Source organism: Rhinatrema bivittatum, chromosome 19, assembly GCF_901001135.1.
Source record: "Rhinatrema bivittatum chromosome 19, aRhiBiv1.1, whole genome shotgun sequence".
NCBI lineage: Eukaryota > Metazoa > Chordata > Amphibia > Gymnophiona > Rhinatrematidae > Rhinatrema > Rhinatrema bivittatum.
In genome coordinates, this window is record NC_042633.1 from 19,453,275 (window position 1) to 19,707,578 (window position 254,304).

The window sequence follows — 254,304 nt, forward strand, 5'->3', positions numbered from 1 at the left end:
CCATGAGCCAGAAACCCACGGCTGACATCAAATCCTGAACTTCCAGGTCTGCACCTGACATTGTATCTGTCAAACTCATGCGGGGGGAGGGGGGAACGACCCCCCAGTCTGATCCCGGATCTCCAGCAGCAGGGAGTAAAATGAGGGTGTCCGGGGCGGAGAGGGATGTCCTGTTGGCTTTCTGAAATATTAGATCTTCAGAAAGGCTTTGGAAGTGAATGCGCCCTGCTGAGGGGAAGGGGGATAGAGAGGGTCTCATTCCTCCAACCTCTCTCCTTCCTTCCCACCTTCTCTTCTCTTCTCTCCTCTCACTCTCTGTATCCATTTCTCTCTCTCTTCTCCGGTCTTCTGGCTTGACATCTGCCTGTCTATTCTCTCCTCATTCATGTTCCCCTCCATCCTTATTTCCCCATCCTTCCTGTTTTCTCTGTAAATGACATCTTCCCTCCACCTCTTCTTCTTTTCCTTCATTATTCCATTCCCTCTCTCCTTCCCTGGGTTATTTTCACCTGTCCCCTCTCTTACTTACCTGGCAGTTCTCCCTAGGGCTGGGATGTAGCAGGCGACGACCATCTGAAGGCGAGAGTGGCCGATGGTGATGGAGAGAGCTTGGGCTACGGTGGCAGACTTCCAACCAGGCAGAGGAAGTGGTCAACTCAACCTTGCAGACCTGGAGAGCCCGTGGGTATCAAAGTCCCACCCACCGGCTCTCAGACATGAAAGATGTGGAAAGAAAGTGTGTATGTGGGGGTGGGGGGGAAGGAAGGAAGGAGGGAGGTGCAGAATGAGCAGAGGGGAAGGGGAAAGGAGAAAAGAGGAAGGAAAGAGAGGGGGTAGTGATGGAGGAAGAAAGAGGAGCTCTGAAGGGGATTAGTGATTGAAGAGAGAGAGGGAGAAGAGTGCAGGAGGGAGAGGGAGACAAGAGGAGATAGTGAGGAGAGACAGAGGTGGTATTGGATGAGGGAAAGAAGGAATGGGAAAGCAGGAGGCGAGGCAGATATAAGCATGGGCAAGAAAGTCACATGCCTGGGGTGTCATCCCCCAAACTGGGAGCCCTGCAAGCCCCCTACTCTCCACCCTGAGTGGGCAGAGAGGGAGAGTGAGGGAGGAGGGGAAGTTTCCAGTTTAAAGCCCATGGGCACACGACTCCTCCCAGAGAGGCACCCGGGCGACGAGCACCACTGGCCCCCCCTCCCATCATGTATGAATGTAATGGGCTCCCACGAGCACCCCTGGCCAGCAGATCCCGGGCACTGCTTGGGAGGGGGGGAGAGAACGATTTGGGGACGTCCGTGCATTGAGGGTAGAAAGCAGCACATTGCTGGGGGAGGCACCTGCTGGGAGAGCAGGGGGGGCGACCAAGACCAACAAGAGTGATGGCGCACGTTAGGGGCTCCACGGAGGCGGCCGGATTTTTTTTTTTTTATTGAGCACCTGTCAGCCTCCAGGGCCTCTGTCCTCGCCCCCGCACAGACGGCTTTTGTCCGAGGCGAAGGTGGATTGACTTCTGGCTCGCCGTGACCCCCCCGCGCCACCTGCCCAATTAGTAAATAGTTAGAGCGGGGATTCGGCCTGCGGTGGTAACAGGCGCGCAATTAAGAGGAGCACTCGAAGGCATAAAGGCAGATCCCCCCCCCCCCCCCCGCTTCAGACAGAAACAGGAACGAGGGGGGGGGAGTCAATAATGAAAGGACCCCCTCCCCCCCTCCAAGCGTTTTGTGAGAACTCAAGTGCGGCACGAGGCTCCCCTGCTCCCAGCAAAGCGGGGTTAATTGGTTCCTGAGGAGGCGCTTGCTCGTTAGCTCTGAGGCCAGGGACGAAGGCCCGGGGCGCCGCGGCCTCAAGCCTGCACTTGCCATGCCGCCTTCCTAAGGGCAACCATAGGTACAAAAACGGGCATGGGGGTAAAGCCAGGGCGGACCACTCTCCACAACAACTTGACCACTTCTTCAGCTGAGAAATGACCCCCAAATACCTTAAACTCTTTCTCAAAAGCATCAAGCATTGCAATGGAGTCTCACTGACCTCCCACGCTGCGACGGGGTCTCGCTCGCTCCCCTCATCCCTGACCTCCCACGCTGCGACGGGGTCTCGCTCGCTCCCCTCATCCCTGACCTCCCACCCTGCGACGGAGTCTCGCTCGCTCCCCTCATCCCCGACCTCCCACGCTGCGACGGGGTCTCGCTCACTCCCCTCATCCCTGACCTCCCACGCTGCGACGGGGTCTCACTCGCTCCCCTCATCCCTGACCTCACACACCATGATAAGACTCTCACTTGATCCCCCAACGCTGACCAAATGCACCGTGACAGAGTCTCACTCACTCCCATTCCATCCCTGACCTCTCATACCATGATGGAGTCTCACTCACTCCCATCCCTCACCTTACACACCATGATAGAGTCTCACTCCCTCTATCCTTGACCTCACTCACCACAAACGGAGTCTCACTCCCCCATCCCTGATCCCCTCACACCACGCCAGAAGCTCACTCATTCGCCCATCCCTGACCTCACACCGTGACGGAGTCTCACTCATGCCCCTTATCCCTGATCTCATACACTGCAACAGACTCTCACTCACTCCCCCCTGACGGAGTGTCACTCACTGCTCTTATCCCTGATCTCACACACTGCAATGGAGTCTCACTCAGTGCCCCCATCCCTGACCTCACACCCCATGGTAGAGTCTCACTCCCTCTGTCTCTGACCTTACTCACCACAAACGGAGTCTCACTCCCCCGTCCCTGACCCCTCACACTGCGACGGAGTCTCACTCACTCCTCTGCTTACGCAGTGCATTCTGAGAACCATTGGAGGGGGGTGGGATGGAAAAATCTTCCTCAGTGACGCATCCATATTTTCATTTCCATTCAAGCTTGTGTGCACCACTCCCAGCCACCACTGTTTGCTCTGGGATTTTGGCCGAGGGCTTCCAGCTCCTGGCACGTCACAGCCGCGCTGCCGAAGAAGAAACGGCCCTTTCATGAGCTGCTTGGGAGTCCGTCCAAGTGCCACCGATGTGAGGGGCTTAGCGAGGAATCACGAACCAGCCTACATCTTCTAATCCCCAAATAGCCCTTTGTTTGTCCACTCCTGTCCACCCTCACTGTCAAAATAAAAGTCCAGCCCCCCTTCCACCTGCAGAAATTTCATTCAGCGAGTCACCCCTGCCAACCTAGTGCCTGGAGTCCATTCCAGGCTTCGGCCTTGCTATTTTCACTCACATGTGCTAGCAAGCCAGTGCTACTACTTAACACTTCCCCACGTACACAGCACTGTACAAACATATCCCTCCTCAGTAGAGCTTATAATCAAATTATGACAAGCCAGTAGCTGCAAGCCTGTTCCAGTTTTCTTTTGGTTTGGTGTCTGTGCCATACGGTCCAGAGGCTACCCCCACCCCCACCATGTTGGCAAACTGTAAAAATCCCTTTTGGCCCTTTTGTCCGTGGCCTGAGAAATTGCCGTTGAGGCCTAGGGATGATGTGGCTGTTCCTTGGCTGGAGAGTGGGGGTGGGATGTGGGGGCAGGTTTCCCCCCCGTTAACAAAATAAGCTCCTGGCTATTGAAATAAATATTCCTTCTGATGTTAGGAAGGTCACTTCAAGATGAGCTCTGTTTGTGTTTGCCTTCTGGGGTCTGCACGGGCCTGGAGTGGGTGGGAGGTGAGTCAACAGAGCACAGGAGACGGCAAAAAAAAACAAACCATCTGAGCCAAGACAGGGAGAGGCCAAGCTCGCCTATCCTAGACGCACATGGTACACTGGAGACCCAATATAACGCAAAATCGCTTATAACGCGGCCAAAGGCAGGCTGCCAATTATTTCAATGTTCAAATACATTCCATGTCATTTTATGAGTTTTTTAAAATTGATAATGATAAACATTTCACAGAAATAAAAGTTTTATTGTACGAACAAAACACCTGCAGTCTATTTCCAACATCCAAAACAATTGTACAGCATAAGGTTATCACATTTTTCTTGTTGCTAGAATTGTGGACCCTTGTGTTGGCGTGAGGTGGCGCCACCTTCTGAAAAGGCCCAGTAGGTCATCTCGGCCAACTGGTGGAAGACGATGCAGAGGCTGAGCTGGATCTTCGCCTATCCCAGCCCCTTTCCCCACAGGTTGAGCCTTTTGGTTCCAGGGGGCTGGCGGGACTTAAGTGAAAGTCTCTGGTGAAGGCTAGGAGAGATTCCATAGTTAGGAAATGGTCAAAGAGATGGCAGACAAGGATGATCAGGTCACAGGCTATGGTCAATACCAGGGATCAGTCCAAGGGGGGCAAGGCAAGGCTGAAGACATGGAAGGCTGGACGAGGCTGAAGACGTAGGCAAGGCAAGGCTGAAGACACGGACCAAAGCAGCAACTCGCACTACCAGGAGGTAGTCGACCCATTACTAAGGCACCTTGGTGTTTCATGGCTGGGGTTTAAATACCCGGCCATGTGATGTCATCAGGGAGCACCGGAGCACTGGTTTCCTGCCATGGGGCCTTTAAGTGCCGGCGCTCGCCATGTATTCATGGTACGTTTTGTCATGTTTTGTATCCTTTATTTTTATGTATGTATTTGTGTAAATCACCTTGACCATTTGTGAAAGGCGATCAATACAAAATTTATGGAAGTAGAATGAACATGGGAGAAGTTTCCCTTCTATGCTGTGTTGACTGAGGACAGGCCCAACCCCATGGGAAGTGGCATCTACCTCAAGCATGAAAGGATGGGAAGTGTCCGGATGCTGGAGACAGGGTCCCTGTGTGAAAGCTTGTTTGAGCTTCTGAAAGATTTCAACCGCTTCCGGTGGCTAGTTTCTGGTATTCACACCCTTTCAGGTCAAGGCCATGAGGGAGGCAGCCAGAGTGGAGTACCCATGGATAAATTGCCAGTAGTAATTGGCAAATCCAAGAAATCTTTGTAAGGCTTGCAAGCCCACCAGATGGGGCCATTCCAGGATGGTTTTCTGTTTTGCAGGGGCCATGCTGAGTCCAATACTGGAGATGAAGTACCCCAGGAAGGGAAGACGCTCTTGTCGAAGAGGCATTTCTCCAACTTGGCGTACAGATGATTTTTGCGTAGCATTGGAGTACCTGTTTTACTCGGCTCCTGTGAGCATACAGGGAGTGGGAAAAGATGAGAATGTCATTGAGGTATACCACCACGGAAGAATACAGAACATCCCGGAAAATGTCATTCACCATTTTTTGGAAGACTGCCGGGGCGCTACACAAACCAAAGGGCATGACTAAATATGTTGTCCAACCCTTGTATTAAAGGCAGTCTTCCATTCATCCCCATGCTTGGTTCGGATGAGATTGTATGCACCCCGGAGATCCAGCTTAGTGAAGACTCAAGACCCCTGTAGTCGTTAAACAGCTTGGAAATAAATGGCAAGGGATAGTGATCAGGCCACTGTAGTCAATACAGGGTCTCAGTGTTCCATCTTTCTTCACCATGAAGAAGAACCCTGCACCAGCAGGTGAGGAAGATGAGTGAATAAAACCACTTGCAAGATTCTCTTGAATGTAGTCACTTATGGCCTTGGTTTCCGGTCCCGAGAATGGGTACACCCTGCCTCGTGGAGGGTCCTTACCTGAGAGGAGCTTGATCCCACAGTTGTAGGAGCGGTGAGGAGGCAATGTCTTGGCTTGCTCTTTGGAGAACAGCTCCCCATATTTCGCATGTTGTGGTGGTAGGCCCAATCTGGGTAGCAGCAATGGTGAAGGGAGCCAGAGGAGCAACTGAGGCAAGACAGGAGGAAGAGCAAGACAGCCCCCTGTGGGCTAGTTCCAGGGTGAACCAATCAATGATGGATATAGGTGTTTTTGCAGCCAAGGAAGACCCAGGACAATTGGATGGACTGCTCGAGGTAGAACATAGAGAGTGTTCGATGCAGAATGAAGTACACCAGTGTGGAGAGTGAAAGGAACCGTGTGTTGTGTGATCCTGCCCAGTAGGGGGTCACCGTAGACAGAGGAAACAATAAGTGATTTCTCCAAGGAAAGCATAGGTAAATGGTAGTGTTTTGCTAGGGCTTGATCTATGAAATTTCTCCCCACACCGAAATCCAGAAACACCTGGGAGAAGAAATGGGTCTCGCCTTGAGTGATTGCTACCAAAACCAGAAGTCGGGGAACAGAGGAAGTCTGGCCTAAGGTTATCTCCCCAGTTAGTCCTAGGTATGGATTTCTTTGGGCAGTGGGCCTCCAGGTGCCCTGTAGCATCACAGTATATGTTCAGGCCCTGTGATATACAGGGTCCTTTTTCCTGGGCTGTCAGCTGGCTGTGACCCAATTGCATGGGTTCGTCCTGGGCTTTGGCCTCTGAGGGTCGAGTCATCAGTGGATAAAGAGGCCGCTGGAAGCAGGGTGCCAAGGGGACGGTGTGTCGAGATTTGTGCTCGCATGTCCTCTCCTGGAGTCTGCAGTCTTGATGCTCGGCCAGGGCGATAAAATCATCTAGTGAAGTGGGAAGTTCCCGGGCCGTAAGCTCGTCCTTTATGCGGCTTGCCAGGCCTTGCAGGAAGATGGCTATGAGGTTGACGTCGCTCCAGTTCAGTTCCGAGGTGAGCATCCTAAACACAATGGCATACTCCGAGAGGGACTGGGAGCCCTGTCGGATCTGTAGCATGTTGGTGGATCGGGCAGTGTTCCTTTCCTGGCTCATCAAAAAACGAGCTGGAGTTCCCACAGAAAGCTAGCCAGGTTCTGAAGTATGGGATCCTCTCGCTGCCAAACAGGGGAAGCCCAAGCCAAAGCGGTGCCAGTCTGGTCATCAGGGAATATCACGGCTTGTAGCTGGAAGTGCATCTGGCACTGGTTTGTAAAGCCACAGCATTGTCTGGGGTCCCCTATGAAACGTGGGAGTGACGGTAGCTGTGGTAAAGGTCAGGCGATGGTGGAGTCGTGGATGAGAAGGTGGCGTCGTAGGTCTTGGTGCGAGTTCTTGCCTAAGGGCATCCACTGTGACAGCCAATTTCTCCAGGGCCACGGTGACCTGACTGAGCACCTGTTGCTGCTCCTGTAGGCGCCGTGCCAAGCCCAGAATTGCTTGGAGCAAAGCCTGGGCCGCTGGGTCCATGGCCTCAGCTAACTGTTTATTTATTTATTTAATAATTCTTATATACCGAATTTTCATGTGAGCATATCAAATGGGTTTACAGTAGTTAGCAAATATTCATTTAAAAATATTTGCATTTCCAAAGGAAGAAAGGAAGTAAATACATAGTTTTGTAATGTAAATAAATAAAGTAGTAAACTAAAAAAATAGTAGGCTAAATAATCATAAAATGTTAACAATTAGAGAGGCAGTAAAGTAAGAATAGAGAAAATAAAATAAAAAATATATACATTACCTTGGTATAAAATCAGTAGTTTGAACTCATTATGTTAACAGCTCTTGGAAGGCTTGTTTGAAAAGCCAAATTTTAATGCCCTTTTTAAATAATTTGATGTCTGCTTCTAATCATAATTCCTGTGGAATAGAGTTCCATAGTTGGGGTCCAGCTATAGAGATAGTTCTTTCTCTTACGTTATTTAGATGCGCAATTTTAGGGGATGGAATTGGCAACATCCCTGTTCCGGTTGATCTAGTAATTCTTGAAGGGATGTGGAAATGAAGTGATGAAGTTAGCCATTCAATTTTTTCATTATAGAGGGTTTTATAACTGTTAGAGTTGTGCACCCTTGTGTTGGCGTGAGGTTGATACCACCTACTGGGAAGATCCAGTAGGTCCTCACTGCCAACTGGCGGAAGACATAAGAACATGCCTTACTGGGTCAGACCAAGGGTCCATCAAGCCCAGCATCCTGTTTCCAACAGTGGCCAATCCAGGCCATAAGAAACTGGCAAGAACCCATAAACTAAGTCTTTCCATGTTACTGTTGCTAGTAATATCAGTGTCTATTTTCTAAGTCAACCTAATTAATAGCAGGTAATGGACTTCTCCTCCAAGAACTTATCCAATCCTTTTTTAAACACAGCACTAACCACAGGCCTACCACATCTTCTAGGTTCACCATGATTTGGTTTAGTCCATCTGAATCATTACCCATGAAAACCTTCTCCGGTACGGGTATCTCCCCAACATCCTCTTCAGTAAACACCGAAGCAAAGAAATCATTTAATCTTTCCACGATGGCCTTATCTTCTCAAAGTGCCCCTTTAACCCCTCGATCATCTAATGGTCCAATTGACTCCCTCACAGGTTTTTTGCTTCGGATATATTTTTAAACGTTTTTACTGTGAGTTTTTGCCTCTACAGCCAACTTCTTTTCAAATTCTCTCTTAGCCTGTCTTATCAATGTCTTACATTTAACTTGCCAATGTTTATGCTTTATCCTATTTTCTTCTCTTGTATCCTTCTTCCAATTTTTGAATGAAGATCTTTTGGCTAAAATAGCTTCTTTCACCTCCCCTTTTAACCATGTCGGTAATCATTTTGCCGTCCTTCCATCTTTCTTAATGTGTGGAATACATCTGAACTGTGCTTCTAGGATGGTATTTTTTAACAATGACCATAAGAACATAAGAACATGCCATACTGGGTCAGACCAAGGGTCCATCAAGCCCAGCATCCTGTTTCCAACAGTGGCCAATCCAGGCCATAAGAACCTGGCAAGTACCCAAAAACTAAGTCTATTCCATGTTACCGTTGCTAATGGCAGTGGGTACAATTTATATGTTCTTTTGTTCTTAGATGTAGGCAGCCCTGTTATTTGAGTGACACGGAATGGGGCCTCTTAAGTCTCTCTGTATGGGACAAACAGTCAGTGGGGTGGGTGGATGTGGGGCAATACCATACTCGGACACCTAAACCGACATAAGAACCACAACATTCAACAACAACAACAACAAAATAAGATGCAAACTTTACAAAGACAGGCCCTTATCAATTCAGCACTGGGACATTCATCAGCAATTGCCCAGGGTACTGACTGCCCTGTGTTGCAAGCTAGAGGAACAATACTGTTAAATCAGCAAATAAAAACGTATTGTCGGCTGAAGGTGCCCCCCCCCCCCAGGAATCACGACAGGCATGCAGTTTCCTCATCTGAAAACCATGATGATTCCATCCCTCTGCCCGTCACCCCAAAAACTCCCAGATGCTATGATCTCTTTTCTCCTTCTCACCACCCCCCCCCCCCCCCCGTTGGTGGCAGTGGCAGCGGCAGCACTCAGTCAAAACCTGGCACAGGCCCCAAGATTTGGGAGGTGCGAGATTCTTAACTTCATGTCAACAAGGCCGCCATCAAACCGGCCCTCCCTCCCTCTTCCCCTTCTCGCAGGGCTGCGATGTCTGGGGGGAGGTCAGGGGCCAAGTTGCACCTCAGCGACACGGTGAGAAACCCGGGCGGGGGAGATGTTCAGGGAGGAGGGAGAGTGGCCGAGCGCCTGAGCCTTGAAGGTTTCCTTGCAGGCCCGGCCTTGTTTTTGGTCTCCACAGGTTCTGTCTCACCAGAGCTTTGGTGCCCGTTGGTGTGCCAACCATAATAAGCAAAAGCAGGAGAAGCCTGTTTTCTTGTGGCCGTTGCCAAAGGACGAAGGGGAACAGGGGAAGAGGCAGGCCGGCTGGCTGCAAAATGGCCGACCCCAGAAGGCAGTGAGCACATTTTTTTGACACAAATTTCCTTTCCTTTCGACCAATGTCCAACCAGGAAGACATCTATTTATTTCAGTATTTAATTAGGTGCTTGATGAAAAAGCTCTAAGCAACATACAGCCAGAACATTCATAAAAATACAGACAAATTAAAACACATACAATACAGCCCTTCCTCCAGCTTGGCTGGAAACAGGTTCAAGTAGATTGTCCTTTGAAGTGGAGGTGGAAGTACGCTGTAGACCTCCTAGGCCTGTATACATTTGTTTTTTAGACTCTCTGTGTGTTGGATCACATATCAGGGGTGTAGGGCCTGGCCTAGGGGTGGTTTCTGAATGGTAGGGGTGGCTAAAGGACTGGAGGCAGGATTCGGTGTACATTGCCAGGATCTTGCCGATATCTGACCAGCCAGGCAGAGCAGGCCGAGAGCCAGTGACCCTCCACCCCGCATGCCGCCCGGTTAAGGTTGCCAACTGGCGCCAGGTTTTCAGGACAGGTTGAGCCAGTCCTGGTTTTACCTCATTGCATGCTGGGACACATTCTGATTTCCCCATTGCATTCCCTAAGAAAAGAAAGACTATGACGCACCTGCATGCAGGGGAGTAAAACCAGGACTGGATCAACCTGTCCCGAAAAGCTGGAGCCTGGCATAACCCCTGTCAAGGTGGGAGCTTGGGCTTGGCATGTGTCAGGTTGCTGCAATGGTTAAAGAACACCCAACTGCAGGGCCCCGCTTCTGCTTACTGGGCCAACTTAAATTAGTCAAGTTTTGCCTTTGCAGAGTGGCAATGGATGAGGAAAGCCAGAATGTGTTCTGCAGTACGATCATTGCCTTCTCCTGCTTCCCCCAGTGGCAAATATTACGGCACAAGAATGATGGTGCTTTCTTTTTGTTTTGGGGTTTTTCTCTGTTCAATTCCCCTCACTTTTCCTCGTTAAGTTTTTTATTTTGTGATTATAATGGAGAAAGAGTTGCTTGCTGGTCGTATGAGCAGCACCTGCTGAAATTGAAAAAAATACAAGCTATTAGCACGTCCTGCCCATGAAGCCTTCCGCATCAAGCCTCTGTTGATGCCTTGGGTTTTATTGTGACTAAGAAGTTTCAGCTCCTTAATTTAGTGGTAATAAGGCTCTGTGTGTGTGTGTGGTGAATCCGTAAAAGGCTCCTGCTGCCAACAAAGGGAAAGGATGATGCTGAGCAACCACAAAGGCCAGGCCCAGGGTACGCGTGTGCCAGAAGGGGCAAGAGCCCAGGGTGAGGAGGCCTGGATGGGAAGAGCCCAGGGTGAGTTTACGTGAATGGGAATGGCCCAGGGTGAGGAGGCTTGGATGGAAAGGACCCAGAGAGAGGAGGCGTGGATGGAAGGGCCCAGAGTGAAGAGGCCTAGATGGAAAGAGCCCAGAGTGAGGAGGCCTGGATGGGAAGGACCCAGGGTGAGGAGGCCTGGATGGGAAGGGCCCAGGGTGAGGAGGCCTGGATGGGAAGGGCCCAGGGTGAGGAGGCCTGGATGGGAAGGGCCCAGGGTGAGGAGGCCTGGATGGGAAGGGCCCAGGGTGAAGAGGCCTGGATGGAAAGGGCTCAGGGTGAGGCGGCCTGGATGGGAAGGGTCCAGAGTGAGGAGATGTGGGTGGGAAGGGCCATGGATGAGATGAAAGCAGCCCAGAATGAGGAGAAACTGGAAGATAGAAGGACAGGATGAAGGGGCATGGGGGGACGTCCCAGAATGAGGAGCACTGGAGGGAGAAGACCCCAAATGAAGAGACCTGGTGGGAGGTGGGGGAGAAGGCCCCGGATGAGGAAAACTGGATAGGTGAGGCTCCAGAGAAGAAAGTCTAGGTGGGGAAAGGTCCTAGATGCAAAGGCCCAGATGAGGAGATCCAGATGGGAAAGGCCGTGGCTGAGGAGGCCTGGAGGGGGGTGGCCCCAGATGAGTCCTGGTGAAGTGGGCTCTGGGTCTAACCCAGTCTAGCAGTTCTCATCTACTTATCAGGCTATGGACAGATGGTAACAGTATCATGGTAGAACAAGATTTTGGGTCCGTAAGGTGAGCGTGAGCACTTCTTGCTGCGACACAGCTGACACCGCCTCATGGGTGGACCCACGAGGCCTGTGCCGACAGCTGGAGAACCCTCTTTGGTATGGGCCAGGCTAAAGCTTCAGGGAAGTAGGCAGAGTCCAGAGACAGTCCAGGAGTTGAGGCAGGCAGTGGATAAGGCACGGTCAAAGTTCAAGGGTTAGGTCCAGGCGGCAGGCAAGGGGTGAGTCAAATTCCAAGGCTGAGGTCAGAACCGGAGAGGCTGGCCAGGAGAGACAAGGGAACCAAGAGGACAAGGCAGAGCAAGTCTCAGAGGACAAGAGTAAGACAGACAGCAAGACGAGGAGCCAGAGACCGGGCAAGGCAGAGGGCAGGCTGGAGACAAGAAGATCCGTTGCTGAGGCTTCAGTCAGTAGCACAGCTGGGGTTTAAATACCCAGCTGTGTGATGTCATCTGCTGGTGCCTGCTCCAGGGATTCCCACCGTCAGGCCTACAAGGGTGGGTGGGCACGCACGCCTGGGGGGAACGGTAGGTCCGGGCGTTGGCAGTGCTGGGTGAGTGAAGCCGCTCACGGGGCTGTCCCTGCTCCTGTTGGCCCAGAACAGGTCGCTGAGAGGGACCCCCCCCCCCCACTGCCACCAGCCCAGCTATGGTTTATTGGAAGCCAGACGGAGAGGGAGTCGGTTCCAGCTGACGAGGTGTCAAGAGATCTTATAAAGAGGTGTCGGGCAAGAGGACCCCCGCTGCCAGCGGGAGATGGGTTTAACAGAGAGATTTTCTGCAACCTGAACTTATCCTTGGCCACAGAACAAGATGGTAGACTGTCTCCTCTCCCCAACCCTCAGATGGCATTGGAGGGGAACCAGGGCAGGCAAAGTAGAATGAGTGGGTGTGGTGGGAGGTTGAGGGGGGGTGGGTGAAAGTTGTGTGTCTCTCAGAATTGGAAAAGCAGGGGGTGCTGCAGGGCAGGAGTGAGGTGCAGTGGCAGAGCTGTGTGTGAGGGTCTCAGTACTGGAATAGCAGGGGGTGCTGCAGGGCAGGAGTGAGGTGCAGTGGCAGAGCTGTGTGTGAGGGTCTCAGCACTGGAATAGCAGGAGGTGCTGCAGGGCAGGAGTGAGGTGCATTGGCAGAGCTGTGTGTGAGGGTCTCAGTACTGGAATAGCAGGAGGTGCTGCAGGGCAGGAGTGAGGTGCATTGGCAGAGCTGTGTGTGAGGGTCTCAGTACTGGAATAGCAGGGGGTGCTGCAGGGCAGGAGTGATGTGCATTGGCAGAGCTGTGTGTGAGGGTCTCAGTACTGGAATAGCAGGGGGTGCTGCAGGGCAGGAGTGAGGTGCATTGGCAGAGCTGTGTGTGAGGGTCTCAGTACTGGAATAGCAGGAGGTGCTGCAGGGCAGGAGTGAGGTGCATTGGCAGAGCTGTGTGTGAGGGTCTCAGTACTGGAATAGCAGGAGGTGCTGCAGGGCAGGAGTGAGGTGCATTGGCAGAGCTGTGTGTGAGGGTCTCAGAATTGGAAAAGCAGGGGGTGCTGCAGGGCAGGAGTGAGGTGCATTGGCAGAGCTGTGTGTGAGGGTCTCAGTACTGGAATAGCAGGGGGTGCTGCAGGGCAGGAGTGAGGTGCATTGGCAGAGCTGTGTGTGAGGGTCTCAGTACTGGAATAGCAGGGGGTGCTGCAGGGCAGGAGTGAGGTGCATTGGCAGAGCTGTGTGTGAGGGTCTCAGTACTGGAATAGCAGGGGGTGCTGCAGGGCAGGAGTGAGGTGCATTGGCAGAGCTGTGTGTGAGGGTCTCAGTACTGGAAAAGCAGGGGGTGCTGCAGGGCAGGAGTGAGGTGCATTGGCAGAGCTGTGTGTGGGGGTCTCAGTACTGGAAAAGCAGGGGGTGCTGCAGGGCAGGAGTGAGGTGCATTGGCAGAGCTGTGTGTGAGGGTCTCAGTACTGGAATAGCAGGGGGTGCTGCAGGGCAGGAGTGAGGTGCATTGGCAGAGCTGTGTGTGGGGGTCTCAGTACTGGAAAAGCAGGGGGTGCTGCAGGGCAGGAGTGAGGTGCATTGGCAGAGCTGTGTGTGAGGGTCTCAGTACTGGAATAGCAGGAGGTGCTGCAGGGCAGGAGTGAGGTGCATTGGCAGAGCTGTGTGTGAGGGTCTCAGTGCTGGAATAGCAGGGGGTGCTGCAGGGCAGGAGTGAGGTGCATTGGCAGAGCTGTGTGTGAGGGTCTCAGTACTGGAATAGCAGGAGGTGCTGCAGGGCAGGAGTGAGGTGCATTGGCAGAGCTGTGTGTGAGGGTCTCAGTACTGGAAAAGCAGGGGGTGCTGCAGGGCAGGAGTGAGGTGCATTGGCAGAGCTGTGTGTGAGGGTCTCAGTACTGGAATAGCAGGGGGTGCTGCAGGGCAGGAGTGAGGTGCATTGGCAGAGCTGTGTGTGAGGGTCTCAGTACTGGAAAAGCAGGGGGTGCTGCAGGGCAGGAGTGAGGTGCATTGGCAGAGCTGTGTGTGAGGGTCTCAGTACTGGAAAAGCAGGGGGTGCTGCAGGGCAGGAGGGAGGTGCATTGGCAGAGCTGTGTGTGAGGGTCTCAGTACTGGAATAGCAGGGGGTGCTGCAGGGCAGGAGGGAGGTGCATTGGCAGAGCTGTGTGTGGGGGTCTCAGTACTGGAATAGCAGGAGGTGCTGCAGGGCAGGAGGGAGGTGCATTGGCAGAGCTGTGTGTGAGGGTCTCAGTACTGGAATAGCAGGGGGTGCTGCAGGGCAGGAGTGAGGTGCATTGGCAGAGCTGTGTGTGAGGGTCTCAGTACTGGAATAGCAGGGGGTGCTGCAGGGCAGGAGTGAGGTGCATTGGCAGAGCTGTGTGTGAGGGTCTCAGTACTGGAATAGCAGGGGGTGCTGCAGGGCAGGAGTGAGGTGCATTGGCAGAGCTGTGTGTGTGAGGGTCTCAGTACTGGAATAGCAGGAGGTGCTGCAGGGCAGGAGTGAGGTGCATTGGCAGAGCTGTGTGTGAGGGTCTCAGTACTGGAATAGCAGGGGGTGCTGCAGGGCAGGAGTGAGGTGCATTGGCAGAGCTGTGTGTGAGGGTCTCAGTACTGGAATAGCAGGAGGTGCTGCAGGGCAGGAGGGAGGTGCATTGGCAGAGCTGTGTGTGAGGGTCTCAGTATTGGAATAGCAGGGGGTACTGCAGGGCAGGAGTGAGGTGCATTGGCAGAGCTGTGTGTGAGGGTCTCAGTACTGGAATAGCAGGAGGTGCTGCAGGGCAGGAGTGAGGTGCATTGGCAGAGCTGTGTGTGGGGGTCTCAGTACTGGAATAGCAGGGGGTGCTGCAGGGCAGGAGTGAGGTGCATTGGCAGAGCTGTGTGTGAGGATCTCAGTACTGGAATAGCAGGGGGTGCTGCAGGGCAGGAGTGAGGTGCATTGGCAGAGCTGTGTGTGAGGGTCTCAGTACTGAATTAGGGTACAGCTGGGTAGGAGTGAGGTAAAAAGTAATTGGCTGAAAGTCTCCTTTCCTTGGACCAGGACACTTGGCCTCTCTGAAAATGGATGTCCTTTATACACAGTAACAGGGTCAGAAAATCAGTGACAGAGCAGAGTCCCTCTCAAAGTCCCAAAATAAAGGTTCCACTATCTCTTCATTGAGAAAGGCAATGCCCTTTCTGGGGTTTTTCACTCAAAATCTCACTGCTTTGTCCTTTCTCTCCCGTTTAGATTTTCCCTGTTGACCCCAGTACGTTTCATCAGGGCTCAAAGCTATCAAAATGTTGATTTATGCACTTGCAAAGCCCGCCTGCTCAGTAGGGACGGTGCACACTTACCCGCCGCCCCCCCCCTTCCTTTGGCACATGGCTTTTCATCTCTCAGGTGCAAGGCGCAGGAAGTCAAGGGAAACAGGCCTCGAACGGCACCAGGACACCGGAGCTGCCCGTTCCATGGTAGCCCAACCAGTTGAGCAAGCAGATGCAGGGGCGAACCGGGGAAGCTAGTCACCTTGGTATTAAAGCATCTTATGAAAACCAAAATCTCCATCTAAGAGAAAAAATACAACCCCCCACCCCCCCCAAACAAAAAACTCAGTGCTGCCTCCATTAAAAACAACAACAACAACAACAACAAAAATTGAAATGGAATCATATCAAATAAAGAATTAAAAAAAAAACAAAACCCTGTCCTTCCAGGTTTCCTCACAAAGAGGCTCGTGGTGAAGGTCCAGAGCCTGCTTTGGCGAGCCCCCGGCGAGGGAAGTGGGCCTGCAGTTCACCAGGAGGCCTAGGCCTCGGTTACACAGGCAGACAGACAGGGCAGCAGTCTGGTTGTGAGGTGGGTGGGTGCGTATCGCTTCTCGTCGATGGGGCAGGTGCTGGTGGTGGGGGACTCCTGAGTTCATGTCTCTCCCATCACAGCTGGGGCTGCTCGTGGTTTCTGACAGCCGACTCAGACTATTGAGCTTGCCCCATTTCAAATTGCTGGCGGTTCCTTCTTTGATTGATTGATTGATTGATTATTTAACTAACTAACAGGTCGATACTGTAAGACCGCGGGAGAGCGGACGAACGCCCGCTCTCCCGGCGCGCGCACCAGCCCCTCGCCGGTGCGGGCGATTCAGTATTTAAATGAGGTGACGCGGGAAAAACGGGGAAAAGGAGGCGCTAGGGACAGTAGCACGTCCCTAGCGCCTCCTTTTTGTCAGGAGCGGCGGCTGTCAGCGGGTTTGACAGCCGACGCTCAATTTTGCCGGCGTCGGTTCTCGAGCCTGCTGACAGCCACGGGCTCGGAAACCGGACGCCGGCAAAATTGAGCGTCCGGTTTTCGGCCCGACAGCCGCGGGCCGAATTCAAATTTATTTATTTATTTATTTTACATTTTTTTTACTCTTCGGGACCTCCGACTTAATATCACCATGATATTAAGTCGGAGGGTGCACAGAAAAGCAGTTTTTACTGCTTTTCTGTGCACTTTCCTGGCGCCGGAAGAAATTAGCGCCGACCTTTGGGTCGGCGCTAATTTCTTAGAGTAAAATGTGCGGCTTGGCTGCACATTTTACTTACTGTATCACGCGCGCATACCTAATAGGGCCTTCAACATGCATTTGCATGTTGAGGGCGCTATTAGGTGCCGCGGGTGGGCTGCGTGTTTTCCTCCCCTTACTGAATAAGGGGTAAGGGAAAACACACGTCCAGAGCAGGCTGACAGTGCGCTCCGACGGAGCACACTTTACTGTATCGACCTGTAACTAACTAACTAACTAACTAACACTTTTTATATACCGGCATTCGTAGGACACATCATGTCGGTTCACAAGTAACTGAGAAAGGAAATTACAATGAACGATGAAAGAAGGCTAACTGGGAAATAATTGGATAATATACGAAACTGGATAACATATGAAAGTATAGGAGAGAGAGTCAACGAGCAGGGATATAACTTTGTTGAACGACATGGAATTAGCTTATCCATGTTAAGATTAAATATGCATAAGCAATGTTAAGGAGGCGTGTGTGTGCACTTATAAACTTAGTATATGAACTTATTTACAGTATAAAGGAGGCATGTGCACTTATGTACAATTATATGCAGGGGGAAGAGGGAGGGAGCGAGAATCATATTCGTAAGCCCCGTTTCTTTCCCGTTGAGGTACATTTCAGCTGGGCGCCTTTTATTATGCCCATGCTTTCTTTTTAAAAAAATCTGTTTCCCCAAGGCCTGCTCTTCAGCTGTCCATGCTGCCCACATTCATGCTTTATGTGTAGCAGTGCGACACCTGCATGGGGGCTCTGCCCCTCAGCTGTCCATGTTGTAGTCATGCTTTATCTAGAACAGCAACAGACCTGCTTGGGACTCTGGCAATCAGCACCCCCTGATTTAACTAGATTCTCCTAAGAGCAGCAGCAGCACATCGCATAATGGCTGGGGATCCCTGAAGGCAGCTTCGGGCAGCGCTGCCCTGGGAAACTTGTTCCAGTGCTTAATTCGCTTCACCGGCACCCTTGTAAAGAACAGGTAGGACGGAATGAGCCCAGTGGTTGACCTGGACCAGGTGGCGGCGGTAACGCAGCACTATACAAACCGTTCGGGCAGAACGAATACCCCCGACCTCCCTCCAGCCTCTACAGGACCCTACTGCAAGAGCAGAGTTCAGCGAGGGCACGGTATCAAACTAGCCAAACAGGTGGGCTTGCTCCGGAATACCTCCTGCTGACCTGCCCACATAAACACAGACAAAGCCACATGTGTTACACACATGCACAGACATAACACTGGCTCAGATATGGACACGCCAAGTCCCTTTCCCTCAGCCGCAGCTATACACAGTCATAGACAGCAGTCTCTTTCTTGTCCACTCCAACCTTCACGACAATCATCATTTGGCAAGACCTGTGGAATTCAGTTAAGGCGTATTTCATATGCATGAACATAGGGAGGGTGGATAGAAGAGGTTGGGGGTGGGAGGGGACTAGTGAAAAGAAGCAGAGGAAGGGCGGAGATGGTAGATTCTCGCCTAACTTGAGAGTTTACACCGCTGTACCTCTTCCCTCTCCTCTCCGTACTACCAGGAGACCAGACCATATGTGAGAGAAGAGGGTGAGAAAGGAGCAATTGATATTCCTGCCTTGGGAACCCAGCGGGCCGCCTTCCCCCGCTCCCAGACTTCTAGAACTTTCCTTGCATTAGATCTGTCCCTTCCTTCTTCTCCTGGCAGAGCATGACCTCCCCGCTGGGTCTTTCATAGACCGCGTGTTCCGAGCAGGCCGTAATGTTAAACAAACCAAATACCTAGGCCCATTTTTCTTGGCAAAAAAAGGGCTCCTGTGGTCTGCTACTGCCATCATTCTCCTCCTTCACCCCGCCCCCTTCTCCCCCAAAGTTTGCCTCCGCTCCTGTTCGCCTCTTTCTTGCCCCCCCGGCTCTCCATCCATTCTTCACCCGCTAGAGAGGAGCAGAGATAGAGAGGGAGAGAGACAGCGAGAAAGGAGAAGAAAGTGAAGGCGACAGGGACAGCTCAACCCTAGAACTCTCTTCCCTCCTCATTCCCTTCATCTCGAACATTTGCTGCTGTCACCACCACCACCACCACTCCCCACCCCCCCCAATCCCATTCCCAGCCTGAACACAACCCTCCTTTCTCCCTCCCACTGCTCGACCTGACCCGATCCAAATGATTTTGCTCTTCCCCCCCACCCCGACTCCTCCGTCCACTTCTCTCCGACTCGACGGCCCTCTTTTCCAGGCCACTGGTCCCATGGCTCTCTGGCTTTCCTGCGGCCCTGCTGACGGCCCCGTGTCTGCTACCCACACGGGACCCGCGGCCCCACCCGTCCCCCGGGTCTGCTGCTCTCGCAGTGCAGTTCGGGGGGGGGGCGGGCACAGCCCGAGCTAGGCGCCCGCTCCGCCACGCACGCCCATTTGCTTCTCGACGGCTGCCAGGGGTGCACGCAGTTCCCGCCAGCCCAACTCTACTCTATTTAGGTCTCATTTTGGCATCGCGCAGCCCAAGGGTCCGGCCAAGAAAGGTTCCTGAATCTGATTCCGAGAGAGAGAGATGCACCAAGGGGGAGAGTCAGAGAGAGAATGAGGGAGAGAAGAGATGGAAGAGAGAGGAGCGGAGGGGGGGGGGGGGGGGGAGAGCGAGGAATGTGAAAACACGGGAATTCACATCCAAGCTCCAAAACATCTAAACCTGAGTGCCCCCCCCCCCCCGGTAAGGGATCTGAAACCGCACCGCCTCACTGCCAGTCTTAGGTTTGTGTTTCTTTACATTTTTTTTTTATTTAAAAAAAAAAAAAGCCAGATTGACTTCCAGATGGGGGTGGAGAGAAGCGCCGGGGTGGGGTGGGAAGTGGATGAGAAGGGCAGAGCCACATTTCGGCTGCTAAGCCAGAAGACGCGGTTTTCTTTCCTCGGCCAGCTCCCTCGCCTCCATTACCCACCGCTGACAACTCCCTGGCCCTGGGGCGGGACAGGAGGGGAGTCCCCCATGGGCACCTCGGGTGATGCTGGCCTGGATCAGGGGAACTTCTCTGCTGCCGCTGGCGATGACTACAACCCCGCATTGGCCTCGACCATTGGCGCCGCCCTCCTCTCCCTGCTGGGTGTCGCAGGGGTGGCGGGCAACCTTTACACCCTGGCGGTGGCCCGCAGCTCCGGCGGGGCTACCTCCGCCTCCGTACGGGTCCACGTCGCCAACCTGGCCCTAGCCGACCTGCTGTACCTCGCAACCGTCCCCTTCGTCGTGCACAACAGCCTGGCGGGGGACTGGCACTTCGGGGAGGCAGGCTGCCGGGTGCTGCTCACCCTCGATCTGCTCACCATGCATGCCAGCAGCTTCACCCTGACCGCCATGAGTGCTGAGCGCTACCTCGCCGTGGCCAAGCCCTTCCATGCCCTCCGGAGAGCTCGGGGCAGTTACCGCAAGACCTTTGCCTTGGCCACCTGGCTACTTGCCTTCTTCCTGACCATGCCCATCATGGCCATGATCCGGCAGGAGGAGAGGCTGCTAGTGGATGGGGGCACGCGGAGACTCTGCACTCCTGCCTGGAGCCATCAACACTCCAAGGCCCTACCTGACCATCCTCTTCGCCACCAGCATCCTGATACCAGGGGTCACCATTGGTTACCTCTATGCCAAGTTGGCCAGGGCCTACTGGAGCTCTCAGACCAAAAACCTCCTTAACAAGGAGCTCCGGCGCAACCCCCGCCATAAGGTAGTCCTGATGACTTTCATCATCGTGCTGGCCTTCTGGGCCTGTTTCCTGCCCTTTTGGGCCTGGCAGCTGGTGCCTCTCTACAGCCACCATCTGGCAGAGATGTCTGAGAGGACGGAGGTCTGCGTCAACAGCCTGGTAACCTGCTTGACCTACGGCAACAGCTGCATTAACCCTTTCCTGTACACGCTTCTGAGCAGGAACTACCGGGAGTACCGGCGGAAGCGGCTGAGGGGGCCGGGCCCGGGGGCCCAGCATGGCACAGAGACAGGCACCGTCAGCCAACTGTGAGAGCCCAGGGGTAAGAGCGGTGCTGTACGCAGCCTCCGAGGTTGTCTGGATGGAGAAATCCTAGGAGCAGCGTAATAATTCTGCGCAGTGAAGCTCTAGAAATGGATACGGGACAATCTGCAGGATAAGAGAGCAGGGGAGAGAGAAAAGCCAAAAGGGGCAGACAGAGAGAGATAGAACCCATGGGAGACTTATAGAAAAGAGAGGGCCGAAGCTAGCAAGCACGAGCTGGAGCAAGACAGAGAGAAACAGAGTGAGAGAGGGAGAAATGCAGCGACCCGGCCCCAGCCGGTCACCAATGCAGGGCAGTGAAAGTCAACGCCAAGGCTTCAGGGCACAAACTTTATAAACCCCAAACTGCTGCTAGAGGGACATCACCCAAGGATAAATTTCACCCTTCAAAACAAAGAAACATTTGTGTTTTAATGTACGGCTAGGACAGATCCTGTAGAGCAATGGACAGTGTGAAAGAATAGACAGACAGATACCATAGAAGGACAGATAGACAGGTTAATGTGCTGCTCTATGAATCCCACCCCACCCGCCCCTCGAAAAAAAATGTGGTGAAATAATTGTTTTCTGGAGATTACAGGGGTCTCCTGTACAGCGTGGGGCCAGGGGAAGGACCTCCCTCTGGCTAATGAACTTAAACCTGTGGAGCCCCCTTGAGCGCTCGGTGATGCCAGGTTGTTGGCGTTATAAATTGCTGACCCGCTTCCAGAGCCGAGGCCGTTTTGCTTAAATGCAGAGGATGCATTGCGAGGGGGAGAAGGCAGGGGAAGAGAGGGTTTAAAAGATATTTAGCCCTGACCTCCCTGCTGTTATTCTTCTTACCAGTCACAGCTGGGAGGGGAGGCATGGGAAGGAGCAACACCTGGGCTTGATCCGATGTTAAGACTGTCCCCATGCTAACCTCTTAAAGTTCATTGGAGGCTTTTGGGGTTAGGCATACTGGTGGTACATCAAGGAAGTGGGGGTCCAATGGCCACAGCTCAGGGATTTTCAAATGCCACTACTCTCTCATTTGAGAAAGCAGCGATGCAGGAGTGAGGGGTAATGTCTGGGATAAGCACAGAGGACGCTTAGGTGTGAGGGTAAAGCCTGGGATAAGCACAGAGGATGCTTAGGTGTGAGGGTAAAGCCTGGGATAAGCACAGAGGATGCTTAGGTGTGAGGGTAAAGCATGGGATAAGCACAGAGGATGCTTAGGTGTGAGGGGTAAAGCCTGGGATAAGCACAGAGGGATCCTTAGCTGTGGGGCAGTGAGGGGTAAATCCTGGGATAAGCACAGAGGGATCCTTAGCTGTGGGGCAGTGAGGGGTAAAGCCTGGGATAAGCACAGAGGATCCTTAGCAGTGGGGGAGTGAGGGGTAAAGCCTGGGATAAGCACAGAGGATCCTTAGCAGTGGGGGAGTGAGGGGGAATGTCTGGGATAAGCACAGAGGATCCTTAGCTGTGGGGGAGTGAGGGGGAATGTCTGGGAGAAGTACAGATGTTGTTTAGTGGTGGGGGAGTGAGGAGTAATGCCTGGGATAAGCACAGAGGATCCTTAGCTGTGGGGGAGTGAGGGGGAATGTCTGGGATAAGCACAGAGGATCCTTAGCAGTGGGGGAGTGAGGGGTAAAGCCTGGGATAAGCACAGAGAATGCTTAGGTGTGAGGGGTAATGTCTGGGATAAGTATAGATGATTTTGAGCTGTGGGGGAGTGAGGGGTAAAACTATGGGGAACTGAGTGGTAATGTCTGGAATAAGCACAGAGGATGCTTAGGTGTGAGGGGTAAAGTCTGGAATAAGCACAGAGGATGCTTAGGTAGTGAGGGGTAAAGCTTGGGATAAGCACAGAGGGATCCTTAGCTGTGGGGGCAGTGAGGGGTAAAGCCTGGGATAAGCACAGAGGGATCCTTAGCTGTGGGGGCAGTGAGGGGTAAAGCTTGGGATAAGCACAGAGGGATCCTTAGCTGTGGGGGCAGTGAGGGGTAATGTCTGGGAGGATTAGAGGATTTGCAGTGAGTGGGAGAGGAAAGCCATGAAGGAGACTTTAAGGGGGGAGGGGGAGGGTCATGCTCCCCATCGCCTTGACTTGTCTGGTTTAGCAGAGGCACGGTTAGGGGGAAAACGTACTTCAATCTAACAACAGGAGCAGGTTAGACCGATCCTATCCTGCTTGTGCTTGGGTTTCCCACGATGTTTCATGGTTGCTTTCCTCTATCATCCTGCAGCACCAGCACCAGGAGAGCTCTGTGCAACGCTTGGCCAAAGATCGGCATCTATTGGTTGACCAGCTGGGATCCAAGCACATGTCGTCTGCCTGGTTTGTTTTTTTCACAACCATGCTGCACAGCCAGAAATGTCGGAGCCCTAAACACAGCATGGGGTATGTTTTGAAGCAGTGTGAGAGGTTGCCATTCTTTGCAGGGGTCACCTTCTCCTGTGCAGCACTAGTGTAGCACTATATATACAGGGGACCTGGCAAGTGTTTCATCCAAAAGGCCCAGCAGTGGGAGGAGGGAAGGTTGAGGCCGTGGAACAGGAGTAGCGGTGGTAGTCTGTGTGTGTTTTGGGGGGGGGGGGGGGGGGGGGGGTATCTTGCTGACTTGAATCATTAGCCTGGTTGGTGGATGGGGTTCAGTTTTGGGAACTGGAAACTTGTATCACAGATTAACTTTTTTTTTGGCTGCTTATTAGATAAGCTCCTCGGAGCAGGGACTTATCTCTTATGTGTATCTGTACAGTGCTGCGTCAGTCTCATGGAGTTATGCAACTGTGTAAATTATAAAAAAAAGAGTAATAAAGAAGGTGAAATGTCCCCCATGTGACTTTGACAGCCAAGCACCAGCACACGCCTGAGGAATCCCAAAAATATAAACAGGAATGACATTCTCTGAGCTTGTAGTCCCTTTCGGCTTTTGGCTCCCTGATGAGGCGTGGGAAAGAGGTGGTGCCAGATGGCTCCCTGACGAGAGGCTGTTTTGAAATCTTAAGCCCCCCCCGGTTATCTCCTTCACCGCCTTTTTGAGTTAACCATTTGCTTAATAAATGAAATTCCCCAAGTTTCTTTTTGTCCTGCCTGTTTCTCTTGATCAGATTGTAAGCTCTACGGAGCAGGAGAGAGTTCCTTTGTGTTTTTGGATAGTGCTGTGTGCGTCGAGCAGCGCTATAAGCAATAGAGCAAGCTGAGCCCGCAGGGGCAGGAAAGAGATAGTTCTGCCCGATGGCCTCCTGACGAGTGCCGGGCGGCTCCTTCTAGCCCCCAAAGAATGACACAGAGGGGAAAAGTCTTGATCCAGGATGAATTTTATGATGGAGACACCTCATTTGACAGCTTTTCAAATGGGGATGGGGGAGGGAGTGGCGAGAAATAAACGAATTCATCTCACATTCTTAAAAACGCAGACAGAAAACGGTGCTTGGGAAAGCGGACGGAGATGGCCGGGTGCAGCTTGAAAGCCAGCATCAAAATAATAAAACAGAATACATTCACCACCGGAAAAATAATAGAAAAACAAAAAAAAGAAAACCCGGCAAATAAAGATAAAACCGAAATACCATGTGCACCATTCCTCCTCCCCCCCCCCCAGCTATCCCTTCCAGTAATTAAAAACCAAATACAGAAAAAGTTCCACTAAATTAGGTTAAAAGCAAATTAATTTTACCTTTCTTTATTTTTAGCCACAGCGCCCCCTGGGGGGGATACTGAGACTGCAGCACACCTAAGGATTTTTTAAAAAAAAATTTTTCACCCATTTTGGGTTTTTGATTGCAAGGGGAGGGGGGACCAGTTCCAGCCACCCTCCCTCCCAGGAAACGGCTGAATAAACAAGAGGGAGAGAGGGGGCATTCTTTTTGCAGAAATATTTTCCAGTTACTCCTGAATCCACGATTCGCCGGGTCCGCTCTTCTGCGGCTCGGCCCTGCTTGGTCCGTGCGGGAAGGAGCGGGGAAACAAGGAGGGGGAGCTGATCCCAAAGGCTCAGCCCCATCACCTGTACCGCCGTCCCACGGGGGGGGGGGGGTATCACAGCCTGCCGTGACACCGGGTGCGGTAGGGGGGAGAGGGATTGTGCAAGGGAGTAAGAGGCGCCTGGGGAGGACCCCTGGTTGGCTTTAGCTGTCTGGGTTGTAGCCGGGATCAGATTTAATAGCTCCCGTCCCCCTCACAGCTGCAGTAAAAAAACAGATCAAGGAGAGGAAGGAGAAAGGCGGGAGGGATTGCTCCACAGTGTAAACGTTTTGTACCTTTAAAGGAGCAGGTGGCAGACGGAGGGGGAAGCAGTAAGCCTGGAGGGCTGCACCTCTTCCCACCAAGGGGTCCTGATCTGGCTCACGTGGCCGTGCGTTCACGGAATGCCCACGCGTGGGGGGGCTCCATGGGGCGAGTTCCCTGCCAGCTGAATCCCAGACTGCACCCTCCCAATCACTGAGAATCACTTCCCCACGCCTCTCACCCGGACATCACGCTGCGAGATGAATCCCTAACTCACTCCCACTCCATGCGAACATAAAATCGCCCTATGAGATGAATCCCTGATTCTTTCCTCACATCCTGAGATAAATCCCTGCCCCCCCTCCCCCCACCCGTGAGAGGAAACCCCGACTCTGCCCCTGCGGGGGGGCACTGGGGCAGCGTGGAGAGGGGCGCAGGGCTGTATTCCCTCCAGTGACGGCAGCTGGTGGGACTTGCACTGTCCCCCTCCCCCGCAGACGCCTTTTGATGAGATGGATTTTCTTTCCTGAACAGTCCGAGATGGAGATGAAGAGGAGTCGACTGCGCCATGCGGTACAGGCTGGGATGCGGTGTTCCCTCTGCACGGTTCTGCTATTAAAGTGCTACATTAATGGCCACAGCCGACGCCGGGAAGAGGGGGGGGGGGCATAGTTTCCACAGCCATTTGCAGATGGTCCTCTCCTGGAAGGATTGAGGGTGGGGAGGGGGGGCTGTTTGTCCTTGGGAGCCGTAGATATGGAGGGAGGAGTAAGCCCCACCCCCTCTACTCCCCGTCTCCTCACTCGGGCTGGGGCCGCTCTGGTTGATGGTTGGAGGCCGCCTCACCCTCGGCCTCTTCCAGCTCTTCATCGGAGACGCCTTCCAGGCGGTACACCTGCCGGATCGTGCGCGTGGTGAACTGGAGAGGGCCTCGCCTGCCACCAGGGGAAGAAAGGAGGAAAAAGTATTAATAATCCATCATCCATACAAAAAATACACCAGGACCCTGCTCCTGCTGGGAACTCTCTCCCCCACACCCAGCACGCCCCCTGCTGGGAGAGGCTGGGACTGCACGAGCTGTGACCCCCTCCCCACACCCAGCACTCCTGCACCATTCCCTACAGCACCTCCTGCTGGGAGAGCCTGAGACTGCAGGAGCTGTGACTCCCCCCACACCCAGCGCTCCTGCACCATTCCCTACAGCACCTCCTGCTGGGAGAGCCTGAGACTGCAGGAGCTGTGACTCACCCACACCCAGCGCTCCTGCACCATTCCCTACAGCACCTCCTGCTGGGAGAGCCTGAGACTGCAGGAGCTGTGACTCCCCCCACACCCAGCGCTCCTGCACCATTCCCTACAGCACCTCCTGCTGGGAGAGGCTGGGACTGCAGGAGCTGTGACTCCCCCACACCCAGCGCTCCTGCACCATTCCCTACAGCACCTCCTGCTGGGAGAGCCTGAGACTGCAGGAGCTGTGACTCCCCCACACCCAGCGCTCCTGCACCATTCCCTACAGCACCTCCTGCTGGGAGAGGCTGGGACTGCAGGAGCTGTGACTCCCCCACACCCAGCGCTCCTGCACCATTCCCTACAGCACCTCCTGCTGAGAGAGACTGGGACTGCAGGAGCTGTGACTCCCCACACCCAGTGCTCCTGCACCATTCCCTACAGCACCTCCTGCTGGGAGAGCCTGAGACTGCAGGAGCTGTGACCCCCTCCCCACACCCAGCGCTCCTGCACCATTCCCTACAGCGCCTCCTGCTGGGAGAGGCCGGGACTGCAGGAGCTGTGACTCCTCCACACCCAGCGCTCCTGCACCATTCCCTACAGCGCCTCCTGCTGGGAGAGCCTGGGACTGCAGGAGCGGTGACTCCCCCACACCCAGCGCTCCTGCACCATTCCCTACAGCATCTCCTGCTGGGAGAGGTTGGGACTGCAGGAGCTGTGACTCCCCCACACCCAGTCCTCCTGCACCATTCCCTACAGCACCTCCTGCTGGGAGAGCCTGAGACTGCAGGACCTGTGACTCCCCCACACCCAGCGCTCCTGCACCATTCCCTACAGCACCTCCTGCTGGGAGAGGCTGGGACTGCAGGAGCTGTGACTCCCCCACACCCAGTCCTCCTGCACCATTCCCTACAGCACCTCCTGCTGGGAGAGCCTGAGACTGCAGGACCTGTGACTCTCCCACACCTAGCGCTCCTGCACCATTCCCTACAGCACCTCCTGCTGGGAGAGCCTGAGACTGCACGAGCTGTGACCCCCCCCCCACACCCAGCGCTCCTGCACCATTCCCTACAGCACCTCCTGCTGGGAGAGCCTGAGACTGCAGGACCTGTGACTCTCCCACACCTAGCGCTCCTGCACCATTCCCTACAGCGCCTCCTGCTGGGAGAGGCTGGGACTGCACGAGCTGTGACCCCCTCCCCACACCCAGCGCTCCTGCACCATTCCCTACAGCACCTCCTGCTGGGAGAGCCTGAGACTGCAGGAGCTGTGACTCCCCCCACACCCAGCGCTCCTGCACCATTCCCTACAGCACCTCCTGCTGAGAGAGACTGGGACTGCAGGAGCTGTGACTCCCCCTCCACACCCAGTGCTCCTGCACCATTCCCTACAGCGCCTCCTGCTGGGAGAGCCTGGGACTGCAGGAGCGGTGACTCCCCCACACCCAGCGCTCCTGCACCATTCCCTACAGCACCTCCTGCTGGGAGAGGCTGGGACTGCAGGAGCTGTGACTCCCCCACACCCAGTCCTCCTGCACCATTCCCTACAGCACCTCCTGCTGGGAGAGGCTGGGACTGCAGGAGCTGTGACTCCCCCACACCCAGTCCTCCTGCACCATTCCCTACAGCACCTCCTGCTGGGAGAGCCTGAGACTGCAGGACCTGTGACTCTCCCACACCTAGCGCTCCTGCACCATTCCCTACAGCGCCCCCTGCTGGGAGAGGCTGGGACTGCAGGAGCTGTGACCCCCTCCCCACACCCAGCGCTCCTGCACCATTCCCTACAGCACCTCCTGCTGGGAGAGGCTGGGACTGCAGAAGCTGTGACCCCCTCCCCACACCCAGCGCTCCTGCACCATTCCCTACAGCACCTCCTGCTGGGAGAGGCTGGGACTGCAGAAGCTGTGACCCCCCTCCCCACTCCCAGCGCTCCTGCACCATTCCCTACAGCACCTCCTGCTGGGAGAGGCTGGGACTGCAGAAGCTGTGACCCCCTCCCCACACCCAGCGCTCCTGCACCATTCCCTACAGCGCCTCCTGCTGGGAGAGCCTGGGACTGCAGGAGCTGTGACTCCCCCACACCCAGCGCTCCTGCACCATTCCCTACAGCACCTCCTGCTGGGAGAGCCTGAGACTGCAGGAGCTGTGACTCCCCCCCACACCCAGCGCTCCTGCACCATTCCCTACAGCACCTCCTGCTGGGAGAGGCTGGGACTGCAGGAGCTGTGACTCCCCCACACCCAGCGCTCCTGCACCATTCCCTACAGCACCTCCTGCTGAGAGAGACTGGGACTGCAGGAGCTGTGACTCCCCCACACCCAGTGCTCCTGCACCATTCCCTACAGCACCTCCTGCTGGGAGAGCCTGAGACTGCAGGAGCTGTGACCCCCTCCCCACACCCAGCGCTCCTGCACCATTCCCTACAGCGCCTCCTGCTGGGAGAGGCCGGGACTGCAGGAGCTGTGACTTCCTCCACACCCAGCGCTCCTGCACCATTCCCTACAGCGCCTCCTGCTGGGAGAGCCTGGGACTGCAGGAGCGGTGACTCCCCCACACCCAGCGCTCCTGCACCATTCCCTACAGCACCTCCTGCTGGGAGAGGTTGGGACTGCAGGAGCTGTGACTCCCCCACACCCAGTCCTCCTGCACCATTCCCTACAGCACCTCCTGCTGGGAGAGCCTGCGACTGCAGGACCTGTGACTCCCCCACACCCAGCGCTCCTGCACCATTCCCTACAGCACCTCCTGCTGGGAGAGGCTGGGACTGCAGGAGCTGTGACTCCCCCACACCCAGTCCTCCTGCACCATTCCCTACAGCACCTCCTGCTGGGAGAGCCTGAGACTGCAGGACCTGTGACTCTCCCACACCTAGCGCTCCTGCACCATTCCCTACAGCACCTCCTGCTGGGAGAGCCTGAGACTGCACGAGCTGTGACCCCCTCCCCACACCCAGCGCTCCTGCACCATTCCCTACAGCACCTCCTGCTGGGAGAGCCTGAGACTGCAGGACCTGTGACTCTCCCACACCTAGCGCTCCTGCACCATTCCCTACAGCGCCTCCTGCTGGGAGAGGCTGGGACTGCACGAGCTGTGACCCCCTCCCCACACCCAGCGCTCCTGCACCATTCCCTACAGCACCTCCTGCTGGGAGAGCCTGAGACTGCAGGAGCTGTGACTCCCCCCACACCCAGCGCTCCTGCACCATTCCCTACAGCACCTCCTGCTGAGAGAGACTGGGACTGCAGGAGCTGTGACTCCCCCTCCACACCCAGTGCTCCTGCACCATTCCCTACAGCGCCTCCTGCTGGGAGAGCCTGGGACTGCAGGAGCGGTGACTCCCCCACACCCAGCGCTCCTGCACCATTCCCTACAGCATCTCCTGCTGGGAGAGGTTGGGACTGCAGGAGCTGTGACTCCCCCACACCCAGTCCTCCTGCACCATTCCCTACAGCACCTCCTGCTGGGAGAGGCTGGGACTGCAGGAGCTGTGACTCCCCCACACCCAGTCCTCCTGCACCATTCCCTACAGCACCTCCTGCTGGGAGAGCCTGAGACTGCAGGACCTGTGACTCTCCCACACCTAGCGCTCCTGCACCATTCCCTACAGCGCCCCCTGCTGGGAGAGGCTGGGACTGCAGGAGCTGTGACCCCCCCCCCACACCCAGCGCTCCTGCACCCTTCCCTACAGCACCTCCTGCTGGGAGAGGCTGGGACTGCAGAAGCTGTGACCCCCCCCCCACACCCAGCGCTCCTGCACCATTCCCTACAGCACCTCCTGCTGGGAGAGGCTGGGACTGCAGAAGCTGTGACCCCCTCCCCCACACCCAGCGCTCCTGCACCATTCCCTACAGCACCTCCTGCTGGGAGAGGCTGGGACTGCAGAAGCTGTGACCCCCTCCCCACACCCAGCGCTCCTGCACCATTCCCTACAGCACCTCCTGCTGGGAGAGGCTGGGACTGCAGGAGCTGTGACTCCCTCCCCACACCCAGCGCTCCTGCACCATTCCCTACAGCACCTCCTGCTGGGAGAGGCTGGGACTGCAGGAGCTGTGACTCCCCCACACCCAGCGCTCCTGTACCATTCCCTACAGCGCCTCCTGCTGGGAGAGGCTGGGACTGCAGGAGCTGTGACTCCCCCACACCCAGCGCTCCTGCACCATTCCCTACAGCACCTCCTGCTGGGAGAGGCTGGGACTGCAGGAGCTGTGACTCCCCCTCACCCAGCGCTCCTGCACTATTCCCTACAGCACCTCCTGCTGGGAGAGGCTGGGACTGCAGGAGCTGTGACTCCCCCACACCCAGCGCTCCTGCACTATTCCCTACAGCGCCTCCTGCTGGGAGAGGCTGGGACTGCAGGAGCTGTGACTCCCCCCACACCCGGCGCTCCTGCACCATTCCCTACAGCACCTCCTGCTGGGAGAGGCTGGGACTGCAGGAGCTGTGACTCCCCCACACCCAGCGCTCCTGCTCCATTCCCTACAGCGCCTCCTGCTGGGAGAGCCTGAGACTGCAGGAGCTGTGACTCCCCCACACCCAGCGCTCCTGCACTATTCCCTACAGCGCCTCCTGCTGGGAGAGGCTGGGACTGCAGGAGCTGTGACTCCCCCCACACCCAGCGCTCCTGCACCATTCCCTACAGCACCTCCTGCTGGGAGAGGCTGGGACTGCAGGAGCTGTGACTCCCCCACACCCAGTGCTCCTGCACCATTCCCTGCAGGGCCTCCTGCTGGGAGAGGCTGGGACTGCAGGAGCTGTGACTCCCCCACACCCAGCGCTCCTGAACCATTCCCTACAGCGCCTCCTGCTGGGAGAGGCTGGGACTGCAGGAGCTGTGACTCCCCACACCCAGCGCTCCTGCACCATTCCCTACAGCGCCTCCTGCTGGGAGAGGCTGGGACTGCAGGAGCTGTGACTCCCCCACACCCAGCGCTCCTGAACCATTCCCTACAGCGCCTCCTGCTGGGAGAGGCTGGGACTGCAGGAGCTGTGACTCCCCCCCCCCCCACACCCAGCACTCCTGCACCATTCCCTACAGTGCCTCCTGCTGGGAGAGGCTGGGACTGCAGGAGCTGTGACTCCCCCACACCCAGCGCTCCTGCACCATTCCCTACAGCACCTCCTGCTGGGAGAGGCTGGGACTGCAGGAGCTGTGACTCCCCCACACCCAGTGCTCCTGCACCATTCCCTGCAGGGCCTCCTGCTGGGAGAGGCTGGGACTGCAGGAGCTGTGACTCCCCCACACCCAGCGCTCCTGCACCATTCCCTACAGCGCCTCCTGCTGGGAGAGGCTGGGACTGCAGGAGCTGTGACTCCCCCACACCCAGCGCTCCTGCACCACTCCCTACAGCGCCTCCTGCTGGGAGAGGCTGGGACTGCAGGAGCTGTGACTCCCCCACACCCAGCGCTCCTGCACCACTCCCTACAGCACCTCCTGCTGGGAGAGGCTGGGACTGCAGGAGCTGTGACTCCCCCACACCCAGCGCTCCTGCACCACTCCCTACAGCGCCTCCTGCTGGGAGAGGCTGGGACTGCAGGAGCTGTGACTCCCCCACACCCAGTGCTCCTGCACCATTCCCTACAGCACCTCCTGCTGGGAGAGCCTGAGACTGCAGGAGCTGTGACCCCCTCCCCACACCCAGCGCTCCTGCCCCATTCCCTACAGCGCTTCCTGCTGGGAGAGGCTGGGACTGCAGCCTCCGCTCCCTCCGTCCCCTGCTCTCCTTGCAGCACCCATCCAGGTACCTGGAATGCATACGTTAATTCCATCCAGTGCAAGGGGATTAGGCTCCCTAGGCACTTTCTGCCTTGTGCAAGCCCATGGGGCCACAAGCGGCAAAGAGGAGTGCCAGCCCCCCCGTCACGCCCCCTAATGGTTGGCGCCCTAGGTCCAGGCCTAGTTTTTCCGCAGGCCCTGATTCCATTCCCCTTCCCCCCACACTGGTTAGTAGGTTGGATGTTAAGAACACGGCAGCCGAGGGGCATGCAGCCAGCCCGCCCACCCCTCCTCCATAAGTAAGGGTCAGCTATCTCAGCAATAGCAAAAAAACAGAAAAGCCGTAGGGGGGGGGGGCTCTGTGCAGAGGTCCATCCAGACTGAGAACACCTGGCATGGGTTAGGTCCGCCGGAGACACAGTCAGGCCAGGCGGGACACAGCTGCTGTGCACGGCACCCCCCCCCCCCCCCCCCCCGGATGCAGCCAGCCATCCTCCACCCCCCTCCCTCCAGGAGGCAGAAAACGGTCCTTTTAAGTGAGTGAGGACGCCGCGAGTCGTGCGCCGGCAGGCGTGAAGGAGGATCCGAGCCAGGGCGGGCAACGCCGGCGCATGCGCGGCCTTCTTAACTGATTTCTGGCGCCGATTCACAAGGGCGCGGCTTGCTCCCATCCCACCCCGCGGCTCTGGGAAGGTGCGGTTTGGTTTCAAATCCTGATCCGGGGGGGGGGGGGGGTCCATCTGCTCCATCCTCACCCTCTTCTCTCCCGCCAGGACCCCACCCCACCACCTTCCCCGTAGGGCCTATGGCCTCGCCCCCTCCTTGGCGGGTTCAGATAGCAGTAAGCCAGATCAAAAAGCACACCACAGCATTGGGGGGGGCCAGTCCCGTGCATGCCACGCCGGGCCGGCCCAACCTACTTGTTCTGGAGCTGTTGTAACTTCCTGTACAGGGGAAAAGGAGATGGGGGGAGAGAGAGAGAGAGAGAGAGAGAGAGAGAGAGAAACAGGCATGGGGGGACGTGAATTGCCTAACGTGGCACGGTGGGACCAGTTCCCCGCCTTGTCTTTGCCATTGATTTCATCACCCCACCCCCAAAAATAGTTTAAGTGGCTCCCTCTCAAAGTTTCTTATAGCTTTGTCCTGCCTCCCCCCCCCCCCCCCCGGCTTCTCCTTCAGCCGGAGGGAGCTTGCTTTCTCAGGCTGTAGGTGGCAGCTACAGCTCACCAACGCCAGGGCAAGGCCCGACGGCGGCCATCTTTGTGAGTCCTCAGACGCCTGCCCCCCACCAACCGATACCCATATGGCTCGCCCTCTGCGCGGCCTTGAAAGCAGACGATGCTCCCAGCAAAGGCGCTCTGGAAACGGGGAGTGGGAAGGAAGACACACGACGGGTAGAAGGGACCCCGCGGGGGAGTCATGGCAAATGATTCCCAAAGAGCAGGATACTGCTCCTGATCGGAGGAGGGGGCACGATGGGAGCGCAACACATCTTAGGCTTAAGGGAAGAGAAAGAAGGGAGCGGGATGCCATAAATCGGTGTTTCCAGGGGCAGGGGACTTAGGCAGCGAGCAAGGGAAGTAAAGCCCTTCTGAGGTCGTCGCAGGATCAACGCCGTCAATGCACAGCTCCGGAAGGGGGGTGGGTTGGATGTGTTGGGGGTCATCCCACGGTTGGAAGATGATGATGATACCAGGCCCTAAGCTGTTCAGAAGCGACGGGGGAAGGGCGGAGGAGGCGGCCTGTCCATCTGCACTGGAGAGATGTACAGCACGGGCGGAAGAGCTGGACAAGGAGAGGCTTTGCTGGGGGGGGGGGGGGGGGAGAGATTTGAAATCCCCAGAGGTTGCCGGGAGTATCCCCTGCGGACTCACAAACCCAGAGAGTCCCTTCCGGGAGCACCTCTCAAAACGAAGAAAGGGTTTCTACATGTCCTGAGCTCCCACACAGCGCTCTAGGCTGGGAACAATAGTCAACAACATCCACACTACAAAAAGGAAAATTAGTTCTTACCTGATAATTTTCGTTCCTGTAGTACCACGGATCAGTCCAGACACCTGGGTTGTGACTCCGCACCAGCAGATGGAGACAGAGCAAAACTTGACGGGCTCCCTACATATAGTAAGGTGCCACCCACAGCCCCTCAGTCGAACGAACTGTCAAAGCAAACCAGTGCCCGACTAACTAACTAGAACAATTTTAACCAATTCAAACACCCCCTGGCTGAAAACCGAAAACATCAGACCAGAGGCAAGCGGCAATAAGCCAATAAGCCAAGAACTGGAACAATAGCAGTACGACTAACCAAGCGAGCGGACTCTCTCTCTTTGTTCATCGTACCAAACAGACGGGCGGGAGCCTGGACTGATCCGTGGTACTACAGGAACGAAAATTATCAGGTAAGAACTAATTTTCCTTTCCCTGTACGTACCCGGATCAGTCCAGACACCTGGGATGTACCAGAGCAAACTACCGAGGGTGGGAAGCAGAGAGTCCCGCTCGGAGAACACTCGCCCCAAACCCCGGCGCTTCAGACGCCTGGACATCAAGTCTGTAATGCCTAGTGAAAGTATGTAAGGACTTCCACGTCGCAGCTCTACAGATCTCCTGCGTGGACACCTGAGACACCTCGGCCCAGGACGTGGCAATCGTGGCCCGCGACGCCGCAGACCCCCGGCGGGGACCGGACCAGAGAACAAACAGATGGTCGGAAATCCGAAAAGAATTCGTAACCTCCAGATACCGAAACAGGACCCTGCGGACGTCGAGCTTCCTCAACTCTTTCATCCCCTTGTCCATCTGGTCCCCGACCTCAAAACCTGGGAGGTCCACTGACTGATTTAAGTGGAACGAGGACACCACCTTAGGCAAAAATGACGGCACAGTCCGCAGGGAAACTCCGCCCTGCGAGAAACGCAAAAACGGTTCCCGACAGGATAAGGCCTGCAGCTCCGAGACCCGACGAGCAGACGCAATGGCTACCAGAAACACGGTCTTCAAGGTAAGATCTTTCAGCGTCGCCCGCTTAAGAGGTTCAAACGGTGCTCCCCCAAGCGCCGAGAGCACGCAATTCAAGTTCCAAGACGGACAAGGATTCCGCACCGGAGGGCGTAAATGCTTAGCCCCGCGAAGGAAGCGCACCACATCCGGATGACACGCTAAGGACACACCGCGCACTTTCCCGCGCAGACAACCAAGTGCAGCCGTCTGTACTTTCAGGGTACTCCAGGCCAGCCCCTTGGACAGGCCCTCTTGGAGAAAGGCGAGGACCCCTGGCACAGGCGGCCGTACAGGATCCACCGCATGAGTACTACACCAGTCCTCAAAAACTGTCCACACCCTCATATAGGCTAAGGACGTGGACTGTTTACGAGCCCTCAACAAGGTAGCAATCACAGCCTCCGAGTACCCCTTAGTTCTTAAGCGCGCCCTCTCAAAAGCCATGCCGCGAGACAAAAGTGATCCGCATCCTCCAAACAGACGGGACCCTGTCGAAGAAGAGAGTCGGCCCCGAGGAAACGAAGTGGAGGTTCTGCCGCCAGCTGAATGAGGTCCGCGAACCACGGGCGCCGTGGCCACTCCGGCGCCACCAAGATCACGTCCGCCGGATGCAACTCGATTCGGCGCAGAACCTTGCCTATCAGAGGCCACGGGGGAAACACATATATCAACACGTCCGTGGGCCAGGGCAGCACTAGAGCATCGACTCCTTCTGCGCCCCGCTCCCTCCGCCGGCTGAAGAACCGAGGGGCCTTTGCGTTTTGAGCGGTGGCCATCAGGTCCAGGCGTGGAGTTCCCCACCTGGCACAGATGAGGCGAAACGCCCTGTCCGGTAACTCCCACTCGCCTGGATCCAGCCGATGCCGGCTGAGGAAGTCCGCCTGCACGTTGTCCACACCTGCGATGTGAGACGCCGCCAAGCCGCTGAGGTGTTGTTCCGCCCAGATCATGATCCGCCGTGCTTCCTCCGCTACTTGCTGGCTCCTCGTGCCCCCTTGACGATTGATATACGCCACCGTGGTCGCGTTGTCCGAGAGCACCCGAACCGCCTGGCCCCGTATCCACGGGAGAAACGATTGCAGGGCCAACGACACCGCCCTGGTCTCCAAGCGGTTGATGGACCACCTCGACTGCTGGTTCGACCACTGTCCTTGGACCGAGCGGCCTCCGCAGACCGCCCCCCAGCCTAGTAGACTGGCATCCGTCGTCACTACCGTCCAGGTGGGCATGACCAGAGACACCCCGCAGGACAGATGATCCCGGGAGAGCCACCAGTGCAGACTGGCCCTGGCACAGGGCGTGAGAGGCAGCGGAAGATAAAACTCCTCCGAAACCGGCTTCCAACGGGAAAGTAACGCTGATTGTAACGGTCGCAGGTGAGCGAACGCCCAAGGGACCAGAGCGAGGGTCGACGCCATGGAACCCAGGACCCTCAGGTAATCGCAAACCAGCGGACACCGCATGGACAAAATGTGGCGCACCTGACGCTGTAGCTTGACCACTCTCTCCTGAGTCAGCGACACCATGGCCCTCTCGGTGTCGAACAGGGCCCCCAGATACTCCAACTGCTGCGTAGGCTGCAGATGACTCTTGGCCAGGTTGACCACCCAACCGAGCGAGCGCAAGAGTTGGAGGACCCTGGCGATCGCCTGCCGACACCCGGCCTTCGACTTTGCTCGGATGAGCCAATCGTCCAAGTAAGGATGCACCAGCAGCCCTTCCCTCCGGAGCTGAGCAGCCACCACCACCATCACCTTGGTGAAAGTGCGTGGAGCCGTAGCGAGGCCGAAGGGAAGCGCCCTGAACTGGTAATGGCCTCCCAGTATGCAGAATCTCAGGTACCGGTGATAAGCCGGCTGAATCCCGATGTGAAGGTACGCCTCCGTGAGGTCCAGAGAAGCGAGGTACTCTCCCGGACGAACCGCGGCAATCACCGAGCGGATCGTCTCCATCTTGAACCGCGGCACCCGCAGGCATCGGTTGACCCCCTTCAGATCGAGGATGGGTCGAAACGCTCCATCCTTCTTTGGGACCACGAAATAAATGGAGTACCTTCCCGTGCCCTGCTGATCCTGCGGCACGGGAGTAATGGCGCCCAGGTCCTCTAGACGCCGAAGGGTGTGCCGTACAGCGGCGCGCTTGACGAGAGCCTTGCAGGGTGAGATGAGGAACTTGTCCACCGGGAGCCGCACAAAATCTAACGCGTAACCGCCTCTTATCACAGCGAGCACCCATTGGTCGGAAGTGATTCTGGTCCATGCCTCGTAAAACAGGAAGAGCCTCGCACCCACGTAAGGTACGAGGGCGGGCGGCGACGAGGAATGGACCCGTCTCGTTTCATTGGGCCGACTTGGACCCCGAGCCGGACGAGGGTCCACCGGTCCTATTGAACTTCTTCCCTCGAAAGGACTGCGACCAGGAGGATGATCTAGCCGAACCGGACCGGTAGGACTGACCCGACCCTGTCGCTCTCTGTGGCCGCTGCCGACGGTTAGACCGGAATCTATTTCTCGCCGAGAAGGACGACCGAGGTCTGGGTCTATCTTCTGGCAACTTGAAAGCCTTATTCTCGCTCACGAACTGCATCAGGTCGTCCAGCTGCTTGCCAAACAGGAGCTTTCCCTTAAAAGGTAACGACCCCAGGTGGGCCTTGGATGCCCCATCCGCAGCCCAGTTACGAAGCCAGAGGAGCCGACGCGCCGAGACCGCCGCTACCATAGCTCTGGCCGAAGTTCTGAGCACATCGTGCATCGCATCCGCACTGTAGGCAATCACCGCTTCCAAGTTATCCGCCTGAGTAGCCTCCCCGGAGGAGAGGTCGGCATTGGCTTGCAGGACTTGGGCCCACCGGAGACCCGCTCGCAGTGCAAAAGTACTACACATGGCTGCCCGCACCCCCAGTGCGGACACCTCGAAGATCTTCTTCAACTGCACCTCCAGCTTCCTATCTTGGATATCCCGGAGGGCCGTAGCACCCGTAACGGGAATGGTAGACCTCTTTGTCACCGCTGACACCGCCGCGTCCACACGTGGAAGGCGCAGCAATTCCAGAGCATCCTCCGGAAGGGGATAAAGCTTGTCCATAGCTTTACTCACCTTCAGCCCCAGTTCCGGGGTATCCCATTCCCGGAACAAGATATCTGTGACCGAGAAGTGAAAAGGGAACGCCAGCGCAGGACCCGCCAGGCCCAGCAGCACCGGATCCATCTTGACGCCTTGCCGGGACTCCACTGGTGGAGGATCCACGCCGATCTCATCCAGGATAGTCGGGATAAGGGGATAAAGTTCTTCCCTACGAAACAGGCGAACGACCTTGGGGTCATCACCCTCAGCCGCCTGTGGGCCCTTGCCGGCTCCCGGTTGGGCCTGTCCATCGTCATCAGGGCCCTCCTGGTCTTCAGGGGCTCCCGGCATCGCGTCCTCGTCCGAGGAGGCGGTAGACGACGTCTCCGAGTCTTGCGGTTCACCACGCGGCCGTCTCTTTTCCCGCGGCCCATCCCGGGCCTCCCGGGTCCGAACGGCTCTCTTCTGGGGCCGGGAATGATCTTTTTTCCCCCCCGAAGCTTTTCCCGCTTTCAGCCGAGACTTTTTGTACTTTGCGAGTTTCTGCAGCAGAAGCGAGAAATCTTCAGAAAACGAGCCCTCCGATCCGGAGGAACCCTCCCCAGCACTCGGGGTCCCCGACCCGCGGGGTCCCGGGGGCTCTCCCCCCGAAATCCTGGGCTGTGGCGACAGCGAGGGAGGCTGGGCGCCATCTTGGAGGGCCCTCCTCGTGGCGTCCCTCACACTGCACAAAATGGCTTCCGTTCCCGCGCTAAGCGGGAACGGATCCAAGGACGCGGCCTCCGAGCCTCCGGCACGCGACGGCGAACGGGCCCCCCGCGATCGACCCCCCCGGGCGACCGCCGACGAGCCCTCGCCCCCGGAGACGCAGCTCGAGCAGACCCCGTCTCGGGAGAGACGCGCGCGCACAGCGCCGCACGCGCGACACGCTGACCCTCTCGGCATCCGCGCGAAGAACGAACCCCCCAACCAGCGCCGCCCTCCCGCTAAACGACCGCACGAACGGCGAAAACGACGGCGAAAGAGAGAGAGAGAGCCGGCGCCGCAAGGTCAGCAGAAAAAAAGAAACCGCTACTGTTTTTTTTTTTTTTTTTTTTTACTTAGGCGCTAGCCGTGGTCCTGAAGTCTTCAGCTCCAGCGGGGGTGAGTGAACCGGGCTCCCCGGTGTCACCCCCGACGCTGCTGCCAGCACAGGCCGGGTCCTCGACCCTCAGCAGCGGCCTCGACCTGGAGGGGATGGTCCTCTCAGGACCTTCCAACCCTCCTGGGAGGCTCCCCCGACGGGAGACTTCAATCTTCTGCTTTATCTTCTTTCTTCTTTTTTTTTTTTTTTTTGCAAACCCTCACTGCCCTAACTACTTAGGACTAGAGAGAAAAAAACCGAAATAGATCCCTGACTGACTACCCCGAGCCAAAACAACCAAGGATCCCCGAGACTGTGGGTGGACCTGCCCCATCTGCTGGAGACAGAGAAAGACTGAGGGGCTGTGGGTGGCACCTTACTATATGTAGGGAGCCCGTCAAGTTTTGCTCTGTCTCCATCTGCTGGTGCGGAGTCACAACCCAGGTGTCTGGACTGATCCGGGTACGTACAGGGAACATGCAATAAAACAGAGGTGTAAAAAAAACAAAACAAAACAAGAAGCCGGGGCACCAACACAAAAAATACTAAAAGCAGGCAAAATTAACACCAAAAAAATTAAATTAAAAAGGAGCAACGCACACACCAGGACGTCATACAAACATGTGGCTAAACGCCAGGCCTCGGTCAGTCACCTAAAACATTAATGACTTGCTAGCTTCACAGACATTTCCTAGAAAAAGCCTGTCCCTGCGCCCCCTTTCCGGCAGAGCTGGAGGGGGGCAGGCCATCTCCAGCCTGCGTGGAGGGGGACCAAGAAAAAGCAGAAACGCTGAACAAATCTGAATGGATTGGAGGAGGACCACAGAGAGCAGGAAAGGGATACTTATGGAGTGGAGTAGATGCCGCTCCTTTTGTGGAAGGGAGGGTTTTGTACAGAATTAGCAAAACCGAAAGCGGGCAAAGCTCTGGGGCCGGATGGGTTCCATCCTAGGATACTGGAACCCAGTATACTGAAGGTGGTGTTTAGCAGGTCTTTGGAGATGGGGGAAGAGGGAAGAGTGGACATTGTCCCTCTTCGTAAAAGGTGGTAACAGGTTTGAGGCTGGAAACTACAGGCCCATCAGTCCAGCTTTAGAAGGGGGGGGGGGGGAGATTAATGGAGGCTCTTCAAAGGGAAAGGATACAGAAGTATCTGCAATCCAGCGGGTTGCAGGATCTGAGGCTGCACAGGTTTACCAGAGAGAGATCCTGTCAAACACATGTGATCAACTTCAATTGGGTGACCCGAGAGGGGGTGTGTGTGTTGGATGTAATTTATTTAGATTTCAACTATGGTTGATGTTCTGACGAGTGGTGTCACTGCCCAAAAATTTAAACTGGTGCTGCTTCAACCCTTTTGACTGTTACCGTAGGTCCAATATATGGACAAAGCTTTTGATAGGAGGATCACAAATAAACTGAGCAGTCTAGGATTGGAGATAGGTTGAGTGACCGATGACAGAGGGTGGTGGTAAATGGAAGTCACTCCGAGGAGAGACAGATGATCAGTGGAGTGCCTCAGGGATCAGTCCTGGGCCCGGATTCTTTGCGACAGATATTTCAGAGCAGTCAGAAGGAAAATCAAGTTTGCCTTTTTGCAGACGGTATTAAGATCTGCAACAGAGTGAACACCCCCTGAAGGAGCAGACAGACGGAGATCAAAGAAAGCTTGAGGAGTGCAATAAAGTGTCAAAGTCATACATTTGAGAAGAAGAAATAGGAGGGAGCACTACACAAGCTGGGGCATGCGACCAGGAGAGAGACCCCGGGGGTGAGCGTAGCTGATCGTTTCAAGGTAGTGACAGAGTCCGAGGGATGCTGGGATGCACAACCAGCAGGGCGTAGGTGAGGCCTCAAAATGCAATAGTGGGTCCCATTCTGGAGGCCGTTCCTCAAAAAAAAAAAGAGAGAGAGACAGGCTAAAGGCAGTCTAGAGAGAGGCTCCCAAAACGGTGCAGGGTCTACACCAAAAGCCGTATGAGAGCCAAGGGGCCGAAACAGAGAGGAGAGAGGAGAAATGATAGAGCCATTCAAATACCTTTTTGCAGAGGAAAGAACGCTCAAGAACAAAGATTAAGGCGCAGTCGACACGAGCACAAGTCCTTTGGAGATAGGTAGGGCAATGAATATGCATGAGAGAAAATTTGCATGCACTGCCTCCATAACATGCAAATTTTCTCTCATGCATATTCATTGCGGGTGTCCTGAAAACCCAACTGGCAGGGTTGGGGACCCACTGCTATATGGTATGTCCTATAGGTTTGGGACTGGTGGAGCAGAAGGTAATGGAAGGAGAAATTGTGTCTTACCAGTTCATTTCCTTTCCTTCTGCTACACCAGTCCAGAACCCCACCCGTGGGTTTTTGTTATCTCTAAAAAGCTTCTACTCATTGTTATTTTAAGTTGTTTTTCTAGGCTTATTGTTTAGCACTGGGAATTATTTCCTTCCTATATGAATTGCGTTTCAGTGCATTTTAATTCCGCTTAGATTCAGCTTTTAGGCTGTGGCACTTCAGGTTTAATATTTAGAAATGTGTATCTCAGAATTTTTCTAATATATTTAATTGTTCATTTTTTAGCTTTGACAGTAGTAAACTTGGCTGCGTTGGTTCTAATCTGCACTTATGTTCTACTGATGCCATTTAAAAAAAAAATTTTGAACTCTGCTTCCATTTGGCTGGATGGGAGGATAAACCCATAGGTTCTGGACTGGTGGAGCAGAAGGAAAGGAAAGGAAATTAATAGATAAGACATCATTTCTCCTTAGCTCAAACAAGATCTGTTGTAGTGGCTCAATGGCCCTCATGATTTTTTTTTTAAGAGCATTCTGTCCACCTGTCCCCACCATCGGTCCAGGCACCATCAATCCAAAAGCCAGATGGCTTTTGGTCTGTTAATAATCACCAATGTGTAATCCCCATCCCTGCACTTCCATCCCTATTTTCATAAGGCACGGAGTGCTGCCTTGGAAAAGGAGGTGAAAGACCTAACTCCACTCTGGTGCCATCAAGACAGCCATGAGGCTACTACTTTCGCCGGCACTGGATGCTACCTGAGGCGGCTGCGCAACGTGTTCACTTCTCGGTTCATGGACTCTGCCGTCTCCGTCACATCCTCCAGCTCCCGCTGCAGCCGGCGCCGGTTGGTGTTGGCCCGCGACGCATCCTCCTCGGCCTCCTCCAGCTGCCGTTTCAACTGCTTCATACGGATGCTACCTTTCTCCACCTGCAGAGAGAGAAGCGAGGAGGAAGCCTGTGAGGCATGGATGCTGCAAATCAATTGAGCTCAATCCAAGATAAAGAGATAAAGCTCAGCTGGGAATCATCAAATACTGCAACCCAACATAACATTCTACTAGGAGGCATTCACCGCTGCAACTCAGCCCAGCCTGTCTATGGAAAGGGTACTGAACATTGCAATGTGAACCCAACCCAAGATAAAGCTCAACTGGGGATCATTGACTACTGCCATCCAACATAAAATTCTACCAGGAGGCATTCACCACTGCAATTCAACCCAATCCAAGAAAAAGCTCAACCAGAAAGCACTGAGCACTGTAACCAAACCCAATATAAAATTCTACAAGGAAAGCCCATCTTGTGTTACAGTAGTTTATAACTGTATTGGTGTGCTGTTGTATTGTGATTGTTACAATAAAACTTGAATTGAAAAATACAAATTCTGCCAGGAGGTGTTCATCATTGCAACTCAACCCAACCCAAGAAAAAGCTCAACCAGGAGGCATTGGCCACTACAACCCAACCCAAGAAAAAGCTCTACCAGGAGGCATTGACCACTACAACCCAACCCAAGAAAAAGCTCAACCAGGAGGCATTCACCACTACAACCCAACCCAAGAAAAAGCTCAACCAGGAGGCATTCACCACTACAACCCAACCCAAGAAAAAGCTCTATTAGGAGGCATTCACCACTACAACCCAACCCAAGAAAAAGCTCTATTAGGAGGCATTCACCACTACAACTCAGCCCAACCTAAGTCTATTGAATGGGCACAAGCATTGAAAGATAAGTCTACAAGAGGGTGTTGAGCACAGATGCACAGTGCCACGTTCCCTCCAATGTAGACAAGACCTTAAAGGAGCTCTGTCAATGGGAACAAGAGATTCAGCGAAATCTCCATGTATATTGGTCAGAGCAAGCCTGGGATCAAGCGAGTTCTGTCCTTACTTGGTCAGAGGAAGCTGGTCCCGTACCTGATCTTTAAACTGGTCGGCATTCCTCCGTTCCTCCTCCACCTGCAGGATCACCTCCTTCAGTCTCTTTTCTGCACGGCGCACCAACTTGTTGGATAGGACACGCTCTCTGGCCAGAGAAAGAGGGGCAGAGAAGCAGGTTAACAGCTGAACTTTAATCATCTGCCCCCACCCACATCCCCCCCAGCAGCTCTCAGGCAGCTTGGGAGGAGAGAGGACAGCCATCATCTGGCCCTGAAAGCGGTTCCACTCTCACCCCGACCCTCCTGACCAGAGGATGGCATGAGGGAGGAGAGAACTGGGACATCCCCTGGGGCACTGTGCACAGAGTACTGGATGTTGTCCTTATGTAAATAATCACTTGCTTACCCAACTTATCAATCGACAAAACAGAACAGAACAGAAGACGGAAACTTATTTCCTATCATAAACAAAACCCATGGATATTACTGACACACTTTTCGTAAAGCCAAATGCCAAACTGGCGAAGAGACAAACACTAGGGCACAGACAGTACTCTAGTGTACGTCTCTATCCATGAAGGACTTCGTGTTTGAGTTTACAACTGGCAGATGAAAGCCGGCTCACGGATTTTGCACCTCCACCATCTGCTGGAGACAGAGAAATACTGACAGGCTGTAGGTGGCACCTCAGGATATAGGGCAGAGCTTGTTAAAAACTTCTCTGTCTCCATCTGCTGGAGGGGAGGCAAAACCCAGGAGTCTGGACGGATCCGGGTACATACAGGGAATAAACCTTCATCTACCAGAACTGCAGGATAATGTAAATAAAAAAAACTTATGATAAACAAAAAAAGGATTCTCACTTTACAACAGAATCAAGGGATGCATGATTGTCACTTGCGCTATTCAGCCTTGCTTTTGCAGCAGATGAAACCAATTCTATTGCATCCAAAAGAGTTTCAGTGGCATACTTGTTTATCCAAGCCAAATAATCTCTTTCCCATCTAATTCCTGGGAGACTGGGCATCTGAACAGCAGATGCAATTTAATGGGGAAAAGTGCAAAGCGATGCACGCGGGGAAAAAAGGATCCCAGCTACAGGTGCACGGCGCTGGGTTCTGCACTGGGAGTCACCGCCCAGGAAAAGGACCTTAAGGGTCCTTGTGGACAATATGTTGAGATCCTCGGCTCAGTGTGTGGGAACGGTGAAAAAAAAGCAAATTGAATGCTAGGAATGATCTGAAAAGGAATGGAGAATAAAACAGAGAAGGTCACGCTGCCTCTGTATCGAGCCATGGCTGCATACGTCACAAGGAAGACAGAGAGGCACTAGAAAAGGTGCAGAGGAGGGCGACAGAAATGATAAAGGGGATGGAGCATCCTCCCTCTGACGAGAAGCTACGCAGGGGAGGGCTCTGCAGCTTGGCAGAGAGACGGCTGAGAGGGGACATGAGAGAGGTTTATAAGATCAGGAGAGGGCTGGAATGGATAAATAAAGGCCGGTTATTTACTCTTGCAAATAAGACTAAAATAAGGGGATACCCCATGAAACTGACAACCAGCAGACATAAAACGGATCCTAGAAAGTACCTGATCAGGCCAAACGCACTGTCAAGCTGTGCAATCTGTTGCCAGAGGACGCGATGAAGGCAATGAACACAGCGGGGTTTAAAAAAAAAAAAAAAAAAAGAGGTTGGGACAAATTCCAAGAGGAAAAGTCCATAACACATTCAGGCCGATACGGTACGGTGCGCGCAGCCGAGTGCACCGTTTTACGCCCGTTTGCAAGCCAGGAAGGGGGAGACATCCCGGCGCTCTGACGTGGCACGAGAAGCCCAGCCTGGAGTCCCTTCCGTGCTCACCTGGCCTCCTGCTCCAGCTGCTCTTCCAGCTGTGCGATCTTCGCCTCCAGGGAGGCAATGGCAATCTTGTACTTGGAGCGGATGGAGGAGTCCAGCTCGTTCAGCTTCACCTTCAGCTCCTTGTTCTGCCGCTCCAGCTGCTGCCGGGCGTTCTCAGCTTTCTGGGAGAAGCTGCGCTCGGCTGCCAGCTCTGTGGTCATGGTCTCCACCTGCGGGGGAGGAGGGAGAGAGCTGATCCTGGCTGAAACTTACTCCAAAATATGGAGAAATTAAATGCAACAGCTTGGCTGGGATGTGTGCCAGGCGGCTGGATTTGAACCCACATCTCAAGGTTTCACATTCTCGTGCTCTGTCACATGCATGTGCGGCCTGGACATTATACACAGAGGGTGTCCTGCTGGGGTTGCTGGCTCAGCCTGCTCCCCTCCCGTGGCTTTACCTGCAGCGTGTACTTTCGGTATCTGTCGTTCAGCAGCTCCATGTTACTCTGCTCCTCGTCCAGCTCCTCCTCCAGCTGAGCAATGCGAGCCTCCAGGTTCCGCTTCTCGTCCAGCAGCGCGGATCTAAGAGAGTGGATATGGAGGATGGAGTATCAGAAGCAAACAGCATGCGGGAGAAGGGGCAGTGCCGAGGACGGACACCCCCTGTGTCTTCTCAGGAAAGGGACAATGCTGGGAGACTCACGCCCTCCCCCCCCCCCCCCCCAGTGTCTCCCCAGGATAGAGGCGGTGCTTGGGAGGGGTGAAGGCCTGAGGCCTCCCTCGTGGCTCATTAGGAGAGGGGCAGCGCTGGGGAGGACTGAAGCCCCTCTCTGTGTATTCTCGGCTGATGTACCGCTATAGCTGTTCTTTTTTTTTTTTTACTTACTTGCCGCTGACGCCATTGGCTATTTCGTCGGCCAAGTCATCCCGCTCCTGCTGAGCCTGCCTCTTTGCCCTTTCGGCCGCGGCCAGGTCCTGCGTGGGACAACACAAAAGTATCCTCACCCACCCAATCATGCGGCAGCTCCCCGACCCGAGCCCGCGGGCGGCACTGAATCACGCTGGTGCGACGTCACAATGCCGAGCTGCGCCACGGCTTCTCTCCCTACGCCAACGGTCAAGAAACAAGGGGCAAGACCATTGCAAATTAGCGGCACTCAAAGGCACGGCACGCGTGTGAAGCCCTGCGCTCTTCCACCCGCCACCCCCCCCCCAATGCGTCCTGGGGGAGGGGGAATCTCTCTTCCCGCCCCGACGCACCTCCTGCAGCTGCAGCAGCTCCGCCTCCAGGTTCTTCAGCCGTTTCTCATTCTCTCGGGACTGGATGAAGAGCTCCTCACGGGACGCCCGGGACTCCTCTACCTCTCGCCACATTTCCTTCATCTGGAGCTGCACAAAAGAAGCTGGCGGCATCAGGGCAACTGATCGCACGGCGCAGAGCACGCGATGGAAATCTTTTTTTTTTTGGCGGATGGAACGAGGGGAGAATGTAACAGAAGGCATGACGCCATTCATCCCTCAAGGCAGTTAAAGAGAGTTGGCCAACAGTCCTCCAACTGGAAGAAGGAGAGAGGGTCCCCCGAAAACATGTTTCCAAATGACGGACTGTAGGTGGCACCCTCAGGGGTATAGGACAGAGCCCACCAAAACATCTCTGGCTCCATCTGCTGGAGGGGAGGCAAAACCCAGGAGTCTGGACTGATCCGGGTACGTACAGGGAAAACTTGTTTCCAAGGAACTTAACAAGCTCCAAGAAGGTCTGGAAGGCGAGGAAAGAGGGGAGCGGGCAGTGGGGGTGGCTGCATCCTTAAGATCAGAGGTGCTGCCACTGAGATGTGTCTGCGACTGATCCTTGCTAGGGAAGGTCAGGTAGGGTAGCTACCACTTTTTTTTTTACAGGGGCACAGAGTTCCTCCCAAGACAAATCATTTACGCACCTCTCTCTCCCCCCACCTCTCCAATTTTCTTTCCAGGAAGTGACGGCAGACTAACTCCAGACCTCTTATTCTATGTACGGAGACTCCTCATACCGGGTCATTATAAGAAGTTCTACAAGGGACATCTCTTAGAATACCGGCACAGCCTTCTGCCGCTGGCTCAGGCAGACAGAGGAAGTCTTACACTCTGTGATCGCTGGACCCTGCCTGAGAGTCCCAGCAGCTTTTACATTCTAGGTTAACAGAGAACAGGACCGGCAGTGGCTTCTGCGCTCAATATGGCCGCCAATGCACATGGAATGCTCCAAAGCATGAGAAGATGGAGCACCAAAGAGAGAGCCGCAGAAGTCTGCCCCCTGCCATACACCAGGTCGTGGCGCTCACCACCACACAGTTGACCCCCTCGACCTTCTGACCCCTTACCTGTAACTTCTTCAGCTGTTTGATGGCCTCTTCTCTGCCTTTGTTGGCCGCATCTATCTGGCTCTCCAAGTCCTGCAGGTCCATCTCCAGTTTCTTCTTGGCGGCAATGGCCTGGGCCTTCTGCTTCCGCTCGTCCTCCAGTTCTACCTCCAGGTCCCGTACCTGCCGGGAAGGAGGAAGGCCACACTGGCTGAACAACAGGGCAGGGGGGTTGAAAATCTCCGGTTTACCAAGGAGGAGGGGGAGGGTTCTACTGCTTGCACAACAGACCAGAAGGGGGAAAGGGCTTGCCTACCTCTGGGTACACCCGGCCTGCAACGCAGACAAAGAGGCTCAACCAGTAATAGAACAGAGCATAAAATAAGGAAAAGACGAGGACAGGGGAGGTAGCTATGGATGCAAAAGGGCTTGGAGTCAAGCGAAAGATGAAGAGAGAGACTGCCCCCCATCTCTTCCGGTCTTTAGGGTCCCTGGTGGCTGCTCACGTGAAACGCCAGATATCCCACATTGCAGGAGGTTGCATCCACCAGCGCCTCAGGCTCTCACCGTTCCTAGCCTCCCCCCCTCCACTCACCTGCTTGAACAGCAGCCTCTTCTTTTCATCACTGGAATCATCGCGATTCTGGAGGTCCCTTTCGAACTGGGCCTTCATGGCCTGCATGTTCACCTCCAGCCTCAGCTTGCCATCCTCGATGCCCTGCAGCTCGTCCTCCAGCTCCTCCATCTGAGCCTTCATCTCCTGGAGCTGCTGCTCCAGGGCCCGCTTGGACCTCTCCAGCTCGTGGACCTGGGAATGTGAGGGGGCGGGGGGGCTGGTTAACCAAACAACAGCAAAGCACAGCATGGACCTGGCCACCAGTCTAGATCCAAGCTGATGATGACGACCCTGCAGAACCAGATCGCCATAACCTAGATCCTAGCTCATAAGGATCTTGCAGAACCAGACCAAATCTAGAACTCAATAGTCTAGACCATGAAGACCATTTTTGAGTCCAACACTATGGATAACTTATCTTGTGATCTTCTCAACTCTTGGACATGTAACCAGATATGAAGACTTGTTCAAGGCTTCCCCATACCTAGATCCTGTGCAACACAAAACAGTGATAACTGCTGGCAGGGGTACAAAACCAGGAGTCAACAAGGGCCTTGACTTTTATGGTCTGGGAAACCTACATGGCACAGCAGATACTACCATAAGCTTACTGGGCAGACTGGATGGACCATTCCTAATCCTGGCCTACAGGATCTGTTTTCTTGGCATGATATTCCTGGTCTCCCCTCATGATAAAGGCTGGCCTCACTCTAAACTCTGCACCTTCTAGATCCCGGTTCCCTGAGGAGGCCCAGGAGTTAGCGGGAGGGCTCTTACGTTCTTGCCCACGTCATCCTTGGAGCTGACCAGGTCGTCCATCTCGGTGCGGAGCAGCTTGCACTGCCTCTCCAGGTCCTCCTTCAGGTCCAGAGCCTCCTCTAGGGACCTGCTGAGGGACAGCACCTTGGTCTCTTTCTCCCGCGCTTCGGCCTCGGCCCGGTCCCGCTCATCGGCGTAGCGGGAGGAGATGTTCTTCTCCTCTGCCAGCATCTGCAATGGGAAATGAGCATTAGGAGGAGCATGGGAGGCGAGCAGTGGTGTGAGAAAGTCCAGGGATGAAGATCCTGCTCTCTTCCCCAGTGTAGCTTCCAGGATAGTTGGGTCAAGACCATAGGAAACCACCCTTTTAAGAAACAGAGGTGGGAAAAAATGTTTGGACTTCAGTTTTATCTGACCGCAGGCCTGTCTCTGCTCTCCATCCGACCAGAGCTGTGGGCTAAATCACAATCCTGCCCCGGGGATGCCCCTTTTTTGATTTTACGGGGACAGATGTAGTCGGTTGGGGGTGGTGGGAGGATGGTGGGACTTTGAAAAGGGTCAGATTTCTCCGACTAACTTTGGACGTTAGCAGGAGACAGCCTTTGGAAATCCAGCCCTCTCTGACCATTCAGGCCAAGGCTCGAGGCCGCTGGGGATTCAGCACCAGATCTAACCAAACGTCTCCTGAAGTCCCAGCACCACCCAGAGGTTCACCATTAATCAAAACCACGGTGCGCTGGGGTGGGTATAAAGGAAGCATACAGGGGGGCGCCATTTAACAAAGCTTCTCTCTCTCTCTTTTTAAAATTTGTTCTAGGTACAAAGTTGTGGGGAGGTGATGCAATACTCGCACACCCCCCCCCCCCCCCCCAGACCAAGAACCTCTGCTTTCGTCTTCGCCCTGTCACCTTCCCCCACTCCCCCGCTTGGCCAAGCAACGGGCTCACCTGGTCGAATTTTTTCTGCTTCTTTTCCAGGTTGGAGACGATCTGCCGCTGGTGGTCTAGGTCGACGGTCAGGTCGTCCAGCTCCTGCTGTAGCCGGTTCCTGGTCTTCTCCAGCTTGTCGTTGACCTGGGCCTTCTCGTCCAAATGCTGGGTCAGCAGGTCCATCTCCTTGGCCATCTTCTTCTTGGTGTCCTCCAGCACCTCCACCAGGCTGCCGTCCTCCTCTACCTTCCTCTTGGATTCCAGGAGCTGAGGGGAGCAGACAGGAGGACATCAGCTCCGCCCCCGAACATGGGGAGCCCTAAGGGTCCTGGTGAGATGACGGGGAGTGCCAGGGTCTAGCCCTTCTTTACCTGCTGCTGCAAGGTCTGCAGCTGCCTGCTCAGCTGGGGCCTTGGCCGATTCCTCCTCCTCCAGCTGCTCCACCAGGCCGCTCTTCTCCTCCTCCAACTGCCGCATCCGGGAGCCGAAGTTCAGCTTCTGCCTCGTCTCCTCCTGCAGCAGCTCCTACCGGGGAGAAACCCAGGCCGTTTGGTCAGCGGGTGCTGCTCCTTCAGCCGCCGCCGCCAACGGTGAATGTCGAAAGTATTGAGGCCTCCCCACCACTACTTATTAGCCACACATTCTACTTCGCCAGAAGACAGTGCCAATACCGCATCCGGCTAACGGGCTGTAGCCCATTCCCTAGAGAGTGCCCCAAATTTCCCATCTGATCACTTTAGCAGCGTTAAGAATGTTTTAAGCTCTTTGAGCCTAGAGCTCTGTTTTGTTCATCTACAGCAGGCAAGATTGTAGTCAAGTTTCATCATAAGAATCTAACTGCAAAATTTTGGAGGGGCCCACGTGAAACCACCAAGGCTGGCAGAACGAGAGAGAGAGAGACAGAAAGACTGCAAAACTCATTCACTGAATGACGGTATCTAAAACTCAACAAATAAATAAACAAACAAACTGCGAGAGGAGAGTTACTTGAGTGTCTTGCAGATGGGACTGTACGCTGGACAGGTCCTTCGACAGCTTCAGAGACTTTGATTCTGTGGATCCCAACGTTCCCGACACGCTGTCCAACTCCGTCTGTGGGAGGAAGCGACGGAGACTGCTCAGGGAGTGCCAGGTGAGGCTCTCGGCAGGTGGGAGACCACACATGTACATATATACTTGGACTGCCTGCCCACATCGCCTTCGCCATTTCCTGACCTGCAGATTCCTACGCGACACTGCAGTCCCTTCTGGAGATCCTCCTGCTTTCACAAAGAGCTCCCTCCCCCACAACGCACAGATACCCCCCCCTAAAGTCTGTCTCCCCACCCTCCTCGTCTCCTAGGATACCATGCAGGTTCCACCAGTACTTCACATGACACAAGACCCAACTCCTTCAAGGAGCACACGTCCTCCTCTCCCTGGTATCAATCTCTACAACAATACAAGGCACCTCTTCTCCACCCAATCTATTGCCTCCTCATCTTCCCTTCTATCCAGTAGGCAATGCACCTTTGTAGTTACAAGTCTTCACTGCCTTCAACCAACGTGTTCTCCCTACCTCCCAGAGGCGGTAGACCCTTGGATGGATATGAGGTCCCCAGTACAATTCCTGCCTTCCTCTCCTCTCTCCAGAGTGCTAGACCACGCCCTGCTCCTCTCCCTACCAGCCCTGCCTGCACTTACCTGCAGTTTCTGCAGCTTGTCGGCCAGCTCGGACTTGACCCGCTCACTCTCTGCCACCCGGGTCTGCAACTCGGTGACATGCCCGTCCAGCTTCTTGCGCCGCTGCTCAGACTCCAGCTTGGAGGCCTGAAGAGATTTCACTTCCTTCACCAGGTCAACGTTCTCGCCCTCCAGGGTCTGTTTCACCTTCTCCAGGTTCACCTTGAACTGCAGAGAGGGTAAGAAACCACCAGTGTTCCCCTAAGCCTTCTGGCCCTCAGACACCAGGCAGAAATTATTTAAAGCCGCAGAGTACAATATTAAATATTGGCACACTTGTCCTGAGTCCATCTGACTACCAGAACCTAACAACCCCCTGGGAGGAACTGGATATCTCTCTTCTCTTTTTCTATACACTCCAGACTGCAGGTTGTAACACCATCTACCATCTGCTGGAGACAGAGAAATACTGAGGGACTGCAGGTGGCGCCCCGGGTCACGTACAGTGTCAGTGAGACTCCAGAGGAGTCTGGACTGATCCGGGTACGTACAGGGAACTCCGGTTGTCACCCTTTGATCAGGGCGTGGATGAAGGTCCACCTGCTTAATAAGGACTTGGCTGCCATCCCCTGTAACACTGGAGGTCCATACTCTACTCTGGGCTGCCAAGATAAGTTACCTGGCTAACAAACCACACCACCCAGACCAACCCAATTATCGGTCAAGGTTACCCTGAAAACGCCACCGTAAGTGAATGCTCCTGAGGGAACTGCTGAGGCTGCTGGCATGGATGGGACAGAGAGAGAGATTTAAAAAAAAGAAAAAGAAAAAAAAACAAAACGCCCGTTTTCAAGATCCCTGGTGGACCCCATAGGTCTCCTGAATATTTGGGGATGATCGGACGCATGACAAAAAAAAAAAATAAAAAATTAAGGGACAACGATTGAACGCGCGCATACGAGATAAAGGTACCCCTGTCAGACTCTCTCTGTCCGCCCCGAAACTGGACACCAAACAGAAAAGTTATCAAGGCGAGACGCACATGCCGCATACAGGCACGGTGGTCTCGTCGGCAAGCAGGCCAAGAAGCCTTACGGACAGCTAATGGGCTAATACACTCAAACCCCCAGAAGTGGCTCGGCCCGCTCTCACCCTGCGCGACTGCTCCAGCTGCTCCGAGAGGTCCTCCAGGGCGGTGGACTGTCGCTGCCGCATCTCCTGCACCTGCGCCTCGTGAATCTTAGCGTCGTCCTCCATGGCCTTCTTCAAGTGGGTCACTTCCTGTTCTCGTTTTGTCCTGTAGAAGGAGCCAATGGGGGGGGGGGGGGGGGGAGGGGTCCCAGAGGGTTAATACCATCATATGGCCCCCCTCCCCCCCCCCAGATCTAATGTTGCCCCCAGCCGCATTTCAAAGGGAGAGCACGTCTGATAAATAAGATGCATGGGGTCAGGCCCACCCACCTGAGCTCCTGCTGCGCCGCGGGTGGAATCCAAGGTGTCCTCCAGCTCCGTCTTCAGTGCCTCCAGCTCCTCGCCCAGGTCCCGGCGCTGCTTCTCTGCCTTGGCGCGGGAGGCCTTCTCCGACTCCAAGTCCTCCTGCAGCTCGGCCAGCTGGGCCTGCAGCTCCCGGAGGGTCTTCAGCAAGCCGTTCTTCTGCCCGGCTTCGTCTTCCACTCTGCACCCCAGGGAAGAGGAGGGGAGTGAGAAAAGGGGGCAGTGGGCAAGTGAGAGAGAGAGAGAGAGAGAGACTCTCTAGAGAACTAGAGACCACATAAAGTCCTCAGACACAGACTGTGGAAAGGGGACCATCCTACGACATGAGCTTCCGAGATTCTTCCAACGTGACACAGACATGAAACCACGGGATGTTCTCCGGAGAACCCCCAAGATTTAGAATAGAGGACTTTACGCATCTTCTTGATAGACAGCAGCAGCCCACACCTCCTCCCTCCAGGAAAGACAGACTTGGAGAGCCAGGGCAGGGAGCGCGAGCGAACAGGCGAGACTGGGCTGTCCTGACCGCACACACTTTGAGGCCAATATTCAGCCACTGAACAGCTTGGCTGGACACACACATCCGGCTATCTGAAAAGTTTATGCGGCTAACTTCAGGACAGGTCAGTGGAACACCCCCTCCCCCTGCAGGTAAATTCTAGCCACATAACTCGCATGGGGCTAATCTCACTGGGGTCTACACTGGGAGTTACCTGAGGGCCATGCACACAGGCCTGCCTTGGAGGCTTACCCAATGTAAACACCCACAATTACTGGGATTAGACCTGGGGGCTTATTCCCCACACAAATCCTCATGTGCACACTCTGGCTCAGTACCACACCCCCCCCCACCGGCCTGACACACCTGGCCAGAGCGGCCTGCAGCTCCTCCTCTTTGGCTGCTAGCTGCTGCTTGAGTTCCTCGATCTGCTGCTGGAGCTCCAGAATCTGGTCCTGCAGGTCTGTGGTCTCCCCGTCCAGCTTCCGTTTCATCTTCTCCATCTCCTGCCTGCCTTTCTCCTCCTTCTTCAGCCGGTCTGGGGAAAAGAGCACCCAGGCATGCAGTGCTTAGTGACGGCCCAAATCCCTTCTGGGCTCCCCAAGTACATTAATAAACTCCTCGTGCCTCTTCAAACTGAAATTCTCTCCATGCTTAACACCCACCTCGTGCTAGCCTTGGGGAGGGCAGAGTACAGGAAGGGATATCACCACACCAGCTGCCCAGGTCATCCCCCTGGCTCCGCCTGACCAAAAAAGCGGCCTTCTCGTGAACATCGCACCCCTCCCTCGGGCCTCACGTTGCCCCATCGCCATCACTGCTGCCGCACCGTTGGCCTCACCTTCCATGTCGGCAATGACGGCCTCGTACTTGTTGCGGAGCTTGCTCAGGCTCTTCACCTTCTCCTCCTCCTCCGTCACATGCATGGTGAACTCGCCAATCCGCTCCTCCATCAGCTTCTTCTCCTGTAGCCGGGGAGGGAGGAAGGATCAAATCAAGCAAACCTCAATTTCTGTGGCAATCTCTGCTTCCCCACCCTCCCACCACCCACTATCCAAAGACATCTGAGAGTAGGAGGGAGGACACCAAAGACAGATTCGTGACAGAAAGGAAATTCCGCTGAAGCGGCCCATTCGCCTCTTACTTTGCCGAGCTTGGTGTTCTGGTCCTCCAGAAGTAGGATGCTCTCCTCCATCTTCTTGAGCTTGCCCTCAGTGGTCACTTTCTCCAGTTGGAGCTTCTGTCGGGCACCTTCCTCCTCCTCCAGCTGCTCCTCCAGGTCCTGGAGAGGGAGACAAGGCAGACATGACAAAACCAAAACGCAACACTGGGTTTGCAAAAAGGTTGATAAACTGCCACACAGCCCACGATGCATGGCCAACAAGAGACCTTACGGTGCTGGTTAATGCTTCTTGACTGCTTTTCCTCATTAATGCTCTACCCTTAGTCTCTCTTTCAATACCGGGTGAAGGTCAAGATGGGCATCTCTCTCCTGCTCACATTATCAACAGATTGTCCAACGGTGTTGGAAGAAGGGATACTACCCTTCAAGCAGTTGACTTGAGTGATCACGTGGCTTGCAAATGCTAGCTTTCTCACACACACACACACACACACACACACACAACAGAACGTTGGGAAATGTTGGCTTGCTCATGCCAGCTATTGGATATAATGAAGAAATTACTTACCTGATAATTTTGTTTTTCTTAGTATAGACAGATGGACTCGGGACCAATGGGTTTATGCTCCCCTGCCAGCAGAGGAGGCGGTGGTATTCTTCTGCATCCTTGTGCTTATCTAGGGATGGCAACGAAATGGACTGATTCAAATGAAACTCTGAGACTACCTTGGACAAGAAGGATGGAACGGTACGAAGCTGTAACGCTCCTGGAGTCATCCAGAGGAACGGTTCCTGACAACAATGCCTGCAGTTCAGAGAAGCGACGTGCCGAGCATATAGCCACCAGGAACACAGTTTTTAAGGTTAATAAACGCAAGGAAAGACCGCAGTGGCCGAAAAGAGGGCCCTGCCAAAAACTCCAATATTAGATTAAGATTCCACAAGGGAACCAGCTCCGTAGGGGTGGCTGGAGGTGCTTCACCCCTTTTAGAAAACAGGCCACGTCCAGATGAGCCGACAGGCGGGTTCCGTTCACCTCATCCCTGAAACAGCAGACAGCCACTACCTAGCCCTTCAAGGAGTTAAGGGTCAAACCTTTATTCAAGCCATCCTGCAAAAATTCCAGAATAAGTGGGATTTTGACCATCTGAGGGGAAACACCACATTCCTTGCACCAGGTTCCAAATACTCTCCAGACTCGCACATACACTAGGGATATAGAGAACTTCCACGTGCAGAGTAAGGTGACAATTACTGCCACCAAATATCCTTGCTTCATCAGGCGAGCGCTCTGAAGGGCTAGTCTGTAAGACAGATTCAAGTCAGATCCTCGTAAAGGACCGGTCCCTTCTGTAGCAGGTCCCTGTGTGGTGGGAGGCATAGGGAGGTCTCCACCAGGAGTCTCCGCATGTTCGCATACCATGGACGCCTGGGCCAATCTGGAGCTACTAGTAGGACTAATCCCCTGTGGCGCTCAATTCTGCGAATGACCCTGCCCAGGAGGGGCCATGGAGGGAAGGCATATAGCAGCTCCTCTTCTGGCCAGGTCTGAATGAGAGCGTCGATCGCCAGGGTCAATTGATCTCTTCTGCGACTGAAGAATCGGGGAACCTTCGCATTGCGAGATGCAGCCAGCAGATCGATGGATGGAGACCCCAGTGATCTACTACCAGCTGAAAGGCTTTGGCCGACATGGGCCACTCTCCTGGAGCCAGACTCTCCCTTGCTTAGAAAGTCTGCTCTGATGTCTTTTCCTGCGATGTGGGAGGCTGAGATCATCTGTAGATGTATTTCCGCCCATTCCATAAGGAGATCTCTCTCCTGTGACACTTGCTGGCTTTTGGTTCCACCTTGGCAGTTGATGTAGGCTACCACTGTTGCATTGTCAGACTTTATGTGGACCACTTGACCCTGGAGTATGTGGCTGAATAGTAGGCACGCCAATATGACTGCCCGGGCTTGCAGGTGGTTTATGTTCCAGAGGGCCTCTTCCTTAGTCCAACGTCCCTAGGCCACCAGTTTCTGAGAGTGAGCTCCCCAGCCCAGGAGGCTCATGTCTGTCTTGAGGACCATCTAGTTCGAAGAGAACAGGGGTACACACCTGCCCAGATGAGCTTCCTGCAGCCACCACTGGAGCAGAGAGCACACTTCCATCGGTAAGTGGAGGCGAATCGAATAGTCTTGAGACAGTGGGTTTCAATGTGACAGTAGGGAGCGTTGAAGTGGTCGCATGTGTACCCTTGCCCATGGCACTACTGCCAGGGCTGCCGCCATCAAACAGAGGATTTGAAGATAGCTCCACACCATCGGGCATAACGCATTCACCAACAGTCACACTTGGAACATCAACCTCCTTATCCACGTGACCGGGAGGAAGACCTTGCCCTGCTTAGTGTCGAACCGGACTCCCAGATATTCCAAGGACTGGGAGGGTTTGAGACTGCTTTTGTCCAGGTTTACGAGCCAACCAAGTTCCTGAAGCAAGGTCACCCTGTTGGTCATCTGGAGACTCTCTTCCACGGACTTTGCTCGGATCAACCAGTCATCCAAGTAAGGGTGCACCAGGATTCTCTCTTCTCAATGCTACAACCACCAAAATCTTGGAAAATGTTCTGGGGGTGGTGGCCAGACCAAAGGGCAGTGTCCGGAACTGATAATGTCGACCCAGTACCGCAAAGCGTAGGAAGCATTGATATTCTTGCCAGATTGGAATATGTAGGTTGGCCTCGGATAGGCCCAGGGAGTTTAAGAACTCTCCTGGATTGTACAGTCATTATCACGGAGTGTAGGGTTTCCATGCAGAAATGAATCACTCATAGAAATTGGTTGACGCTCTTGAAGTCCAGGATGGGGTGAAAGGAACCTTCCTTCTTGCATATGATGAAATAGATGGAATAATGTCCTGTATTTTCCTGGGGCGCAGGTACTGGGATTATAGCTCTCATCCTGAGGAGCCATAACAGGGTAGTCTCCACTGCCTGCTTCTTGTGCTGGGAGTGGCAAGGAGATATCATGAATATGTCCCAAGTAGTGCTGCGAAATTCCAGCACATATCCTCGTATGACCTCCAGTACCCATTTGTCCGAAGTGATCTCGACTTACCATTGGTAGAAGAGGGACAGGCACCCCCTATCTCCTCATTCCGAGGGTGGGTCAGAAAAACTTCATTGGGGGGTTCGAGATGAACCTGAACCCAAGCCTGACTCTCTCTTGGGCTGCCGACTCAGAAAGGATTGAGACCTTCCAAAGGACAGAGACCTCTGAAATGTCGAGTTTCTGGAGGGGCGAAAACATTGGGAGCCCCTGGATCGACCCCTCTTGGGCGAAGGGCGCTGTAACTGCTGTCTCTTATCTTCCCCTTAGCTGGGGTACTGGAGATTGTCCCATTTACTGGCCAGCTTTTCCAATTTGCTTCTAAAGAGGGGTGAACCTTTAAAGAGTATCTTGGTAAGATTTGCTTTGGAGGATGCATCTGCTGACCAATTCCGCAGCCATAGCTGTCTTCTGGCCGCCACCACTGAGGCCATTCCTCTGGCTGAGGTACGGACTAGGTCCGAGCCCACATCAGCTAAAAAGGCGGCAGCGGGTTCCACAACCGCTCTGGAATTTGCCCCCGAGTCATCCACCTCCCAAAAGAGAAGCAAGCACAAACGAGCTACCAGGGCTTACAGAAGCTATCTGTAAGGTCATTGCTACTGAGTTAAAGGCCTGTTTAAGGATAGACTCCATCTGCCTATCATGCACATCCTTTAAGGCCGCTCCTCCCTCCACTGGGATAGTTGTTCGCTTAGAGATGGCACAAACCAGCGCATCCACTTTAGGGAAACGCAAATGTTCTCTCGCTGCTGGATCCAGTGGGAATAGAGCTCCTAACGCTCATCCCCCTTTAAAACTTGTTTCTGGGGCATCTTATTCCAGGTCAATCAACTCCTGGATAGCTTGGAAAATTGGTTCTTACTTGCTAATTTTCGTTCCTGTAGTACCACGGATCAGTCCAGAACAGCTGGGTTTTGCCTCCCCTCCAGCAGATGGAGACAGAAAAAGACTTTGCAGACTCTGTCCTATACCCCTGAGGTGCCACCTAGTGTCTGCCAGTATTATACTGTGCCCAAGCAGAAATTAGAAAAACCATAACGGCAACCATAAAACCACTTCCCCCTGAAGAGCAGAGGAAATGAAAACACCGGAAACCTTATGAATGAATGAACATGCCCAAAAACTTTCCCTGAAAAGAGGAACAGTCAATAAAACTTGCAGAGAGGTTAACCAGCCACCAGCCGAGCGGACTCTCCATCTTCTCCCCGGGCGGGCGTCTGGACTGATCCGTGGTATTACAGGAATGAAAATTAGCAGGTAAGAACCAATTTTCCTTTCCCTGTATGTACCCAGATCAGTCCAGGACAGCTGGGATGTACCAAAGCTTTCCTAACCAGGGTGGGACAGAGTCCCCGCTCGGAGTACACTGGCTCCAAAAGAACCGGGCTCTGGGGCCCGGACATCCAGTCGATAACGTCTGGCAAAGTATGACGTCCAACTGTCTTAACTCCCTAGACTCGGAAGTAGAAAGATCTAGGCCCGCCAAGGATGGCAGTGCCACCATCTGATTCAAATGAAAAGAGGACACTACTTTCAGAAGAAAGGAGGGAACTGTTTGTAAAGAAACTTACATAAGAACATGCCATACTGGGTCAGACCAAGGGTCCATCAAGCCCAGCATCCTGTGTCCAACAGTGGCCAATCCAGGCCATAAGAACCTGGCAAGTATCCAAACTCTAAGAAGATCCCAAGCTACTGATGCAATTAATAGCAGTGGCTATTCCCTAAGTGAACTTAATAGCAGGTAATGGACTTCTACTCCAAGAACTTATCCAATCCTTTTTTAAACCCAGCTACACTAACTGCACTAACCACATCCTCTGGCAACAAATTCCAGAGCTTTATTGTGTGTTGAGTGAAAAAGAACTTTCTCCGATTAGTTTTAAATGTGCCCCATGCTAATTTCATGGAGTGCCCCCTAGTCCTTCTATTATCCAAAAGTGTAAATAACCGATTCACATCTACCCGTTCTAGACCTCTCATGATTTTAAACACCTCAGCCATCTCTTTTCCAAACTTCTTAGTTAGAAATCCTTAAGAAGGGCTCCTTACAAGATAAGGCCTGTAGCTCCGAAACACGCCACGCCGATACGATAGCCACAAGGAAAACTACCTTCAAAGTCAGATCTTTCACGGTCGCCCGAATCAGCGGCTCGAAAGGCACATTACAAAAGGGCATGGAGAACTAGGCTGAGCTTCCACGATGGACAGGGGTTCCGAATCGGAGGACGAAGATGTTTAACGCCACGCAGAAAACAAACCACATCCGGATGAGACGCTACAGCGAGGCCCTGTACCTTTCCCCGAAAGTTACCAAGGGCTGCCTGTTGCGTTCATGCCTATTCTCACCCTCGCTCCACCCTCTCTACCTTGGTGGCGACTCCCTTCGGGTCTGATGGACGGATGCTGCCGCGGCTTCTCCTCGCCGCTTCTCCCCGGAATCCCCGGGCTGGCCTGATGCTGCGGATCCGCCATGTTCCTGAGGACGTAAGGGCGCGCGCTCCAGACTTTGTACCAGCAAGGGCGCGAACCTCGGGGGCGTCCCCCCCATAGTGATGTCATCCGCTTCCAACTTAAAAGGTCTTTGCTTGCAACTACGAATCGAGTTAGCAAGGGGAAATCTTTCTCCGTTGCTCTGCCTCCACAAACTTACCAAGGGGTACCCGCTCCTTGGGGGCCCCACTCTCTTTTCTTGATTTCAGATTGCTAAGATGGGATCCGGTACTCGCTCCTCGAGGGCCTACGTCCCTGAATGCTCAGAAGACTCCTTACTGCCTGGAAGCGATCGCAGACGTGAACACTGTGAGTTCTATTACAGATAGGAACCGGTACTCGCTCCACGAGGGCCTATGTTCCTAATCTCTGAAGACTCCCTTCTGTCTAAGACGTTATCGCAGGTACGGAGATCGTGAGTTATATTTGCAGATTGCAGATAGGAACTGGTACTCGCTCCACGAGGGCCCATGTTCCTAAAACCCTTCACAAACTCTCTTCTATCGTATACCTATATCTGGTACATTACTATTTCATATTGCAGATAGGAACCGGTACTCGCTCCATGAGGGCCTATGTTCCTAAAACCCTCCAAAGTCTCTCTTCTATTCCAGAAGCCATCTCATACACAGATATTGTGAGTTCTCATTCCAGACTGCATATAGGAACCAGTACTCGCCTACAGCTCCTGTTGTGTGTGTATGTGCGCAGAGCTGATGTTGCATTGCACGTACCGAAGCTCTATGGTGGGCAATACAGGCACAAAAATGTGCGCAAGATGGCGCCGCCGCGGCCTACCATGGGGGGGCTGCTCAACCCGCTTGGAAGCCCAGTTCCCCTTACTCCAACGGGATTGGGAACGACGTCGGTACGGCGTGCCAAGCAAGGAGACCGGAGGAAGTCTTATCGAAACCCCTCCAAACATCTCGAGTCGGAAGGTAAATCATCTTTTTTATTTACCCGGGCTTAGCGCTTACCGGCTGAGTACAGAGACGGTCTCCGGCTGTGGGGGGAGAGGGCTTTGGCCGTCACCGCCCTGCTCGGCTTCCTGCACCCGTTGCCTTTCAGCTGCTTCAGCAGCGAAGTCCATGCCAGGAACCGGCTACCGGACCAAGCCACACCTCTGAGGGATCTCGGAAATCACCTCAGGAATTCTCAACTGGGGGAGGGACCTTTAGGTATCACCACAGGAGAACTGAGCTCAATCTTTTCTCCAATTTAAAAGTAGAATTCCTTCCTCCAAAAGGTACAGCGATCCCCATAGAGAAAGAATGTCTACATCTGCTGGAGACTGAGAAATACTGAAGGGCTGAGGTCACAGTAGGGGTGTACCTAGGGTGACGTCAGCTTTGAAACCTGACTCAGTCTCCATCTGCAGGCAGGGGAGTATAAACCCATTGGTCCTGAGTCCACCTGGCTACATGCTAGGAAATAAGAGCTGCTGCGTTGATTGGCTCAACTGCTAACAATGTCAGGCTTCTGATATGTCTTGGATACACTGATCGGAGCAAGGCAACCAGAGCTGAACTAGGTCTACCATGGATCCAGTCATGACGCATCTTGTACGCAAGTCACAACTGCCCAGCAGGGTGTGTGGGATATATGGTTAAGCATTGGAAGGCGAGTGGGAAGGCCAACTGGGCATGGCCCTATGATCTTACACAACTCCCATCCGAGTGCTGTTTAAAAGGCACTCCCTGCAGCACTCTCCTCCCTCCGGCCATGCTGTCCCCTCCCCCCATGTGGCTCTCCACCTCCTTCTACCTGCACATGCTGCTGCATTTTCTTCTTTTCGCTCTGGAACTGCTGGGTGCGCTCCTCCTCCTCCTCCACGCGGGACTCCAGGTCGTGCAGGATGTCCTCCAGCTCCTGCTTCTTGGAGGCCAGCCGGGCCCGCATCTCCTCCGCCTCGGCAAAGAGCTCAGTCTCTGCCTGCAGCTGCTCGGCCAAGATGGACTTTTCCTCCGCCAGCTGAGAAGGGAGCGGGAGGAATGGGAAGAGAAGTCAAGCCATCCCTAGGGTAATCCCCCCCCTTGCCCACCCTCTCCCGCATGCTCCGGTCGCTGGCTCCCATATCTCGGCCAGATTCCCATCCATTTCCCCCTCACCTGCTGGTATTTGTTCTGCATTTCCTTCAGGTCCATCTCGGTCTTCAAGTGGTTGTCCTTCACCTTCTGCAGCTCCGAAACCTTTGCCTGCATCACCTCATCCTGCCGTGTCACCTGCAACAGCGGCTTCACCTGCAGGAGCAGGGTTGGGGGGGGGGGGGGAGGGGGGAGAACAAGCTCATTATTGCACCAACACCGATTGCTGAAGTGGTGGAAACCCAAGGCTCTGGTCATTAGGCAACACCACCAACTCGTGGTTTGGATAGCAGATTCCACCCCCCCCCCCCCCCCCCTTACACCACTGGATGTGTCTACAGCCATCTGCCACCGGGACGGAGCAGGCAATTGAGCAAGGTGAAGGGACCTTCCCGGTTTCACCTGCCCTTCCTGACTCACCTTGGTGAAGAGCCTCCACCACTGCCAGTGCCTGAGCTTGAGGTAGGCCGCACAGTTCCGCTGCATCACCTTCAGGGCACTCATCTGTTGCTGCCTCTTCACAAACGCCCTGATGGGCAAGATTGGAAAAGAGAGAGTAAGAGGGGAAGGGAGCCGGAGGTCAGAGCAGACCTCAGCAGGACTTGTAAAACCAAGGGTCTCAGTTTGGCGCTTCCAAGGAGGCGCACAAGCAGTGGGACATCGCTCCCGTAACACCGATCACCCAACTCCCATGCCCCCAGGAGATCCGGCTGGAGCCCCCCCCCCCCCCCCCCCCCCCCCCCCCCCCGATTCCTTAGCCCTCGACCCCACTGGATTCTGCAGAAGAGAAAGGCCCCATTGGAACAGGAGCCCAGGCAATCAGCCCATGGCTACAGGGCTGGCTACACTGAACATAAAAAGCCCAGAGCAGGAGAAACTTGCTGAGAGGAGAGGCTAACGGGACAGCAGGCCACGCGGCCCCCCCAGATGTTCTAGATGGGACCAGTCATTGCTTCTAAGTTACTTTTTTGCTGCTCCCCCTAGGGCAAAGATTACATCACTCTTTGGGATGCAGGTACCTCCTGGCGAGGTAGCCACGGGCCGCTGCCTGGAACAGGATGATGATATCTGTGATCTTCAGGTCCCGCTCCTCCTCCAGATGGGCCAACACCCCAGCTCGGAAGAAAATCTTACTCTGCCCGATCCGGTACAGGTTAGGGTTCAGCTCCAGTGCTTTGATCTGTAGGGAAGAGTGCACGTTTGTGTGTGTGTGGTGGTGGGAGAGGGGTATTAAAAAAACAAAATGCAACTTCCCTGTCCCTCCACCTCTGGGCATTTCCCAAAAAGACGAATGCACCCCCCAACGTCGAACCAGCTCGCTGTCTAAAGTCCAACCGGTTAGCCAGAATATTAATCGCATTGGAGCACGTTTGACGAGGCTCTGGTGTTTGATTTTGCTTTACCACCCATGGCCAAGGTATTAGTTAATCGCCACACGGGGCTCATTGCCCAGTTACGATTATACAGACCGGGGCTGCGCCAGGGTTTTAAGAACAGAGGAGCCCCCCCTGTGCACTTTCCCCGCAGCGTTCAGACAGCCGGACGCGGGCCCTCTCGTCACCCCAGCATCCCGACTCCGTCACCTTACCATCAATGCGCAGGCCTGCTTCCCGTCCATAAACCCTTTGGGAATGGCGTTGGGGGTCAGAATTTCATACCTGTCACAGGAAGCAGAGAAAGGAATGATTAGCGGGGGTGAGACAGGGCTCTATAATCAGGTCCCTTCCCTGCCCCGGACGGAGCCTGGTACATACAGGGAATCGCAAACTCGTTCAGAAATCCAGCAACCACAGCCAAAAAAAAAAAATTATCTAGACCTTGTTCCAACACACCAGCTGACAGAGGTGGTGAGGCCTCATTGTCAAAGCACTAATGTATCAAACCAGAAGCTCTACTAACTCATGAGTTCTAATCCCAGCTCTGCCATGGAGAGAGAGTTGGAGAGACCAGGGAAGGAGAGAAAGCAAGACAGAGAAAAGATAGCCAACACCCTCCCCTCTCTGCGTTCCTCTATGGCCCAGGCATTATGTGCTGTTACCTCTGTCTGAACTCCTGGAAGATGATGCGGTTGGGGAAACCTTGGCGACAGATCCGGATGCCCTCCAGGACGCCATTACAGCGCAACTGGTCCAGGACCAAGTGTGGCTCCAGTTTCCCGGCCTACAAGGCAAAACACACGGCATTCAAGCAGATGGTGGGATCCTAGGATGCGCGATGATCACCCAGAGATGGGGAAATGGGGGGAGGGAAGGGGCAATGGTGTGGCAATTGGCGGGAGACAGCCAAGTTGTTGTCCAGAAATCCCACCCTGACTGAGGATGGTATTGCTGCTGGGCACGGCCATTTTGTCTCAGCTCATGGGTCCTGCTGACCAACAAATGGGTGAAGCAGGAGGGCATTGCCAAGGCACTCACTTTTTTCTCATGATTGGGGATGATGCAGCGGACAAAGTTAGGGTTGGTGTTCCTCAAGGTTGACATCAGCTTGGACAGAGACTCCTTGTACAGCTGCCCAACCGTCCGGAACATTCCTTTCTTCGTCTTGTATGAGGAGCCAAAGGACATGTCGGCCATGGCGCTCACCTGGTCCAGGCCCACGATGCGATCCACTGCAAGGAGGGAAGGGAGCAGGTCATGGGGATGGCCAAAAATTGCCCTCACCTCCACCCCAACCAATTACTATCCATGTATTTCCAGGAAACGTCTGGGTTAAAAACCACCCCACACCCAGTGCGCTTACACCTATTCCCTCCAGCGCCTTCTGTAGGGAGAAGCTTCAGTCCTCCACCTCTGGTCACCATCACAATCTCTCAATAGACGACGACGGTTTTCTCACATCTCATTCCCTCCTCCCCTGCGATTATCTCACAAGGAATTGCCAAGGCCCAAAAGAGCCAGGGGCCATTTCCTTGATACTCTTCCATGTTTCTGAGAAACCATCCAGTTCTCACCACACCCTCTGAGATAAGAACACCAACAGGCCCAATGTGGCTTCCATACTGAAGCACTTGGGTATTTTTTGCAGTTTTCTTCTGATCCTTGGAACTGCTCCCTACGGTATCTGGAGCCTTCATTCACAACTACCTGGGGGTTCGCCCTCTTATGGTCTTTAAAAGGCCCTTCTGTCTTGCCTGGCCATCACAGCCCCTTCACAAGGGACCACAGCTCCCTCTGGCTCCACATCTGTTTGCTTCCAATGGATGTCGCTGTTGAGCGACGGCTGGGAATGCCCTCTTCCCCACCACCCCCACCCATCAAGCAAGGCAGCTTTTGAAGAACTGGCGATGGTGAAGGAGGCATGGACGAAGCGAAACACAGCAGCGAATGGGACAGACAAGAGAGCATGAAGATGTCAAAACACATCTCGGCCATGAAGAGGGAGAAAGAGGCACAGGAACAGCAAAGGACAGTGGGTGCGAGCCAGCTGTGGCCTGACAATCTACAAAGCAGAGAATGGGGAACGCTAAGCGGACAGAGGGAGAAGCCACATACTTTCACCTGGACCCTGGGGCAGCACGGCGTAGGTGTCATAGAAATATACCTTCTGAATATTCTGGATCTCTGGAGAAAGAAGGAGGAGGAGACGGAGGGAGGAAGGGAGCATGAAGCCCAAGAGAGAGGGAGAGTCGTGGAACAAGAGCCAGAGGAATGAAGAGTTAGAGATTAGTTTTGAGATATTGTCCAGAAGAGAGAGTGTTAAGTAGGTGGAAAGTGTTTGGGGAGAGGGGGACAAGGAAGAAGATGGAGAAAGATGGAAAGAGGCCAGAAGGAAGGAGAAGATAGAAAACACCCAACCAGTTAGTAACACAAACATACAGACAACATGACAGGATAAGACTGGACAAAAAAAGAGAAGACGCCCAGAACCAAGCATTCACTCAAAGTCATCAACGGAAACCCACACTGGCTCTCGGAAAATGAGTCCTTGTAGGTTGTGATACTTGTTCTAGAAACACCCCAAGAATTGCATGAAGGTACTGTACATGACCTTTTGTGACCACACCTGGCTGCATCTAGAGAAGGGACCTGTGGGCGGGTCTCAGAAGTTCATGCGCCAACATCATCCTTGGGTTGGGTTCATGGAAAGGGTTCAAAGGCTGCAAAGAGTTCAGTAAGATCACCTGAGGCAAGGGGATGGGGGAGTCTCATATCGGGGAAGCATTTGCAGTGCCTAAGCATCCTGGGATTTGTAGTTTTACTTCTCTCCCTCACCCCATCATGAGGCGGCGACAGGAGAACTAAGGAGTGATGTAGCCTGTCCCTGGGGGCTTGCTTTCAACTTACAAGTCTGTGCACAAAGACGGAAAAGAAAAATCCCATACAGAGCTCAACAGACCCCCGGGGATTGGGGTGATGGGCTGAAAGAGGAGATCCATGGCTTCCAAGAGGACTGGAGGCTGATAGCCTGACGTGGCCCTTAATTGACTGCTTTAAATCAGGGTTGCCTCCACTCTTGTGAATATTCATGAGGTCAGCATGTGTTGAGGCTAGACCCAGTCAGAAGCAGGCTCTCCCCTTGGGCAGCCTCTGTGTGGGAGTGGGAGGTGGGCTGGGGAAAGGTTTCCGGGCCTAGCTCCTCACCGTCTTTCCACAACTCAGCAGTGAACTTGTCAGTACTCTGGTGCAGCAGGGTGGCCACGTTGTCGTTCAGCGGGTCCATGTTCTTCATCAGCCACTCGTCGGCCTTGTAATCCACCTGGGTGAAACGAATGGGCGTCGAGAATGCGTCAAGCACCAAAAGGCAAAGGATCCATTCATGAAAACTCTCAGACTTCTTTCTCTTACTGCCATAAGCTCCCTAAGCAAACCCCCTCCTCCATCACAAACATCCATTCTTAGCTTTGATTTTTTTTTATTTTTCCCTTTAACCCAAGGGTTTCCAGGATGCACCATTGCTCTGGTTTTGCCCCAGGGGCATGTGTGGGATTATAGGGGGCCTTGTGCTTTTCTTAAGTACATCAGGAGTACAAGCCACAGCCTGCAAGGGAACATAAAACCAGAACCAGACAACCAGGTCCTATAGAAGGAGGCCAGTTAATAAGCCTACTCTGGCTCTGTTTCTGTTCCTTCCTCTCTCATCTCCTAAAACTGCTCTCCCTCCCTCACACACAGCTCTTGCCTGGACCTTGCTTCCTTTTTCTTCACATTCCCTCCCTCCCATCACATCTCCCATTCTCCCTCCTCCTCTCTCCCTGTCCTCCCACCCCCTGTCTGTCACTCACCTTGCCAGCGTAGTGCATGATGCAGAAATCCGCCTTGTCCCGCAGCTGCCGGGGCTTCTGGAACTTGGGGTGCGTCCCCTGCTCCTGAGCCACCTTCTCCACGAAGCTTTTGTCGGTGGCTTTGGGAAACCAGCACTCTTCGTCCAGCAGAGCCAGGACCCCAGGAGGATTTGCCTGAGGCACAAAACACAAGAGGAGAATGTGGGACAGAGACAGAATGGCTCTAAATTAACAAAAAAAAATAAAATCTAAACCTACATAAGAACATGCCGGGCTGGGTCAGACCAAGGGTCCATCAAGCCCAGCGTCCTGTTTCCAACAGTGGCCAATCCAGGCCACAAGAACCTGGCAAGTACCCAAAAACTAAGTCTATTCCATGTTACCATTGCTAATGGAAGTGGCTATTCTCTAAGTGAACTTAATAGCAGGTAATGGACTTCTCCTCCAAGAACTTATCCAATCCTTTTTTAAACCCAGCTGTACTAACTGCACTAACCACATCCTCTGGCAACAAATTCCAGAGTTTAATTGTGCGTTGAGTGAAAAAGAACTTTCTCCGATTAGTTTTAAATGTGCCCCATGCTAACTTCATGGAGTGTCCCCTAGTCTTTCTACTATCCGAAAGAGTAAATAACCAATTCACATCTACCCGTTCTAGACCTCTCATGATTTTAAACACCTCTATCATATCCCCCCTCAGCTGTCTCTTCTCCAAGCTGAAAAGTCCTAACCTCTTCAGCCTTTCCTCATAGGGGAGCTGTTCCATTCCCCTTATCATTTTGGTCGCCCTTCTCTGTACCTTCTCTATCGCAATTATATCTTTTTTGAGATGCGGCGACCAGAATTGTACACAGTATTCAAGGTGCGGTCTCACCATGGAGTGATACAGAGGCATTATGACATTTTCCATTTTATTCACCATTCCCTTTCTAATAATTCCCAACATTCTGTTTGCTTTTTTGACTGCTGCAGCACACTGAACCGACGATTTCAATGTGTTATCCACTATGAAGCCTAGATCTCTTTCTTGGGTTGTAGCACCTAATATGGAACCCAACATTGTGTAACTATAGCATGGGTTATTTTTCCCTGAAGACCCCTCCATCTCTTTTTATGGTTCTAGATGCCAGCCCCATCTTTCTCTTGATTCTACTTGACCCCCCCGATGTCTTTTTCAACCTCGTCTTCTATGATTCTAGACTTTTTCTTGAGCTCGCTTGCAGTCCTATTTTCCCTGAGTCTAGGTGACCCCCTTGAGGTCCCGTCCTGCCTCCATCCTTCTTATGCTTCCATTCTGGGAGACCTTGAGGTCCCTTTTCATGGTTGGGCGATTCCACAGGCCCCCGCCTTCCCCAGCTCACCGGCCTCTCAATCAGGTCAATGCAGGGCTGCAGGTCCAGGCCAAAGTCGATGAAGTTCCACTCGATGCCCTCGCGCTGGTACTCCTCCTGCTCCAAGATGAACATGGTGTGGTTGAAGAGCTGCTGCAGCTTCTCGTTGGTGTAGTTAATGCACAGCTGCTCGAACGAGTTCAGCTGTGGGCAGAAGGGAAAAGAAGAGGACGAGAGAGGGGAAAAAAAATAAGGAGGGAGAAAAAGTGGAAAGAGAGCAAGGCAACGAGAGAGAAGAGCAAGCGAGGAAAGAGGGAGCAAGACAAGAGAACAGAGTAAAAAAGGAAAAGAGCGAGCAAGGTAAGAACAGAGCAAGAAAGGAAGAGAGAGAGAGAGAGAGAAAGTGGAAATAGCAAGCAAGGAAAAGGAGGGAGAGAAAGTGTAAAGAGAGCAAGACAAGAGAACGAGAGAAAAGAGCAAGCGAGGAAAGAGGGAGCAAGACAAGAGAACAGAGTAAAAAAGGAAAAGAGCGAGCAAGGTAAGAGAATGCGAGAAAAGTGAGAAAAAGTGGAAATAGCGAGTGAGGCAAGATGGAATCAAAAGGAAAGTTGAGGAGAAAGAGAGAGAGAGAAGAAAAACAAAATAAAAATCTAAGGTTTCCAAAGCTGCATTCTTCCATCACCTCCTGCTGGTTAATGTATTCCATTGCTGGTCTTGTGGCCCATTTTGGCCTTCATGGCTACGTACACCAAACCAGTGACCACACCCAGAGAGACACCCCTTGTTGGCAGGAGGCGGCGTCACACCTTCTGGGACTATTCCCAGCCTCCTTCTGGCCTCCTACCTCGAAGATCTCGAAGCCAGCGATGTCCAGGATGCCGATGAAGGAGGCGCCCTGCCGCTTGGTCCTGTCCAGGGCCCTGTTAATGCGATGCACCAGCCAGCGGAAGAGGCGCTCATACAGCGCCTTTGCCAGGGCCTCCACCGCAAAGTCTGCCTGCAAGGGAAAGAGAAGGGGATGAGAACTTGGTGTCAGTGAACCAAAAAAAGTGTTGGATCCAAGATAAGGCATGAGCAAGGGGTCATTAGGACACCATAAGCCTAGAGCACAGCCCTGCAGCAGTTTAGGATACAACCCCTAAGCCTACCCTGAGCAGTACAGAGCTGTGAATGCCCCATCCCCACCCTGGCTCCCAAATCTATTTCTGTTCCTGTGTGACTTTCACTTGACTTCCTTGTATTCAACCCTCGCCAGCTTCTCTTGTTGCCAAGACAGCAAACCCTGTCTCTTTCGCCTTCACCATCTTTCTTTATGCCTCACTCCCTAGCTTTTTGGATTGGTAGGGCCTAGTGTGTGTGAGGGAGAGGGGGGGAGAGAGTGAGTGTGTGTGTGAGGGAGAGGGGGGGAGAGAGTGAGTGTGGGAAAGGGGGGAAGAGAGTGAGAGTGTGTGTGTGTGAGGGAGAGGGGGGGAGAGAGTGAGTGTGTGTGTGAGGGAGAGGGGGAGAGAGAGTGAGTGTGGGAAAGGGGGGAAGAGAGTGAGAGTGTGTGTGTGTGAGGGAGAGGGGGGAGAGAGAGTGAGTGTGTGTGAGGGAGAGGGGGGAGAGAGAGTGAGTGTGTGTGAGGGAGAGGGGGGAAGAGAGCGTGTGTGTGTGTGTGTGAGGGAGAGGGGGGAGAAAGAGAGTGAGTGTGTGTGAGGGAGAGGGGGGAGAGAGTGAGTGTGTGTGTGCGTGTGAGGGAGAGGGGGGAGAGAGTGAGTGTGTGTGTGCGTGTGAGGGAGAGGGGGGAGAGAGTGAGTGTGTGTGTGCGTGTCAAGAGAGGTCACTCAATTCCTGGTGCCCCTCCCTCATCCTCACCTGCTCCTTGGTCTGTGCCTTTTGCACGTAGTCCCTCCCCACTTTGATCCTTGGCATGAGGATGGCACGAGAGAACTCGGTGACGTTCAAGCCCAGCAGATGGCAGAGCTTCTGGGCAGCTGCAGAGGATAAAAAGAGAGAATGCCCCCAAATATAAGTTGTTACCCTGGCAAGAAGCTGGGAAGAGGTTCAATGGTAGTGATGGTGTGGGGGGGGGTGGGGGGCGCCACATCTCCCATCTCCCCCATGCCCACCAGCTTTGGAACATCTCGGCAACAGCGAGAAGCCCAGAGTATGCCAGGAGCTTTGGAACAAACAGTGGGAAGAAGCCCAGACTTCAATGTGCAAGATGCTTCCAGAATGGACATCAACGGGAGCAGCACCGGGAACATTAACTGGCTCCGGACCAGAGACCTCCCCCCTCCCTCCCCCACCTACCTGTGTTATCCGGCATGGAAGCCTGGTCCGTGTTCCTCTCCTTTCGAAAGACGATGTTCCCGAACTGAAGGACGGCCGACACCATTCGCAGCATGCCTGGGGAGGCGGAGATGGAAAGGTGTTACTTGGAGAATCTGAACGATCACTGGGGACAACCTGGGGGTGAGGGGGACTCAGTCTCCTGGAGAACTTATCCCAGCAGAGCAAAAAGCCCATGGTTTCAATGACAACCATCGACCCACAGAACTTCTGTTTTGGATGTGCTTCCTCCATCATCAAGTAGGCCTCCCCTAGTCGATGAACGAGATGAACCTGGCGCAGAGACCGAGCAGCCGTACGGACCCCCCCGAGAAACTCGCATCCTCGCCTGGGCTGCAATAACTTTGTTCACAGGAGCGCTTGAGATTTCGAGGCCCCTGGATGCCCAGAGGGGCACCCTCGGAAACCCGGGAGCGCACCGTCGCCCTCGAAGCCTTTCGTCAGCCCGGCGCAGCTCCCCCCCCCCCCGTTCATTGCCAAACACCAATCAGGTTTCCCTACCCATGGCATCCAAACCCCGCCCCCTGGGGCCCATGACAGAATCTACGCCGGCCCCCGTCTCCAGCTGGGACTCACACATAATCTCGTCGTGGGAGAAGCCCATGATGTTCATGGATTCCAGAGTCTCTTGGAAGATCTCCCGGTCTTGCTGCCCTGGGATGGGGAGGTATTTGTTGGACAGGAAGCGGTACTGGTCAAAGGACTCCAGGAGCAGATCGGCTGGAAGGCAAAACACAAGCCAAGGCTGTCACTGAGTGTCCCCTCCCTCACAGCCAGTTCAGTGTCAACAAGGACCGGCAGAGGAGAGAGGAGGATTGCGAGCTTAGTGCTGGAGAGGATGGAGGCGGCAGTGGGAAGGGCAGGAAGAATAGGAGGCACAAGGTGAGGAGAAAACAGTGTTGAGCTGGGAGAGGAAGAGGAGTTTGAGCTTGGAGAAAGTGGTGGAAGGGAAGAAGAGGATCAGGTTGGGGCAGGGAGAGTGTGAGGGAGTCTATAGAAAACTCCCTCAGACCACCTTAAAGGACCGGGCCCAGCTGTCTCACCCGGTCCTCCTTAAGCTTCAGACATGCAGGGAATCCTGGGTGAAGGGAGGAGCCCCTCTCCAAACTAAGAACTCAGGGCCAGGAAGCTGTCAAAGAAGCCCAGGGGAGCAGGCATACCTGTTGTGTGTAAGGCCTGTGCATTACCGGAAGCTGAGCTGTGCTGTTAGGAGTTGACTTTTTCACTGTAAATAAAGTGCACCCAAGGAACAGCCAGAGTCTGTCTTCCCTTTCCCTGTAAGTACCACAGATCAGACCAGACTCCTGGGTTTTGCCTCCCTGCCAGCAGATGGAGACAGAGAACGTTTTACTGACACTGATACATAGCCCAGTGCGCCACCTGCAGTCCTTCAGTATTTCTGTCTCCAGCAGATGGTAGAGGTGCAAAACCTGCAGTCTATGTCCAGTAAAGTTTATTTAAAAAAAAAAAAAAGAAAGAAAAGTTTCTCAGTGCTCCTTTCTTTTAGTCGGCTGTGGGGCTATGTGTCTCGAGAAGAGTTGCAAACGGCTTCTCTTTACTCTGTTTCTCGGGCACCTGACTGTAATTGCGGCCCCGGTACCCTGACATCATGCCGTGCGGTGATGCGCGTGCAAGACTTTCCCAGGGCGATCTTTGTTTCCGCTGCCTCTCCGGAGGTGGGGGCAGCGCGGGAACGGTCACAATCTGCATTGGAGAAGTAGGTGAGCCTGGGAGACTCGCTGGAGTGTTGGTGGAGGTAGGGGACCCCTTCCCGTTCAGCGCGGGAATGGCGGCCATTTTGTCCTCCGCGACTGCTTTGTGGGGAGAGGGGGATTTCCCTCCTCCACTATCCCCAGCTAATAGGAACTCTGAGGGAGTCCAGAAGGCTCAGGGGTTGCAGTCACTGACAACAAGCCTGGGGGAGGCTTCAGATGATTCCTCTATTTTTTCTTCGGACTCTGTCCTATTGCTTCACAGGGCTTATATGGCCAAAAAGGCCACGGGGCGGCACAAGGGCAAGCAAGGAGAGTCAGTAGGTCCACAGCCGAGGAAGGGGTCCAGGCCCTCTCGAGCGGCGGGGACTATGAGGGTTCGGCGAGTCCTGCAGAAACCCATACCAGCGAGTGAGGTGGATAACTGCTCTGAGGTTTCAGCGGATGGTGATCCACAGGCTCAAGATCCCCAGGACGCAGATCAGGCTCTGGTGGACTGGGACCTTGGAGGCCTTAGGGAATGCCCTGGCTGTGGAAGGGGATGATCCGAAGGTGGTTCCGCTGTTCCACAGAGAGAGGAGTGGAGTCCCCTGATTCCCCAGGATTTGGAGGAATTTGGAATAAAGACTTTGCGAGAGGAGTCAGATCATGAAGAGGTAGGCCCAGTCATGGATGGCCTACAGGATCCAGCAAAAGCTTTTCCTTTCCATAAGTCGGTCAAAAAGTTAGTTTTTAGGGAGTGGGATACTCCCGAGACTGGCTTGAAAGTTAGCAGAGCAATGGACAAATTATATCCTGAAGACACACTTGAGCTCCTGAAGATCCCGAAGGCGGATGCCTCGGTTTTGGCGGTCACGAAGGAAACGACAACTCCGGTGGCAGGTACTGCTGCTCTAAAAGACCTTCAGGGTAGGTGTCTGCCCTCTGCATTCGGGCTGCAGTGTGCAGCAGTTGCAGGTGGACAAGTCCATGTCCGACTTAGAAGCAAGCAGGCAGAGCGGCTGGAGGCTGTGGTGGTCTATGGAGCTGATGCGTTATATGACCTCATTAGGACTTCTTCCTGAACGATGTCGGCAGTATCAGCCAGGAGACTCCTCTGGTTGAGGAACTGCTCAGCGGATGTGTTATCCAAGCCTCAGTTGCCGTTTGAGGGAAGCTGCTCTTTGGTCAGGACTTGGAGAAGTTGATTAAACACCTGAGGGACAATAAGGGTCAGAAGCTGCCTGAGGATAAAACGAAAGGGAAAGGATCTTTTCCTTCGCGCTCTTGTTTCAGAGGCAATAAGCGTTTTCATCCTAGCAGGGCTGCAAGTGGTGTCCAGAGACAGTCCTTGGGGAGGCAAGCGTCCTGGAACCAGTCCTTTCGTGGGCGACGGCGGAACAGAGATGGCTCTAGCCAGGGCGGTGGTGCAGCCAAATCAACCCAATGAAGTGAGGCCGGTCCACTCCTTGGTTCCAGCTATAGGAGGTCGGTTGACTTTTATGAGGAGTGGACCAAGGTCATGTTGGACCCGTGGGTTTTAAACGTGATAAGGCAAGGTTACACTTTAGAATTTGCTCATCTGCTAAAGAGACTCATTCATGGTCTCCCCATGCGCTTACGAGGGAAAAAGGCTGGTGGTTCAGCAAACCGTCAGTCGTCTTCAGATGCTCAGGGCCATTGTTCCGGTCCCCCTGGAGGAAAGGCCGCTATTCCATTTATTTCATCGTCCCAAGAGGGAACATTCCACCCAGTTATTGACTTGAAGGTTAAAGGGCTCTCAAACCGATGTGAAGGCTTGTCCGATGTGTCGGTATATAAAAACCTAATAAACTAAACTAAACTAAAGTGCCTCATTTTCAGATGGAGGCCTTGCATTCTGTGATAGTGGCGGTGCACAAGGGGGAGTTTCTAGCATCCCTGGATCTAACTGAGGCGTATATGCATACAGGAATAGGGCCCGATCAAAGATTTCTAAGATTCATGGTCCTGGGAAGGCATTTTTCAGTTTTGTGCCCTCCTGTCTGGTCTGGTGACAGCTCCCAGGACTTTCAGCAAAGTGATGGTCATGGTGACAGCGGGCCTCTGAAGGGAAGGCTTCTTGGTGCACCCCTATCTGGACAACTGGCTGATTTGGGCAAAGTCAGAGGTCCTTTGCCGTCAGGATTTGGGCTTCCAGCGCCTGAGATTTCTGGAGCGGATAGTCAATCTGCCCAAGAGCCATCTTTCCCCTACACAGAACTTGGAATTTCTGGGAGCGCGTTTCGATACAAGGGTGGGGAAGGTTTTTCTCACCAAAAAGCGCATTTCAAAATTGCAGGCGCAAGTTGGCGGGATTGTTGGAGAAGCAGGTGCCCAGGGTCTGGGATTACTTGTAGGTTCTCGGTTCCACAGCTTCCACCTCGGAGCTGGTTCCTTGGGTGTTTGGCTCATATGCAGACCCTGCAGTTGGCGCTCCTGTCCCGTTGGAATCCGTTGTCGGAGAGGTTTCAGCTCTCACTACCACTTACGCAGTTAGCTAGGTCCAGTCTCTCGCGATGGCTTGGTCGGCACCAGTTGAGGCGGGCGAGTGGACTTGGAAGTGCCGGACTGGATGTTGTTACCACCAATGCCAGTCTCTCTGGGCGGGGAGCGGTGTGTCAGTATCAGTCTGTCCAAGCTCAGTGGTCTGCGGAGGAGGCATTGTGGTCCATCAACCAACTGGAGACTAGAGTGGTGCAGCTGGCACTGTGGGCTTTTTCTACCTCGGTTGCGGGGGAAGCCAGTAAGGATCTTGTCAGACAATGCGACGACGGTGGCTTACATCAGCCGACAGGGTGGCACCAAGAGTCAGGCGGTGGAAGCCTAGGACCTAATCAGCTGGGCAAAACAACATCTGGCAATGTTAGTGGCCTCTCACAATCGCCGGCATGGAAAACGTACAAGCAGATTTTCTCAGTCGGCAACAGCCGGATCCCGGAGAACGGGAGCTGGCAGAGGAAGCAATGCGGCTTATCAGTCGCAGATGGGGCAGGCCACACATGGATCTAATGACAACTTACAGAAATGCCAAGGCCCCATGGTTCTTCAGTCGAAGAATGGAATGAGGAGCAGAAGGGGGGGGTCGATGCCTCTTCTGTATGTGTTCCCGCCGTGGCCGCTGGTGGGCAAAATCTCGCGGCGGACAGAGATCCATCCGGGCGACGTGATTCCGGTAGCGCAAGAGTGGCAGAGGCGGCTGTGGTTTGTGATCTGATCAACCTAGCGGTGGATGCTCGTGCATCTGTCAAAGCTTCTGCATCAAGGCCCCATATTTTCGGACCAGGCAGATCGCTTCTGTCTCATGGCTTGGCTTTTGAGAGGCAGCGCTTAAGGGAGAAAGGATATTCCGAGGACGTTATTTCTACTCTGTTGCAAGCTAGAAAGGCTTCCACCTGCTTGGCGGATGTGAGGGTCTGCAGAGTTTTTGAGGCTTGGTGCGCAGAGCAGGGGGGGCAGATCCTAACCGATCGTCCGTGTCACATATTCTGTCCTTTCTGCAAAGAGGGTTGGTGAAAGGTTTGACCTTTATCTCTCTCAGAGTTCAGGTGGCGGTGTTAGGCTCTCTTCGTGCGTTTTCTCCGGGGGGGGGGGGGGGGGGAACGGGACATTTGCCCCCTCCGGTTCAGAAGCTGTGCCTCTCCTGAAGCCTTAACTTGGTCCTTAAAGGCATGTGAAGGGCTACTAAAAAAAGATCTCACTTTGAAGGTGGTTTGCTTGGTGGCGAAGCCTTATGTAGAGATCCTTTTTTGAATTTCGGACTCGAGGGGGTGGGGTCTCCTTGTGGATAGTTCTTGCCTCTCTACCGAAGGTGGTATTGTCGTTCCACTTAAGTCAGACAGTGGAGCTCCCGGGCTTTCCCAAAAATGTGGAAGCTACGGTGCCTCAAGCGAAAGAAAGCGTTGAGGCTTTTGGATGTCAAGCGTGCACTGTTGCGGTATCTTAAGGTCACTTAACAGCTTCCGGTTGTCAGGTCACCTTTGTGTGCTGTGGAGTGGTACAAAGAAGGCTCACAAGGCGTCAAACGCCACGACTGCGCGGTGGTTAAAGCAAGCCATTGGCGCCACGTATATCTGTCAGGGTCATCCAGTCCCAGAGGGCTTGAGGACTCATTCTAGGCGGCCACGAGAAAGTCACTACACACTTTCGCTGGGCATTATTGTTTGGCTGTCCAGGCCCCTGAGGCCATGGGTTTTGGTAAGTGGGTGCTTTGAGCGGGACTCTGTCCCACCCAGGTTAGGGAAGTTTTGGTACATCCCAGGAGTCTGGACTGATCCGGGTACGTACAGGGAAAGAAAAATGGGTTCTTACCTGATAATTTTCGTTCCTGTAGCACCACAGATCAGTCCAGACTCCTGCGTTTTGCCTCCCTGCCAGCAGATGGAGACAGAGAAAGCTTTGCTGAGACTGGCATATAACCTGGTGTGTGCCACCTGCAGTCCCGCAGTATTGACCTGTATTTCTCGGTCTGTGGTACTACAGGAATGAAAATCAGCAGGTAATTATTACTGTCATTCATCTACGCTAGGAAATCTGAAGACTGACACAGGTTTTTCTTAGTCCTGCATATTTTTAGTGTGGACAAGGTTACTTGTTAACTTTTTCCTCTTCCTTCTACTTGTTCGGGGGGGGGGGGGTGTGTGTGGTTATTTCCTTATTGGTATTGACATGGTTGGGTACTTATCAATACTGAGGGACTGCAGGTGGCACCTCAGGTTATGTGGCAGTGAAACTTTCTCTGTCTCCAGAGAAGGGAGGCATAACCCAGCAGTCTGGACTGCTCTGTGGCCCTACAGGAACAACAATTAGCAGGTAAGAACCCATTTTCCTGTTTCCAAGCCACTACCGCTCAAAATTACCCCAGAGAGGAAGCGGTGGGAGGGAAGAGGAGGATAAGACTGGGGGAGAAGTCAGTGGGAGGGAAGAGGAGGGGGGTAGAGGGATGTACTTTTGACGTGTTCTCCAGATCCCGCCAGCAGCTGGTAGAAGACGTGGAAGGTCCTCTCGTCTTTCGCCTGACGGATAGCCCGAGACTTCTCCAGGAGATCTGAGCCAGCAGGTCAAGGAGGAGGCACCGCAAACGGGACCTGGAAGCCCCATATAAACCCAGCCCTCTCCTGTCCAGCTCCAGGTATCCCTCGCCGCCCCACAGCAATCTCCCCGGCCCGGCCATCCTCGACCCTTCACCCCCACACGGAGCCAGGTGAATTGCTCCTGCCATGTTCTCGTGTGGTGAGGGGCCAGGGAGGACGCGCCTTCTCTCCAGGTCCCCCCCCAGAAAGCTCTTCTCGCCACATCCTCGGGCCTCACCTTCGTACAAGCCCTGGGTTTGTGCCCCCGCTCCACCCCACCCAATTACATCTGTGCCATCATCTTCCCAGACGTGCTGCAGGTAAACTCCAGGACGGGAGCTGCTGTGTCCACCCCTGGGGGAAGGGGAGAGCAATTTCTTGTGATGCTCCCAACTGGCCACCTCCCCTCTCCTCCCCGAGATGGGAGAAGGAAGCCCCTCACACCCAAACATCCACAGTCTCCCCCACCCCCCCTTCCAAACAAGATGCACAAACACAGCAGGATACAGGTTTCGATGTTCGCTCCAACAATGTAGCCCGCCGCATCGAAATTAATCCGGATAAATTTTCCCTACAGACAGAAGGCGAGAGTAGGTGGGGGGGGGGGGAGGGTGGCCGAGAGTTAACATTCATTTCTACCAGGCAAACAAAATCCCTCGAGCTGAAAAAAAAAATAAGAAGGGAGCCCAAGCACCCACCTCCCTCTGGCCGGGAAACGCCAGGCTCGCGCCAGACGAGACTGCAGCGCCCTCAGACGGCGGCAGACAAGGCTCCCCAAAGACGCGCACTGAGACCGTAACACAGAGGGGATGTACTTCTACGAAAGCCCCTCCCCCCCTTTAGAACCCTTAAAACCTCGGGGAGGAAGCAGATGACGCGCGCCCGTTGGCTGCGCTGTTGGGGTAGGTAGGGGTGGCGGCCGCTCACTTTGTGACTTTCGAGCGTGCTGAAGGTCAGGCATCTTATTCCTCTCAAGCCCGCCTCTGGAAACTTCTACACGAAAAAGCCGATCAGGGCCCAAGCGCAATGGGGGACCATGGACGCCCCCGGCGTGGCAGGCTCAGCGTCCACCAGAGGCATGGGCAACCTTGGGGTTAAAACTGGGGGGGTCAAGTCGTGCAACAAGACGAAGGCATCACTTACGAATCGGGAAGAGTTGTCATTCTTCACCGTCTTGGCGTTACCGAAGGCTTCCAAGATGGGGTTGGCCTGCAGCAGCTGATGCTCCAGTTCTCCCTGTCAACGGGAGGAACAAGTCAAGAACAGCAGAAAATAGGAGGACGAAGGAGAGGGAACCCAATTTTCCCGCCATCTAGACAACCCACGGAAGAGAAGCCAAGCATTTATCACATTCATGGGAGAAGCATAGAGCAAAACCATTTGCAGTCTCTCCCAGCAGGAGGCGCTGTAGGGAATGGTGCAGGAGCGCTGGGTGTGGGGGAGTCACAGCTCCTGCAGTCCCAGCCTCTCCCAGCAGGAGGCGCTGTAGGGAATGGTGCAGGAGCGCTGGGTGTGGGGGAGTCACAGCTCCTGCAGTCCCAGTCTCTCTCAGCAGGAGGTGCTGTAGGGAATGGTGCAGGAGCACTGGGTGTGGGGGAGTCACAGCTCCTGCAGTCCCAGCCTCTCCCAGCAGGAGGCGCTGTAGGGAATGGTGCAGGAGCGCTGGGTGTGGGGGGAGTCACAGCTCCTGCAGTCCCAGCCTCTCCCAGCAGGAGGTGCTGTAGGGAATGGTGCAGGAGCGCTGGGTGTGGGGGAGTCACAGCTCCTGCAGTCTCAGGCTCTCCCAGCAGGAGGTGCTGTAGGGAATGGTGCAGGAGCGCTGGGTGTGGGGAGTCACAGCTCCTGCAGTCCCAGCCTCTCCCAGCAGGAGGTGCTGTAGGGAATGGTGCAGGAGCGCTGGGTGTGGGGAGTCACAGCTCCTGCAGTCCCAGCCTCTCCCAGCAGGAGATGCTGTAGGGAATGGTGCAGGAGCACTGGGTGTGGGGGAGTCACAGCTCCTGCAGTCCCAGCCTCTCCCAGCAGGAGGTGCTGTAGGGAATGGTGCAGGAGCGCTGGGTGTGGGGGAGTCACAGCTCCTGCAGTCCCAGCCTCTCCCAGCAGGAGGCGCTGTAGGGAATGGTGCAGGAGCGCTGGGTGTGGGGGAGTCACAGCTCTTGCAGTCCCAGCCTCACCCAGCAGGAGGCGCTGTAGGGAATGGTGCAGGAGCGCTGGGTGTGGGGGAGTCACAGCTCCTGCAGTCTCAGGCTCTCCCAGCAGGAGGTGCTGTAGGGAATGGTGCAGGAGTGCAGAAGGTAGCTGCCACTTGTACAGACGTAATTAATATGAATTGACTAAATGCAGAAACATATACAAAACAAATTAATATAAAACAGATGAACAAAATTAATATAGCCATCTAGTTACTCACGTAAGAAGGAGAGGAGGACTGTGATGACATACGGCAAACAGCACAGCAGACACGCATGGAACGAAAAATGTTAGGATTTAAATGAAATTAAAATGGTAATGGACAAATGAAAACAAGGGGGGGGAGGTATGAATGACAATTTTAAAACAAAAGGGAAGGGAGATCCAGAAACATGAGGGGAGGATTCTCTGCCCTGGGGTAGATTCTGTTAGGTCCATACACTTCATACCAAGGTCAACCCCAAGAGACTAATCCAGTCCTGGGGTATTCCCTCCCCCAACCCCCCTTCCCCTTGCATGCAGGGAGAAGTAGTTCTGAGAATCTCCGATGAAAAAACGCAAGGGGGGGGGGGGGAACTTCATTTCCCTGCATGCAATGGGGCTCACTCAGGACTTTGCCGCCAGTTTTTGTTTTCAGTTCTTGTAAGGGAAATTCTCCAAAACTTCATAGCATAAACAATTTTTTTCAATCAGTGCCCCATTTTAGGTATAAGGATGGGGAGGAAGGTGAGACCTTTCTAGATATCTTGTTCGAAACAAATAAAAAGGAACTCTAAAAAGCCACAAGATGGGAGGGGGGGAAAGGAAGGCAGCCATCTTGCTTTTTCTCAATGGCTCCCAAGATGCACACACAGCAACTGTGGCCCTCGGTGACATTGTTTGCCGAATCATGGTGAGGACTGAGGCAGAATAGACAAACTTCATGCGTATCACGAGCAAACAATCTTTTCGCATCTGGGATCGAGGCGAAAGGGGCAGATTCCCTTGCGGGAATGTGTATCGTCACACTCAGGAGAAATGGGAGAATGATCAGACCCAACTGCTCGCCATGGTGGATGGAAAGAGACAGAGGGAAGGAGTGAGAAGCACGCAATGGCTCTTCACACCAACCCAGGGCGCACGTGCTAGAAAGTTCTAGAGCATTCAGCTATTGATCAGGTCTGACTAACACGGTCGATGACATAATCCCATTAGTGTGACTGGTGTCCCACTTGTCCTTGGAAAAGACTAATCTAAAAATCCACAAGACTGGGGAAATTACTTACCTGATAATTTTGATTTCCTTAGTGTAGACAGATGGACTCAGGACCAATGGGTTTACACTCCCCTGCCAGCAGATGGAGACAAAGTCCTATTTCAAAGCTGAAGGCACCCTACATACACCCCTGAGGTAACCTTCAGTATTTTCTTCAAATGCCACTGTGGGCATACTATCGACAAAGCTTGATTAAAAACGGATAACCGTAATTGTACTCCATAGGTGAATCCTTGGCAGCCATGGGCAGGATGCTGAGTCCAACTGTCCACACCAAGGAAAACAAAATCATCAAGTAGGTAATTTCTCCATTTCCTAACGTGTAGCCAGATGGGCTCAGGACCAAATGGGATGTACAAGAGCTACTCCCGAACATGGTGGGAGGCTGCCCGCGGTCTGGTTAACACCGCCCTTGCAAAGGCTGCTTCCTCCCAGGCCTGTAAGTCCAAGCGACAGAACCTGGAGAAGGTGTGAAAGGAGGACCACGGCAGAAATCGACAGGAGTCAGCAGTCTAACTTCCACCCATGAGACGTCTGAACCCTAGTGGAATGAGCTTTTAACCTGAAGGAGTAATGGCTTTCCTGCCGCCACATAGGTTCCTGTGACCACCTCCTTAATCCAGTGAGCCCACAAAGCTGGTTCGCCCTGCTTCCTTCCACCATGAAGGACAAACAGGTGGTCTGTCTTTCGAACCAGTTCTGAAACTTCCAGTTACCGCACCAGACATTCAAATGACAGAGGAGGTGATATTCTTCCGCATCCTTGTGCTTATCTAGGGATGGCAATGAAATGGACTGATTCAAATGAAACTCCGAGACTACCTTGGGTAAGAAGGATGGAACGGTACAAAGCTGCAACGCTCCTGGAGTCATCCTGAGGAACGGTTCCCGACACAACAATGCCTGCAGTTCAGAGATGCGACAGGCCGAGCATAGAGCCCCCAGGAACACCGTTTTCAAGGTTAATAAATGCAAGGAAAGACTGCACAGCGGCCGAAATGAGGGCCCTGCCAAAAACTCCAATACTACATTAAAATTCTACAAGAAAACCGGCCACCGTATGGGTGGCCAGAGGTGCTTCACCCCTTTCAGAAAACAGGCCACGTTCGGCTGAGCAGACAGGCGGGTTCCGTTCACTTCGCCCCTGAAACAAGAGACAGCTGCTACCTGGACCTTCAATTTATTTATTTATTTAGAAACTTTTATATACCGGTATTAGTGGGGACATCATACCGGTTCACATATTAACAAAAGGTTTAGAAGTACATTTCAACAAGGTAGGCGAACTGGGCAGGGGGTTAACCTAGGGCAGTAGGGAAAATAGATTAAACAACAAGAAATCAACAAGAGGTCATAACAAGAAGACAACAATGTACAATGTGATTAAATTCCTTAATATAAGGAATATATTAATATTAACTCCTTAATATATCAAGGAGTTAAGAGTCAAACCTTTATTCAAGCTGTCCTGCAAAAATCCCAGAATTAGTGGGATTTTGACTGCATGAGGGGGGGGGGGGGGGGGGGGGGGAGAAACACTGTGTTCCTCGCACCAGGCCTCAAATACTCTCCAGACACGCACACACGCTAGTGACGTAGAGAACTTCAAGCGTGGAGTAAGGTGGCAATTACTGCTGCAGAATGTCCTTGCTTCATCAGGAGAGCCCTCTCAAGGGCCAGACCGTAAGAGAGAATAGAGTCAGATCCTCGTGAAGGACTGGTCCCTGTGCGGTGGGAGGCACGGGGGGGTCTCCACCAGGAGTCTCCGCATGTTCGCATACCATGGACGTCTGGGCCAATCTGGATCCACTAATAGAACTAATCTCCTTGTGGTGCTCGATGCTGTGAATGACCCTGCCCAGCAGGAGCCACGGAGGGAAGCCGAATAGCAGCTCATCTTCCGGCTACACCTGAACGAGAGCTTCGATACCCAGGGACCACTGATCTCTTCTGCGACTGAAGAATCGGGGAACCTTCGCATTGTGAGATGCAGCCAGCAGGTCAATGGATGGGAGACCCCAGCAATCTACTATCAGTTGAAAGGCTTTGACTGATAATGCCCACTCTCCCTGCTTAGAAAGTCTGCTCTGACATTGTCTTTTCCTGCAATGTGGGAGGCTGAGCTCATCTGTAGATGTATTTTCGCCCATTACATAAGGAGATCTATCGCCTGCGACACTTGCTGGTTCTTGGTTCCACCCTAGCGGTTGATGTAGACTACCGTCGTTACGTTGTCCGACATTACATGGACCGTATGATCTTGGAGTCTGTGGCTGAATTGTAGACATGCCAATCTGACAGCCCGGGCTTCCAGGCGGTTGATATTCCAGAGGGCATCTTCCTCGGTCCAAGGTCCCTGGGCCATCAGCTCCTGACAGTGAGCTCCCCAGCCACAGAGGCTCGCATTTGTTGTGAGGACCAGCCAGTTTGGAGAGGACAGGGGTACACCCCTGCTCAGATGAGCTTCTGCAGCCACCACTGGAGCAGAGAGCATACTGCCATCGGTAAGTAGAGGCGAATCAAATAGTCTTGAGACTGTGGGTTCCAACATGACAGTAGTGAGCGCTGAAGTGGTTGCATGTGTGCCCTCGCCCACGGTACTACTTCCAGGGTTGTCGCCATCAAACCGAGAACTTGGAGATAGCTCCACACCATCAGGAGTATCGTGCTCATCAACTGATGCACTTGGGACATCAACTTCCTTATCCGCTTGGTCGGAAGGAAGACCTTGCCCTGCTTGATTTTTGAACCAGACTCCCAGATATTCCAAGGACTGAGGGGGCTTGAGGCTGCTTTTGTCCAGGTTTATGATACAACCGAGTTCCTGATGCAAGGAGGTCACCTTGTTGGTCACTCAGCAACTCTCTTCCATGGACTTGGCCCGGATCAACCAGCTATCCAAGTACAGGTGCACCAGGATGCCCTCTTTTCTCAATGCTGCTGCCTACAACCACCATAATCTTGGAAAATGTTCTAGGGGTGGTGGCTTGGACAAAGGGCAGTGCCCGGAACTGATAACGCGACCTAGTACCGCAAAGCATAGGAAATGGTGTTCTTGACGGATTGGAATATGTAGGTAGGCCTCGGATAGGTCCAAGGAGGTTAAGAACTCTCCCGATTGTAAGGCCGTTATCACGGAGCGTAGGTTTCTATGCAGAAATAATTCACTCGTAGATGTCCGTTGATGCTCTTGAGATCCAGGATGAGGCGAAAGGAACTTTCCTTCTTGGGTATGTTGAAATAGATGGAATAACCCCACGTATTTTCCTGGGGCGCAGGTACCGGGATTATAGCCCTCATTCTGAGAAGCCTTAAAAAAGTAGTCTTCACTGCCTGCTTCTTGTGCTGGGAGTGGCAAGGAGACATCATGAATATGTCCTGAGGAGTGCTGGGGAATTCCAGCGCATATCCCTCTTGTATGACCTCTAGTACCCATTTGTCCAAAGTGATCTTGACCTGGAAATTGCCTCAGGAATTCTCAACCTGGGCTCAATGTTTTCTCCAATTTAAATGTAGAATTTCTCCTTCCAAAAAGTACAGCAATCCCCATAGGGAGAGGTACATCCACCATCTGCTGGAGACGGAGAAATACTGAAGGGCTGAGGTCACTGCAGGGGTGTACGTAGGGTGCCGTCAGCTTTGAAATCTGACTCCGTCTCCATCTGCTGGCAGGGAAGCACAGCCCCATTGGTCCTGAGTCCATCTGGCTACACGCTAGGAAAAAGGGGAAACAGGAAGGCTGCCATCTTGCTTTTTTCATGGCTCCCAAGATGCATTGCAGCTGACCAGCAGGGGAGCCAATATTGCTGCCAAGTTCGGGATACACGAGATGGGTTTCCTGCGGCAATTGTGACTTCAAAACTACAAGCTAGGGGACAAACTGAAGGCTAGGCCAGGCCACAGAATTATTAGCAGACACCTCTTTCTCTGTAAATTTATATACACAGTATAAGTTTTTTATGTTTTTTAATTGTAAATTTATATATATATATATATATTGTTCTCTGTAAAGCTCGTTAGCTGCATTTTGTTTACTGTGAACCAATGAGATGTTCCCAACGTTCGTCGGTATATAAAAGAATATATATATATAAATAAATAAATATATATATATAATTTTTTTTTTTTTTTTTTTAATTTTAAAGGTAAAGAAAGGAGTGTCCATTTGTGAGGAGAGATTTTCATTTATTTTTAAACCGTGGAAAAGGTTTAATGGATACTTCTCAAATACTGCCTAGTGCCCTAGAGGTGGGGGGACCATGGGGTCCCCTGAATGTTGGTGGTGGCAGAGCAGAAGAGAAGTGAACTCGATACTGAAACATAAAATAAGGAATTTGAATTTAAAGAGACATAAAAAGGTGAACCACCACCACCCATGTACGGGGTGGGCCATGTGACTGAATTCTAAAGCATTGGCTCTCATCTGCCACCCAAGGGACGAACGTTTTATTATCCACATAAGAGGCGCTTCGTATTATTTTCTCTTCGTTCCTGGTGGCTGCTTTGAAAAGGAAAGGGGTGTGGGTAAGGGAAGGAAAGGAAAGGGATTTGGTTTCCTTTTGAAAAAAAAAAAAAAAAAAGTGTCTCGAGAGGAAGGGCCACGGAGCAACCAAATGAATTCAAGGCAGCAATGATGTCACTCAGCCCCAGCGCATGCACGAGCACCAAGGCACCCACTTGCCTGCTCTTTCAGACACTTGGGCGATTCCGGCTGGCAGTAACAAACAAAAAAAGCACACAAAGTAAGCCACGGTTAGTTAGGATTTGGGGGCTGGAACGGGCACAGAGGTCCTTAGCTGTGGGGAGGTGAGGGGTAAAGCCTGGGAGGGGCACAGAGGATCCTCGGCAGTGCTGTATTCATGCTTTATGTGTATCAGTGTGATGTCTGCATGAGGCTCTGATGGAGATCTGCTCTTCAGCTGTCTGTGCTGTATTCATGCTTTACGTGTATCAGTGTGACGCCTGCATGGGGCTCTGATGGAGATCTGCTCTTCAGCTGTCTGTGCTGTATTCATGCTTTATGAGTATCAGTGTGACGCCTGCATGGGGCTCTGATGAAGATCTGCTCTTCAGCTGTCTGTGCTGTATTCATGCTTTATGTGTATCAGTGTGATGTCTGCATGAGGCTCTGATGGAAATCTGCTCTTCAGCTGTCTGTGCTGTATTCATGCTTTACGTGTATCAGTGTGACACCTGCATGGGGCTCTGATGAGATCTGCTCTTCGGCTGTCTGTGCTGTATTCATGCTTTAGGTGTATCAGGGTGACACCTGCATGGGGCTCTGTTGGAGATCTGCTCTTCGGCTGTCTGTGCTGTATTCATGCTTTAGGTGTATCAGGGTGAGTGCTTCATCGGGTATAGTGGGAGAGGGGCTCTGACTAGCAGCACAGCAGCAGCACCTCCCCCCCTCCCATTGATTTAGTCTTATTTAAATGGGTGGAAGGCATTTAAATGGTGCTTTCAAAAACAGCAGCACCTCTGGTGAGGAACGGTTTAGATAGGGAAAGGGGAATCCTAATAAGTTTTCTCTGCTAGCGCTGTTAAAAACAAAACAAAAACCCAAACAGCAGCCCTGACTTAAGAGCAGCAAAAGGCTGCGCTGCACACCTGGAGAATCAAAATCGTAAAAACGTCACAGGAACAAGTCTGCGATCCTGTAAGGCCCCCCCCACTCCCAGCCACTCACCGGCGTGGCATGCTCCTTGCGCCCCTTGTGAGAGGATGCCACGTGGGCCAGGTACTGGATCACCTTCTTCGTGTTTTCCGTCTTCCCGGCTCCCGACTCGCCCCTGGAAAAAAAAAAAAAAAAAAAAAACGCAAAAAAAGCAGAGATCGGTTAGGGAACATCATTCATTTAAAAAAAAAAAAAAGGTGCCAGGTTTGGCCAGCGTCCACGCTGCCCCGGACATCAACAAGGTAAGGGTGCGTCGAACTTTCCAGCAGCCGCTCCCCAACCTCCTGCTTCAGCTCCCCAGAGCCGGATCGAATTAGACTGTGGAATGGCAAGGAGGGTGCAGGAGCGTCTTTCACCCTAGCTCCCCCCCACAGCAAACAGAAATCACATCCTGCCGGTACCTGTCAGGTCATCCTGTGGCCCCCATTCTAAACATGGCTGCCCCCCCCAGAGCCTCATTCCGCCCCTTCTCCACCCCCCACAATTGAAAAGGAAATTCTCTCGTTGATTCGGGGAGATCTCGCGGCTTGCCAAGTCCCCGGTGAAACTCGGCCGGCGGCGCCTGGCCGCCATCGCAAGCTCGTGTTCGAAGTGATCAGCGACGCTGCACTAAGTCGTATTAGGGAAGGTAAGAGGAAGACTGGGCACGTGCCAAGAACAACACCTTAGGGCCCCCGGGTTCAGCAACTTCAGTTTGCTAAGATTTGCTCCTGGCAAGGGGCCTCGTGACAGAGCAGGCCCTTCGCTGGTGGCTCTCACCAGACTACGCAAAGGTCCTCAGGATGGGCAGGGGCTGACAGAAGGGGGCGGGACGGTCTCCAGACAGCTCAAGCTGGGTAGAAACCGGCAGGACTCCCCCTGTACACTCAGGGAACCGTGGGGTCCCGCCGGGGAGCGTCCCCGCACATCCAGGGAGAAGCAGGGCAGGGGGCTTTATCGGACCGTTTCGTTGTCCTGTCAAAGAAGGGGACGAGCGCAGGACCTGCCGCTATCACATCGTACGTCCAGGTCTCAGATGCCAGCGAGCCGCCTCAGGTACTTACGTGCACAGGATGGACTGGTCCTCCCGATCTAAGGGAAGAACAGAAAAACACACAAAAAAACAGGAAATCAGAGCCATGCTAAATAGATGGTAGAAGGTCAGCTTTGAGAGGGATCAGAGCACCAGGTCCAGCGCCACTCCTTCCTGGAGCGGGCGGGGGACATCAACGGTGAAGGAAGGACATCATTCGAGCGCTAAGCCCCGGTTCTTTTCAAGGCCACCAACCGGCGTGAAATTACCGGCCCAAGAAGCCATAAAGGCGAGAAGCAGGCAGGGCCTGGCACGCCAGACGCCTCAAGCCTGCCCCCTCATGGAGCCATGGGGGATTAAAATAAACTTCTCCCAGCACATCAACAGCCCCCCCTCTCTCCACAGTCTCCCCCCAAAACTTCTCGAAGACCGTGTTGGTTACTCAGCCTCCAGGGCTGGACGCCTTGCTTTAATGCAGCTCAGGCTGGGCTTTGGGGGGGGGGGGGGGGGTCATTTTGGCAGCTGCACGAGGAGGCGACGGAGACGGACGGGCTTGAGGGCCGCGGTTTCGCTCTCCTCAACCTATAAAACCCAGAGCTGCCAAGCTGAGGGAGGACCCAGGCAACCTCAACAGCCAACAAAGTGCTTTCTCGGGCGGGGGGACAGAGGGGAAAACTAGAAACAACCACTGGTCACTAAAAATAAAAAAAAAAGACCACAGCGCCTTCTTCCCGTGAGATGAGATCTCTGGCCAAAGGCTTCTGCTGTCTGAAGGAAAAAGGTAGCCCTGGACAGCTCCCCCCCCCACGCAGGCTCACCCTGCAGCATGCTCCGGTAGGCGGCTTCCGAGATGGCGTAGATGTGCGGGGGCATCTCGTGGCGCTTCTTGCCCTTGTACATCTCCACGATCTGCTCCGAGTAGATGGGCAGATTCTTGTACGGGTTGATGACAACGCAGAACAGACCCGAATACGTCTGCAGGAAGGGAAGGAACAAGCTGGAAATTAGGAGAGGCAGGGCAGCAGGATAAAATGGGGTAGAATGAGGTGCATTGGCAGAGCTGTGTGTGAGGGTCTCAGCACTGGAATAGCAGGAGGTGCTGCAGGGCAGGAGTGAGGTGCATTGGCAGAGCTGTGTGTGAGGGTCTCAGTACTGGAATAGCAGGAGGTGCTGCAGGGCAGGAGTGAGGTGCATTGGCAGAGCTGTGTGTGAGGGTCTCAGTACTGGGATAGCAGAAGGTGCTGCAGGGCAGGAGTGAGGTGCATTGGCAGAGATGTGTGTGAGGGTCTCAGTACTGGAATAGCAGGAGGTGCTGCGGGGCAGGAGTGAGGTGCATTGGCAGAGCTGTGTGTGAGGGTCTCAGTACTGGAATAGCAGGGGGTGCTGCGGGGCAGGAGTGAAGAGCATCGGCAGAGCTGTGTGTGAGGGTCTCAGTACTGGAATAGCAGGGGGTGCTGCAGGGCAGGAGTGAGGTGCATCGGCAGAGCTGTGTGTGAGGGTCTCAGTACTGGAATAGCAGGAGGTGCTGCAGGGCAGGAGTGAGGTGCATCGGCAGAGCTGTGTGTGAGGGTCTCATTACTGGAATAGCAGGAGGTGCTGCAGGGCAGGAGTGAGGTGCATCGGCAGAGCTGTGTGTGAGGGTCTCATTACTGGAATAGCAGGAGGTGCTGCAGGGCAGGAGTGAGGTGCATCGGCAGAGCTGTGTGTGAGGGTCTCAGTACTGGAATAGCAGGGGGTGCTGCGGGGCAGGAGTGAGGTGCATTGGCAGAGCTGTGTGTGAGGGTCTCAGTACTGGAATAGCAGGGGGTGCTGCAGGGCAGGAGTGAGGTGCGTTGGCAGAGCTGTGTGTGAGGGTCTCAGTACTGGAATAGCAGGAGGTGCTGCAGGGCAGGAGTGAGGTGCATTGGCAGAGCTGTGTGTGAGGGTCTCAGTACTGGAATAGCAGGAGGTGCTGCAGGGCAGGAGTGAGGAGCATTGGCAGAGCTGTGTGTGAGGGTCTCAGTACTGGAATAGCAGGAGGTGCTGCAGGGCAGGAGTGAGGAGCATTGGCAGAGCTGTGTGTGAGGGTCTCAGTACTGGAATAGCAGGAGGTGCTGCAGGGCAGGAGTGAGGTGCATTGGCAGAGCTGTGTGTGAGGGTCTCAGTACTGGAATAGCAGGGGGTGCTGCAGGACAGGAGTGAGGTGCATTGGCAGAGCTGTGTGTGTGAGGGTCTCAGTACTGGAATAGCAGGGGGTGCTGCAGGGCAGGAGTGAGGTGCATTGGCAGAGCTGTGTGTGAGGGTCTCAGTACTGGAATAGCAGGGGGTGCTGCAGGGCAGGAGTGAGGTGCATTGGCAGAGCTGTGTGTGTGAGGGTCTCAGTACTGGAATAGCAGGGGGTGCTGCAGGGCAGGAGTGAGGTGCATTGGCAGAGCTGTGTGTGAGGGTCTCAGTACTGGAATAGCAGGGGGTGCTGCAGGGCAGGAGTGAGGTGCATTGGCAGAGCTGTGTGTGTGAGGGTCTCAGTACTGGAATAGCAGGGGGTGCTGCAGGGCAGGAGTGAGGTGCATTGGCAGAGCTGTGTGTGAGGGTCTCAGTACTGGAATAGCAGGAGGTGCTGCAGGGCAGGAGTGAGGAGCATTGGCAGAGCTGTGTGTGAGGGTCTCAGTACTGGAATAGCAGGAGGTGCTGCAGGGCAGGAGTGAGGTGCATTGGCAGAGCTGTGTGTGAGGGTCTCAGTACTGGAATAGCAGGAGGTGCTGCAGGGCAGGAGTGAGGTGCATTGGCAGAGCTGTGTGTGAGGGTCTCAGTACTGGGCTAGCAGGGGGTGCTGCAGGGCAGGGAATCAGCGCCTCAGACAGAAATCTCTGCTCACAAATCAAGCTGCCAATTACTAATCACATGTTTTGCTTCCCAGAGCAGCACTTGGCTGTGTTTATCTTTCATGTCACTTCTGGTAAGTGGGAGACTTTTATTATTATCCTCGGGCCGGGCAGGGTGGGGACTGGACAGTCTCAGCGTCTTTATAATTTCACATCACGTTAAACAAAGCAGAGCAGACACCCGTACCTCCACGGCCCAACAGGCCCGACCTCACAGCGTTGAGCAGGCTCCCAGTGGGGAGAAAGGCCTAACCCAAGGACTCCCAGCTCTGGATGCCCTGAGCACAGTGGGAAGGGGTCCCCTTTTTCTGGGAACAGAAAAGCTAGCGCCGTGCCACCTCCCACAGGTGCTGGGGCACAGGATGGCCGTGGCACGATTTCCCCCAGAGAGGGATTGGCACTGTGCTTGGACGAAGGGTAAACGGGTCCGCTGGGGCCCCAGGGGATGGCAGGGGGAGGTCGGGTCACATTTCGGCGGCTGCCCCCACCCCCCCCCCCCTACGTGCACGCATCACCCGAGGTGAGATCCACCGCAGCGACACCTGGCGCTGGAGGAAAGGCAGCCAGCCCTGGTGCCAAACACTTCCAGAGCTTCCGCGGCCATAGCCACTCTGCAGTAACCGAAAAAAAAAGTTTAAAAAATTCCCAATTCCATGTACACAAGCGGGCACGTCAGAGAGGAGTCGTACGCAGGGGTAATCATCCTTCCCCCCCCCCCCCCGCAAAAGCAGGCCAGAGCCTCCCCCCACCCCAGCTGCACAAGGAGCGATCGAGGTCCTCTCTTTTCAAAGGATTGAAGAATCCCAACACCAAGCCGGGTTTTTCTGGCTCCTTATTAGGAGCTCCCTCCTTCCTCCGATCGGAGGTTTGGCCGGGGGGGGGGGGGGGGGGGGGGGGGGGGGGTGTCCGCTGCTCAAAGGCCGAGGTGAGCTTTCTGGCCGACTTCCAGGATTAACTTTCGGGGGAGGGGGAGCGGGAAACAAAATAAGCAGTGAAATCGGCATTCCCCCCCCCCCCCCAGGAGAGGGGGCAGCGTCCATGGGGAGGGGGGGGGCCGTCCAGACACCAAGCCGTCCCCTTGCAATTACCTGCAGCGGTGCCCTGCATTTAGCAGCCCGCTAATTAGAGGTCAGACCAAGACAAGAGCCGGTCTCCTCCTCCCCCCCAACCCTCAGGGCCCGAGCCTGGTTCCTTCCATGGGCCCTTCTGGAGAGGCTGCACATCCCTCTAATCTTTCAGTGCCCTTTCTGACTCATGAACATAAGAACATGCCATGCTGGGTCAGACCAAGGGTCCATCAAGCCCAGCATCCTGCTTCCAACAGTGGTCAATCCAGGCCATAAGAACCTAGCAAGTACCCAAAACCTAAGTCTATTCCATGTAACCATTGCTAATGGCAGTGGCTATTCTCTAAGTGAACTTAATAGCAGGTAATGGACTTCTCCTCCAAGAACTTATCCAATCCTTTTTTAAACACAGCTACACTAACTGCACTAACCACATCCTCTGGCAACAAATTCCAGAGTTTAATTGTGCGTTGAGTAAAGAAGAACTTTCTCCGATTAGTTTTAAATGTGCCCCATGTTAACTTCATGGAGTGCCCCCTAGTCTTTCTATTATCTGAAAGACTAAATAACCGATTCACATCTACCCGTTCTAGACCTCTCATGATTTTAAACACCTCTATCCTATCCCCCCTCAGTCGTCTCTTCTCCAAGCTGAAAAGTCCTAACCTCTTTAGTCTTTCCTCATAGGGGAGCTGTTCCATTCCCTTTATCATTTTGGTTGCCCTTCTCTGTACCTTCTCCATCGCAATTATATCTTTTTTGAGATGCGGCGACCAGAATTGTACACAGTATTCAAGGTGCGGTCTCACCATGGAGCGATATAGAGGCATTATGACATTTTCCGTTTTATTCACCATTCCCTTACTAATAATTCCCAACATTCTATTTGCTTTTTTGACTGCCGCAGCACACTGAACCGACGAGTTCAATGTTATCCACTATGACACCTAGATCTCTTTCTTGGGTTGTAGCACCTAATATGGAACCTAACATTGTGTTACTATAGCAAGGGTTATGTTTCCCTATATGCAACACCTTGCACTTATCCACATTAAATTTCATCTGCCATTTGGATGCCCAGTTTTCCAGCCTCACAAGGTCTTCCTGCAATTTATCACAATCTGCTTGTGATTTAACTACTCTGAACAATTTTGTATCATCTGCAAATTTGATTATCTCACTCGTCGTATTTCTTTCCAGATCATTTATAAATATATTGAAAAGTAAGGGTCCCAATACAGATCCCTGAGGCACTCCACTGTCCACTCCCCACCTCCTGCCGTCACATATGTGATCAGCATTTGGAAGCAGGGACCCTGCAAGGCTTCTCTTTCATGCCCTCATCCCAGCCTAGCCCCAGTGGACAGCGTCACACAACTAACCAATGGATATCAGAGACTGACCGTTAACGCAGTGGGCACCACCCACCCCACCCATGTGCGCAAAACGCATAGGAAAGCCCTGAACCTTACAACACAGTCCTCGTCACCCCCATTAGTTTGGTCATGTTCATTTCAGCGAGTTATACAGCGAGGTGGGTTATAACAGTGAGATCCGGCCTCCCCTTTTTAACACTCCACAGAGTTTTCAGTTGGCTTCCCCATCGGGGGGGGGGGGGGGTCAAAGTCCTGAAGTAGGGAGTACAGATTAACGGGAGTTTTCTCCTCATAAGCTAAACAGAGGATCACAGCCCGAGCAGAGGGCAGGTCTCCTTTACACAGGGCACAGGGTCACAGCCCGAGCAGAGGGCAGGTCTCCTTTACACAGGGCACAGGGTCACAGCCCGAGCAGAGGGCAGGTCTCCTTTACACAGGGCACAGGGTCACAGCCCGAGCAGAGGGCAGGTCTCCTTTACACAGGGCACAGGGTCACAGCCCGAGCAGAGGGCAGGTCTCCTTTACACAGGGCACAGGGTCACAGCCCGAGCAGAGGGCAGGTCTCCTTTGCACAGGGTCACAGGATCACAGCCCGAGCAGAGGGCAGGTCTCCTTTGCACAGGGTCACAGCCCGAGCAGAGGGCAGGTCTCCTTTGCACAGGGTCACAGGGTCACAGCCCGAGCAGAGGGCAGGTCTCCTTTACACAGGGCACAGGGTCACTGCCCGAGCAGAGGGCAGGTCTCCTTTGCACAGGGCACAGGTTCACAGCCCGAGCAGAGGGCAGGTCTCCTTTACCCAGGGCACAGGGTCACAGCCCGAGCAGAGGGCAGGTCTCCTTTGCACAGGGCACAGGGTCACTGCCCGAGCAGAGGGCAGGTCTCCTTTGCACAGGGTCACTGCCCGAGCAGAGGGCAGGTCTCCTTTGCACAGGGTCACAGCCCGAGCAGAGGGCAGGTCTCCTTTGCACAGGGCACAGGGTCACAGCCCGAGCAGAGGGCAGGTCTCCTTTACACAGGGCACAGGGTCACAGCCCGAGCAGGGGGCAGGTCTCCTTTACACAGGGCACAGGGTCACAGCCAGAGCAGAGGGCAGGTCTCCTTCACACAGGGCACAGGGTCACAGCCCGAGCAGAGGGCAGGTCTCCTTCACACAGGGCACAGGGTCACAGCCCGAGCAGAGGGCAGGTCTCCTTTACAAAGGAGAGAGTGCAGCATAGATCTCCGCACCTGGGGCTATCTAAGGTGAAGTGCAAAAGCTGAAGAATAAGACATGAGGAGGTGGAAGAGAGTGGGGCACCAGCAGCTCTGGAGAGCGAGCGAGCCAGCCCAGCAAGCAGCAGGCAGTAGGCTCAGGTTACCATCCATGACAGCACAGGGTAAACAGAGCCCCCGGGAAGCTGGCACTCCTGCAACCTCTGAAGCAGCAGCAGTCACTGGAGCCGCCGAGCAGTCAGCCCAGAAATGGCTGCCACACCAAAAAGTGTCCCCCTCGGTGAGGTGTGCCCCTGCTGGGCGCTATCCATGGGCGGGCGCGGCTCTGCAGCTTCCGGCTCACACATTACAAGCAGGTTTTACTGCAGCGAGGCAACGAAAGCGGACGCTCGGGATGTGCTCTGCCTCACGATTTCACAGCTTCTTTTCCCAGTAACAAGAGAGTCAGCGTGAGCAAAACAAGCCCTTCTGGTTAACGCCCGAAGGTGCAAGAGTTGTTCTCTGATTGCTGGAGCAACATTTAAAAAAAAAAAAAAAAAAAAAAAAGTGACAATTTTGGATGCTGCAGAGTGGCAATGAATTGTAAAGCTCAGGAGGTGTTCATCTCATAGCAAAAAAAAAAAATTGGACGCTTCTCTGGTACCACTGCAAAGCCACAGAGAGGACACACAGCCTGGGCTTTGCACGCTATCCCCACTGTGCAGGGCCGGAGAGCAGGAAGGCAGGAACATGTATGGACATGGACCAGCGCCGTCGTTAACTTCCCCATCGCAAGGCACTGCTAGGTAGCACCAGATTCTGGAAGAGCAGCAGCTGAAAAAGGGGGGCGGGGTTTCTCCCTTCCCCCCCAACTCAAAGGGGCAGAGGGATCACACGTTGTCCCACAGGCAGCTCCCTGCCCCATGAGCTGGGAGCCCCCCAGCAGGTGCTCCGGTAATGAAATGTTTATCGCACAGGAGGGGGGGGGGGGGGCGGTTATACTCTCCGCACGTGGCCCCTCGTGGAGACACCGCAGGATGGGGAAACGTTTTCACGTGCGAGGAATAAATCGCCCGCTCAGGGCTCACGTTCCCCCCCCCCCCCCAACTCCGGACTGGGTTAAAAACGAGGAATGCAGCTAATGAGCTAGGTCATATTTCTTCACGCGGCTCCCGGGTTTCCCGCCGAACCGGTTCGCCCTGTCTCTGCTTGGAGCACCCCGCCCCGCTGCGTCTGGGGCCTTCTTCAGGCCCCCTCCGCCGCCACCACCACTACCACCCCCCAGCCAGAAAACAAACGGAGAGACGCAGAGAGAAACTGGAAGCACCACAGAGACAGATGGACAAACAGGTACAGACACCCAGACAGACAGACATTGGTACATAGAGAGAGAGAGACACCCACACATATAGACAGAAAGATACCCGGACAGACAGAGGAACAGATCCACAAACACAGGGGGCCCGATGCACAAAAAAAAAAAAAGAAAAAATGCGCTAAAGTGGGCGCTGAGTGTTCAGCGTCCGCTTTCCCCAACGCGCCCCCTGGGCACCATGCAATATTTTAATGAGGGGGTCACGCTGTCAAGGAGGCGCCAGGGTCGATTGTGTGCCCCTAAGCGCCTCCTTGACAGCGGGCGCCCAGGAGAGGTGGGCTGTCTGCCGATTCAGAAAACGGACGCCGAATTTAATCGGCGTCTGTTGCCCTAATCAGCGCACAGCCACGGGTTCGGAAAACGGACGCTGATTAACTGAGCGTCCGTTTCCCGAACCTGACCGCTGGCGCTTTTTTTTTTTTTTTTTTTTAATCTTTTGTTCCTCCGACTTAATATCGCCACGATATAATGGCCGGAGGATGTACAGAAAAGCAGTATTTTCTGCTTTTCTGTACGACTTTTTGGGGGTGCTCAGAAATTAACACCTGCTTGGAAACTTTTTTTTTTTTTACTGCATGTGGAGCGAATAACTAATAACCTCATTCACGTGCATTCGCATGTGAGGAGCGCTATTAAGTTTCGCAGAGCGTTGGACACGCGTTGTGGCGGCGCTAATCCCCTTATAGCATAAGAAGCTGTGGATGCGCCTATACAACCCGTGTTCAACTGCGCTGAGTGCACTGTATTGTATTGGCCCTCAAAGAGGGAGAGACCTGCAGACAAACAGGAACAAAATGCAGACAGAAGACAAACAAAAAAAAAGACAGAAAGACACCCAAACAGACAAACAAATCCACAGGCAGATAGAAACAAGGTACAGACACACCCACAGACCGATACACCCGCTCACAGAGATACAGACCAACAGAGACCCCCCAAACAGAAAGCAGGAGAGACAGGCGCACACGGGCAGACAGACATACAAACAAACAGACTGACACTTAGAGAGACGCACAGGTGAACACAGTAGGGATAGGCAGCCGGAATTTTTTTTTTTTTTTTATTGTTTTGTTTTAGTTTTATTATTCTTTTTGAATGTTTTGGGGTTTTTTTTTTTCAGTTTGTTTTCATTTTAGTGTAAACTACAAACGAAAACAAAAAAATAATGAATACCCATCCCTACTGAGAGAGGCAGACAGATACAGGCAAGCGCACCAGTCTGCACCAGATACGTCAACCAATCAGTTCTTCCCCTAATCTCGCCTGTCAGACTCTTAACCTTAGGAGAGATCATGACAGAGGCGGCGGCCAGTCAGCCTGCCCGGGAGAAGGCAGCGGCGTGCCAGACCTACGCCACCCTCTCCACCCATCAATCAGAAGACCTCTCGCATGGTCCATGGCAGCGCAGATGTGCGGAGAAGGTAAAAAAAAAAAAAAAAATCCCTTGCACAGCCCCACAAATGACATCACCAGCCGTGCGATGCTAATCGGGATGGACAAAGTTGCCACTCCACAGCCTTCGGCTGGCAAAGGGGGAGAACAAGTTTCTCCAGGAATAAGGTTGCGATGGAACAAATGAGACAAAAGGCATTTATAAAAAGCAAAATGAATGTGACGACGCATTGAAATGTCCTTGATAAAAACAAAATATCTCTGTAAAAATCCATCTGGCAAATGGGGAGGAAAATTGTTCCAAACCGAGCAATCTCGGCCTGCTGATTCCAGAGGACAGGTCCCAGCCACAGCGGCTGCACCCACAAAACCCCCTGCACCTTCCCAGCTGGGCCTCGCCCTGCCTGCCGTGCCTTTAATTGCCCGGCTGGGAGAATTACTCACGGGCAGATTCAGAGCCGCCACCATCCTGCCTCACCCACACACCTGGGCTGACACATTACCTCACTCGTCACTTGCAGAAACGGCATTCTCACTCCACCGCTGCTGCCCGAGGCTCTCTCGTGGGAGGTGTGTGGAGCCGAGGCACCCGGGCTGGGGGGGAACCGCTGCCCGAACCCCGCTGTAAGAGGGGGGCTGGGACGGAGGGAGAGAAAGATTTACAGACAGAACCCATTTCCAAATGCACCTCACACCTGCCCTGCAACACTCCCTGCTATTCCAGTACTGAGACCCCCACACACAGCTCTGCCAATGCACCTCACTCCTGCCCTGCAGCACCCCCTGCTATTCCAGTACTGAGACCCTCACACACAGCTCTGCCAATGCACCTCACACCTGCCCTGCAACACTCCCTGCTATTCCAGTACTGAGACCCCCACACACAGCTCTGCCAATGCACCTCACTCCTGCCCTGCAGCACACCCTGCTATTCCAGTGCTGAGACCCTCACACACGGCTCTGCCAATGCACCTCACTCCTGCCCTGCAAGTACCTCCTGCTATTCCAGTACTGAGACCCTCACACACAGCTCTGCCAATGCACCTCACTCCTGCCCTGCAGCACCCCCTGCTATTCCAGTGCTGAGACCCTCACACACGGCTCTGCCAATGCACCTCACTCCTGCCCTGCAACACTCCCTGCTATTCCAGTACTGAGACCCTCACACACGGCTCTGCCAATGCACCTCACTCCTGCCCTGCAAGTACCTCCTGCTATTCCAGTACGGAGACCCTCACACACAGCTCTGCCAATGCACCTCACTCCTGCCCTGCAGCACCTCCTGCTATTCCAGTACTGAGACCCTCACACACAGCTCTGCCAATGCACCTCACTCCTGCCCTGCAGCACCTCCTGCTATTCCAGCACTGAGACCCTAACACACACAGCTCTGCCAATGCACCTCACTCCTGCCCTGCAGCACCTCCTGCTATTCCAGTACTGAGACCCTCACACACAGCTCTGCCAATGCTCCTCACTCCTGCCCTACAGCACCTCCTGCTATTCCAGTACTGAGACCCTCACACCCACAGCTCTGCCAATGCACCTCACTCCTGCCCTGCAGGACCTCCTGCTATTCCAGTACTGAGACCCTCACCCACAGCTCTGCCAATGCACCTCACTCCTGCCCTGCAGCACCTCCTGCTATTCCAGTACTGAGACCCTCACACACAGCTCTGCCAATACACCTCACTCCTGCCCTGCAGCACCCCCTGCTATTCCAGTAATGAGACCCACACACACAGCTCTGCCGATGCTCCTCACTCCTGCCCTGCCGCACCCCCTGCTATTCCAGTACTGAGACCCCTCACACACACACAGCTCTGCCAATGCACCTCACTCCCGTCCTCTCCCGCCCCCCCCCCCCCCCAGCACCCCTTTGATATTGCAGCCCCTGAATGACAGGAACTCGGGAGATGCTGAAAGAGCGCATGAGAAGGCTGGTATTGTTTTGTCTGTACAGACTTTAATCTGCCCAGTGGACAAGCCTAGGCAGGAATCCACCTGTCGGCACACACAAATCTCTCCTGTGAGGTGGCAGGCGGGTTACCCGAACCCTGCTGAGGAATGCGATGACAGCCAGCTGGCGGGGAAAGGTGCACAGAAAGGCAGGTCATTCCCCCCAGCAGTCAAAGGAGCCTTAAAACAGGGAAGCCTTAGCTTAACACACACAGGCCGACGCAGAAAGGTGCGTTCGGTGGAAGGCACCCTTTAGCCTGCATTTGTGTGCGCATTTATCGGGCAAAAAAAAAAACGTACTCCCCATGCAGGAAGGAGTTTTGCGTGAGAAAAAAAAACAAACGTGCGTACCTCGAGGAGAGTAATACTTAGCCCCCTCGCATGGAAATCCCATGCAAATGAGGGCATTGTTTACTTCCGAGACCGCATCGGGCCAGGGCCATCTTCCTTAGCGCTGGAAACTGAACGCCTGGGTGAAGGCTGGAGCTCAGATGCCAGCGCTATAGATTAAAAAATGATTAAATAGGGGAAAAATATATCCGGGCGGGGAAGCCAGATAAGCACCGGCTTCCCCGTCTATCTGGCGTGGGTCACCACTACCTTAGGCGGAGAGCTGGATAAATCAATCGCACATTTTACGGTTTTTGCCCTTTTTTTTAAACTCCCGATGCGTTAGCTTCTTGCACTGGGAGTAAAATTTAAAAAAATGGACCGGAGGATGAAAAATGGGCACGGGAAACCAGCGCAGAGTGTTTTTAAGGCTCAGATTGCTACACCAGCCCGATAGCTTCTAAAAAGCAAGAACCACCAAGGGAGTGGATGGGGGAACCAAAACAGGAGTAAGAAAACCCTCCCAACATCTTAAAGGGAGAGCAGGATTATCGGGAAATGGAGAACCAGCGGAAAAGAAAGGACAGAACAGCAGAGAACCATGGAGGACAGGAGAGATGGAGAGACTCGGATGAAACGGAGGAGGGGGGGGGATTTGGGAAGACCAGAGAGAGGGCAGGACAAGCAGGGAGAGATGGGATGAGAGGGGACCGGTGAGGGAGAAGACCGGAGAACGTGTAAAGCTACGGTAGCAGGAACAGAGGAGATGGAAAAGAGCATTGCACAATGACGTGTGGTGGGAGGAAGACATCAGAGGACAAGGCACACGAACAAGAACGTTTCTGTCCAGTGGGAGAGAAGCTATTGCTTTACAGCGTTCAGTCAATCCAAGAACATGGTGAAGGGGAGAGGCCCCCCTTCCCTCCCCCCCCCCCGCACACAACACACGCCAGTTGAGCTACTCACGTAAATTAGGCCAGAGTAGTAACGGTCCTTGAGGTTGTGCAGGACGGAGGCCTCGTTCAGGCAGGTCAGCTCGGCCATGTCCTCCACCTTGGTGAACTTGGGTGGGTTCATCTTCTGAACGTCATCCTTGCTGAAGACAGCCCGCTTGCCGTTCTCAGCCAGCTCCACCACCACCTCGTCTCCCCGCTCCTCCTTCAGGCTGGCCGCCTCGAAGCCGTGCTTCTCCGAGGGCACCCACACCAGACGCTTGGCTGTCCAGTCCGCTTGCATGGCCAGATTGTTGGCCCCGAAGGTCTGGTCGACGAAGAGGTAGCGCTCGGCATCGTCCCGGTGCGAGCTGCGGGCTGCCATGGTGGTGGGGCAACGCCACAGCTGGTCAGGCACCTAAGTAGGGGAGGCATAGGAAGAAACAGAAAATGTCATATTATATTTCAAAAAAGGCCAGACCCAAGAAAGCAAGCATCTACTTCTGGTCGAACTGGCCCCCAAACTGGCTGTGATCATTCAGAAATGGGTTCCCTATAGGCCATGACGGCTTTTAACCGGAGCAACGTAAGGATTCCCAAAGACGCAATCTTTTGAAACCACATGGCCCCCTCTCTTCGGACATCAGATCAATGGGGGTTCCGAAAGCTCAAAAGACCACAAGAGCTCATGGCTCATGTGGATCGTTCTTCCATTGGTCCCATAAAGGGTATCGCAGCCTGCCGACAACTCCGTTTTCCCTCCCAGGAACTTCCTCCCCCAGTCCCGTGTGGGTGAGAACCTGGCCCGCGTGGATTCCTGTGGCGAGGCAGCAGTGGGAACTCAAGGCGCATGGACAAACTCTTGAAGCTGGGGGGAACCCCCTCCCATCACATCGCCACATTAAAAATATATTTATATGTTGGGGGGTTTTTGTTTTTTTTTATTAAAAAAAAAAAAAAAAGGAGGCTTGGGTTTTTGAAACAGATGTTGGCTTTCAAAAACCCACAGTCACCTCAAATAACCGTGCCTACTCTTTAAACACAGTCACCAGAACATTCTTGTGATGTAGGTCGTCGATAAATAAGCACCAAAGGAGTAATAGTAAAGAAGAGTTTTAAAAAATAAACAAACAAATAAGGCTTGCACTAAACTCTTAAGGACAAGTCCGCAAATAAAAGATCAGTCGGACCCTTTGGTTTCTCCACCTCTTACATCTTAACGAGAGTGACCTGAACCAGGGTTTTCCTAACGAGATTTAAGGGGCACTTCCGCCACTGTCAGAGACAGGCCATGAGGCTCGATGGACCTTTGCTCTGACCCAGCCAAGCCCTTCTTACGTTCTTGACTTCTTAGATCTTAATTTCCCCCCCCCAAACAGGGTTGACGGTAGGGGAAGGAGTACCAAGGTTACCGGGGATACATTCCCCCCGGAGGCATTTTTGATGCTGGGCCCCACTGGGGGGCTTGCCTCTTGCTGATCGATGCCAGATGGCCACTTGCAAATGAAGAAAGGCTGAAATAACAGAGAAAAAAAAAAAGTTTTGCTTTTTTTTTTTGTTGTTGAGAGGGAGGGAGGCAGTCTCAGAGGCTTGAGTGGAAAACGGGAAGCATTTTCCCGCATGCCCCTTGCCTCCCATGAAACATTGCTATCTTGTCATTCAGGAACATAAGGATGCTAGTGTCTGTGCGGTCCCCCCTGACCTTCCCCCCCCCCCAGCGTCGCAAGCAGCCTCACAACAGGGGCCAGGGGAAAAGGCCGCTTTTGCCATAATCTGTAAGGTGAGATAACGAGATAAGTACCGGTTCTCTTGAATGAGCTGGGATTAAGAGAACTCAATGCTCCTTGGCAAAGGTTACTGCAACCCTTCCACAGACTTACAATTACTTCAGAGTATCCTGGTACATCACGGTTTCCCCCCCGCCACACACAGCTCTGCCAACGCACCTCAGTCCTGCCCTGCAGCACCTCCTGCTATTCCAGTACTGAGACCCTCACACACACAACTCTGCCAACGCACCTCAGTCCTGCCCTGCAGCACCTCCTGCTATTCCAGTACTGAGACCCTCACACACAGCTCTGCCAATGCTCCTCACTCCTGCCCTGCAGCACCTCCTGCTATTCCAGTACTGAGATCCTCACACACACAGCTCTACCGATGCACCTCACTCCTGCCCTGCAGCACCTCCTGCTATTCCAGTACTGAGACCCTCCCTCACAGCTCTACCAATGCACCTCACTCCTGCCCTGCAGCACCTCCTGCTATTCCAGTACTGAGACCCTCACACACAGCTCTGCCAGTGCACCTCACTCCTGCCCTGCAGCACCTCCTGCTATTCCAGTACTGAGACCCTCACACACAGCTCTGCCAGTGCACCTCACTCCTGCCCTGCAGCACCTCCTGCTATTCCAGTACTGAGACCCTCACACACGGCTCTGCCAATGCACCTCACTCCTGCCCTGCAGGACCTCCTGCTATTCCAGTACTGAGACCCTCACACACAGCTCTGCCAATGCACCTCACTCCTGCCCTGCAGCACCCCCTGCTATTCCAGTACTGAGACCCCCACACACAGCTCTGCCAATGCACCTCACTCCTGCCCTGCAGCACCTCCTGCTATTCCAGTACTGAGACCCCCCACACACAGCTCTGCCAATGCACCTCACTCCTGCCCTGCAGCACCCCCTGCTATTCCAGTACTGAGACCCCCACACACAGCTCTGCCAATGCACCTCACTCCTGCCCTGCAGCACCCCCCTGCTATTCCAGTACTGAGACCCCCACACACAGCTCTGCCAATGCACCTCACTCCTGCCCTGCAGCACCCCCTGCTATTCCAGTACTGAGACCCTCACACACAGCTCTGCCAATGCACCTCACTCCTGCCCTGCAGCACCTCCTGCTATTCCAGTACTGAGACCCCCACACACAGCTCTGCCAATGCACCTCACTCCTGCCCTGCAGCACCCCCCTGCTATTCCACAACTGAGACCCTCACACACAGCCCTGCCAATGCACCTCACTCCTGCCCTGCAGCACCTCCTGCTATTCCAGTACTGAGACCCTCACACACAGCCCTGCCAATGCACCTCACTCCTGCCCTGCAGCACCCCCCTGCTATTCCACAACTGAGATCCTCACACACAAAAAAGCTCTTAGGATGACTGGAATCTCAAGTCCTTGATTTGCACAGAAAACAAGGACAGCACAGTCAGCAGCAGTGCAAGCTTCTCCTGCACCACCCTGCTGAAGCACCTCAAGTATGTCCTTGAAAGAAATGGGGGAGGGTGGGGCAAGAGGAGGCAGGCAGCTTCTGCTGCCAGGCACAGCATGGCCTTTCCTGCCCACGAAATGGTTTCGTTAGCCGTGCAGCTTTTTGTGGTGGGTTTAGTGAATCAGGCACCTACACAGCCTCGGAGCGCCCTATAGAGACCCTCCAGCCACACCCAATCCCCCCCCCCTGTCCTTCTCCCTGGCACCAATCTCAACGGCAACCTCCACAGACTGGCACCCTGTTTGAGGAAGGTAAGCGAGTTTTGGCAATGAACCTGGCAGGTTATAAAGGTGCCAGCGCCCTGCAACGCAGGCTGGCCGCACTCTCTGGAGGCAGTGTTATAAGCAGGCGTGGCATCAGGGTAATAGTTGGTAACTCTACGGAACTGGAATAAATGCTTTATGGTTTCCTACAGGCGAATGTCAAATGTCACCTGCCCCTCCCCCCCCTCGGAAATGGCGCGCCCGGAAACATAGGTTATGGGATCTATCAGACCAAAGGACTATAAGGGTCTCTGGCTGTGGAGCTCAGTCATCAGCTGCAAAATAAAAAAAAAAAAAAAAAGCCATTTGGTAAGAAAAGAAATCAAATCACACCTAAAACTTTACACTATCTCAAGGTAAAACCTGGAGCGGACTTGCTTTCCTCTACAATGGGAGTCCCAACGTCTTCCATGGCTGAGAGTCTGCCACATTACTAAGTGCAGGCTCTGGGCATAAAGGAGAAGTGGCCCCTGCATGGACGGGCCAGCAGTTAACCATCGGCACTACAGTGCAGGACAGCTGCTAACAGGTGAAAGGTTAGGGCAATGCAGGCCGTTACTGACGGAGTCGGATAGGGGTAAATAGAGGCACAGGGAGATAAAGTGACTCCCCCCAGGGTCACACAGAGTCAGTGTCAGAGCCGGGGATTAGAGCTGAGACACAGGGAGATAAAGGGACTCCCCCCAGGGTCACACAGAGAGAGTCAGTGGCAGAGCCGGGGATTAGAGCTGAGGCACAGGGAGATAAAGTGACTCTCCCCAGGGTCACACACAGAGAGTCAGTGACAGAGCCGGGGATTAGAGCTGAGGCACAGGGAGATAAAGTGACTCTCCCGAGGGTCACACACAGAGAGTCAGTGTCAGAGCCGGGGATTAGAGCTGAGACACAGGGAGATAAAGGGACTCCTCCCAGGGTCCCACATGACAGAGTCTAGATTAAAAACTCCTGATTACACAGGTCAGTCCTCCAACAGCCTTTATCCACAGCACAAGTCGCTCTGCTGTACTCTGAACCAGAGACGTTGCAGAAGATATGCTGCCACGCTAAGAACAGAGAGCCATGCCAGCAAGCTGGCCGTACAACCTCCACCACACGCATTCCCTCCCATCCAGCAACTCAGCTAGAGAGATAACCGGTCTCAGTGGCCCACAGAATAAAAAAAAAAAGTCAACGGCAGAGCTGCATGGCTATTTGCAGTCCCTCCCCCTTCATCTCTTCCTGCCATGGAATACGCCAACCAATGGCAACTCGTTAAAGCATGAGAGTGTGGAAATGTATAGGGTGGGGTGAAAGGGAGCCACCAGAAGCTAGAAGAGGGATTCACTCCTTCTGCCACCCGACACAGCATCCTGGCAGATGGACCAACGAGTAGGTCCTGAAGAACGTCTCAACAATTCTTTTCCGGAGACCCATGCAGTCAACATTACATCATCATCCCACAGAGCCTTGGTCAATCCAACTGTAGGCGGGCACGGTCAATGCTGTTATTTTGACACTGGTCAACGGCTGAAGACCTAAATCACCTCGGTTCCGCAACTGTGCAAAGAAAAACCCGCATGTTCCGTGGGATTAAGAGTTGGCCAACAAGCTTCCTGTTGCCATGTACAGGTTTTGCCCTGCAAAAGGGAAAACCCAAGAGGCTTCCACTCCCCCTTTCAGGTGTGGTGGTGGGGCGACTGCCCCACCCCCTCGTGCCCCATGGGAGGTTGTCGTCAAGTCACATAAACCGCTCCCCCCTCCAACGGTGATAAACTTAAGTCCATCAGGGGAGCTCAATGAAGGGGCAAAAGCAGCTGCTATGTGAAATCCTCAACAAAATAATTGGGTGGTGCCTCGAGAGGAAAAGACCATGGCACGTCCTCTTCCATAGCACAGACTGCGTCGCAGTGTACAAGGCTGGCAGAGAGGTACAAAGACCCGGAGTCTATGAAGCTGCTGCCCAGCCAGACAAGGCCTGAAAAGGTTCTGTGGTGGGGACGCGGGTGTGTGAGCGCGAAGGCTGCCCCGGTTCCGCCTCTCACGTACCTGTCCTGTGGTGGGGACACCGTGTGTGTGTGTGGCAAGCTGGCACTGCTTCTTCCTACCTGGCCTGTGGTGGGGGCCTGTATGTGTGTTTTAGGGGTGGGGAGGTGCCCTAGCAGTGCTTAGGATGCAACTTCCCTCCCTGAACAGGCAGGACTTGCGGTTCCACCTCCCACGTTGCCTCAGCACGACCCTGGTACTGAGATTCACACACAGCGGCTGGGACACTTGTGGCTCCGTGTCAGACCAGGGCCTTCTGTGCCTAAAGCCAGCCCCATCATCATTTTCAGCTTCTTGGAGGCCTCTGCCAACCCCCATCCCAGCCATCTTCCCGTTTCTCCACAGTTACGGGCCGATACAGTAAAAAACGCGGGAGAGCGGGCCCGCTCTCCTGTGCACGCAATACAGTATTTAAATTTATTTTAATTAGGGCCGGCGGTAAAAAGAGGCGCTAGGGACACTAGCGCGTCCCTAGCGCCTCTTTTCGGACAGGAGCGGCGGCTGTCAGCGGGTTTGACAGCCGCCGCTCAATTTTGCCGGCGTCGGTTCTCGAGCCCCGCTGGCAGCCACGGGTTCGGAAACCGGACGCCGGCAAAATTGAGCGTCCGGTTTTCAAGCCACGGGCCCATTTTAATTTTTTTTTTTTACTTTTGGGACCTCCGACTTAATATCGCCATGATATTAAGTCGGAGGGTGCACAGAAAAGCAGCTTTTTTCTGCTTTTCTGTGCACTTTCCCGGTGCTGGCAGAAATTAACACCTTCCTTTGGGCAGGCGCTAATTTCTGAAAGCAAAATGTGCGGCTTGGCTGCACATTTTACTTACTGAATCACGCGGGAATACCTAATAGGGCCATCAACATGCATTTGCATGCTGCGGGCACTATTAGGTTCGGGGGGGAGGGGAGGTGGTTGGACGTGCGTTTTGGACTCGCTATTACTGCTTACTGAATAAGGGGTAAAGCTAGCGCGTCAAAAACGCGCATCCAAATGCCGGCTCCTGGGGGAGTCACTTTATCTCCCTGTGCCTCAGCTCTAATCCCCGGCTCTGTCACTGACTCCGATACAGTACAGTCGGAGCGCACTGTACTGTATCGGCCCGTTAGCCGGAACAGGTTTACACCCAGCCAAATGCCCCCTCACACACACTTTCCAATCCACTGTCACCTCTGCTGGCCTGCACACCATACTCACGGACTCAAATACACCTCTATGCCCATCAACGAATTTACCATCCCAAAAGGGCTTTCTCCCCCAACAGCTGTGGATTTCACCCTCTCAAAAGGTTACAGCAGCCATAAAATTAATTCATTTGGAAACATGTTCCCAGTTTTAGCACCGGAGTGCCTGAACTGTGTGGTCCCAGGCAGACTTTTGTATGATCTGCTCTGCTGGGGCTTCATCTGATGGTTAAAGTAAGATGCTTTGTTCACACCAGCAAGAACCAGGAAATTAAAAGAGGCCACCGACCACTAGCCAACTGACCCTTCCTGGACAACTCAGTATACTAGTTGACTGAGAAAACCAAATTAAGGCAAGGGTCTTCTTTTCAATGGCTTGTTAAGGGCACAGGGAGATAAAGTGACTCCCCCCAGGGTCCCACACAGAGAGTCAGTGACAGAGCCGGGGATTAGAGCTGAGGCACAGGGAGATAAAGTGACTCCCCCCAGGGTCCCACACAGAGAGTCAGCGACAGAGCCGGGGATTAGAGCTGAGGCACAGGGAGATAAAGTGACTCCCCCCAGGGTCAGACACAGAGAGTCAGCGACAGAGCCGGGGATTAGAGCTGAGGCACAGGGAGATAAAGTGACTCCCCCCAGGGTCACACACAGAGACTCAGTGACAGAGCTGGGGATTAGAGCTGAGGCACAGGGAGATAAAGTGACTCCCCCCAGGGTCACACACAGAGTCAGTGACAGAGCCGGGGATTAGAGCTGAGGCACAGGGAGATAAAGTGACTCCCCCCAGGGTCCCACACAGAGAGTCAGCGACAGAGCCGGGGATTAGAGCTGAGGCACAGGGAGATAAAGTGACTCCCCCCAGGGTCACACACAGAGAGTCAGGGACAGAGCCGGGGATTAGAGCTGAGGCACAGGGAGATAAAGTGACTCCCCCCCAGGGTCACACACAGAGAGTCAGTGACAGAGCCGGGGATTAGAGCTGAGGCACAGGGAGATAAAGTGACTCCCCCCAGGGTCACTCAGAGAGTCAGTGACAGAGCCGGGGATTAGAGCTGAGGCACAGAGGGATAAAGTGACTCCCCCCAGGGTCACACACACACAGAGAGTCAGTGACAGAGCCGGGGATTAGAGCTGAGACACAGGGAGATAAAGTGACTCCCCCCAGGGTCACACACAGTCAGTGACAGAGCCGGGGATTAGAGCTGAGGCACAGGGAGATAAAGTGACTCCCCCCAGGGTCACACAGAGAGTCAGTGACAGAGCCGGGGATTAGAGCTGAGGCACAGAGGGATAAAGTGACTCCCCCCAGGGTCACACAGAGAGAATCAGTGACAGAGCCGGGGATTAGAGCTGAGGCACAGGGAGATAAAGTGACTCCCCCCAGGGTCACAGAGAGTCAGTGTCAGAGCCGGGGATTAGAGCTGAGGCACAGAGGGATAAAGTGACTCCCCCCAGGGTCACACAGAGAGGAAGGGACAGGGAAATCAAACTCATGTCCCACCTCTACATCCCACACGCCAATTAATATCCTCTAAATGCAGGATGCATGGTCCCAAGCAATGCTAAGGACTCTAGCCTCATGCCAGTAAGACAGTCGGCCCCTTATGGTTTAAGAATAATTCTGGGCAGTCTGAATGACCGGTCCCGGGTGGGAAGCAGAGCGCTTCAGGCTGCCCACAAGCCACGAATCTCTTTCATGTGCTGCAGGACCATTCCAAAAGGCAGTCACTTATTACAGCTCCCAAAAGAACACCAGCACTAGAAACCCTACAATTAAGACCTGCCACATTCTCTACGGTTCCCCATTCATTAACAGAGAAGTGGGGCCATGGACCACAGAAGACCCTTCTGAGCTCTATAAACAAGCTGGGGAGCCACTGCAAAGCAGCACCAAAGAACTCACCCACTCCCCTTCTGGATGACCTCACTGCACCTCCCCCTCCCCGGCACCATCCCTTCTCCCGCCCTTTACGGATCAACAGCAAAGAGGAACCTGGGACTTTGAGCACACAACACCAGGCGAGGAGTCTACTGGGGACCACGGCCTTCTCGTCGCTAAACGCCTAGAGGGAGACTCACGTTGCCTGGCCTCTGCTAACCATCTCCCTAAGCGGGCACGCAGTCACCCCCCCACCTTCCCACGCTCACCTGGAGTCACACATCTGACAGACCAACTCATCTTGAACTCCGTGCCTAAGAGACCTCCTTCTGAAGTTCTGCCATGCCAAAATCTGGCCAACCTATGCTACCAGATGGACACTGCACATAGCAGGAAAGAGCTGGATGAGAGCCAAAGAAGCCATCTAGGACCTGAGAAGATGGGGCTGGGGGGGGGGAAGGAGGAGGGGGAAAGAGTAATCTAGTTTGCTCCCCTGCCTCTGTGGAGGACCCAACACATCCTGGCGTGATTGCCAGTTTCCTTCTGTGCAGAAGGCCACACTTTTGTGAAGCAAACATGCCAAGGTCCCGACAAGAGCAAGGCAGACTTTGGCCAGTTAATTACTCAAGGGTAAAGTCTGAAGTCAACGGCCGAGGAACTTGAATGACTCTTCACGGCCACGCCCGGATAACAGAAAGAGAAAATGAAAAACAGCCTGACAGGCAGAAAGAGAGCGAGGGAGGTGGCTTTCCTTGCAACACCTGGAACTGTTCCAGAGAACCTGGCCACCCCCCCCCTCCTCCCCTAACCTCCACACCCACGGAGTTCAAAATGAATTATCTGGAAACCCTGACGACCCATCAATCTGAGCTGGCCGATCCCTCCTCTTCAAACTGGTTTAGTCTCTGTGGCCTACTGCCCACGGGACATTCACAACCACTCCTTCCTGACATGGATGACCCTTATCAGACTCCCCGGTGTCCTCTCCAACCTCTTCCAAAGTCAAGTCTGAGCCAGTGCACCCCGATAGTTGATGTTTGTGTTGTTCTGAGATGAAAGATACAGAGGTTTCCATGGGAATAAACATTTTTTTCATGTTTATGACTACACATCCTCTCTCCACAACCAAGTTCGATATGTTTTTGGTGGGGTGAGGGCAGGGAGAGGAACTTTTTCCTTCCTTCAGATATTCCCTCTGAGACGTTCACCATAGCTCTATGTTTCTGGTATGGCATTAAATAATACAACAATCGGTGAAGAGATGGGTTGACTGTGAAGCTGGCCTGTCTAGGCCTTAAAAGAAAATCAGCGTACCGTCTTGACACCAGGCACATTGGGGACCAATGATATTCTACGGCGCCCATCGCTATGGCCCACAGGAGAGCAAAAGCGCCAAATATTTATTTATTTATTTAGCATTTTTATATACCGAAATTCATGTAGCAGAGTTACAAATCAATTTGGTTTACATTTTAACATTAACATGCATGTAAGAATGCTATTACATAGAACAAGGAATATATAACTTGGAACAAATAAACTGGGAGACTGTTATCACCATATAACGAACAATAAATAGTGTGATATTTTTGTGTAACAGGCTAGACAATAGTTAGACTTGTAATCATCTAAACAAAAATTAGATAGTGATCAGACTAGACAATCTGCGAGTTGATAAGCTGCTAATGCTAACTGGAGTGACGATATTGGTGTATTCTGAAGGAGACATAATAACTAAGGAAGGAAGTGAGTAGTGGTAGGTTATTGGCATAGATTGAACGCTTGCTCAAACAGCCAAGTTTTGAGTCTCTTTTTGAAGGTGATCGGGCATTGTTCCTGTCTGAGTACAGGGGGTAACGAATACAAATACAACCAAGAAAGCCAAAGTCGATCCCTTACCCAACCCACAGAAACAGAGACTGATTTCTGGAAGGCCACAGAGCAGTTTCCAAAACTAGTCAGATATAAAATGGGAGAAGCCCTCAAATGGCCAAGCAAAGAAAACCAAATGGGCCTCCTTGGAGGCCCTTCCTACGATGACCTCAGTTCTTCTCTAGTGGTGAAGACAACGTTGTGTCCACACAGTGGCCTCCCTTGGGAGCAAGTAAACAGCTGATGTGGATTTGTGGCTCAACCTGTGACCTTACCCCAGGTCCCTATCCAGCATAGAGCATAAGGCCCCATTAAAAGCTCAGACTATTCGGGGAATACAGGCAAAAGCCAGAACATCCAATGAAGAACCCTTTGGAAATGTCCGACAACAAGACTTGTTCCAGCAACAGCCATCGGTCTGGCAAAATACTGAAGTCCATTCTGGACTGTTGGGCAAATGCAGAGAAGATACTTTGCCCCTGAACTTCACCACACCAATGCTCATCCACCAGTCACCCGGCGGATGAATATGAGCTGCCATGGCGATGCCACATCAAGTCCATCCACTAACCACCACTAAAAGGGCTTTGCAACATCCAGTGGGCAGTACCAGTCACTCGCCGTGTCCCCAGGACTCTGCTCCTCCCTCTCTGTCCCTTGATCTTGACACCAGAACCGGCTATCTTTCAGCCTATACTGATTTATTTTTTTTTTTAGTTGTGGTATGCAGATGAACTAGTATCACTGGTCTAACAGAACACTGAATTCGCCCCAGGTCATGAGAACTGGCACAATTCATAATCTGTTATGGTTTTCCTATTTGAGGCATGACAGCAATGCAGTAAACATACAACATGAGTAAATATTTGCAATGTTTCCCACCCAACTCCAGGTCAGCATGAGACGCTCCTCCATTCCTGGCTTTTTATCCTCCCTCCTCCAAACGCCCCTTGCCCCTACATCTCAGCTGTCATTCCTCCCTGCCTCCACCCTGATCTCTGCAGGCCCCTCTCCTCCTTCAAGCTTTTTCCCTCACTACTTCCCCTAGTGATGGCTCTAATCCCCAACCTGGGGATTCCCCCATATCAAGGCACAGGTCTCTATAAATCCACCACCCCCCCCCCTTCCAATACACACTGTCCCTGAAAGGGCCTCCTACCCTCTCATGCATGTTTCCCCCTCTGCCCCCCCTATGTAAGAAGCTCTTTGGCAAAGGGACTTCCTTTGCCCTTCTTCCCCTTACGGGTTGGCTTAACCAGCCATGGTATGCTTACCACCTATAGTGCTACACATCACACCAGCACTACAGTTATTTGATAATGCAAATAAATCCCATAAACAGGAACTGAGGGTAGCCTGAAACCCAGACCCAATTTATGGCCCTGGGATAACCAGAGGCCATTCACCCTCCTGTGCATAGGACAAGCCTCTGCTCCAGTGGCTTATACTCGCCCCTCCTCCCACTCTGCAAGCCCACTCGGTCTTACCACCACATTTTCCCCCGGAAGGGCTCTGGAGCTTCCTAATCCCTATCCAAGTCTTCCAAAGACTGTGGGAGGTTTGGACACAGAAGCTATAGGATATCATGGGGGGGGAGACACTAGGATGACTCTCTCACCGGGGTCAAGAGGCTGATCCGGCCCTGGTTTTGCCCCACTGCCTGCTGGCCTGGGTAGTTCCTACGTTTTGTGTAGGTTTCTCCCTGCAGGGGTAGTTGGGAGCAAAACCCCAGGCCCGGCGCAGCTTCCTCGGCTTGAGCGCCAGGAGAGGGAGCGGCTTTAAACTCCGCGGGTCCCGGCTCGTTTCCCCCCCAGGCGCCACCTGGGCCATTACTCAGCACAAAACACCAGCCACCTGCTGTCCCGTCCCTGCCTGCCCGGGCACCGAGCCCGGGGTGACAAAGTCCGTGCCCGCCGCCGTCCCCTTCAGATCGCCTGCCCGGGGGGAGGGGGGGGGGGTTATTTCTAAATTATTTTTTTTTTTTTGTAATGCAATACAAGCCAGCGGGCTTTCCAATGCCGAGCCAGCAGTCACCGGCTGACAGTCGCCAGCCCGACGGCGAGCAGCTCTGGGAAGTTGCCCCCCCCCCCCAGCGACGTCATTCCCTGCCCCCACTTCGCGCCGGGCCCCGTCCTCCCTACCTGCAGCGACGCCGGCGCTTCGGAAGCTAAACGTCCACAGACGGAGCTGGGGGGGGTCCCCCTCCCCCTCCCCCCCACTGACGAGCCGGGGGTGCCAAAATGGAAAGCAACTTCTGGGAGCGCCCGGGGAGGGAGGGAAACGACGTCAGGCCCTGGCAGGGAGGGGGAGGAGGCAGCGGCCTCCCCCCGCCCAGGCTCTGGCACCAGGGCTCCGTGTGGGCCGAGCTGACTTCACGCCATTCTTCAGGCGCTTACAAGAAGTTTCTGGGCGGGCCGGCCTCCCCCCCCGTCTTTTTCAGGTTCTGCTGCTTTATTCTGCGGGAGAATGCAATCTTCTGCAATTAGGATCGGCTTGGGCACAAAAGGAGGGAACAGAAAAGAGGAATCGGAGGTGGTGCAGGTTACTCTTTGCCACCCAAGGCTTGGGGAGGCCGATGGACCGCAGAACGTTCCTTCCAACTATAGAAGGGCCCGGCCCCCACCCCCTTACAGACAGAGAGGGGCGAGGGTCCTGCTAAAACAACAAAGTAGGGATGTGAGACAGAGGAGGGAGCAGCAACAGAAGGAGCCAGTGCTGACTTTACTTTCGGCCTAATGCATGCTGGGACCTGTAGTTTTGAAACCCCCCCCCCCCCCTTATACCTGTTTAATCCTACCTCTAAGAGAATCACAGGACCGGATCAGCTCACAAAAAAAAAGTTTTGAAGCCAGTCTGTGGCCCAAAACAGGGTGAAATGGGCCACTCCGCTTGAGCCAAGAATGAGAGGAGGCAGTCATGGCACCGTCCTCTCCTGAGTAGGAATAAAATCCTTGGGGGATAGGCTGGCCTCATCCTTAAATCCTCCCCAAAAAAAACCTCTTTCTTAGGAAAAAGGGGCCTCTTAGTCCCCAGCAAAACAGAGTCCAATCCAATTCATTCAGGGGGTGGCCAACGCTGGTCCTGGAGAGCCACAAGGAAGATGCAGCAGATAGATTTGCATGCACTGCCTTCACTGTGTGCAAATCCATCTCCTACGTCTTCCTTGTGGCTCTCCTGAAAACCCGGCCTGTTTGTGGCCTTTGAGGACAGGATTTGCCCCCCCCCCCCCCCCCGATGTATAACCTTCAAGGTGGATTTTCGCCTGGACTCGAGCACCGTTCAAATTTAAGAGTCGTGAGATAATTTGTAACTTGAGCGTTAACGCATACGGCCCACCTAATATATTATAAAAACAACCCACGGGCGGGTTCATCAGGGTGAGGGTGCACAGTGCCACAATGATTGAGGTGAGGGGAAAATATCCTAGAAAGAGGGCATACAAAAAGGAGGAGCCCCTCGCCACCTTTTGACAAAGGGCCGGGAAGGGTGTGGACTCTGGGCTTGGGAGGGGTTGGTATGTGCCATAACACACAGGAATGAAAGAGAGAGAAAAACAAGGCAGAGCCGGGGAGGTAGCAACAGTCGCTCAGGCCGATACAAAAAGAAACGTGGGAGAGCGCACAGGCCAGTGTCCTGTGCGCGCAATACAGTAAATAAAATTATTCTAATTAGGGCCCGCTGTAAAAGGAGCGGTGGCTGTCAGCGGGCTGCTTTTAAATTTTTTAAATTATTTTTTTACTTTTGGGACCTCCGACTTAATATCGCCATGATATTAAGTCGGAGGGTGTACAGAAAAGCAGTGCCGAGAGAAATTAACGCCTACCTTTGGGTAGGCGCTAATTTCTGAAAATAAAATGTGCGGCTTGGCTGCACATTTTACTTACTGAATCGCGCAGGAATACCTAATAGGGCCATCAACATGTTGATGGCCCTATTAGTTTCAGGGGGGGGGGGGGGTTGAACGCCTGTTTTCGACGCACTATTACCCCTTACTGTATAAGGGGTAAAGCTAGCGCATCGAAAACGCGCGTCCAATCGTGGATTAACAGTGCGCTCCACCAGAGCGCACTGTACTGTATCGGCCTGTCTGTGAGTAACAGGAGACCAGGCTGCAGCAGGAGAGGGAGGGCTGGGGAATTCAGAGCACTAGAGTCAATGATACTCAATGGCCTAGAAATATGGGGCATGTCCTCTTGCCCTTCCCCTGACCTCTTGTGACACCCTGCTCTTTCCGAGTCTGGGGGATCCAAATTTTTGTGGTAGGGTAGGCCTGGGAGGGGGGACCCTACCATAAACCACCTCAAATTAGATATCACAATACAACAGCCTAGTGCACCAGGTGGATGAATGCCAATCCTCAAAAGGGTCGCATCCATACTGAACACTCAATGGAGTTGAAAGGCTTGATAAATCCACCCATTTGTTTTTTATTGTTGGTCATACTGGAAGCCAGAGACTTGTCGGTGGCTTTTGAGGACCTAACTTGGCTAGCATTGGCCCAGAGGTTACCGTGGCAATGAGGAAGGCCCAAGGAGCTGATTTTAGTGGCTCCCTGCCAAGGCTCACAGGGCATGGTGTCATGGCAGTAGGGTAGTAGCGATACATCGCTCAAACAGGATAGGTAAAGGTGGGGTTCACATCAAGGAGGCAGCTTGTAGCAGAGGGTGTCCATCATTTGAAGCACACAGCAGGGCTCCTCACAGAGCCCATAGGAATTTCAGGATCCACCATGAATATGCATGAGAAAATTTGCATTTATTGGAAACCTGCTATATATGCTAATTTATCTCATGCATATTCATGGTGAATACCCTGACTGGCTGTGAGAGTCACAGGACAGGACTGAGAAAGCCCTGGTCTAACCATAGAGTCAATTGTCTTGAAGCCCCAGATAGACATGTTAATGATGAAGAGCAGACACTGAAGGGACCTGTCCAAAGATCCGTACAGGACACCTGCGCAATGCTAAGTTGAGCCTGGTTTCACGGTGTAGTGCTGAGAAAAAAAAAAGTCATGCTCTGTTGCTAGGAAAATCAGGACTACATATCCCCGAATACTTTCAGAAGTGATGTTAAAACAAAAAAAGAAAAAATAAATAACCACTGGTGAAGTCCTGCTGCCACTGCCAAAACGTAAGGAAAAACACATTTTTACCACCTTTAAGTTTAATCTGAACGAACAGTTTCCACGAACAAAGGAGTAAGCTGGGTCGCAAACCAATGACATTGCAAGGTAAACGAAACAGAAAACTATGTCAGCAGCAGCTCTGCTCCTTCCCCACTGTGACAGAAGAGATTGTCAGCAGATGCCGGCGAACCAAAACATTTCAAAGATGACATCCTCGGCATCAAAGAGGGGTTTTTTTTTGGGAGTGATTTGTTGCGGGTTTCAATGTCCGCATCCCCTCACTTGGATATATTTTTAGTTCTCCTGGGATTGTCCAGGCACCGGTACAAAAGCAAATTTCCATTTCAAATTCATATTTGGAAACTGATTCATTCTGGAAGAAACTTTCTGTCCAATAAGAAGCTGTGACGTTTTACTGTCTATGACCTTAAACTGCATCTATCCTTCCCTTAGGAGTTCATTATTGGTGGCATATAGCATGTCTGGTTTGGATACGAAGTCACTGCAGGCTAAAAAAAATTAAATAACAGCCTTGGAACATTTCAGGAAGTCTGAAAAGCCACAGATACTTCGTCATCCCGGGCAAAGGAATGGCAACCGTTTAACGAGACTTACACTCCAGTCGTAATACCCCCTTTCCAGATAGGTTTATGGTGATGTTCATGAAATGGAGATTAGATATAAAATGTTGACGACACAAGAAGTTTTATATCAACTTCACCAGCCAAGGAAATTTTGGAGAGGCAGGGCGGGGACTTCAAAGGAAGGTGCCTGAGAGCTAGAGAATGAGCCCTAACCCCCCCCCCCCCCAACGATACCCCGTCACTCCCAACGAGAGCATCAGAGGCGTCCGCACCATGGATGCTCTCCAGTTGGTATTTGGGAATCCCGGCATCCTTGTACTCAAGGCAGGCGCAAAGAATCTGCTGGGGGAAAAAAAAAATTTAAACTACCTGCCACCTCGCCCAGCAAATGCAAAGCAGGGAGGGGCAGGAAGGGGGTGCTGGAAGTCACAGACTCCCAACAAGGGAGCCTTCAGGGGAGCTGAGGATGACAATGTTGGTGGATCAGGGGTGTTGCTGTGCTGATCGTCACAAAAACACCTCAGGCAGGCCTGGCTTTTTTATTTTTTTTTTTTAAGAACTGTAACTCGCTTTGATGCCCAAATTGACTCACGAGATATTAAGCAGAAATAAATGAATAACTGAAAACATCCCCCTCCTTTCAAAAAAGGGGGCTTGGAAGCACCTGGGACCCTCTTCAGTAAAGGGCTCCAATTTCCTGCTTCCCCACTCTGAAGTGGCCACCGCAATGCCAGGCCCAGTCACACCTGTGCAGGAGCAAAGGTCCTTGCATCTCTGGCGAGACCACGGGGTGGGGTGGGGTGGGGGAGATTATCTAAGTGAGCAGTTCCTGCGTTTACCGTGCCATCAAAGGAGGTGGTGGGAGGCAGCGTATGTGTGAAGAAGGGGTGTACCGGCTCTGTATACCCCCGGTATTCAATCTTTTCAGATCTGGAACATCTGGCTTTCTACAGCTGTAAGAAGCTTTGTGGGTTTTATTTTTTTTAAGCACAGAACTGTGACACACTTGAAACAAAAAAAAAAACAACTTAAAAAGTTATTCAGGCTAAGAGCGTTAACCATAGAGGTCCTTTCTAGCACACCCTGAGCTAATGTTCTGGAGTGGTTGGTTACACAGTCCTATGAAAAGCATTCCAGAGGTTCAGCTCTTATGTATAAAGGGAGGGGCACAGAGGATCCTCAGGGTGGGAAAGTGAGGGGTAAAGCCTGGGAGGGGCACAGAGGGATCCTCAGGGGTGGGGGGAGTGAGGGGTAAAGCCTGGGAGGGGCACAGAGGGATCCTCAGCGGTGGGAAAGTGAGGGGTAAAGCCTGGGAGGGGCACAGAGGATCCTCAGGGGTGGGGGAGTGAGGGGCAAAGCCTGGGAGGGGCACAGAGGGATCCTCAGGGGTGGGGGAGTGAGGGGGTAAAGCCTGGGAGGGGCACAGAGGGATCCTCAGGGGTGGGGGAGTGAGGGGTAAAGCCTGGGAGGGGCACAGAGGGATCCTCAGGGGTGGGGGAGTGAGGGGTAAAGCCTGGGAGGGGCACAGAGGGATCCTCAGGGGTGGGGGAGTGAGGGGTAAAGCCTGGGAGGGGCACAGAGATTCCTTAAAGTTCAAACAGGTTCTTTAGTGCTGCAGAAGGGAGTGGGCAGGGGAAGGATGGGATTTGCTCTTTCACTTGTTCTCAGATTCTCTATTTGTACTTCCCACTTCCTTCTAAATGAATATGGGACACCTCGAGCCACTGAAAGAGAACCTGCCCGATTTATCAAAACGTTCTGCAGTGGAAAGGGAACAAGATCCTTCCCAGGGAACCATCAGGCCCCGGCACTTAACTGTCGCTGGTACTTCGGAGAGGAGCACCCTAGACACGCTTTGTGGCCGTTAGCAGTGCTTTTGGGAAAAGCCGTTGCTTTGATTAACCCAAAAGAGCGGAAAACTGGAATCTGGCATGGTCATCTCCCGGCTCCCCCTCCCATGCCGATAATGATCGGTCACCCAGACTCCTGCGTCCCCATCAGGCAGAAGGCCGAGCCATTTCAGGGGGAACTGAAAGGGGCTGCTCAGCGAGCAAGAAACGGCAGACTCGGCCTCTGCTGCTGGGGATGCCACCAAGCCAGCCAAATTATTCTGGAGCTTATTAATGGGACTGCATGCCAGCTAATTGCCCGCTTCTCCAAGCCCCTGACAGCAGCTCAAAACCTGAAGGGAGAGAGAGCTTGGCAGAGTCCAACCTTTGCCCCGCCAGTCTGAAATGCCTTCAAAGCTGTGCGAGTGAGAGGCAAACACCTGGAATCTGTAAGGGAAAAAACACAAAAGGGATCCTCACCACACACGCAGATGGAAAAGAGAAACCCTTCCTTAGAGTGCCCTGGGTATACGAAAGGCGTGGGGGCTCTCAGTAGTGGAATAGCAGGGGCAGCGACAGAGTTAGGATTTTGCCACTTCTAGGCACTTTTGGTGTTTTCGCTCCCCCATCTTCTGGTAAGGATTTGTTTCAGGGTAGCAGAGGGCTCTTCTCTGCTGAATGAGTTTCCGCAGAGCTGGAAGGTGGCAAATCTTAGCCAGCCTGCTGCCCCTAAAGGTTTGCTCCCCTAGGCGAAAACATAATGGGTGCCTATTGACAAATCCAGGGCTGATCAGAGGGTGCTGTAGGGCAGGAGTGAGGTGCATTGGCAGAGCTGTGTGTGAGGGTCTCAGTACTGGAATAGCAGGGGGTGCTACAGGCCAGGAGTGAGGTGCATTGGCAGAGCTGTGTGTGAGGGTCTCAGTACTGGAATAGCAGGGGGTGCTGCAGGGCAGGAGTGAGGTGCATTGGCAGAGCTGTGTGTGAGGGTCTCAGTACTGGGATACCAGGGGGTGCTGCAGGGCAGGAGTGAGGAGCATTGGCAGAGCTGTGTGTGAGGGTCTCAGTACTGGAATAGCAGGAGGTGCTGCAGGGCAGGAGTGAGGTGCATTAGCAGAGCTGTGTGTGAGGGTCTCAGTACTGGAATAGCAGAAGGTGCTGCAGGGTAGGAGTGAGGGGCATTGCAGAGCTGTGTGTGAGGGTCTCAGTACTGGAATAGCAGGAGGTGCTGCAGGGCAGGAGCAAGGTGCATTGCAGAGCTGTGTGTGAGGATCTCCATACTAAGAACATAAGAGCATAAGAAAATGCCATACTGGGTCAGACCAAGGGTCCATCAAGCCCAGCATCCTGTTTCCAACAGTGACCAATCCAGGCCATAAGTGTTGCGATCCCGGTCGCGACCCCCGCGACCGGACTCTTACCTCCACTGCCGACCCCGAGCTCCAGCCGGTCTCCCTGGCACTGTTCCAGGCCTTTCCCCGCTGCGGCATCCACAAGGGAGACGCCGTCGAGCTCTCCGGCCTAGCCCTGCCCACGGAGTACATGCGCGCAAAGAAGCAGCTCTTAAAACTGCAGGCGCGGGAAACCTTGGCCGGCCCCCAGAGTGACGTCAGACGCCGGCAGGGTATTTAAACCCTGTCCCTGCTCCAGAGGGTCGCCTTGCAACGAGGTTCACTCCCTGCGAGTAGCTAGTTGCTGTTCCGTTCCTGCTTCAACTTGATCCTGCCTTCGTTCCTGCTCCAGTCTTGATCCAGCTTCCGTTCCTGATCCAGCCCCCGCTCCTGCTTCAGTTCGCTATTCCAGTTCCAGCCTTGCCTCACCCTCGGATTGACTTCCTGGCTCCTGACTCCGGTTCGTCTGTCGGTGTTCCTTGTTTGCCGCGTGCCCAGTACGTGGATCGTCTTCACGCTGCTGACCCGTCGTTCCGGGAGACCCCGCCTAAGTCCCAGCGGTCTGGGTCCTCACGGGCTCCTCCCGGGGGGGACCTCGGGCTTCCAGGGCGAAGCTCCTGCTTGGTCTCCTGGCTCCGTGCCGCCTCTCGGCCTTTCCATCTCTGCGGAGTCCACCTCACGTTCTATCACCCCTCCACACGGCCGGCCCAAGGGTCCATTACTCTGGTCATAACAGTTTGCAAGGCCATGGACCCGGCGGACATTTCTGGACTACAGGCCATTCCAGGAATTGGCACAACGTCTGCAACAGCAGCCGCCTTGCCTGGATGTCCTGGCAGTCACAGTGGAACGACTAGCCAATCGTCTGGATGCCCAGCCTCCAGAGGCCCCGCCGGTACCTCCAGTGGTTCCCGTCCTGGAATCAGCAGCGCCTCCACAGTTGCCGGTGCCGCCACGCTACTCTGGCGAAGCCAAATTCTGTTGCGGATTTTTGAACCAATGCTACATCAGGTTCGCATTGCTACCTAAACAGTTCTCGACGGACTCCGTGAAGGTCGCTTACATTCTCTCATTGTTGGATGGGAAGGCCCTATCCTGGGCTTCGCCATTATGGGAGCGCAACGATCCCATGCTGGGTAACTTCCAACAATTTAAGACTAATCGGAGAAAATTCTTTTTCAATCAATGCACAATAAAGCTCTGGAATTTGTTGCCAGAGGATGTGGTTAGTGCAGTTAGTGTAGCTGGGTTCAAAAAAGGTTTGGATAAGTTCTTGGAGGAGAAGTCCATTAATGGCTATTGATCAATTTTACTTAGGGAATAGCCACTGCTATTAATTGCATCAGTAGCATGGGATCTTCTTAGTGTTTGGGTAATTGCCAGGTTCTTGTGGCCTGGTTTGGCCTCTGTTGGAAACAGGATGCTGGGCTTGATGGACCTTTGGTCTGACCCAGCATGGCAATTTCTTATGTTCTTATGTAACAATTCATCCTCAACTTCAAGCAGATCTTTGATGAACCCGCACGCCACTCCACTGCAACCACAGAGCTATTGCAACTTCGCCAAGGGTCCCGCTCCTTGGCGGATTATGCCATTGAATTTCGAACACTGGCCTCAGAGGTGGGCTGGCGTGAGGACAGCCTGAGAGGAATCTTCTTGGAGGGTCTGGCATCCCGGATAAAGGATGAACTAGCAGCCAGAGATCTCACGGAGGATCTGAATAATCTGATCGATCTGGCGGGGAGAATCGACCGCCAGCTACAGCAACGGTCCCGGGAAGGCAGGTTTCGCTGGCTCCCGCCTTTACGAAACCCCTTATGCCATCACCCTCTCTGGTATGACCCCGGGCGGATCCTCAAGGAGAGGAGCCGATGCAACTGGGGCGCAGCACTCTGACGCCAGAGGAGAGGAGGCGACGGAGAAGAATGGGACTCTGCTTGTACTGTGGTGGGAAAGGGCATTTCCTGGCCCAGTGTAAAGAGTGTTTGGAAAACGCCAAAGCCTAGGCACCACTGAGGAGCTTTCCCTAGGCTGTGTTAATCCTGCTCCTCAATGTACAGTCCCGGTAACCCTGGAATACCCCGGAGGAACCTTCGCCACAACTGCCTTTATTGATTCTGGGGTAGGAGGGAACTTTAACCGGTGGGATTTGGTACAACAACTTCAGCTTCCAGTACGTCCCCAAAATCCTCCGCTTTGGATCACGTCCATACGAGGCACTCTAATCCCCGGACGCATTGCCTCTACCACTAAGCCACTGACTCTCCAGACCGGTGTTCTGCACATTGAACAAATAACCTTCCTGGTACTGGAGAGATCGGTCCATCCCATTGTACTGGGATTACTGTGGCTCCAGAAACATTCTCCGGTCATTCATTGGGATACCCTTCAAGTGGCAGCTTGGGGTCAAGACTGCTTTAATACCTGCCTACGTGCTCGGCCTTGCCCCAGTATTCCTCTAATGGCAGTATCCTTAGCCATACCTTCCCAGTACGAGGACTTTGCAGATGTGTTCTCTAAGGAACAGGCCGAGTTTCTACCCCAGCATCGTCCGTTTGACTGTGCTATAGATTTACTGCCTGGTACCACGCCACCCCGTGGGCGGGTTTATCCGCTTTGCTTTCCAGAGACGCAAGCCATGTCTAAATACATCTCTGAGAACCTTGCCCGAGGGTTTATCTGACCTTCTAAATCCCCGGCCGGAACTGGGTTCTTCTTTGTAGGGAAGAAGGACGGATCCCTGTGCCCATGCATCGATTATAGGGGTCTAAATGCCATAATCAGACGCGATCGATATCCGCTACCTCTGATTCCTGAACTTCTTGACCGTCTACAAGGAGACTTGATCTTCGTGGAGCATACAATCTGGTGCGCATCTGTCCTGGGGATGAATGGAAGTCGGCTTTCAATACCCAGGACGGACATTACGAATACTTGGTAATGTCTTTCGGGCTATGCAACGCTCCTGCAGTCTTCCAACATCTCATGAACGAGGTGCTACGAGAGATGCTCAATTCTTCCGTCATTGTCTACCTAGACGACGTACTGATCTACTCCAAGGATCTGAAGACTCATCTTCAACACGTGAGACAAGTACTACAGATTTTGAGGGAGAATCGGTTGTTCGTGAAGTTTTAGAAGTGCCTCTTTGAGCAAGAATCATTTCCTTTCTTGGGTTACATTGTTTCAGCCACGGGGTTCAGGATGGACCCAGAAAAGGTGTCCGCCATCCGAGACTGGCCTCAACCCATAGGAGTAAAAGTGCTTCAACGATTCTTAGGATTCGCTAATTTCTATAGGCAGTCCATCCCACACTACTCCCACAAGGTAGCTCCCCTAACAGCACTTACAAGGAAAGGGGCGGATGCAAAGAATTGGCCTCCAGAAGCGCATCAGGCATTTATGGTCCTGAAAGAAGCATTTTTGGAAGACACCTGCCTACATCACCCGGATCCGCTAAGACCATTCATCGTGGAGGTCGATGCCTCTGATCTCGCCGTAGGCGCAGTTCTCAGCCAGACCTCTAAGAGTGGGAGGTTAATCCCTTGCTCTTACTTTTCCCTAAAATTCTCGGATGCAGAAAGAAACTATGGGATCGGCGACAAAGAACTACTGGCCATCAAACTGGCATTCGAGGAATGGCGGCAGTGGTTGGAGGGAGCCCAGCATCCTGTAATAGTATACACGGATCATAAAAACCTGGAGTTCCTGTGTCGGGCCCAGTGCCTAAACCCCAGACAGGCCCGCTGGTCTTTGTTTTTCAGTTGCTTCAATTTCTCCCTGCATTACCGACCAGCAACAAAGAATGCACGAGCAGATGCTCTGTCTCGCATCACCGAGCCGGGGGAGGAGAACAGTTCTCCCCAATACATTCTCGACCCCGCAAGAGTCACTTTAGCCAGCACCATGGTCACAGCAGGAGGAAAACGGTAGTACCCCGTCGGCACAGAAGGAAAGTATTGTCATGGGCTCATGACTCTCTCACTGCCGGACACTTCGGTAGAGCTCGAACTCTGAATCTCTTGACACAATACTACTGGTGGCCTCGCATGAGGCAGGATGTCAACCTTTACGTCAGTTCCTGTCCCACCTGTGCCAAACAGAAACCACTAGCAGGTCATCCGTGGGGGTTACTTCAACCTCTACCCATTCCCGTGCAACCCTGGACCCACCTTGCCATGGACTTTGTAGTGGACTTACCCGTCAGAAGGAAAGACTGTAATCTGGGTAACTGTGGACCGGTTTTCTAAGATGGCCCACTTTGTTGCTCTGCCCAAATTGCCCTCGGATCCGGAGCTGGCTCAACTCTTCTTGCAACGCATCTTCCGAGCACATGGCCTGCCGTCACATATCGTTTCTGATAAGAGGCCCACAATTCACCGCAAGATATTGGAGGGCCCTATGCAAGAAGTTTGGGGTTCAGTTAGATCTCACCACGGCATTCCACCCACAGAGCAACGGACAGGCGGAACGCACCAACCGTTCCCTGAAAACCTTCTTACGAACCTTCGCCAATGAAACTCAGGATAACTGGGCGACCTTGCTACCAGGGGCTGAGTTCTCTTATAATAATCATACTCATGGTGCCACGGGGCAATCCCCCTTTCTGCTGGTAAATGGGAAATAATCTCAGATACCTTTACCACTGCCAGTAACAGTTCCTTCTCCAGCCGCCCAAATGACAGCACAACGGCTTCACAAACTCTGGAACATGATCCAGAGGAAACCTCAACATTCCGCAACTTCAGCAAAGCGGTTTGCTGACCGCCATCGTCGGCCAGCTCCGGTCTTCCTGCCGGGAGACAAGGTTTGGCTAAGCACCAAGAACATTCACCTACGCTTACCCTCCAGACGTTTGGCACCCAAGTACTTCGGACCATTCAGGATAGCGGAGAGAGTGGGCACGGTGGCTTACCGACTTCGGTTACCCTCTACACTAAGAATACATAATGTATTCCATGTCTCTCTTCTCAAACCAGTAATTCTCTCCAAGTTCCATCGGGACATACGTGAATCCTCGGAGACACCCTCCACCACGGACACGATCTATCAGGTTCGTGAAGTACTGGATGTTAGTTTTTCTCATCGTAGTTGGGAGTATCACTGTAGGATACAGGTTCCCAGGTATTGTCTTCAGGATCACATCCTGGGAGGAATGTGGTCCTGAAGACAATACCTGGGAACCTGCCCACAACATCCTGGACAAATCGCTTCTTCTACAGTTCCACCAAGACCACCCTGGAAAACCTGGTTCTCCTAGGAGAGGGCGTAAGGGGGGGGGGGGGTACTGTTGCGATCTCGGTCGCGACCCCCGCGACCGGGCTCTTACCTCCGCTGCCGACCCCGAGCTCCAGCCGGCCTCCCTGGCGCCGTTCCAGGCCTGTACAGGCCTTTCCCCGCTGCGGCGTCCACGAGGGAGACGCCGTCGAGCTCTCCGGCCTGGCCCCGCCCACGGAGTACGTGCGCGCGAAGAGGCAGCTCTTAAAACTGCAGGCGCGGGAAACCTTGGCCGGCCCCCAGAGTGACGTCAGACGCCGGCAGGGTATTTAAACCCTGTCCCTGCTCCAGAGGGTCGCCTTGCAACGAGGTTCACTCCCTGCGAGTAGCTAGTTGCTGTTCCGTTCCTGCTTCAACTTGATCCGGCCTTCGTTCCTGCTCCAGTCTTGATCCAGCTTCCGTTCCTGTTCCAGCCCCCGCTCCTGCTTCAGTTCGCCATTCCAGATCCAGCCTTGCCTCATCGGCTCCTGACTCCGGTTCGTCTGTCGGTGTTCCTTGTTTGCCGCGTGCCCAGTACTTGGATCGTCTTCACGCTGCTGCTCTGTCGACACGGGAGCCCCCACCTAAGTCCCCTGCTTTTCTGTGCACCCTCCGACTTAATATCTTAGCAATATTAAGTCGGAGGTCCCAAAAGTTAAAAATAATTAAAAAAAAAAATGTTTTTAATCGGCCCGTGGCTTGAAAACCGGACGCTCAATTGAGCGTCGGCTGTCAAACTCACTGACAGCTGCTGCTCCTGTCAAAAAAGAGGCGCTAGGGATGCGCTAGTGTCCCTAGCGCCTCTTTTTACCATGGGCCCTCATTTAAATACTGAATTGCGCGCCAGGAGAGCGGGCGCTCGCCCACTCTCCCACGACTTTTACTGAATCAGCCTGAAACTGCACTAACTACATCCTCTGGCAACAAATTCCAGAGTTTAATTGTGCGTTGAGTGAAAAAGAACTTTCTCCGATTAGTTTTAAATGTACCACATGCTAACTTCATGGAGTGCCCCCTAGTCCTTCTATTATCCGAAAGAGAAAATAACAGACTCACATTTACCCATTCTAGACCTCTCACGATTTTAAAGACCTCTATCATATCCCCCCTCAGCCTTCCTAACCTCTTTAGTCTTTCCTCATAGGGGAGCTGTTCCATCCCCTTTATCATTTTGGTTGCCCTTCTCTGTACCTTCTCCATCGCAATTATATCTTTTTTGAGATGCGGCGACCAGAATTGTACACAGTATTCAAGGTGCGGTCTCACCATGGAGCGATACAGAGGCATTATGACATTTTCCGTTTTATTCACCATTCCCTTCCTAATAATTCCCAACATTCTGTTTGCTTTTTTGACTGCCGCAGCACACTGAGCCGACGATTTCAATGTGTTATCCACTATGACGCCTAGATCTCTTTCTTGAGTAGTAGCTCCTAACATTGTGTAACTATAGCAAGGGTTATTTTTCCCTATATGCATCACCTTGCACTTATTATCCACATTAAATTTCATCTGCCATTTGGATACCCAATTTTCCAGTCTCAAGGTCTTCCTGCAATTTATCACAATTTTGTGTCATCTGCAAATTTGATTATCTCACTCGTCGTATTTCTTTCCAGATCATTTATAAATATATTGAAAAGCACGGGTCCCAGTACAGATCCCTGAGGCACTCCACTGCCCACTCCCCTCCACTGGAATAGCAGGAGGTGCTGCAGGGCAGGAGTGAGGTGCATTGGCAGAGCTGTGTGTGAGGGTCTCAGTACTGGAATAGCAGGAGGTGCTGCAGGGCAGGAGTGAGGTGCATTGGCAGAGCTGTGTATGAGGGACTCAATACTGGAATAAGCAGGGGGTGCTGCAGGGCAGGAATGAGGTGCATTGGCGGAGCTGTGTGTGTGAGGGTCTCAGTACTGGAATAGCAGGGGGTGCTGCAGGGTAGGAGTGAGGTGCAATGGCAGAGCTGTGTGTGAGGGTCTCAGTACTGGAATAGCAGGGGGTGCTGCGGGGCAGGAGTGAGGTGCAATGGCAGAGCTGTGGGATGTTGCTGCTAGATTGTGTGTCCTATGATTAAACACGATGTGTTTCTCTTTTCTGTTCATTTAGCGTTTGCTGTCGTGGATCTTCCTCTACTGCCATCGATTGGTGTGCCTCGCAGCTCTGTACTGGGCCCACTTCTCTTCTCCCTCTACACTAATTCCCTCGGTGCTCCAATCTCCCATGGCCTTCAATATCATCTTTATGCATCAGAGATCTCATCAGGAATCCAGTCCTGGATCTCGGCCTGCTTGTCTGACATTGCTGCCTGGATGTCCCTCTGCCACCTTAAACTCAACGTGGCCAAGACGGAGCTCACCCCCCCCCCCCCCCCCCCCAGCTTAGCTCCCCTCTTCCTCCTTTCTCGGTTTCTGTGGATAACACAGTCATCCTCCTGGTCCCATCGGCCCATAACCTAGGAGTCATCTTTGACTCCTCTCCACATATCCAAAACTCTGCTAAAATGTGCCGTTTCTTTCTCTATAACCTCGCCAAAATCCGGCCCTTCCTTTCAGAACGCTTATCCACTCTCATCTCCTGCCGCTTAGACTATTGCACCCTGCTCCTCACAGGTCTCCTGGCGCGCGCTCTCTCCCCTGAAGTCGGTCCTAAACTCAGCTGCAGGACTGATCTTTCGCCAGAGTCGCCAGGATCCCATAACCCCTCTTCTGAAGTCACTGCACCGGCTCCCTATCCACTCCTCCTGCTCACCTACAAATGCCTTCACTCTGCAGCCCCTCACTGCCACTCCTCTCTTATCCCTCTCTACCCCTCCTCATGCACTCTGCAGCCCCTCACTACCTCTCCTCTCTTATCCCTCTCTACCCCCCTCCTCATGCACTCTGCAGCCCCTCACTGCCTCTCCTCTCTTGTCTCTCTCTACCCCCTCCTCATGCACTCTGCAGCCCCTCAATGCCTCTCCTCTCTTATCTCTCTCTACCCCCTCCTCATGCACTCTGCATCCCCTCACTACCTCTCCTCTCTTATCCCTCTCTACCCGCTCCTCATGCACTCTGCAGCCCCTCACTGCCTCTCCTCTCTTATCCCTCTCTACCCCCTCCTCATGCACTCTGCATCCCCTCACTGCCTCTCCTCTCTTATCCCTCTCTACCCCCCTCCTCATGCACTCTGCATCCCCTCACTGCCTCTCCTCTCTTATCCCTCTCTACCCCCCTCCTCATGCTCTCTGCAGCCCCTCACTGCCTCTCCTCCCTTATCCCTCTCTACCCCCTCCTCATGCACTCTGCAGCCCCTCACTACCTCTCCTCCCTTATCCCTCTCTACCCCCTCCTCATGCACTCTGCAGCCCCTCATTACCTCTCCTCTCTTGTCTCTCTCTACCCCCCTCGTCATTGGATAAGTTACTCCTACCTGGGCCTTTCTCCTCTACTGCCAGTTCCCGACTCCGTGCTTTCCACCTGGCTGCGCCCTGTGCCTGGAATGGACTTCCCGAGCTGGTGCGTCCTGCTCCCTCTCACCTTATTCAAATCCAGCCTTTTGGGGGCTGCTTTTAAATCTTAACCCCCGATTTATCCTGCTTATTGATTTTAACCATTTGCTTAATAAATGAAACTCCCCGGGTCTTCTTTCCCCTTCATCAGAGTGTAAGCTCTATAGGGCATGAACTGTCTATTATATGTGCTTTTGTACAGTGCTGTGTATGTCGAGTAGCACTACCGAAGTGATAAGTAAGTCGTTTCCCATAAAGACTCTCCTATTTCTTGCCCGGGGCACAGATGTTTGCAAATCATTTCTCAAGTCTGTAATATCCCTGTCAGAAAAGAAAAAAAATATATATTAAAAAAAAAAAACCACCACCCAAAATATTTAAAAAAAACACACACAAAAAAAAAAAAAAAATCAAACCCCAGCTTTTGCCTCTCAGCCCTGGGGCGGACCAACACCCTGAGGTTTCAACTCAAAACTTTAATCTTAATTTACTCCTGCTATCCTTTCATGTGAAAGACAGAGGGGAAAACTCAAGGTTAGGCGGTGCCCGCCCATGCCACATTCACCCACTGCCATCTTCCATGGCCACGGAGTTCCAGGCGAGCAGCTGGACATGAACTGCAGGGGCAACCCCTCTCCAGCAGCCCAAGCGCTACACGAGGACCTCATGAGCCGGTGGGGGACCTGGGAAAGGTCAGGACCTCTCCCGCCACCTGTCAGAATCTGAACTTGGCTCCCTAATGCCCCCCAGGCTACTTCAGAACAGCTCCAGAGGCAGCAGGATTGGGCCACTTACAGTTTTAAGACCCGGGACAGATGTGCGCAGCCCCCCCCCTCTGGGGTGGAAACTCTGCGCACCAATGTTTCAAGCCCACTTTCCGAAGTACATAGAAACAGACGAAACGTAGAAATGAGGGCAGAAGGAGACCAAACGGTCCATCCAGTCTGCCCAGCACGCATCCAGTTCTGGCTGTCAGGTCTTCCTGCTTGGGGCAGAGGGCTAAGTATTACCAGTGCCATTACTTGGCACGTAATGGCACGCTGCCATGCACAGAGGGTTGATGCAGCCTGCGCAGGGCAGCGTGCATCTCCATTTATTTAGCTGTGCTCTCAACACCCCCCTCCCCTCACCAAACTTTCACCACAGCAAATGGAAACATCAGAAAAAGAGCCAAGCAGATTAATAACCAACAACTGAAAGTAACCGGTGTGTCTTTCTTAGACTCGAAAACTCAGGAAAGCTCCCTCCCTTTGCTATCCAGCTGGTCAAGCCTCTTTCCTCAAGCCTTGCCAATGCGGGCCCTACACAGTATAACAGGGCATGGAATGTTCTGCCAGCGTAGCTATCTGATTGGCCAAGTGCCTGCGGGTTATTTACCATTGTGCCCGTGAATTTAGTGATGCGATATTAACTTGGCACGGCGTTCCGTTCCTTTACAAAACGAAGAGCTCGTATTTACCGAACATATTTCCAGACTGTGCAGTCTGTAACCTGCCTAGAATGATGGATAGGCAGGGAATAAATACCAACTTCCCGGTTACCAGGATCAATCTAGGCAGAGTGCAACTTTATAAAATATGATAGGACTGTGTGCAAGTCACATCTCAACTAAAACCGACCTTGCACAAAGGGCGACGGGCAGGGTCAGGGAGACCCAGCGGACCAGCACCAATTCTGGGTTTTTTTTTTAAGGTGGCACAATCGGCCCCAGGTGAACTGGAAAGGGCCTTTCACATCTTCCCCCTCACCCCTGGGGTGGGGAGTCCAACCACACGAAAACAAGCAAATGGGAACAGTCAGTCCTTTTGCAAGGTCCCTGTTGCTCAGCTGTACAGCGAAGCACCCAAACCACTCACGAAATTTAACCAAAAACTGCTGCCGTTTTCTGATACAAGCATCCGAGGCACACTTGGCACCACTGCAGTCCCTGCTACTGCATTCCACAGCAGACTGGTTTTTGGAGCACTCAGTCCTCCTGCAAAGTGCCTGCCACTACATTCTGTAGCAGACCAGTTAAGGAAGGACTCAGTCCTCCTGCAGAGTCCCCTGCTACTGCATGATGTAACAGACTGGCTACGGGAGCACTCAGTTCTCCTGCAGAGTCCCCTGCTACTGCATGCCGTAACAGACTGGTTATGGGAGCACTCAGTCCTCCCACAGAGTCCCTGCTACTGCATTCCACAGCAGACCGGTTTTTGGAGCACTCAGTCCTCCTGCAAAGTCCCTGCTACTGCATTCCATAGCAGATGGGTTACGGGAGGAATCAATATTTCGCAGAGTCCCTGCTACTGCATTCCATAGCAGATAAGTTACAGGAGAACTTTGTCTTGGAGAGTTCCTGCCAGGCAAATGACAGAACAACTACTTGCCCCTTCTACAAAGTCACCACTTTAAAACATTGTGCATAACTCCACCACCACCACCACCCCAAAAAAAAACCCCAGACATGACAACATTCCTCTTCAGTACAAAGCAAAAAAATAAATCAAGCAATTTTGGCTGCCCAAGAAGCAGGATCGACATTACGAATCCCTTTCATGGGGAGCGGGTTATTCTCAGACTCTGTTTGCAATCAGAGAGAAGAGAAAGCAAGCCACAGAGGAACACCAGCCATTGCTTCAAGTTGTCTGCTCAGCCCACAAGCAAGAAACTGCAGATTCAAAGCAAACCACAGAGGCAGAGGATTTTATGCTGGTGATTGAAAAAAAAAACAAAAAAAACAACACAGAGCAAGCTGAGGAGAGGAAATGGGCCAAGATCCCAGGAAGAGAAATCGCATATTAAAGGGAGAGAGGGAACCATCACTTTACGAATGCTGATGAGGCCAGCTTCTCCAACGCAGGCCTGGGCAAGGGATGGAGGAAGGCACAAGACTGAATACCAGCAGGAGTTCCCCCCTCCCCACCAGGTGGGATGCAAGTTCAGATCCTAACACTGACAAGGGCTCTGCCATCTGACCTTCCCCACTGGGAAGAGCCCCTTCGCCTCCCCAAGGCTCTCTATACCACCACAGGTTCGCTGCTCCATGCTCAGATCCAGCCATTAAAGCCATGTGCCTCTGAGGGGGCTGCAGGAGTAGCTCTGAAAGGGTGGATGGAGGTAAGGTTAGAGACAGAAAGTTGGTTGCATTCCCCCCTCTGCAGTGAGCTGCATCATCTGAATAGAAAGGTGTCTACAAGCTCCCTGTCTGGATGGCCCCCTAGGGTAGAGATGCTGAAAGCAGGGGCAGTGGGGAGGGAGAGGTACAGCAGAGACTAGAGGCAGATCTGATGAGCGGGGTAAAGCATCTCCCCCCTTCCCTGTATCCACAATCTGTTCGAGCATTCCTTGCCGAGGCAACTAAAGCAAAATATACTCAAAGCCCTCCAAACCACCCCACAAGCACTTTGTGGAGATTGGGGAAATGGATGCTGGCAGGTGCCCAAGTTTTTCCCAGGAGCTACAGCCTGGAGGAAACATAGACAGATAATCTATCCCTTTTTTTTTTTTTTGGCCAGGCTGACACGAGCGTGACTGGGCACATTACTATGCACGGCACAGAGCTGAGGGAATCCCCAGTCACCCACCCCACTCTGCTGCCACCAACCAACCAGCTGGGGCATCCCTCCCACCCATCCACCATGCTGCAGAGAGAGGCAGGACAGGATCCCAACAAGGCCCTGAGCAGAAACAAGGAAGCCTGCCGAACAGAAGATATTTCACTGTTTAAAAAGTCAACATTGTCTGCAGAAGAGGGTGTGTATGTTCATATAGATATACATACGTATGTACACACACTCCTCTGCTTATGTATATAAACACACATACACAGCCATAGATTGATAGAGGTAAATAAACAGATCAGCCTACATAAATCTGCATGCAAGCACCCTAGCCCGGCTTCGTTTTCCTCCAGAGCTGTGCCAACAAGAACGCCGAGGTCCAGATGTGCCGCAGAATAAACCAGATGTGGGCAGGCACAGACGAAGAATCCAGGTTAAGGGGTGGGGGGCACCCCGGCCCCATCAAGGTTGCTTCCAAAAGAAAGCGGAAGAAGGAAGCAAGGTAGGTTCTTTTTTGTTTTGTTGTTGGAAATACAGTAATAAATAATAATAATAAAAGCCATTCCTTTACCTGGTCACTGCTGCAGCCACTCTCCAGCAGCGAATTACAGAGAGGGGTGAGTGCTGCTGCTGCTGCTGTCCTTTAAATCAGCCGATCCCCAGGGCAGAAATGATTTGGGGGGAGGGACAGGAGGAGATTAATTCAAATTAAAAGAAACAAACCTGTACAATTTAATATTTTATAAATCAAGCTATAGAAAAATAAGATGCACTATTTGTATATTTATACATATAGAAATAATTATTTAAATGTATAGTAATAATTATTATTGAGATGCAGTGGGGCGGAAGGCTCTCCCCTTTGGCCCTGAGCGTTATATTGAGAGAGAGGGCGGAATGGACAAAAGAGATTCGAGCGCTCTGGAGACCCAGGAGCGAGTAACGCGACTGGCGCTGCAGACAGCCGGCACTGTACCCACGGCCGGGCCTTCGCGATACTCCATCTGCCAATCAGCTGGAGGCAAGGCCGAAGGGGCGAGGCCCGCAGCAGCCAATCGAAAAGGGAGAGGGACTAGGCGGAGAGGAGGCGGGGAAGCTGAGACTCAAGGTGGGTGTGAGATTGTAGGAAAGGGGCGGGGTAGGAGCCGAGCGCGCCCAATCGGAGCGTGGTGGGGGAGGGGCCGCGGCGAGAGGCGGGGTTCCATGTGGAGAACGAGAGAGGAGGGATCCAGCGCAGCCAATCGGCGAGAGGAGGCGCCGCGTAAGGCGAGAAGCGACGGTGGGAAAGGAAAGGTGGTTGGCAGCGCATGCGCTGAAGGGAGGGGAAGACGGTGGTCCGTGCGCGCGAGGCGGCGGCGGCGATCTCTGTACCCGTTCCGCCGCTGTTGTCTTATTGACCGGCTGGACTGAGTGCTGAGGCCTCCCGGCTGCGAGCTCAGGGTGGAGGGGAAGGAGGATCAGCCCCCTGACACAGGTGCATGCAGCGGCCGAAGGCGGAGCAGAATTGCCGGGATCCGCCCTTCCCTGCCGGAGGACACGCCCGGAAGGGGCTCCTCCAGCCAATCCGAGAGTCGTGTGCGTGACGTCGCCGAAGGAGAGGTAAGGAAGGGGGCGGAGCGGGTTCCCCCAGCTAGCCAATCAGCGAGCTCTAGGTGGAGGTGTGAGTGGGTGGGGGCGGGGCCGGCGCTGGGCATGGGGCTTGCATTGTCTGTTTCACGGCGGCGGCGAGATTTATATCCAGCGGTGGGGAGGGGGTTCATGGGGCATTATATCCCGCCGCCGGTGCTGACAGTGCCCGATCTGGACGGGACAATGAAGCACCCGAAGTCGGGGCGGGGGTGGTGGGATTAGAACCTGCTGAGATGTAGATTTGCATATCTTGGAGCTCTGCATATGCAGATTTGTCGCCTGCATAGTCCTGGCAGTGGGGTGGTGATGGGGGATTCCCATGCGTAGGACGGGTTTGGAAAACCCTACCTTAGAGCAGGCAGGGGGTCGAAAACTGGCTTGCTAAGAAGCCTGCTACCCCCACTGCCCCTCCTTGCAACTTTTTCCCCCTTGCCTTGGGTACCTATTTAGATTGTAAGCTCTTAGGGGCAGGGACTAATTGTTCTCGAAGACTTATCCCCATTGCACAGTAGCACTATTAAAAACAAGTATTTTTATTAAAGTTGATCAGGGTTTCCTTGAGTCATCCTCCATGATAACCTGGAGAAGGGGGTTCCTCTCTCACTCATAGATCCCATGTTATAGATATCCCCCTTCCCCCAAAGGCTGCATGGATAAAGCATAACTCTCCGTGCATTCTCAGGCTCTTTGCTCTCATCTTCCCCTAGGGCATCACACTCTTAGCCCGCGAGCAAGCACAAAAAACCCCACTAAAGATTTATTGCTGTCAGAAGACTGAATAAAGTGCTCGCGGAGGCATCGTGTCTCAGGTAGACCCAAGTTTCTTCTCTTTCCGCGTATGTAGCCCTTCATCAGTGGCAATCTGGTAAGAAGGTGACCAAAACGGTTACCGAGAGATACGGCTCCTAGGGCGGGGGACCTGTGGCCCTCAGCTTAGGAAGAGAAGGCATTGCACCTTAGCTGGCTGGGTATAGTGGCAGGACCTAGTGCTATTAGACACTTCCCCATCTGGTTCATCTTAATGTTATAGTTTGCTTCCACACGACTAATTGGTTTGTGGTTCTTCCAGATTACGCTAAATTACCCTGGAGCGTCTGAGAAGTAGGAAACAGCGAGGAAACCCACAAAGCCACAGATAAGAGACCGAAAGATTTGGAGACATCCCAGACATAGTTATCTCTCTGGTAGAGCTGTGCTCAGCACTGTAGTTTAATTAAAGAGACAGATTAATTTGCTAAGCAGATACCACACGTAGCTGTGCCAATGCACCTCATTCCTATCCTGCAGCACCCCCTACTGTTCCAGTACTGAGACCCTTACACACACAGCTCTGCCAATGCACCTCATTCCTATCCTGCAGCACCCCCTACTGTTCCAGTACTGAGATCCTCACACACAGCTCTGCCAATGCACCTCGCTCCTGCCCTGCAGCACCCCCTGCTATTCCAGTACTGAGACCCTTACACACACAGCTCTGCCAATGCACCTCATTCCTATCCTGCAGCACCCCCTACTGTTCCAGTACTGAGATCCTCACACACAGCTCTGCCAATGCACCTCGCTCCTGCCCTGCGGCACCCCCTGCTATTCCAGTACTGAGACCCTCACACACAGCTCTGCCAGTGCACTTCGCTCCTGCCCTGCAGCACCCCCTGCTATTCCAGTACTGAGACCCTCACACACAGCTCTGCCAATGCACCTCACTCCTGCCCTGCAGCACCTCCTGCTATTCCAGTACTGAGACCCTCACACCCACAGCTCTGCCAATGCACCTCACTCCTGCCCTGCAGCACCTCCTGCTATTCCAGTACTGAGACCCTCACACACAGCTCTGCCAGTGCACCTCACTCCTGCCCTGCGGCACCCCTACTGCTCTGGTGGTGTGAGGAATGGCAGCTCAGTGCACAGAGGTCACAGGCGTGGCTGCAGCTGAGTGCATGCAGCTGGAAGAAAGTTTGCATGAAAATGGTGAAAATACCCTGAAAAAATGTAAGTTAAAGCCCAGGAATTGTGCCTGGAACTGGAGAAAACACCTTGAAAGATAGAAAAGCAGGAAGCCAAAGACAAGAGACGGTGCTGGTAACCAGAGCAAATATTCAGGAGGAAGCGGAAGGACAAAACCCAGGACAGCAAACAGCAAGTAAACCTTTATTTTCTGACCTGTTTAAGCAACAGGATCAGCCTGGAAAACAGCAAAACAGAGCAAGATAGGTGGTGAGATTTCACCGTGGGACTCACTGCTGCTCCTCTGGGCTGAGAATGTGTCGGGAAAGTTTTATTACAGAAAAGCTTAAAGTCCCCCCCCCCCCCCCCAGCGTGTGAAGGCTTCAATCCATAGCTCAGGAAGCTCCCGGGTCGATGTGGCATTCAGAGCTGAGAATCACTTACTGGCCTCCTGGAACCGGTATGAAAAGGTGAAGGGACACCCCCAGAGTGGAAGCATTTCCCGAGCGCTGTGAGAACGGTGAAGGTGCACTTTAAAACTGAGGACATGAGATCACGTGAGGCGCTGAAGGGAGTGGATGTGATCTCCCTTCTCTGGGCTTAACCCCCAGTATCTAGACCCACCCTGCCTTTCCCGAACATCAGCTTTCAGCGCGGAGGCCAACATTAAGAACCGCAGCAGTTGTCCAGATACCTTTGGACGGCTCGATGGCATCTCCTACCAACAAGAAAGAGACAAGGCCCCGGGTGCCTGAGCCGCCGGCCGAGGATGGAACGGGGACGGCGGAAGTCGGGAGCTTCCCCGCAGGCCAACCCTGCTGATATGACGGCGGCGGTGATCGCCGCGCTCACGCCGGAGCTCAAAAAAAAAAAATCTGGGCGCAGCTCTCGGAGCACAACCGCAGGTACGGCGAGCTTTGAAAAGCGATTCCTGGAGGTGGAGGCGCGGGTCTAGGCAAACCAAAATGGCCTCCACGCGGTCCCCGGGCCGAGATCGCGGCTCTGAAGGCGGCCATGGACGAACGGTCCTCCAAGCTGGAGGACTTAGGGAATCGCTCTCGGCGGTCCAGTTTGAGATTCGTGGGCCTGCCCGAAACGCTGGGGGGGGAAAAATAAACCTGCCCAGGTTTCTGGAGCACTGGCTGACAGAAAAATGAAACCTGACGGATGCGCATGGCCCACTCCGGGTGGAGCGGGGCCCATCGGTTAGGCCCTAGACGTGCAGACAACGGCAAACCACGAGTGGTTATCGCCGAGATATTGAATTTTGCCCCCAAAACTGGTATTCTCCGGGCGGCCAGACAGGGCCCAGCGTCGAGGCATGACAACAGTAAAATACTGATACTCCCAGGACCCTCTCTGCGTCCTTATCGGCGCAGCGCCGGGCCCTGGCTCCCGTACTGTTCCCAGTTGTTTGAGAGGGGGCGTGCGGGCAGTCGTGCTCTATCCGGCTAAAGTCAGAGAGCAGACGGCCTCGGGGGTCCGCTGGTTTAACGATGTCTTCCCTCCCTCCCCGCGGGGGCAGCCTCCGACGCGCGGGCCTGTTCCAGCAGGCGAGACCCGACTTGCCGGGAGTGGAAATAGGTTCACAAAGCAAGACGGGAATGCCCCTTGACCCGGGTTGGGTTTTGTTTTCAGCCATGGTGTAGGTGGCGATTTCCAGCCTTCGCTTAATTAGTTTACATGGGATTTACTTCAGTTGCCTGGCAGGACTTTTTTTTACCGAACGAGTGGGGCACACTTAGTCCGCCCTGACTAAGACAATACCGATAAACAGCCTTCTGGTGGAATATAGGGCACAGCATCCCCTCAGTATATATTTCGGACTACCTGGCCGTTTCCACACCTTAGGGTGTGAGGGTATTATTGGACACGATTTGTTCAGTGCGGACGGGCCTCCCCTGTTGATAAGGAGACCCTCTCTCCTCCCAGTTTAAGCTCTGTTTTCTGAGAACCACTAACGCAGCCTGAAAGCTGTGCTGCTCACCCCGAGAGCGTGGACAGGGGGCCCCAGCGGACCTGCTTCTGGGACGTTTATTAGCAATGGCATCTCAATACGATTTTTTTATTTTCCAGACATTTTTACAGATGATGGGATGGGGAGTGGGAGGGAGGGAGGGTGAGGTCTAGGTCGTGTTGAAGTGCTTTCCTCTCGCTATCACCTGGATAGCGGGCATAGAGTAATGGGTGAAGGGGAGGGGGAGGGTGGGGGGGGCAAGGGGAGTGGAGGGAGGATCGGGAGGGGAAGGGAATTTGGGGACCTGTATTGGATTTGTGGTTGTTGAATGCTATGCTGGGGATTTACTGTTGGCAAAACCTTCATATAACACTGATTTAGTGTAAGGTGACTGGGGGGGGGGGGCACTGCCACCGTCTGTAAAGCTCTATATTTCTTCACCTTTGGGACGTAGAACTCAGCGCGGATGGTCCTAAAACCTAGGGTAGTATCCTGGAAAGTGGGCGGCATGCACTCTCCGGTCAAACGCACTAAGATTTTCACTGCACTGCGGCATTACGCCACCGCTACTACGAGATCGGCAGGGGTTGCTATTCTAATCCATAAGAAGGTACCCCTCAACATTCAACAGGAATTGAAGGACCCTCAGGGACGATACAGTATCCTCAGTGCCGAACTAGATCACACGCCAGTGGTTCTATGTAACATTTACGCACCCACTTTGTTTAGGGAAATCTATAGTAGATTGCTGCCTTACATGGATCCCACTCTGATTGTGGGAGGAGACTTCAATGGCGTCCGGGATCCTAGCTCGGACGCTTCACGAGGGCCGAGTACGTCCCGCTCACCTAGCAAAATGTATAGCACTTTTAGAGAACTCCTTGCATCTGGTGGACGCTTGGCGAACACGCCACCCGATGGAGACCGGTTTCACCCCCGTGTCCCGGGCTCGTGCCTCATACTCACGATTTGATTACCTACCCCTTGGTGCTCACGCCTTCCCCAAGGTGGGAGACGCTAAAGTAGAGTAGATGAGCATTTCCGACCATGCTCCCGTTTGGATTGAGCTCGCTTGCTCGGCGCTGTCTCCCCAGACCAAACGGTGGCGCTCCCCTTCCTTCTTGGCCGAAGACACTCATTTTCAGGAGTTCTGCGCCAAATGGTTAGACCACTCTCAATTAAACAGAGAGCATGTGGGGGGGACCCAGTTCTTTTTTTGGTACACTGGTAAGGCAGTTCTTCGGGGTGACGTTATCTCCTACCTAGCACATTGCAGGGAAAGGATGGACAAACGCCTGATCTCGCTGACGGCGGCATTCCATAAAGCCAAAAGGACCTATAAACGAGCTTATACGAATGTTAATCGGGTAAAGCTAATGGCCATACAATCAGCGATGAATACCCTGCTTCATCAAAGGGGGGGGAAACATTTTTATTATACTACCAATATCGGCTATACCAGTATAGTGAAAATGATGGCCAATTTAATAAGCGTCGCGCGTCACCCAAAACAGATCACAGCCCTGCGCAATACTGCGGGACGGGACCTTACTGATACCTCGGACATCCTGACTACTTTCCGCCGATTTTACGCAGATCTTTATTCTGCGGAGGGGGAACATTCCGGTGCAGTCGCCCGTTTTCTGTTGGCCGGGTCCCTCCCGCGCTCAACGCCAGATCAGAATGCCCCCCTCAATGGACCCATTACGGTTCAGGAAATTGCCCAGGCCTTTAGCTTAGCACCGCGTCTAAAAGCTCCAGGCCCTGACGGGTTTACGGCCGAATTCTATAAAACTTTGTCTGTCGAGTTGGGGGATTTGTTGTCCTCGACCTTTAATGCACTGACACAGCGGGGGACATATCCGGCATACACTAACACCGCCCATATTACCTTGCTTCCCAAACCGGGGAAAGATCCCTTGACTCCCGCGTCCTACCGGCCCATTTCGCTTTTGAATTTCGACCAGAAACGTTTAGCTGAAATTCTAGCGGAACGGTTGGCGGTTACCTTACCTGAACTGATTCTGCCGGGGCAAGTGGGCTTTGTTAGAGGACGTTATGCGCTTACGAATATCTGTTTGGTGACCGCCGCCATGGCGCTGTGCCGGCGGGTAGAGGACCCGTTCCTGGTAGTTGGCGGAGAAGGTGTTTGACCGAGTGGATTGGAGCTACATGTTTTCCCTCCTGGGAATTGAGGGGTTTTTCCTGCAGAGCATACATTTGCCCTATGGGGACCCTACTGCCTCCATCATTGCCAACTCTTCACAGTCCAAACCATGTTTGGTGGCTAGGGGGACGCGGCAGGGGTGCCCTCTCTGTCTCCTCTGTTATTTCTCTTGACGCTGGAGCCCCTGTTGGGCTCCATTCAGACTACGCCAGAGATTAGAGGGAACAGGCTTCAGAGACAAGTTTCTAAATACGCCGCTTTTGCCGATGACATTTTGATGTTCCCGACCACACCTGAACGGTCGCTCCCCTCGCTATTGCAGTTATTTCAAGTGTATGGGGGCCTTTTCCGGGTTTAAGATCAATTGGGGCAGGTCCGAAGCCCTCCCTTATCCTTTAATGGTTAGGGACCAATGGGAAGGGCCTTTCCCCTTGCGATGGGCAGGGGGCCATTTTAGATACTCTGGGATTTTGGTGTCTGCTGATCCCAAGGTACTGTAGTCTCCATTATTACATCACACGCGTGACAAGCTACATGCATGGCGGGATCTGCCACTTTCACTGGGGGGGACGCACTAACCTTTTCAAGATGGCTGTCCTACCTCAATGGCCATACATGCTCCAGAATTTACCACTCCTAATCAGCCGGCAGGACCTAAAGGTGTTAGCCTCCATTCCACGGATTGCCTTGCCTAAACTCCGAGAGCGATGGGGATGGGGTGGGATGGGGGTCCCAGACTTAGCACTCTATAATCTAGCAAGCAATCTCCGTACAGTACGGGAATGGCTACTGGGCTCCTCTCGCTACACTCACATTCAGGCGGACCAAGCCTTAGTGGCACCCCTAGACTTAAACGTTTTATTGTGCAGGCCTTGACAAATCATTTACCAGAAGCGTTGCGGACCCATGAAGCGTTGGAGCCGATAACGGCTGGCGTGGAGGCGGTTATGTAAATATTTACACATTCCCTCGCAATGCGCTTATTTACTTCCCTTACAGGGTACTGCACAGTTCACACCGGGCTCCCAGACCGCAAGCTTCCAGGTATGGGCACAGCAAGGCACCGCACCGTTAGGGCAGGTTTTGGATGGGGAAGGGGGTGCTTCTCCCGTTTCCTCAACTGAGTGCTCTCTACACATTACGCCCTGCACCCAGGGTTTTTTTTTGTCGTATTTGCAGCCACAGCACCACGTTGGCTCCTTGTCAGCGGAGTGCAAGGCGCCAACGGCCTTGGAGGCGGCGAATCGGATGTTGCGGTCGGAGAGAACAGCGAAGCTGGCCCTGGCAGAGGCGCATAGAGGTTTAAAGAAATTTAGTTTTAACCGACCAGGGGGGGGACAGGAATGGCGGAGAGGTGGAACAGCGACGGTGGGTTCCGGATATCCCTCGGGGTGATTCCGACTTGTTTTCAACAGATATCTGGGGTGTCCAGCAATTCTTCTTCTCGGAAGATGCAATACACATTCTTGTGGAGGGCATATTTTGTCTCCGCAGCTCTTATGTAGGGCCACGTTTGAGGGAGACGGGTCGGTGTGCGAAATGTTAGGCAGACTCTTGTGCTCTGTCTCATTCGTTTTGGGGGTTGCCCTAGAATTTGACGCTCCTGGGCCCGTAAGGCGGCTTACCTGGAGGAATTGCTGGGCATCCCCGTTAATCCCCTCTCACATACAGCTCTTTTATTTGGTTGTATATCCCTCCTCCATGGTTCGGGGGGGGAGGGGAGGGGGGCGGCGGAATCCCGTTTGCTAATTCAGAAGGCCTGTTTTGTGGGGGGAAAAGCTGCACTGGAAAACTACAGTAACACCTTCATACTGGACGTGGAGAAATGCCTTTTCATAAGTTGCTGCAGATGGAAAATTGAGCATCCAGGACGTCACCGCTGCACCGTCCCAAATTCCTAAAGATTTGGGACGCTTGTGCACAATCTCTACCCCAATGACTAATGGCGCATTCAGCCTGAGTTCTGCCAACCATTTCTAAAGGGACTGTATGTTTGGCTTACCAGCCTAGCAGTTTCTTTGTAACTTGACTACATGAATCCAAGACGCATGGGGATAAGGGGGAAGGGATGGGATGGATAGGGAGGGCGGGGGGAGGGGAGATATGTAGGGTGGGAGAATATTGTATACGAGCTGACCCACTACCATTTGCGTTTCTGTGTTCCAGGAAGGTTCAGCTGTGCGAGCCTCCCAGGATGTACGTTTTTCTTTGTTCATGCTCAATAAAAAAAAATGTTTAATCTAAAACTGAGGCCATCAAGCCCAGCGAGGTGCGCACCTGGCTGCGGAGATACTGCACGGTGCTGGGAGAGCCATGGCCTGTGCTGGACTCAGGGGTTCTGCCCTGCAGGCTGGAGAGCAGTGGTTTTGCCTCCCACTGGCTGATGGCTGCATGCAGCCCCTGCCTAACAGCTTCATGACCGGAAGGGAGAGAGGCAGATTAAAAAAATGTCTTAAACGGGGCTCTCTACAGAGCATCATCGCTAGGCCAGAGTGGAGAGACAGCCTCTCACCCTGGTGGCGACTCTGTTCACCTCCGCAAACCCGACTGCGGTGAAGGTGCTGGAGCTGGGTCCAGGGAGCTCGCTCGCACCGAAGGAGACAGGAAAGAAGTGCTCCAGGCAGGGAAGCCATTCCTGGCGGGGACAGCAGTCTGGATCGGGGCTCGCGGATGCAATGAGAAAACAAATCAATGTGTGCCGGCAGCACTTTCCTAGATGCCCAGGTTCCACGGAAAAGCTGCATGGACCGCCTGTACCCACAAGCAGGTACAGACTGCACCCTCTGCCTTCTCTGACCACTGCGTCCTCTGAAAGCACCCGTCTGGTGGTTGGACACTGAGTCCCTGCAAAAGCAGGAAACAATTAAGAATGTGGAGAAGTTTTATGAAAAGCAAAAGCTACAAGCCCGCCCCTGTAACTCGGTTCAGGAGTGGTGGGACCAGAAAAGAGAAGCTGCTTGGAGAGTAAGGGTGGTCTTCCTTCTTACGGCTGCGGCTCAGCAGGACGCGCTCACATGGGAACCTGTAAGGCAGGGATGAGGAAATTCCGGGCAGCCACAGACGGTCACGGACAGGAGACGGTCCTGTCCGGAGCTATACGAGTCCTTAAAGGAAAGGGTTAAAAGCAAGCTCATGACCCAGATACAGTGCTCGGAGGGCAGCACGCAGAACTCTCCAGAGGCTATGGTAGGGCCTACGACTGAATCTATCAAAGATTGTTCAAAAGAGATTCAGGCCTTCCTAGGGACCATCCCTGTGCCCCAACTGTCAGCACCGGAGTCCACAGAGCAACGGGCTGACTGCTGAATCCTACAGGAAGGGTGTCTGCCACTCTCTGCAGAAATCACTTCCGATCCTGCCGTATAAGAAAGGGAACAGACAACACTTGACCAACTGGAGGCCCATCTCTCTCTGAACTGGCCAAGGGTCTGTTGAATTGCTCGTCTACAGTGGCCCCACATTCCTCATCTGCCTAAAAGGCAGGCAGATCGCTAACAATCTGGCCTGTGTGCGGGAGTTTGTGGCACTGGGGGAAAGTGGGATTGCTTTCTATTTGCTGAGCCTGGATCAGGAAAATCCCTTTGAGCAGGTGGACCATGGCTACCTGTGTGAGACTCTGAGACATTGTGGTATTCCTGGGACCTCTGTTAAATGGGTGTCCTGTCTTGATCACTCTGCGCATGGTGTCCCTATCTTGAATGGGTGGCTGGGAGAGGGCTTTAAGGTCCAGTCAGGAGTCAGGCAAGACGGTCCATTCGGTGTCCTGTCACATGTCTTCATTATAGATCCCATAAGGCCATGCAAGGGATCCCTGGAGGGAAGACGTCTGCAGGTAACATTAAGGTGACAGCATGTGCTTTGTTCCAAACTCCAGGTCTGAGAGCGCCCGCCCGGTGGGAGACGGTAGAAAAGTCAGAAAAGGTTCAAACTCCAAAGTGAACACTGCAAAGTCGAATGGCCCTAGCGAGGCTGGAGGGGGGGGGGTTCAGGCATCACCGGGGTGGACCCGGCCCACAGAAACTGGGAAACAGAGATTAGGAGGGGAGCAGCGGGTTTCCAGATGGATACATAGGAACCATTAAAGTCCGCATTACTAAGACTCTTCTTTCACCTTTGTTTCTGGATTTAAGTTTCACATTTCCACTGCCTCAGAACCTGGGGGTCGGGCTGCAGGCCTGTTCTACGAACTGCTTGGGGGGAGGTGCAATATTCAAACGGTGCGGAGGAGCCTCGTCTGCTTGCAGAAAAACCGAGGGGGGGGGGGGGGGGCTTAAACACGATCAACCCTGTGCTGTTTGTGCCATTATGTGTGTTTTATTCCGTGGCAGCGCATCCTATCTAGATGGCTCACGCCACTAATACCAGCATCCATCGGAGGACAAGGCCACTGCCCGCCCCACGTTCAAGCTCTCATAAGATACATAGCAGCCCGGCATATCTTAGCAGATGAAGTGACCTCCCTGTTCAGGAGAGAGCTGTGTTATCTACGATGACCTTGCCTTGCCACAGTGCCCTTGAGAGTATTACAATGAAATTCTCCCTAAGGATACCACCGCCTGTGTGGGACTTCCTATGGCGACGCGGCGTCCGTGCTAACATGAGGCTGAGGGTTAATTCTACCTGTGCCACACAGAAGCAATCAGTGGGCACCTGGTTGTGAGCTGCCCTTTCAGTAATGCAGGGTGGGCAGAGGCCATAAAACATTTAGGTATCCCCTCATGTACTGGGTATCCGGATAGGATCCATGGCATCAATGAGCTCACACTCTGGTGGCTGATCACCACAGTTATAAAGGGCAAAATAGGGCTGGCTCGGTGTGCATTAGGTATTAAGGAAAATTCACACCCTGGTTAAAGAAGTGGTGTCCTCAGTCTGGGAAATCAGGGACAGAGAAAAAGAGCGGTACAGCCCCTGAATCTGGAGAGCATTACCTAGATCTTAAAGGAACACATGCCATGTAATGATGATTTCAGACTGCTTTATATGTGTTCTTGTAAATAATCTAAGTATGTTGTTGTTTTATAAATAAATGAGAATTACCCTGCTATTCCAGTACTGAGACCCTCACACACAGCTCTGCCAATGCACCTCACTCCTGCCCTGCAGCACCCCCTGCTATTCCAGTACTAAGACCCTCACACGCAGCTCTCCCAGTGCACCTCCCTCCTGCCCTGCAGCACCCCCTGCTATTCCAGTACTGAGACCCTCACACACAGCTCTGCCAACGCACCTCACTCCTGCCCGCAGTAGCCACGTAGACTGGATTTGATAGAGCAGAGCAGCACAAGTCACTTTATTGCCAATCCCAAGTTACAAGGCGCCTATCTTTAGGTTCCTGCTTACAGTTACTACCTCGTCTATATTTAGAAGGGAGGTGACCGCTGCCTGCTGTAGTTGTGCAGAATAGTGAGGGGCGTGGGAAGGGGAGTAATTCAATCACCGTGTGCCATTCCCAGATCTACCACCACCTTGGGAAAGTACCGATTCTTTCTCTCCAAATAAATCAGCAATGTGGATTGCTACATGCTTGGGTCATGGGACCAGGGGCAGGAGAACTCATGTCCTGAGTTACCCGCCCAAACTTATCCTAAAAGGTTGTGCCATGGAGGAAAAAAAAGGAGTCTCTCGGATCAGATCCAGTTAGCCTAGAGCCTCCACCACCTGCCCTGAGCAGTCAGCCTATTAAAGAGGGCCAAATCATCAACGTGATCTCAGCCTTCCAGAGTCTCTTATCCCTGGGCCTTATACGGGCAGGAAGTGATACGATGATGTCAGCATGACAAGGGAGCAGGCCTTTATAGCAGCCGACATGGCGGTGTCGGCCAAACGTGACCCAGTGCTGATTCGCCCCTCCTAGTCACCCGTCTAGAGCCTTTACCTGCCAAACCCCTGAAATTTGAGGGTTCCCAACCTCAATGTTTGCCCCAGCTCTTCCCAAATCTTAAGTAAATGGCCAGGTGCCAGGCTAATTGGGGGCAGGTGTGCAATTGATGGGGATCCCCATGGCAGACATTTGGTGAAAGAAGTCTGGCTGTCAGTTATGGGAGAGCATTAGGTGTACTGCTATATAATATATGCTGAAGGAGGAACATGGCATGATGCATGTAATAAGGATCCATCCTGTCTTACTGTCCAGCAGGACCAGGACAGGCTGTGGCCCCATAGCACCAGTCCTGGGTTTACATCTCCCAGTCTTTTGTTGGGAGTGTAATGGACAGTATACCCCCCCAGTACTTCACATTTCCAATCACAGTGGGTCTGGTTGCACCCCCCTCCCCCAGTGTAATCAAACAGGCCACAGAATGTGTAAATTTCGCCAAGACTGGATAAAAATGCATTTAATATGCATTCTTAGCTAACAAGGAGGCGGCCATTTTGGTGACAAGTGAGGTCGTTGATGACATCATCGTGTCTCCATTCATAAGGGAAGTCATGCGTCACAGCCCTCGTCACCAAAATGGCCGCCTTCACACTAGCTGGCTTAAATGTTAATAGGGAGGATGTAAAGACTGGGAAGATGGGCAAGAATTTCTGTAAGGAAGTGACACTTTTATTTGGCTTTTCTTCTGCAGACACCACAGTGAAGAGTTCCTGCCAGGAGCCGGAACGCCAGTAGCCTGAACCATTCCTAAGGGCACAGTGTTTGTTCCATGCGTTTGTGTGCGTCATGCCGACCTTGAAGCGGTTTCCCCTTCATGAGTCCTTCTGCGGTGTGGACACCTGAGAACCCCCTTCATATTCCCACCCCCTATTGTCACTCTGATGTCTTTCCACATCAGGAATTCAGAGCCCCTCCCCTCTTTACAATGAGCTCCTACAGTTAAGCTGTCTCTCCCCCCCCCCCCCCCCCCCCCAAATCCCTGCCATTTTATAAGACTGCAATGACAACATGAGCTGTGAAACCTGAAGGGCCAGTTCCCAATCCCATTGTTGGCACCAGTTAACCCTGAACAGATTGCTCGATCTCGCATTCTCTCTCTGTCTTGTGCTTTCTTTCAGCTCTCCTCCAATGCAGGCGGGTACTACAGCACAGGACGCTCAGCCCGCAGAGCACCGCAGTATTCTTTCTACACCAGTGGTGGTTGCGCTTCCTCCATCGACAACGGGAATACCAGCGCTGGATCCTCTGTGCGTGCATAGCTGGACCCAGAACAGCATCAAGTTGATCTGTTTTAGCAATTCACAATAGAGGCTGGATAAAAAGGTCCATCACCTGGCTTCCTAGCTGCTTGTATTCTGTAAAGATCATGATTTTAGCCGTCTGTTCTTGGCAAGAACCCTGTTGTACTCGCACAACATACCTTTATATAGTGTAGAGAAGTCTCCAAAAAAGATCTTGCAGTGACACCATTTCCTGTCATTTTGTGCATCTGAGCTCAGGTCATTTTGTGACTCTCCACTCGGGCCAGGCAGCCATTTTGGCAAAACCATGCAGGCTCTCCTGCGGTTCACCAAGAGGCATCCCTGGCTGACCAATGTGACCGTCTACGGCTCGCTCTTCTCGTGTGCCGATGTGGTGCAGCAGAAGCTGACCAAGGACCCAGGAGACCCCATCGATTTCACGCAGACTGCAAAAGTTGGGCTCGTTGGCTTCTGCTTCCATGCCAACTTCAACTTCTTTTGGCTCCGGGCCATCGAGAGGGTTTTCCCGGGCTCAGCCCCCCGGAATGTGATCAGGAAGGTCGTGTGTGACCAGCTAATGGCTGCCCCCATTACCATCTGTGTCTTCTATGCAGGTAAGAACTGATCCAGTGCCATCGAGGAACCAGCCGCTCCATGAAATGTTTAATGTATTGAACTTGATTAATCTCCTTTCTATAACAAATAAAATTAAAGCAATATAATAAACATAATTACAGTAAGTAAAATGAACATAATAAAAATAACGCAAGGCAAGACATAAGGTTCAAATAAAACACTTAAAAACGCAACTAAAACATGATACAAAACAACAACTAGACAGTCTCACGGAACAATAAAAACAAAAAGATAAAAGGGATAATAAAAAAGCGAGAAAAACAAAATCCAGTCGGGAAGGCGTTCCACAAGGCGAGGAAGACCCACAGGATAGTACAAGGAAGGATTGGTCATGTAAAAATGCTGGAGAAAAGCCAGGTTGTGAGACCCTTCTGAACCATAGAAAAGTCCTTCTCCAAGCCTAGCGATAGACGAAAGGAATGCCAGAGACTTGGGGCAAAATATGAAAAACTCTTTTCAGTCATGGTTCATTGTGGGAGAGCAGCCATAATAACCCTTGCTGCTAAGAAATGAACAGTAGAAAGATAGGGGAGAAATATCCCCAACGAAAAGTCTTGAATGTGAGACATCTAATCTTCAATTGAATGCGACTGGAAACAGGTAACCAGTGAAGATCCTTTGATAGAGGGGCTACACAGTCAAATTTCTTTATTTTTGCCGAAAATAAGCTTGGCTGCAATGTTCTGCACTCTCTCTAACCTATGGATCCAGGTGGAAGAAAGACCATGGTAGAAGGCCATTGCAATTATCAGGGCAACTTAAAAATTCATGAATATCTTAAATGTTTTGAGATCCTGTTGGCCTAGGAATGGCCTGAGTTGTCGAATGAATCTTAAAAAATAGTAGGACCATTGCATAGGGCAGAAGATAGGGGCGGAAAAATTGAGTGCCAGATCAAGTTTGACGCCTAAAGTAGTAGCAACATCCTTTAACAGAATCGATGCAGCCGCCATCAAAAGAGAAGGAAGGGTCAGTGGATCCCCAATCCTAATGAACCACATGGCTTCAGATTTATCTGGCTTCACGTTTAGCTTAAATGCATAGAACCAATTGGCAATTTAGTTAAGCAATCGTTAAATTCACTCAGGGAGACTGGAATGATAGTCAAGGCAACAATGATCTGAATATCGGCATAAACCCTCCCCAAAACATCCAAAGCCAAGGCTTTGAACTGGTGTAGCCAAGGGGAGAAAGATAAAATAGTGTCGGTGATCCCCAGAGCCCTATGGGATCACCACGTTAGATGTCTAGTTGGAGATGTATAGGAGTTTCAGTCAAATTGGTAAGTCTGTAAGAAAGGATTTAAGCCAACAAGAGAAGACAGCCCCGAATTCCAATTATCAAGCAGGTGCTTAATCAGTAAATCATGATCAATGCTGTCAGCGACTGAGCTCATGTCTAGCAAGACGACAAGAACCACCTTACCCTTGTCTAGATTTAGGCCGATTTCGACGGGTAGCGCCGTTAATGCTGATTCGGTTCCGAAACTTCTACGCCAGCCCAATTGTTTTGGGCGAGGGACAAATGTTTTGTCCAACAAGACACAAAGTTGTAATAAGAGCCACTTTCCTTATTATTTTAGAAAGGCCAGAAAAATTAGAAAGCGGCCTAGAATTGTCTGGAAGATCGGGATCAAGGTGTTATTTCTTTAATGCTGGCCCTGCCCTGAGCTTGTTCGGTAAAGAGCCCAGTGTGAGGTTTACTAAAAAAGGAAAAAAGCTGAAATTTGGATTTCTCAGTAAATTACAAAGCACAGAAGATGAAGCATTCGTCTGTCGCAGCCCCAGTTGTAGGCTAGCAGGTGGGACCATATTAAAAGCAGAGAACTTGCCTACAGGGATTGCAGTGTCAACCGAAGAGAGAAGTACTTCTAGTGAAACAGACCCAGGTGGAGCATTATCTGAGACAAAATCTGTATTTGTTTTCCTCTCAAAAGCTAAGCCACCTTCTTCTGCAACAGGTTTCTCCAGGTTCTGGATATTGGCAGATGAAATCCCTGCAACTTGAGAAGCCAGGTGCCAAAGCTTCCCCGTTGAAGCTGGACAAGTTTGTGGAGCAAGAAAAGAGACTGGAGTAGGGTGACATAGTTGGCCTTGAGAGAAAAGTTTTAAGCCAGGGATTTGCATTGATTCAGCCATATTTGGGGTCAGAAAGGAATCTTTTTTTTTTTTTTGTATGTGTCTATGCTACCGAATGGGTAATTCCACTACTGCCACCATCACTCTCTAACGCGGAGCAAGTTTTGCAAGGCAGCATCCTCTTAGTGGGCCTTGGGGGGGGGGGGGGGGTCCTTATAATCATTGTCTGTCTTGTATGGCACAATGTGCAGCAGTGGCAGTCTGCAAATAATAATAATCATTGCATTAGCTTTCAAGTGCTACGAGCCACCATTTAATGGCATTGTGTGCTTGTATTCAGCTGCCCTGGGACTCCCAGCTCACATCTGTACACATTAGCAACCAGAATCATGGGTTTAGGGTGTTTGGTTTTGCTTTTTTAAACACTTTACAGTATTGCAAGGTTAACCTGGAATAAAAAGCTCAACATGTGTTCCAGCTGTGCTTGATGTAATCACTCAAGAGGGGCAGTCACTGACAAGGTCGTGGCTGCCGCTCCAGGCCTATGCTTGGAAGTGACAGGCCTACTAAGATGATCTGGACCCCCTTCCCAGTGAGTGTCTCTTGTGTGTGTCTCTCACCCAGTAGCCTTCTGAGATTGTTATAGCCTTCCCCATTCTTTGGCTGTCCCTATAGGCTTGAGCTTCTTGGATGGAGAGGAAGACATTTTGAAGAACCTGCGGGAGAAATTCTGGCCTACGTACAAGGTACGTCTTGTTTGCAAGAGGCATTGTGGGTCTGGCGAGGGAGAAATGGGTTTGGTTATTCCATTACCTAGAGGACAGGAAGCAGTAAGGTGGGAGGCTGTAAACTCCATGCCTACTCCACCTTTGCCAGCAGGACCCGCTGGGAAATCTCACCCACCGCTTCGCAGTCCTGGTTCCTACTTGCCGCACAGTTGCGATCAAGCCTGGAAAATGTTAGCCACCCTCTCCTCCTGCATAGGCTGGTATACCATGACCCCAAAAACCCCGACCGTCTTTAAAAGCAGAGCGGTGGATTCAAATCCTAGCACAGCCAATCCGAGAGCAGCCTCGGTAACCAATCAGAAAGCTGCCTTATTGCCTGCTGCTTGTAGTCGCTGTGGCAGCTAGGCAGGCGAAGGAGTAAGTTTTTTGTTTTGTTTTGGGGTTTTTTTTAGCATTTTATCCTTTCTTCCCATTTCCTAGGCTTAGCCTTGTTCTCCTTGCATCCTTTATGTTAAATAAAACAGTTTGAGACAATAGCTGAGAAACGAGTGGCCCGAAAACGAGGGCAGTTCAGTGTAAAGTCTCAAATACAGGAAGAAGCCAGAATCCTGCCCCAAAGATGGCAAGAGGAGAAGGGCATGTAGAATATTTCCTCCTAGCGGCGAGAACAGCATAATAGCTGGAGCGATACCGCCAGCTCAGGGAGAGGGAAATCCGTTCAGTATTTTGTGGTGATCTGCCCTAATTGTTGCCTTTCTGACGCCCTCTCTCCCTGCTCCCTCTCTTCCTCAGACAGGGGTCTTGTGCTGGACACTAATTCAGGTAAGGCAGTGTCTCTGGCTACCCTGGGAGGGGGGGTACAGCTTCCTTGTGTACATTATAGCTTGAACGTGCAGGTCCAGGGGGCAATTGTTAAAGAGGCACTTTCTCAAAATGAATAGAAGGTACATCCCCAGCAGGTACACGCAGGACGGGGAGCAGCTTGGGTAGTACTCAGGCATGGGACAGGGCGTCTTCGGGTTGTAAGGACACACAGTCCAGGGTGCGCAGGGCTAGGACGGCCATTCCGAATAAGGGGGGGGGCGCAGGTAAACGGTGGGTTTGCCATGAATTCCTTGCCCCCACTCCGGTCCTGGCGGGGCTCTTCTCATCACGTTTGTTTTCCCAGACGGTGAATTTCAGCCTGGTGCCCCCCTACATCCGCACCGCTTACATCGGGCTCTGCGCCTTCCTCTGGACCACCTTCCTGTGCTACATCCGGAAGCGGGACATGGAGCAGGCCACCTCCCAGCTGCTGGCATTCCTGCCCCGCCTGGGCGGCCGCAGGGCACCAGGAGCCGAGGGCCAGGACAATCGGCGGCCCTCAGACTAACAAGAGGAAGCCCACCCCTGCTCCCGACCTGATTAATTTATAGATTAAATGTAATAAAATCATGTCTCCAAAATGTGTGGCTCTCTGTTTGTGTCTTGGCATGGGCCAGCTGCAGAGTAAAGTTTTGCTTTTGGGACAGCCTGACTCCCTGCATGCAGTGGGGTAAAGGCAGGCCTAAAATGGCTTCTCCCTGTTGATGCTGACTGGTAACCCTAAGCAGGTTTCCCATGTGGGTGCATATCTCTGTCTGTATTTAAAGCTGACTGGAGGGATAGAGGGTGTCAACTCCAGTTCCCGAGGGGCCTCAATTTCTTCTGTTGTTAAGGTCACCAAAAAAGGGCGGAATAACTGAGTTTGGAGCTGCCATCTGCCCATAAATGTTTTAAATATTCATTGCGGAGATCCTGAAAACCATGCCTCTTGAGTGGGGGTGCACTGGCAGATCCATTGAGAGGACCCAGAGAGTGGTGATGTTAAAGGCCCTGAGGAAAAACTGAAAGACATACTCCAGAAATAGAGTCGAGCATGAGCTAGCAGATGATCAAAAGGGAGCAGAAGACCCGGGGCGAGAAGGGCTTCGGAGGGGAATAGCACAGATCCCCCTTACCTGCCATCCCAACGCATTGTTTTGGGTGACGCAAAGGTCGGGATCCGTATGGCCCACACCAGTCCATAGGAAAATAGTACAAAAGAAATGCCCTTAAAAGGCCTCCTGCAAGAATTTGGACCCGTACGATGTTCTTTGGTCATCACAGGTAAATGTGATTTTCAAAGGCTGTGGGTCCATCTGGTAGCCACAAGCCCTACACACACAGATGAGCAGAGCAGGCGTCCATGGGACGTCTCTTCCCTATGAGGTCATCTTGCCATGACATAATGAAACAGAATCTTCCCTTGGATGCACATTCCTGCATCCCCTCCTCATCCATTAGTTGGCTGGAGTCTTCTGTGATTAGCCCCTGATGGCTCTGCCAGGCTGCTATGCTGCCACCGCCTTCTTCCTCCTGCTGGTGTGCCTGGTGCCTCGGTCCTCGGGCTGCGTGCAGTGCCACCCGGACATCAGGAGGGGCTTCTCCTTGCTGCGGCAGGAGATGGTGCCAGGGAAAATCAAGGACACGCTGCTGAAGGGGCGAGCGGAGAAACTCCTCAAAGGCATGGAGGGGCCCTTTTTCCCTGACTATGCCACCAAGCAGTATGCTGGCAAGATGGGTAGGTGGCAGGACCAGTGGTAGCCATGGCACTGCTAGGGCAGTGCGGAAGATTTACAGCAAGGTTTCTGGCGAGCTTTTCCATAGGATGTTTATAATCCTGAGCAACAACCAAATATCAAATCTTAATGTCCATCAGTGAATGCTGTTAAGAACCTCAGATTTGTCATACTGGGTCAGACCAAAGTTTCGTCAAGCCCAGCATCCTGTTTTCAAGCCAGGTCACAAGTACCTGGCAGGATCCCAAGGGGCAGATTGAGTCCATGCTGCTTATCCCAAGAATAAGCAGTGGATTTCTGCAGCTCTACCTTAATAATGGTTTTTGGACTTTTCCTCCAGGAACTTGTGCAAACCTTTTTTAAACACAACTACACTAATAGCTTTCACCACATCCTCTGTCAAAGAATTCCAGAGCTGAATTATGTGCTGAGTAAAAAAATATTTTCTCTTATTAGTTTTAAATGTATTACCTAGTAACTTCATTGTATGTCCCCCAATCTTTGTACTTTTTCAAAGAGTAAACAACTAATTAATGTTTACTCATTCCATTTCACTCATTTTTTTTATAGACCTCTATCATATCTCCCCTCAGTTGTCTCTTCTCCAAGCTGAAGAGTCCTAAACTCTTTAGTCTTTCTTCATAGGGGAATTGTTCCATCCCCTTTATCATCTTGGTTGCCCTTCTCTCTACCTTTTCTAATTCTGCTATATCTCACTTGAGATGTGACCAGAACTGCACACAGTACTCAAGGTGAGGTCTCACCATGGAGCGATACAGAGCCATTATGATATTCTCTGTTTTATTCTTCATTTCTTTCCTAATACTCCCTAGCATTCTATTTGCTTTCTTCTCCGCCACCACATACTGAGTACAGGATTTCAACATATTATCCATGATGACACCTAGATCCTTTTCCTGACTGGTGACTCCTAACGTGGAACCTTTTTATTTTGTAGCTATAATTTGGGTTACTCTTCCCTAAGTGCATCACTTTGCCCTTGTCCACATTAAATTTCATTCTCCATTTGCATGCCCAGTCTCCCTGTTTTGCAAGGTCCTCTTGCAATTTCTCACAATCCTCTTGTGATTTAACAACTTTGAATAATTTTGTGTCATCGGCAAATTTGATCACCTCACTCGTTGTTCCCATTTCCAGGTCGTTTATAAATATATTAAAAAGCAGTGGTCCCAGAACAGATCCCCGGGGCCCTCCACTATTCAGCTTTTTCCATTGGGAAAGTTTACCATTCAGCCCTACTCTCTGTTTTCTATCTTTTAACCAGTTGGCAATCCACAATAGGACACTGCTTCCTTTCCCATGACTTTTTAATTTCCTAAGAAGTCTCTTATGAGGAACTTTGTCAAATGCTTTCTGGAAATCCAGATACACTGTATATCAACTGGCTCACCTTTATCCACGTTTATTTATGCCTTCAAAAACAGCAAATTTGTGAGGCAAGACTTCCCTTGGCTAAATCCATGTTGGCTTTGTCCCATTAAACTCTTCTTCTCTATGTGTTCAGCAATTTAGTTCCTCATGATAGTCTCTACCATTTTGCCTGGCCCTGACGTCAGACTCACTGGTTTGTAGTTTCCAGGATCACCCCTTGATCCCTTTTTAAAAATCGGTGTTACGTTGACCACCTTCCAGTTTTCAGGTACCATAGATAATGATACTGGTCCATTGATTATCGTTTCATAACAAGGCAAGTCAGCAGTACAGAGCGATTAGTGGTCCCCCGACATGGAGGGTGTTTGGAAGACCTGCGTCGGGAGGGAGAAAATCTACCACATGAGAGAGCGGACTAGGGGAAGGAGAGGAGTCAGTAGGTAAATACAGCAAGAAGGGAATAACAAGATCTCATCAAATGTTGGAGACAAGGATACTCCTTGAAAGAAAAAGAGACAGAATTAAGTGCACGATCAAGTACAGAAAGGTAAGCGAGCAGGAGGCTTCCCCGAAATTTTAAACTGGCAAAGAGAGCAGCAGGGCAGCAGAGACGAGCTACAAAAGAGGGTTCAAATAGCAATACACAAAGGCGTCAAACGCAAGGCGTTTTTCTTTTAGGGTGTGTCCTACCTTGTGTCCAACATTTGATGAGATCTTGTTATTCCCTTCTTGCTGTATTTACCTGCTGACTCCTCTCCTTCCCCTAGTCCGCTCTCTCATGTGGTAGATTTGCTCCCTCCCGACGCAGGTCTTCCAAACGCCCTCCATGTCGGGGGACCACTAATCTCTCTGTACAGCTGACTTGCCTTGTTATGAAACGATAATCAATGGACCCGTTTTGAACAGCATTCACTGGTGGACATTAAGCATTGCCCCCTTAGCTCTGGATTTCCACCTAAACATTGTGGTGTGAGCTCCTCCACCCATATTGTGTGCCTACAAGAAGATATGCCTTGGGCAGATGGGAGGGGACTCAGTCTGCGTAAAGGAATTGATGGCTGTAAGGTTAACCTTTCCCTCTCCCCCGCAGCGTTAAAGGTATCCATTCATGAGTTACGAGATGTATTTTTCCGCCCAGTGATAACATTCAATATTTCCCCTTTTTCATTTTTAATTCATTCCTACTGCTGACCAGCAAAGCCTGCTTGGAAGCAATAACATGGACAATACCGATAATATATTTATAAACCTTTTTAAACAAAAAAAATACAGAAGATGAGCTGTAGCTCTCGGAGAAAGTCCTGTTTAGGTTTTGTTTCTGTCAGGCCTTCTCATCCAGGGCCCAAAGTTGACCAGAAAGCAAGAAGTAAGCATCTTGAGGCCTTCCTCTTTCTCGGACTCAAGATGACCTCGCTAGGTTCCTCCCAGTCCTCGCTTTCTCTGGTAAGGAGGTGAAGTAGGATTTTACCCTTGAAACCAAGAGCCAAAGAGTCTCAAAATCATATCTTTCAAATGAAGGATAGAATGGGGGGGGGGGGGGACTTTTGTTTTTGAGAATAACAAGATCAGAGATCAATTATTATTTTTTTTAATTTTCTTTTTACAGTTCTAGCAGGTTGTATATAGGAAGGATTCCTCTGTTGTACATTGATGCTCATTTAGTGATGAGTCGTCAGAAAATTCACAGTGGAGACTGAATAAGGAAATCACAGCGTTTGAAGTGTCACAGGCCATATGCCATCTGACATCAGATAAATCTCCACGTTTTGATGGTTTTTCAGCTAAAGTTTATCAGAAATTGGGGGATATTCTATCCAGATCGCTAATTAAGATGTTTAACGCTTCTTTGGGAGAAGGCGGTCTTCTGTCCACTATGGATGTGGCCAGATTCTCAGTTGTCTACCAGGATAACACTTCTGTAGATCATATAGACCCATTTCATTATTAAATCTAGATATTAAACTGCTTGCCATGATTTTAGCCACTTGGAGCCACTGATTTGATCCATGAGGGTTTGCACTTGGTAGGAAGGCTGCGGATAATATTAAGTGGCTATTGAATTCGGTTTGAAGAGCAATGAGGAGAAAAGGCCAGTTGTCCTTACTATCAATACTGAAAAAGCATTTGATAGGATGCATTGGAATTTCGCACTTAAAATTCTTCATAAGGAAAGGGTAGAGTCCAATTTTATTATTTGGATTCAAAAGTTATATGCTTCCCTGGAAGCCTGTATTACATTTACATTTGTTAAAATTTATGAATCGCCTAACACAACAAATCTAGGTGATGAACACAAATAGACAATTCATAAAAAAAATTAACCAAACCAAGACAATAAAAGTAACATTATAAAACAATAAATAAGATAAAAGAAAAATCAAATAAAAATTAAGCATTGCAATAAAAAAAGAAAAAAAATATATAAAAAAGGCTAAAATTAAACACAAGGGAAAAAGAATTGCTCTGTTCTTCTAAAAGTATGCTAATTTAAAGAAATGTCTTAATTTGCTTCCTGAAGCTCTTTAAAATGAATTAAAATTGTATTAAATTGAATTAAATGTATTAAAATAAATGGAGGTTATTCATAAATCTTATCTGTGGGAAGGGACACTTGGCAGGAGTGTCCATTATCACCTCTTTTATTTGTTTGCATTTTTAATGGAAGTCTTTGACTGTAAAGATTAGGGGTAACTCAGAGATGACGGGGAATAAAGATAGGATCCGCAAAATGTAACAACGATCTCTTTTTTTGCACACTATCTTATGTTTGCCTTGTAAAACCCGAGAATTTCATTCCCTATTTTGGCAAAGGAAATGAGAGGTTTTGGAGAATTTGCTGCTCGTAAAATCAACTTGGTCGAGTCCGACATATTGAATAATTACTCTCTTGAAATTGGTAGGTGATAGCGTGCGAGAGAAATTCCCTATTGGAACACATTTCTCTAAGGTCCATCCTGCTGAGATGTTATGTATGATTACCGAGGCATCTGAGATCTCCAAGGATGTCAAATTATCCTTGTTCGACCTTGACTGTTAAATTATGAGAATCGTGTCGACCGCAGTCCAGTTGGAGGGAAGCAATGTTCTCCACTCACAAAGAATTGATAGCAGGGATTGAGACTAAAGATTTTCCAACATTGGGCAGCTTTGGGACTGGGTTGTCTAGGTAAGCTTTGGGAAAATTAGGACATTTTAGAAGTGTTGAAAGAGAGGTTATTAGCTAAATGAGAATGAGAGGCATTTTATTAAATGGGATGTAATAAAGGGGAAATCTCTGAAATGATGTGTGATAAGAACATGAGGGTTGATTTCCAAACTGTAAACCTTCCTTTGATAAAATCCAGAAGTGCTCAAAAAGCCTAAACATATTTCAGCTTGGGCATGGAGTTAGAAGTTGGGGATCTCTGTTATTCAAGAGTTGGGGGAAGTTATCGATTTCTGCCAATATGTTAGAAAATGGATGCAAGTTGCTCTATCGATGAAATCTTATCCTATACACGCTGCATAGAATTTACCCAAATATTGTGTGTGTTCTGGGCATTATATTGATTTAGAGGGTGAAGTCATCTCTTAAATATTGGTTATTGGCTGTTGGGGATGGGGATAGTCGAGGGGGTTTAGTTGGAGAGAGCTGAGTTTCTAAGAAAAAATGTTTGAACTAATCTGCATATTTTTTGGATATGTAATGAGTTGGGTGGTGTTCATATGACACTAGGCAACAAATTTTCACAAAAGTCATGTTACGGAAATGAAATTAGTCAATTCTTATAAATTTCCATGTGCTAAACACGAATGACTGTGAAAATGCAAAATTGGCTCTAGTTTTTTTGTAATATGCAATAATATAATTACATCTTGAATTGTATGCCAATAGTAGGAGACCTACGGTTAATACCGTTTGAAAAATGAAGTCATAGACTACGTCTTAGATTTCTTTGCTTGTCTCTAGTACACCTGTTCGGGAGCATCTCTGCGGAGTGTCCAGCAGTAGTCAGCCAGCATGAATATTTCAAATGCTCACCCTTTCTGACTGGGCTTCATATAGTACACTGCTGATGGCAGCTTACTCAGCAGCAGCAGGGCAGGAGAGCTGCATTGCATCAGAAAATGATGTAATAAACTCTGGATGATGTGTGCATGATGGTATCATGCAATATTACATCATTCTAGGCTTATTTACAGTCCCTACTGGATAAATTTACATGACTAAACATAGAAAGTGAACTATATTAAATATCTTCAAAACGAGAGCCAATAAAAACTTTTCATGGTCATATTCGTGTTCAGCACATCAAGATACTACAGAGTAGGACCTTTTTAGGTCAGTAACACTTTCATTGTTGCCCAGTGATGGTGGATTTGATGCAATATTTTGGCTCAATAAAATTTAAACTGAAAAAACAAACCAAAAAAAAAAGCCTAATGCAGGGATCCTCAAACTATGGCCCGTGGGCCGGATGCGGCCCTTGGCTACATTTCATCTGTCCCATGGCAGCAGGAGCTTGGTTTGGCCTGTAGTGGCATCGAGAGCACATTCCATCACTACCACCGACTGAAATTGGCAGCAGGCCAGCAGGTGCAAAGCCACCACTGATTGGCTGCATTATGCACTGCCAGTGTTGGTACCATTCGCACAGGTGAAGTCACATGGGCTGAAGACAGGGCGAGAGGCTTCCGTTCAGGCCATGGAGGGTGGTGCAGGTCACAGGGAGGAAGGCACTAGCAGTACCAAGCGGTGGGTGACATGGACCTCATCCCCTAAGGATGCAGACTTTGGAGGTGCCGAGTGCAGAAATTCTTGGTATTATGATCCAGAAAGGGACACCAGGTCTGATTGTCTCTCCCTGGGTTATGGTTTCCCGAGAGGGTTGTTTTGCTTATACCACGCGCTGCAAGAGAGGGGAGTGAGAGGAGGGGGAAAAGGGAGAAGGAAGAAGAGAGGGAGCTATAGCGTGCACGGGTGGGAGGGATGTATGACTGAGTAAGAGTGCACGATGTAGACACACAAATGCTTCGTAACATCATTCATCCATCCTTCTCCCTCCCTGCCCCCCACTTCCCTAGATGACAGATATTGCTGGGGTGTGGCAAGCCTGCCAATTTTGTAGAAATCTAAAAATGGTAGCACTGTCACTCTTTTATCTGCCACACCCCTCCTTATCCTACCTCCTCCACCAGTATTTCAAAATGCCTTTCCCAACTCTTCTCGGCAGATCTCTCCTTCTTCCCTCCTCCCCCCCCCCCCCCCCCTCCCCAGCTGAGCAAACTCTGAGGATGACCTCCCTGCCCCTGCTCTTCGGGGATTTCAAATGCCCTATGAGGCCCTTCCCTTGAAAAGTTTGGGACCCCTGGTCTAACCAATATCCAAAAGTCCCCTCTCACGACTTCTCCACCGAAGATGCCTCACATCTGGAATCTCTTGTCCCACAGAAATAGAAGCTTACAACAGGCTGGTGGAGGAGATCAACAAAAGCACGTCTGCCCTGTTACGGAGCCATAATCTGGCAGGTAAGAGGACGCTCTTCCATCTGAAGCGGGTAGGATGCAAGGAACACTGCCAAAGGCTGGGTCCCTTACATGTATAAACCAATATGGAAGCATCACACATAAAGTACACTAGCTGGATGCCTCCTCCAGCAACACTTGTACCTGGATGGGAGACCACCTGGGATGCCCAAGTGCTGTTGCCTGGAGAAGGCAACAGCAACCTTCTGCAATATCCTGACAAAGAGGGTCATGATCATGTACTGGGCGGTGATCCCCAAAGCCTGTGATGACCACCATCACCTGAATACCTAAATAATAAGTTGCCCCCCCCCCCCCCCCCAAGCGCCTCCTGCTGGGAGAGGCTGGGACTGAAGGAGCTGTGAGCTCCCACTACACCCAATGCTCCTTGGAGAACCAAGCACGAATGGTTCTGTGCAGTACAGAGGTTGGGAGAGAAAGGGTGGAGCCAAAGGCTGAGAAGTCAAGGCAGAATCCCAGTGGAACATGACTGCCTCCAACAAGGATGAGCTCAGGCAGTCCTGGCTTTCCTCCACTGCATGCTTAGCTGGCTCCCCCTGGGACATGGAGCTGTACGGTCCACCCTATCCATGGCAGAACTTCTCTGTTGTACGTTTTGCAGACCAAGCTTTGCTCGACGCCTTGGTGCAATATAGGGCAGACATCACCCATAAGATAAAAGAACCCTTGAAGGAGTATGCAGAAAAAGGTAACTATCTGATCGAAACGCCTTCAGTCTGTCCCGTTTCCCTCCCACCCAAAGCTACAAAGCATCCTGCTCATCCCTCAAGCAAGTCTCAAGCTCATCTCTCTCCTTCTCCGAGTCTCTTCCCCCCCCCCCCCCCCCCCCCCCCTCTCACTCTATTGGCTTTCTCCATCACCTCCTGGCCTGGTAGCACACAGACAGATGGTTTGAAGTTTAGCATCGCTGTGTAGTGAGAGCCCTGACGTTATTGCTTTCCAAGTCCTGGCACGATTTATCATTCTTGTCTTCCCCAAGACAGGAAGACTGGCTTTCTAGCATCATTGCCGCTTGGCAATGATGCTAGAAAGCCAGTCTTCCTCTCCATCTCGAGCCCTCTGACTGTCCGTGCCAGACGGTCCCTCTATCTCATTTGCCCTCCCACGCCTCGGGTTTCCACGGATTTTGGAGAGAACCTTTTGAAACGTCTTCTCTTTTCTCTTTTCAGCGTGCTCCGAAAGCCAGTGCGGTAAGTAAAGCCCTGGGAGCAGCCCCCTGGCCACTGGGTGTCTCCTGGCTCCTGCCTGAGGCCCGGACGGGAGGGTCCGCAGCTCACTGGCGCCGAGCCTGGCCAAGCCTCTTTGATGCAGCCAAAGCTTGGGGTTGGGGGTGACGGTACAGAGGGAGCTTTCATTGCACCCAGTGCGTGATGGCGCCCTGCCCACCTTCAGCCCATGTCTCCTCTTCTCTCCGCAGCGTTGCTGGTGCAAGAGGTCTTTGACTGTGTTCAATGCAAGGCGGTGAAGCCCACATGCCTGTCCACGCATCGATGTCTCGGTAGGGACCATGCTGGTTGATGCTGGCTCTTGGGTTTCTGGGCTGGGGGGCGGGGGGGGCGGCGGCTCTCTCTTATTTTTTTAATTCCTGCTCCCTTTCAGGTGGAAGGGAGGGCCGATCAGGATTCTGAGGGGGGCCGATCAGTAATGGGGGATGGGTAGGTGGGGGGGGGCATTAAAATACCATTAGTTGCCTGAAAACATCGGATGAGTCTTCCACCAACCTTGCCCTCCTCCTGTTGAAGCAGTCCGGCCTCACTCAAGGTCGATCGCCCCTCTCCCAGAGTCCAGGCTGTAGAAAATGTCACTGAGGCGTGGTCCATCCTCCCCTGCCCCACAGATGCCTCAGACTTACCCCTGCTCCCCATGACCCCTGCAACCACAGCTCATATCTGATCCAGGATTCCCAATCCCTCTATTCCCCCCCCCCCCTTTACACGGGGCAGGGCCGAGCGGTGTGGGCCAGAAGCGGGGTGACCAGCGGCTCCAGAAGCGGCGAGGTGAGCTTTGAAACTCTCAATCCCGCGGCCTCGCCGTGTCTTAAAAACTCTGGGACAGCGGAGATTCCCTCTGCTATGCCCTGACGGCGGTCGCTGGAGATGGCCCCCCAGAGGGGGGCTGCCTATAGGATTCAGAGTCTGCCGGGATCCCCTTGGACGGGAGACTGCTCGCAAAATCCAAACTCCCGCTTCAATCGCCTTTCTTTACTGGAGGAAAGTGTTCTCACGTCATCGGACGTTAAAGGGAGAGCTTGGGAAGTCCATGGTGTTCAGACACAGATGCCCTCCTCTCAGGGGTGACGGATGACCCCTCTTCCACTGTTTTGGGGCACTCCCTCTTCCCCCTTCTTTGGTTCAGGGAATTGCCGTCTGTCAAAGCTGAAATACCCTATCCTCTACCCCAAGCAGGCGACCCTCAAGGGTTCCTCCCCAGCATGGGATACTGGAATAAATTGGCACAGACTCCCTGGCTCCGTGCTTTAATTATCACAGGGTCGGATGAAGCTCAGGTACAGGGTTTTCGTGGTTAATGCAGATTTGGGAGTCTGGTGAACATCTCAGGGAAGAGCTGAAATCCATGCCTTTGTGTGTGATTCTGAAACAAGCTACTTTATCTCCCTGTGCCTCAGCTCAGCTCTAATCCCCGGCTCTGTCACTGACTCTCTGTGTGTGATCCTGGGGGGAGTCACTTTATCTCCCTGTGCCTCAGCTCAGCTCTAATCCCCGGCTCTGTCACTGACTCTCTGTGTGTGATCCTGGGGGGAGTCACTTTATCTCCCTGTGCCTCAGCTCTAATCCCCGGCTCTGTCACTGACTCTCTGTGTGTGACCCTGGGGGGAGTCACTTTATCCCTGTGCCTCAGCTCTAATCCCCGGCTCTGTCACTGAGTCTCTGTGTGTGTGACCCTGGGGGAGTCACTTTATCTCCCTGAGCCTCAGCTCTAATCCCCTGCTCTGTCACTGACTCTCTGTGTGTGACCCTGGGGGGAGTCACTTTATCTCCCTGTGACTCAGCTCAGCTCTAATCCCCGGCTCTGTCATTGACTCTCTGTGTGTGATCCTGGGGGGAGTCACTTTATCTCCCTGTGCTTCAGCTCTAATCCCCAGCTCTGTCACTCTCTGTGTGACCCTGGGGGTCACTTTATCCCTGTGCCTCAGCTCTAATCCCCGGCTCTGTCACTGAGTCTCTGTGTGTGTGACCCTGGGGGAGTCACTTTATCTCCCTGAGCCTCAGCTCTAATCCCCTGCTCTGTCACTGACTCTCTGTGTGTGACCCTGGGGGGAGTCACTTTATCTCCCTGTGCCTCAGCTCTAATCCCCGGCTCTGTCACTGACTCTCTGTGTGTGACCCTGGGGGAGTCACTTTATCTCCCTGAGCCTCTGCTCTAATCCCCGGCTCTGTCACTGACTCTCTGTGTGTGACCCTGGGGGAGTCACTTTATCTCCCTGTGCCTCAGCTCTAATCCCCAGCTCTGTCACTGACTCTGTGTGTGTGACCCTGGGGGGAGTCACTTTATCTCCCTGAGCCTCAGCACTAATCCCCGGCTCTGTCACTGACTCTCTGTGTGTGACCCTGGGGGGAGTCACTTTATCTCCCTGTGTCTCAGCTCAGCTCTAATCCCCGGCTCTGTCACTGACTCTCTGTGTGTGACCCTGGGGGGAGTCACTTTATCTCCCTGTGCTTCAGCTCTAATCCCCAGCTCTGTCACTGACTCTCTGTGTGACCCTGGGGGAGTCACTTTATCCCTGTGCCTCAGCTCTAATCCCCGGCTCTGTCACTGAGTCTCTGTGTGTGTGACCCTGGGGGGAGTCACTTTATCTCCCTGAGCCTCAGCTCTAATCCCCTGCTCTGTCACTGACTCTCTGTGTGACCCTGGAGGAGTCACTTTATCTCCCTGAGCCTCAGCTCTAATCCCCGGCTCTGTCACTGACTCTCTGTGTGTGACCCTGGGGGGAGTCACTTTATCTCCCTGTGCCTCAGCTCTAATCCCCAGCTCTGTCCCTGACTCTGTGTGTGTGACCCTGGGGGGAGTCACTTTATCTCCCTGTGCCTCAGCTCTAATCCCCGGCTCTGTCACTGAGTCTCTGTGTGTGTGACCCTGGGGGAGTCACTTTATCTCCCTGAGCCTCAGCTCTAATCCCCTGCTCTGTCACTGACTCTCTGTGTGACCCTGGAGGAGTCACTTTATCTCCCTGTGCCTCAGCTCTAATCCCCAGCTCTGTCACTGACTCTCTGTGTGGGACCCTGGGGGGAGTCACTTTATCTCCCTGAGCCTCAGCTCTAATCCCCGGCTCTGTCACTGACTCTCTGTGTGTGACCCTGGGGGGAGTCACTTTATCTCCCTGTGCCTCAGCTCTAATCCCCAGCTCTGTCCCTGACTCTGTGTGTGTGACCCTGGGGGGAGTCACTTTATCTCCCTGTGCCTCAGCTCTAATCCCCGGCTCTGTCACTGACTCTGAGTGTGACCCTGGGGGGAGTCACTTTATCTCCCTGAGCCTCAGCTCTAATCCCCAGCTCTGTCACTGACTCTGTGTGTGACCCTGGGGGTGAAGTCACTTTATCTCCCTGTGCTTCAGCTCTAATCCCCGGCTCTGTCACTGACTCTGAGTGTGACCCTGGGGGGAGTCACTTTATCTCCCTGAGCCTCAGCTCTAATCCCCAGCTCTGTCACTGACTCTGTGTGTGACCCTGGGGGTGAAGTCACTTTATCTCCCTGTGCCTCAGCTCTAATCCCCAGCTCTGTCACTCTCTGTGTGACCCTGGGGGTCACTTTATCCCTGTGCCTCAGCTCTAATCCCCGGCTCTGTCACTGAGTCTCTGTGTGTGTGACCCTGGGGGAGTCACTTTATCTCCCTGAGCCTCAGCTCTAATCCCCTGCTCTGTCACTGACTCTCTGTGTGTGACCCTGGGGGGAGTCACTTTATCTCCCTGTGCCTCAGCTCTAATCCCCGGCTCTGTCACTGACTCTCTGTGTGTGACCCTGGGGGAGTCACTTTATCTCCCTGAGCCTCTGCTCTAATCCCCGGCTCTGTCACTGACTCTCTGTGTGTGACCCTGGGGGAGTCACTTTATCTCCCTGTGCCTCAGCTCTAATCCCCAGCTCTGTCACTGACTCTGTGTGTGTGACCCTGGGGGGAGTCACTTTATCTCCCTGAGCCTCAGCTCTAATCCCCGGCTCTGTCACTGACTCTCTGTGTGTGACCCTGGGGGGAGTCACTTTATCTCCCTGTGTCTCAGCTCAGCTCTAATCCCCGGCTCTGTCACTGACTCTCTGTGTGTGACCCTGGGGGGAGTCACTTTATCTCCCTGTGCTTCAGCTCTAATCCCCAGCTCTGTCACTGACTCTCTGTGTGACCCTGGGGGAGTCACTTTATCCCTGTGCCTCAGCTCTAATCCCCGGCTCTGTCACTGAGTCTCTGTGTGTGTGACCCTGGGGGGAGTCACTTTATCTCCCTGAGCCTCAGCTCTAATCCCCTGCTCTGTCACTGACTCTCTGTGTGACCCTGGAGGAGTCACTTTATCTCCCTGTGCCTCAGCTCTAATCCCCAGCTCTGTCACTGACTCTCTGTGTGGGACCCTGGGGGGAGTCACTTTATCTCCCTGAGCCTCAGCTCTAATCCCCGGCTCTGTCACTGACTCTCTGTGTGTGACCCTGGGGGGAGTCACTTTATCTCCCTGTGCCTCAGCTCTAATCCCCAGCTCTGTCCCTGACTCTGTGTGTGTGACCCTGGGGGGAGTCACTTTATCTCCCTGTGCCTCAGCTCTAATCCCCGGCTCTGTCACTGAGTCTCTGTGTGTGTGACCCTGGGGGAGTCACTTTATCTCCCTGAGCCTCAGCTCTAATCCCCTGCTCTGTCACTGACTCTCTGTGTGACCCTGGAGGAGTCACTTTATCTCCCTGTGCCTCAGCTCTAATCCCCAGCTCTGTCACTGACTCTCTGTGTGGGACCCTGGGGGGAGTCACTTTATCTCCCTGAGCCTCAGCTCTAATCCCCGGCTCTGTCACTGACTCTCTGTGTGTGACCCTGGGGGGAGTCACTTTATCTCCCTGTGCCTCAGCTCTAATCCCCAGCTCTGTCCCTGACTCTGTGTGTGTGACCCTGGGGGGAGTCACTTTATCTCCCTGTGCCTCAGCTCTAATCCCCGGCTCTGTCACTGACTCTGAGTGTGACCCTGGGGGGAGTCACTTTATCTCCCTGAGCCTCAGCTCTAATCCCCAGCTCTGTCACTGACTCTGTGTGTGACCCTGGGGGTGAAGTCACTTTATCTCCCTGTGCCTCAGCTCTAATCCCCAGCTCTGTCACTGACTCTGGGTACTGATATGCAGACATAAGGGAAAAAGCACAAGACTCCTTTGGCCAAGGTCAGAAGCACAGCTCATCAAGCAGCATTGTCTGAATTTTCAAGAAGGCTGCTCACCCTGTAAAAATGTTGCTAGCAGTAATTTTGTTATGGGTTTGACAGTTGCTTGCTTTGATTGTAAATACCCTTAATATAAGGCTTGGGAATAACCTGCACACAGCGGCAGTTACTACCATCAGAAACTTGCTGGGCAGACTGGATAGGCCGTTTGGTCTTTTTCTGCCGTGAATACTATGTTACTATGCACGAGTGAGTGTACGACCCTGGAGTGAGTTGCCTGCTCTCCCCAGTAGGATGGGGTAGGCCCATCTGACCCACATTTTCTCTCTCTTTGGCCCGTCCCAGTGGATATGCAGGAGAGGGTCACACTGCGGTTCAACCTGAAGGCGGAGGTGGCTGCGCTGTCCCGCTGGGGCACATTCACCGTGAGCGTCATGGGATTAGTCACCTTTCTGGTGCTCCTCGCTGTGTAAGTACAGGCAGCCTCAGGTCCGTGAGATGAGTGTGCTAGTATAGTAAAAAAAAAACCAAAAAAAAACCAGGCCCAAAGAGAATGAGAACACAGCAACGCCAATAAGGCAATGCTCACTGCAAACACTTACTCTTACCATTGCTTACATGAATAAGAGACACTCACAAACAAGTCAGAAACAGTTCTAGTGCTGGAAAGTACAGGGATCGCAGAGTAGACCAATCCCCTCCTCACTGGCGTCCAGCCTCTCTCATGCTCTCTCTCTCTGACCCACAAGGGCAGCTGCTTTATCCCAGAAAAGAAAAGGATGGTCAGAGCAATGGGTTGGAGAAGCAGGAAAGCTCAGGGTTCAAATCCCACCTCTCCCACTGCCATTCCTGTGACCTTGGTCAAGTCATTTTTTTTCTCCCGTTGCCTCATATGCCCACTTATGTTGTCAGCTCTTTTGAGCATGGACTTATCATATCCCTCTCTCTCTCTCTCTCTTCCTCTTTAGTGCTCTAACGTACGAAAGAAATCTGACAATTCTGAAGTCCGACACAGGAGGCGAGAGCCAGCAGGGGCCAGCAACCACCACGAGAGAAGGGAGCCATCAAGGGCCAGCAGATACCAGGGGGGACGAGAGCCGGCAAGGGCCAGCAGGTACCAGGAGAGGCAAGAGCCGGCAAGGGCCAGCGGATACCAGGGGGGACGAGAGCCGGCAAGGGCCAGCAGGTACCAGGAGAGATGGGAGCCATCAAGGGCCAGCGGATACCAGGGGGGACGAGAGCCAGCAAGGGCCAGCAGGTACCAGGAGAGATGGGAGCCATCAAGGGCCAGCGGATACCAGGGGGGACGAGAGCCGGCAAGGGCCAGCAGGTACCAGGAGAGATGGGAGCCATCAAGGGCCAGCGGATACCAGGAGAGGCAAGAGCCGGCAAGGGCCCAGAGTTACCATAGTAGACGAGATCCAGCGGGGATCACCAGACCCCAGGGCAGAGGAGAACTGGAGAGGATCGGCTGACAGCATGGATGAGGAGAGAGGAAGGAGATGGAATGGCGTTCCCTGGGCCTGGGGGGAGAGAGGTGACAACACTTCAGGGAATCTGTGGTAAAACCTTGGAGGACCAGACCCCAGAGCACCGGCGTCCCCCTTTGATTTCGGAAAAGCCAAATATTTGGAAGAGAGAAACCAACGGAAGCAGCCGGGAAGAGCTCCTTAAGAGTGTGAGGGAATTAGCTCAGCAGATTCCCCCTTTGCGATGGGAACCGAGCCCTGGAATGTAAACTGATGTTAATAAAAGCACCAGGAAGTGCCAAAACCTACAGCCCTTTCTCCGAGCTCCTGAATTGCTGGTCTGAAAAGCTGTCTTGGATATTCTCCAGCCCAAGTCCCTGCACTACCGAGCCTCGAGCTCTCAGAGACCCCCAGCCCCTGCACTACCGAGCCTCAAGCTCTCAGAGACCCCCAGCCCCTGCACTACCGAGCCTCGAGCTCTCAGGGACCCCCAGCCCCTGCACTACCGAGCCTCGAGCTCTCAGAGACCCCCAGCCCCTGCACTACCGAGCCTCGAGCTCTCAGAGACCCCCAGCCCCTGCACTACCGAGCCTCGAGCTCTGAGAGACCCCCAACCCCTGCACTACCGAGCCTCGAGCTCTCAGGGACCCCCAGCCCCTGCACTACCGAGCCTCGAGCTCTCAGAGACCCCCAGCCCCTGCACTACCGAGCCTCGAGCTCTCAGGGACCCCCAGCCCCTGCACTACCGAGCCTCGAGCTCTCAGAGACCCCCAGCCCCTGCACTACCGAGCCTCGAGCTCTCAGGGACCCCCAGCCCCTGTACTACCGAGCCTCGAGCTCTCAGGGACCCCCAGCCCCTGCACTACCGAGCCTCGAGCTCTCAGAGACCCCCAGCCCCTGCACTACTGAGCCTCGAGCTCTCAGAGACCCCCAGCCCCTGCACTGCTGGTCCCAGAGCTCTCTCAGAGATCCCATATTCCCCCCAATCACCACCAGGCCCTGTACTGCTCAATGCCTGACCTCTCTCAGAGCCCCCCCCCCCCCCCCCGTTTTCTCAAATACAGCCCCCGCCCCCAGACTCAAGGTGCCGGGCTCGTATCTCGTGGCAGCCTCCACCTTCCCTCCTCCCCAATGGGGAGAAGGGACCGAGGTCCGAAAGGTTCCGGCCGGGTGACCCGGCTGGAAGCCAGCACCGCCCTGTTGGCCACCGACTCCCCCCCCCCCCCCTTCTCTCAATCAAGCTGTCTCAGGCTTCAGGAATCAGATGGCAGCCCCCAACCGTGACCAACAATGGTTTAATTCCGAGTCATTTCACATTTCTGCTCCACGGCGGGAGGGACCAGTTCCATCTCCGAGGCGCCCTGCCCGTCCCTCACTGACTGTGCCCCAGCGTCTCCAGCATTCTCCTCCTGTGCAGGACGCAGAAGTAATATCTGAAAGAAATAAAGACAGCTCCCCCTCCCCCAAGGGGCAGAGGGAAGAAAGGTTTCAGTGCCAGGGTGGCCGGGAAACGGGGGCTTTCAAAAGCAGACGTTGTTCTCTTGCAGGAGGATTAGGGGGGGGGGGGGGGGGGTCTTCTCCGGCAAGTCCTGTGCCTGGGTCTCCGGGACGGACACGGTGCCCGGGGCTCAGCCTGCTGGGGCAGAGCCCAGTCCTCTCTCAGCGTCACTGCCAGCTCCTGGCACCTAAGGAACAGGGGAATGGAACCCGGGTCCGCCAGTCCTGGCAGCGCAGGAGCCAGCGAGGGCCCCGTGCTTGAAAACGGAGCCGGGGGTGGAGGCTGCCGCCCGGTCCGTGCGAGCGCCAGGAAGCGCGCAGGCGCCAAGTTGGGCGCGAGGACAGCTAGTGACGACGTTTTGAAAAAAAAAAGCCCCGAAACTTTTCCACCAAAGTCAATGAAAGGGAAAAAAAAAAAAAGGCCAAGGGCTGGCACTCACAGGAGCAGGGCTGATGCCAGGGCTACCGCTTCACAGACGAAGAACAGGTAGAGGTGAACTTCTTTCTTCTCTGCTTCCAGGGCATCTGACTCTGCCAAGGGAGAGAAGGGGGGCAGGCTAAGCGAGGCCTAGGCTTTCCCCCCCCCGCCTACCATTGCATGCGTCGAATTCCCTAGTGCTCAGCCCGCGATGGGAAGGTGAAACAAAGCCTGGTTCCACTCATCCCTGTTGACCCAGAATCCACCCCCCCCCGGTAATCCCAAGGCGGCCGGCTTGCCCCTTCATCCTTAATGTCTCCTTCTTAAAGATCTCTCAGATATTGGCCTTGAGGAGGAGGAGGAGCCGGCGAAATGGATTCTGGCAGCTGGCAGGCTCCCTTCTTCCCCCCTCACCCCAACCTACCCATGCAGGTGCAGGGATCGTGCACTGGCTCCTGTGTTTGCAAGCCAGGCAGATCCAGCCCCAGCTTTAACCCCCCCAGGGCATGCTGGGGCTTGTAGTCCTTGTGCAAAATGCATTGTGAATAAAGCCAGGCTCGGCTTTTCCAGTTAACGGGGAGCCATTGGGGGGGGGAGGGGCGGGGGGATGACTCCCCTAATGGTGTAGGATGTGTAAAATTATGACAGGGAAAGACCAAGAAGCAGTTAGATATTCTGCTCTCCACCTCACACCTCCTAGTTTCTCCTACCCTGTCAAACCACCCTCTGCCCCCCTGCCCCTCCCTCCCACAGATCGAAGAAGGCAGACGGAATTTACCTCCGCACACTGCTCCATCGAAACATTGAGCTCGCACCCGCAGACAAGACCAGCAGTCCAAGACTGGACCCTCAATTACAGCTGTAGGGGGAAGAGAGAGCGAGAGATAACCCAGGGGTTAGGGTGGAGCTCCACCGAGTCAAGTTAGAGAGCTGATGGGGGAGGGGGGGGGCACTACTGGCACAGGGGGAGAAAAGAGGGAATCTCTTAAAACAGTGCAGCATGTGTTTAAAGCAAAAAAGGGGTAAAGAGATTTCTACTCACTGCAGTCCTCTGAGCAGGCTGCAAAGAAAACAAACAACGGCTAGTATGGATTCTCTGTTAATTCACGAAGAAAGGGAGGTATTAACAAGAGTTAAACTGAGATGCTGCCCACAGCTCTGCCAGTGCACCTCACTCCTGCCCTTCAGCACCTCCTGCTATTCCAGTACTGAGACCCTCACACACAGCTCTGCCAATGCACCTCACTCCTGCCCTGCAGCACCCCCTGCTATTCCAGTACTGAGACCCTCACACACAGCTCTGCCAGTGCACCTCACTCCTGCCCTGCAGCACCTCCTGCTATTCCAGTACTGAGACCCTCACATACAGCTCTGCCAATGCACCTCGCTCCTGCCCTGCAGCACCTCCTGCTATTCCAGCACTGAGACCCTCACACACAGCTCTGCCAATGCACCTCACTCCTGCCCTGCAGCACCCCCTGCTATTCCAGTACTGAGACCCTCACACACACAGCTCTGCCAATGCACCTCACTCCTACCCTGCAGCACCCCCTGCTATTCCAGTACTGAGACCCTCGCACACAGCACTGCCAATGCACCTCACTCCTGCCCTGCAGCACCCCCTGCTATTCCAGTACTGAGACCCTCACACACAGCTCTGCCAATGCACCTCCCTCCTGCCCTGCAGCACCTCCTGCTATTCCAGTACTGAGACCCTCACACACAGCTCTGCCAATGCACCTCACTCCTGCTCTGCAGCACCCCCTGCTATTCCAGTACTGAGACCCTCACACACAGCTCTGCCAATGCACCTCACTCCTGTTCTGCAGCACCCCCTGCTATTCCAGTACTGAGACCCTCACACACAGCTCTGCCAATGCGCCTCACTCCTGCTCTGCAGCACCCCCTGCTATTCCAGTACTGAGACCCTCACACACAGCTCTGCCAATGCGCCTCACTCCTGCCCTGCAGCACCTCCTGCTATTCCAGTGCTGAGACCCTCACACACAGCTCTGCCACTGCACCTCACTCCTGCTCTGCAGCACCCCCTGCTATTCCAGTACTGAGACCCTCACACACAGCTCTGCCAATGCGCCTCACTCCTGCTCTGCAGCACCCCCTGCTATTCCAGTACTGAGACCCTCACACACAGCTCTGCCAATGCGCCTCACTCCTGCCCTGCAGCACCCCCTGCTATTCCAGTGCTGAGACCCTCACACACAGCTCTGCCACTGCACCTCACTCCTGCTCTGCAGCACCCCCTGCTATTCCAGTACTGAGACCCTCACACACAGCTCTGCCAATGCACCTCCCTCCTGCCCTGCAGCACCTCCTGCTATTCCAGTACTGAGACCCTCACACACAGCTCTGCCAATGCACCTCAATCCTGCCCTGCAGCATCTCCTGCTATTCCAGTACTGAGACCCTCACACACACAGCTCTGCCAATGCACCTCAATCCTGCCCTGCAGCACCCCCTGCTATTCCAATTTCTTTCCCTTCACCCTTTTCCTCCCTCAGCCCTTCCTCCTGCCCCACTGTGAGAGGAAGGGCTGAGAGACAATATTTGGGCCCCCTGCTTTTAGACTCAAAGAATATCCCCAAGAATTTGAAATTCAATTTCCATTACCCAAATTGATAAATTTCTCTATGGAGCTTTTCATAAGCTCCTTCATGGAATTTCTGATATTGATCATGTGCATCTGGAAAATATTAACACCTGAAAAAAAGAGAGAGAGTTACACCAAAAGGGGAAGAGAAACATATTTTATTAATTAAACCAGGCACACCTTAAACAGGGTATCTTACCCTGCCCATGATTACACTATCTGTGACAATTAGAGATTTTAAGTATTTTGACACTTTGATTCATGCACAGAACTAGGGGAGAAAGATTTATAGCGCACAGTTGCAGAGAAGCATATGGACTCCAAATCTGAGGAAATTATTGAGATGAAGAATGGAAAGAGGTTCTTTAATCTGCCGCTGAGGTGCCATAGGACCTGGGAACAAACGAGAGGCGTTCCATTCCCCCCCTCCCACAGAAAGTTTGTCGTCCTCACAGACTCTCTCCCTGCCCATCTCTCATTTCACTGTATACCGTGCCTACTTCATCCCTCCCACTTTCTTACAATTTCCCTATCCTTTTCTTCCCTCCTTTTTTATCTCTCTCTCTCTCTCCTCACCCCTTTCTCTCCCCACTTCCTTACCTTTCCAGATTTCCTTCTTCATATCTTGCAGCTTGGAGGTCAGCTGAGACTTCAGAGCCATAACGCTCCTGACATCTACATTTTGAAACACAAGATAGTGATAATGTTTCCACTTTTCAAAGACCTCATGGCTCAGCCTGCCCCTTACAACAAGGAGCTGGTTTGTAATCCTAGAACTCAAGACTCCAGGAAGACTTGGATGCGGGTTATTTATTTGGTGAAGACCTACCTTTCCCTTGCAAATTAAGAGCAGCACATGGAAACTGACATATTAATGCTGTTTGCTGTTCCCTTTCTGAACGTAAACATGCCTCCCTAGTGCCAAAACTTCATATGTAAAATAATTTCTCTAGATTATGAGAGTATAAGCTGCTCCCCATAGTCTCAGCTCTCACATCTAAGGCTGGAGTTTACAGCTTTTTATTGTAGACTCCAAGTATCTGCTTATAGTCTATTCTTTTTGCTTATTGTGCAAAATAATTCCCCACCTATCCTACCCATCACCCACCCACCCCACTGCCTGCTTTTCTTAGACAGACTCTTAAGAGGCCTTAACCTGGCATCTAAAGTTGCTCCTCATTCAGTTAATCCAGCCTTTAACCCTCCTGATTCATTTTTCCCAATTATGGCCTCACTGTTTTAATTCAAAGCCTTTTATTTGTTTTGTTTTTTTTCCTCTGATTGTCTTGTTTGTCCGTCTTGACTAAACTCTGAACTCCAATGAGCAGAGAATGTCTCTTATGAGTCTCTGTGTACACCTGGTAGCACTATACAAATTGTTATTATTAATCTGTGCAGTAATAAATAATCAGATATCGCAGAGCGAACCTAGGCATGTTCTTTCTCGAGTTGACACCATTAGCCAATGGCTGATCCTCACCAATGGAGCGACCACATCCTTATCTTTCCATGCCATCGTGCACACCATATGTGGCTTTCTGGGTAGGCTTCAGTCAATGGGCCACAGCTTTTGAGTGGGCCCCTTTGGGTTGACCTAGCTTGAGGCGGTAACCTGAACCTTAATTCTAGAAGTTCTTCAGTCTAAGTGACTAGTAGAAAGTTTTAAAAAAAATGACAATAATAATAATAATTTGTGAAGTTAAACAATTAAAAAAACACAAAACTACCAACTCCAAGGCAGTTGGTGAGACCAGAAGCATAGCTTCGGGTCAAAGTGAGACAGCCATTTTGAAAGGTAGACTGACAAGGCCCAGGACAAACCCTTGCTTCCTTAGCAATGTAGCTATGAGCCACCCACCCCCTCCAGTGGTGAGAAATATGAACTGCAGCTGAGGGAAGTAACTGCTGCATGGCCAGTAGGAGGTACTCACTCAGCTTGGCTGATCAGTAGAGGGTTCTAGGCCTGGCTGGTACACTTTTCCCTTCCCTTCCCCACCGGGCAGGCTTTCCTTACCCAGGATTCGCTGGTACTTCTTCTTAAAGGAAATGGCATAGAGATCCAGCAAGCTCTCGAGCTGAGAAGCAAGGAGCGCCTCTCGGCCCGGTGCACTGGGGGGCACCATCTCGCCCAGCAGTTGATCAAGGACCCTGACAAACTTCCGGTCGCAGCCGAAGAGGCCTGTCACATTGAGCTCACTGGGAGCCCCCGGGCTGGACAGGACGAGGAGGGCAAGGACCCAGAGGCTCAGAGCCATTGAAGAGACCATTCTCAGATGCAAACTTCCTGCTCTGTCTGGCGTCAGAAGGCAGCCTCTGTGACGTCAGCACAATTACATCGATGCTTCCATGACATCACAGAAGGACATGGAAGCCCCCACCATTTAACTCCTTCTGCTACTCTGGAGGCCAACGTTATTGCGCTGCCCAAAGAAACCTGCAAAAGCATCCCCCTGAGACTCCCAATTCATACAGCAAGGAAAGCTGAGGTGAGACCTCAGGACAGGAACCTGCAGCACCTCGAAACGCCGGCGTAAGAATGTGGCACAAACAGCTGAAGAGAGACCGCAGGGAAGACACAGCCACATCCTGAGATGCCAAAATTATGACACTGCATACGGCCCGGAGAGCTTTTAATGGGTTTGTGGCTCATGCAAAGCTTTTATTTAATCCTTCTCTCTTGGGAAGTCAGAGAAGATCCTGGGGTGGGTGTGACCTGTATCTCTTATGCCATAATACACCTGGTGTAAAGAAGGGAGGAGGGACCAGAGAGAGAGAGAGAGACAAGAAACAAGGGAGTGAAGAGAGACAGAGGAAGAGAACCACAAAGGCAAACAAGTGGCTGGGAGGGCGAGGGGGTTGGATATGAGAACTGGAAGAGAGAGAGGCTGCCGGTTGTGCTGCTGGTGTGGCTGCCTGGGTGCGGGGCGGGCTGCTGGCCCAGCCGACTACAATGCCCGGATCCTGCTGGACCTGGCTCGGCCTGGTCAGGACAACATAGAGGTGGTCCGAAGCTGCACGGCTTCTTCCTGGAACCCCCCCCCCCCCCCCCCCCGCGCTCGTCAAAAAGAGCCATAAAATCAAGTTCCTGGGCGAGACACGGCAGGAGAGAGGGAAGGACACCTGCCGTGGCCCTCCTTGGCCACGCTCTCCCCATCTACCTTCAGTGACCTCTTACCAGGATAACTAAGGACCCAATCAGCTACAATTCTGATTATTCACTTCAGTCCGAATCGATGAGAGGTTTCCAAACAGGATTTAGAATTTGACTGTGTGCAGTGCCCCGTTCTCTGTGATTGGCCCCCTGCACGCCCACCCCCACCCAAAAGCCATGTTCCCTTTCTCTCAGTTACCGCAGTGTGGCAGCGGCAGATGAAGCTCTGGATGCGTTGGTTAAGGGCGTGTGTTTTATTCCCCTGCAGAGCAAGAGCACACAGAGCAGGAGCAGTCTCTTCGCTGCACTGGACCAGACCATACGCAAGCATTGGACCAGTAAGCCGACGCAGAAGCTTAACTGGGTTTGCCCCCAGTACCTCAGCACATCGGTTCCTGCAGCCTTCCTCCTTGTGGAAAGGTTGTGACAAATTTAGATTAGGATTAGCTCTGCAGCTGGGGTCCTGCCCCCGATTTTATGGTTGGGACTGAGCAGGCCCATCCTGCTGGTGACGCCACCTGTCCTCAAGGGGCTATTAAATGCTGCTTGGGGGAGGGGCAGGGGCGAATGACCACTTCAACTGGGCCAACCCCAGAGAGGCTAACTCAGGTCTAATTCCCCCCCCCCCCCCATTGCATGCAGGGACTTGTAGTTCTGATTAGAGGTGAGGTGGCCACCTTACGGGGAGAGGGGGGGGGGGGAGAAGGGTGACACTGCCACCCCCACCCTCCCCCAACCACACTGAGGGGCGAGATCCTAAAGTGGGAACCCAACTGGAGCCATTTTCTCACCTATTGTCATGGGCTGATGGTGGAGATGGAAGGGGGACCAAGGTGGAGAGGATCCTCGTGGACTTGCTCCTTCTCCCCCCCCCCGCTCTGCTTTTGTGGACCCACAGGCTTCATGCACCAAGCGCTGGAACCACTGAAGAACTACACCAAAAAGCTGGAGAATGATTCCAGACCAAGGCAGAGGCTAAGTCAATATCCCCCTGGTTTCTCCTCTCTTCTCTCACCTACACAACACCAAGCAAGAGGGGAGGGAGGGGCTCTGGGGTGTACCAGTCTCAGGAGGGAGGGAACGATGCAGGAAAGCACTGCCAGGACGCCGCTGCTCCATCTCCCACCGGCCTAATCGCATTTCCACCCCAACCATGGTCTGTATCAAGGGATTGCTTGCCCCCCCCCCCGCCAACAGGGGGTGCAAAGGGTGGCGTTCTACCGAAAACCATCAGTGGGGGGGGGGGGTCATAGCATGAAGAGTTGCTAGCTTCTCCCCAGACAGGTCCTTGGAGCTGTCCAATTGCACACCCTGCTCAAAGCTCTCCTCTGCCCCCACCTCACCCCTACCAGCCTGCTAGGGATCTTGCCCATCTTTCCATGTGGCATGCAACCCTGGCCATTCAGTGAGCAGTCAGATAAATCAGCCAATCAGCACAGAATTTGATCCATCAATAAAGTGTGCTCTTATTGGGCATCCAGGATAGAGCCTACACCCAGTCAGTGAGAGCAGGCAGATGAATCAAAAGTAAGATTAAGTACATCCCATTTTATTGTTATCACTGGACCATATTATACAATTCCGATTGGCAGATTAATCTGACAATTAGCTGTAAGGTAAGATACATCCCCTGCACTGTTGCTTACCTTATATCTATGATAGAGCCCAAAGGCCAGTCTGAGAGAGATCAGATACATCAGCCTCCCTGAATGGCAGAATACAATCCATTGATAACACTGCAGGGCGTGTTCCTTACCTTACATCCTAGACAGAGCCCACAGCTAATCAGGAGAGGTCAGATAAATCTGCCAATCGGAAATGCAGAATATGATGCATTCATAACCGTACACCCAGGATACAGCCAACAGCTAATGGTCAGATTAATCAGACAATAAGAAACACGGAATATGATCAAAGGATAACACTGCGCAGGCTATGTATGGTACATCCCCTGCATGGTATTATCCATGGATCATATTCTGCCCTTCTAATTGGCTGATTTATTTGAGCTCTCCTGGTTAGCTGTGGGCTCTATCCTGGATGTAAGGTAAGGTACATCCCCTGCACAGTATTATCCATGGATCATGTTCTGCCCTTCCGATTGCTTGATCTGAGCTCTCACAGCTTGGTTGTGGGCTCTATCCTGGATGTAAGGTAAGATACATCCCCTGCACAGTATTATCCATGGATCATATTCTGCCCTTCTGATTGGTTGATTTGAGCTCTCCTGGTTAGCCGTGGTCTCTATCCTGGATGTAAGGTAAGGTACATCCCCTGCACAGTATTATCCATGGATCATATTCTGCCCTTCTGATTGCTTGATCTGAGCTCTCCTGGTTAGCCGTGGTCTCTATCCTGGATGTAAGGTAAGGTACATCCCCTGCACAGTATTATCCATGGATCATATTCTGCCCTTCTGATTGCTTGATCTGAGCTCTCCTGGTTAGCCGTGGTCTCTATCCTGGATGTAAGGTAAGGTACATCCCCTGCACAGTATTATGCATGGATCATATTCTGCCCTTCTGATTGCTTGATTTGAGCTCTCACAGCTTGGTTGTGGGCTCTATCCTGGATGTAAGGTAAGGTACATCCCCTGCACAGTATTATCCATGGATCATATTCTGCCCTTCTAATTGGCTGATTTATTTGAGTTCTCCTGGTTAGCTGTGGGCTCTATCCTGGATGTAAGGTAAGGTACATCCCCTGCACAGTATTATCCATGGATCATATTCTGCCCTTCTGATTGCTTGATCTGAGCTCTCCTGGTTAGCTGAGGGCTCTATCCTGGATGTAAGGTAAGGTACATCCCCTGCACAGTATTATCCATGGATCATATTCTGCCCTTCTGATTGGCTGATTTATCTGGCCACTCACCTGACCCACAGGCCACAGTCATCACATCAGATAACCCTCGTCACCAGCCAATCGCGCTGCTGGCGTCCCATCCCATGGAGCACAAGCAGTGCCTGCTACCGGCCCATGCCCTCTCTTGGCCGATGGTACCCCGGCAGGGTCAGAGGTCACCAAGCATTTATCCCGTGGGTCCAATGTGAGCTGAGCAATACCTTTCCCTGCTATTTTCTTTTTCCAGTCTGCCAAACCGGGTTTCCCATCGACATTGCGGTTTGGAGGCAGGGCCTCTGCCCGGTTCGGAGTGCAGAACGAGTCGCCGCGTCTTGGGAGCTGCGGCATCTCTCTGGAAGCAGGCGGGCACGGAGGAATGCTCACCTTATCTCAATGAAGCAGGCTAAGTGCTTAAGGGGCAGGGCTGGATTTAAGATCTTGTCGCCTACAGGCAGAGTGCCCTGGCAGTGCCCCTTTGAAGCTGTGTTGGCACATGACCCTAAAGAAGGCAGAGGTAGGTTTGGTGCCTTCAAAATGTGGCACCCGTCGGCAGTGTTACATGCCATTCATTTCCCACATCGGGCAACAACCAGCTCCCCCTCCGCAAAGTTCCAGGGCACCTGTTGCCTTTGCAAATCAGAGGTCTGGGCTGGGCAAAATTCTGCACCAGCATAACGTGGGCAGAGAGGGGGGAACTTTTATTTTTTTTCCATGCGTACAGATCCTTAACGCAGCCCTTGCGATCTCCAGTTAGATCTCCCCCTGCCATGAGCTTATGTTTCCAGCTCATGCTGCGATCCACCTTGGACAATTTTACACAGCAAGGCAGAATTAAAGCTGCAGGGTAGAGCTGGCAGTGTGGGAGCAGGAGGGAGGTGACGTTGCCCGAACGTGCGAGCCAAAGGGCAGGTTTCGCTGCTGCGGTTGCCCTGCTTGCTTTCTGAGTTGGAGAGGAGATGATGGGGGGCGGCAGGGAGAGGAGCAAAGGGAAAGGCAGAGAGAATTAACAGCTACAGGAGCAAACGGCCTCTGAGAGGAAACCCAATATTTATTTATGATCTGGCCTGGAAAAATGTCCATCCCCCCCCTCCGTCCACAAGCGCAGTACCTCGCTCTCCTCGCTGATGCGTCCCTGCAGGCTGATCTTGGCCTTCTGCTTTTGACCCACTGCACCGCTGCAACAACGTTTGCTCTGCACTCACGTGCACCACCATTAATGGAGGGGCAGGACCCCCATCCTTGTAGGCTGGTCCATGGGAGACAGTAGGGGCGCTGATGGAGTTTGTAACATAAGGACCTTGGCAGGGGCAGATCTTTTAAAATTACTTCTCAATCTCCCTGTACTCCCAAGAGGAGCCATACTAGAGGAAGAGCCCGCCGGGGCATTACCGAACCTCATAGCATCCAGCGAGCATGCAAGGTCCTCAGCAACTCCCACCCAGGGAGTCCTTAGCAGGGATGGAGCAGAAATTAAAGGAAGCGGGTGTGTGTAATTATAAGTTAGGGCTGTATAGACCAGTAACGCTGTGCTCCCTGAAAGGTTCAAGACCAATTGCAGCGATGAGGTTTGCAAAGGTAAGTGACTCAGCAGTCTCCCCCCTCTTAAAAGCATGGGAGAAGGAGCCCTTTAGGTGGGACCACAGTCCCTTACCCCCTAGGCTCGCTGCCTACAAAGCAGTAATTTTCCTTTATCGCCTTTACTGCAGAGTAGCAATGGCAGGGGAAGGTCAGAATGTGTTCTGCATGCTGCCAAGTTTCTTCCCAGCCCCTCATGCATCAGCATGCAAGAGTGAGGCAATGTGTGGCCAGGTCCTTGCGCGCTAGCTCTTACCTCACATCCTGCTGGAGACAGACAGCTTCACAAGCCTCCCGCCTATTCAGGCCAATAAAGAACGGTGCCCTCGGCCGAGCGCACCGTTAGCCCCCGTTTGGACATGCGCTTTTGACACACTATTATTACCCCTTATAACGGAAGGGGTAATAATAGTGTTATTACCCCTTACCACCCAACCTCCCCCAAGCCATACCCTAGTCGATCCTTGTTAACTTCAAATTATTAAGTCTAGTCAATGCCTTTTAGAATGTAACTATTTATGTATTTATCAATGTTTTAAACTATGTAGAGTTGGTTCCGTTTACATTGGGCAAGTTAATAGCCCCGGTTTCCTATTCAATTATTCGTTCTCCTGCAATGTTCCATGTAACGCTCTTTTGCTTTGTTTTTGTTCATTGTAAACCGGTCTGATTTGTAATTTTTACAAGAAGGTTGGTATATAAAAATCCTAAATAAACAAATAAATAAATAATAGCACATGGAAAACGCGCGGCCAACCCCCCCGCACCACATGCAAATGCCTGTTGAGTCTATTAGGTATTCACCCGCAATACAGAAAGCAAAATGTGCGGCCAAGCCACACATTTTACTCTCAGAAATGAATGCCAAAGGCAGGCGTTAATTTCAGACGGCACTGGGCAAGTGTACAGAACTGCATGGAGCAGCAGTTACTGCCCTTAACAGACACATGGGGGTAACCTGCACGGAGCGGCAGTTACTACCTTGGGAAGCTTGCTGGGCAGACTAGATGGACTAGTTTGGTCTTTTTCTGCCGTCATTACATCACTGCTTTTCTGTGCACCCTCTGACTTAATATCATAGCGATATTAAGTCGGAGGCCCCAAAAATAAAAATCTTCTTAAAAAAAAAACCCAAAAATCTGCCCGCGGCCCAGAAAACGGACGCTTAATTTTGCCGGCGTCTGTTTTCCGAACCCGTGGCTGTCAGCGGGTTCGACAACCGACCCCGGTAAAATGAAGCGTCGGCTGTTAGACCCGCTGATTTCCGCCAAGAAGGAGGCGCTAGGGACGCGCTAGTGTCCCTAGCGCCTCCTTATTAGCGCGGGCCCTCATTTAAAGACCTGGGCGCGCGTTGGGAGAGCGGGCGCTCGCCTCGGAGCGCCGCCTCCCCCGCGCAGCTTACCCTATGGGCCTGATTGGGAGGAGGGAAATACAGAGCAGGGGACCTGTCTACAGCGAGGGCCATCCTAAAAGCCCTTATTCAACCACTTATTTTTATTCTGTCCTACAAAAGAATAAATCTAGGGGGAAATCCAAGCAGAGCCTAAGGCCATGTCCCCCAATCTCCAGCCAAAGGCACCTCTCCTCCTGGCAGCAGCGGCCCTGGGGTGGGGGAGGGGGAAGCAGAGTGGTCTCTCCCTTTGCAGCCTGGAGATGGCTGCCCTGTCGCCCACCGCCTTCTCACGCAAGGCGACTGAATGGAGCATCGTAATAAATGCAGAATCTCATGCCTACAGGCTCAGCTCCAGCGTTCGCAGCGGAGACAGCATGGTGGTAAAACAGAAAGTTGTCCTTGCGGAGAAAAAGGGTGGTCGGGGCTTTATGGTACTGCTCCATGCGGCAGTCACCGTTGGCCGAGGACAGCACGCGGGTGGGCAGCTGGCACGGCCTGGCTCGTGGTGGAGCCTGCACTGGCTGGGATGGTACCCGTCCTGGAGTGGGACCAGGGCCTGCGTATGCGAGAAGCTTGCCCTGCACGGCCTGATCTGTCCCTGGCCTGTGCTGGGTGGTAGGGCTGGGGAGGGCTTCATGGAGTTGTGTATTGACTCTCTCATTGAGGCTGCAGGGGCTTGCTTTTTTTTTTTTTTTTTTAACCGTAAGCAGCAAGCAAAGCACAGAAACCGTGACTAGGAGATATTGGAGAAACCAAAGGAAACACCGTGGTAAGGAATGAACCCGCTCAAGAGGCTTGAAGCAAACGCCATGGCTCCATTAAAGCAGCAGAAAGAGCAGCAGCTGAGCTGAGGTGGAAGGGCTCAAGCCTTCGTCGCCCGCTTTTAAAAATGATCTTAACAAGGCAGCTGCTCGTTCCAAAGCAAGAGAGGCCGAGCTGCAGGGCTGGGTGGCAGTGCCAGGCTTTGGGTGGATTTAAATACAAACTGGGTCCTTGCAACTGCCGGCTGGACCAAGACCACCACCTCCTCAAGGCAATGTTAAGGGAGAGAGGCTAGCTTGAAGCTTGGGAAGCGGGCATGGAAACACGGTTTGTTTGGGGTTTTTTTTCTGTACTTCTATAGGCTGCTGGGGCCTGCACACGGCTCAACGCGCAAGGGGACGCGCATCCCCCGCCCTAAAACAGGAGTCAGCACGTCCCAAACATGCGGGCAATCACGCTCGTGGCTAACGGCGCTCAATCGGATGTAAATTCACGTGGAGGAGTCTATTAGCTATTACCGCCAAGGCAAGAAAAACACAAAAAAACAGGGACCCAGTGCTCACGTTTCCTCTCAAAAATTAAAGGCTGCTCCAGAGCAGGCCTTCCTTCTTGAGGAGCCCCCAAACGTTTACAGAAAAGCAGAAAATGCTGCTTTCCGATAGGTCCTCTGACGTAATATCGCCTCATACCGAAGGAGATGGGTCTAGCTCCATGGTGCTCGCTTCCTAACCAGCTGACAGCCACTGCTCCCGGGCGCCGGCGGCCGAGGAGGCACGAGGGGGACACAGTTTGCCCTAGCACCTCCTTTTTACCGCAGCAGCCCGTTTAAATATAAAACCAGGGGCCCGGGAGAGGTGGCTGGGCCTGCGTTAGGAGAGCGGGTGCTCAATCGTAAGCGCCCGCTGAACCGCCCACTGCTCTTGCAGGGTCCTGGCAGGAGCTACCGCAAGGCTACAGCCCCATCCCTAAAATACATGAAACCAATGTTTCTTCCATGCAGCTTAGGCCACAATTGGCAAGTGAAAAAAAGAAAAACACAGACTTGAGAATGCCTTAAATAATAAAGTAGAAATAAAGACACAAAAAGCTTGACTGGGTAAGTGTCCATCCCCTTCCAAATACTTAAAAGCACTGATGTAACCAATCATCTTCAAAAGTACAGACCAAGTGAGCAAGCCCCCCTCCGTGATCACACTGTACCGCTTTGCATGTTGGAATAAATTCAGCTGGTCCTGTTGGTGCATATCAAAGTGGACCGAGCCATCGGCAGAACAAAGCTGTGGAAACATACAGAGCTGGAGGTGGGTAGACAAGAACAGCACCGTCATTGACTATTCCTTGATGCATGGCCAAGATGATTAGTAAGGAGGGGACGGTGGATGGCAGCCACCAGGAACCTGCCTCGATCAGGCCCATCCCTCCCAACTGGATGACCCCGCAAGGAGGAGATGGGTCAGGGAGGCAACCAAGAGGCCAATGGCAACTTTGAAAGAGCTACAGGATTCCACAGCCACAACTGGTCAAAGTATGCACGTGACAACATCCCAAGCACTCCACAAGCATGCTCCGTGATGGTAGGATAGCAAGGGCGAAGCCACTATTCAAGAAAGCCCACCTTGAATCCTATTTAAAGTATGCAAAGGAACAGGCGGGGGGATACTATAGCCATGTCATAAAAGGTTTTGGGAGCCGACAAAACTACAATAGCAGTTTTTGGCCTCAAAGCAAAGCGAGAGTTGGCGCAAACCCAACACAGCTCATCACCTAGAGCAGCGACTCTCAACCACTGAGTCGCAGCTCACGGTGTCCTGCTGTCCAAATTGTGCTTCCCTTTACCTTTTTCCTGCCCCCACAGGCCAATGGGAAGCCTCCCTTCTTGTTCCTGTCAGTGGGAGGAGAAAGAAGGGAGAAAGCCTCTGTTTGGCCAGTGGGGCAGGAAGACGAGGGGCATCCCATAGCCCGGGGGGTGGGGGGCTGGAAGGTGCAGCAATGTCCAAGCCAGTGGCGGCAAAGAAGCCTGACCCTGCCGAAGCAAGGCCTTGCTGAAATTAAACACAAAGAGGAGGCCAGCCACATCCGGATTTCCCACTTCCAAAGTGGCAGGGAGCTGTGCTAGAGCAGGGTTTCCCCAACACGGCCATGAGCTGTAAGGACGAAGATGCCGGCTGCTCCGGGGATTCCTCCTCCCCCAACGCAACAGTGAGCACAGCAGAGCCACGATCAGAGTAAAAGTGGCACTCAGCTGTGCTGGTTACAGATAGGGCCATTGGAGCTCCCGGCAGGCGGCGGGAGCCTGGGGAGAGCCCAGCAGCCAGAAGAAAAGGCCTGAGTGCTGTGGCATTTTTTTTTTTTTTTAATAAATATACACCGCTTTAGTGCGGCTCGAAAGGCGGCAACAGCACTGGGAAATCTGCCGCTGCAAAATTATAGGGGGGAGCACAGCATCAAGGCTTTAAGCAAAGTGTGAGAGACAAAGACTGGTCAGGGAGGGGAGGGGAGTGGTGTCTGTGAGAGGAAGGAAGACTGGTCAGGGAGGTTACTCGTGTGTGTGAAATAGACTGGTCGTGGGGTGTAATTGGTGGGTGTGTGTGTGTGTGTGTGTGTGTGTGTGTGTGTGTGTGAGTGACTGGTTGTGGGCCCTAAGGAAGAGGACCTTGAGGACAGAGCTTCAGCAGCCCTTGCTGCCTCTGGTGAGTGTTATTGGCCTGCAAGGGAAAGGAGTAGGAGAGTTGCTGGAGAGGGTAAGTAAAGGTGGCTTTTTAAGTTTCTTTCTTGACTGCCATTTAATGATCGGGTATTATGTGATATGTCTGTTTTGAAATATTTTATTGATATTTGGACATTAATAATTTTTATGAGTTTTTAATCATTCTGTTCATCAGCTGTTTTGAAACATTTATTAAATTGTAGTTTTACAATTATTTCTGTGTGGGGATCTATAGCAGCTTGGCTGGTTCTGTTTTCCTACTAGGTGGTGTATTGGTGTTTAGGGCCTGATTTAATATTTGTAGTGTGGCCTTTTCAGAGATAGGGTTGGTACTGTTTGTGTTCCATAATGCAGGTGTAACTTTGTGCGGGTTAGTTTGTGTGCATTATTATGTTAGGTGCTATATTTCTCTTTCCAATTGTCTGGGTTTACACTGCATGCAGAGTGGCTTTTTTGGTTTTCCATTCCAGTTTCTGTCTCCATATTTATAATTTGTGGTCTTTCTGTACTTGGTTAAGGGTCAGTTCTGGGTGTGTGACCGAGGCGAGGTATTTAATTAGCATGCAGGCATTTGTATCAGTCTTATTTGTTGAGTTTTCTCAACAGGACATGCATTAGTGGTAAATTACTGTCTTTTCATAAGGAGGGCTATTGTGCCTGGTAGTAGAGGGAGTTTGTCTTGCTTTTGCGGAGATGGCACCAGAACATCTTTTTTTGTATGGCGAGTTGTACAGGGTAATGCCCTAGATCTGCTCTGCACCCATTGCTGGGGATTAAGGGGATTCCTGTGGACACAGAGTGCAGTTTACATTTAGGCCCGTGACGGTCACGTGTTCAGCATGTCACGCATGTGAGAACCATCTGTCAAGGTGTGTCCCAGCCAAAAAAAAGGTTGAGAGCCAGCGACCTAGCAAATCCCATCCCTACCATGGAGCAGGGGAATGCTGGGCAGGGTAGAAGGAATAAGGGAAAGCTGCCGCCCTCTGTAAGAAAGCGGAGACTAGGACTGGAGTTCACCTTTCAGAATACAACCAAAGCTACACTACAGCGCCCCAACCTGAGGTCAATGGAAAAGCCGCAGCAGGCCTTGAAGAGCACTGACCATCAATGCTCCAAGGAGCTTGACAGCAGTTGAATGACTTTTGCAAAGAAGAATGCTCTAAACACTGACAACCAAGTGTGCCAAGGCGGTGAAAACCTAGCAACAGATCACTGCTGTAACTGCTGCCAAACCTTGATTCAGAGGAGGGCGGGTTGGCGACTCATCCAATTGTCAAGCGTTGCTAGTGTGTGTGTGTGTATATATATATATATATATATATATATAAATAAAATATTTTTGGCCCTGAAAAGGTGTGGATGACTGGAAAATATTTTCCCCTTTTCGAATGAATGAAAGCCTGCCCCAGCAAGATGTGAAAGATGGTGAAGGCAGCTACAGACTTTCTAGAGGCGAGTGCGTGTGTGCATAACTAGATGGAGACCCAAACACCCCAGTGATAACAGCTGGAAAAAAAAAAAAAAGATTTTAAGATAAAAGGGTATTGCAAGACAAAGCATTGCTTTGGGTGTTTAACAGAGCCTCCCACTCCTATTTGAGCAGCTGTACACTGAATCCAGCTCCAATTGTCAAAGGCTTCCAGGCTCACTTCTTCAACCCTGCCCAAGCTGTGCCCCTCCGAGTTGCTCTGCACCCGGGCTTTACCCCCCCCCCCCCCCCCGAGATGCTCTGTACCCAAGCTTTGGCCCCCCCGAGATGCGCTGTGCCCCTCCCTCCAAGATGCTGTGCCCACACTTTACCCTTCACCCCCCCCCCACTCCAAGATGCTCTGCTCCACACCCGGGCTTTGCCCCCTCCCCCACACCAGGGCTTTACCCCTCCCCGCTGCTCTCTGCTGCCCTGCAACAGAGGACCCTAGGCTCCCATTACAATGCCTCACCCATCTCTCCTCCGTCACCTCCGAGAGCCTGTGTACCTGTCCCCAGGCTTTCTGAGATTGTGATTAAAGCTGCAGTATTTCAAAAACAGCTACCCCAGGGGGCAGGGAAAGCTCGGGGTGTCCAGCCCTCACGTGGCAGGATGGGATATTCCCCAAAGGACACCCCTTCCCACTGAAACCATGAAAGGGCAGACCCAGTCAGAGCCCAAAGACGCTTCCGAGAGGGACAAGGGGCCACAGCGTAAGACTTGGTTTCATTTTTAATTCACTTAGATGCATAGAAGTACATTTAACGGATAAAATCAAAATCACATTAGAATGATTTTTCCTTTTGCTTCAAGATTACGCCCCGTAACATTGATTTCACTTTGTGTGTTTTCGTTAAGCTGTTTCTTCCTCTCCCCTCTTGCCCAGGCCCCTGCCAGAACATCTGCATCTTAACAATTTCCAATAAATTATAGGGGGGTGGCGTTCCCAAGTGTTTGCATGACCTTCAGCTCACATTTCTTCCGTTTGTCTGCCTCTTGCTTTACTTCTTCAGGGGAGGTAAGCGGGACCTGCATTCCTGCTGTCGCCAGCATGGAAGGGAGAGGAGTGGAGGCTGCTAGGGGGTTTACAAACCTCTTAGGACCCCATCCCTATGGGTGGCGGCTTAGGACAGACTGAACCGGAGTGCAGAGAAATCCCCATCTTCCCTGAAAACGGTGGGCATGGCGGTGGCAACTCAACTGGCACCAGCAAGCCCTTGGCCGAGGGGTCACTCAAGGAACACCCTCTCTACTGCCTCAAACAAGCTGGGTCTGGGCCACCCACGGGGCCAAGAGCAGCTGTCCTGGACCACCGAGTTCAGAAAAAAAAAAAAGAAGGGGACCCTGCCAAGTCACGAGCACAAAAGGCTTCTCCTCCATCGGGGTTGGCAAGGTGTTGGGTCTCTCACTTACTTGCCAGCTCAAGGGCTCGAAGGAGATCCTGCACAGTAGCAAAGCAAGAGATGTAAAAACCAAAAATAAAAAACCAGCTTTTTCCCCCTCCTCTTCAGCCTCTACTTGGTCAACCCCCAGGCAGGTGAACTGTGGTTAAGTCATGACAAAGTTCCACCTCTAAAAGGTGAATAGTGGTTATTTCATGGCAGCTGAGATAAACCCCTTTCTGCTCCTTGGTTTCCTCCTCCTATGCTGGGCTTGCTTTCTCAAGCTTTCTCCTGCCACCCGGGTGTATAAACTCACCGAAGATGGCCAGCTCACCCGCTGCCAACCCTCTTCCACCGGAGCTCTCTCGAGCTTTTTGGCCTCCAATTTAACATTTTGGGATCCAAATAAAGGGGGGGGGGGGGGGGAATGCAGCTCAATCAGGCAAGCTGGAGTTCCCAACCTGCTCCCCAACCGTGGGGTGAGGAAAGGATCCACCGCTCGTTTCGACAAAAGCAGAATTAAAACCAAGCGGGCAGGAGAAATCTCAGAAAGAAGCAGCCCAGCAGTTCAAGAAGGATAACCAAGACCTAATTCATGAGACATCAAAACAGAGAACACACTTTACAGCGCTAAAGCTGACAAATATTAAAAATGCACCAATATAAACCCTTTGAACACAATCATCTTAAGTGTTAAGTATGAGAAAATGCTTCAAAATTTCATTCCCAAGCATGAACAGAAGTTCTCCCAACTCCAGGGTCACTCCCCACGCAGTTTTTTGTGGTTTGTTTTTTTTTTTTTTTGCTCCAGCCCAGTGCTCCCGCGAAAGAAAAAAAAAAAAAGTGTCTCTCCTGGCACCTGCCGTGGGCCGGGAGATTCAAGTACAAGGCAGCGGGTCCACGATTCGGCTCCTGCCACACACCAGGCCTTCCAGCCCTCGCCGTAGAGAGAGGGGAAACCGCTATTTGTCCACGGCCTTGCCCTCTAAAGGATCAGGCTTGATCGCTGACCAGCTCTCGCCACCAAGCCCCTGTCCAAAGTCGGGAGGGATGAGGAATTTCATGGAATGGTGGAGCCAACTGGAGGGGGTCTCCAGATCAACTCTGTCCACGGCCAGGGGCCTCTTCCTTACGGTAATGCTATAGGATAGATTTGATAAGTTCGACGGGGGGGGCGCAAGTTGTCCACACAAAAAGCTGCAACAGCCATCAGCGGTCCAGTCTCAGGTTGCTACAGGAGTCTTGTAGTGAAGTAGAGAGGGGGGGTGCTGACCATGGCCCCCCCCCCCTAAGAGACAGCAAAAGCAACAAAGGCAAAGCAGGAGAAAGCTCTCAGGGCCCCGGATCTGAACTCGCACATCACACAAACACCGATTAGCAAATGCTGTAGGATCTCCAAGGGGCTGGAGAGAGCGCCTGCAGGTGTAAAACTCCACAGTGGACAGAGAGCAGCATGGCGTTTCCTCCCCCAAACAGTGTAGTAGACTGTCCCAGCACTCAGAGGCACAGAAGCTGCTTGCCATGGTCCATCGAGCTTCAAAGGGTGACGACCAGCCTTCTTCTTTCAGCACAGAAAACGGCAAAGAGCATCTTCAAAACTCAAATAGCCTCCGCCGTCTCTAAAGTTAAACCGTAAGGGCAGCTTACCGCCCCCCCCCCCCGTGAAGCCTGCCCTTGTGCCCGAGGCCTGTGCTTTCACAACGGCCAGCTTCTCACAGCCAAATCGGAGGGTGGACAACCTTTGCCTACGGGATGGGCTCTAGCAGCGGGAAAAGCTTCTTTGGGAGGCGCTCAAACCAGCTGGAGGGTGGGATCTCTCTCTCACCCCAGGACTGGGCAATGGAGTCCAGTACCAGCAAGACCTGGTGTTTGCAGACAATGAGGGGCCCCCCCCACCCACTAAGGCTCTGAGCTAGGCCAGTCCTTAAAAAAATGGAAGGTTAGGCAGGGGCGGGGCCAGATATTGGTAAATGGGCATCACAAGACAAGCATAAATCTGACGGGCTATACATGATCATACGGAGGTGGGGGGGGGAGTGCATTTCATTTGGGGTGGGCTCCTAGCAAGTGCCCAGAATTCCAGCTTTCATAAAAGGAGCAATTTCTCCCCAATTAAGAACCTCAGGAAGGGAAGGACAGAATCATTTTAAGGGAGTTTGGACGAGACAGGATTTTAAGCAAAATCCTTAAGTCAGGGTCCCTTCTTCTCTAGGGCTTTTGTGAGGCTTCCGCCCTCCGCTCCCGTCCGAGCCAGGGGCCATGGGTTAATGCTCCGGGGGCGCCTTCCTGCATCCAATGTTCCTCCTCCCACCAAGCTGAATTCACGAGAGAGAGACCAACGGCTGCACGGCCCCTGCTTTGACCCAACTGAATAGCAAAGCAAGTTCAATCCCAAACCGCTGCCCACAGGGAGACGGGAGGGAGCAGGCCAAACAGCCCAACGCTCCATGGTGGGGTGAAAGAGCAGACCGACCGGACACCAGAAAGAAGAGACCCACCAACAGGGAGGGGAGAGAAAGAAAAACAAAAAAAAAAAAGGGTGAAATTAACACTGGCCGAGGTGGGTAATTAAATACTTTCCTGGGGTAATACTGGAGTGAGATGACTTTTTTTTGGTAACCAGAGCTTGGCTTGTTCACGGACCTTTGCCCGCTTGCTGGGGTCAGTGGTCGGCTGCCTAAGAGCCCCCACAGCCTTTGTACAGCTTCAGGATGTTCCACGAATGTGCAGCAAAAAATTAACCCCCCCCCCCCCCTCTGCAGCCCAAAGCTGCCCTTCCAGAAGCAGGCTGGGCGAGGGCAGGGGACGTTTCCAGCAGGCTGGCCTGAAATGAGTGGTCCCCGGGGAAAACAACTTTGATCGTGCCAGAGCAGCCGTCCTAGTGTAAAATAGCCCCCCCCCCCAGCAAACTCCACAAACCTGCTAGGGTGGGGACACCAGACTGTCCTGGAAGTGGGGCCAGGGCACCCAGCTTGCCCTTCCTAATCCTTCACCCCCCCCTGCCCACTAAACACAGGCATACGCAGCACCAGCTGGGGGGGGGGGCAGAACTCATTCGCTGCCACACATGAGCAGGTCCCCCCTCCCTTTGGAAAAACAATCCTAGAAAAAAAACAACACATCGTCCTTAGGCCATAAAAGGGCAGTAGGAAATCTGGGAGGGGGCGGGTTCCCCTTTCTTCCCCTCCCCCCCCTTCTCTCTGCTTTTAAGACTCCTCTGCACCGAAAACACCCATGTAAAACGCGCAGGGATGGAGAGATGGGGCAGGAAAGAGCAAAGCCCTCTGACTGGAGCAGCCTTTGCGGGAGGTTCCTCTGGCACTAGAGAATGGAGGGGGGGGAAGGGATGGGGGTTGAGCACTTGCATTGAACAAGACCTCTCTTCTCACGTTGAAGCTCTCAGTCCCTCTTCCCAATAGCCCCGCCCCCCACCCCCCTCCTCCCAATCTCGGCTCTTGCTCCTTCGCGCGCTGGAAGCTCCATTATAGCAGGAAAGGGTTGGTACTGGCAGGAGCCAAGGAGTTGCTGGGAACCAGAGGCGGTGCCACCAGCTGCTGAGGTGGCATCATGAGGGGCAGCCCCAGCGCAGGCCCCGCCCCCGGGACTACACCCTGCATCGGGGGCAGGGGGCCCAGAGCCTGCATGGGGGAGACGGAGGCCAGAGGCACCCCGGGGGCCATGGGCGAGACGGACACCAGGGGGGATGCTGAGCCGAAGGGGGGAGCGACCACAGCGGCGGCAGGCGGGGCTCCGGCGGGGGTGACCGGCTGCCCCATGGTCATCACGGGGCTAGCGCGGAGCTGGTTCAGGGTGAGCGTAGGCTGCGGGGAGGACTGGAAGGGGTTGGTGGTGGACGAAGTGCTCGTGCCTGCAGAAAAAAAGGGAAGAAGAGCACAGACAGAACACAAAGTCACTGCATATTCACTGCACATGCTGGATGTGTGCACACATTTACAAGAGTCCATTGATTTCCTTAAAGTCAGCCACCGTACTACCAATATAATATGAAGCGTCTTACGGGCCTCCAGTCCCCTTTTTCACCTACATGCATGCACTGGGAGCTAGAATTCTCCTATGCAAGAGGAGTTTAGCGATTGGCCATTAACCTCAACTATTTAAACAGGATGGTACATGATAAAGACTAGCGCGCTCTGCGTGGCACCTACCGGTGGCAAGGAAGGGGTTGGAGGTCTTCATGTTCTGCACCGCCGCAGCCCCTGGCTTGGAAACGAGGGAGTCCAGATCCACCAAGGCAGCGTTCGGCCCCAGAAAGGACTCTGGGGTCTTGCGGGTGGGCTTCGAAGTGTCAGGCAGCGAGCCACTCATGCTGGCCATGTCAAAGGAGTCCGGGCTCTTTGTGCCCAGGGGCCGAGTGAGGGGGACCTCCCCAGCCAAGAGATCCAGTTCACCTGGGAAAGGGAATAATAAAAAAAAAAAATTACCCACAGATGATGAGCGACAAAGAAAGGCCCCAACGTAATACAGAGACAGAAGCCACACAGACTATGCATGAAAGTGAGAGGAGGCGCGAGCTGGAAGCTCAGCCACGTTTACAAGCAGGTCATACATGGCTCTGGGAGGATTTAGGGTCAGCAAATCCTGCCTGGAGGGAGGGAACAGACTAGGTGACCTCTCAAGGTCCCTCCCAGCCCCCACTTTCTCTGATCCTAGGTGACCTCCTGAGGTCCCTCCCAGCCCTGTGCACCTGGGGAGCAGGGCTATGGCCACTGTCCTCCATGGCCGCCCAAGAAGTCGGGAGCCAGGTCTGGGGTTACTGTCAGGCTGGCCCAATCTGGACAGGTCTGTAACCAAAAAAGAGATACAACCCATAGGGCAAGGACGAGTGATCAACCAACTCAGGACCAGAGCATGATGCGTGAGAAATTCCATTCAGTCATGCACCATCGTCCCACTGATCAGCTCTGCCTTTTAATACTTACAAGACGACTAAAAGGCAAAAAAACCCCCCACATTCCACCTTCCTTGAGCCCTACTGAGAAACTCTCTGCTCCTGGATGCCATCTTCAGATTCAGCTACTTTCTCCCTCCCATTCCTTCCTTGAAGGGAAAACAGCAGAAGGCAGTGGAGGCAGTTCAGGGTTGAGTGGGTGCATGCAGAGGGGCTTGAGGAGGAAGCAGCAGACAGACAGAGGCAGGCAACGGCAAGGTAGGGCGGGAGCGGCAGGCAACAAGGAGAGGCCGCAGCCCCTAACCTGTGCTGCTCCCGGACTGGTGCAGGCCGGTCCTCAGGCTGCCGAACTCCGAAAACTCGTCCCGGTCAGCGGGGTCCCCAAACTGGTCGAAGGAGGTGCTGGCTGAGGAGAGGCAGGACGGAGATCGGCAAATGTGACACAGCAAGCACAGGTGCACGCGCGCACACACACACACACTACAGACAAGGACAGTCTTGGACAGGTTAATAACCCAAAAGCCAAGGCACATATGTCAAGCTCTGGCCTGCAAGACTAAAGGGAACGTGAACTATCGAGTCAAGAATCAAAAACTAACAGCTCAGCAACGAGCCAGAGTGGTTAATAAGATGCTGTAATAGACAGGATGTAGCCAGGAACTTAGAAAAGATAACCAAAAGTGAGGCTAGAAGGAACAGACGAGAGCGCCGCATTCATTGGGAACAAAACAGGAAATTAGTTTCCCGTTTTGTTTTTAAAACAAAAGGAAAAAAAAAAAACCAACACATTTTCACTCATGTCATTTTTAAAATGTTAGGTCACCCCACAAACCACTGCTGGAGCCTGCCTCCAATTCTCCCATTGCCACCCTGAAGGTGCATACTCCTCTTCGTGGGAGAAAAAGCCAGACCCGGTCACTCCTGCCCCACTGGTGTATGGCACTAGCCAACTCGAGGCTGGTGCCATTATCAATTATACAAAAAAAAAAGGGTGCTGGCCTGGCTTTTTTTTTTTTTTTTAATACATAACAGGGGCAATTCAACATTTTTTTTTGGGGGTTCAAACAAAAAAAATCAAAACTGAAAAGAAAAAAAAAAAAAAGTGTGCACACAGCCCTAGAACTGACCAACAATCACAACTGGAGAAATTACTTACCTGATAATTGTTTTCCTTAAGTGTAGCCAGATGGACTCAGGACCAATGGGTTTATGCTCCCCTGCCTGCAGATGGAGTCAGGGTTCAAAAGATGACGTCACCCTGCAGTGACCTCAGCCCTTCAGTATTCTCTTTAAAATGCCACTGTGGACATCTATTGGAAAACTTGAATTAAAAAAGATTAAACACGGATAAAGGTAACTGTACTCAACCAAACCCTGAACCCCAGTAAGATTATAGATGCCCTGATCGAGGGACTGGATGACGGCTTACCCGTAACCTCTTGGAACAGATATCCAACTCCACAGGCAAATCTTTGGCACGGTTCTTGGGCGCACAGATTTCGGGTGCTTAGGCGGAACATGGCGAGGCCTGTAATCTGCACTTAGTAGGTTGTGCTCACAAGACGTGTGCAGAGCCAACGCACCGAGCGTATCAACGTTCTATGAAGGGCAATACGGCACGCACAAAGACATACAAGATGGCGCTGCCGCAGCCAGTGTGCCAAGCCTAAGCGGGGCCTAGCCCACGGGGGGGGGGGGGGGGGGGGGGCTGCTTTTTTCCTGACCCCTGGGCTCAGAAGCCCAGGGGTCAGGAAAAAGAGGTTGGTATGGCATGCTGAGCAAAGAGACTGGTGGAAGTCTTACCAAAACCCCCTCCAATGATGAATTGGGAGGCTTTTTTCTCCCCCCCCAACTTACCTGGGCTCAGCACTTACTGGCCGAGTACAGAGACTGTCTCCAGCTGCGGGGAAAGGGGGGGGGGGGGAAGAGGGCTTTTGGCTGTCCAATGCCGTGCTCAGCTTCCTGCACCTGCTGCCTTCAGCTGCTTAACCAGCAAGAGTCCATGCTGGGAACCGGCGACCAGGCCAAAAGACCCACCTCTGAGGGGATCTGGGAAATCGCCTCAGGAATCCTCAACTGGGGAGGGACCTTAGGTATCACCGCAGGAGAGCGGGGCTCCATTTTTTCTCCAATTTAAATGTAGAATTTCTCCTTCCAAGAAATACAGCAATCCCCATAGGGAGAGGTACATCCACCATCTGCTGGAGACGGAGAAATACTGAAGGGCCGAGGTCACCACAGGGGGTGTATCTAGGGTGATGTCAGCTTTGAAATCTGACTCCATCTGTTGGCAGGGGAGCATAACCCATTGGTCCTGAGTCCATCTGGCTACACACTGGGAAAGTTACATTTAAAATCAATAGAGGGTGAAATTATTCATTCTGGTGTGCGTATGACAACTCACTAGAATAGGTATGGCATATGGGGTTTATTGTCCCTGCTTTTCCCCTACCTGCCCCCTTCAGTAGTTTGTTTCTCTAGTTATTGTGTTTTGCCTTTCCCACCACCCCCCCCTCTCTGGCAGCATCAGCTCTCCCATATCACACTGGTGGGCCATCTCAGGACATCAGACCCTCTGGACACACAAAAGCTGCAACAGGGGAGATTAGTGTGCACAAGGAGCACTGGGCACTTAGAGGTGTCTAGAGAGTAGACAGGTTCATCACGGACCAAGGGAGGGGACAGACAGACGGGACGTGAAACCATCTGCCAACCTTGGGTTTTTTGTGCAATAAACTCAGATTCAAAATGTGTTTGCAGATTTTTGGGCTATTTCTCCTACTGAGTAAATGCCCTTGCCAAATCCCCCTGGCTATTTCAACCCTGAGGCCTCCACACTCATTCAACTCCTGCCCAGAAGCCCTCACGTGCTACTTCAGTACTGAGACTACCTGACAACAGCTCTACCACTGCAGCTTACTCCCACCCTGCAGCACAGAGGCCTGAGCCCACCTGTGGGTCCGCTGGTGCTTGGCTTGGAGGAGACCCTCCCCAGGGATCAGAGAACGAGGGGGCCGGTGACCAAGGGTCCGTGGACGCTTTTCTCCGGGGGGGCTGATTCTGGGCCCAAAGACCAGGGGTCACTGGCAGGGGCCCCTCTGACCCCTCCAGCTCCTAAAATAATCAAAGACTTCAAAAGTTAGGGGTCCCATTTAGAGGTAAACAGCTGTGTCAAGTTTCCAAGTCCTTTTCTCTCCCCCCCCCCTCTTTTCCCTCCAAAGATGCTAATACTTCCCACTATGTGGTATATGAGGGAGAGAGGACGGTGGGTCAAGCGAACAAAAATGAGATGGAACACGGGGAACCTGGAGCAGGAGGAAAAAAAAAAAGAATCAGTAAGAGAAAAAGAGAAGGGAAAGATGAAGAGAGCTGAGTAGTGTTGCTAGGATGGAACAGGACCTAAGAGGGTGAAGGGAGGAACGACGGAGCAAGAGGCTAGGCCTAGCCGCACGACCTACCTGCGGGATTCCAGGGGTCAGACGCAGTGCTGGAATCAGAGGCAGCGGGGCACCACCCAGGGGTCACTGGGAGCAGGGGTCGCCGGCACGCCTGTGCCCCACGGGTCGCCACTGGCCGCACTGGAGACTGGAGGGCCCCCCCAGGGATCCGACGCCACGGGGAGGGCCGGGGTAGGCACGGCAGCTGCCCAGGGGTCTGTAGTAGTGGTGGGGGGGCACAGACGCTGCCCAGGGGTCCGAGGGTGCCACAGCTGGCGGAGCAGTGAAAACATCAGCCAGGTCCATCAGGGAAGACTGCCAAGAGAGAAGCAGGGTAACATTCAACTGACTGGAGGCTGGGAGTAGCTGGTTTCTTTTCTTTTTAAGCACATCCCCTCCCCACCAGGGAAAGACAGAGCGCGCCCCATTACCTCTTCTGGTTTCGCTGGCACAGTCACTTCCTTCCGACTCTCTTCAATGGCCATCTGTAGCCGCAGGTCGTCTCCTCTCCGGATGCGCTCCTCCTAGTGGGAAGGGGGGGGGGGAAGGGGGGAGGGGGGGGGCGAGGCAACAAGCTGGGGTTATTCCACCCCACTGCATTGTGAGACAGACAAGAAAGGCAAGTGGTGTCCTGCAGGGAGCAGTGCTTCGGAGATAGGGCCTGGAATTGTCAGCTTATTTTTTTTTTTTTTTTTAAAGGCTAATTACCATGCAACAAGGATGATTTTTTCCCCCCCAATCTCAGGCAATGAAAATGATCAAAAAGCCAAAATTTCAGAAGTCTCGAAAGCAGCTTCCTTACTAAAAGGAAGTTACCACCGGAAGCGGCCATCTTGCCGGCTAACACCAATGACATCACACACATGCTCTCGCATTAGACTGGTCAGTGTGTGATTTCAGCCCGTCAACATGGCCGCTCCCTGGGGAGTTGGAAGTGTCGCTTGGATAACGCGGATGGCATTCTACTTTTCAGGTCTGGAAGTTCTTGCAGGTGGAGGAGAGGATGACGAGAGATGCAAGGAAAGCCAGAATGCTGGCACCAGCTTAGCCAAAGATCACTACATTGGGCCTCCTCAGTAGGGTGGGAGGGGGGAGGGGGGAGAGGAAGGTGCCCTAAACTGCATCGTGTGTCAGGAAAGTCTAGGACAATGCGGGCGAGATGAGCCCCTGAAGGGCTTCTGCACCCCAAATGCGAGTGGTGTCTCCGTGCGCTGCCATGAGACTACCCCCCCCCCCACAATGCCAATGAAGTGCTCCCTGCTCGTCAATGGCAAATCCACCCCCAAGCCCACAACCCGCGCCAGGGCTTCATAAGACATCTCTGGCTCTGGTTGCCGTTCTGTGGGCTCATGTCCTCAGATACTCTGAGCGGCCTGGTCTCTTTCCCACCGATTGGGTTTAAAATATTCGAGCCAGAAGATTGCCGCATAAGCAAGCATTAAGAATTGGGTAGCCTATGGCTGCTATTTCCCTCCCTGGAGTCGCCGGTCTTGGGGCCTTCGGTACTGCTCGTTCCTTCTGGCACTCAGCAGGCAGCGCTGGAACGCGAGATGTCAGATGCCCAAAAAGAGCTGCCAGGGAAGGGTGAGGTGGGGTTGTGCAAGCAGTCAGATACCTACCTGCATGAGAACCGACAAGGCCACACCACCACGGAGGGGGATACAGCTTCTTAAAAGGACTTTTAGGCAATACCTGTGTGCGATTACTCTGACTTCCAAGGTTACCAGTTAACATCCCAGACAGACAGACACAAATTTGGCTACTGCAGTGCATCAATGGCATCTGAAGCAAAGGCTGTGTTCTGTCTACAGTGGCTGCCTCCCAACAGGCCGCTTTCTAATGATATAATCAAAAAAAAAAAATCCCATGATACAGCTGAAGACGAAACAAAGACTGATCTTGGTATTCAAGGGACACAACCGGTGTACTGAGGCAGATATGAACCTGGGGAGTGGCAGGACTAGAGCTCAGCTCAGGAAAAATTCTGCTTTGGGGGGGGGGAGGGGGGGTGCCTTTATGCTCCACCCAGCCCTCCCCTCTTCTCCTTTCATATCCTGAAGAAGAAGAACCAATGCCACAGCAGACAAAGGAAAAACAGCAAAACCATGAATTAAAAAAAAAAACAAAAAAAAAACGTGCAAGCAAGGGGATGGAAAGACAGAGAAGGGGGGAAGGGGGCTGTGGTTCAAAGAGGATTAATCTGGTGTCCAAATCGGAGAGAAAAAGAGGATAAAACAGTCAGAACCTCCCCCCATGGGGGATGGAGAGGAGGGGGGGGGGCAGCCAGAGGCAGAAGCCAGAGACGGTTACCCTGCAGCGTAGGACGATGGCGAACCGTCCCCCCACTTCTACAACCCCCAAAAATGTGTGCTTAACACAGGAAATAATCTCAATTAAAAAAAAAAATAATAATACACCCCCCCCCCCCTATAACCTTAAAGGTCAGGCTCCAATCTGCTCTCGATATTTGTCTGGACAACAAAAGATTGGTCACTTCAAGCTAATGTCCAGATCCGAGGAATCTTACTTTACTTAGAAAATACCATGTTTTAAACATCTTTTTAAAAAAGGTAAGGGTCAAACTGGACTTCTTTTTTTTTTTTTTTAAATGGAGAACACGTAACTCGCCTAGGAGTTATGACAGAGCTGGCTAAAAAAGTCTTTTAAATAAATGTTCCGGGAGGACGGACGGACAAAGTTTCTCAGAGGCAATGGGCAGAGCAGACTCATTTTGGCTCTGCTCCAGTCCTTCTCTCCACCTCCAACACCCCCCCCCCCCCCCCGAGGCAGGCTGTCAGTGAAAAGAAAAGCAAGAGACAGGGGGTTAGCTGAGATTACTGGGGCAGAACCCTTGTCCCTGGCCTCTCTCCGCAACCAAAGTCCGAGGAGGGAAAGACACCAGGGGGGGGGGGGGGGGGGGGATCCACCCTTTCATTTTGGTGATTTTTTTTTCTTTTCTCTTCGTTCAAATTACTTTTTGTAGCGCTACCTTGTCGTGTTCCTCTTTGCTCAAGTTAAGGGCAAGCTGAAGTTGCAATTCCTCTTCGGACACGGCAGGGGGCTGAGGGGGTAAGAAAAGTCAAATAAAAGCACAAGACACACCAGCGATGGAGGGGGGGGGGGGGGGGGGAACGGAATGAGGCACTGTCCGCATCCATGGACCAAGGCCCCCTTTTGCAGCGTCAAGTCCTCAGGGGCGGGGGGGGCCTCCAAATCCCAGGATTTTTCAGGGAACAGACTACTTCGTGAGGGGACTCTCAACTCTTAGCGCCAAGAGCCGCAAAACAGGCCTGGTTTGCAGGGTAGCCAAGCCAGTCCTGCTCTGCTCAGCCCTCCTCAGACTAAATCAGAGACTGTCCCCTAGGATGACACCCATAGTGTGGCTGCTCCACCTCTCCCCTCCCAGGGAAAGGAGGAGCAAGGGAAAAGTGGGCCTTACCTGCTAATTTTCGTTCCTGGAATACCTCGGATCAGTCTAGACTCCTGCGTTTTTGCCTCCCCACCAGCAGATGGAGACAGAGGAAGTTTCAGACACTAACATAACCCAGTGTGCCACCTGCAGTCACTCAGTAAAAGTTTACCACAAACGAGCAATGGGAAAGAGCATAAACCCCACCTTGAAAGAAAATGCTTTACTTCATAACTCCCAACCAGGAGAACACTTGATATTTGAATTAGCTCTGCAGCCTATATACAATAAAACCATGATGGCAGAACGAGTGAACTCTCCAGAGTTGGGCGGGACTCTGGCCTGATCTGTGGTACTACAGGAACGAAAATTAGCAGGTAAGAACCAATTTTCCTTTCCCTGTACGTACCCATCAGTCCAGACTCCTGGGATGAACCCAAGCTTCCCTAATTAGGGTGGTAGTGTGAGAGTCCGCGCTCGCAGAACGCTCTCACCGAAACCCCTGGATCTCTAAATGATAACGTCTGGCAAAAAAGTGTGCAACAACGTCCAAGTAGCCACCTGACAGATTTCCTGCGGCGATACCAACTGACATTCAGCTCAAGAAGTTGCCAGAGACCGAACTGAATGAGCCCTCAATCCCTCCGGGCCAGGGCACCCTTCACAAATATAAGCTGAATTTATTGCCTCCTTCAGCCATCGTGCCATCATAGACTTTGAAGCCTTCTGCCCCTTAAGACCACGCCACAACACAAAAAGATGGTCAGACCCACCTCAAGTTATAAGCAACTTTGAGGTAATGGAACAAAGCCAGTTTCAGATCCAAGCATCGCAGGTCTTTAGCATGCGGAACAGACGTGTCCAAACCCAGAAAAGCCAGAAGTTCCACGGTCTGATTCAAAGAAATCCTGGAATCCAAAATCCTCAGGAAAGGCTCTCTACACAACAGCACTTGCAGTTCCGAAATCCGGCGGGTGGAAGAAATGGCCCCCAAAAACACCACCTTTAACGTGAAGTCCTTCACTGTTGCCCTTCTCAAAAGGGAGCCCCACACATCCCTCTGAGGACCAAACTGAGGTTCCATGAAGGACATATTCCCCGCAACAGGGGACGCAGATGCTTTGCTTGCCCTGCAACGGAAGCGAACCACATCCAGGTGAGCGGCCAACGACATTCCGTGCACCTTGCCTCAGAGACAGCCTAAGGCCTGTACCTCAAGAGAGCTAAAGACCAAACCTTTCTTCAAACCCTCCTTGCAGAAAGCCAAAAACCAAGACTCAAAAAACCTTCCAGACTCTAGCATATGATAAAGTGGGAGTCTTCCTAGCCTGCATCAAAGTGAAAAGGACATCCTCTGGATCTCTTTTCTCTCTCAATCGCCGCCTCTCAAAAACCAGGCCATGAGACAAAAGCGATCCGCCTGATCCAAAAACATCATCATTTGCCAAACCTTCTGAGGCAGGGCCCAGAGTCACAGTGGACCGTCGACTGCCAGGTTGACCAGATCCACCAACCAAGGCGCCCCCTCGGCCACTCTGGCACCACCAGAATCACTTCTCCAGGGTAGTTTTCTATTCGCCTGATCAGTTTTCCCACCCAGGGGCCCTAGAGGAATCACATACAGTAGAATTCCCGGGGCCACGGTAGATCCAGAGCATCTACTCCCTCTGCTCCGTGCTCTCTTCTGCGACTGAAAAACCAGGGTGCCTTGGTGTTTTCGCGATGCCATAAGATCCAAGCTAGGGTACCCCACGGGCAACAGAGCCATTGCCTCTTCGACAGCTCCCACTCCCCAGGGTCCAGTTTCTACAGACTGAAAAAAATCCACCTGTATATTGCCCACTCTGGCAATGTGAGATGCTGCGAGCATCGCCAGATGCTGTTCCACCCAGAGAAACAAGTCATGAACTTCCTGGGCTACCGCCCAACTCCTGGTTCCCCTTGTCGGTTGACGTAAGCCATCGTGGTCGCGTTGTCCAACTTTATGTGCACTGAGCGGCCACTCAAGAGAGGTAGAAAAGTAACATGTACCACACCACCCTCATCTCAATATGATTGATAGACCTGGACTTCTCTATGGACCACTGCCCCCGGGCCAACTGATTCTGGCACACTGCCCCCTAGCCAGAGAGACTGGCATTGGTGGTAACTACCACCCAGTCTGGAACCTCCAAGTCTAATCCATGCCTGAGATGTTCCTGACCACACCACCATGAAAGATCGGACCTGGTAGGATCCTCGAGCAACAAAGGAAGGTGAAACTGCTTTGACAACAGATCCAACACGAGAGGAGGGACCACTGCAGAGGCCTCATATGAGCAAAGGCCCAAGGGACCAGCTCCAATGTCAAGGCCATAAAGCCCAACACTTGAAGGTAATCCCAGACTCTGGGAATTGCGGCAGCCAACAATTGCGCACTTGCTTCTTGCAGTTTGATAATACGAGCATCTGTATTCCCCATTCTGGCGTCTAAGCGTGCCTCCCAAGAACTCGAGACGGGATGAGATGGCTCTTTGCCAAATTCACCACCTAAGCCCAAGAGACCGCAGCTGCTCCAAGACCTGAGACACCACCTGAATCCCCAGGGCCTCAAACTTCACTCAAATGAGCCAGTCATCCAGATACGGGTGAACCAAGATGCCCTTCTTCCTGAGTGTTGCTGCCACCACAACCATCACCTTGGTAAAAGTCCACGGCCAGACTGAATGGAAGGGTATAAAACTGAAAATGTTTCCCCCCCCCCCCCCCGAGGACCATGAAGCATAGAAACCACTGCAACCCGGGCGGATTGGAATGTGCAGATATGCTTTGGTCAAGACTAGAGAAGCCAGGAACGCTCCCTTGCGCACCGCTGCAATCACCGACTGCAGAGTCTCCATTCGGAAACGAGGAACCCCGGGAGCCACACAACTCTTTCAAATCCAAAATTGGACAGAAGGACTCTAAAATAAATGGAATACCTTCCATCCTTTGTTCCCCCATAGGAACGGGAACCTAAGGCCCCCAGCTCTTGTAACCAAGCCACGGTTCCTTGAACCACCTTTCTCTTGCAGCCTGGAGCACAAGGGGAAAACCATGAATAAGTCCCGAAGCGGAGGAGAGAATTCTAACACGTAGCCGTCTCTTATCACACCGATGACCCACTGGTCTGTTGCGATTTTTGTCCACTCCTAAAACAAATGTCAGACGTCCTCCCACATGAAGGAGAGAGGAGTGGACTGGCGTCGCTTCATTGTGAGGACTTTTCTACACCAGAACCCTGGCTGAGACCTTCTCTGCCTGCTTTCCTGCCCTTTTGAAAAAGACTGATTCCAGGACTGCTGCCTCCCAGCGCCTTGTCTCTGAGCTCCTGCCGAGGACCTATCAGGACAAAACTGCCTGCTCGACCGAAACAGAGCGCGCCCAAGCAAAGGAAACCCCTGTTCCTTTGGGCTTGTCCTCTGGCAGCCTATGGCCCGTGGACTCTCTGAGCCGCTTCATCGAATTCCTCCAAGTCCTTCTCCAACAGAAGCTTTCCCTTAAAAATGGCAGAAGCTCCCAACCCTGACTTAGACCAAACATCCACCGACTAGTTTCCTCAACCAGAGGAGCCTTCTGGCTGACACCATAAACCTGGGAGAAGTCCTGATTAGCTCATATAAAGCATCTGCCACAGGTCGCTGCTGCCTCCAGGCAATCTGCCTGCTTAGCCTCGGATGGAGAAAGCATTCTGGTAGCCTGCACCCAGTGTGAACTGGCCCTCTGCATGAACTACTGCACACTGCAGCACGAATGCCAAGGGCACACACCTCAAATATCTTTTGAGATGAATCTCCATTTTCCTGTCCTGCATCTCTTTCAGCACCGTTGAGCCAGCCGCAGGGATGGTGGCCTTCTTAGTGGACTGCCGACACAGACATGTCCACCTTAGGAAGCACCAACAACTCGAGTGTGTCCCTCAGGCAATGGATACAGTTTAGCCATCGCCCAGCCTACCTTTAGGCTCATCTCCGGAGTGTCCCACTCCCTGACCACCAGCTTTTAACAGAGACTTGTGAAAGGGAAGGGCCTTGGCTGGACCCCTCAGGCCATCCATGACTGGGGTCCACTCCCTCTTGATCAGACTCCTCCTGAGGAACCTTGAACCCCAGTTCCTCGAGAACATGAGGGATTCAAGGGCCACAAACTCTTCCTTCCGGAAAAAAAAAAGACTCACCACATTCAGGTCATCCCCTTCAGCCACCGGGACCTGATTCAAACGTCATCTGGATCTTGACCATCCGGGGCAGTTACCAGGGCAGCACCGGGTCCTTGTTCGTCCCAGCAGGGTCTGGAATAGAAGGCCCTGCGGAGTTTCCGCCCTCCAAATTATTGGAGTCGACATCTGGGACCACCCGAAGGTATCCTCATCCCCGAGGGACCCTGGACACCTTTTGCATTACTGGATCATCGGCCCCTCTAGGTCTTTTGCCCGGCCGCAGCCCACCAAGCCTCTCGCCGAGAACTTCCCCAGCGGACCTGGCACGCCAATATGCCTCATGCATAAGCAAAATGAATTGACGAGAATGGGGCGGGGGCCTCCCAACCCTGACCAGGAGAAACCCCCACCACCGGCCCGTGAACAGTCCCCACTGGAGACTCGGGGGAGGGTCTTCACTCCCCCGAACAGCCCAGACAAGCCATCAGCACCCAACATGGCCCGGCCGTTCCCATGCAGTGGGGGGAGGGGAGGCTTATTTCAAAAGGTGCTCCTGCACCTGAGCGCTGCTTCGGCTGCCTGCTCCGACACGGCGCTTACCGGCCCCCAACCCACCCTCTCCACCAGAGAGGCAGCGGGAACACAGTCAAGCCGGCGCGCAGCATCGCTGTGTGACCAACAAGAACACCGCCTCCACCTGCACACAGGCGTCACAAACACCCCACCGCCATGGGATGTGACAACTCTGGCGCACTTGCTGCCTTCTGCCCGAGAACTCCCTTCCGAACAGCTCAAAACAGCCTTCTCGGGCACTCGTAGCCCTGCTTAGCGCCTCCTCCACTGCCTTCATTTATGCTATTTCTTTTTTCAACTTCTTTGGAAAAAACTTTAAGAGGAAAAAGGATACTTTATTTACTTAATTTTTTATACAGATGTTGGTGTATACCTTCACACCGGTTTACAGTGTTTCTTAATTAAAATAAATCATAAAATACGTTTCAAAATACAATAACATTTAAACCAATCATAAAAAAAAAACTCATAAATACTTAAATAAAAATACATAAAAACTAAAATACTAAATATAACAGTAAAAGTCTTTAGCATAAAGAACTGCTGGATTCCACCTGTTCTCCAGGGGCAGGGACTGGCCCCACCAGCAAATAACCCCCTGGCAGAGAAGGGTCCCCGACCCCTTGCTTGTTCCCCATCAACACCAGGAACAATAGCCCAACAGGGTCAAACATCCTCCAGGGAGGGACACGTATCTTTGGACTCTTCTCCCAACCCCCCCCAGACTGCCGGGATTGCACCTCTACCATCTGCTGGAGACAGAGAAATACTGAGCGACTGCAGGTGGCACTTCGGGTTATGTCCAATGAAACAAACCGGAAGGTGGTCCCACGTAGCCAAGGCGAAAAAACAAAGGGGACTACCTTACACTGTGGAAAGACTTTATTAGAAAAGCCCGACTCAAAATACAAGCTGAGTTTCGCCAAAAGGCTGCATCAGGGGCTTTATGCTGTAATCGTATACTCACAGCTACATATATCAGTATATCAATCTGAACATGAGCTGTTGTAGTAAAGCTAAAAAATAAAGCTTTGTCAGTCAGTAGAACATCTCGCAAAACTGGCACTGCAACTTTCTTAGTTGCAGTGCCAGTTTTGCAGTGCCAGTTTTGCGAGATGTTCTACTGACTGACAAAGCTTTATTTTTTAGCTTTACTACAACAGCTCATGTTCAGATTGATATACTGATATATGTAGCTGTGAGTATACGATTACAGCATAAAGCCCCTGATGCAGCCTTTTGGCGAAACTCAGCTTGTATTTTCAGTCGGGCTTTTCTAATAAAAGTCTTTCCACGGTGTAAGGTAGTCCCCTTTGTTTTTTCACTTCGGGTTATGTGCCAGTGCCACTTTGTCTCCATCTGCTGGAAGGGGAGGCATAAATTCCCCAGGAGTCTGAACTGATCCAGGTACGAACAGGAACTTAAAAAAAAAAAAAAAAGCCTCAGGTTCAACCATCCAATGTCCCACACGTACAGCTGTAGGAGCTGGCATGCTATAATAGGAAAAGGGTGTGCTCTTCACCGTCTCTGCTCATTTTCATCTGAGGTAGGTAGGGGCCCAATTTGCACGAGATCATCCTGGGTTTGATTATCCGTGGTCTAAATTTGCATGTGGGCATTCTAAAACTTGGGTCCCCATGCATAATAGCTGTCCCCCAGCCTCCCCCCCCCCCCCCCTGAGCACTGGGAGCTGCAAATGACCCTGGTCCAGTAAAAAAAACAAAACAAAAAAAAAACAACCCAGAAAAATGCTCAAAAGACAGAACCAAAACAATGAAAAAAAAAGAACATCTCAACACAAAAAAAAAGGCAGAAAAACCATAAAGATGGTCCTAAAACCAAGCAGGCCGCAGCAGAGGAGTTTTCATGCCTAGCGAGAAAAGCAGCAGTCTGCAACGTGGCTTCCGTCACGTGGGAAGGATGACGGGCTGCGGTTTATCCCAGGGAGCTGCTGGTGGGGGGTAGCAGGTGATTGAAACGCTGATATGGATCTTCAGAATTGTGGGGGGGGGGGGGGGGGGGGGGGAGGAGGAGGCAATAGCCCTCCCTAATGACACCGCCACCCTCCTCCCAGTTTGCAATGCAGTTTACACATAGCACACGAGCACCATCTGTCGTACCATGCCAAAAGAAACCACACACTGTTACCTTTTCTGAAGGGAGAACCACTACCAGGGTAAGCCCTCCCTCTGCATACCACTGACTGGGTTAGTCTCTATCAGGGGTGGGCAAGTCCGGTCCTCGAGGGCTGCAAACCAGTCAGGTTTTCAGGATACCCCTAATGAATATGCATGAAATAGATTTGCATACAACTGAGGCAGTGGGTATGTAGGTCTCTCCTCATGCATATTCATTAAGGATATCCTGAAAACCCGACTGGGTTTGCAGCCCTCGAGGACCGGAATTGCCCACCCCTGCTCTATATGGCAGATACAGACCGGCCGGCCGGAGCAGGAAAGTGTGACTCTGGGGCGGGGAGGGGAGACAGAGGGCTGCACTGCCTTTGAGGGGACATTGCTCCTTACCGAGGAGCAATGTCCCCTCAAAGGCCTCCTCTTACAATCCAAGGCCCTTCGGGCAGAACGCAGTGGACGAATCCGACAGCCTGCGGGCCTAAGCACCTCCTACGTGGCCAGGTACCTACTTCAGAGGGGGGGGGACGGGAAAGTGCTGTGGCAGCTGTGTGGTGTCGTGCACTGGGGGGGGGGGGGGGGTCAGCCAGGGCTGGCTAAGGCGGCCCTCCTACCTCGGTGCACCTCCTGTGTTTAGGGAGAGTAGGGAAACTACAAGTCCTGCGGACTACCTGGGAGAGTGGCTTTGAGCCCAAGGACCTGGGCCTAATGAGGTACATTCACCTCTTCGCTGGGAGCGGTGGGATGAGAGATGTGAACCCAGGAAGGAGACTGTCCACTCCCACGGTCTTCTGTCAACACGGGAGTTAAAAGCAGAAGCTGCTAAGAGCAACCATTAAATGGAGCAGGTAAACCCGTCCAGCCTCTTACCCCGGCGCATACCTGCTCGGCCTCTTCCTTGCTCATGGCCAGCGCCAGCTGGAGCTGCAGCTCTTCCTCCCCTGTGCTCTGCGGCCAGGCCTGCTCTGCCTCGGGCCCGGCATTTGCTGTTGACGATGCAGACGAGGCTTTTGTGGAGAGAAGGCATGGAAGAAAAACATAATAAAATTTAAAAAAAAAAAAAAAAGGTTTCTAGTGGCGCCAATTTCTCAGCTGTACTTCAGGTGTGAGAGCTTAAACCTAGCAGCACAAATGAGGCCCCCAAGCCTTAGCCAGTCGTTGCCCAGTCTCCTTTCCTACTGCAATGCTACAGACCCCCGCTCCTCCCCACCCCCCCCCCCCCCCCCCGATTTCTAGATTTACTCCTCGCTCTATTTCCAACAATCCTCTGTGCCCCTCCCAGTTTTTCCCCCTCACTCCCCCCCCCAGCTAAGGATCCTCTGCGCTCCTCCCAGACATTCCCCCTCACTCCCCCCCAGCCGAGGATCCTCTGCGCTCCTCCCAGACATTCCCCCTCACTCCCCCCCCAGCCGAGGATCCTCTGCGCTCCTCCCAGACATTCCCCCTCACTCCCCCCCAGCAGAGGATCCTCTGCGCTCCTCCCAGACATTCCCCCTCACTCCCCCACAGCTAAGGACCCTCTGTGCTTATCCCAGACATTACACCTCACTCCCCCATAGCTAAGGACCCCTCTGTGCTTATCCCAGGATTTACCTCTCACTCCTATACTGCGGAGGATCCTGTGTCCATCCCAGGCTTTAACCCTATGAAGTTCCTCTGTGCCCCTCCTCTGGTTTTCTTAAAATTCCAGGGACATTTGGGTCCTGAACTCCAGGCAACCACTGGGTCTTCTTCCATTAAGACATAGTTTGTGTTGCTTCTGAATGTAACCCCCTTGTGAGCGTAATCAGAACCGGAGGAACCTTGCTGGGCGGCTTCATTTGAAAGGGATCCACTCCCTCCCAGAGCCCTTATCGTGGAGCTTTAAAAAGTACAAGATCGTGGCTTCTCCTAACTTCCATTTGATTTTTTTTTTTGGAACAACTTACCAGAGAGGGGGGGTGGAACAGGGTTCACGTCAAACAAATATCAGTAATTAAAAACAAACAAAAAAAAAAAAAGAGTAGGGCGGATGAAGGCCAGAAAGACCGGGGCAATGTGCTTTATGGAAACCGCAAGGCTCCAGGAGGATCCAAGTCTAGTCTAAGTGCCAGATTTGGACAAGGCTATTCGAGATCCACAGAAAGTGCAGACCTAAAGGAAGATGCTGAAGCAGCTCGCAAACCTATTTCCGAGCAGCTGAGGAGGCAGGAAACAAGCTAAGCTGATGTCCTGGGGCCTAGTTTGTTTTATAGGGGAGCGAGCCGATGAAATCAAGGGGCTGCTTTAAAGCGGGTCTTCATCCACCAGGAAGGAAGCCTGTGGGGGGCGGGCGGAGTCAGAACAGAACCAGATGGGGTTAGCACAACCCTGGAAAGTGAAACGGTATAACGGGGGGGGGGGGGGGGGGGGGGGGGGGGGAATGAAGAGTCCTAACACGGCCCCCGTTTCGGATTGCTGGGGCCTGACCGGGCCTTCAATCTGACCCACTTTGGTTATGTTTTATGGTTCTTGCTGCTGCTTGGAAAAAAAAACAACAAACTGGCCTGGAGTAGAAATGGCTTTAGTTTTCCTCCCGTTATCTCTGGGCTCTCAGAGGGGGGGTACAAAGGTTGAGAGAAGCTTCTAAGAGTGCTGATAAGAGAGGACAAAGGCAGGGACACTGCTAACCGAACAGGCAGGAGGAGGTGAGGGGTAGGTCATTCACAGGATTTGCTCACAGGAGGCAAAGAAAGAAAAAGTGAACACAGAGAGAGATGCAGGTACACACACACACGGAAGAACGGACAGAGAGACAATCCCCTTTCACCACTGAAATAGTACAGCAGCCCCTTCAGACCTAAGAGCAGGCTGCTCTGGAGTTGTCCAAACAAACCAAACCAATCAAGCCGGGCCAGCAGAAGGGCCACGTGCAGCCTTCCTAGCAGCTCGGTGTCAAATGTTTCACACTCAAGTACTTCTCACCCTGTTTGCCAGGAAAGTTAGGGGAAAACTGGAATATAGTCCGGGAAGGATCCAAGCCGCCAAATACAGAGGAACTGCTGGCCAAAACCAACGTAAGCTCCTGGGATGCAGGAGGCTTGAATGCTGCTGAGCCACCCGAGGGGGCGCCGCAGATCAAAAACTGCCAACGAGTCAGTAACATGGGGTCTACGTCAAGAGAGGGTGGAGGTTGCATTAGGGAGAGGAGGGGGTGCCACGGGACTGGAAGGTTACACAGCAGCAGAGCCAGCAACAATTTGGCAGAGGGAGCTGTGGATCAAGCCACAAGTGGGGGGGGGGGGGGGGGGGGGGGGGAAGAGTCAAATACACAGCAAACATTTGATTTAAAACAGCAGGCAAGCTGTCTCACCAAAGGCCAATCGTCTAGCAAACAAACCGCAAGATGGGAGGCTGGAAGAGAGCGCCAGAGGGTCATTCCCTAATGCAGAGACAGGGACTGCGCTGGAGCCCCCAAGAGGTGGACTACTCTGACAGGTAAGCGTGTTCCAGTGCTTGGCTGCCCTCTCCAATGCCTAACCTAACGCTAAGCCCATGGCGTCAACAACGAGTGCACTAGCAGGACGCCGGGGCCCTTACACGTGGAGGTCTGCGCCAACTTCTCCTTCGCCTTCAGTGCATGTGCCCGCTCCTCCTTCAGCCTCTCGTCGTCCTTCAGCAGCGCCACCAGCTGCTTGGCTTTCTCGCGCACGTTGACGCCCTGGTCCTTGCCATCCCGGTCCACGTACTGGAAGTCCTTCAGCGTCTGGATGGCGTAAATGTTCTCCTTGCACTGCTGCGCCACCCGCTCCGAGCCCGTCTTGATCAGATACTCCATCAAGGTCATGGCCTGCGGGCAGCCAAAGAGGAACAAACACAAGGGTGTTGGGGAGGAGATAAGAGGCATGAGGTTGGAAACAAAATGCTTATCGGATTGGGAAAGGATGGAGAAGTCATCTAACCCTTTACCAAAATCCTACATGCTGAGGGTGACCAGCCGAGCGGGCAATGAACGTTATGGGCCTGAACCTGCAGGGAGGACTGGATCAGTTGGGGTCTGCAGGGCAGAGAGTCCTGAGGCAGGACCCAAACTGGCAGCCTACTGGGTAACCTTTTTGCAGCTTAAAATGAGATTAAAAAAGGGAAAACTGGTTCTTGCCTGCTAATTTTTGCTCTTGTAGTACCACAGATCCGTCCAGACTGCTGGGTTTATTCATCCCTGCCAGCAGATGGAGACAGAGAAAGTTTTACTGACACTGCCACCTGTACCCAAGCCAGAAATAAAAGAAACAAGACCAACACCTTGAACAACTGACCTCCCCCTGAACGAGCAGCGGGAAGAGGAAACCTGGAACTGAAAACCACACCCACACAAAACTGTGGAGGACTAACAAAACCTGTGCCATTCTTCAGAGTAATCACAAAAACAGATCAAGCGGACTCTCCAAACCCGGGCGGGACTCTGGACTGATCTGTGGTGCTACAGGAACGAACATTAGTGGATAAGAACCAATCTTCCTTTCCCTGTACGTAACCGGACCAGTCCAGACTCCTGGGACGTACCAAAGCTTCGAGCGGGTGCTTCGAGCGGGTCAGAGCACCCGCTCGAAGCACATTTTCACCAAAACCCATAGCCTCTGGGGCCTGGACATCAAACAATAAATGTCTAGTGAAAGTGTGCAACAATTTCCAAGTAGCCGCTCTACAGATCTCCTGTGGCGAAACTTGCTGACACTCAACCCAAGAGGCCACCTGAGAATGGGTAGCATGAGCCCGTAACCCCTCCGGGACAGGGCGCCCTTGACAAATATACATGGAGCCAATTAGCCTGTTTCAACCACCCGCGCAACTGTGGCTCTTGATACCTTCTGACCCTTTTTGGCAACCACTCCAGAGCGTCACATCCAACCACCATAGGGTCCTTAGCTTGAGGTGCCAAAAGAGCCAAATTTGGGAAGGATGGGAGCTCCAGTGACTGATTTAAGTGGAGTGACACCACCACCTGGGGTAGAAAAGATGGAACCATTCTCAAGGACACTCCCTCATCCAAAATCCTCAAAAAAAAAAAAAAAAAGGCTCCCTACATAAGGCCTGAAGCTCGGAAATTCGACGAGCCAAACAGATTGCCACCAAGAAAACCACTTTCAAGGCGACATCCTTCATAGTCGCATGTCTCAGAAGTTCGAACGGAAGCACAGACATGCTCTTTAGGACCACATTAAGGCTCCAGGAAGGGCACGGCAATATTTCGCTCCCCGAAGAAAAAAAACCCAATGTCCAGATGAGCTGCCAGCGAAACTCCTCAAACCAAACTTGAGACATCCCAAAGCCACCACCTGAATCCTGAGGGAATTAAAGGATAACCCTTTGACCAAACCCTCCTGCAGAAGAGCCAAAACATGCACCACCCGCTGCCCGAAAAACACCAGGCCTCAAAAAAACTCTCCATACCCTTGCATAGGCCAGGGAGGTGGAAGTCTTCCTACACTGCAAGAGGGTAGTGATAACCCTGTCCGAATAACCTCTCTCTCATACACTGCCTCTCAAAATCCAAGCTGCTAGACAAAATCGATCTGCCTGATCTAAACAGGACCTTGATGCAGAAGGTTCAGCAGATGAGTTAGCCATAATGGTCCATCCACAATTCTCGAGTGGACAACTGGTTGACCAAGTCCGCAAACCAGAGATGCCTTGGCCACCGGCGCGACAAGAATCACGTTGCCAGGATGAATCTCTATGCGCCGCAAGATTTTGCCTAATGGCCAAGGAGGAAACACATACAGGAGAAGGTCTGTCAGCCAAGGCAGAACTAAAGCATCCCCCCCCCCTGCTCCTCTTGCTGTTCACCAGCTGAAGAAATGCGGTGTACCCCACCTGTGACCAATGAGGCGCATAGCTTTCTCCGACAGCTCCCATTCTCCGGGGTCCAGTTGCTGCCAGCTCAGAAAATCCGCCTGTACGTTGTCCGAGTCCGCTATGTGGGAGACTGCCAAGCGCTCCAAATGCTGTGCTGCCCAATAGGTCAAAAGCCGGGCCTCCTGAGCCACTGCTAGACTCTTAGTGCCTCCCCCCCCCCCCCCCCCATCAGTTGATGTAAGCCACTGTTGTCGCATTGTCCAACGAGACCTTCACCAGCCTTTCCCTCACCAGGGGTAGAAACGCCTGCAGGGCCAAACGCACGGCTCTCGTCTCTAGGCTTCCTCTGCCGACCACCACCCTTGCACAAACTGGTTCTAGCATACCACTCCCCATCAGGAGAGACTGGCATCGGTGGCGACGATCGTCCAAACTGGAATGTCCAGGTCCACACCTCGACTCAACTTGTCCGGAAGGAGCCACAAAAAAAAAAAGACTGGATCTAGCAAACTCTGTAAGAGGAAGAGATGGCGTAAATTGTTCCGACGAGTCCCAGCGAGATAGTAAAGCTGACTGTAGAGACCTCATATGAGAAAATGCCCATGAACCAATTCCAAGGTGGAAGCCATAGACCCGAGACCTTGCAAGTAATCCCAGACCTTGGGTACCCGCTTTTCCAACAATCCGCAAACTTGAGCATGCAACTTGGAAATCCGCTCTTCAGTGAACTCCTTCCCCACCCTTGTATCGAAACGCACCCCCAGGAATTCCAAACTCTGGGAAGGGACAAGATAACTCTTGGACAGCTTGACTATCCACCCCAGTGATCTCGGGCGCCAGAGGACCAAATCCACTGCCCTCCCACTAAGGATTTCAGACTTCGCGCAAGTCAGCCAGTCGCCCAGATAGAGATGGGGTTCTGGTCCACCCCTCGGGAGAGTTGCACCCACCACAACCATTACCTTGGTAAAAGTCCTGGGTGCAGTCACCAGACTGAAGGACAGAGCGAAAAATTGAAAATGTTCTCCCCGAATCATGAATCCCAGATCTCTCTGATTATTGGGCCGGATTCCTATGTGCAAGTATGCTTCAGCTAAATCCAGGGATGCTCGGTGCTCCCCCTTATGCACCATGGCAGTCACCAAACGCAGGGTTTCCATTTGGAACCGAGGAACCTCCAGAGCCATGTTCACCTTCTTTAAATCGAGGATCAGACGGAACATTCCCTCCTTCTTGGGAACTATGAAATAAATGGAATAGCGGCCTGTCCCTCGCTCCTCCAGGGGGGGGGGACAGGAACAATGGCTCCCAGCCTGCACAGGCAACAAACGTACTCTCGTACTGCCAGCTTCTTTTCTTCTTAAGTGCGGGGGGGGGGACACCAAAAACTGATCTCTTAGCAGCCGAGCAAATTCTAAAGCGTAACCTTGTTTATCATGCTTAAGAACCACTAGGTCTGACGTGATTTTGGTCCGCCCCTTGTAGAATAGACCCAGACGGCCCCCTATCACTGGAACAGAGGAGTGGATCAGCCTCACATCATTGGGCTGATTTGGCTCCACCTCCACCCTGGGAAGAGCCATCTCTGCTGGACCTTCGCCCTCAAAAAGACTGGTTCCAGGACAGTTGTCCGCTCGAGAATTGTCCGAGTACTTCCCAGCACTCTGGGCGCCTGAAATCGTCAACTTCCTCTGAAGTGGAAACGAGGAGAAGAGCCTTTCCCTTTCGGCTTATCTTCAGGCAACTTATGGACCCTTACTCTCACAGAGAAACTTTATCATCTCCTCCAAGTCTTTACCAAACAGCAGTTTCCCCTTAAAGGGCAAAGCTCCCATCTGAGACTTGAATGAAACGTCGGCCGACCAAATCCACAGCCAGAGTCATCTCCGGGCCGAAACTGCCAACATTATAGTCCTGGAGGAGGTCCTGAGAAGATCATGCAAGGCATCTGCACTATATACCACAACAGCTTCCAGCTGCTCTGCCTGTCGAGAATCAGATTCAATGACTTGTCAGGCTGCAACTGCTGCACCCAGGGTAAGCCTGCCCTCAACATAAAACTGCTACATATAGCAGCCCACGCACCAAGGATAGACACCTAAAATATCTTGAGGTGCACTACCAGCTTCCTATCCTGAAGGTCCTTCATAGCTGTTGCACCGGCAACTGGAATAGTCATCTTCTTGGTAACCGCTGAAAACAGAGGCAGCCACCTTCGGGACCTTCAGAAGATCAAGTGTATCCTCTGGCAACGGATACAACTTATCCATGGTCCTGCTGACCTATATACCTGTCTCAGGAGTATCCCAGTCCCTAAACAGCAACGTGCTGACCAACTTGTAAAATGGAAACGACCTCACCGGACCCTGGAGGTCAACCATAACCAGGTCCACTGCTCCCAATTCGAAATCCTCTTGCGGGACCTCTATGCCCAGTTCATCCAGAATCGCGGGTATCAGAGGACACAGCTCCTCCCTGTGGAACAACTGCACCACCTTAGGATCATCGCCGTTGATGGTCAAGTTCTTCGATGACGCCTGATCCGGGTCCTGATCCACCAAACCCGGATCCAACCCCTGAGGGTCCTGAACTTGTTGATCATCCACTTCCGAATCTTTGGAGGAGCTATTCGCAGTGGGCGGTGGCGCAGGAGCCCTCAGGAGACGCCCGACCCTCGTGGCCGCCACATCCCCGGAGCGCCTGGATCTCTTTGCCGGACTTATGGAAGCCCCCTTTTCAGGTCTGCGTTGTGCGGACTTCCTGGCCTTATAAGCTTTGTGTAGTAAAAGAACAAAATCTGAGGAGAAGGTAGAGGAGGCATCCAAGTCCTCATCACTTCCTAAGGGGGGGGGGGGCCTCTCTGTGTCTGGACCTTCCCCCCACCACATGGCAGTCCTGGATTTGGATAAAATGGCCACCGCTCCCACGCTCAGCAGGAAGGGATCATTGGCGGGCTACTGCGGCGGCGAGAGCCTCCCAGGCTCATGGCCGACTTATCTGCTGCTGTGCTCCCCAAAGCGCCCTCCCCACCGGGGAGGCCATAGGGAGCATTTGCCATCGCCAGAGACGCGCACGCAAGTCCCCGCAAGCTGGGGCATTAAAACCGGCACCAGGCAGCGAGAGAGACCAAACTGCCAGAGGAACGGGGAGACATTAACTGAGCCACTCGATCGAGGAAAGGAGCAGAGCCGGGATTAAAAACGTGCCAACCCACAGCAAACCCTCGTCTGCTCTGATGAACTTTTCCTTTTAAAACAAAGACTAACAAAAAAAAAACAAACAACAAAGTAACAATTAATAAAGAAAGCACTTCCCTCAAAGAATGGCTGTAGGCTCAGTCCATCCCTCAGGCGAGTGGACGGGGGTCCCCGGTTTTCAGCCCTGTCCAGCACTGAAGGAGTGCGGTACGAAAGGGTCCCTGAACCCCCTGCTCGTCCGCCTCAGAAACCAGAGGGGGGTGGCCCCACCAGGACCTAACCACCCCCTGGGAGGCGAGCACTGCTGAATTCTGCAGTTCTATTCCTCTTTTTTTTTTGGAAAACTCAGACTGCAGGCTTTGCACCTCCACCATCTGCTGCAGGCAGAGAAAAACCAAGGGAGTGCAGAGGTGGCACCTCGGGTTAAACGTCGATGTCAGTAAATCTCTGTCTCCATCTGCTGGAGGGGAGGTGAAACCCAGGAGTCTGGACTGATCAGAGTACGTACAGGGAACTGTAGGAGGCTTTTGAGTTTGTTCTGTCCAGTTGGGGAAACATGGTTTAAAGAAAAAAAAAAAAAAATCAAACCACTTATTGTGATTGCTTCACACTATTTTGGTTAAACTAAGAAAAAAAAAATTATCACTCTTGGCAACATCATTTTAGTTCCGAGAGTCTTTACAATGTACATATTTGTAATGAGGCCGTGCCATCACCGGCTACTGCAAACAGCAGCTATTGGGGCAACGGTCCCGCAGGTCCCTTTCAAAACCCGGCCAGTACAGTGTGCGGGGTTGGGAAGAGGAGGGAGGCAGTGGCAGTCAAGGGATGGCTGGGATTTGCACCTCCTCCACAATCCAAGGGGGGGGGGGGGGTGCAGTTCTGCAACTGAATCCAGAAGAACCCAAGACAGACAGAAAAAGCCCACGTCAAAGCCACAGCCCCCCACGCCCCCACTCTACCTTGTAGACGTGACGCCAGTTCTTTCCATGGTCATTCAGCCTCTTCCAGATCATGCTCATGATCTCCGAGAAGGCCACCACGTTGTAGGTCAGGTCGGCGATCTCTGACATGAGCGAGCTCGAGGGGCCCCAGGGGTCGTTGGAGGTGGCCTCCCGCACCTTGATCTCCGCCTCCGAGTAGTTGTGAACGATGTTCTTCATCTGCCGCCGCAGCGAGGAAGTCGACATGGCGGCGGCAGCAGAGGAGAGCGGGAACTCGGAAGGACCAGAGGCCTCCCTCCCCCGAGGCAGCAGTCTGCGGATAGAGGGGGGGAGTTAGGAGAGGGGGGGGGAGGGGGGGTGTCCCCCCAAAATGCAAGCCACAAGCGGGTTTTTTTTTTTTTATCCCTAACAGGAGATTGGTCTGCAACGTTTCCCTCGTCAAGTGGGCTCCTCAGCGACTGGTTAAATTATCATGTCCTCATCCGGGCGGCTACGATCTGGCCGGCTGCTGGCATGCTTGTGGGCGGAGCAGAGGCACTAGAGCCACATCTGAAACCCAAAAAGAAAAAAAAAAAAAAAAGTAAGAGACAAATTCAAACTTCAGATTCTTCCATTTGATCCCAATGCTCTCCCCTCCCCCACCTCCTCAGATGAGGGCTCGGTGGGAATGCAGGACTGCCCCCATGCCAGTCTATGGTATAAGTCCCAGCCGCTGGAATCACCCCCTAGTTAGGTTCTTCTGCAATGTGGCAAGGTTGGATTAGGGAGAGGATGGGAGTGCAGCCAATTAAACTGCTCCATGGGACAGCAAGCTGCCTAACCTCTCTCCCACCACCACTGACCCACAGCACACTAAAGCTGGATCATTCCACTGCAGACAATGGGGGGGTGGAATGCTTTTTCCTGTTAATCCCTGCAGCCCTACCTGAAGGGGAGAAACCTCCCCCTGGTTCTGTGAATCCTCCTCAACCACGTTCCCATGGGATATGGGGGGGGGGGGGGGGGGGGGGGAATGTGGCTGTTTCACTCAACAGTGAACACAAATCGCACCTTGTGTAAATAACCAAATCAATAAGGGTCAGAAGCGAGATTAGTTATTAAATGCCAGCATCATCTGGAGCACAAGACAAACAAGATAAATCCACGGGCAGGGAGGAACGAAGCGATGGGTTAAGTTCTGGTGATAAACAGCACAGCAACAAATCAAAACACGGTCCAGGGGGGCGGAGGAAGTGAGCAACTTAACCCAAAGACAGTGAGAGAAGGGGGGCTGAACTGTATGAGAGAAAGCGTTACAAACTCAGTGGCTGAAGCACAGAGCATGAACATTTGGAGGGGGAACAAAAACTAGGTCAGTTACACAAAGTGAAACCCAGACTGGAAGAGATGCCGGCACCGGGCGCAGACAATCATTCGAAACCACTAATCAATGCTGCTCCCATCCTGTGGAGTTTACAGAGGGGGGGGGGGGGGGAGAAACAAGAGGAACAGCTCAGCCAGCAGCTCCCTGATAAACGGAAAGCGCGCACACCGCACTGGGCCGCAAGAAACCCAAGATAAAAAGATCTCCAGCTCACCTAGGCCTTGCCCGAACCCCGCCCCTCCCCCCCAGTCCACACTGCTAACACCAGAGTTCGGCACCAGCCCGAGCAAGATTCGAGCGGATCCTCCAATGCTATAAGTGAGCTCCTTCCAGGTCTAAACCCAGAGTAAAATAGTTTAGCCCCTGCTGAAACTCCTAAAGTACCTCCCACCCAAGCCCCTTTGCTCCTTCCAATGTACATTTTATACCCGACGTCGAAGCTCCTTGATCAGCCCCACTCTTACCAATCTAAGTACAGGTCTCCTCTTATTGCTCAACCCCTACAAGATTTCACGGCTGAAGATGGGCATTTTTTAATCCAAAGCTAACAGGTCACACCGAAAGAACGGGCGTTTCAGCTGTCTGTGCTGTATTCACGAGTCAGTGCGATGCCTGCACATGACCAACACAGAAATGGCCCTTGATCCACATTCACGGAAAGGGGGGGGAACCGCAAACCATGGGGGAAGCTTACAGAGCCCCTCCCATGCAGATTCTTACCAAAAAGGAAGGTGGACCCTTGCCTTGGTCCAAAACGTCTGCTTGACAGCAATGCTGCTGCTGTCCTAACTGGGACATGAAGACTTATTCGTCATTTGATTATTTAAGGGGGCCCAAAGCAGCTAAAAAACAAAAAAAAAAAAAACGGCTGAACAGCCCAGTAAATGCAGCAGCAAGTCCTGAACTTCTGTCTGTCCACCCCAATTCTGGGGGGGGGGGGGGGCGCGCGAAATGAACAAAGTCAAACTGGGCCTTCCGTCTGGATGGATACACGGAGCAGAGATACTTCAAGGGCAGGTCTCTGTCCCACCTATCTTCCTGATCTCCAGCTCTCACACACTCCCCCACCCCAGACTTTACCCCTCGCTCCTCCACCACCGAGGATCCTCTGGCCTGTCCCATGTTTTACCCCCTTGCTCCTCCACAGGCTTTACCCATCTCTTTAAAAATCCTTTGCTTATAGTCTGTGGGACAGCTTCCAAAAGGAGAAAGAATCCGTGACCGAGCTGGGAATTAGAGCCGAAGCACAGGGAGGTAAAGTCACTCTAATAGCCTTTGTTTCTCTCTCAGAGCAGGAGGACAGAAGACAAAATTTTGTGAGACGTGGTGAACAATCTCAAGGACTGCAGGACAATGTAACAATCCCTGGGAATGAAGAGCACCTTCTCTCCCCTGCTTAAAAAGAGCAAGCAATCTCAGGTTTTCCCCTCTGGCCTGTCTGTGAAACCCAGGCCAATGTCTAGTACTCAGCTGCTGCTCTTCAGATCCACTGCCTCGCCCCTCCTCGGAGACAGGATATTTCCCTGCCGCTCCCCTCCATGGACCTTCTGTCAAAACCGTGGTCCGTCCCCCTTATCTCAAGAGTGGCAGATAGCACTCTGCATTAATGTGCAGCCAACTCGTTCCAAAAAGATGACTTTATGGGTTATCCTAGCACACACCCCCCCCCCCCCCCCACCCAACCTCTCCAGAGATCAGAAATAGTCAAAATCCTCTCCTCTCCCCCACCAGGGCAAGGGCTCTCTCAGTTCTACCTTAAAAAGAAAAAAAACAACTCTGCACCAGCTCAGGAGTCCAGGCACTGCCTCGCAATCCGATTTCTCCACAAACAGTGGGCCTGCCTTAAAAAGAACGCCAGAGTGGCTGTGCATTGTTTCTAAAGCAGACCGACGGGAAATGGCACCACACGTCCTGTACCAGCAAAACATTGGGGGGGAAATGTTCCCGAGCGGCTCGGCCCTGCAACTCCTCGTCAGCCAGTCCGGGAGCGCTGCGTCCAAGGACATTGCACGCAATGGGACCTCAGCCAGACCAGCTCTGAGGGTACAAACACCTCCTCAGATACACAATGAGGTTTCTGGCAGTGCTCCCAGAGAGAAAAACCAGGAGATCTAGAACAAGGTGGGAAAAAAAAAAAAAAAAAAGAGAAGCGGGCAGATATGGGATGGGACCGTGGCCCTCAGAAGCACTGCCCGGCCCGCGACAGGGAGGGGTGTGCTGACGACCGGACATCGCAGAGTCAGATTTAGGACTCAAACAATTAAACAGGATCATTTTAAGATTACACACATGGGGAGGGGGGAAAAAAAAAAAAAAAATCACAACTCAGCACCATACACCCACTCCCCCTTTTCCCTCTCCACAGATTCAAAACACAAACAGGAGCAGTCAGGCAACAACGAAATATAGGAGAACTGGAGCCAAAAGGCCCTATATCCCTGCAACCATCCCCTGAGCCCTCCAGTCCTAGAGGTGACAGGCTCTGTATCCCTGCAACCATCCCCTGATCCCTCCAGTCCTAGAGGTGACAGGCTCTGTATCCCTGCACCCATCCCCTGATCCCTCCAGTCCTAGAGGTGACAGGATCTGTATCCCTGCACCATCCCCTGAGCCCTCCAGTCCTAGAGGTGACAGGCTCTGTATCCCTGCACCCATCCCCTGATCCCTCCAGTCCTAGAGGTGACCGGCTCTGTATCCCTGCTCCATCCCCTGAGCCCTCCAGTCCTAGAGGTGGCAGGCTCTGTATCCCTGCACCATCCCCTGATCCCTCCAGTCCTAGAGGTGACCGGCTCTGTATCCCTGCGCCCGTCCCCTGATCCCTCCAGTCCTAGAGGTGACCGGCTCTGTATCCCTGCTCCATCCCCTGAGCCCTCCAGTCCTAGAGGTGGCAGGCTCTGTATCCCTGCACCATCCCCTGATCCCTCCAGTCCTAGAGGTGACAGGCTCTGTATCCCTGCGCCCATCCTCTGATCCCTCCAGTCCTAGAGGTGACCGGCTCTGTATCCCTGCGCCCGTCCCCTGATCCCTCCAGTCCTAGAGGTGACAGTCTCTGTATCCCTGCACCCATCCCCTGATCCCTCCAGTCCTAGATGTGACAGGCTCTGTATCCCTGCACCCATCCCCTGAGCCCTCCAGTCCTAGAGGTGACAGGCTCTGTATCCCTGCACCCATCCCCTGAGCCCTCCAGTCCTAGAGGTGACAGGCTCTGTATCCCTGCACCCATCCCCTGAGCCCTCCAGTCCTAGAGGTGACAGGCTCTGTATCCCTGCACCCATCCCCTGAGCCCTCCAGTCCTAGAGGTGACAGGCTCTGTATCCCTGCGCCCATCCCCTGATCCCTCCAGTCCTAGAGGTGACAGGCTCTGTATCCCTGCACCCATCCCCTGAGCCCTCCAGTCCTAGAGGTGACAGGCTCTGTATCCCTGCACCCATCCCCTGAGCCCTCCAGTCCTAGAGGTGACAGGCTCTGTATCCCTGCGCCCATCCCCTGATCCCTCCAGTCCTAGAGGTGACAGGCTCTGTATCCCTGCACCCATGCCCTGAGCCCTCCAGTCCTAGAGGTGACAGGCTCTGTATCCCTGCACACGTCCCCTGAGCCCTCCAGTCCTAGAGGTGACAGGCTCTGTATCCCTGCACCCATCCCCTGAGCCCTCCAGTCCTAGAGGTGACAGGCTCTGTATCCCTGCACCCATCCCCTGAGCCCTCCAGTCCTAGAGGTGACAGGCTCTGTATCCCTGCGCCCATCCCCTGATCCCTCCAGTCCTAGAGGTGACAGGCTCTGTATCCCTGCCCCCATCCCCTGAGCCCTCCAGTCCTAGAGGTGACAGGCTCTGTATCCCTGCACCCATCCCCTGAGCCCTCCAGTCCTAGAGGTGACAGGCTCTGTATCCCTGCACCCATCCCCTGAGCCCTCCAGTCCTAGAGGTGACAGGCTCTGTATCCCTGCTCCCATCCCCTGATCCCTCCAGTCCTAGAGGTGACAGGCTCTGTATCCCTGCGCCCATCCCCTGATCCCTCCAGTCCTAGAGGTGACAGGCTCTGTATCCCTGCCCCCATCCCCTGAGCCCTCCAGTCCTAGAGGTGACAGGCTCTGTATCCCTGCACCCATCCCCTGAGCCCTCCAGTCCTAGAGGTGACAGGCTCTGTATCCCTGCACCCATCCCCTGAGCCCTCCAGTCCTAGAGGTGACAGGCTCTGTATCCCTGCTCCCATCCCCTGATCCCTCCAGTCCTAGAGGTGACAGGCTCTGTATCCCTGCGCCCATCCCCTGATCCCTCCAGTCCTACAGGTGACAGGCTCTGTATCCCTGCCCCCATCCCCTGAGCCCTCCAGTCCTAGAGGTGACAGGCTCTGTATCCCTGCCCCCATCCCCTGATCCCTCCAGTCCTAGAGGTGACAGGCTCTGTATCCCTGCACCATCCCGAGCCCTCCAGTCCTACAGGTGACAGACTCTGTATCCCTGCACCCATCCCCTGATCCCTCCAGTCCTAGAGGTGACAGGCTCTGTATCCCTGCCCCCATCCCCTGATCCCTCCAGTCCTAGAGGTGACAGGCTCTGTATCCCTGCGCCCATCCCCTGATCCCTCCAGTCCTACAGGTGACAGGCTCTGTATCCCTGCCCCCATCCCCTGATCCCTCCAGTCCTAGAGGTGACAGGCTCTGTATCCCTGCACCATCCCGAGCCCTCCAGTCCTACAGGTGACAGGCTCTGTATCCCTGCGCCTGAGCAGTCAGGCCTTCCTCGCAGCTTCCTGCTAATACTGATCTGCAAGTGCATGATATAGCCCTCTCCCTGTGACTCGGGCAGTATGCACACACCATCTGATGTTGCCAGTAGACAGTTTAGCTTTCCCAAGTAGAGACTGATGCTGCCATTGCTATGTAATCCAGCAGTGTACTCACCTCTCCTGGAAACAGGGAGCCCATCACTCAGAGCCCCGCCAAAGCCCCATCGCCAGGTCCCATGTGCCTCCTCTTTCGCCTATCCCACAGATTTCTGTGCCCGTGAGGGTCCCACCTCACAGACAAGACAAAAAAAACTCCAAATAGTTACGTCGCAGAAGAAAAGCAGGTCAAGTCCAGCCCACGTACAACTCCTAGTCCATGATCAGCTGCTGGGCGTGACCCAGCATGCACCCAAAAATCGCTCCACCACGTGCGCCTGTATCGCCAAAAAGAAGAGAATGTCCAGCTACAGCATCAGTCCCCCTGGACAGCTCTGCACATCAGGGGATCTTCCTTCTGCCTGGCAGCAGTGAGTTCAGCAGAGGCAGTATTTCCCTGCAGCAAAAAGGAATAGAACATACATCCCATAAATCACAACCAACATGAAAAGCTGTATGCTTGCTCCAACAGGCCAACTAAGCCGCCAACTGTACAGGGAAGTTTTAGAGAGGTGAAGATCTGTCCTTTGGGAAAACGCACTGAGAGGTTCCACCTCAGGCCAGGAAGAACACAGCTGCTCTAAAAGGATTCTCCTTCTCTCCCTTCACTTGTACTTGAGAGAAAAGCCCAGGGCACGTCAGACTTTTCCCCTGGCTAATAATTGTTAGAGAACAGATCCATTAACAACTATTAGCCAGACAGACTTGGGCGTCTCCACTTCTTATTTCTGGGAGAGGCAACATGGAATGACTTTGCTGTTGGTATCTTCCTGGTACTGCCAAGTGACCTACACTGTCAGAGACAGGATATTGGGCTTGAGGGACAGTTATATAGGGGAAAACTGTAGGAAAAAAAAAAAAAAAGACCATGCAGCCTATTTAGTCTGCCCACCCCTACAATCCCAACTGCTCCCACAGAGATATCCCCTGTATTTGTCCTTCGCTTTCATGAATTCAGATACAATACACAAGAGAAGTGATCAAATTTGCAGAGGACACAAAAACATGCAGGGTATTTAAAACCCAGGCAGACTGAAGAACTAAGAAGGACCTTGCAATATTGGAGAACGTGGCCTCTAAAATGGAAGATGAACTTGAACATGGACAAGTGCAAATTGATGCAGATAAGCAATAAATAATCCCCAGCTACAGGTACACATTGCTGGGGGGCTCGTATTGGCAATCACCACCCAGAAAAAGGATCAAGGAGTCGTCAACAGTACACTGAAATCCTTAGCTCGGTGTTGCAGCAGCCCAAAAAAAAGCAAACCGATAGCTAGGAATGAATTCAGAAAGGAATGGAGAATAAAACAGATCACAATGCCTCTAGAGATCAATGGTGCAGCCCCACCTTGAGTACCTGTGTGCAATTCTAGTGGCCCCATCTCCAAAAATACATAACAGAATTAGGAAAGGTAGAGAGAAGGGTCAGCACAGCTCCCTTAGGAAGAAAGGATAAACAGGTCAGAGCTGTTCAAGCTTGGAGAAGAGACAACTGAAGGGTGATATGATTAATATCGCCAAAATCATGAGTGAAGCAGAACTGATGAATAGGAAATGGCTATTCACCCTCTCAAACAGTATTAAGACTGGGCGACACTCCTTGACACTAACAAGTAGCAGATTTGAAACCATACTTTTTCTAATTTGCACAATCCAGCTGTGGAATTCGTCACCGAAGGAGGTGGTTGAGGTAACTAGCAGAAGAGGTCCCTAGTGATTAACCAGACGACTCCGGGAGACCCACCAGTTGTCACAGGACAAGAACTTTAAAGAGAATGTAAATCTCTCGGAGGCAGGCCTCTGTCAAGGAGGGGGTCATGGGATACGGATGAAAGGGGTAGACTGTGGAGTAATCTAAGGGTGGCGGTTGCATGGAACAGCCTCCCAATGGAGGCGGTGGAGAACAAAACTACTGTCCGTCGAGCCCAGCATCCCATCCCAGAAAGTACCCGAGTAGAATCTTATCTCCCCTAAGGCACACAAGTTTAGATCAGTAAGTCTATCCCCATATGCTTTAGCATGAAGACCACGGACCATTTTAGTAGCCGCCCTCTGGACCGACTCCAGCCTGTTTACGTCCTTTTTGATGGTGAGATCTCTAGTACTGTACACAGTGTTCCAAATGAAGTCTCACAAGGGTATTATCAGCTCACTCTTTTTGCTATTCCTCTCCCTATGTAGCCAAGCATCTTTCTGGCTTTTGCCGTTGCCTTATCCACCTGCTTGGCCATCTTAAGATCAGATACGATCACCCCCCATATCCCGCTCTTGATTCATGTAGAGAAGAATTTTGCCCTCTATACTGAACCTCTCCCTTGGATATTTACAGCACAAATGCCCAACGCTGCATTTTTTTTAGCATTACATCTTAGCTTGAGGAATGGTTCTAGGGTCTGGCAACTTCACTAGATCCCATCTCATGTTTTCCACACCTTCCTGGCTGTTATTAAGTTCACTTAGAGAATAGCCACTGCCATTAGCAATGGTTACATGGAATAGACTTAGTTTTTGGGTACTTGCCAGGTTCTTAAGGCCTGGATTGGCCACTGTTGGAAACAGGATGCTGGGCTTGATGGACCCTTGGTCTGACCCAGTATGGCATGTTCTTATGTTAATCCTAAATTTTGCTATCATCCTGACAGTCCTTCCACAATATCATTTAGAAAAATGCTGAAAAGAACAGGTCCAAGGACCAATCCCTGAGGCACACCACTAGAAACACCCTCATCTGGGAGTGAGCTCCATTTACCAATACCTTTTGTTACCTCCCATGCATCCCAGTTTCTAACCCAGTCCCTTACTGGGATCCATAACAAATGCACTGTTTATGTATGTCACACCGGTGTGGAACTGGGTCCAAAAGCCTTACTGAAATCCAAGTGCACTACATCTAGTGCTCTCCCCAACCCAACTCTCTGGTCTCTCAGTCAAAGAAATTGAAAAGATGTACCACTAGTAAAACCAAGCTGCCTCGGATCTTACAATCCAACAGCTGATCTGCCTCAGCACAAGGGGTGCTAAACTGACCCCAGGTTGACCAAACTATTTGATCCCGACAGTTTTACGTCACTGCATGAACAGATTTGTAGTTCCGTTGATTTCCCTAAGAAAATCAGAACTACAAATCCCATGCATGCACTAGGGCAAAACCAGGACTGGATCCATCTTGTTTGGCTGATCTGGAATCACCCAGTAGGGCACGGTCTTAAGCTCCTCACAAATCAATCAAGGTTGGTTCTCATCTTCGGACATTTAGAGAGGAAGGACAGCCCTGAGGGAACAAGCTGTTCCATAAACTTATCTCCAAGGGCAGATCCTATACAAGCATAGGAAGGCAAAAATGAGAAATACGGTTTATAAAAATAAATCCTAAAGTAGTCCATCATGGTTATGGTAGGAGACTGGAAGGGACATACTGGGAATAACTTAAGGACACAGATTATAAAATATTCATAAACTTGAGCACCCGTTAAACATTTTTAGGATCTAGGGGAAAGGACTTTTTTTTGCTCAATTTGTCTCATCTCTGTTTCTAAGTAAAAGATAATAAGCTTACTTTGAATGTTTTTCTGCTTTGTAATTTCTGCTCTCTTTCCCCTACCCCCTTTCTTCTCTGGCTCCAGCTGTTCTCTCTATCCCTGTCCAACCTGTCTCCTTGGGCATACGCATGGAGCCAGTCACATGCCTTTCTAGGCCACAGCCAGGATGCATCAGATCTGCTCTTTTGCCCTGGCAGGCAACACATTTTAGGCCTCCAGGACACTAGGAGCTATCCAGCCCTGGTGACTACCAGAGGAAGAAATAGGGAGAAAAACAGCATTACAGCACAAGAAAGTCAGGGATCCACACAATTCAATTTTTTTCAATGAGTTTCTTACAATTCTGTATAGCTAATTGCTGATTTACATAATACAAAGCACAAAAAATATGTTTTCATAACATAAAATGAATAACCCTTGCAGTTATATGTAACAGAGAAATGATCATCAATGGTAGGGGAAGGAGGGGTAAATCCTTAGGACAGATACAGAGAATCCTCAGGGGTGGAGGAGTGAGGGGTAAAGCCCGGGAGGGGCACGGAGGATCCTCAATGATGGAGGAGTGAGGGGTAAAGCCCGGGAGGGGCACAGAGAATCCTCAGGGGTGGAGCAGTGAGAGGTAAAGCCTGGGAGGGGCACAAAGGATCCTCAGGGGTGGGGCAGTGAGGGGTAAAGCTCAGGAGGGGAACAGTGGATCCTCAGTGGCAGGGGGAGTGATGGGCACAGAATCCTCAGCGGTGGGGCAGTGAGGGGTAAAGTCCGGGAGGGGCACAGAGAATCCTCAGCAGCGGGGGAGCGAGGGTAAAGACCGGGAGGGGCTCAGCGGCGGGGGAGTGATGGGCACAAAGGATCATCAGCGGCGGGGGAGTGATGGGTAAAGCCCGGAAGGGGAACAGTGGATCCTCAGTGGTGGGGGCAGTGAGGGGTAAAGCTCGGGAGGAGAACAGTGGATCCCCAGGGGCGGAGGGGAGTGAGGGGTAAAGCCCAGGAGGAGCTCAGCAGCGGGGGAGTGATGGGCACAGAGGATCCTCAGGGGGTAAAGCCCGGGAGGGGCACAGAGGATCCTCAGGGGGTGGGAGGAGTGAGGGGTAAAGCCCGGGAGAGGCACAGAGGATCCTCAGGGGTGAGGGGTAAAGCCTGGGAGGGGCACAGAGGATCCTCAGGGGTGGGGGAGTGAGGGGTAAAGCCCGGGAGAGGCACAGAGGATCCTCAGGGGTGGGGGGAGTGAGGGGTAAAGCCTGGGAGGGGCACAGAGGATCCTCAGGGGGTGGGGGGAGTGAGGGGTAAAGCCTGGGAGGGGCACAGAGGATCCTCAGGGGGTGGGGGTAAAGCCCAGGAGGGGCACAGAGGATCCTCAGGGGGTGGGAGGAGTGAGGGGTAAAGCCCGGGAGGGGCACAGAGGATCCTCAGGGGGTGGGAGGAGTGAGGGGTAAAGCCTGGGAGGGGCACAGAGGGTGGGAGGAGTGAGGGGTAAAGCCCGGGAGGAGCACAGAGGATCCTCAGGGGTGGGGGAGTGAGGGGTAAAGCCCGGGAGGGGCACAGAGGATCCTCAGGGGTGGGGGGAGTGAGGGGTAAAGCCTGGGAGGGGCACAGAGGATCCTCAGGGGGTGGGGGTAAAGCCCGGGAGGGGCACAGAGGATCCTCAGGGGGTGGGGGTAAAGCCCGGGAGGGGCACAGAGGATCCTCAGAGGGTGGGAGGAGTAAGGGGTAAAGCCCGGGAGGGGCACAGAGGATCCTCAGGGGGTGGGAGGAGTGAGGGGTAAAGCCCGGGAGGGGCACAGAGGATCCTCAGGGGGTGGGAGGAGTGAGGGGTAAAGCCCGGGAGGGGCACAGAGGATCCTCAGGGGGTGGGAGGAGTGAGGGGTAAAGCCCGGGAGGGGCACAGAGGATCCTCAGGGGGTGGGGGAGTGAGGGGTAAAGCCCGGGAGGGGCACAGAGGATGCTCAGGGGGTGGGAGGAGTGAGGGGTAAAGCCCGGGAGGGGCACAGAGGATCCTCAGGGGTGGGGGGAGTGAGGGGTAAAGCCTGGGAGGGGCACAGAGGATCCTCAGGGGTGGGGGGAGTGAGGGGTAAAGCCTGGGAGGGGCACAGAGGATCCTCAGGGGGTGGGGGTAAAGCCCGGGAGGGGCACAGAGGATCCTCAGGGGGTGGGGGTAAAGCCCGGGAGGGGCACAGAGGATCCTCAGGGGGTGGGAGGAGTGAGGGGTAAAGCCCGGGAGGGGCACAGAGGATCCTCAGGGGGTGGGAGGAGTGAGGGGTAAAGCCCGGGAGAGGCACAGAGGATCCTCAGGGGGTGGGAGGAGTGAGGGGTAAAGCCCGGGAGGGGCACAGAGGATCCTCAGGGGGTGGGAGGAGTGAGGGGTAAAGCCCGGGAGGGGCACAGAGGATCCTCAGCGGTGGGGGAGTGAGGGGGTAGAGCCCTGCAGGGGATAAAGATTGGATGATGGGCGGCGAGTGCTGCGAGGGCAGTGTCAATCATCTCTTACCTTATCCTTTCCCTCCCTGACTCGGGTCCTGGTCTCTGTCAGTGACAAGCGGCTTTTTTTGGGGGGAGGGGGGTAAGCCCAACACCTCTTCTCCCCGTCACTAAGTTGAGCAGTGGCCGTAGAGGCCCGGTCTACAGCCTTACTATCTCTCTCCCCAACCTCCCACACCTCACTTGCTGAGTCCGCCGCCGCCTCCACAACAACCGCAAAACAAGATGGCGGTACTTCCGGTCTGGCTCTGCTTCCGGCTTCCGCTCTCCTTCCTCTCTGCCGCCTCCCTCCTCTTTGCTTCCCCGGCTACTAGCGAGCGCGCGGGATTCCTCCGGCTAGAGCGTCCCGCTAATCAGAGGAAGAGGCGAGGCCTCTGGCATTGTCCCGCCCCACCATCCTATTGGGGCGGTCATAGAGAACAGAGAAAGACAACTGGAGCGCCGCCGACCGGATTGCGTTCTGGGATTCGTAGTCCACTTTCTAAACCAAAAGGCTAACAGTCCCGCGAGGTGCAAGGGGGACGGGAATGGCGGTTATTGGGGAAGTTAGGGGTTTTTTTTTTTTTGTTGGACGAATAAAATGTGTTCAAATTAATCTTTGTATTATAACCTTAGGTATTGTACGAAGCAAAGCGAAAACGCTTTATGGGGAGATTGTGTTCCCTACTCTGATCATCAAAAAATCTTCAAAAGCCACAGCGTTAGTTGCCTTTTCTGGTGAAATTAGAACTACAATAGCTGATCTGTAATGGGGGGGGGGGAACGACTCACACTTCACAATCTCTTTATAGGACACCGCCGTAAATTATCCAGATCTGTTTACATGCGGGGGAGAGAGAGGATCCGCTCGCTAGCCTCCATGTTTTTTTCAATATAGTTAAAAAGAATCACGTTAGACTATTGCCCCAGACTTTATTTTCCACCTTTTTAGCACTTCAAAGCAGAGGATTTACAATCTTGTGATCCACTGTAATAAAGTGCACCCAGCCTGGTGTATATTTTGGATACGCTAGCCTAGCACCCCCTGCAGTAAGGAAGTTAGCGCGTTCAAAGCGCATGCCCTATCAACTGCATATCCCACAGCGCTCGTCAGATGTAAATTCCATGTAGATGATGACGTCAGGTAGTATTCCCCTACACAGGAAAGCACTGGGCACCCAGCACCCACTTTTTGTAACACAGCAAGTTTAACTCCAGCCTCAGAGGTAGAGTAAAGTCAATTTACAGTCAAGGTCTCACACCCAAAAAAAAGGGGGGGGTGGGGGTCTGGGTTGTGGTATGTCCTCCTCCTTAGTAGCATTGAGACACTTTAATTTAGTGCATGGGATGGAGAAAAATAAATTCATATTTTGACTTTATTAAAAGAAACCCACTTTTCTGATGCCCTCACAATTTAGACATCCGTAACAAGGAGAACCTATTTTGCTGAGGTTGCTGAAGTAAATTACAACACTGTAATGGCTAGTGATGCCTGCAGATTCTTATGGCTATGGGCTCATCTTTTTGTGAGAATGTGTAGGAAAAGCTTGCAAATATGCCTTGCAGTGCTGGAAATCTCTTCAGAGGTAAGGGAAGGAGTGGAACTCATGAAAAATCACCACTCTGTACTTCAAATCTTATCTACTGCCATCTCCAAAGCATATACTACATCTTGGTTTCGTAGTGGATCTACTCATGCCGAAGTAACTGAGCTGTAGATAGAAACATAGAATTGACGGCACAAAAAGACCAATCGGCCCATCCAGTCTGCCCAGCAAGCTCCCACACTTATTTTCCCATACTTATCTATTTCATCAACCAGCAAGTTCAGGGCCCTTGTTGGTAACTGTTTGATTCAAATTTCCTGCCATCCCCTGTCATTGATGCAGAGAGTAATGTCTCATACCCCACGGATGAGTCTCATACCCCACGGATGCGTCCATTTCCGCAACTCAAAGGAACTGTTGTTCGACTAATTGCACTATCTTATAACTTGCTTAATTCATATACACTATGTAAATTTGTACATAATTCTTATCCTGTAAGCACCCTCTCCTGCTTTTTGCCCTTCTCTCCAGTTAGAATTTGTTTAACCTATCTTTTCTCTAACAGCCTAGTTCCACGTTCCCTGTTACAATGTAACTTTTGCTTTCTCTGTTAACTGGTTCCCCCTAGTTTATTGTAAACCGGTACGATAAGACCTGGTCTTGAGCATCGGTATATTAAAAGAATTTAAATAAATAAACAAACAAACAACAACAACAAAAAGAAGCAGGATGAAAACAGACGCTCACATTGAGTGCTTGTTGCAAATGGGCACCAGCTGCAATCAATTATTGAGCACCATGGACACAATTCTACTTTAGCACACCCTCAATGCTCATTTAAATATTACTTCAGGCATGGAGAGGATGTGGCTGTGCACATATTTAAACAACAGGGCCAATAGTAGTACCTGTTTTCAGTACATTTTACAGCCTCAGTGCCCCCCCCCAATTTGGATCTAAGGCAATGGAGGGGAAAATGCCTTGCTTAAGATCATAAAGAGCAGTTCCCTGGTTCATAAGCCACTGCTCTACCCAGGCAGGGTGTCCTGGAAAGCAGACCTGTGACATATGTCCCCAGTCAGGGTGAATCTCCCAGCTTGAGCCAGGTTCATTTTGTATTGTTTGACAGCAATGTTTCATTATCGCAGAGTGCCGTGGGTAGCAGCGGGAGCTGTGGGCATCACCCCACTAAAGATCAAAGAAGCAATGTAATACAAACATTCAAACATCGAGCAGGCTTCAATAAGGAATTGGACGCATGCATTGTCCATAAAAGTTAAAGGAGGAGCGGTCAATCCAACAAAGCTGGAAAAGAGTGAATGAAATCTTTTTGGAATCAGGTGCTTGGGTTTTAGTCAAGTTGTTGGTAATAAAGGGCTCTGTGATCTTAACCTTGTCCTCTGCACTCACTTTATCACAATTACAGTTTTATGCTAAGGAAGAAACACTTTTTGCAAGGAAATCCCTTTTATTAGGCAAGAAAGCAATTGTATTGCTTTGGAAAGGCTTGGAGAGACCTTGCTTTTGGCACTGACACAATCAGCTTCACCTTTTGCTGCAGATGGAAAACGTGGCTAGTCGTAATACATTTGTTAGACAGAGGACATTTCGACGTGGGTGGCAAAAATAGTTGCAGGCTCTCTCCCACACATGCTAGAAGCTATTGAATATCCGAGTTCCTTAGTTTAAGGATTAAGGCATTAATAGTTGATATACAAGCCATTTCGAGGGAAGAGGGAGGGATAAGGAAGGGCTAGAAGGGGGATCAGTTTAGGAATGGAGGCCTTAAGAAACAAATGCCCTCTATGACCAGCTCATCAAATATCAGACATCAGATAAAGACTTGGTAAGGTGATAGAGGAAAGGGGAATAAGGGATCAAACCACAACAGCCAGAAAACTATGGGCACAGTTCTAGGAATACAATACCCTTACCCCATTTGAACAATTTACTCCATTTGTTTTGTAATCTATTTGATTTTATACTTTTGCTGTAGTAAAGGACAGTCACAGATGGAAGATGTCAGGCCTGATCCATCAGTGCAACTTATGGAATGACCCTGCCCATTAAATAGGGATAATTAAACAGTACCTAATGCTCCCTCCTCAGTCTCGTTTTGTCCACTAGCACCAACAGGTGGGGCTGGTCTTCTCCCCTCTTTTGTATCATGACTGAGGCAAGTTTCGGCAAAGGGTTTTGTACTTTTTGTCTCTGTCCTCAATGAAAAGGCGTCATTAAGGGATCGCCACCCTGTCCGCCTCATCAAACTGCAAAGGATGCAGCCACAGCTCCCAGGGCTGATTGCTGTAGGGATCTCAAAGTCAAGTATGTAACCTTGCGGGCAAAGTCTTCAAAGCCTCCCCCCACCACCATTAAGTCCTGCCACTCCAGTAGTGACGATTCCCACAGTGTCTGGAGGGGGCCCCTGGTCCTGTGCCACCCCATACTCCAGACAAAGCACATCATTCACCTCTAGGTCAGCCCCATACCACCAACAGTAACCATAGCTCATTGTTGGCATCTGCTTCAAGGGGCCAAGCGCATCCACGTCTGCCTGGGCAGCTGGGACATTCTAGTGTTCCCCGATCTGGACAACTGGCTGATGCCAAGTCCTTCCGACATGATAGCATCCCATCAGGTCGTGAGCACCCTGTACCAGTTGGGTTCTCAGTTTCGCCAAAGTCTAATCCCTGACCGAAAAGGTGCCTGGAATTCATCAGCACCCTCCTGGACACGACATCCTAGTGAGCTGTGCTTCCCTCTCAACAGGTCGTTTGTGACCTTATCTCTCAACTGCAGAGGCATGTCTCCATGACAGCCCACCTTTTCTTCCGACTTTTGGGTCATATGGCATCCACAACTGTGGTCATCCCCCTCTACATGAGACCTTCAGTGGCACCTCCGTTGGCATTGGAACATCTTTCATACCGGCTGCCCGTTCTCCATCATCTCTTCCTGGGATTTCAATGTTGACTCTCAGACAACTGTCTTTTCCAGGAGGAGCATTCATGTATCTCTGCTTGCTGTCCTTCTGACTCATACCTCCTTGTTGGGGTGGGAGGCTCATTGTCAACATCTGATGATGTAAGGGGACCTAGATACCATCAGAATGGCACCTTTACATCAACCTGCTCAAGTTACAGGTGGTTCTTGGAGCACTTCTCACCTTCGAACCATGGCTCCTTCACCATTCATGCAGGTCTGTCTAGACAGTGTAGTCACCCTGTACTACTACCTGAACAAGCATAGTGGGATGGATTTCCTTCCATTGTGTATGGATGCCCTTCTCCTCGGGCAATGGGCCCTTCAATGAGGTTTGCGCCTATCAGTGTTTACTTTCCTGGACAGTCAAATGATCTTGCAGACACCCTCAATCACAGACTTCAGCTGACCGAATGCAGACTGCACCTACAAACAGTGCATCGTCTTTTTCAACACTGGAGTCTACCACAGGTCGACCTGTTTACATCTCTGCAAAATTTTCATCTTGCCCGGTTCTGCTCAAACTTCCTATGCTGGATGCGATGTTGCAGAATGTGTTTGCCCTCTCCTGGTCTGGACCATGGATGCATTTCCTCCTCTTATCGCCAAGACTCTACTCGAAGTGTGAGATGATGGTGGTTGAGTGATCTTCAAGGCTTCGGGCTGGCCCCTTCAAGCCTGGTTTCCTTGGTTAAGTCACCTGTCTATGGCTCTACCCTTCTCTCTTCTGCTCCATCCAGATCTTCTCACACAGGGCCGGAGGGAGTCCTTCTCTATCCCAACCCAGAACATTGAACCTCAAAGTGTGGCTTCTTCAGGATATGTCTCAGCAGATTCAGGACATACTTCTGGCTGCCCATGAATCTTCCACACACCATTCTTACTCCAGCAAATGGAAGCTGATTTCCTTATGATGTTCTGCCCGTGGAGTGCTCTCCCTCCCTGCTTCTCTCCAACACTGGCCTACAAAATTCATCAGCAAGAGTTCATTTGACAGCCATTGCAGCTTATCATGCCCCTGTTCAAGGATGTCTGATTTCCCAGCAACTGGTTGGCTCCCAGTTCATGAAGGGACTTTTCAGTATTAAACCTCCTCTTCCTTGTTTCAATGGGCTCTCTCTTGTGCTGGACTCCCTTACTCCTCCTCCCTTTGACCTGTTGGAGTCTGCCTTGCCCATTTGCTTCACGTGCAAGGTGATCTTTCCCATTGCAGTGACTCCAGAATGCAGGATTAGAAAACTCCAGGCACTGATGATTTATCCTATCTACAATTCTTTCCAGGCAAGGTGGTCCTGCAATCTCATCCAAGCTTCCTCCTCAAGGTGGTGTCCAAGTTTCACCTGCAGCAGTCATTCTCATTGCCTGCATTTTCACCTCCTCCACATGCTTCCCTGGAGGATGCAAGCCTCCATAACCTGGACTGTTTGTGCTATCAAAATCTATCTCCAGTGCTCCCAACTATTTATGGCCTATGACTCTAATAGGCCTGGTTCTCCGGTTTTTTAAAACAGACTGTCTTGCTGGCTCACTTCTTATATTCATTTCTGCTACTCTACTTTTGCTCACTCTTCTCCTGGCCATGTCACAGCTCACCAGGTCCGTGCTTGGGCCATTACCACTGCTTTTCCACACTCTGTTCCTATTCTCGACATCTGTAAGGTGGCAACGTCCTCCCTTTACGTTTGCCCAACATGACAATTCTGCTTCCGACTCTTTTGCCTTCTTTATGGGTCTCTGGAACTTTTCTATGACTTCTCAACTAGGGAGTCCCATCTGTGATTGATGTCCTGCTTGCCCATGGGAAAAGCAATGCTGCTCACATGTGTTTTCCATGGACAGTGGTACAATCAATCACATTTACGTGCCCTCCTCCCCCAGTGCACCTGCTCTTCTGCTGGCTCCTTGCCTTTTGTTTCTGTTTTCTGTTGACTGAGGAGGGAGGAGTATGCAGTGTTTAACAGCTTTTGGTGCCTACCTATTGCACAGGTGCGGGATGATTCCAGAAGTTTCAGCTATAGCTCAGGTCCAATTTGACACCAGATGACTTAGCCTGTGACAGATTGCCCCATTGTCCACAGAAGACACCTGTTACAGGTGAGCAATTTCACTTTTCATTGCGGAGGGAATGGACACCTGGACCAGCAATGGTTAAGAGAAAGTTCGAGAAAATGCTTGCAATATCATGCACAGGTGTAACTGTTCATCCTGGTCAATGGAGATGCTTTGTGTAGTCTTCTATTTTTGTCATGACCTCTCAATTGTTTTAAGTTCTTCATCCAGCAATTTATTGAAATACTTTAGTTTCAGCAGATTAGTAAAGAGAGACTGGCTTTTTTTTTTTAATGTAATCTTTATTGAATAAACTTTTATATCAAACACGTTTTTCCAAGTATTTGGTCAAAGCAATAAAGCATAGTACAACAGCACCTTGTCCTACATTGGTCAAAAGATGACAATGTCAACAAGCCATGACTTTTTTTTTTTCCACACTTTCAACCACTCTACCCCAATCCCTTATATTCTCTATCCCCACCCCCTCCCCCCCCCATTATGAGGTTGCTGCTCACTGTAAGAGTATTCAGCCTCCACTTATGACCATAGAAGAATATGGACAAGATATAATCTGGACTGATTGACAACAATTCACGATAGATCGTCGGCATGTACTGTACAAGAGCTTGACAGCCATTTGAGAATGAAGATAAGATACAAATGAGCCAGTGCACTTATGTGCCTCGATTCCTGATTGTAAGACTTGTACCTGGGAACACTCGCTTTCCTGTTGTATCTAAGATTCTTGGATTCTCTACCCAGAAAGGTATTGGAGTATATCTTTGTTTTCCTACCTTTTTTCATCAGTGGTGCAACTCTGAGATGCTCATGTGGTAGTTGCCTCTTATTGTGGCCAGGACACTTCTGGATTCTTTATTTCAAGTCTATATATATTTTTTTTTTATACAGGTGCTATGGAATATAGCATTTCCCATAATTTTATCTGAATGTCTAAAAGAGCCAGATGTATGGGAACAGCTTTGCATTGTTTTGGAAGTTGAATACAGTGAGCACCCCCCCAAGTTCCATAGTTCTTTCTCTTAAAAACTGAAAAAGGATTGCTTCAGACATTGTTTGTATAATAGCTGAATAGGTACTATTGTTTGGTAGGGCTGATGCTGTATTTGGCTCTGGTGATGGGTCCGATGGAGTGTCAGGCAAATGGCTGCCTGAAATTCTAATAAGTCATATGATTTGAGAGTCTTCCGTAAATGAAGGATTATAAGCCAGAGATGGCAATTTTCTCCTTTCTTCTGTGGCTTCCTCTGTATCAATTGACACTGGTTTCACCTTTCTGTGGACAAACGCTAAATGCTGAGAGTTTATATTCCGCAACTTTCAAATATAAAGTATTTTTTAAGTAAATAAACTTCCCTTAAGCGCTCCAGAATTGGTTTTTGGAGGGTTGGTTCTTTGTTAGGTAGTTCGTTAGCATATTTTCCCAAAATCTGTCCACAGCTTTTGGACAACTGCATGGCAATCAGGATATTGGCACAGCAGGTGATGATTTTGAATCATTTTTCGGCAATGGTTTGTCTCATGCTTCCTGTGCGCCTTATGTTGGCACTTATTGGTGCATGAAACTTAATAGTGCCAGTGTGCGCCGTCCTGGGCCCTTCGGCGCCAATATCCGTGCACTAGTCTCTGGTGTTGAGGTTGCTGCACCAGTTTTTGCCAGCACCCTGTTCACACCTCTTGGCGTAATATGGTTTAGTGCAGCTTGCTTATCACTGCACTCTCTATGCGCCAAACTGCTGCACTACATTTTGAACTCGAAGATTCCCTTGACAAGGATTATGCTCACTTTTATGGTGATGTTTAGAGTTCTTGTCACAGGAGCTTATGGGCTCATAGGAGACTAAGATCTCTAACTATTGCCCTTGGGGACATTCAACCAGAGGGCCCACTGGATGAACTGTCGTGCTCCAGCCTCAAGCAGCAAAGAGAGAAGTTGTGCTCATCAGCCAAAGCTCTTCTCACAAGACTTAAAAGGACTTTGTGAAGCCATCTGTTACAACAATAGGGGGTTTAAATTTTCTTTTTTTCTTTTTTTTTAGATAACCATGGCTGACAAGAGAAGAGAAACTTTTCTGTTTGTGATGTGGATGAAATTAGTTTAGGGAAAAAGTTGCACAGCGACACTAGTGCAATAGTATCTACACATGCCCTCAAGGGGGAGGGGGGGGGAGAAGAACTTTCTGGGCTAGAAGAGCACGGCTACAGCTCCATCGGATGACATTGCCCATCTTGTGTAGCGATTTGTTAAGCTTGTCCACTGGGAATTTCCCTTCCCATCTCCTAAAGAATGCCTCTCTAGCTCCTTCGATATCTGTGGAAGGCCAAGGGTGCAGATCATGGATCACGTAGGTGGCCATCCTTTGTTTCTTAAAATCAATGGATTTTGGCAGATTACATCTCCACTAATAGACAGTCCTCACCAGATAACAGATCCTTCTTGTAAGTGCTTTCTCCCCTTAGGGACCGAAGCACCCCATTAAGAATTCCCAACTAATGTGTCACACTCGCTGACAGCTTTACTGTTAGAGACAGATAACCCACCCTCATGGTGAGACCGCACCTGGAATACTGTGTACAATTCTGGTCGCCGCATCTCAAAAAAGATATAATTGCGATGGAGAAGGTACAGAGAAGGGCGACCAAAATGATAAAGGGGATGGAACAGCTCCCCTATGAGGAAAGGCTGAAGAGATTAGGGCTGTTCAGCTTGGAGAAGAGACGGCTGAGGGGGGATATGATAAAGGTGTTTAAAATCATGAGAGGTCTAGAACGAGTAGATGTGACTCGGTTATTTACACTTTCAAATAATAGAAGGACTAGGGGGCATTCCATGACGTTAGCAAGTAGCACATTTAAGACTAATCGGAGAAAATTCTTTTTCACTCAACGCACAATTAAGCTCTGGAATTTGTTGCCAGAGGATGTGGTTAGTGCAGTTAGTGTAGCTGGGTTCAAAAAAAGTTTTGGATAAGTTCTTGGAGAAGTCCATTAACGGCTATTAATCAAGTTGACTTAGGGAATAGCCACTGCTATTAATTGCATCAGTAGCATGGGATCTTCTTAGTGTTTGGGTACTTGCCAAGTTCTTGTGGCCTGGTTTGGCCTCTGTTGGAAACAGGACGCTGGGCTTGATGGACCCTTGGTCTGACCCAGCATGGCAATTTCTTAGGTTCTTATGTTCCCATTTGCTTTCTTCACTTCTATTTCCCTCTCTCCAAACCAGCATGTGCCCCCCACCCCCCACGCCCTCTAGCACTATTTTATCCATCTGCATCCTCTTGTGGCCTGATCTTGCATTTACTATGTCACTTGATTTAACAGTTTCAAGTGTTTAAAAGGATTCTCTGCAACAGTTGTACCAAAATGACCTTTTCAAAGCTAGCCCCCTTCACATCTCAGCATTTAACATGCTTAATACAACACACACACTTAAGCAAGAATGTGCAAGATACAGGATAAGCAGAAGAAAAGTTAGGAATAACCATCCATAGCAGTGTGTGTATGTATATATACACACACACACACATACATACACAGTAAATAGCAGATCCCTACAATCAGCTCTGAATCACCAAATACATGAGACACGAGCAACTCCAGCAGGATCCTGGACTGGTCTCAAGGAGAAGTAAACATTTTTTTTTCTTCCCTCTTCATCCAGCCAGACCAGTCCAGACACATGGAAGGTACTCATTCGGGTGAGACACTACCAACCCTGTTTTCAATATGCCTAAAGCCAAAGGCCACTCGTCTCTGGCTTAGTCATCCAGATGATGTTTCACAATAGAATGTAAGGAGGCCCACATAGCTACTCTGCACATTTCCAATGGAGACACCAAACAGAGCTTTGCCTAAGACAAACCCTGTGCTCCTAGCAGAATATGCCCACAGCTCTTTGGCTGTATAAACTGAGCTTATCACTTCCTTAATCCATCCCATAGGCATTTTCAAAGCTACTTCACCTTTCCTGGTGCCCCTGAATACAAAGATGATCCAACTTCCTAATGGCATTGTCTTCTTCAAACACGGAAGAAGAAATCTGCAGCCATCCAGCCTGTGAAGCTGATCATAGCTCTCTGGACACAATTCCCTTTTAAAAGGAGAGAAGAAACCATCTGATGAAAATGAAACTGGGAAACCACCTTCGGAAGGAAAAAAAACCATGCAAACGGACACTGCCTCCTCTGAGGATCTCAAAAAAAGGGCCCATATGTTAGGTTTGCAATTCAGAAGTGTACCTGGCCAAACAGATAGCTACTAAAAAAAAAAAAACAACATCACTTTAAGAGTTAGATCCTTCAGGGATGTTTTCTTGAGCAGCTCAAAAGGCCACTCAGGGGTTCCAAAACCAAGTTAAAAGTCCAGGAAGGAACAGTTGCCCCTTCTGGACAACTACATATTTATTTATTTAATTCTTTTCTATACCGGCATTCATGACACAAGTCATATCACATCAGTTCACATCAAACATGGGAGTTTAACTTAACAATAATCATAGCTAGAGCGCTACTGATAGAGTTAAGGGAAGTGGTAAGTAGTAAGTTACAAAGAACGAGGGTTACAGGAACTTGGAGGTTGGAAGAGAGTATGGAGAGAGGAACAGTTGCGGTACAGTAAATATATGGAACAATAACAGTAAATATATGGAATAACAATGGTAAGAAGAACAGTTAAATGATATATGTTAGGACAATTATATATATATATAAAATAAATATGTAGAACAATATATACAATATAGAATACAGAATGTAACATTACCACTTATATGGTTATTGATATGCTCAACTCCCCTTAGGAACAAACACACACATGGGCAAGACACTAACGGACCACTCATAAGACAGCCCCTATAACAGGCAATAGCTGCCACCTGCAGGGAATTAACAGCTTATCCCTTCTTCAAGCCTTATTTGTAAAGGTAGCTAGGATAGAGGAAAATTAGTTCTTACCTGCTAATTTTCATTCCTGTACCACCACAGATCAGTCCAGACTCCTGGGTTTGCCTCCTTGCCAGCAGATGGAGACAGAGAAAGTTTCACAGACATTGCACATAACCCAATGTGCCACCTGCAGTCCCTCAGTATTGACCTGTACCCAAGCCAAGATGACAGCAACAACCATAAATTTCTAAGCAAACTCCCTCCCCTCCAACAAGCCAGAAGGTGAAGTTACCCAAAGAGACAAAACTCATTTCCCAAATTTAGCATAAGCAATCAGCAGTGAAAACCTCGAACTCTGCACTATATACAAAGCAACAGTACAAGCAGCAGACTCTCCCATCCAATAAATGGGCGGGTCTCTGGACTGATCTGTGGTACTACAGGAATGAAAATTAGCAGGTTTAAGAACCAATTTTCCCTTCCCTGTACAGACCCAGATCAGTCCAGACTCCTGGGATGTGCCTAAGCTCCCCTTAAATTGGGTGGGACCTGGAGAGTTCCACTTGTAGAACACTCTCAAAGCACATGGAAGCCAGAGCCCCGACATAATGCCTAGCAAAAAAGTGTGCAATGACTTCCCAGTAGCCACCCTGCAAATTTCATGTGGAAGCACCTGTTGTGACTCAGCCCAGGAGGTCACCTGAGAACACATCGAGCGTGCCTCTAAACCCCCAGCACCGGGCAACCCTTTAAAAATTTAAGTAGACTAAATAGCTTCCTTCAGCCAATGTGCAATTGTAGCTTTAGAAGCCTTACCTCCCTTCTTTGGACCACGCTACGGATATCATTAGTGACCTTAAGATTCCTCAATAACGCACGCCTCCCATCCAAGAGCCTAAGCTCCCCTGCGTGAGGCATGGAGAAATCCAAATTCAGAAAAGCTGAAGTTCCACTGTCTAAGACCGAATGCCGAGACCAGGCAGAAAAGAAAGCACCATGCATAAAGTTCTCCTCGAATCAGACATCTATTGGAAGGAATCGACACGACAGTATCTGGAGCTCTGACGTTCTCTGGGCTGAACAAATAGCCACTAAGAAAACTCTTAAGAGTCAAGTCCTTAAACACAGCCCTCTTTAGTGGTTCAAAATTGAGCCTCACACAATCCTCTGAGGACTAGATTCAGATTCCAAGACAGACAACTGTTTCACACCTGAGGACACAAGTTCTTAGCTCCCCAAAGAAACCATAATACATCCAGATGTGCAGAAAGAGGATACCCATGCATCTTACACAGGAGACAACCCAACATCGCTACCTGAACTCTTGAGTTGAAGGCCAGTCCCTTGACCAGAACCTTCCTGTAGAAAATCCAAAATATGTGACACTGTAGCCTAAACAGGCTGAGACTGCACTTCATCAACAGCAAACCAGGTTTTAAAGACACTCCAAATTCACACATACACTAAGGATGTAGGTCACCTAGCCTGCAATAAGGTGGAAATAACTGCTTCAAAATATCCTCTGTCTCAGTCAACTCCTCTCAGAAGCTAAGCTGCATGACAGAACTGACCCGCCTGGCCTGAAAATATTAGGTCCTGGTGGAGAAGTCGACCAATGTCCGAACCTCAATGGCCCATCTATGGCCAAGTTGATCATATCTGGGAACCATAGTCGATGTGACCACTCTGGAGCTACCAGGATCAAGTTGACCAGATGTTTCCCTGCCATATTCCCTTGTCCATCAAAGACCATGAAGGAAAGACAAGGGATTCTTTGAGTCCACGGCAGAACCAGAGCATCGATTCCTTCCATACCGTGTTCTCTTCAGTGGCTGTAACACCCCCCCCCCACACACACACACACACACGCCTTCATGTTCTCTTTGGTCGCCATTAAGTTCATATGGGGATACCCCCATCTTCCATGAATGAGACACATTGCTGCCTCCAACAGCTCCCATTCCTCAGGGGTCTAACTTTCTCCAACTGAGAAAATTCTTCCCAGAGAATCAACTTCTGGCAGCTGACATTATCCTGAGACTCTGCCTGCCGGTATTTTTCTTCTAATTGATTTCCTTGCTTGCCCTGACGTCAAGGGGAGGAGCCGAAGGAGGCGCCCATAAAACCGGCATCCTAGCGACGCATACCTCTGCAGCTGACATTATCCTGAGACTCTGCCTGCCGGTATTTTTCTTCAATTGATTTCCTTGCTTGCCCTGACGTCAAGGGGAGGAGCTGAAGGAGGCGCCCATAAAGCCGGCTTCCTAACGGCACACCGCTGCCGCCGATGTGCCGCCAAAGTCGCGCGCGCGCCTAAGGGGTGTGCAGCTTTGCTTGGTTTTGAGTGGATAATTTCTTTATGACTTCAGCTGCCTCGAGGAGTGCTGGAGGAGAATCAGGGGAAATTATTGTTGTCAAGAGAGCAAAGAGCCTGCCTATTGTTTTCTTATTTAATTATTTCTATATAGCGGGTTGGTTTCTCCTTCCTCTTTGGAATGCCCCAAATTGCTTTGCAAAAACCCCCATAACACCAGGAAGTGAAGTTGCAGGAGGATCAAACCGGGAGCAGGGGACGATTCTCCAGACTCATGAAACATCATTAACCCCTGGTGCACCAGCAACACCAGAGCCACAATCCGGAAAGAGAGAGGGGGGTCTTTCTTTTTGAAGACCCCAAATTGAGAATGGATTTTACACTATTAAGTGACCAGAGAGGAGCAGAAGGGATGACCTGCTCCTCGGAGAGCTCGGATTCTCAGTGCTCCAGGGAACAAAATGGTGTCTCTTCCTTGCAACATGTTGAATTCTGGAAAGCTCCAATGGAAGGAGGAAGTGGAGAACATCAAGTAAGATCTTTGACTGAGATACCTTTGATTATACCAAAGAATTTTACTTTAGAAGAAATTGGGACAATGCTAGTGTCAATGCAAAAATCTATAAATAATCTTGCAATCGCAGTTCAGGAAGTTTTAAATAAAAATGTGGCTCTACAAACTAAGGTTGAAAAATTGTATAGTTCAGTGAATTCCTTGGAGAGTAAATTGAATGAAATAGAGAAGGTACAGGTTAACTTAATTAAATCTGATAAAATTCATTTGGATAAGTTAGAAGTCTTAGAAAATCAGATCAGGAAAAATAACCTCAGGATATTAAATTTTCCTAGAACTCATCTGATTTCTCCTTTAGATCTATTTAAAAGTTATCTGATAAATATATTGAAGTATGCAAATAGTGCAGTACCTGCAATTGCTAGAATATATTATACTTCTCAATTCCAGGAATCAAAGAATTTCCAAAATCAAAGACAGGGTAACCAAGTGGATAATTTGAATCTTTCAGATATATTGGAAAGGTCTTTTGAGACAAATATTGCAACACGTGCCACTCTCTTGGTACAATTTACCTTTGTATCCGAAAGAGATTCTGTATTAAGATTATATTTTAGACATCAGAATATGAAATTCTATGGCCAGAATGTTAGGATATTTCCAAACATTTCCCGGGATACACAAAATAGGAGAAAGAAATTTCTTTTAATGAGAGGAGAAGTATTACAAAGAGGGGATAAATTTGTGTTGAGATTCCCATGCCGTTGCATTATTATTCATCAAGAAGTGAAGTATGTTTTCAATCAACCAGAGCAGTTAAGATCATATCTTGATACTCACTCCTATAATCTCCATTGTGCTGGTAGAGTAGAATTAAATGGTAGGTGATAGACACAATAGTAGTACATGAAACTTATAATGTTGTAATCTGCTTCTTTTTCTGCTTCTTCCTCTAAGCTCTCTCATTTCCCTATGATTGTAAATGCTAAGATAATACGCAGAATGTTAGTGTGAGAAGTCTGGGAGTTATATTCAATGTGGGTGTATTTCCTAACAGCTGTGAAGTGTATCTAAGACATTGGAAAATTCAATAAAAATAAAATTAAAAAAAAAAAAGAATCAGCCCCTCGAGCCATCACAAGTTTCTTGGTTCCACCTTGACGGTTGATGTAGGCCACAGTCGTCACATTCTCCGAAAGGATCCATAATGGATGGCGGTGTAACCATGACAGACATGCAACGCCAAACACACCACTCTCATCTCTGACAGACCATGCGGCCTCCTGTTTCAACCACTGGCCTTGCCCCAATTGATCTTGACACCCCACCCTCCATCTGGAAAGACTTGCATCGGTGGTGACTATTACCCTAATTTGGAACCTCCAATTCTGTACCATACTCAAGATTAGTGCGAGTAAGGCACCACAAAAGACTTGCCCATGGTTTCCCCCTCTAATGGAAGAGGAAGATGAAACTCTTCCAATAACTGATTCTAGTGGGAGAGAAGAGACCCTTGCAGAGCCAGCATATGTGCTAACGCCCAATGCATTAATACCAGTGTCAATGCCATAGAACCTGGGACCCGTAAATAGCCCCAGACCCTGGGCACTGAAAGCTCTAGCAGATGCTAAATCTAGCTCTGCAAATTCAAAGATTTCTCTCCTTGAGAAACTCTTTCTCCACCAGCATGTAAAACTGAGCTCCCAAATACTCCACAGTTTGAGAGGGGACTAAATGGCTCTTTGCTAGGTTCACCACACATCATACAGACTTCAAGCGCATCGGTACCTTTTCTACCGATTGTCGACAGAGGTCCTCTGATTTCGCAGAAATAAGCCACTCATCCAGATACGGATGCACCAACATACCCTCCTTTTGCAACACAGCCACCCCCTACCACCATCACCTTGATGAAGATATGCGGAGCAGTCGCCAGCCAAAGGGAAGAGCTCATTCCCTTAGGACTGTGACCCTCAGGAATCTCTGGTGCTCCGGCCTGATGGCTATGTGCAGTTACGCCTCTGTCAAGCAAGAGATGCCAAGAACTCCCTTGCATACCGCCGCTATGATGGACCTCAGAGTTGGACCTTAGAGTCTCCATATGGAAATGGGAAATTATGAAAGCTCCATTTACATTCTTTAAATATAATATCTCTTGAATTGGATACGGGGGGGGGGGGGGGGGGGGGGGGGGAGGAGAAAACGGAACGCTTAACTTAAATTGACCGCCAGCCACACTAAGCGTGTTCAGGGATTGAGCCAACAAAATCAGTAAGACAGCTCTGAGAAAAGAAAATCTGAGCAGAATCCGAAGTGTCTCTCAATCATATGCAAATTTCTCCCTCTTCTAGAGGTGAGAAAGCCAATTCCCCATCTAAATCCTCCCATGTCTCATGATCCACATCTCCTTGAACATTACCAGGGACAGCCTCCCTGCAGCATTTGCCCACCATGACTGACAAATGAGAGGCTCAAGCACACGATTTGCTGGGCACCCCTGCAGAAAAGTCTGCAGGCCCTGGAAACATTCCACCCAGGAGGATTGATCTATACCGGCATCCATAGGCCCAAACGTGCTCTCTCTACCCTCAGGAACAAGGGAGGACAACAACTGACTATTGCCTCGCCTCCCCTTCCAGAGACACCATAAGCCAAGGGGATGTCCCAACACGGGCAAAAGCTGTAGTAATCAAGTCACTTTGAGCATCTAAACAGCACTGACAGAGTGAGGACTGACTTGCTATCAGACCGCAAGCCTCACAGATAGCAAGGCCCTTGAACCTGTTTGTCCCTGGTGTCTAGCTCTCCTGAACTTCGACTCCAAGTGGCCTCCTGCGCACACTCTAATGCCACCTGGGCGTACACATACACCCCCCTCCAGGACACATGCAAATACATGCTCTAGTCTAGGCCGTGGCCTTACACACAGATCCCTGCGCATGCAATTCCACATGGCGAGAATGCGTGCAAACACCTATGCATGCAGGAAAAGAACCTCTGCCAAGGCCTACCATACAGCTACACAAAGCCTGCCTGCACCTTCAGTGCATTTAGGCTCGGATCTGTTTGACATCTGGCACCAAAAATCATTGAAGATCTGAAGAGCTTCTCAACAGCTCGAGCTTCTTGACTGAGAATCCACTGAGACCAAGGCAGACAGCCAGCTTCCTCCACTGCCTGTTCCGCTAAACAAGCTTTGCGCATAACCAAGTGAAAGCTGGCAGAAGACCTCTACCAGAACCAGAGACTTCTCCTCGTGCAAGTGCTTCTCTGTATCTCCATGGAACAGTGAACCATTGGCAATAGTTGAAGGGATTCCCCTGCCTCTCCCAAACACTGCTAGGGAATTGAAAATGTCCACCGTTTCTGTGCTGACAGGGAAAGCCTCTGTGCTAGACAGTCACCCATGAGGTGTGTTCTACTGGTGAAGCCATGCTCAATGCAGACCCCTGAACACCATGCTGCTTTTGCCACATGTGCACGCCGTTCTTCCCAGCACCACTAGCAAATCAATGGCAAGCAAGGGAACAGTCCCTCAGTGCCTCAGAGACAACACCTGGTGTCCTCTGCAGGTAGAGAAGCTGCTGAAAAATCCCATCGCTAAGCTCCCTGAGCTGCTACAGTAGTGTTCCCCCCGGAACCCCAATGCTACAGATTCCTTTAACTAGTTCCTTTTTTTTTTTTTTTTTACTCTGAGAACAATAGAAGCCAATACAGGAAAATTGGTTGTCTGCTAATTTTCGTTCCTGAAGTATCATAAATCAGTCCAGACAAGTGGGTTTTGCATCCCTACCAGCAGATGGAAGTAGAGAACTAAAAGCTATGAGGCACTGCTACCTACAGTCCCTCAGTATTGACCTGTACCCAAGCCAACTATTGAGTAACAACTCCTCAACAACCCCCTAAATGAGAGTGTTGGAGTCATTTTTTTGTTACTTTTGCTGAGGATGTATATAGAGGATGGATTCAGAGTTTTCACCCAGACACAAACTAGTTTGAAGCCACAGGCCAGCCTCTGAGTGAACTCCTGTTTACTGTCTTGCACTGTGAAATGTTTACGAACAGGCAAGAGTGTTTAGTTATTCCACTAAGTCTATGATGAGAAAACTAGCAATTAACTTATACTAAAGCTTGAGAGAGAGAATGAAGGCTGCACAGCTGTGTCTGAAATCTGATAAGAACTCAGGAGGGAACACCGCTTGTAAGCGTTTGTAGTGTATAAGGAGAGACAGTGAGAAAGAGGGGAGAGAGCACCCTGGATGTGATGGTACTGCTGATCCTTTGGAAACGTAAGCTTTTTTATATCTATGTAGCAATTATTATCCACCATTACTTCTTCCATACAATCTGATTTTACTTGTTCTATCCTCCTATTGCTCAAATAAACTTACTTTCTTATCTGGAACTATGACGTACTGAATCCAAGTTTGTGTGTGGCTCTCTGTGTAGGGGATAAGCCCCCAGGGATAATCCCAGTAATTGTGTTTATATATGAGATTAGCCCTCCAGGTCAGAGCCCCTGGGCAGCATACCAGTGTGCACGGTCTGAACCCGTTACAGAGGGCCAATGCCAAACTCCCCCCCCACCCCCAAAAAAAAAAAAACCAGAAAAATTACAAATCAACCCAAGGGGCTAACCACAACCTGGCAAGTTTCTTTAGGTTCTGTACATATACATTCTGACAATTCTTCCCAGTAAGCATGGCAGAACATGGCGTCTTGAGAACATTAGAGGGAGGAGGAATAGCCTAGTGGTTAGAGCAGTGGGCTACGAACCAGGAGACCAGGATTTGAGTCCCGCTGTCACTCCTTGTGACCTCGGGCAAGTCACTTTACCCTCCATTGCCTCAGGTACAAAACTGAGATTGTAAGCCCTCTGGGGATAGGGAAAATACCTACAGTACCTGAATGTAACCCGATGTGATATTTCAGATTGAATGTCGGTATATAAAAATAAATAAGGGGCTGGGTCTCTGGACTGATCTGTGGTATTCCAGGAATGAAAATTAGCAGGTAAGAATCAATTTTCCTTTCCTGTTCATACTCCAGATCAGTCCAGACAACTCTCCTGATGCCTGAACTTCTAAACAGAAAAGGCAAGGTAAGGTGTGAAGAGAAGACCATGTCGCCGCTCTACAAATCTCCTGAAGGGACACTGGCACTGCCCACGATGCTGCCTGTGCTCTAGTGGAGTTTGCACACTGCTGGAATCCTTCTCCCCTTACAAAAGGTAGGCCCGAAACAATAGCTTCCTTCAGCCAACGCACTATCGAGGCCTGGCACCTCCAAACATTACAAACAAATGATCTGACTGCCGAAAACAGTTTGTGACCTTTGCCTCCGGCGACTCAGCAGACCAATTTGGCAAGGCAGGAGCTTCAGATGAAAAGAAGAAATCACTGTAGATAGGAATGAGGGTACCATGCACAAAGATACTCCCTCGTCCGAAATATTCAAAAATGGTTCCTTGCAGGACAAAGCCTGCAGCTCCGAGATCCTTCTGAAGGAAGGAATCGCCACAAAAAAAAAAAAAAAAATACCGCCTTCAGTGTGAGGTCCTTTAATAACACCTTCAACAGCTCAAAAAACAAAGGCCCACAAAGCACCCGCAAGATTAATTTTAAAATCCACGCCAGACCCAATCTATGCTCGACCCCCTTCAAAAGCCTCAGTTATTTTTTGTTGCAAGCGCCTGCTCTCAAAAAAGAGAAGTCACAAGACAAAAGTGATCTGCCCGATCCAAGAAAACAGGACCTTCCCTTAACAGCCCCTGCAACTTAAGCCAATCTCAGGGACCCATCAATTGCACGCTGAGCCAGATCCGCAAACCATGGACGATGCAGCCTCTCGGGCACCACTAGTACCACCTGGCCCAGATGCCTCTCGATGCCCCTAAACACTTGACCTATTAACGGTCATGGAGGGAACATGGACAGCAGGATCCTTGTCAGCCATGGAAGAACTCTAGCATCTGTGACCTATCATCTGCAGCTGAAGAAACTTGCTGCCTTGGCGTTACTCCTTGACACCATAAGATCCAGACAGGGACTGCCCCAACGGGACTGGATAAGGCCGAAGGCCTCCTTCGACAGCTCCCATTCTGCCGGGTCCAACTTGCCTGCTGAGATAGTCCACTTGCACATTGTTCATTCCCGCAGTATGTGAAGTGGCTATCCCTTGCAAATGTCACTCTGCCCAGGCAAAAAGGTTCTGGGCTCCTTGGGCAACCACACAACTCTTTGTTCCCCCTTGCCGACTGATATAAACCACCACTGTCGCGTTGGACGAACACACTTTGACCATTTGACCTCGGAATTATGGAAGGAATTCCACCAACGCCCTGCACACTGCTCTAGTTTTCAAGCGATTGATAGACCAGGACGCTTCCACTGGTGACCACAGTCCTTGTGCCATCTGTTCTTGACACATCGCCCCTCAACCCTTGAGGTTGGCATCTGTGATCCCTATAACCCAGTCCAGAACCTCCAAGCCCATCCCCTTTCTCCAAATTGGGCAGAGACAGCCACCACGAGAGACTGGACCTGGAAATACCCTGCAGTGGTAAAGGCCAATGTAACAACTCAGACAACTGATTCCAGTGCGACAGCAACACCCCCTGTAGAAGGTGCATATGGGCAAAAGACCATGGCACTAAATTCAACATAGATGCCATTGAACCCAGACCTGAAGATAATCCCAAGCCCTGGGCATTGGCATCCCCAAAATCCGCACCACCTGGGATTCTAACTTTCGAATCCTCTGAGGTGAGAAACTCTGCCGAGCTGGAGTATCAAACTTCGCCCCCCAAGTATTCCAGCATCTGGGTAGGGCTCAGGTGACTCTTTGCCAAATTCACCACCCAGCTCAAGAACCGCAACATATCCATCACTGTGCGCACAGACTGCCAGCATATCTCCTCAGACTTCCCTCGGATAAGCCAGTCATCCAGATAAATATGAACTAGGAACCCTCCCTGCAGAGAGCCTTTGTTACCACCACCACCACTGTGAATATGCGAGGTGCAGTTGCCAAACTGAACGGGAGGGCACGAAACTGGAAAAGTTACCCCAGAACCATACCACAAAGAAACGTTTGATGTTCTTCCCGAATGGCAATGCGCAGCTAGGCTTCTGTCAATTCCAGCGAGGCCCGAAAAACTCCACATGACTAACTGCCGCTATCACAGTCTGCAATGTTTCCATATGGAAAAAAACGAGGAACCCACAGTATCACATTTCACCTTTTGCAAATCTAAGATGGGACGAAAGGCTCCTTCCTTTTTTTAGCACAACACAGTAAATAGAGTACCTCCCACGACCGTGCACCCTGGCCGCCACTGGTACAATCAGCAACTGAAGGCGACAATGTGTCCCGAATTGCTGCCTGCCTCGGACACTGCAATGAAGACACCACGAAAGCTTCCAGGATGGGGCAAAAAAAAATAATTCTAAAGCACAGCCATTCCTTATTACCTCTAGGACCCATTGGTCCAAGGTAATCCTGGTCCACTCTTCGTAAAACTGATAAGACTGCCTTCCACCGCCATCTCAAGAGAGTTGACCAGCCTGGCTTCACTGTGAAGCTTCCTGGTCAGAGCCCTCTCTGGGAAGTCTATGGGCACCTCAAAAGGACTGCTGCCTACTGGAGCCCTGGTTTTGCCCCGAAGACAGTGCAGAACCCTTATTGGGATGAAAACCGCAGCACCTCCCAAAACCTAGAGCGAGGCGTAAAAGACTTCCTGATTGTCATCTTATCCTCCAGCAGCTTATTCCCTTTAGACTCTCCCAAAATCTTCAATTGTTTCAGGTCCTCCCAAACAATTTTCCATCCTTTAAAGGGAAGATTACAGAGCTGAGACTTGGACCACACAGCAGCTGACCAATTCCACAACCACAGCAGATGTCGCACAGAGACCACCGCGACCATATTCCTGGGTAAAGTCTAGCTCATGTCAAAGCGTGTCTGCCTCATATGCAATCCCGGCCTCCACCTGAGTTGCCTGGCTACTAACAGCAGCATCTGCTGAAGACTTCCCCCTGAGATTTCTGGACCCAGCATAAAAACAGGCCCTCTGCGTCAGACTTCCACAGATCGCTGCTCACAGGCTCAGCGCCAAGACTTCAAACATCCTGTCCCGATGAATCTCTAACTTACGGTCCCGCGCGTCCTTTAACGCTGCTGAACCCGCAACCAGAATGGTCATCTTGCTAGTGACCGCCGAAACCAAAGCATCCACCTTCGGCAATACCAGCAGCGGCAGGATATCCTCCGTGAGGGGATACAACTTTGCTACGGCTCTAACCACCTTGAGGCTCGCCTCCAGGAAGTCCCATTTCTGGTTCACCTGCCTCATGATCTTCTTAGGGAGAGGAAAGGCTTTCGGTGGGCCCTGGAATCCAACCAACACTGGATCCACCCCTTTATTATCCGACTCCTCCTGGACCACCTTAATACCCAGTTCCCTCTGAACATGGGAAATAAGGGGCCTCAACTCCTCCTTACAGAACAGACGAACCACCCGTGAGTCTTCTCCCTCCGTTATCAGGACTTCTTCCAGATCAGCCATGACCTTATCCCTGTCCTGATCGCCATCCACAGCAAGATCTGCTGGGTCATCCTGATCCACCCTCAGACCAATCCCCAAGACCATCTTCCGGGTCATCCAGGTCCTAATCATCTGAGCCGCCAGGCCCAGCCAGCGAAGGAGGTCCCCTGAACCCCTGGCCAAGGAGCCCCTCCGCCTCTTTGCAGGATGAGACAGCTGACAGAAATGCCCTTTTATAGCCAGTGATTTCCCTGGTTAAAAAGGCCTTATGCATAAGCAAGAAAAATTGAGAGGAAAACTCCATGTCATCCTCTCCCCCTGTCCAGCCCAGAGCTCACATCTCCCCTCCACACCCCCAACAGGATCGTTGGAGACAACAGGGGTGGGGAGCACTGGGCTCACAGAAGTTCGTCAGCTTCCAAGCTGTAACCCTTCTCCTGCCTGACAGGCTGTCTAGGCTCCCAGTATTGATCCTGACAGGGCCTTGGGAACCTATAGCTCTCCTATCAGCCTCGTTGCCCCCAGAGGGCTCCTCCCCCCCCCAAAAAAAATGAATCATGGCATAGCGCCACTGCATTCAGCTGTCCACAAGCCAGGCCGAAGGCCCGACAAGCTTTTCTGTGCTGGGAAACTGGTCTGCACCATCTTGTCTCCATGCTTCTGTTCCTCTGCCTGCTGCAGAGGAACAGAAGAGATGTGATCGCGGCAGGCGGGAAAGGAGAGGCACACGGCCCAACGCAGCCTCCAGCTCCCTGAGAAACCCAAAGCTTTCCTACGCTGGGTAATCGCTGTCGGCGCCATCTTGTTTCCATGCAGCCTGGCCTGCTGCAGAGGAACAGAAGCCACGTGATCGCGTGTGGAAGAGAAGAGGAACATGGCCCAAAGCATCCTCCGGCTCCCTGAGCAGCCAGAATCTGCGAACAGAGGAGCTACACTGCTCTCTTCCCCCAGCCCAGGCCTGCCCCAATGATCACACCAGAAACAGCCCGAGCAGTTGCTGCTGAACGAAAAAGGTCACTTTTTTTTCTTTAAAGAAACAGCAGCCACAGCAAAGGAAGAAATTCAAGCAAAAAAAAAAAAAAAAGGAATACTCCCCTGCTGGCAACACCTCTGGGAAGAAGCCTTCAGGGGATAAGAGAGAACCAAGACCCTCGGTTATCAGACCCCTGGATCTGCTGCGGGCTAAACTGATCAGGGATTACCAACCCCCCTGCTCGCCCGGCTCAACCTGAGGGATATCCCACGAAGGAACCTAACACCTCAGGGAGCATCTTCTAACTTCTCTTCTGTCCCTTTTTTTTTTTTCTCAACTGCAGGTTTGCACCTTTACCATCTGCTGGAGACAGTGAAATAACTGAGGAACTGCAGGTGGGCACTCTTGGTTATGTAGTTCTCTGCCTCCATCTGCTGGTAGAAATGCAAAATCCACTTGGTCTGGACTGATCTGGGGTATGAACTGGAATTTCCTTTAGTGCAGAGGTTCCGGTTCCAGGCGCACAGGCTGCATGGTAGATCAAAAGAGAGCCAGACCACTGGCTATATCCATCTCCCTTTGCCAAAGTTTAGCAACCCAGTCCAGGGCAAACCATATTAAAGGGATACTTCCCTGCGCCAGTGGGCTTGCAGTGCACAACTGCCAGCAGATTCCATCGCTGTCTCATGGGGGATGAGGGATCTGGATCACCAGATGTCCACCCCCACAGATCTCCCGACCGAGCTACTCAACCACCTCAAACCAAGGGGGAGATGGCCCCAGCAGGAGCACACAACACCCTGGAAGGATGCAGAAATGTTGTCTTTTAATCTTTTTTTTCTCCCCAGTCTACAGGTTTTACACCATCTACCATCTGCTGGAGACAGAAAAATAGTGAGGGAAGAAAGATTGGTTCTTTACCTGCTAATTTTCGTTCCTGTAGTACCACGGATCAGTCCAGACACCTGGGTTCATCTCCCCCTATCAGCAGATGGAGACAGAAAAAAAAAACCTCGCTGACACCGTATCTAAGCAACCGTGCCACCTGCAGTTCGTCAGTATATATCTATATCAAAGCAGATAATAGCAAAAAAATATGGAACCATTAAACAATTAATAAGGACATGGAATGCAACAGAGAACAATTGTACAGCTGAGCGGACTCTCCCCCTTAATATAACCCCCTTCTAATTGGGTGGGCTCTGGCCTGATCCGTGGTACTACAGGAACTGTACTTAAAGAAACCCATCCTCCGAAAAAGCACAGGAAAGGGTCTCTACACAGCATTGCTTGCAGCTCAGATTTTCGCCTAGCTGAACAAATGGCCAACAGGAAAACAGTCTTCCGGGTTAAACCCTCCCAACGACACTCTCCGCATTGACTTGAAGGAAGGGCCACACAGTACCTGAAGAACAAAATTCAGATTCCAAGCCAGACAGATCTTCTGCACCAGACACCGCAGATGAGGTTTTGCCTCTTTTAGGAAACAAGCCACGTCCGGATGAAACGCCAGCGGACTTCCCTGAATCCTACCACGAAGGGAACCCAAGGCTGCTACCTGGACCCGAAGGGAATTATAGGCCAACCCCTTAGCCAACCCACTCTGCAAAGAGGCCAGGATCTGCGGGATGTCCACCTTTAAAGGCTGCACCCTGCTCTGCCAACATCCAGATTCAAAGACTCTCAACAGCCGGACATAAGCCATTGAAGTGGAAGGTCTCCTTGCCTGAAGTAAAGTTGCAGTCACAGGCTCCAAATATCATCACCTCTCAAAAGCCAAGTCGCTAGACAGAAGCGATCCTTCCGGTCTGAAAATACAGGTCCCTGCCATGGCAACCGAGAGGTGAGCCAAGCAAAAGGGGACATCCACCAGACGCAGAAGGTCCGCAAACCACGGCCAACGCAGCCACTCAGGTGCCACCAGAATCACTCTGCCCAGATGAAGCTCGATATGCCACAGCACTCTACCTATGAGAGGCCACGGTGGAAAGACGTACAGCAACAGACGTCTGCCACGACTGAACGAGTGCGATGTGCTCCGATCCGACCTCACGTCTGAGAGTGAAAAACCGACCCATTTTTGCATTTGCTGGAGTCACCATGAGGTCTACCACTGCTCTGCCCCACCTTACCTGCACCAAGGTGAAGGGTTCCGCCAACTCCCACTCCCCTGGGTCCAGATGCTGTCTGCTGAGGAAGTCCGCATGCACATTGTCCACTCTGTCCAC

The 254,304-nt window shown here is 52.1% G+C and overlaps 6 protein-coding genes across 15 annotated transcripts; 3 read left to right on the forward strand and 3 right to left on the reverse strand.

The window, feature by feature from the left end:
- Positions 1-19,589: 19,589 nt before the first annotated feature.
- LOC115080283 (urotensin-2 receptor-like) lies at positions 19,590-20,607 on the forward strand. Its single transcript, XM_029584434.1, is given in 2 exon segments — positions 19,590-20,171; positions 20,173-20,607. Coding segments are annotated over 2 exon segments (1,017 nt in total).
- Positions 20,608-23,883: 3,276 nt separating this feature from the next.
- LOC115080845 (myosin-10-like) lies at positions 23,884-113,130 on the reverse strand. Its single transcript, XM_029585288.1, is given in 45 exon segments — positions 23,884-25,746; positions 32,671-32,694; positions 41,989-42,161; positions 43,151-43,259; positions 44,976-45,184; positions 45,415-45,538; positions 45,843-45,931; positions 46,217-46,345; positions 47,317-47,478; positions 47,891-48,103; positions 48,689-48,901; positions 49,618-49,866; positions 49,971-50,009; positions 50,011-50,124; positions 50,587-50,691; positions 51,283-51,489; positions 52,414-52,558; positions 52,723-52,742; positions 52,744-52,936; positions 53,621-53,792; positions 54,096-54,219; positions 54,399-54,536; positions 61,731-61,937; positions 62,075-62,206; positions 62,471-62,579; positions 63,070-63,230; positions 63,639-63,708; positions 64,089-64,210; positions 64,465-64,658; positions 66,631-66,745; positions 67,272-67,445; positions 68,633-68,806; positions 69,447-69,599; positions 70,457-70,575; positions 70,895-70,990; positions 71,510-71,653; positions 77,591-77,689; positions 78,222-78,285; positions 78,858-78,950; positions 80,122-80,139; positions 86,843-86,945; positions 87,874-87,901; positions 88,661-88,817; positions 100,360-100,743; positions 112,956-113,130. Coding segments are annotated over 44 exon segments (5,970 nt in total). The 5' UTR covers positions 100,711-100,743; positions 112,956-113,130; the 3' UTR covers positions 23,884-25,610.
- A 20,127-nt stretch (positions 113,131-133,257) lies between these two features.
- MPV17L (MPV17 mitochondrial inner membrane protein like) lies at positions 133,258-151,724 on the forward strand. Of its 9 annotated transcripts, XM_029585315.1 has the most exons (8): positions 133,258-133,623; positions 134,361-134,462; positions 146,294-146,381; positions 146,721-146,925; positions 147,102-147,457; positions 150,233-150,303; positions 151,078-151,107; positions 151,454-151,724. In XM_029585315.1, the coding sequence occupies exons 5-8, from the start codon at positions 147,151-147,153 to the stop codon at positions 151,655-151,657; spliced, it is 612 nt and encodes a 203-aa protein (XP_029441175.1). In that variant the 5' UTR covers positions 133,258-133,623; positions 134,361-134,462; positions 146,294-146,381; positions 146,721-146,925; positions 147,102-147,150; the 3' UTR covers positions 151,658-151,724. The 9 variants fall into 9 exon arrangements, 6 of the variants coding, with proteins under 6 accessions (XP_029441175.1, XP_029441170.1, XP_029441173.1 ...); XM_029585310.1 differs by having other exon boundaries at positions 146,294-147,457; XM_029585313.1 differs by lacking the exon at positions 146,294-146,381 and having other exon boundaries at positions 146,721-147,457.
- Positions 151,725-152,619: 895 nt separating this feature from the next.
- Positions 152,620-168,629, forward strand: IZUMO2 (IZUMO family member 2). The gene is made up of 8 exons (XM_029584435.1): positions 152,620-152,866; positions 159,687-159,764; positions 160,384-160,470; positions 160,952-160,972; positions 161,200-161,280; positions 166,487-166,610; positions 167,110-167,255; positions 167,959-168,629. Exons 1-8 carry the CDS (start codon positions 152,620-152,622, stop codon positions 168,627-168,629), a joined length of 1,455 nt encoding a protein of 484 aa, XP_029440295.1.
- A 265-nt stretch (positions 168,630-168,894) lies between these two features.
- IZUMO3 (IZUMO family member 3) lies at positions 168,895-174,407 on the reverse strand. 2 transcript variants are annotated; one of them, XM_029585318.1, is made up of 7 exons: positions 174,148-174,407; positions 172,734-172,808; positions 172,154-172,243; positions 170,568-170,585; positions 170,304-170,384; positions 169,548-169,638; positions 168,895-169,043 (listed from the first exon to the last, which is right to left on the reverse strand). In XM_029585318.1, exons 1-7 carry the CDS (start codon positions 174,398-174,400, stop codon positions 168,983-168,985), a joined length of 669 nt encoding a protein of 222 aa, XP_029441178.1. In that variant the 5' UTR covers positions 174,401-174,407; the 3' UTR covers positions 168,895-168,982. The 2 variants fall into 2 exon arrangements, with proteins under 2 accessions (XP_029441178.1, XP_029441179.1); XM_029585319.1 differs by lacking the exon at positions 170,568-170,585.
- A 12,333-nt stretch (positions 174,408-186,740) lies between these two features.
- On the reverse strand, positions 186,741-228,566 carry LOC115080866 (epsin-1-like). The gene is given in 14 exon segments (XM_029585323.1): positions 186,741-191,283; positions 191,582-191,824; positions 192,629-192,730; positions 195,277-195,303; positions 195,306-195,429; positions 195,839-195,995; positions 195,997-196,076; positions 196,193-196,285; positions 198,751-198,822; positions 206,935-207,059; positions 209,611-209,860; positions 216,026-216,556; positions 222,272-222,649; positions 228,280-228,566. Coding segments are annotated over 12 exon segments (1,887 nt in total). The 5' UTR covers positions 216,254-216,556; positions 222,272-222,649; positions 228,280-228,566; the 3' UTR covers positions 186,741-190,897.
- Positions 228,567-254,304: the final 25,738 nt, after the last annotated feature.

What these genes read in the sequence shown, in the direction of transcription:
- MPV17L (XM_029585310.1), top strand. Translation starts at nt 147,151, where the DNA reads ATGCAGGCTCTCCTGCGGTTCACCAAGAGGCATCCCTGGCTGACCAAT. An exon ending in AATTCTGGCCTACGTACAAG is followed by an intron (nt 150,304 to 151,077) that starts GTACGTCTTGTT and finishes TCTCTTCCTCAG; the next exon opens with ACAGGGGTCTTGTGCTGGAC. An exon ending in TGTGCTGGACACTAATTCAG is followed by an intron (nt 151,108 to 151,453) that starts GTAAGGCAGTGT and finishes TTGTTTTCCCAG; the next exon opens with ACGGTGAATTTCAGCCTGGT.
- IZUMO2 (XM_029584435.1), top strand. Translation starts at nt 152,620, where the DNA reads ATGGCTCTGCCAGGCTGCTATGCTGCCACCGCCTTCTTCCTCCTGCTG. An exon ending in GTCCACGCATCGATGTCTCG is followed by an intron (nt 161,281 to 166,486) that starts GTAGGGACCATG and finishes GGCCCGTCCCAG; the next exon opens with TGGATATGCAGGAGAGGGTC. An exon ending in TTTCTGGTGCTCCTCGCTGT is followed by an intron (nt 166,611 to 167,109) that starts GTAAGTACAGGC and finishes CTTCCTCTTTAG; the next exon opens with TGCTCTAACGTACGAAAGAA.
- IZUMO3 (XM_029585318.1), bottom strand. Translation starts at nt 174,400, where the DNA reads ATGGTCTCTTCAATGGCTCTGAGCCTCTGGGTCCTTGCCCTCCTCGTC. An exon ending in GAAGTACCAGCGAATCCTGG is followed by an intron (nt 172,809 to 174,147) that starts GTAAGGAAAGCC and finishes TTCAAAATGTAG; the next exon opens with ATGTCAGGAGCGTTATGGCT. An exon ending in CGATGGAGCAGTGTGCGGAG is followed by an intron (nt 169,639 to 170,303) that starts GTAAATTCCGTC and finishes CTCCCTTGGCAG; the next exon opens with AGTCAGATGCCCTGGAAGCA.